Genomic DNA, 288,358 nt, shown 5'->3' with positions numbered 1-288,358 from the left:
ATTACATTGATGATCATGTTACGTTATTTTTAAAATGTTACTTTTTTTCATAACTTTTGCTAGTGAAAGTATAAAACGCAAGAAAGGAAAACAAAATGTTACCTAGATATGAATGATGCATCCTGTGGCGTGTGCAGAGAGCAAATCAAAATTTACTCATTATTAACCTTACATTAAAACAACCTCACAGCTCAGCTCCATTATCTGCAGATTATTATGCTTTACTCTTTCACAGACATTAGAGTTTACTGGGGTGACGGGACAGTAATTTTTTTAAGCTAAGCATCCCATTAATAAGATTATAAAAATATTTTAACAGGTTTCCAATCTAATAAAATTACTCAAGTAAGAGTAAAAAAGTATCGGGTGAAAAGATTACTCAAGTATTGAGTAACTGTTTGATTATAATAAATTATTTATTTTTAGAAATGTAATAAGACAGACAAAAATATAAAATAATGTGCAAATTCTGCTATTTCCAAATAATAAAATAAAAAATGAGTAAAAATAAATAACATTTTTACAAAATAAAGATGCACAAATAACACAAAGTTCCAAATCTCAGTTTTTCACAACAAAGCTTTTGAAGCCAATACCTATAGTAAGTAACATGTATGTTTGAACAGTGCAAACTGCTTACAGTGATGAGATATCCTGTACACTGTCAGTATAATACTGCATATTCACTTGCCCTCCAAATAGCACAGCTGATAGAAAATAACATTAGAACTAGGCAGCTATGCACATACAAGAAGTCTCGCTTTACCTTGACTGTCTCTGTCTGTGCATGTTTTGTTAAAACATGCTTGTTCTTCACTCAGTGAAGTGATGGTTAAGCTTCAGCAGGAGTTGGCTCACATTTTTCATGTACAGTGGAACCTTGGATTGCGAGTGTTTTGCAAGACGAGCTAAAATTTTTAATAAATTTTGACTTGATAAACGAGTGAGGTCTTGGAATACGAGTAGTCTGTATGTGCTTTGTCTGTCAAATGTCATGCGATCACAACTGAGCTGATGGTTCTTCTCTCTCTCACTGCAGGAATGTGGGCAATCGTCAGTCGATGTGCCTCACTCATATAGTCAACATCCATACGAGCGTATACTGTTTACTACAGCATTGTGACCACGTGTGTGTGCTGTGACGTGTGAGTCCCCATCTTGCACCCCAAAACACGAAGCTGAATCTCAATACTTTAGTGACACTATCTTTATTCAGCTTGAAACAGGCACAGCGCAGTTATTTATTGTAGCGGGATCTGCCATTAGCTATACACAGACACAGCAGTCAGGCAGGGTCTTGCCCAGGTTAGTGGCCAAGTAATACTGTACTCTGCGCATTTATAATGCTCCTTATTCCTTGTATCACCCATCAACGGCAGGTGCTTATACCATGACCGTGATCTTTTTGGATTCGCTTTTACGCCAGACTGCTACAGCGTGGGGTACCTGCTGTCCCGTTGGGTGAAATCCCACAAGAGTTTGCAAATTCACTCACACCAGCCATGATTCTTTTCAAAGGTAAAGTGCAGGTTAATTTGTTTTATGTATTTTTACTTTATATTTTGTATTAATCATTTTTATATGAATAGTTTGGGTTGTAGAATGAATCATCTGAGATTCCATTATTTCTTATGGGGAGATTCGCTTTGATATACAAGTGATTTGGATTGCAAGCACGTTTCCGGAACAAATTATGCTCACAAACCGAGGTTCAACTTGTATTCTTTCTTCCCCTGTCCGCTGTCTGTGAGGAGTTTGTGCCACTATGCCGCCACAGTTTGTGTGTGGTCATGTGACTGCATGGCTACGTCTGATCTGTGAAACGGAGTCATGTGATTATTGTTGCTATGTCTGATTGGTGAAATTGAGTCTTGTGATTATTATTGCTACGTCTGATTGGTGAAACAGTCATACAGTAGATCCACTGGCAGCTTCTTTCTGACAAAAATATAGCGTATCTATTGGAAAAAAAGTAATGATTCGAGTGTTGCCCAATGTAGCGGAGAAAGAGTAGCGTTTCTTCTTCACAAATGTACTCAAGTAAAAGTAAAACATATGGTGCAGTAAAACTATTCTTAGAAGTAACATTTTTTTAAAAAGTTACTCAAGTAAATGCAACGGAGTAAATGTAACTCATTACTACCCACCTCTGGATTTACCAGTGGAAGTGTTTAAAGTAGCTGATTAATTTTATAGCTTGTGACAGTAGGGGGCAGTGGTGCACCCTTGAACCCTCAGGTACAACTCCAGACACCAGGTAAAAGTCCACAACCTTTTCATTTTGTTCTTCCGTGCACCAAGCACCCTCCACACTACTCATACAATAAACCAACAAACACTCTATCAATAAACTCTCCTCCTCGCCCAGACACTTAGCCACCCTTCCTCCCAGCTCAGCTCGGTGTCTGAACTGAGGCACCGTCCTTTTATAGCCCCTGACCCGGAGGTATTCCTGTCCCGACAGTCCATAGTTCCTTACTCCTTCCGGGTCAGGGCAATCAGTCCTTTTCTTTAACCCGGGAGCACGTTGTTCGTTCCTGTCACGTGACCATGATGTACTCCCGGGTTATAGGGCATAAAAGAGCCCATAAGCCCCCCCACAGCGACTCCTGGTGGCCCCCAAGGTATCCAGCAGGGTTGTGTAAAATACTACAAGGTCCATAATGCCCTGCTGGACCTCGGGGCATGATCCTGCTGTCGGGAGAGCTCCTCCTGGTGGCCTGGGGGTGCGGACCGGCATGGAAAGCCGGCAATCCTCCACAAGCTCTGTAATTAAATATCTTCTACTTTTCTTATAATCCTCCACAATTAACTATTTAGGTAGCTTGAGACTTGCCACTGTAGACTGCATTGTGACAGTGTCATATTAAGTGTAGGGCATAAGCTGCAATTCACCATAATGGTCCAGTACAGCATAAGATGATGAAATTAATTCAAAATATAATGTGCCATATTGGGAATCACAAATCAGCTGTAAAGAATGGGTTTTATTGGAATATGACCTACTTTATACCAGAAAGTTAAGTGAGAAATAAAAAACAGGATGGCACCACTAAAAAAAATTCTTACAACATCATTAAGCCGTGATGTGCAAAGGGGATTTTGTGTCTCTTAATGAGAGAAAAAGATACTTAAAGCTCAGGCTGCACTTCATGCCCCTAAAGTACAAAAATGACAAAAGCTTCATTATTTGTGACTCTCAGAGATGCTATTAAAGCAGCATCAGAGAAAAGGATTTGGCTAGCCTAATGCAGAATTCTAATTTTAAATATTGGATACATTTCACTGGCAAAACTTCGTTGATGAATATAGGCTGAAATTATGCAAAAGAGCTTAATATTTCTCTAAAGGATACTTAAAAATGTACAGTCATCAATCAATCACTAAAATAGAGTACTGTTCAAGGTGGCTGTGTAAGCTGGTATTTTGCACTGTTGAAATTAACTGCTTTGTGGCATGACAAGGTGCAGACCTGTGTGCCATGCTAACGCAGAACAGAAGTGTCAGTCAGGTTCAATAAACACAGGAAAAATGTTATTATCCACTGTGCGAGCACCTGCAAGAGGTAATCTTGATGTAATGGTAGTGAAGACTGGTTGGCACAAAGGAGTTTTTAAGTGGGCATTCTCCTTTTGTCGATTAGCCCGCTATGTCTCTGGAAAGTTTGATGATGACCTCTGGTGTCCCAGAGTTTCCAACCTTTATGTCTACCTAATCTTTAATATCACTACTTTGGAGCCCAACCGAGGTCAACCAAGGCTGCTCCTTTCTACAGTAGCATATTTGAAGCAGATTTACTAGCTTGTTTTAAGGCCTGGCCATGGATCCCCAGATTTGTAAACAGACTGTTGGTAGATGTTGACACAATGCCTCTGTATCCCAGTTCCACAGATTTTAGTGTTCCAACCCCAGTGTTGCTCTTCAGTAGCAAGCTCTCAAGAATGTAACTTCTTATGTTCAAATACCTCACCCACCATTTCTTCCCAATGATGTAAACTGGCTGTAGCTGCGTTTACCCAAAATTACCAAAGTTCTGTAGCTTTAGTTTGCTTCGTGGGATTCTAGCAATAGCTTGACATGTTGATGATTCCACAGACACAATATCTTCATTTTTAAAAGCTTTAGTACAAATTGAAAGTAAAACAGTTCACTCAAAAATAGAGAAAATTGGTTTTAAGAAAAGTTCTATTTAAGGCTTATATATCTTGTTTGTTTCATTAAGTTTTCTAATACGGTTGAACTTTTTCTAAACGGTCAGAAAACTGTATGCCTATCCAACTTAAAAACTGCAAGTGGGTCTTTCAGTCTTCAGTGACGTAATTAACTTACTATATCACAGATATAGCTGAAAGGGTTTATCTCATGTTAACTTACAGGTTGTAAAATGATATACCATAATCTATAGCTATGAGAGAAATTTGTATTCTGTACAAATTAAGCAAACACTAATATGAGTCTAACTTAAAACATTAACTTTCTAATTTTGGCTCTTACACTGGCCTTAGAGAAGTAATGGTAGTATCTGTTGGAAAAGTGAGCTGTTCTGCCTTCAATGCCTACCTTCATCGTCTAGTCATGGACTTCATGTAACTGGCCTAGCTCTGACAGTGAGGTGACACTCCTGGACATTTTTTCTCTTTCACGGATGAAGGCTATTGTTTTCTGAGGTTTACTGGCAAAGAGAATTTATTGTACCTCACTTGGTCTGCAGGGCTGAAAGAAGGAACTTTAGGAGTTGATAGTGCCCTTGATTAAGCCTGTTAGGAAGTGTTTGATGGATTTTGGCATGGAACATAGGGAACACCTTAGATCTTCACCCACCCACTGATGAAGATGCACCAGTGGTGGGAGAACAGTACTAGTTGCTCTAATGATAAAGCTTAGCTGACTTTCTTCCATCATTCCATAAATCCTTCCAGCTGATTTTTCTCTCCACCACCACTTTCCATGGACTTTTCCACCAAGTCCATTAACCCTATTCAGTTATTAGCTCCTTATAATAAAAAAATGGAGGGATAAATGCTGAGAGAGTACAAAGTATCAACACGATAAGCAGAAAGGAAACCCTAAGTACTCCACTGACGTGGTATATCATGTTTATGAACTTGGAGGCTCAGCACACCATCTCCATTCAAAAATACACCACTGCAAGCACAAAAGCAGTTCCACTGATCTCCAAACTCTCTGTTCTTCGCTGTATCTAATAACTAATTAGCATTTAAAATGAATAAATAAGGTCAAACTAAGAGAATGGACCATTGGGATAGTGAAGGAATGGCCACTGAAAATGGGGCTTTATGGTCACATGTAAATAATAAATTAAAAATCAGCCATTTCAGGCAGTATTAGCCATTTAGACACTAGTAATGATTAGGCTGTATCTTTAAATCAATATAATGGTATCTTGATTAAAAATGTAGTGATTTCTATCAAAAACATAAACATCTCTGGCTGTGTCCAAACTTTTCAGTGCTATGTATTGCCACAGACGTGTGCATGGGTAACAGTTTAAGGGCTTGAAGGAGTGTAATTCTCCACAAAGACATGAGGTGGTACTGCCTAATAACAATCTCTCTTCTCCTCCCGCTGCAGAAAGGAAGATTGACACCATTCCATTTATGATGTCATTTCCGGGGTCCGACCACCTGGACCCACCTCTTCCTCCCAGAATTCCTTGTAAATGGAACATCAGCGATGCATTTATTTTTTCACATTTTTGATTGTTTAATCATACAGGATTGGCTGCACAGTGCCCCAAACCACTTCACTTGTCCTTTCTTGGAGACCGCCTCCCGGAGCCATGTGTTCTTTCAGTGTGACAGATGGCAGCTGAACTCTGGTGGGTCCTCCATATACTCACCCACAGGGATGCATGGGAATTGTAGTTCTGATGGGCAGCCCTGCTGGGTTTCATGGGAGCCAATCAGAGAGAGCCGTGGGGAGAAGGTTTCCTCAATTTACCTTTTGAACCCTGCACTCCCCAGCATTTTGACACTATAACCCTAGACTCCCTAACAGTTTTTAACTATTTTGAAAACCACATATTTTGATTTATAGAATTAAAATTCTATTATATAATGCTAATATAAGGATAATGATGTTCAAACTGTTCTTTGTACAGCCTCCAGTTAATCCAAAATGCTGCTGCAAGAATTATTACAAGAACAAGAAAATACGAACACATAACTCCAATTCTTAAATCCTGACACTGGCTCCCAGTTAAGTTTAGGGCAGATTTCAAAATCCTCCTTTTAACATATAAAGCCTTAAATGGCCAAGGTCCGTCTTACTTGTCTGAACTTATCATGACTTACAAACCAGAGCGCACATTAAGATCTCAAGATGCCGGCCTGCTTATGATTCCGAGAATTAATAAAATAACAGTGGGAGGTCGAGCTTTTAGTTACAAGACTCCTAAACTGTGGAATGGTCTGCCTACTACTATAAGAGCTGCCCCTTCGGTCTCAGCTTTCATATCCCAGCTGAAGATTCACCACTTCAATTTAGCACACCCTGACTAGAGCTGCTGATTAACTGTACAGACTGCATCTCTGTTGTTAGTCATTAGCACTTAAACATAAGTAACAGGATAGTTAAAATTTGTTACAAACCCTCACCTATTCTGTTTTTCTTCTTTGTACTCAAATGTGGTACTTGGTACCACAGCCCACCTGCCAAATTGTTTTGGCTGCCTATGGTAAAGTCATCTCTGATGGAGTATCGCAGGAATCGTGGAGTAGACGGGTCTTTTCATCGGATTGGCTGGCTTAATGCTGTCTCAGCTGTGGAATGGCCAACTCCAAGACTCTAAACAAATCCAAATCATATCATGTGATATCATCTACTGTTAAATTCTGCTCCATACTTGTAATATTTTTATACTGTATTGAGGATTACTTGTGTTCTGTTCTGTGTATTGTATTGTATTGACCCCCTTTTTGACACCCACTGCACGCCCAACCTACCTGGAAAGGAGTCTCTCTTTGAACTGCCTTTCCCATGGTTTCTTCCATTTTTTCCCTAGAAGGGTTTTTTGGGAGTTTTTCCTTGTCTTCTTAGAGAGTCAAGGTTGAGGGCCTGTTAAGACCCATTGCAGCACTTCTTTTGTGATTTTGGGCTATACAAAAATAAATTGTATAATATTGTATTGTATAAGCCATAATATTATAAGAACAGGTTGATATATTAAAACAAGCTGCATCACTTTCAGTCTCATAGTTTTCATTATTCATTATAAAGACATAACTCCAAAGCTGCACTTTTGAGTAATATGCTTCAAAACAGTTCTTAGTGCCAGAAGCAATGAACAAGAACATTACATATTATTTTTAACATCTTCCAATCAATTGCTCTCTTCCCCATGAGGATCCTGCTTCTGGTGCCAAGTGGTGTAACTCCCTCGGTTGTGGTGCTACTCGCTCCAGAGGCCAGTGGCAGGTGGGGAGTTTGACTGGAGTGATACACCTGTCACACCATAACACAAATGTCCTAAAGTGAGCTCAGGGAGGAAAGAGACCTCCCATGGAGCAGAAGACAAATGTTCTTTTTGCCATTAACCATCTGTTGTTTTGAGTTGATCCCATGCTAAAATATAACTGAAATCTTTTCTATTTTCTTCTTGGAACCTATGAGAAAAAGCAAAACTGACCTACAACTAATAAAATAGCAACGTAACTTGTGTAAGTTGCATACTAGTCAACGGTATATTATGTGCACAGTCTAATATGGCAAAGGCCGGTATTCCGGCTAGCCATATTATGACAGCAGAGAGGTGTAGTGGAATTTTGAGGATGTGCCTCTATAGCAGTGGACTGCAACATTTTGTGAGTAGAGTAGTGTAACAGTAGTGTAGCATAACAGATATGTGTAGGCTGTTATTTAGGTCAGCGGAGTTATAATGATAGGTAGGCGGGCTGTTATACTAGCATTTTGGGTATATACCGCTAAAAGGTAAAGGGTGTCTGCTTGACCCAGAAGTACTTCATGAATGCAATGTAGTAGAACATAAAGTACTACCAGGTCTGGTAAAAGTCAGAGTCAGGTGGAAGAGGACAAAGGTCACAGAGGAGGAGTGGAGGAAAGGAAAGAAAAAGAGAGAGAAGAAAAGCATTAACTGTATGGTGTATCCAACAGAGAAACCTCTATTGAAAGGTACTTGTGCAGTAACTCATTTGTTTCCACCCGGGACTTGTGTCTGTGTTGTTGTCGCATATGGGGTTTGTTATGCTGGTATGTCCCCTACAGGTCACACATTATTTAATCTTCCGTTCTTGAGCATTAAGCAGTTTAGATTTACACAAGGGGGTGGTTTGGAAAATTTCACAACATATTTTCTTTAAATGCAAAGATTCCTAGAAGAGAGAAATTGAATGTTAATGTGAAGTGTACTGTGTAATATGTAAAAGTGTTAAACTGAGTTCTGGGTAGAGTGAGAGAGGAGAGAGGGTGGTTATGCAGCAATAAAATGATTTTACCAAAACATAAAACAGCCTTAATATTACCAATTTTTTAAAATAATGTATTTATCTCTGCATTGCTCTCTAGTGGTTAAACATATTTGTACATACAAGTTAAACATTTGCACGTACATGATAGCATCAATTGGATATTTTACATTACCTATTTTTGGATATTTTACATCACATGTTGAAAAAAGCAAATAAATGCACCTGGATTTAATTCTTAAGCAAACCATACTAATTAAAACTGCAATAAAGGAGACAATATCACTCAGGAGGTACCACCATCCCAGAAGAACAAAACTTCACTACTTCACTAACTGAACATAAGATATTTTAATCTTAATTACAAAGCTGAACAGAGACCATGCAGTGTGATGAGACCCAAACATTTTAAAGAATTTATAAAAGAAAAATGACATTAAAAAATAAGGTAATTTTTAAATCACATTTCTTAACTGTTTCATATAAATACAGATATTACCAAAAATTTAAGAATTTTCATTTTATAAAAAGATAAATATATTTTGTAGTCAAGTTGGCATTTTGCATTTCTTAAAATTTTCAATAATGTTCATATTTTCCAAATGATTATTTTTTACATTTTTTATGAATAAATTGTCATGCTTACATGTTGGAGACTCTCCTCACAGGCTCAATTGAGGTATGTGATATCATGCTGGGGTGAGAGGGGGCTCTGTCCCTAACATTCTTTATCCTTCACAACCCGCAGGACTGAAAACCACCCAATGAGGGCACTTTGCCCCGCCCCTACTGGTTTGTGCATTATAAGAAGCTTGGCTGCCTGGAATGGAGGCATCCTAAGCACTAAGAGTATTCTGCCAGATGGAACTCCAGTAATCAAAACCTTATTTGACAGACAAGGACAGGATACTTTGTTGTTGTGCCCGAGAGGCTATTTATTTTGTCACCAAAGATACATGATATTTATGTGCACTTCAGTTATTAAAAGCTATGGGCCCAGCTAATAATTGTAAAACAGCAGTAACAATATTTAGTCCTGTGCAGATGAACTAATGAGAAAATAATATAATTAATGGCAGAATTTTTTTCTTAGTACTTCATAAATCCCACCAAAATTTGAAGCAAAATTACACAATACGTAAAAAATGACTATGTGTCATTTCAGTAAATATGGACTGTTCTACAAATAGAGAACAGTGAGCAGGATCTGATGTATGGATTCCAAAATAATTGTTAATGGATTATGGCCTTTAGAAGAACAGAAACTACTTTAAATGGCTTGCTTTCTATACTCACTCATATTTTAGTTTTAATGTAAAACTTCAAAATGTGCAAGAGCGTTATGCAATGTATGATTCTTTCTTTTTTTTTATGCAAGATAAAAATGTTTTTGTATATTCTGTCTTTTTCGAAACATATTTGTCATTCATAAACTTTTTTAGTCTGCTGACTGGCTTATCAAAAACCAGTTTCTGGAAAATTAACTCAGTTCTGTCACTGTCATAGATTATAAAACAACATATTTTCTGTAACTCGCATATGCCCATATTTAACAATGTATTATCTTTCATTTGTTATCTTCTTTGGCAGTATGTTGAAGCTGAATAACTTGAAATTGAACTTGAACAGACTTGTGCAATATAAAGAAGGACAGAACAAAAGAAAAACATTTAGTCGACCCTTAACTGATGAACAGACAATAAGGTAATCGGAAAGTATCTGCTAGCTTCGTACTTTTTGTACCTCTGTGTAACATACATCATAACCTTCAACCTCATTAATTAAAATCAGGGTCAAGGGATAAATGAAGTATACCCCAGCAGCATCAGGCACAAGGTAGGAAACCAATCTACTGCTTACGCAAGGCTAATGTTGAATTGCTAATCAATTTGACAAACATATCTTTAGTAATGGCAGGGTGGGTGGGGTGGGGTGGGGTAGTTAAAGAAGTTAATGACAGCATATATGTTGTAACCAGTAGGAGGCACCACTGAGCCCCAAACCCCAGACACAGTCACACCAGAACCAGTCACAAGTTCAGATACAGTCCATTTTTATTTTCACATATCAAATAAAGACAACCAAAGTGAACAGCACATATCATCCTGCAGCGGCACCTGGTGGCACCCACAGAACCTAACAGGGCTGTGTTCCAGAACTTCAATTCCCATGTTGCCCTGTGGGTATCCAAAGGGAACCTGAATCCCAGGGACACTGACCTCTAAAGTATCAGTTGACATAGTACCCGGATGCTGGTGTCTCTCCTGATCCTCCCAACATATTGCCATCCTGCTGCGTAAGGATTCTTGTTCCCATTTGCTCAAAGAGCCTGTCCTTCAACTTTCTTTTACCATGGCATCCTTTCCAAGCAAGAAATCACCCTCTGGGACGCTTGTCCATCTCCCTAGATGCATCTTTTTCTAAACTTGCTGCACACTGGGGAAATTACGGTAAACTTAATGTGCACCAAGGGTAAATTAATAAGGAGAAGATTGAGCAGCGCTTGGCAAAAGCAGCAGTTTTAGGGAACGGCTAACATAGGTTCAGACGATGAAAGTCATATTTTACTAATATGCTAGAATTCTATGAGGAAGCCACAAAAGGATATCAGAATCAAAGTCACTTTTATTCCTGATAATTTATATTGTACAAGTATTAACTTGGTAGCTTTGAAGCTGCTTATAACTGAGCAAATGTCATAAGTTAAATAACATACATTATAAACAGTTGCAGAATAGTGCAATAATAAACAAGATGTGAAAATGAAAGTATGTCTGTGTATAGAGTGTGTGCACATACATAGACACACACATGCATACACACACACATACACATTTATATATGAATAAGTGAGGTAGACAGGCTAAATTACTAGTTTGAAGAGGATTATGGCTCTGTTGAGGTGCCTGTTAGTTTTAGTTTTAATTGACCTAAAGTGTTTACCAGAGGAGAGCTTTGGAACAAATGATTACCTGGGGCAGATAAGTCAGTAGTGATACTTTTGGCACGGTTAATGACACTAGATGCATGCAGATCTGTAACAGATCAGAATTATCCGAATTCAGTCACATTAAGAGTGTTGTCCCTCAGGGGCCAACAATGGGAATGCTGCTCTTTTTAAAATGCATAAATGATTAGGATAGGAATGTAAACAACATGCTGATTAACTTTGAAATTTAGATGGAAGGTCAGATAATGTAGAATCAGCCAAATCTTTACATAAACTATCTGCACAAGATTATAATCAACCAGTAACGGCACACTGTACAATAATGTGCAGTGAATACACTTGACTTGAGCATTCCCAGTTTTCCTCCTCTTTCTCTGTACAGTGGAACCTCGGTGGACGAACGTCTTGGTACACGTACAACTTGGTTTACGACCAAAAAGTTTGCCAAACTTTAGCCTCGGCTCACGACAACATACTCGGTATACGAACAAGACAGTTTCTCTTTCGGTTTGTACATGTTCAGTCTCTCCCTGCGCATTTCCTGTGCAGCGAGCAAGAGAGAGAGAGCGAGAGAGCGCGACACACACACACACACACACAGGCAGCGCAACAGAGACAGACGCACACACACAGGCAGCGCAAGAGACACACACACACACAGAGGCAGCACCAGAGAGAGCGCGACACACACACACAGGCATCACCAGAGAGACAGACACACACACAGGCAGCGCGAGAGGCAGCGCAAGAGACACACACACACACAGGCAGCGCAAGAGAGAGCTGGACGCATTAAGGTAGGAAGGCAGTTAAAGAATGCACTGGGCTTGATTTTGTTTTCACTTCTGTTTCCAGCGATCGGTTCGTAGTGTGCATTGTTGCAATGTTATTTTTCTTGGTGGTTTATTAAATTACGGATCTTTTCAAATGTTCATTTTTTTCCCTGTGCTTAAAACTCATTAAAAAGTGCTTTTAGCCAGCAGTTGGTAGCGCTAAAGCGCGAACTATTGCAGTGTTAGTTTTCTCTGTTTTTCAAGGTTTTCTTAGTGTTATTCAATGTTTTTACATTTAGTTTACTATTACGCTGTGCATTCTTTGTTTTACTTAACTATATTTGTGCTTAAAAACTTAAAAAATACATATATTTACATACAGTTTGTATGGTCTGGAACAGATTAATTGTATTTACATACAATCCTGTGGGGGAAATTGCTTCGGTTCACGACCAAATCGGTTTATGACCAGAGTTTTGGAATGAATTATGGTTGTGAACCAAGGTTCTACTGTATGTTCAGCATTCGTTTGCTCAGAGGTTGATGTACTTTCTGCTTCCTGAGTAGCTCTTCTTTTCTCCACCCTGGCAGCTCACTTCTTCTCTTCTTTCGTTGGCGACTTTTTGCATTCCTAATGATTAAGTCAGTGTTTATGTTGCAGTTACTTAGTACGTTCTCCTTAATTTTTCACATAAGCTGGCACTTAAGTCTTCAATCTGCCTCAAGAATGATTTAAGATATGAAGAGGTAGGAGAAGTAACAGCGAAGGTGGAAGGGATGAGAACAGCACCCATATACGCATGTGCCACACGGCTGCCCTGCTGGCCACTGCTGAGAGTTGATTCTACAATAAAATAAAATAAAAATAAAAAGAGGAATGACATTGGAGGTTAATCATAACCCTGAAAATGGATAGTAGATGTCACTTAGTATATCTGTACCAAATTTCAGGTTAATAGGTCAAACAGTTTGCAAGCTACAGGTGATTTAAAATCCTGGACAGACAAACAAACAATCACGGTAGCATATTATATATAAAGATAAAAGGGTTAAGTTCACATATGATACTAATATATTTTGAAGGGCAGGTGATGTAAAATTAGCTACATTGTTAAAGATAGACTTGCACAGCATACAGACATAGGCAATTTGTGGCAGATGAAATTTAAAATAAGTAAATGTAAACAAGTAGAAAGTAAAAATGTTAGATTTGAAGCTATGAACTGTGAAAGTGTCCCTTATGAGAAAGATTTGGACATCATGGTGAACTTGTCACTATCAGCCTCAAGACGTGTTCAAAAGCCATTAAGAAGACTGATGAATGTTAGGTTATAAATCGTATTGTGTTAAGTCAAAGGAGGCTATGCTTAAGCTATATAACACCTGGAGTACTGCTTACAAGTTTGGTCTCCATGTTGCAAAAAAGACATATCAGTGCTAGAAAATGTCAAGAGAAGGGAACTGTAGGGTATGAGTTATGAGGCAATATTAAAGGAGCTGAACCTTTTCAGTTTAAGCAAACAGAGATTAAGAGGTGACTTGATTGAAGTGTTTAAAATTATGAAGGAAGTTAGTGCTGTGGATCAAGACTGTGACTTTAAAATGAGTTTAATGTAAACACAGGGAAATAGTTGGAAATTTGTTAAGGGAAAATTTCGCACAAACATTAGGATGTTTTCCTTCACACAGAGCACCACAGTCACATGGAATAAGTTACTAAGTAGTGTGGTAGACAGTATCCCTTTAGAAAAATTCAATATTTGACTTGATGTCATTTTGGAGGAATTAGGTGGATAGGATAGGTAAACTTTTTTGGGCTGAGTGACTGTTTATCATCAAATCTTTTCTAATGTACTAATATTCACACAAGTCAATTCAAGTCAAGTTCGGGAGCATGCACTGGTATAGTGCGTTGCCGCACCCACCACACAATGAAACAACTCAGGATCCCGGTTGGCAACCACCCAGGCAGACACGCAGTCCAGTCCCACCTTCCAGAAATGACCCTTTATCTGCTGCAGCCTGCTGTTACGTGGGCGACCCCTTGGCATGGTCCAACCACTCGGGTCCCCAAAAATGAGGATCCTACGAGCTGAATCACTCAAGAGGAAACGCTCCACATGGCTGTAATGCCGTAACTGACACCCCCTTACAATGCAGGTAATGTGCCTCATTCGGGACTCCATGAACAACCACTCATTCGACACAAAGTCAAACCAATGGTAACTAAGTATTTTATGGAGAGACACAGTACCAAAGGAGTACAGTCTTCGTCTCAGGTCACTGGATAGCGTCCATGTCTCGCAACCATATAGCAAGACAGGAAGCACCAGGACTCTAAAGACTTGGTCCTTCGTCCTTTTGCATAGATATCGGGAGCGCCAACACGCCCCTTTCCAGCAACCTCTTGACCCTCCCCAGGCTCTCTGAATCTGTCTACTGACTTCATAGGAAGAGTCACCAGAGACATGAATGTCACTGCCAAGGTAAGTAAACCTCTCGACAAGGTCAACCCTCTCTTCTCAAACAGACACATTGCTGATGGTCATGCCTAAGAGGTCATTAAAGGCCTGGATCTTGGTTTTTATCCAGGACACTTGCAAGCCCAGACACTTAGACTCCTCGCTCTGGGTCTTGAGTGGCCTGATCAGAGCCTCCATTGAATCTGTGAAGATAACAGCATTGTCAGCAAAATCAAGATCCATGAATCGTTTTTCACCAACAGATGCTCCACAGCCACTGGACCCCATTACCTTGCCCAACACCCAATCCATACAGGCACTGAACAGAGTAGGAGCAAGAACACACCCCTAATGAACCCCAGAATCAAGTAGGAAAAACAAAGAGGTTCTGCCTCCACTGTGCACAGCACTCACAGTACTAGTGTACAGGCCCCTCATTCTATCCAGCAACTTCGAGGGGATCCTGCGAACCATCAGGATGTCCCACAGGGCAGCTAGAACAACTGAGTTAAACAGTTTACGAAATTTGACAAAGGCTGCAAAGAAACTCTACCGATATTCGTGTTTGTGCTCCATGAGAACCCTCAGTGACAGGATGCAGTCGATGGTAGACTTCTTAGGTGTAAAACCAGACTGTTCCAGTCTCTGGTAGGTGAGCAAGTGATCATGGGCCTATTGACGACAACACTAGCAAGGACCTTACCCAGCACCGACAGCAGTGTTATCCCTCTGTAGCCTAGTCAGAGGATCGGCTTTGAACAACTCAGCCAGCCCAGCAGGTTACAACTGCAGTGTCATCCAATAAGGACCGTTCCATCAGCTGCCCTGACTGCGACTCTCCAAAGAACAGATTTGCATGTGTATAATGCTTCGATTCCTCTGTAAGCAGGATGTGGGTCGCTAGACCACAGATGGTGTCTCACTTGCTCACAGATTCCCTTAACAAATGCCTCTTTATTTGCCCTTAGAGCCCTCGTAGCTATCCTTCTCAGTTCCCAGTAGAGATCAGAGTTGCCATTGAGCCATGTGTTGCAACTCCTTTCAATGATATCCAGGGTGCCCTGCGAGATGAAACACCTTCAGGGTCTTGACACGGAAGGTCTCCGACAAGGTAGTCACACCCAAATCTGCAAGTTCATCACACAAACCAGACTCATTAGAAATATTCACACAGACAGACAGGCATTAGATCTGAACCTATGGCACTAGAGCTGTAAGTTGGCGAGTCTTCTTTTTCCAAATTAATTTACTATGGAATTAAAAATGTGAGCCAGAAGCATGAATTTAATTTTAGCGAGGGACATACACAGGGAGAGTGAAAAATGACTGTATGAAATTCCAGAAGCCAAATTGCATTATAGTTAAAATATATTTTGATGGGAAAACTACATTTTTTTGCTGCCTGCATTCATAAGATTGTTGTTATTTACAAAGCACAGTACACAAAACACACAGTTAATATTTGATTCACATAATGAGCTTTCTCAATTATCACAAGTAAACAACAACAACATTTCTTTATATAGCACGTTTTCATATAAATGAGTGCTTTACAAGATGAAGAAAATATAACAATAAGATTAGGCAATATTAATTAACAAAGAATAAAGTAAGGTCCAATGGAGAGAAGGACAGAAAAAAACAAAACAAAATAAAAACTCCAGGGGGCTAGAGAAAAAAAAAAACAAAATCTGCAGGGGTTCTGAGGCCATGAGACCGCCCAGTCCCCAATGGGCATTCTACCTAACATAAATCACCTCCATCAGTCCTCATGGTTTTTAGGCTTCACGTAGTAGAATTAGATGATCATGGTCTTCAATCCATCAATGTAGGGACTGCACGGTGCTTTGATCAGGTGGTGGTGGCACAGATCACCATCACAGAAAACCAGAAAAATAACAGCAGAGAAAGTAGGGGTTAGTATGGATTGCGGAGATATGATAAAAATAATAATTAAATGCATATACAGAATATCACGGTTACACTAAAATGAAGCTATAAGACAGCCATATTAAAATAGTGGGTTTTTAGCAGTTTTTAAAAGTGCTCCACCGTATTAGCTTGGCGAATTTGTATCGGTAAGTTATTCCAGATTTAGGTGAATAACAGCAGAAGGCCGCCTCACCACTTCTTTTAAGTTTAGCTCTTGGAATAATAAACAGACACACATTTGAAGACCTAAGGTTACAATTTGGAGTGTAAGGTGAAAGGCATTCTGAAATATAGGATGGAGTGAGATTATTGAAGGCTTTGTAAACCATAAGCAGTATTTTAAAGTCAATTCTGAATGGCACAGTTAACCAGTATAGTGACTGGAGTAGACTGGAGAGATGTGCCCGGATTTTGTTTTCCTAGTTAAGATTCTGGCAGCCGCATTCTGCACTCTTTACAATTGATTGATGTCTTTTTTTGGGTAGTCCTGAGAGGAATGCGTTACAGTAATCTAGTAAGAAAAGCGTGAACTAATTTTTCAACATCTTGTAGAGTTATAAGGGATCTAATTTTTGCTTTATTTCTCAAGCGAAAAAATGCTCTTCTCGTGATCTGATTAAAGGAAAGGATGCCTTATTATTATCAGTGTGAGACCAAAAAGTCATACCTGCATATTACGTGTTGCATGCACCTACAGTAACTCTATTAACATTAAGCCTTGTTGTCATGCCAGCGGCCTAACTTAAAACTGGGTCAGATGATATCTGCTTCTACCTGTGACATTTTTTAAATACCATTTGTTGAATTTTGGGCTCTAAAAGCTGCATGAGATGTGATTTCATAAATAAAAAATCCACTATTATAGACAGCTGGATAAAACAAATACATGTATGTAGTTAATAGAAATACAAAAGAAACAGAAACCTAACTTCAAAGGTGAAACTAATGCAGCCTAAAAAATGCATAATGATTTTTGCTGTCAAGCAGATACCATAACTGAGCTCAAGACAAAGTCCAGGGTGTACTTTTAAGAACTGAGTGATTACAAAGTGTGGAAATGGAATGACTGATATGTTGTATTGAATAAGGATTTCTTAAGTGAAGAGGGGTGGGGTGGGATTCACTACTTTCAAACAATAACAACAATAATATTAATACATTTTATTTATATAGCACATTTCCCATGATCAGAAGGCTTCACAATTACTCAAAAAGGTTCAAAAAGAATAAAAGCACAAACAAAAGTCACATAAATAACAATGGATATGAACTAACACCAAAGAATAGTTAAAGAGATCTCATGGATCTATAGGATGTCAAAATTCCAAGCACATGAAAGTGATGGCTGCAATGGAACTCTATTTTTAATTGTCCACTTAGAATGTGATAATGGCATTATATACACATGTCATTTTTTAACCCTGTGTCAGTATTAGCAGATCTATTGCTGTTCCTTATGGGTCTATTTTGACCTAATTTTGACACCACTTTTTAAGTGCCATAGACATCAAATGTTTTACCCAAATCTATTTTATTTTGATTGACCATCTTAACTGGTAGTTTAAAACAGGCAACATTTATCATTTTTTATGGGTTCTGAATAAACAAAACACCTTTAATGAAAATCCAATAAAGTCAATAGTGAGTCAAAATGGAACCAGAGGATGTGTTGTTCTAAACCCAGATCAACAAAGCAGTGAATAGCGTTTCTTCAATCAAATTGAAAACATGAGATTTGAATTACGCTTTTGTGTACCCCTCCCAATAGTGTATGCTGTCTTTGACAACATCATTGAAATCTACCATAGACGTAATGTGCTGTATGACTACTAATAAACATCATGAATACAAAACAATTAACAGAGCTGCTGTCTCAAGACACCTACACAGACAGATATTTCCATGGGGTACTGGCATTTGATGATCTACCAGAAAAAATTATCGGAATGCCAGAGATGTTCATTGTGGATACTCACCGTCAAGCTCAGCCTGGAGAACACTAGCTGGCACTGTTCCTCGCCAAAGATGGAACTGGACAGTTTTTTGATTCCTTTGGAATTCCTCTAGACTTCATTTTCGGTAAAACATATACCATTTCTTAAACAAAAACTGAAAAGGAAACAGCTTCAAACCTGGGTCTCTGACACATGCAGTCAGCATTGTCTCGTCTTTCTGCATCAATGAGGTTAAAGACTTTCCTACACACCCGGGATAAAAAAAGTAGCCTGATGATGTAAACAAAAATGATGCTATAGATTTTAAATTTGTCCACTCCTGCCTACCATTACAGGAGTGATGTTTTTATATATACCCATGCATTCAAAGAGAGATGGTGTCACACATGTGTGCTTGGGAGACACCTTAAGGGCTCAAATAATGGTGTTTCTCATCTGGGCCAGGGGTTGGCACTGTCCTCTGATGCTTTCTTCTTTTTTTCCCTTCTGTAGAACATCAGAATCATCTTAGTAATATCATTTCTGGTTCCAGCCTCCCAAGTCCCGCCTCCACATGACATCACTTCCGCTTCCAGTCTCCCAGATCCCACCTCCATATGACATCACTTACAGTTCCTGTACTCTGGATATATATATATATATATATATATATATATATATATATATATACGCCATCATTTCTTTTGCTTGACTGTTCCACTTTGAACTCAGGTCTGTAAAGATGTGGTTTATTTGAATTTACTTTCAAGTAAGCAGGGTTGAACTCACAAAATCTTTATAATCTTTTTTGAGCTTTATTACAATGGTTAAAAGGTAACAACAATCTGCAATTACATCATTTAATTTTAATAAACAAAATACATTTTTACCAATTAATGTGCAATCAATTTCACACTCTTTTTTGTCAGTCTCCATTGGTAGGGGTTGTCTTTTACATCATTTTTACAATAAAAACCAACTCCTCTCTAAAATAACTCTTGCCTCTGGCAAAAAAAATCCACTTTTTCTTTTGACATCATGCTCTGCATACCATAGTATTTAGATTCTGGGTAAGGACCAATATATTCCTGATTTTCGGCCATACTGAAAAAATGTGTGAAATCGCCATTCCATGGCACTCAATTTCATTTGGGGGAAAATTTATGTGCTGAATCCATAAAGCACATCAACTTATTTCCTTGAGTGGTAACCTGAGGGTTCACTTCATTTTCAATCAAGTATTTCATTAAGAAGTATCCATCATAACCTCCCAAATTATGCGCTATGAAGGTACAGCTTTGACATCTGTGGTGGTGGTATCTGGCAAAGAACTAATGTACACAGTCTTTCCAGCACCAAAACAAAGATTCTCCTCACACGTGCATACAATGTAAAAGATTGCTGCAAGTTTACAGTCATTTTCAATCAGTATTTTCCTGTAATTTCTATGCACAGTAACATACTGTATATTTTAAATAATGGCTGCATATCTAAAGCAAATAGCCATTTTCAATGCTTTTCTCCCTTAATACAGTAACATACTGGAAATGTAAGGCATTCTGGGATTGGTTTGTGATGAGGACGCAAGAGAGATGCAAGTTGAGCAAAACAAATTTTTAATTTTAATTTTAATGTTCATCACACTAGTTTTTGTGCATAATATAAAAACATTAATTTTTTAAACGCAAATGCTGATAAATTTATTATACATTATCTAAAATCATGCAGTCATAATTTTGGTTAGGAACAAGCATTGTGCAAGAGTCCCTGGCTGCTAGAATTTGAATGTGTGGATTTTCATGAATCAGTCACCTCTCCCTTGTAGAACTGAGAGTGAATTTCAAAGCCCCATCACTTGTCAATGATTTTCTTCTGTAGATTTCATTGGCCATAATTGACCAATGGTCACAGATGCCCCATTTTCAGCGAATGGCAGACAATTTTCACTAAACGCCAATAAAAAGACACTTAAAGTAAAACATATTCACCTGTTACTTTGGAAGATGCGGCTAAATGGTTTGAATATTAAATGACATGGAGAATTTGTCAAGCCTCCTCCATGCTTCAAATTCATTTAGACTGGAACAAAATGTTATCTTTAGACGCCAAAGAAGGTAAGAATTTCAGACATGTAACCTTACCTACCACAGACATTGCTTGTTTATTAATGGAACCTTTCCTGTAAAAGATTGCTTATGCATGTAGATGCATAGCATGAAATCAGTGTTATCAACTGAGCTTATTTTACACAAATATGTTGAGTTCAAATCAGGTTAATAATGCTGCTGTTGAGTTCAAATCTATACTAATAAAAGGCAAAGTGCAGCTGCTGTAGAAATCAGCACGCCTCCCACGTAATTGACTGCCTGCCCATATAAGGTCATTCTTCCCTGCGGTGTCTTCATTCGTTTCCTTGCTTTGCCAAGTAAGCAGCTTTCTCACAGCTTCTGCACTGTTTTATAAACGAACGACATATAAGAAAGTCCTTTTTTCCTTGCTTCGCCAAAAAGTTGCTTCATTGGCATCTTTTACCTATGCCAAGTGAGGTACACAAATTTTTGCAAATTTATTTCGTCGGGGACGATGAAAAGGAAGCACAAATCCGCTGCCCTAATTTTTCTGGACTTAACATGCCCCTGGTCAAGCAATTACAAAAAATGCTCCATGACTGTAACACTTACATCCAGGACTTCCACTCCACAATGGACAGTATTTCAGATGATGACAAAGACTTCAATGTTGTCATTCACGCAGACAAAAAACCATTACATGCACACAAAGGCAGATTTAATAAACCCACAGTTCATCAAGTTGGTGTTGTCATCGTTGGGCAAACGTTCAACAATAGAGATATTGTCTTGAAAACCAGAGACAATAAACTGCAACGCATTAAAGAAACCCACAGATCCTATGATGCACTTCAATATCCTCTCATGTTCTGCTATGGTGAAGACGGCTATTCTGTGTCTATACCTCAAGTTCATGCTACCAGTAAGTTACCTATGAACAAAACCGTCTCTGCAGCAAACTTCTATTCATACCGGCTTATGATCAGACAACATCATGCTAATAATATCCTTTTCTTCCGAACTCTATTAAATCAGTTTTTAGTTGATATGTACGCAAAAATTGAATCCGAAAAACTAAATTATATCAGACTAAATCAAAAAAAACTACGGGCTGAAAATTACGTTCACTTAAAAGATGCTATTGACAAAAACGACACTGATTTAACAGAACTTGGTCAAGCTGTGATATTACCATCTTCCTTCACTGGAGGACCTCGCTATATGCACAAGCGTACACAAGACGCAATGACGTATGTTCATCGTTATGGCCGCCCTGACTTATTCATCACATTTACTTGCAATCCTAAATGGCCTAAGATCACTGAAATTCTCTTTCCACGTCAAAAACCTCACGATTGCCACGACCTTATCAGTCGTGTATTTCATCTCAAGATTCGCAAAATGATAGACTTGCTCACGAAGAGTAACATTTTCAGCGTACAAATTGCTACATGTACACCATAGAGTGGCAAAAGCGAGGTATTCCCCATGCACACATTCTATTGTGGCTAAAGGATACGATTAAACCAGCTCTCATCGATCAACTCATCCGTGCAGAAATTCCTGATCCACAGACTGACCCTGCCCTACACAAAATAGTAAAATCCAACATGATTCACGGCCCATGTGGACCTCATAATATCAACTCGCCCTGCATGATCAAAAGAATATGCACTAAGAAGTACCCGCGTCCGTTCATCTCACAAACTCAGACCGGAGAAGATGGTTACCCTCAGTACTGCCGGCGCGCACCTGCTGATGGAGGTCATACAATTAACATCAAAGGAGTAGATATCAACAACAGATGGGTGGTCCCTTATAGTTCTGTGCTGTCCCGCTTCTTTAATGCTCACATCAATGTCGAATTTTGCAATTCAGTAAAATCAATCAAATACATCTGCAAGTATGTTAACAAAGGAAGTGACCAGGCAGTATTTACAATACAAAAATTTATTTCACAGAAGGCAATGTTGCCGATAAAGTACACAATCCACCACAAACAACCCTTTTAGCATTCTTTGACCTTTGCAAACACAATGATTTTGCTAAACAATTTCATTATAATGAAATTCCATCTTATTATGTGTGGGCAAACAACATGTTTCGTCGAAGGAAACAGGGCAACCCTGTACCAGGATATTCGGGAGTGAAAAAGGATAATGTACTGGGACGGGTCTACACTGTACACCCGAATAACTCTGAATGCTACCATCTTCGACTGCTGCTCAACAAAATCACAGGTCCCACATCTTTCAAATGTCTCAGAACAGTTAATGGTGTCCTACAGCCGACCTATAAGTCAACCTGCAGGGCACTCGGTTTATTACATGACGATGTCAACTGGGACGAGACTCTGCAGGAAGCTGCTCTGTCTCGCTCACCTCAAAAGATCCGTGAACTATTTGCTGTCATGTTGGTGTTCTGCCAAATGGTTCATTTGAAAGGCGACAAAAAAGCCGAGGAATTCTCTACTCTTCTGATGAGCATAGGTGATAGCACCTTCATACAAGAAAACCGTAAAATAAATATTCCTACAAATCTCTGTCTCATCGTGAATACCTTACAAAGCCTTCTTCAAAATGTTTACCCCGATCTACAAAATCTACACCAACATGACGTCTCATGGTTAAGAGAGAGAGCTATCCTGACACCAAAAAATTACATGACTATGACTATAAACCACATTTTACTTCAAGAACTACCTTCACAAACAAAAAAATATCAATCTGTTGATTCAGTTGTAGAAGTAGAAGACGTGGTTCATTATCCAGTAGAGTTTCTGAACACTCTAAATCCTCCAGGCACTCCTGAGCATAATCTCATCTTGAAGGTTGGGGCACCAATAATGTTACTGAGAAACTTACAGCCACCGAAACTTTGTAACGGCACGAGACTTCAGGTCACATCTCTACAAAACAACCTAATTGAAGCAACTATTTTTACTGGCAGTGCCTCAGGTGACACCGTTTTTATTCCTCGCATCCCCCCCATCTAATCTCCCATTTCAATTCAAACGCGTTCAATTTCCAGTAAGGCTCTGCTTCGCAATGACAATTAATAAGTCTCAGGGACAAACACTACAAAAGGTTGGCATTGATTTGAGGCAGGATTGCTTTTCACATGGCCAACTATATGTTGCATGCTCAAGAGTGAGCTCAGCACACAGCTTAGTCATATTACAACCAGAGGGCCGAACTGACAATGTGGTATACAGAGAGATCCTTAACAATTAATTTTTTACATATTTTCCCTCAGTCTAAAAATGTTTACTTTTTTCTTAATAAAAATATTCAGGCAGTATTTCACCACTGCGAAGCGCGGGTATTTTGCTAGTCATGTTATAAATGCTGCTGTTCTAAAGTGGGTGGTGCGGTGTCATGGAGCCCATTCCTGTCATACTATCATGGTTCACTTCTCTATGTTAAATTCTTGATAGCAAATGCAATGGACCGTAATAATCTTAATATATTTAGAATGAGGCAGTATTGCAAAGTTGTTTTTTTTTAACAGGGGACTTCCATCTGAATGTTTAATTTGCAGCAGTATGGAGGTTTTGCAAATGTAAATGAATAGCCATTGAAAGGCTGATGTCTGTCCAGTGTATGGCTGTAAAACTGGTAACCACTTGTATCCTATTCATTGTTCCTTGTCCTTATGATTGTGGGTGATTGTAACATCAATATTTACATTCCTACACATAAGTATCCAAAAATCCTGATGTGTGTTCATTCCCTTCTTTTTTTCCTACTTGCTTGTAAAACTAATTCAGAACTTTGACTTCATGTATTAATTAATGTTTGATATTAGTTTGTATTGTGTGTTATTAATCTCATCTGTTCTGTTTTTTTTTCTTTTCCTTTGGCTATTTATGAAGCTCTTGGAGCGTTTGAAAGGTGCTATAAAATGTATTATTGTTACTATTATTATTACTACTATTATTTCACATTCCTGTGAGTTAGCCTGGTCAATGTCTGTGTGGAGTTTGCATGTTCTTCCCATGTGTATGTAGACTGAGTGTGCATAACCTCAGACATTGTTTAATATTCATGTCTGGTGTAGCTGCCACATGGGCTGGACGGGACAGGAAGCAGACCTGGAAGGAAGAGATGGACGGACAGCCCCTGTAAAGCAAGATATATAGCTGAGGAGTTTTTATTCCCCCAGAAAGCTAGATGGCAGCAGTTCCGGAGATCCACGCCCAGTGGGAAGCCAGCAGGGAATGCCGGGAAATGTAATCCAGCAGAGCAGCCCTGCTGGGGTCACTGGGTGTCATGAGAGAGCGCTGCAGGGAAACAAGCTCCCTACTGTGATAATGGACTTCCGTGTGACCCGGGTGGAGCTGGGTGGTAGAGAGGCATCACTTGACTGGAGGAGGGCAGTGCGGTGGTGAGAGAGTTATTGGGAGGAGAAGGAAAACTTGTGGGTTAGGGTTAGGGTTCTGTGCTCATTTCGGGGTTTGGGCTTGCTGAAGCCCAGGAGTCCATCACACTGGATATTAGTAATGTGTCATTAAGCACTCTCAATTTTCAAAATCTGTTTATTCCAATGTGAGTTATTAAATTACACCCTGCAAGTTTAGTCTCACAAGGAGCTCCCTGGGTTTTGCATGTTGCTTATTAAGTGAAAGATCTGAGTTGTTGTGATAACAGATGTTCAGTATGTAATGAACAGTAAATGGTATGCTTGTAGAAATGCAGTATACAAATGGAACAACTGTCATCTCTATTTCTGTTATTTTTGTTAACAAAGTTCAATTAGTGACTTCAACAGTATAAGAATTTCCTACAAAATACACTTGCAAAATTTGGAAATGGGTAGATGGTATATAATCCACATGAGGAGATATCAAAAATAAATATAAAGTAAGAATACATGTATACGGTCATCTTACTGCTTGGCAAGGAAATCTCAAAAATAAAGAAGAAAGCATTGTTGAAATTAAATAATGATTTGCTTAAAGTTAAAGAGCACCCTTGTTATTTGATTCTTGCACTTTTTGATTATACTGGAAACCTTGAACTGTCACCTTATCAAGAGAAAACAAAGTTCTGTCACAGACAGTAAAATTGTTTGTTTTACGTTGATAGGTATAACATGAACGATATACAATGTGCCTCCTACACTCTTAAAAATAAAGCTGGCATGAAGTTCCAGAAAGAACCTTTATTTACTTTAATCTGTAGCACAGCGTTTCTCAACCTTTAAGTATTTGTGACCCGAGTTTTCATAACAGTTTTAATCGCCCCCCCCTAACATTTTTTTCAAATGTAGATGCATATTTTATTATACCTACTTAACTTTTATCAACATTTATCTAACTCTATATTTATTGTTCTAGTATCAGAATGTAGTTTAAGTTAATTTATTTTGGTTTCAACAGATTTTTTTTCTTATTTTTGATTCTTGTTTTCTTTTTTTCACATCTTCGTGCCCCCCTTTTTGTTACTTCGCGTCCCCCTTTCGGGGCCCTCCCCACAGGTTGAGAACCACTGCTGAAGCAAGTTCCATACAGTAAATAGTCAGAAATATATGGTAACAAAATTGTGAAATACCAATGGCTCATGATTTTAAAAAGACTCTCGCTGCATACAATATAACAGGCTTAGTTCAAGTTATCTTGTTGTGTACCATACACTAAATATTTAAGTTTTTTTTTCCTACATAGTATGATATTTTTCAAAGAACCCATCAAAAAATGGTGCTTTGTAATGCAATGGTTTTACAATGAACCATACAACCCAGTAAGGAACCTTCCGAGACTGTTATATTAAAATAAGTTTATCAAGAACACAGTTGGAAACTTGTTAAGGTTAAATTTTGCACAAACATTAGGATTTTTGCCTTCACATAGAGAAACACAGACACGTGGAATAAAAGACCAAATAGTGTGGTGGAAAGTTGGACTTTAGGGACTTTCATAACTCAACTTGATATTTTAGAAGATTTAAGTGGTTAGGACTGTTAACTTTATTGGGTTGAATGGCCCTTTCTTGTTTAGGTTGTTCTAATGTTCCTACCTTTAGTGGTTAGAAAAGCCACCTCAGTCGCCTCATTTAAATCACGCCTAAAAACACACTTCTTCACATTGGCTTTTACTTCTTAACCTGTCTCATTTCCACTTGTTTCTTCCTATTTCCCTATTTTATTGGGTCCTCTGGCCTGTTTTTAGTATCTCTGTTTTAATTTCTCTCTTAATGTTTGTGTTTAATATTTTGTTTTTAGTCTTGCTTCTTTTTAACTGTACAGCGCTTCGGTCAGTTGTAATGCTGTGTTTTTAAGCGCTCAACAAATAAAAATGGTATGGTTCTGATAAAGTATTATTTAAAAAAAGAATATTTTTGAAAACTGTGCTTCTACACTTGCAAGACTGTGCATGTGTGGATATTTTTGGTGAGTAACACAAAACTAATAAACTTGAATTTCTGAAAACCTAAAACTAAATAAAAATAAAAAATAAAAAAAATAAAAATAGGAAATGGTAAAACACTAAAAGGAAATTAAAACTTAAAAAGACTGAAAAACCTAATACAAACTAAAATTAAAAATGGCAATAAACTGGAACTAAATGAAAACTGAGAAATAAAATGTAAACTAAATTAACATGTCAAAAGCAGACAGTCTAGACCAGGAACATTGATCTCAAGTAGTTTAGTTGTCAAAAATACGCATTATATTGTCACACCACACATGAACAAATATAAAAAGAAAAAAGTAATAGAAAAATCAGTTAACATTTAAAAAAGCACAAAAAATTTTGACCAATAGGTAAATTTAATTTTGCCGATTAGTCAAAAATCTATAAAAGGGCTCAACACGTGACATGGTTTCCAAGCCGAAGCAATGGTAAGCAGCAATTGGGGGGAAAAAAAAAACAACATTTCATAACAGAGGAGTTAAAACAACTTATATAGGAGGTGGCAAAAATGAAGAAGTGTTCTTTTCCAAGGCTCATGGACGTCCCCATAGACTTGTGAGGGCACTGGACTTGCATCTCCCACACGCTCAGAGCGCACTGTCCTTTGGTGCGTGGTGATGTGCTGTAGCTCCCCTCAGCTATGGTCTGGAAATTCAACACTGGAGGTGGCAGGTACAAACAAATAGGATACCCCCTGCAGGGGCATAAACAGTCCCTAGGTAGGGTGGGTATTTTTCCAAAAATTGTCAAATTGTCATACCATTTCGTTCATGTTCAATATACTGTATTTCCCTGGCCTAAGGGTTTCTTATGAAATAGTTTACTTAAACAGAGATACAAGATTGATCTTCTGAAACAGTGACATGTATTATTCAGTAATGGCTTTGTCGCTCATTCTAACTCCTAAAACAACGTCAAATGAGTGTTAATTTAGTAATATTTTTTGTTTATGATGAGCTGCATAAATAAAGAAACCTTATAAAACAACTTTAAAATAGAAAACAATATTTTTTAATACTAATGCTAGTTATCATAACTTGCAGTGTTTTGTTCAGTTTCAATTTTGTACTTTTGATTTGACTTTTGCAGGTTTTATTTGAAATGTACTTTATTTTTAAAGGTTGTTTAAATTTATATTTTTTTCATAGTAGAACTTTTCCGGACATTTCAAAATAGCTTATTATTTATTTCAGAAGGTAATTTTTAACCTGATTTTGACGTCTGTTGATCAATCAATCTTTTACATACATTGTGGCAATTTTTCAAAATGTAATGACTTATTTATATGTCATTGCGCTTTTTCATGTGATTATTTTTTTTTTGATAATTACGTTTTTAGTTATTTCAAATTGCCGCAAATTTCATTCCATACGCTGCTGCCAATCGAGATTACTAGCCTAATTTGATACACTCAGCTCTAATATCAGAATGTGAATTCTGACCACAGACTTACCACCTACTTGGAAAATGAGCCTGGACTTGGCCAGAATCCAAGACCAGGCTGTTTCTAATGAGTTTGCATGCAGTTTGTGTGAGGAACTTTCAGATTTGGGTACGACTGCCAATCCCTAAAGCAATGTGGGAGACCTTCCGTGACAAGACCCTGAAGGTTGCCAAGGGTTGTGTTGGTGTTACTGGTGTTCCCAGAAGGAGGTGTTTCATCTCGCAGGGCACACTGGATATCATTGAGAGGAGTCACAGCGCACGGCTCAATGGCAACTCTGTTCTGTACTGGGAACTGAGAAGGACGGCTGCGAGGGCTCTGATAAAGATAAAGAGGCGTTTGTTAAAGGAATCTGTGAGCAAGTGACACACTATCTGTGGTCTAGCAACCCATGTCCTGCTTACAGAGGAATCAAAGCATTACACACATCTGAATCTGTTGCCCGGAGAGTCGCAGTCAGGGCAGCTGATGGAATGTTCCTTATGGATGACACTGCAGTTGTGATCCGCTGGACTGGCTACTTTGAGCAGTTGTTCAAAGTTGATCCTCCGGCTACGATGTTGGATATCTCTGGGACCACGGTTCTTGAGGCTGATCTCCAATTAGCTTTGAACCAATCAATCTCACTGTGAACCAGCTGAGGGGGGGAATGGGTTCAGGGATATGTGGTATCCGGGGTGAACTTCTCCAGGCTGGTGGTAAGACTGTCCTCCTGGCATTGCAAGCAATCTGTGCTTCCATTTGGGAATCAGCCCAACTGACTGGATAGGGACTTTTCCTATCTGGAAAGGGAATGTTGATCGCGTGGATTGCAGCAACTACAGGGGGATAACACTGCTCACGGTGCTGGGTAAGGTCCTTGCTAGGGTCGTCCTCAATAGGATCCATGATCACTTGCTCACCTACCAGTGACCGGAACAGTCTGGTGATGCCTAAGAAGTCTACCATTGACTGCATCCTGACACTGAGGGTTCTCATGGAGCGCAAACTCGAATATTGGAAGAGTTTCTTTGCAACCTTTGTTAATTTTCGCAAAGCGTTCGACTCAATTGATCGAGCTGCCCTGTGGGACATCCTGAGGGTTTTCGGGATCCCCTCAAGGTTGCTGGATATCATGGCTGGCCTGTACACTGGTACTGTGAGTGCTGTGCAGAGTGGAGGTAGGACCTCTGCGTTTTTCCCAGTTGATTCTGGGGTTCGTCAGGGGTGTGTTCTTGCTCCTACTCTGTTCAATGCTTGTATGGTCTTGGTGTTGGGCCTTGGGGCATCTGTTGGTGAAGAAAGATTCACAAATCTTGACTTTGCTGATGATGCTGTGATCTTCGCGGAGTCAATGGAAGCTCTGATTGGGGCGCTCGAGAGAGGAGTCTGAGTGTCTGGGCTTGCGAGTGTCCTGAATAAAAACCAAGATCCAGGCCTTTAATGACCTTTTGGGCACAGCCATCAGTAATGTGTCTGTTTGCAGAGAGTGTGTTGACCTTGTTGAGAGGTTTACTTACCTTGGAAGTGACATTTATGTCTCTGGTGACTGTCTGTGGTGATCGATTGGGAGAGCATGGGGGGTCATGAGGTCACTGGAAAGGGGTGTGTGGCGCTCCCGATATCTATGCAAAAGGACGAAGGACCAAGTCTTTAGAGTCCTGGTGCTTCCTGTCTTGCTATATGGTTGCGAGACATGGACACTATCCAGTGACCTGAGACGAAGACTGGACTTCTTTGGTACTGTCTCTCCGGAAAATCCTTGGGTACCATTGGTTTGACTTTGTGTCGAATCAGCGGTTGCTCATGGAGTCCCAAATGAGGCACATTACCTGCATTGTGAGGGAGTGTCAGTTACAGCACTATGGTCATGTGGTTTCCCCTTGGGAGATCCAGCTTGTAAGATCCTTATTGCTGGGGGCCCGAGTGTCTGGACCAGGCCAAGGGGTCGCCCACATAACACCTGGCTGTGGCAGATAGTGGGTCATTTCCAGAGGATGGGACTGGACCATGTGTCTGCCTGGTGGGTTGTAAACCGGGATCCCGAGCTGTTTCGCTGTGTAGTGGGTGCAGCAATGCAGTGTACCAGTGCATGATCCACAACTTGACAATTTCCTTTCTGAATTGCGAGGGACACGCAACCAAAGTTTATAAGCTGACAAAGTTAAAACAGTGGTGTGCTAATTTTAACTAGCAAAATATTAGCAGATATTACCTAATGGATTCTTTGACACTTTGCCACCTAATTAAGCTGGCTAAGTTGAAGACAATTTACTTACATCAATTATGTATGGCAGGACATGGAACATCGAGATGAAACACCAACCTTGTGTTCTCAATTTTCAGAAAAGCTGGTCTATTTGCTAGAAATTTCATTTTTTTCTGTCTCCTTTCGTCCATTTTTGAAAATCTACTGGATGCTGAAAAGTACATCATGAGTAAAACTGCTGATTTATGACAGCTATGTATTTTTATCATGTATGTGTCAGGAGTGATTTGTGACAGATGGGTAGAAAGAAGAGTAAAAAGTTAGGTCTGCAAGATGCAAGTGAGACCAGCTATGTTATTTGAAAAAGACAAGTGGCAAAGTTAAAGATGTTAAGATTTGCATTGGGTATGATGAGGATGGACAGGATTAGAAATTTAGTACATTAGGGGGTCAGCTGAGGTTGGACTGTTGGGAGACAAAATCAGAAAGGCGGGATTCCATTGGTTTGGACATGTGCAGAGGAGAGATGCTGGGTATATTGGGAGAAGGATGCTAAGGATAGAGCTGCCAGGCAAGAAAAAAGAGGAAGGCCTAAGAGAAGGTTTATGGATGTGGTGAGAGAGAGCATGCAGGTGATGTGTGTAACAGAGAAAGATGTAGAAAACAGATGATTCACTGTGGCAACTCCTAACGGGAGCAGCCAAAAGACGAAGAAGAAGCAGCAGCTTTAATGTACATTTTTAATTTGTATATTTTGTACTTTTTAATAAAATGTAAAGGATGCTTTATGAACACTGTGTGCTTATTATGTTTCATTTTTTGGACCACTATCACTTTAAGCCACACCTACAAAATAAAAACATTGGTTCTTTAATGGCATTATGTGGTTCTTTATTAGGTTGTTGATGTCTTCTGAGGCGCTGGAACCTTGCAGGATTTCCCAGGAAAAGTCTGTAGGGAACTGAGAAAGACAGTCAGCACACTCCGCCACCCCCTGGTTGGATGTTTTATTACACTTACTCAAACCCTTTAGCTGCCTCCTACTCGCACATGTGTGACAATATGAAATTGGTTATTTGTGCTTTGAGAAACTTTATAAGTAGAAAAAAACCTGAAATCTTTAATGTTTGGTAGACTAGAGCAGCGGTTTCTCAAACTGTGGTCCGCAGACCGAAGGGGGTCTGCGAAGGATATGGTCGGGGTCCGTGAGGGCATTGTGAAATATCCATTAATTAACACTGCGTAGTTCCATAATAAGGCAGCGTCTCGTTAATTATCGCCATCACTTTCGAAACGCTTCAGTACCCTATAAGCCTTTTCAGTCAGAGCATTTAGTATTTTAGTAATGTTAGTGATGATGATTTTCATTATTCTATGTGTGCTACAGTGACATCAAATTTCAATAAGACATATTGTAGTCTGTTGTCGAAATTAAAACATATGGCCAGAGCATTTAATAATATGGTAGTACTATAATATACTCCAGCTACTAGCGTAGCTAGCTTATTTTACGTTTGCTGTAGTTCCTAAGTAAATAATTATTTTGTTGTTTGCTGTAGGTAGGGAATAGATATGTTTTTGAAGTGTAAGAAAACAGAGTTGCCGTTACACGAAACAGACGACAGTTATGACGATTCAGAATCAGAAGCTAATGACTTGTCAAAATGCAAGAGAAAGCCAACACCAAAGTTAAGAAAATATGACAAGGATTACGTTAAATTTGTTTTTGTCGAATGTGCTTCAAATTCAGATAGACTGCAGTGCTTGATTTGTAACAACATTTTGTCAAATGAAGCTTTGAAACCAGCCAAATTGAAAAGGCATTTAACGAAGAACCATACTGATTTAGCTGGCAAACTAAAAATATTTTTCCAAAGAAAGAAAGAAGAAGATATCAAGCAGAGAACATTTTTGAAGTTGTTATTGATACCAAACAAAAAATTGCTGAAAGCATCCTATTTGCTGGCATTGAGAGTGGCTTACACTAAGAAAGCTCACACGATTGCTGAAGATTTAATTCTTCCTTCTGCAGTTGATATGTGCGAAACAGTTCTAGACAAAGAATACGCTGCAAAACTGAAAGGAATTCCATTGTCTGACAACACAATTGGAAGAAAGATAGAAGACATGGCAGATGATATAAACAAATTGACAGAATGAAAGAAGGTTATTTTGCAATACAACTGGATGAGAGCACCGACGTTGCCAACCAGGCACAACTGCTGGCCTTTGTGCGATACTGTTGGGAAGGGGAAATGATAGAAGATTTGTTTTTATGTCATCCAATGCCTTGCAGAACAACTGGCGTGGAGGTTTTCAAAATGCTTGACAATTTCCTTTCACAGTCAGGTGTGTCATGGGGTCGGTGCATAGCATTTGCCCAGACGGTACAGCATCCATGACCGGAAAACATTCTGGAGTTGTGGCACATGTGAAGAAAGAAGCACCTAACATCACAGAGACACATTGTATGATTCATCAGCAATCACTAGCAGCGAAGAACATGACACAACCACTATCTGAAGTCTTGTCTGGTTGCATCAAAGTTGTAAATTTGATTAAAACCAGACCAGTACACGCTTCTACGTTTGCAATTCTTTGTGAAGAGTTGGGGGCTGAGCATTCGAATCTTTTGCTCCATACAGAAGTATGATGGCAATCACGAGGCAAAATAGTGCAGCGTGTATTTGAACTTCGAGAAGAACTACTGGTATTTCTGATGAAATGTAATGCTGACCTAGCTTCAGTCATGGCTGATAACATTTTGCTAGGCAAACTCTCCTATCTGGCCGATATATTCAACTTACTAAATGAGCTGAAGTTGTCACTTCAGCGAAGAGATTCAAACATCTTAAGAAGTCACGACAAGATTGCAGCATTTAAGAAGAAGCTCAGTATATGGAAAACCAGAATTAACAAGAAGGTTTCAGACATGTTTCCACTCTTGAATGATTACATCTGCAACAATTCGTTGATCAACGCCGATCTCATAATTTGCGATGTCGAGCAGCATTTGCAGTCGCTGGCTGACAATTTTGATGAATACTTCTTGAATGATAACATTGCTAATTTTGATAGGGTCCGCAGTCCCTTTGATGTTGAATGGACTGACCTCGCTGGGCACGAGCAGGAGGAGTTAGCTGAATTGTCATGCAATCGCAGCTTACAAAATAAGTTCAAGCAGCAATCACTGTCATCTTTTTGGTTGAGTGTGGCTTCTAAGTATCCGTTGATATCCGACAAGTCAGTCATGATTTTGTTACCGTTTGCGACAACATATTTGTGTGAAACAGCATTTTCAACACTTACGAATATGAAGAAGAGCAAATACAGATCCAGACTAGCCGTTGAAAGTGACTTGCGTGTGAGCTTATCAAAAGTAGCACCGAGAATTGACAGTTTGTGCAAATCAAAGCATGCACATTCTTCCCACTGACATTATTAGTGTTAACCGAAACCAATGGTAGCCTAATAATTTCTTAAAAATGACTTTGTTCCATAATTATTGCATGCACATAGGCATAACGAAAATTTATTCTGCGTTACTTGTTCACTTATGATTTTCCATTATAGTAGTCATCATGACAGTGAAGAAGGTACTGTGGAACTTGTATGTCTGTTATTTTGATTGCAATTTACGTTATAAAATTTTAATTGTTCAATATAGGGGTCCGTGAGCTAGGCCCGGAATACAATAAGGGTCCCTGGTGCAAAAAGTTTGAAAACCGCTGGACTAGAGGACACTACCAGATTTAGAAAACCTGGAATTAGCCTGCATGGATTACATAGATTTGCAGCAAGAGCTTTTTTAAAATCACAACCAATTAGTGTTTCACAAATCTGTTACCATCTATTCATGTTTATTTACTGTATGGAGCCTGTTACAGATCTAAATAAATAAAGGTTCTTACTGGAACCTTCAGGTGAATGGGTCTTTTTTTGGAACCAAAAATGGTTCCCCAATGGCATCGCTCTGAAGAGCCATTCTGGCCACTCCTTTATTTTTAAGGTGTGGCTACACCCATTCCCTGTCTCCCAGTAACCAGCCAACAACAAACACACCAATCCCATGCTGTCTTAACACACTTCAGAATTGGACCACATATAATCAACATGAGTACCCCAAGACTGCTTGGCCATAAGGTCTGTAAAAAGTCCCCGATGGTTGGTTGCACATCACCTGGACATTTAATACTTAGAACCATTTTCGACTGTCCCGGTTGGGATTCAAGAGGATGCCAGTGCTAACAGGGATGAGCATTCTGTCCACTGCACTTACAATGCCAGGTATTCCTGCAATGGTGTGTAAACCAATTTTACTGTGATGCAAAGCATTGTATTATTATTATGTACTTATTTGACTGACGCCTTTATCCAATGTGACTTACAACATTTGACACACGATTGGTTGAATTTCTTATGGGCTTGCACATGGTCACACAAAGTTATTAAACCCAGTACAGCATCAGGTTTGTAGCATGCGTAGCGCAATAGCAATTTGGGGCTTCATTTGCAAAACCTTGCATTAATTCAAGCATGAAAATATGTACATGGCAAAAGAAAATGAAAAATGTATATTCCAAAAAATAAATCTTTTTATATAATACGCTACCGTGGCTGTCCGTTTGTCTGTCCAGGATTTTAAATCATTTGTAGCTCGCAAACCATTTGAACTATTGACCTGAAATTTGGTTCACATATACTATGTGATGTCTACTATCGCTTTCAGGGTGATGATTGACCTCAAAGGTCATTACTCTTTTTATTTTTATTTTAATTTATTGTAGAATCAACTCTCGGCAGCAGCCAGAAGGGCAGCAGTGCGGCACATACGTACGGTGTAAGATATGGCCGGCCATTCATCCCAGCCAATACCCCCAAGCCGCCAGGTGGAGCCCTCCTTGCAGCATGGAGGTCCCCAGAAGACCAGCAGGGCATCATGGACAATGTGGTTCTTATGCACAGCCCTGCTGGATGCCATGGGGGCCACAGGAGGGAGCTGCAGGGAGGACCGAGGGCTTCTTCATGCCCTGTGACCCGGAGATTCGTCATAGGAAGAGCGACGGACTTCCGGGTTGAAGAAAAGGACTATTTACCCTGACCCGGATGGAATAAAGACTTGTGGACTGTTGGGCAGAAACACCTTCGGGTCAGGGAGTATAAAAGGACTATGGGAACTCACAGACAACGAGCTGAGTTGGGAGGCAGGGTGGCTAAGCGTCTGGGAGTTTGGAGGATTGGGTTATTTGAGAATTGTTGGTTTATTAGAGAATTGTGGAGAGGAGCGTGCTATGTGCACATAATTATTATAATAAATAATAATTCGACTTTTATCTGGTGTCTGACGTGTGGTCTGAGGGTACAAGGGTGCGAGCAAGCCCTTAATCTGTCACAACGGGCACCATTCTAATCCCTACCATCTTCACCATCACTCCCCCTACCGCTTCATATCTTAAATCATTCTTGAGGCAGATTGAACACTTAAGTACTAGCTTAAGTGAAAAATTAAGGAAAACGTACTAAGTAATTGCAACACAAACACTGACTTAATCAGTTGTAATGCAAAAACAACAACAACAACAACAACATTTATTTATATAGCACATTTTCATACAAACAGTAGCTCAAAGTGCTTTACATATTAAAGAATAGAAAAATGAAAGACATAATTATAAAAAATAAATCAACATTAACATCGAATAAGAGTAAGGTTCAATGGCCAGGGGGACAGAAAAACAAAAAACTCCAGACGGCTGGAGAAAAAATAAAATCTGTAGGGATTCCAGACCATGATACCGCCCAGTCCCCTCTGGGCATTCTACCTAACAACATAAATGAAACAGTCCTCTTTGGATTTAGGGTTCTCACGGAAGGGCTTGATGATGATGATGGTCACGTAGACTTCTTCCTTTTAATCCGTCCATCATTGTTGGAGCATCATGAAGCTTTGAGTAGGTGGAGGTGGCGCAGGCCACCACCACAAAGAAACCGGAAAAAGAAACAGAAAAGAGAGTAGGGGTCAGTACCGATTTTAGAGCCACCATGAATAGTTGTTATGATGAATTGAACATACAGAGTATCAGGATTAAGTTAAATTACGATTAAAATGAAGTTATAAAAGGCCATGTTAAAGTAATGTGTTTTCAGCAGTGTTTTAAAGTGCTCTACTGTATCAGCCTAGCGAATTCCTATTGGCAGGCTATTCCAGATTTTAGGTGCATAACAGCAGAAGGCCGCCTCACCACTTCTTTTAGGTTTTGTTCTTGGAATTCTAAGGAGACACTCATTTGAGGATCTGAGGTTACGATTTGGAATATAAGGTGTCAGACATTCCGATATATAAGATGGGGGAGATTATTTAAGGCTTTATAAACCATAAGCAGAATTTTTAAAGTCAATTCTGAATGACACAGGTAACCAGTGTAGTGGCGCTAAGACTGGTGTGATGTGTTCTGATTTTCTTTTCCTAGTTAGGATTCTAGCAGCTGCATTCTGCACTAGTTGCAAACGATTTATATCTTTTTTGGGTAGTCCTGAGAGGAGTGCGTTACAGTAATCTAGTCGACTGAAAACAAGCGCGTGAACTAATTTCTCAGCATCTTTCAGTGATAAAAGAGGTCTAACTTTACTTATGTTTCTTAAGTGAAAAAATGCTGTCCTAATGATCTGATTAATATGTGATTTAAAATTCAGATTACAGTCAACAATCACCCCTAAGCTTTTTACCTCCGTCTTGACTTTTAATCCTAATGTATCCAGTTTATTTCTAATAGCCTCATTGTATCCATTATTGCTGATCACTAAAATTTCAGTTTTCTCTTTATTTAACTTGAGAAAATTACTATTCATCCATTCTGAGATACTAGTCAGACATTGTGTTAGTGAATCAATAGAATCGGGGTCATCAGGTGCTATTGATAAGTACAGCTGTGTGTCATCAGCATAGCTGTGGTAGCTCACGTTGTGCCCTGAGATAATCTGACCTAACGGAAGCATGTAGATTGAGAATAACAGCGGACCCAGGATAGAGCCTTGTGGAACACCATATTGGATATCATGTGTCTTCGAGTTGTAATTCCCACAACTAACAAAATATTTTCTCCCTGTCAGGTAGGATTCAAACTAATTTAAGACACTGCCAGAGAGGCCCACCCATTGACTAAGGCGATTTCTAAGAATGTTGTGATCAATGGTGTCAAATGCAGCACTCAGATCTAAGAGGATGAGAACAGATAAATGGCCTCTGTCTGCATTTACCCGCAAGTCATTTACTACTTTAACAAGTGCAGTTTCTGTGCTGTGATTTGTTCTAAAACCTGACTGAAATTTATCAAGAATAGCATGTTTATTTAGGTGGTCATTTAACTGCATAATGACTGCCTTCTCTAGAACTTTACTTAAGAAGGGCAAGTTAGAGATGGGTCTAAAATTTTCAAGAGCCGAGGGGTCAAGATTATGTTTCTTAAGTAGGGGTTTAACTACAGCAGTCTTAAGACAGTCTGGGAAGACCCCAGTATCTAGTGACGAATTTACTATGTCAAGAAAAGATGCCAACGAAGGAAAAGAAGAAGCTGGCCGCTATGGTGGAGAAAAGAAGATCTGCTCAGGAAGCAGCAAGCGCATCAACCTCTGAATAAAAGAATGCTAAATGTACAGAGAAAGAGGATGAAAATTATGAATGCTCAAGTTAAGTGGATTCACTGCAAATTATTGTGCAGTGCTCCATAACTGGTTTATTTATAAAACCTGGTGTAAGCACATGTCTATGCAACTTAAAATTTACAAATCTCAATCACCTTGTAAATATACATTTGTGAGTGCTCCTCAAACTATGCCCGGTCCCACCCTGTAACAACCAACCATATGTGAACTATTCTATTAAACCTCATATATATACTGCTGGAGACCTTCATTGGCTGGAAGTACAGCCACATGACACATTCCAGTACAGTGAGACAGAAGTTCTTATCTCTAAATTAGAGACACACAAAGAACCTTCATTTTGTGGTCTAAGAGCGAGTGCCAACAACAAATGCAAATATGTTGAATTGCAACATGCAACTGCTTGGATTTCTGTCTGAAATTAAACAAAAAAGGTCCACTCTCTGGTGACAAAGTGAATCATTACTCACAGGCAGTGTGGGCGTGTAGCAGAAGGAGGAAGAAACATGTCTCTCTGATTTTGATCTGCAAATGGCATTTGTAACTGGAGATGCCAGAGCAGTCGTGATGGATGTGTCTAATCCTGGCATCACAAATGACTTGTATGTTAATAGAATGTAACCACTTACGATTAACAAAGGCAGCTTAATTCTCGCTAGGTTTCCTTACTGCAATACAGGTTCATTAAAGTGGTCCGTTTGGGATAACAGACACTGGGGAAATTACCTTTTTGTGTTGGTAACAACATGTTATGTTATGCTTATGCACCTATGTCATATGAAAACTGGATGTAGCACTTGGTCAGTCCGTTAAAGACTTCCAGCACAAGTGGACATGACAGAGTGAAGCTTGGCTGAGATATTCCTGACCTGTCGGCCAGTTCTGAAGTGACAATAGGTAGTCTAAACTGATGAAAAAACAAAGTTCTTCAGTGCAAATATGCAACTTTGGCCCTCTTAAAGGGAACTAAAATGCAGTATGTGCATCATATTCATCACTTTTGAAGTGTAATATTTTTGACATGTCAATGCATCTTAAAATAATGGCTCGGTGATTTGAATTATTACACTTGTGAGTGGTCATTAAGCTAGTTCGGCTGCATTTCCCTACTTGATCCAGGGTGTTGTCATTTCCTAGTTTCTCTGAAGTGTTTCAGATGCATGGATTACAGTTGCTGTAAATATACTCACGTTCCCAATCAAGTTTTTTTCGTTTTTTATAAGTCCTAATGTTTGCGTAGCAAGTTGCGAATGTACATTTTGAGAATAATTTTGTGCATACACAAGCTTTAGAGATGAGGTCCCAGGTCCCCACATGCACAAATTGTTTCTGTAGGATTATAGAAAAGACACAAGCACAAGGCATCAAACAGTAACAGTCAAGTTCCGCAATTGACTTGTGTTAACAGCAAATATTGTGAGTTCTCAAACAGAATCTCTGGGTCAAATGTAAGCACAGTGTTACATATTTAATTTTAGTACTCTATGTGTAACCTCTGAAGCATCCCCCTCAACATTTTTGTTTGAAAAGCACAAAAGACTAACAAACATACATTTGAACAGGTTGTTACAGTCACTTCAACTTTAAATTCTTAAAACCTATTTACTTACGGTGAATTATCTTTAATGTAAACTATGTATAATAAATATCCCTGCAACCCCTCTTGTACAATTTAGTATCCTGATTTTGGCTTTATAGACTCTTCTCAGGATCCCTACAAGTTCCACTGCACAGGTTTGTACAAGCCTCCCAGAGATAGAACAACTTTTATCTTGGAATCGTATTCTGCGTGCTGATAGGAGAGAATGTAAAACCAAGAAGCTTTCTTCATTAACCCTTCTTTACTGGAGTATTGATCAGCTCCTATAGTTCCATGTTCTGGTCCTGAAGACTGGTTCAGGATTATCTACCGACTCTGCAGGGCTCTCAGGCAAGTTAGATAACGACTCCCTATTCACCCATGTTGACTGCTAAGCTGTATGCAGAGCTACACAGATCTGTCGGTACAGGGCTCCATGTTTACCATAAATAAATGTGGTGCAAGCTTTTATTGTGGAGAAATCTTCAGAAAAAACGAGTCTTCAGAAAGGCAGTCAGAATTTAAGACTTTATTGCGTATAATAGAAAACAATTGCAGAGCACATAAAGCCTGTCTCAGGTGTGGTTAGTTTTGATGTCAGTTGTAATCACATAAATATCCCCATTTCATACATAATTCTCATCATTCATTTTACATGTTATCTTTCATAATAATGACCTTGTGCTGTACCTGTTTTCATAACGATTACCTTGCCTTGTAAACTTCTTTCTCTTAATAATAATCAATCTTTTCATAACAATCATTAAGACTCGAAGGTCAGTACTTACCACCTGGCCTGGAGATGTCCATCATCTGATCATGTTTTACATTCCTCACATTCCAAATCTTGAGCTAATAAAAATTGGAAGCCTTTTAATTGATCAGCCCCTCACCATTAAGTTGGAACCAGGATGACCCAAATATAAAAAGCTGACCTGTTCAATTAATACTTGCTTGTTGCACCAGCATCCAGTAAGACTAAAATCAAAGGCAGCTGTGCTGGTAAGCACAGCATGCAGCTTTACTGATAAGAGCTAAGCTGCTGCAGTTAGAAGCAAGCAAGAGGCCTTGAGTTAGCAAGCACAGTATTAAAGCCTTTATTAATGAACCGTTACATTTTTATATTGCTCAAAGCTAGCTGATATAGTATGTGTTGTTTTCCCTTGATTAATTAAGATATTGATTCATGAGGAAGCATTGACAAAGGTACATAAAGAGCAAAGGCAGCTGCATCATCATCCAGTGACTTACTAATACAGGGGCTAACCTGATAATCAATTCTTAAAGCTTCTGTATAATTCAGCCTAACTAACAAAATACAGCATGCTTTTAATCTTATCATCTGAAATGTTCATAAGCCTTAATATATAAATTTAAATGCTAAAATATTTATACGTCTAAAGTGTTTACACACTAGCGTGTGAGTTTACTTAGTTTCTTTTAAATTTGTTGCATTGAAGGTTTTTCCAAAATTTTTGTTTAGACTCTGGTGGTTCAAAAGGCCAGCAGAGTCGCCATGTCCCAAAACAAAAACTTGTTTCTTCAGTTCCCACAAAAACATAGCGTCCTTGGTTCTTAAAAAACAAGGCAAGTGAAAAGCAAGGAAACATGCGATATTAAAAACAAAAGCAACATCCTGTAATTAAGGCTGCCTCACTAAGCCACTTAAAAAGATGTCAAGCAACTCCTCTTAATAATCAATAGTTCTAAAAGCAATAACAAGGCATATAAACTTAAATGCTGGCTGAATTAAATATACAGTAAATGTGCATGCTCGTATAAGAGCCCAGCGCTGTTAAGTCATGGCATGCAGCTGCACAGTGGTCTGACAGAGGCCAAGCCACTGCTTACTGTATGTCACAGGCACAAGTTCAGGAAAAAGTCCCTAACTTTCAACAATCAACTCTTAAGTCCCTATAGTGCTGAAACTAACTAATATCATAATATATGGTAATCTGATTACCTAAGGTATTGAAAAGCCCTAATATACTTCTAAATGAGTGTTTATATGTTTTATGCACTAGCCTGAGAGCTTGCCCTTTTCTCACACAGGCAATGGCCCTTCACGCAGTTTGTTTTTAAGTCTTCTATCAACACATGCAACATTAAAACAAAATATGCCTGCTTGCTTCCTTAGAAAGCCTGATGACCTTGCCTCCCAGCTTGATTCACAAAAGCTCAAAACAACGCAAGTGAGAAGGACAAGTGGCCTCTCTAACAAAATAAATGGTGTTTTTTATAAAGTTGCTCCAGGCCTAGGCTTTTCATAGCTAAAAGCACTAAAACTAATTATAAAGCATACTGACCCTTAACCAAAATTATCAACACTTTTGCCAACAAATTCCAATCCTCCAGTACTTTGTGTGATCACCTGGCAGTGGCTTCATGCAAACTGAATCCCCAAACTGAAGTTCTGCCAAATCTCTTGCTCAGGAATTGTAGTGAAATTTGGCTATCTGGCACCATTTTAGCAGTTTCACAGGAACATCAGGAACAATGCAGGGCTCAGGTAATTTATCAGTTTCTGGTAAGGATGTCTTTAGTTTCCTGGACATGTGTCACTATGGTGGGCTGCTTTCATGCCCTCTGTGGGAGTATTTTGCCAGGGAAGAGCAACTTTCCATAAATCATAATTGTGATGCTTTGGTTTTTGCCACAGCTGCTTTACTGTTTAAACTGCAGATTCTGCCTTGCTATTTGCTTCAGGGCGGCATGGAGATGATGTAACATGCTGGAACTCCCATTCTATAGTAAACCTTCTGAACTGTTCACTTACAAACTGGGACCAATTGTTTGAAATTACTCTATCTGGCTGCCCATAATGAGCAAAGTGGGCCTCACAACACTAACAGTGACTTCAGCTGACATATCTGGCAACAACTCAACTTCCTAGAAATCTGAAAAGTGGCCAGCAATAAGTAGAAAATCTTGTCCTGCAAAGGAAAACAAACCTATGCTTACTATTTACTAGGGTTGTGTCTGCAGTTTGTAGGAGATTAATGTCTTTTTGATTTGGAGTTGTGCATATTCATTACAGGTTGAACAGCTATAGTACTTACAAAGTCCTTGATTTCAGCCTGCATATTAGCCCAATATAAAGAATATTAAGAAAAGACATTTTGAAAACAGAAATGACTTACGTTCAGTCTCTCCTGTGACAATGTCTTGTCCATAGAGATGGTGGTGAAATCTCTGACATGCAAAAACAATTTCTCAAGCATTCTTTTTCAATTTGGGTATAGTTTTGTTCTGTAGGCGTCAGTACCCTGGAGGTAAAGGCAACTGGCTGACCCTCCTGCATAAGACGACAACCCTGTCCTGTTTTACTAGAATGATGTTTCCTAACATCATAATATTTTAGCATTGGTATGGATGTCAACAAGGCACTTTATTTCTAGGACTGCAGTTTCTTGCTTAGGAAGCCAGTGCCAAACTGCTTCTTTATCCAGAAGTCACCTCAGAGGCTCACAAACTTCTGACAGGTGGGACAGAAACTATGCCAGGTAGGTGACAATCCCAATATTTCACATCTGTAGGATGTGGCATTTCTGTATAGCCTTTACCTTACTGGGATCAGCCTTCAGGCCACCAGCAAGCCCATGGAAGTGCACCTGTTTTGTTTTGAGCTGTATCTTCTTCAACTCCAACCTTAGCTTAACCTGCTTGCAGTGCCCCAATAATGCCAGGAGCTTGTTATCAGCATTTGTGCTGCCACAGCCCACAATTATCTTCTACAACTGACTTTGAAGCTGTCAGGCCCGACAGGAGCTGGTGCTGCTTACACTGGTATACTTCAGGATTTATCGACAATCCAAATGGTAATTTGAGCCACCTCTTTCTTCCCCATGGGGCCCATAAGGTCATTAATAGCTGTTTTCATCATTGTGCTTACACTGTAGGAATGTATCTAGGGCATCCACGAGAGTGAAGATCCATCTGTGCCTGTGGCAGCTTATGTTGTACATCTTTGTGCATAGGCATGATGTAATATGACCTTCTCCAGGTGAGGTTCAGAAACTTTTGGTCAATGCAACTCTTCAAATTCTCTGTCTTTTACAATTACTAAATTACTAAATTGCTTATCTAGCTGATTGGTTCTACTACTGATGCAATATGACCTGCAGCTTCATATTGAACAATTTGTGCATTCACTGTCTGCTGTATAGCAACTGGAACATTTTGTGGAGCACATTTCCCAGGGTAGATAGAAGGGTCCGGTTCAAAATGGACTTCTCCTGGGAGAGATTCTATTGGTCAATTGAAAACATCATCAAATGGACTAATAAGTAACTGTTTTAAGAGTGGTCTGTTGGTGATGTGTTCTACTTTGTGCAGCTCCATAGGAATAGTGAATTTCATTAATCCTAGTTGTTCACAATTTGATCCAGATAGAAATAGTCGTTGTTTGGTTTTGACAACTTCAAATTACCATACAATGCACTATATTTTTGTATAGCCCAAAATCACACAAGGAGTGCAGCAATAGGCTTTAACAGACCACGGCCCCCCAGCCTTAACTCTCTAAGAAGACAAGAGAAAAAATTCCCCCAAAAAAGCCCTTGGATGAAAAAAATGGAAGAAATCTTGGGAAAGGCAATTCAGAGAGAGGCCTCTTTCCAAGTAGGATGGGCGTGCAATGGGTGTCAAAAAATGGGGTAAATACAATACAATACACAACAGAACACAAGTAATTTTCAATACAATACGATAGTACAATAGTAATAGTACAAGTACAGGGCAAAATGCAAGACTAGATGATATCACATAATTGGATTCCAATTTGTTGAGAGTCCTGGACATCTCGGCCATCAGGCTGCCTCCCCCCTACTGGCCATTTCACAGCTGAGTCAGTGCAGGGCTGGACAATCTAATGAAAGGACCCTTCTAATTCAAAAATTCAAGGGAATGTGTGTGTCCTCTGATTGTACACGCAGTTTAGAAAACTCCTGTTGACTGAAGAATCTCTCCTGAGTATATCTTCATCCTGGCAAAACCTGGCAGCAGCTTACCTTGTGCTGTAAGCCACAGACTTGTCTCTCAGACTCATATTATTGCATGTTGCACCAGAGTCAAGCTGGCACGGCAAGGGTTCCCTTTTCATTTTAAGTGTGGCATTTCATTTTTCCATTGTGAAATTGAGGCTGCCAATCGTCTTGCTAGAAACACTACATCTTGGATTGTGTGATCATCACTTTCAGATGAATCATTTTCAATCATATGCATTTTCTTAGCTACTGCCAATTGACAAGAAGACCCTTGAAAAATGATTGCTTAAACCACTGGACTTTCCATACGCAGGGCATTGCTCATTGCATCTCTTTTGTCCCAAACCACAATACTTCCACATTGCACAACTGGCTGTGTTGTTCTCGGACGTGCTGCTCACAGATCCTCACACTCTTTCAAAGTGGCGTTCACGCAATTTGCCAGCTGTCCATCCTGATCCATCGCTCGTATATGCAACTCCGTAAGCTCTGCTGTGCGGCAGATTTCAATCCTTTGGTCAGCATCAGGTCTCTCAATAAATGGTGGCATGCAATTTTATCGGCGATGCAGAGCGCTAATCTGTCCCGTATTGGTTCACCCTTTAACGCTGCTTTTTCCCGAAGGCGAGTAATGAAGCTGTGAAGAAAACAAACCTTTCATATATAACGTTCTTTTGCAGGCTTAAAGTAAGCTTCCAGCACTGTCAGTATAACAGACCCATCTTCTTGCTGCTCTAAAGACAGTGTTAGGTTATGTTTATAACTATATCGGTATTCGCTGCCCATTAGCTGTCTAAGGGCTCATTTATACTTCACTATCAGAATGCGGACGTGAATGCATCATGGCTGCCACGCGTTCCCAGCATTCATTTAACGCGTCCTCTGAGCAGGTCCTCAGAAATGAACGTGATGCATGCGCGAGTTGCAGTACCAGAAAAAAGTCTGGGGGCGCAGTGTGATAAAATTTGGAATGTGACGTCAGAGTCTCTATTTACTAGCCACATGTCGCAGAAAGCCTATATGTGGATCCTATGGGATTTATGTGCGTGCTTCGATGTTTGATGAATGGTTCAATGTGGTGAAGTAAATTGCCGACATAAAAATGCATTCGTGGGGCTTTTATATTCAAGTGTCACATATTCCTGATTGTAACGACACGATACATTTTAAAAGTCTCACATGCCATCTTTTGCACCACCTTCTTTTTCTGGGGCTTCCTCCTGACTTGACAGCAGCAGCAAAAAGCAATAGATCACCACATAGAACACATTAATTGTATGATATTCCAACTCACATTTAGAATCCTTAGATTTATGGTTTTGGTCTCATCCGATGCGAGAGATGGACGTCTGAAGTGGAGCTCCGCTAGCAGTGGTGCTATTTTTCATATTATTTGCTTATTATTCTGAGATATCCTGTATTTATTCAACCCGAGAGGGACCGCTACAGTATATGTAAACACATATAAACATGGCCAACAAGAAGGGGGGTCCGAAAGAATCGAAGACTAAAGCTACATCCAAGCTGCGATCAGCAAGCCCTAGTTCGAGATACGGCCTCTCAGAGACAGACCTGGATCAGATGGGCGAAAGTACAGACTCCTCGGGACCACGGTCCGCTACATCGTCGCCGGCTGAGAGCGAAAAGGGGAGCGAAGGTGCGATCGTGAGTGCAGATATGGATAGCTCGCCGATTGGAGAGGATTACCTGAAACTGGAAAAGGCCGGGAGGTCCGCGGCTTTAGTTACGCAATTACGCGGGACTGGAGCAGCGGGACACCGCTTCAGCAGAGTCTGCTGCTTCATCTACGGCACAAGAAGGCACATTTGAGCTATCTGAACTGAAAGTGTTGCTCGCTGAGCTCAGGCAAGATATAAAGAAAAGCGAGAAGGCTAATGAGAAAGCAACGGCAAAGGCACTTGAGAGACTGAAACAGGAATTAAAACAGGAAATCCAACAGGCAAATGAAAGGCTGCGACAGGAATTCCAACAGGCAAATGAAAGGCTGCGTCAAGAGGTACAACTTGAACTTCGACAGGTGCTGGGTAAAATTGAAGAGCGCATTGAGAAAAACTCGCTAAACTGAGCACGCTTGCTGATCGATTGGAGCATCTTAGTGAGACATTCACGAATCGGATCGAAATAGCGAACATCTAGCTGCCAGTGCCGAGGAAAGAGCAGTAAATGTCAGTTCGGAATGTAAAAAACTCGGAGAAAAACTTGGAGACAGACTGGCTGCTTTAGAAGATGGGAATAGAAGGTATAATGTCAGAATTGAAGGCCTGCGGAGAATCGAGAAAGTTTAAACCGTGAAATTCGCAACTGAACTTTTTCTAAAATAATCGGGGCGACTTTAAAGCAGAATCTGAGATAGCAGCGGCTTACAGCGTCGCTGATCAAACACCGTCAGACCCGACCAAGATCTTTTATAGTTCGTTTTGAGCGATTATCATTTAAGTTAGAGGTGATGGAACTCCTCAGGAAAAAAAGGAAGATATTATATATGAAGATTGCCACATTCGCGTCTTCCCTGACTTCTCTCCAGCAACAGCTATTAAGCGCCGCCTTCTATAATATTAAACAGCGGCTACGGCAAGCCAATGTCAAATACGGCCTCCTGTATCCGGCAAAACTGAAAGTGGAATGGCAGGGTCATTTCTATGTTTTCGCTAGCAAGGAGGAGGCAGAAAATGAGTTAAGAAAGCTGATCCCGGGACTATTCTGATACATAATTGTGAGTCATGGCGGTAAATGATAAAGCTAGGATTAATAATCTACTGTCTGATCTATTTGTTTTAAAATACGGGTTTTTATCAGCATATATTCTCATATTCTTATATTATTATTACTTACTTATTACTTATCATTACTTAGTATTACTAGGGCTAAATGTTTATGTTTTATTGTGCTTAATTACGTTTTCCTCCTCTTTTTTCTTTTCTAATTATTTCATGTGTACCCTAAATGAGACTGTTCAATATCATACCCTTGGTTTGCTGTTATTGCTATTACTGCATTAAGACTTGTTATGCTTGTTTTGGACACATCTTTAACACCATCACCTGGGTTTATTATCTGGGGATATCATCTTAATGCACTAAAATTGATGAAGATTATATGTATATGTATGTATGTATGTATATATGTATATATATATATATGTATATATGTATGTATATATATATATATATATATATATATATATATATATATATAAGTGCAAAATTCTTTTCTTTTTTTTCTTTTTCCTCTTTTAAAGACTATATTGGTAACAGATATCTCTATCTTTTAACCTTAAAGCGCCACTGCATGGGGGCTTGATGTGCTTTGGGCGTGCTCTGTCTCTGGGTATGTCAGAGGACTGGGACTGCATGAAGTGGGTTTTAGCCTCACCTGGGGAGGCAAAAAGGGAGGGTGGGGGTTAAGGGGGGAAGAGAAAGAGAGCAGGCTTGATCTATATCTAATCTATCATCTCAATCTTTATAATTATAACTATCAACGTAATAATAAGCTGCATGGCAACAACTCTTGGGGAATAGGAAATTAAGACCTAAACTATTTCACTTCCAGTTAAGACTATAATATGACACCAAAAACTCAGAATCAGTGTCTCCATGATGGGACAGTTAACTTCGTAAGCTGGAATGTTAAAGGCCTGAATCACGAATTAAAGAGAAAGAAAGTACTTTCTCACCTAACAGGTCTAAATGCTAAAATAGTATTTTTACAGGAAACCCACTTACTAAGTAAGGATCAGTTCCGCTGCAAAAGACTGGACTGGCCAAATGTTCCATTCTAGTTTTACAAAGAAAACTAGAGGGGTGGGAATTCTCATACATAGAACAGTACCATTTGTAGCATCAGATGTAGTATTGGATCCTGAAGGGAGATATGTGATGGTCATGGGAGACTTATCTAACTGTAAAATGATTTTGATAAATGTTTATGCACCTAATGTTGATGATAAGGAATTTATACAAAATTTATTTGCATCCATTCCCAATCTGAACACTCATAAACTTATAATGGCTGGGGACTTTAATTGTGTTCTAAATCCACTTTTAGATAAGACTTCCTCCACAGGGGAACGCAACTAACACCGCAAAGATAATTACAAAGTTTATAACTGATCACAACTTATCAGATCCCTGGAGGTTTTAAACCCAAATTCAAGAACATATTCTTTCTACTCACCAGTACATCATTGCTACTCAAGGATTGATTACTTCTTTATAGATAATAACTTCTTGCCTAAGATTAAATCTTGTAAATACGATGCTATTGTTATTTCAGACCATGCTCCGATGATCTTGGAGCTGAAATTACTAAGCCCCATACACTCACCCCAGATGGCGTCTCAATCCGCTTCTATTAGCTGACGAGAATTGTACTGAATTTATATCCAAACAAATTGAATTCTTTCTAGAGACAAATACATCCCCTGAGATCTCTGCAGGAATACTCTGGGAAACTCTTAAGGCCTTCTTAAGAGGACAGATTATCTCATATCTTTCCCACAGAAATAAATCCGAGCGAAGAAAGTAGCAGAGATAAAAGCGAAATTACTAAAATAGATGAAGAACATGCCAGACTACCAAGCGAGACTCTACATAAGAGGAGGCAGGCTCTACATTCAGAATTAAACCTCTTGACAACTAAAGAAACCGAACAACTAATTTACAAATCCAGACATCATTATTATGAACATGGAGAGAAAGCTAATCAACTTTTAGCGCAACAAATTCACAAGCAAGATGTAGCAACGCAATCTCGTAATTACTAACACGAATGGAGATAAAATCATCGAACACAAAAATATAATGTACACTTTTAGAGACTACTATAAATCCCTATATACTACTGAGTTTAAAGAAGACAATATACAATCTAATGCATTTCTGGATAAATTACAGATACCACAAATTGACGCTATTAGTGTGGAGGAGCTCGATAAACCTCTGTCATTATCAGAATTACTGGATGCTATAAAGTCACTCCAAGGTGGAAAAGCAGCAGGCCCTGATGGCTACCCTGCAGAGTTTTACAAGAAATTCTCCGCTCAGCTAGCTCCCTCCTATTAGCAACATTTACAGAAGCCAGAGATAACCAATCTCTTCCACAAACCTTTCGCCAAGCACTAATCACTGTCTTTCCAAAACAAAATAAGGACTTATTACAATGTGCATCATACAGACCAATTTCACTTCTGAATAACGACGTTAAAATACTCTCTAAAATCATAGCTAGAAGGATGGAGAAAGTGCTCCCTCAGTAATATCACAAGACCAAACTGGATTTATTAGGGGCCGACACTTATCTTCAAATCTTCGACGCCTGTTTAATGTAATATACTCACCAACTAAATCAAACACCCCAGAAATATTATTATCATTGGATGCAGAAAAAGCATTCGACATGATTGAATGGAAATACCTTTTACTATTTTGGAGAAGTTTGGGTTTGGCCCAACATTTGTGCATGGATTAAATTACTGTATACTAACCCAGAAGCTTCAGTTTGCATCAATAACATTTGCTCAGACTACTTTAAACTAGAACGTGGCACAAGACAAGGATGCCCTTTGTCACCACTGCTGTTTGCAATTGCCATTGAACCACTGGCAATACATTGTCGAAATACTGATCAGATAAAGGGGATTAGCAGAGAAGGACTGGAACAGAAAATCTCATTATATGCAGATGACATGGTACTGTATATATCGGACCCAGAAAATTCTGTGCCTGCAGTCTTAGCAGCACTCACAGAATTTCAAAAGCTCTCTGGTCTCAGAATTAATCTGAATAAAAGTGTACTCTTTCCGGTGAATTCGCAAGCATATAATATTAGATTAGACACCCTTCCTTTTATCATTGCAGAACAGTTTAAATACCTCGGGGTAAACATCACAAGTAAACATAAAGCTCTTTATCAACAAAATTTTTCGTCTGCATGGAAAAAATTAAACAAGACTTGCATAGATGGTCAACCCTTCATCTCACACTAGCTGGAAGAATTAACACTGTTAAGATGAATATTCTTCCTAAGCTCCTTTTTTTATTTCAAAACATACCAATATACATTAATAAATCGTTCTTTAAGCAATTAGATTCAACAATAACCTCATTTATTTGGAATTCTAAACATCCACGCATCAAAAGAGCGACCCTACAAAGACAAAAGGCAGAAGGCGGCATGGCTCTACCTAACTTCCAGTTTTATTACTGGGCGCAAATATACAGTCGATAAGAACCTGGACACAAATAGAAGAACATACACAGGCATGGACCGCAATAGAAGTAAAATCCTGCAGTACTTCTTTGTATTCCTTGCTTTGTGCTCCAATAAACACACGTTATCGGCAATACACTAATAACCCAATTGTGCTCCACTCACTTAGAATCTGGAACCAATGTAGAAAGCATTTTAAGACGGAGAAGCTTCTTTCTGTGGCACCCTGCAAAAGAACCACCTCTTTCAACCCTCACAAACATATGCAGTTTTAATATCTGGAAAAATTTGGAATTAACTTGCTTAGAGATCTTTATATAGACAACGTCTTTGCATCCTATGAACAATTACATTCCAAATTTAACATTCCAGCTACAAATTTCTTTCACTATCTTCAAATCAGGAACTTTGTTAAACAGAACCTTCCAGATTTTCCTCATCTTGCACCCTCATCCACGCTGGAAAAATTATTGCTCAATTTCAAGGAGTTAGACTCCATCTCTACAATATATAAAATCCTTTTACAATCCCTTCCTTTCAAAGATCCAAGAGGACACTGGGAAAATGACCTCTCAATTAATATATCAGAAAAGGAGTGGAAAGTAGCAATGCAGAGAATTCACTCAAGCTCCATATGCAAAGCATACAATTATACAACTCAAAATTATATATCGAGCACATCTGTCTCGACTAAAACTCTCAAAATGTTTCCAGGGCATGATCCAACCTGTGAACGCTGCAAATTAGCCCCAGCCTCACTAGGTCACATGTTCTGGGCCTGCTCCAAATTAACATTATTCTGGACAAAAATTTTTAATTACCTCTCAGACAGTCTTGGACTCACAATCCCTCCTAACCCATTAACAGCTGTGTTTGGGGTTCTTCCAGAGGGTCTTAAAGTGGAGAAAGACAAACAAATTGTGATTGCATTCACTACACTGTTGGCACGCAGACTTATTCTGATAAACTGGAAGAACCCAAACTCTCCTCTTTTAAGTCAGTGGGAAACTGATGTGTTATATTATTTAAAATTGGAAAAAATCAAATACTCAGTTAGAGGATCTGTGCAGACTTTTTCAAAACATGGCAGGATCTAATCAGTAATATTTTGAAATGATTTTATAAAGCACAGAGAATTTGTTGATTTAGGTATTTTTAAAATCCTTAAATTTTACACCGTTTGGCTTGCTCTCTCTCTCAAGGGTGGGGATCGATTTGTTCTTAGCATAATTCTTTTTTTTTGTAAAAATGTGATTGCTATGTATTGATTGTAATAAAATTAATAAAAAAAAAAAAAAAAAAAAAGAATCCTTAGATTTATACTTGATATCACTTTCATGATGAAATGCATTAAAGTATGTATGTTACATTTTACAGATAAGTCATTAATTTCTTTTAAATAATTAATACTGTTAATAATTACACACATGGGGGTGACACGGTGGCGAAGCGGTAGCACTACTGTCTCACAGGGAGTCACATCACTGGTATTCCCTGCCTGGAGTTTACATGTTTTCCTACTGGGTTTCCACAGTGTGCTCCGGTTTCCTTCCAAAGATATGCAGATTTGGTTACACTAAAATGACGCCAGCGTGTATGTGAGTGCTTGTATTCATCTTGTGATGAGCTGATGCCTCGTCTAGGGATTGTTTCTGCCTCGAGCCCAATGCTAGTTGGAATGTGCACATCCCTGGATTGATGGATTTAATCATTAAACTTTCTTTTGAGAGATATTGCGGTAAGGTGTCATCGGAATTTAATGGGTGTTCCAGGCAATTCACAACACAGCGAACCCGAACCTGTTCTCACCATGATGATATTTCGCACTGCCACCTAGTGCATTCATCCAGATATACGTAAAGTATGCACGCAAGTATAAATAGTAAAACACTTGCGTAGCAGGAGCATCCGCTGGAGCATGCGTCACGTCGTGTGAAGTGTAAACCTGGTGTGGACACTTTTTCTCTAGTGTCATTTCTTGTGACTGAAGACAGAGATATAATTAAAGTTAGTAAAAAATATTTTATTAATACACACCAGGCAAAGGTAAGAATGACAGAGAAGCACAGTCCTAGGACACCTGCCCTTCATCTGCGCGAAGTCGGTGTCCTAAATCTTTATAATGCTAAGCGCAAAATTTTACCTTATGACTTTAGTTGCACAAGAATTTCAAGACATTACATCTTTACAATAGTTTTGTTTGGATCAGTAGTTACACAATTTTAAAGGTCATCAGTTGGGCACTTGTAACTTCTTGTTCGTTTACAGAAAACAGAAGCTGCACTTGTCGCAAGACAGACTTCTCGTGGCCCTTGTCACACACACCAGATTTGATCAATAACTGATTTTTATTTTTCCACATTCCCCCCTTTTTATCAATCTGGGCATGACAAAGAGTGAAGAAAATTCAGAAGGTGGAGGTAAGGGATGGGGAAGGAGGAGGAGAGGGGGAAAGGGATGAGGAAACTGAAGAGGCAATTTGGAGCATATGTTCCTCGTGTAGCATATAGGCCTTGGCTATAGAAACAGTGAAATATTTGGATATTATATAGCGAATAAGAGGAACAATGCAACATCCGACAAGTAAAAGGACAATGAATACTACTGCCAAAGAAATAAATACTGATTTTAGCCTTTGGCCCCATGACCCAAAGGTGGACATGAACCATCGATCCCAAGGGTCAGAAATGCCTGAGTTAGTGGCAAGTTCATTGGAAGAGATGTTAGGCTGGCTAGTGCTCGAGTAATGGACCCATCAGGTGCAGTATTATTAGGGATATATGTACAACAAGCATCACCAAACATAGCACATACTCCACCTTTCTCAGCAAGTAAACGATTTTGCCAAGTCATTAGGGAGGTACGATCTAATTGTTCATGAATACCTTCTATAGCATTTCTAGTAAAATTAAGGAAACGCTGCTGGTTATAATATAAGTAACCATCTATTCTGGTCTCCATAACCAGTTTCTACTGAGAATGTGCTTGTTAAGGTGGTTAGATTCAAAGCCTGGACTAGGGGTTTTCCAAACATGGATGCAGTAGTCAAAAACTAAGTAGGAAAGGGGACAGAGGAGAGGAGCAGGTGTCTGACCTTAATTTGAAAGAGTCCTCGGGGATCATGACCACTTGCATATGCAGCTAAGACATAAGTTCCTGAATCATGCAAGAAGGATTCTTTAGAGTAATGATTAATGGGTTACACTGATTCTTAGCACACTCATGAGAGGCATGTCCCTTTAAAATAGAGAATCGAGTCTTTAGGCCATACTGAGTAGCCTGCCAGGGTTCATAACCCCAGTCATTTGGTCCTGTGTTTGCAAACACATCACTCCAGAACAATTGCACAAAAGTCAACCTGGTATGAGGCAGTTTCCTCAACCTGGAAAGTCAGTGTCACCCGTGAAGTGGATAATGGAAGAAAAAACAACAAGAGTATGTATATTATGGGTGCCATCTTTTGCAGTGCGAAGCGTGAATCAGGCAGGCAATCCTTCAACCTTTACAGCGTGTGGTGTGGACAAAAGAACTTGGAACGGTCCTCTCCACCTAGGCTGATGCCAATGTTTCCTCCGGGTGTCTCGAACCAGGATCCAGGTGCCCAAGGGAATCGGCGAGTCTTTAGATGGAGGGCTGGTTCTCCAAGCCTGATTAACCTGCTCGTGGACTTCCTTCAGGGGACGCTTCGGAGGCCTGTAAGACTAGAGAGAAGATCATTGTCCACAGTATGCAGGTTCACATTTCCTATAACCATGCCAGCGGGCATGGGTCGTCCGTCAGGATTTCAAGCGGCGATAGCCCCAATTGCCGGTGTGTCCGTCCCTCAATCCCATTAAAGCCAGGGTAAAGCATCTGGCCAGGATAAATTGGTTTGTTCACAAATTTTTGCAAGCTTAGCTTTTAGGGTGCCATTGCATCGTTCCACAATACCCCCACTTTGTGGATGGTATTTGCAGTAATGATGTACATTGATCTGTAGCCAGGTAGTCAATTCATTTATTATTCATATTTATATAATTCATTTATTTATTTATTATATTATGGAATTCACAAAGTGAGTACCATTATCTGTCTGTAGCTTTTGCGGGATGCCCCATCTTGGAATAATTTCTTTAATTAGTGCTTTAGCAACCGTTTTGGCATCATTGCGTTTTGAAGGGAAAGCTTCTACCCATCGGAGAACACATCGACAATCACAAGGCAATATCGGTAACCTTTAGACGGTGTTAGTTCAATAAAATCCATTTGGAGGTGTTCAAACGGACCCATTGGGTTAGGAGTAGCGGGACTTACCTGAGTGCCTTTTCCTACATTAAACCTTTCACATAATGCACAGCGTCTACAGAATTGCTCTGCATATGTAGAGAAGCCTACAGCTTCCCAATGTTTTTCAACATCTTGAACCATGGCATCTTTCCCAGCATGGTCAAGGCCATGGGCGATTTTTGCCATACCTGGAAAAGAAGCTTTTGGGAGAAAAGGTTTGTTAGTTTGCTGATGAGTCCAGACTCCATCAGAGAGGGATCCTTCTTTGGACCACTTTTCTTTTCAATGTCCGTGGCTGCACTCTGTAAAGAAATAATTTGATTATCGGGGTCCTTGTCATTTCTCTGTTGGAATAAAGAGATTGGTGTGTTACTGTATGCAGCCTCTTTAGCAAAGTAATCTGCCAATTCATTTCCTTTGCTGGCAAGGTCCTGTTTTCCTGTGTGAGCTTGACATTTAACAATCGCTAGCTTTGATGGTTTAGTTATGGCTTCCAAGAGGGATTCGATTAACTTTTGATGTTGGATGGGCTTGCCAGTACTGGTCTTAAATCCCTCAATTTCCATAATGCCCCATGATCATGGCAGACTCCAAAGGCATATCTGGAATCTGTATAAATTGTTATGATTTTTCCTTGGACAGCTGACATGCTCGGGTGGCGCTATTAATTCAGCTGCTTGTGCACTTAAACTTGATGAAATTCGATTTGCTTCCAGCAGGCGGTCCCCTTGGACCACTGCGTAACTAGTTGAGGGTGCTCCGTTTTCCAATCGCAAAGAACATCCGTTTACAAAAATATTTTCTCCAATTTCTAAAGGTGTTTCTTGTAGATCTACTCGAGGCTTTACAACCTTTGTTATTTCTGTATGGCAATTAGTGTATTGCCCTAGCAGTAGTGAGATGGGAGGTCTTAGCCTGTACTAAAATGGAATGTACAGCGTGAGGCACCTTTACTGTTAGGGGGCTCATGAGCACTATATCTGTACTGGCTAGCACAGCTTCTGTTGTGGCAGCCACAGCCCTAAGGCAAGGCGGAAGTGCTGCGGCCACAGGATCCAATTTTTTCGAAAAATAAGCTATTGGCCTTTGTTTATCCCCATGTAATTGTGTTAAAACTGCATTCATATATCCCCGTTTAGTCCACGAACAGAGTAAAGGGACGAGAAAAGTCCGGAAGGCCCAAGGCTGGTGCCACCGAAAGTGCATTTTTTAAGTCACAGAGAGCCTTCTCAGCCTGCTCGGACCATTGCACCTGACCAGAAAGAGGAAGGCCAGGGGTGTTTGCTAAATTTTGTAACGGCTGTGCTCTTTCAGTGAAATTCAAAATCCATTGCGGCAGTAACCCAGAATGCCCAATACAGACATAACCTGTTGTTTTGTGACAGGTCTGGGAAGATTTTGAATGGTGTTAATCGATCGCTAGAGAGAGCTCTTATTCCATTTGTGATGTCATGACCTAAATATTGTACAGTTGTTTGAATTAATTGCAATTTAGCCTTTGAAACTTTATGTCCATTGTCCCCCAGAAACTGCAGTAGTTTTTTAGTGTCTTGCGACAATCTTCTTCAGTAGCACTGCATAACATAATATCATCTACATACTGTATTAATGTACTACCTCGGTCCGGCCAGAACCCTTCTAAATTTTGAGCAAGCGCTTGTCCATACACACAAGGGGCTTCAGTATATCCCTGAGGCATGACAGTCCATGTCCAACGGCTTCGAAAAGTAAAAGCAAACCAGAATTGCGAGTCAGGGTGTACGGGGATAGAGAAAAAAGCATTGGCTAAATCAATTACTGAAAAATAACGAGCAGAGGGAGGGATTGCAGAAAGAATAGTGGAAGGATTAGGTACAATAGGAGCTCTAGGAAAGATTGCAGCATTCACTTGTCGTAAGTCTTGAACAAAACGCCATGAACCGTCAGCCTTTTTTACAGGTAAAATGGGAGAATTAACTAGAGAATATTTAATTGGAATAATCGCACCGCGTTCACAAGATCGGAATGTACGGCGGAGATGCCAGCCTCTGCTTCAGGAGACAGAGGATACTGGGCACGTGCGGACGGAAAGAAGATTTAGGGTAGATCACCAGAGGCTCACAATGGGCTATCCTTCCATAATCATTTTTACCCTGAGACCACAAAGAGTCAGGAAGCGCTAAGAGCCAAGAAGGGGAAGTAGTTTGCAATGACAACGCAGAAAGGGAAGTGCAGCATAATGTACGATGTACTAAAAAATCAGTTTGAAGCACAACTTTAGTTATTAAATGGTCTGAGGTATCAAAAACACCTGAAGCAACATGTACCCAGTCTGTTCTATTAAGACATTGTTCTACCCATGATCCGATTTCCACCCAATGGACAGTGCTTGATTTAGCTAAAGAAATATGAGGTAAAAATATTCTGTGAATATGTAAGATGTACAAATGGAGCAGCTTTTGTGGGGGAAATGAAAATGCAGGGGATGTGAAGGGTTTCGGGGCAGGTACCTGATGAAAGAAAAGATACTAGCCAGGGGGTGTCTACTTCTATAGGGAAATATTGGGCAGTGCAATAGGGTGTCAGGGGCTTGGAGATTGGGAAACAAGCAGGAGGGAAATGAGTGAAGGGTTTTAAGAAGGATGGTGTGTGGGGAAACATTTCATTGAAATGGAGAGAGAAAGTTTTGTCATGAGATCCCTTCCTAAGAGGTTAACTGGACAGAGCTGATTTAAAAGAAATCAGTGTGTTAAAGTGGAATCACTGGAATGCAGCTGAACTCGAAGAATCTCTTGAGGCAGGGACCTCCTTCAGCGAAAGGGCTGGCGTGGCTCCTGTGTCCACGAGGAAAACAGTTTCAGTGCCATTCACCAGCCAGCAAAGTCAATAATGGATCAGTCTCTGAATTATGGGTGAGCAAAGGTAGTTGAAGAGAAGGGCTGGGGATCCCTGCGGATTCCTATGTCCATGAAACATCAAATTGTTCAGGTGGTGGAGGAGGGGGTGGGCACTTGTGAGGGCAATTGCGGCAGAAGTGTCCCATTTCACCACACCCGTAACAAGCATATGGTGTAGCGTTTGGATCTGGAGGGGGAGGCAGCTGAGTGGATGATCCACTTGGATTAGGTAACATATATCCGCTACCTTGTCCCCGTCCACACCCTTGTCCCGGAAAAATCCTCCACGTCCACGACTTCTGCCGGGAGTGGCCCCACCAGTGTAATAGTTCATTTGTGCTGCAATCAGCTTTGTCTGGGTGTCTGACTCTTTCTGCTTGCTCTGTTGTTCAGCATGCGCTGCGTGACGTTTTACTTCCTCAAACGCGGCAGCCTCTCATCTAATACAGGATACCTTGTTTTGAATGTCGCTTCTAAGTCCGGAAACAAAAGAGGAACTGCAGTTTTAGTTCGGTTGTCTGGATTTTCAAGGCCGGAGTGTGTTGCCATTAACTCTTAAATTCAGTGTGCCCATTCATCTACTGTCTCTTTTTTTTCTGTTTGGCAGCCGAGATAAGAGACCAGTCTCTGCCTTTCTTATACTTGTCCTTAATATTATTTTAACATGTTCCCATTGCGTAATAAAGGGACCTTCATCCCGGCCCCGAGGCAACGCCTCGTTCCACTGCCACGGGTTTCCGTTATGCTGTCCATGATTGACAGTCTCCCATGTGGTGCCAAGCTTTCTCCACAGCACCTGGGTCCATTCTGCGGCATTAGGCTTATACATATCATACAGCTGCTGTAATTGTTCTATGAATTTTTTAAACACACCGATGACTTTGGGATCAGGCAATTCGGACACAACGTCCTTCAGCTCTTGAATGTCTCAGTTACGATGTATCAGTACAGTAGTGGGGTTATTAGCTCCTGCAGGTTGCATTGAATCATGTCGGGGGGGTTCTGGGATCTCAATCAGGGGGCATTCCAATAAGGGGCCTGTGGGTTTGGGGGACTTTAAGGGGGATTGAAAGGTGGTGGAGGAACAAGTGTGGGATATAACGGGTCTTTTTTTTTTTTCTAGTTCTAACTTTCTGCAGCCAATAATTCATTTCTGTACTGCCTTTAAATTACAATCTTTAATAACCAACTCCCATCTGTCATACATAACACATACCTCTATTACAACATCCTCATACACTTCTACATACAACACCCTTGTGCATTTCTACATAATATTTTTCTAATTTTCTGTATCTCACTTGCATCTCCTGTCCCTTCTAATGTCCACCGCTCTGCTTATTCCATTTTTTACATGCCCTTTTAAAATCCAATCCTGTGTTTTTCTCTATTAACTTTCTAGGTGACCCTTTTTGTGCGGCGTCTGCTGATCCTCCGAAAACAATCCTTCCAGCATAAAAGACTTGAACCCAGGCCGGTTGGCAGGCTTGCTGTTATGTATTCCCATTTTTTCCTTTGCTTTTCCCCCCCGAGCCCTGTGCCAGATTTATCTTTCTATCCTTGTCCTACTCGTCCCCTGTCCGATGAACTATTGGAATGCTGAGTGTGCCACTCACCCGCCCCTAACGTTCCTTTAATATTCCCAGGGGAAGTATACTACACTATTTCCTACGTTACTGTCACAGTGCACGGTGAAAGCAAATATTTATTTCTAGTACGTACTTTTTATTACTCCCCTTGTTTTTTTTAACCTGTTATTCTTCTATTCTATGCTCTATCCTCTGTCCAATAGATTTGTCCGGGTTTATGGGTGTGCCACGCACCGGATCCCTCCTAAATCCCCTTTTTAATTCCCAGAGGATAGTGTTCTATACTATCTTTCCCAACAGGAGTGACCTAAAACAAGGTATTTCTTTTCCATTTACTATTCGGTCACTTTTTATACTCTACAGCAAGCCCGCCCCCAGCTTATCTTTTTACGGAAACCTCCGGGTTACTTACCCCAGCCTGGGTGTTAGTCAGCTCTGTCAGGAAAATCCTTCTCAGTCACCGTGGTTGTACCAGAAGGAGACCGGGACTCCTCACGCAGGAGTCGTCTCAGGACAGGGCAGTCCTAACTTTTATCGGAGCTGCTTACTCTGCTGCCGGTGTACACTGTAGCGGCAGTCTGCTTCAAGAAGACAGATCGCTGAGATCGTCCCGCTCGAGGAGTCAGCCGGCCGTCTCCTGCCCCACGTCCGCGCCAGAAAACTGTGGACACTTTTTCTCTAGTGTCATTTCTTGTGACTGAAGACAGAGAGATATAATTAAAGTTAGTAAAAAATATTTTATTAATACACACCAGGCAAAGGTAAGAATGACAGAGAAGCACAGTCCTAGGACACCTGCCCTTCATCTGCCCCAGAAGTCGGTGTCCTAAATCTTTTATAATGCTAAGCGCAAAATTTTACCTTATGACTTTAGTTGCACAAGAATTTCAAGACATTACATCTTTACAATAGTTTTGTTTGGATCAGTAGTTACACAATTTTAAAGGTCATCAGTTGGGCACTTGTAACTTCTTGTTCGTTACAGAAAACAGAAGCTGCACTTGTCGCAAGACAGACTTCTCGTGGCCCTTGTCACACACACCAGATTTGATCAATAACTGATTTTTATTTTTCCACACTGGCCTAAGTGTTGCCACATGGATCTTAGGAGCATTATCTGCCAAGGTCTACTGCAAGAGCATAGTCTTTGGAATCTTGTCTAAATATCTCCCAGTTCACACTTAGGTTCCCATTCATCCTCCCCAACTCCTCCCAGAATTATTAACAATATAGATTATTTAAATGAAATCCTGTATAATATAATAAACATATTTTGCTGCATTTCATCTTAAAAATATCGTCACCATATGTAAATAAGTGCTTTATAAAGTGGCTCAGGTTGTGCAATATTATAACTGTATTACAAGTTTACAGTGAGGTAATTGTACTTATAAGTACAAAGCGTTCGACAAGGAGCACTTGATGGACTGATTGAGTGCGTTTATAGTTCTTGGGATGAAACTGTTTCTGAACTGTGAGGTCCGTACAGGAAAGGCTCTGAAGCATTTGCCGTATGGGAGTAGTTCAATAGACAGCATGGCTGAGGCAGCGTGTGCTTGATGCTGTATACTGGTAATTCTATTTCCGATCAGCTGCTGTAGAGCTGTGATTCCACACTCAGAAACAGTGATATAAATACTCCGAGTGGTGCAGTGAGAGTAATATGGAAAAAGATGATCCTCTGTGGCAACCCCTAATAGGAGAAGCTGAAAGAAGAAGAAGAAGGTGCAGTGAGAGTAACAACGTTAAAGTAGCTATGGTATTTGAAATAGTTTGGCCATTCCGTATATTGTTACAGGTTGATTACAATCAGATGCATTAAACTAATTAACAATATGCAATTAATTTCAGTGTATTTATAAAGCCACGTCAGAGACATGGATCTAAAAAAGAAAGGGAAACCACACTGGAACAGTAGCACTGCTTTGACACTGGGTGCCACCAGTCTGCAAAACTGAGCGGAGAACTTGCTTAAGCCAGGGTTTTATTTATTTATTTTTATTTATTTTTTTATTAATTTTATTACAATCCATACAAAGCAATCACGTTTTTACAAAGAGAAAAATTAAGTTAAGAACAGAACAGATTGATCCCCACCCCTGAGAGAGAGAACAAGCCAAACGGCGTTAAATTTAAGGCTTGTAAACATACCTAAATTAATAAATTCTCTGTGCTTTATGAACTTATTTTAAAATATTACTGATTAGATCCTGCCATATTTTTAAAAAAGTCTGTACGGATCCTCTAACTGAGTATTTGATTTTTTCCAATTTCAAATAGTATAACACATCGGTTTCCCACTGACTTAAAAGAGGAGAGTTTGGGTTCTTCCAGTTTATGAGAATAAGTCTGCGTGCCAAAAGTGTAGTGAATGTAATCACAATTTGTTTGTCTTTCTCTGCTTTAAACCCATCTGGAAGAACACAAAACACAGCTGTTAATGGGTTAGGAGGGATTGTGAGTCCAAGGCTATCTGAAAGGTAATTAAAAATGTTTGTCCAGAATAATGTTAATTTGGTGCAGGACCAGAACATGTGACCTAGTGAGGCTGGGACTTGGTTGCAACGTTCGCAGGTTGGATCATGCCCTGGAAACATTTTGGAGCCAGGGTTTTAGCTAGCGTGAAAATGTGTGCGGCTTTACGCCAAGATTAGGTTTTATACATCGTGGTTTGAGCGTGGAAACGGGCTAACGCAACATTTTTGTACGTACGCACTGTTTATACATGAGGCTCCTGGTGCATACACCTTTTAATAATCAAGGATGTGGCTTTATTCAGAATCAACCAATCACAATAAGTCTCATCTCAAATAGTAGTTAATACACATCTGATATCAATTATAGTGGCTCTGATCAAGCTCACGTAGAGTTTGGCTGTTCCTGTAGGATTATTCTGATATCCTCTTGGTTACAACACACTCTGAAAGCCATGGCCCGCAAAGAGCTTTTCAAACATGAATGGGATCTCATCATTGAAAGGGGTACAAAAAGTATTAAACATCCCGTGGAGAACGGTGAAGACAGTCATCAACAAGTGGATAAAATATGACTCAACAGTGACTCTACCAAGATCAAGACATCCCTCCAAGACTGATGAGAAGACAAGAAGAAAACTGGTCAAAGAGGCCACCAAGAGGCCTACAGCAACATTAAAGGAGCTGCAGGATTTCTTGGCAAGTGCTGGTTGTTCCCTACATTTGACAACAATCAGTTGTATTCTTCATATGCCTGGGTTGTGGGATAGGGTAGCAAGATGTAAGCCTTTTCTAACAAAGAAAAAACACAGAAGTCCCGCTAAACTTTGCAAAAAGGTATACCCAGTCTGCCACAAACACGTGGAAAAATTTATTATGGTTGTCTGAAGAGACCAAGGTTTTGGCTATAATTCCAAAGTGGAGGCAGTATCATGCTTTAGGGCTGCTTTTCTTTAGCTGGAACTGAGGCTTTAATCAAGGTAGATGGAATCAAATAGCTCCTAGTATCAGGTCTATATTTCGCACAAAACCTTCAGGATTTTCTAGAAAGCTGAAGATGAACAGGAACTTCACCGTTCAGCATGACAATGACCCAAAGTATATATCAAAATCAACAAAGCAATGGCTTCATCAAAGGAGGATCAATGTTCTGGAACGGCCCAGCCAGAGCCCAGACCTTAATCCAATTGAAAATCTGTGAGGTGACCTCAAGAGAGATGTGCCAATGGGATGCCCTCAAAGTTTGACAGATCTGGAAATGTTTTGCAAGGAGGAGTGGGCAAAATTTGCCAAGTCCAGATGTACGAAACTTATAAACTCTCACCCAAAAAGACTGAGTACTGAAATAAAATCAAAAGGGGCTTCAACTAAGTATTAGTTTAGGGCAGGGGTCTCCAACCTTTTTTTCCCCTGGGAGCTACTTTTACAAAATAAAAATGGTAGAGATCTACTCCTGTTTTCTAACGTTTATTCTCATAGCTTATTTCAACCAAAACAAACTGAATAAGTGTATTTTGCCTGAACATTTATAAAATGTTGGTGTCCACAACTCACATTTTGCATTAAAACATAACAAAAATATTTAGTTCACCTGCAAGTGCATTTTGTATGTCTGTATGAATTTTCTAGTGTATCTCACACTGTTAAATTAAAACATGAATGCTGTCAAAACAAAACAATGCAATTACAAATACACAGCTATGACTTATTCATTTGTCATTTTGTTCCATGTCACTGTTTCACTTTATTCACAGGTCCAGTTGCATGAGTGACATGTTTTTTAGTTAGTCAGATGACTGGCACTGCATGAGGTGTATGGTGGAGTGAAGCCACTTATAGTTATCTGGCTCTACTAAGCTCCAGAAATCCAGAAATGCTGAGAATGCTGTTGAGGCTTTAACTGCACATTATTTTGAAGGTTTACTTGTATTTAAAATCCAATGTCTGTCTGTCTGTGTGTCTGTCCACTTTAAGCGAGAGAACTATTTAACGAATTTAGATCGTTTTTTTTTTTTACAATAATTTGCTTGAACATTCCGGTTGATTTTGAGACTTCTCTCATTTCGCTACGTATCATAGTTCGCAGCTGGCCGAGGGGCGTGGCCTTCCTCACTGACTCGCTAACTTCGCTGCGTGTTCCTGATTGACTCTGCTTAGCTAGCGAACGAGAGAACAATTGAATTCAACTTTGTTTGATATTTAAAATAAAGTGTTACTTAGGTCTTGATGAGTTTGAGTCCGGATATTCTCTTAAGTGTATGCCACATTGAAAAGATAGATTGCAATTTAGATTGTGGATCGTGCTATGATTTTTTGGAAAAATCGCCCACCCCTACTTTGACTAATCAAGTTTTCAAATTTATGTAGGATTCATTAACCCTTTGGCGAGCTACTTGGAAAGGGGTTGAGAGTTCGCGAGCGACGTGTTGGAGACCCTTCGTTTAGGGGGTGTGCACGCTAATGCAATCAGGTTATTAATTATTTTTTTATTTATCACTAAACAGTTTCTGATGTATTTTCATTTTCTTTGCATAGATTGCAATTTTGCAATAAAGGTGGATTCATTTCTGACAGGATTTATCTTGGTTTCATTTTTTATTACTCAAAATCTGCGAATTTTTGTCAGGTGTATGTAGACGTTTTATACCCACTGTAAGTTGTCCAAATAAGGACGTCATTATATTTGTGATCTGCTTAATGCGACCTCTGCGTCGGAAAATCATTGCTTGTTGGACCGAGCACTCACTCGCGCCTGTTAAGAATGCATGGGGAGCGCAAAGTAGGCACATAAGTTCTAGTGTGAATGTAATGCCACAGCAAAATAGGAAGGAAACAGGAACTTGTTGAACTGATAGCTCGTTCACAAACTTACTGGGAAAACCTCAATGAAACAGTAGATCAGTACCACGCATTCAACTTTTTGTTTTTAACAAGCTGTCGAACTGTGGTACAAGCCAGAAAATAAAACAACAATGAGTTTAAAAATACGCAATGCGTGTCTTTAAAAAGAAGTCGCTCCTGTTAACTGTCTTAAGTGTTGTTACCAAAACCGGCAGCAGGTGTAAAAAGTGTCAGATACATTGCTTTAGTTAAGAAACATATATTTGGAAGTTGATATTAACTTATTTTAGCGGACACGGAAACACACGACAGGCTTATACATGCTGACAAAGCAAACATGGAAAAATAATAATTTAACTTCGAATGACTGTAAGCAAGGCTGCATGCAGCTATGGGTGCTCTGGTTATTAGTTTTTGGATCAGAATGCATTAATTGTACGTTTTTAACTAGTGTTAACGGTAATAAATTACATTTGCCTTAACTATACATCATTTACAGGATTATAATCATTTTAACCCGTTTAGTCCAGTCGCAGGGGTATGGAGGAGCCAATCCCAGCCAGCATATTGCGCAAGGCAGGAACAAGCAGGATTACAAACAGTCGATTTATGATCAGGCCATCTACCTCGTTTTGTCCAGAGGCTGCCCTTTGAATTGAGACAAAAATACCGACCCCTCTATAGGGAGACGCCAAACATCTCATTTGTTATCACAAAATGCTTGTAGCTCATGAAAGTCAAACACGTTTTCAGGCTGTTTTCGTTTAGAACTGAACTACGTCACATTTTTTCGTTTACGTCCCCGTGTATCTGGCAAGTGAGATGTGTGGGATTATCTCTGGCTGAAAGTTTCATAATTCGATTATATTAGAGAGAACTTTCCAGGCGGTGGGTTTAGCTTTTTATAGAAGCTCTTTTAATAAATAAATACATAGATGCAAATATATATATATATATATATATATATATATATATATATATATATATATATATATATATATATATATATATATATATATATATATAGACACAGTATTGTCTGGGAACACACCGGGCTGACTAAAAACAGAAAAAACTTTTGACTTGTCAGTGAGGCATTATGCAGACGTATTGCTGATGGTGTAAATGAGCTCTGCCCACACCATTTCTAGACACACTTTACATGAATAAGTCGTTGGCTGAAAGTCCTCAGTGTTAGTGTGTAATGAAAAGGATGTGCAGTATTGTTCATATGGCACTTAATTTAGTTTCAATTCTATATCGCTACGGCCTCCAGGGTGTCCAGAGCGCGTCCCATGGCCGTTTTAATTATAGCTTGTTAATTCTGTGGGCCTCTCTTGAAGTGATGTTACCTTCTACCACAGGGTAGAAAATTGATAGACAAACTCTGAAGTCGTCCGCCACATGCAAATACAGTATGTTCTGTACTTTGTCTTCCCAGAAGTCAATGCTGTAATTTTCACGTTGGCTTACTTTCACCTGACGCTTGACTCAAACATTTGTTCGTTAAATGACTTTTTCACTCCAGACTATGGCTTCAGTGCGACTGAGCAAAGCAAAATGACGAGAGACTGACACTCATGCGATTGAACATTATGAGAGTGACTGGCACAATTGTAAAGCGTTATGCGCATTCTTGGTGCAAGTGGTCTCAGCAGGGCCGGATTAAGACCCTTAGATGCCCTAAGCACTAAGTAATTTTGGTGCCCCCTTACACTAGTAATTCAAAATATTAAAACAATAACAAACTCGAAAATACAATTTTATTTTATTATTGAAAATTTGAAATTAAACAAAACATTCTTATAGTAAGAAGGAAAATAATATTTATTTTTGTATGCTTCATTTTATTTTTATCTTAATAATTTTCTCCTACTTTTTTTCCTTGCAAACTCTTTGATTAGATCTTCATAATCAATCTTACGTAACACATCTGCTTCTATACATTACAGAGATAAGGCATCCAGACTGCCTTGATGCATAGTTGTTCTGAGGGAATTTTTAATATATTTCAACCGAGAAAATGAGCGCTCAACTGAGCATGCAGTTTGTGACCATTAATGTTAAAAATATACGAAAGGCAATGTCTACATTTGGAAAAGCACACTCAATATTGTCTTCTAAAATTATTTTATAAAGTTCTGCATGACTGAATCTTGTTTTTACATTTTCTGTTGCACTGAACTTATCGTGCACATATAAATAAAACTGCTGAAGTTCAGCTGAGAAATTACTGTTGATGTCCTCTGGGTAAGCATCAGTCTGCTTTTCACAGTACTTAGAATACCTTTTAATGTTAGTAGATGATGAACTGGTATATAGCAGATCACTTAGAAAAGAAAATCTCTCAGCTATTTCTGTTTCTCCTCTACTTTTCATCTCAGTAGATAGATAGATTAGATAGATAGATAGATAGTTTATTAATCCCAAGGGGAAATTCAAATTAGTTTCAAGTTTGTCTACAATTATGCAAATGGTGCTGTTATGACTTTAACCCCAAAATTGATTTAAAATTTTATTTTGTGCGGCATTGCTTTTCGATAAAGATCTGATCGCATTTTTATCATTACTTGAAGAGAAAATGACATCCGAAATTTTACAGATTTTAACCTTTGGGGTCGATTTTAAAGGTTTTTTTTTAATGAAAACCGTAGATTTACCATTTTGATTATTTAATTTATTTATGGCTTTTGTGTCAATTTACCAAATCTGTTTACACATATTCTTAGTACGAGATTTGAAGAATATTTTGTGAAAATTTTGTTAATAAATCTTTATTCATTTTTTTTCCTTTTCTTTTTTATTAATTTTATTACAATCCATGCATAGCAATCAAGTTTTTACAAAAAAAAAAAGAATTATGTTAAGAACAGATCGATCCCCACCCCCTGATAGAGAGAGCAAGCCAAACGGTGTAAAATTTAAGGCTTATAAACATACCTAAATTAATAAATTCTCTGTGCTTTATAAACTTATTTTAAAATATTACTGATTAGATCCTGCCATGTTTTGAAAAAAGTCTGTACGGATCCTCTAACTGAGTATTTGATTTTTTCCAATTTCAAATAGTATAACACATCAGTTTCCCACTGACTTAAAAGAGGAGAGTTTGGGTTCTTCCAGTTTATCAGAATAAGTCTGTAATATTGTTAATAAATCTTTAATAGTACAAAAGTTATAAACAATTTTATCCAATACTAATCATGTACGATTTTCACTTTTACATAATGTAAATGAATTTAAAAATATCCAAGAATAGAATTAAATAGGCTTACCAGAATATTTTTTCCTCAAACCGGGACGATTTTTTGTTTTTGCTTAAAACAGAAAATAACGCTTTCTACGCACCAGAAATTTATTTTAAGTTAAATAACAGATAATTCACGAAACACAAAAATTACGTGATAATAATATTTACTCAACTATTATTTAAAAATATAAAAACATATTGTTTTGAATCAAATTATTTTCACAATATTTTGACATAACATGGCGTTTAAAGGAATCACCATTAAACGGGAATTCCCCATCGTAGATGGCACCAGTATGCAGAACGCACTGTGTAAGGCGCCATCTACGAACAGTGACGGCATAGGGAGGTACAGGGAGGCATTATTCATTTTTCATTAAATTTTGAAAATGGCTATAAATGTAATTAATGTAATTAATTTAATAATTTATGTGATAAATTCGGCCATGAAAAAATTTTGTGGTGCCCCCTTTACCCTTGATGCCCTAAGCATGTGCTTATTTTGCTTATATGGTTAATCCAGCACTGGGTCTCAGCATGTATTTAAAAAGTTAATATTCTATTGCCGGATTCTCCTTTAAAAAGCTAAAGCGCTGGCCAGAGCGGCGCAGCGCAGCAACTACACTGTGTGCACAATTATTAGGCAAGTGAGTATTTTGACCATATCATCATTTTTAATGCGTATATTCCAACTCCAAGCTGTATTAACTTGAATGCTTATTGGATTTAAGCACGTCAGGTGATGTGTATTTGTGTAATGAGGGAGGGTGTGGCCTAAGGAGATCAACACCCTATATCAAGGTGTGCAGAATTATTAGGCAGCTAGTTTTCCTCAGGCAAAATGGGCCAAAAAAGAGATTTAACTGACTCTGAAAAGTCAAAAATTGTAAAAAGTCTTTCAGAGGGATGCAGCACTTTTGGAATTGCTAAGATATTGGTGTGTGATCACAGAACCATCAAACATTTTGTTGCAAATAGTCAACAGGGTCGCAAGAAACGTGTTGAGAACAAAAGACGCAAATTAGCTGCCAAAGATTTGAGAAGAATCAAACGTGAAGCTACCAGGAACCCATTATCCTCCAGTACTTTCATATTCCAGAGCTGCAACCTACCTGGAGTGCCCAGAAGTACAAGGTGTTCAGTGCTCAAAGACATGGCCAAGGTAAGGAGGGCTGAAACCCAACCACCACTGAACAAGAAACATAAGTTGAAACGTCAAAACTGGGCCAAGAAATATCTGAAGACAGATTTTTTTCAAAGGTTTTATGGACCGATGAGATGAGAGTGACTCTTGATGGACCAGATGGATGGACCTGTGGATCAGTAATGGGCACAGAGCTCCACTCCAACGTGGAGGTGGGGTACTGGTATGAGCTGGTATTTTTAAAGATGAGCTAGTTGGACCTTTTGCATTGAAGATGAACTCAAAATCAACTCCCAAACCTACTGCCAGTTTTTCGAAGACACTTTCTTCAAACAGTGATACAGGAAAAAGTCCATGATTTTTATGCAGGCCAATGCTCCATCACTTGCATCGAAGTTCTCCACTGCGTGGCCAGCCAGTAAAGGCCTTAAAGATGAAGGAATAATGACATGGCCCCCCTTCCTCATCTGACCTAAACCCTCGAGAACTTGTGGGCACTTCTTAAACACTAGATTTACGGGGGAGAAAAACAATACACCTCTCTGAAGAGTGTCTGGGAGGCTGTAGTCACTGCTCCACAAAAAGCTGATCGTCAACAGATCAAGAAACTGACAGACTCCATGAATGGAAAGGCTTATGACTGTTATTGGAAAGAAGGGTGGCTATATTGGTCATTGATTGATTGATTTATTTTTTTTGAAATGTCAGAGATGTTTATTTGTAAATTTTGAGGTGTTTGTGTATTATTCTCACTATAACAGATGAACATAAACAAGTGAGATGGGAAAATTTTCATTTTTCCTTTAGTTGCATAATAAATCTGCACACTAATAGTTACCTAATAATTGTGCGCACATATGTATTCCCCTGATGATGTTCACACTCACATTTCCGTTGAGAAACATTCAGGTTTCAGGTTTATTAACATTTTGGATTGACTGATAGCACTGTGTTTGTTCCATATTAAAATTAATCCTCAAAAATACAACTTGCATAATAATTGTGAACACAGTATAGTCGGGTTTTGATTGCCTGTTTTCAAACGTTGCTTGCGGGATATCTTAACGCGGGTGCTGTCTGCAAAGTGTGTTCGGTGTTTAACGCTTCTTTAGTTTGTTTAATAACGGACTTAATTTTTTCAATTCTAACCAGAGGCCTTGTGGTGATTGTTTAAAATAAAAGAAACGGAGAATAAAGGAGAAGAGAATGACCAGACCGTTAGTATACCAAACATACGTGGTATTTATCTATCCATTCTTCGATCCATCCATTATCCAACCCGATATCCTAACTACAGAGCCACGGGGATCTGCTGGAGCCAATCCCAACCAACACTGGGAGCAAGGCAGGAAACAAACCCCGGACAGGGTGAAAGCCCACCGCAGGTGATATTTATGAATTACTTAATAATAATTTATTTTACGGACCCCCTTGTCATGTATCACGGACCCCACTTTGAGAAACACCGTTTTGTTCTTCTGTTAGTTGTTTAAATCACATACTGTATAATGCTGACATTATGAGGGGATTAAAATACATTTTTTCTTAAAAATGTGCAAACCATTGAATATTTAGGATATGCCAAATGAGGAGGCTAAATGTTTATAGAGGAAAAAGAGGTGGCGTTTCAAAGCGCGGCATCCTCGCGCGTGTATTGGCGGAGGCGTATGTAAATTAGGAGGAGACGCGCCCTCTAAGCCTTTATCACTTTGTCCACAAGAAGAAATCCGCGCATCAAATAAGTGCGACTTCTGATAACACGGCTAGAAAAGGACAGTCTGAAGGAAGGGCACACGCATTTCTATGCCTGGCCTAAGTCGTTCTGAGGTGATTCATTTGACTTTGTACGAGATAATTATTTAAATAATTTATTGAAATAATGCATGATTACCTATTTTAACCGTCACATTTGCATAGTAACTACTTACATTTACTGTCATTTTACTCATTTACAAATTACTATATTGGTTGTGGTCTTTGTTGTCAGTGGTGTTTTAGTAGATTTGTTTTTCCAATTCGTATATAATCGCTATGGAACCACCTAAAAATGGAAAATTGTAATAAAGGATGTATGCGAGATTGTAACAGGTTAATTTCATTTTTCAAACTGAAATATGCGTATGTGATGTGGAACACGTTTTAGAAAACAGTTTTGTAGAAGTGATTTTTTTTAGCATTTCATGGCCAATAAAACATCCATCCATAATGGCATAAATAACAGAAAATTCAAACATTTTAGAAAGTATACTTTTTTCGAAATTAGTCCTTTTTATAAACACTAAAGCACAATGACACAAACAATTTCGATTTCTAAAATAATTTAGGAAGTACTTTTCTGTAATTAGCTTTTTATAAACACTAAAGCATACGTACAGAAACAATATAAATTTCTAAAATACCTTAGGAAGTACTTTGAAAACAACAAATATTTGATGGTCATGCCAGGCTGTTATTTTTGGTCAGCCTATAAACTGTTGTTAACTCCCAGGAGTTTAGGTGTTTCTTCTAAATGACCTTCTGCCTGCCAGATAAGACTTCTGTTTACATTCAAAGGAAATTCAAGTAATATAAGGATGTCTTTGTATAAATATTGGACTTTGAAGTGAAAATAAGTTGGAGAGTGTACTTATTCATTTTTTGTGGTAAATCTTGTAAAACGTTTTCATATGATCGTTCTGTGAAAAAATTGTAAACTAAGACATTTTTTATTAAAATAATTGTATGTTGCCTTATTCAGACACAAATGCACATGCTTTCCTTACTTCTGTATTTTCCTCTTATACACTCTAGGATATACCAAAGAAATTCCAACGGTTTAACACGAATCTTCCAGAAACAGCCATTGAACCATCAAAAAGCATAGCTCACATCATTTTACAGGTAAAATCTTGATAAAAAATAATATGTGCTACGAAGTGGACTTGTATCAATCTGCCATATACTGTATATTTAAATAAATAAATAAATTCTCATTCTCTCTATCTGTGTTTGTTTATATATATATATATATATATATATATATATAGCACTGCTGCCTCGCAGTTAGGAGACCCGGGTTCACTTCCCAGGTCTTCCCTACGTGGAGTTTGCATGTTCTCCCTGTGTCTATGTGGGTTTCCTCAGGGTGCTCCGGTTCCCTCCCACAGTCCGAAGACATGCAGGTTAGGTACATTGCCAATCCTAAATTGTCCCTAGTGTGTGCTTGGTGTGTGGGTGGGTGTGTGTGCCCTGCGATGGGCTGGCGCCCTGCCCGGGGTTTGTTTCCTGCCTTGCACCCTGTGTTGGTTGGGATTGGCTCTGGCAGACCCCCGTGACCCTGTAGTTAGGATATGGCGGGTTGCATAATGGATGGATGGATAAATATATATATATATATGCATATAGTATATATAATGTTCCTCTAAATACAGTATATGTAGAGTATATGTGTGTGTATGTGCATATAAATGTATATGTATATACTGTACATGTATACATATGTTTGTATATGTTTAAATATATATAACTATAAATAAAAAATATATATATATATATATATATATATATATATATATATATATATAAGCTATGACAGTTGGCCACTGTCATTACCTGGTCAGGACACCAAGGGAATGGAAGGACCTGGGGAGAGATCTTTGGTGAGGCAATACCTCCCCTGGGACACTAGAGGGCAGCCCTCCTGGGCGGCTGTGGCACCACAGATTCCCACAAGGCATGCCTTGAGCTGGGATTTGGTGCAGCCGTGTTGGGTTCTGTGGGAGCTGCCAGGGGGAACCGCAGAGCCCTATAGTGGACTTCCAGCTCATCTGGGAGTGATTCCAGGTAATACTGATGAGCCACCTGGAACACTCCTGAGACCTGAGTAAGAGGAGCCGCCTAACTCCATTGAAGGGTCAGTCGGGAGGAAGTGGACAAAGCTCATGAGGTGGAGTGGAGGCGGAAAGGACTGGCTGAGAGAAGGGACTGTGTTAGTGCTTGCCTTGTGTGGTGTGGAAAACAAACTCTATAAACAAATCATATGTTGTGTGCTAAATCTGTGTCCTGCATATCCGTGTCAGGGTTACGCATCCTGGGCTTCATAATACATAGGTCTGATCCCAATCTGATATTTGGATGGTTGCCTACCAGTTAACTGGCAGGTACTCTATAACATGTCAATGATTTGCTTCTTGCAACTGAAAGGACAAGGCGGATATCTACTGACTGGCTGCCTAACCACAAGCGCTACCTGGTAGGTAACCATCCAAATATCAGATTGTGATTAGACTTATGCATGCAATATTCTGATCTACACGCTGTCGAGTAAGCAAACCAGACACTATGGCACAATGTCTGAGGTTCGATCTCCACATGGGGGGAAGCAGAAAAGTGCGTACACCTGATGAGACCCAGTTAGGGCAAAACACGTGTCATGTACTCTTTGTGTTATCTGGCAGGTACTATATAACAAATACATATATAGTCAGGAGATGATTAAGATACAAATCTTAATAAAAGGTAGCAAACTTTAACTAAAGCATAAATTATTTTTGGCATTAGTACCATTTACATGGAAATGATTTTATGTTGGTGTGCAAGCTGCAGACTGTGCTTAGTTTTGTTCCTGTTGTTGTTGGGGGTCTTTCTTTGATCACTACAATGTGACCGTCTGTCTTAATTAAAAAAAACTGCTCTTTAAGACCATGCCACATTACAACTTTTTGAGCAATTTTAAGTCATAGACTTCATTTACATAAACTTAGTGGGTCAGTGGCAGTCGTGACACACTCTGGTGACCACCGGTCATGTAGTCTAACATCTCCTGCCACTAAATCCAGCTAGTCTGTTGCTCACCGCAAGATGTCTTAAACCACAGGGGCAGGCTTGTGTGCATGAGAGCTGAGAACGAGTGAGTCAGTACAATGCACGTGTTTTACACCTCACCAAGAAGAGACAGGCCTGTCTGTTATGTGTCTTGTGTTTTACTTGCCACAACAGAATGGAGTGAAGAAACAAGAAGGGCAGAGACTACCGATGTGCTCATTGTACCTGTAAACCCTGTCACCAGCTCCATCAGGCAGCAGATTATTGACTGCCACAGAAAGAGGCAAATCCCTGATACTTTGGAAATAGGCAACTATACTAATAACTCTTTATGCAGTCACCTAGCTTGACACACCCTGCGATTTCTAGTTGCGTACATATTTATATACTAAGGTAATAAGATCAGCAACCACAGTCATTTAATGAGATGCCAGCTTTAGTGAAAGAGCACCAGCCTTGCTGCTTTCATGTTTTTAGCTGATTTATTTATTTTGTCAAATGATGTTCAAAGGGATTAGCAAAAAAAAGTGTACTTTTCTTAGATTAAAATTTTCTTTATTGCATTAAAATAATGTATAAAGTGTCACTGCCATAACATCCATCCATTATCCAAACTGCTATATCCGAACTACAGGGTCATGGGGGTCTTCTGGAGCCAACCCAGCCCACAAGGCAGGAAACAAACCCCGGACAGGGTGCCAGCCCACCACAGGGCGCGCACACACACCAAGGACAATTTAGGATCGCCAATGCACCTAACCTGCATGTCTTTGGACTGTGGGGGGAAACCCACGCAGACACGGGGAGAACATGCAAACTCCATGCAGGGAGGACCTGGGAAGCAAACCCTAACTGTGAGGCAGCAGCGCTACCCACTGCACCACTGTGCCGCCTACTGCCATAACATGTGAAAAGAAATCATCACATGTCATTTTACCATATTTCTGGCCTTTACGATCATGAATTGCTCTAAACAGGTTTGGAAATTAATGGTAAATTTATTATGTCAAATTTCTAAGTATAAGCAGATCATTATTCCATCCATCCATCCATTTTCCAACCCGCTGAATCCGAATACAGGGTCACGGGGTCTGCTGGAGCCAATCCCAGCCAACACAGGACACAAGGCAGGAACCAATCCTGAGCAGGGTGCCAACCCACTGCAGGACACACACAAATACACCCAGCACACACTAGGGCCAAATTTCGAATCGCCAATGCACCTAACCTGCATGTCTTTGGATTGTGGGAGGAAACCGGAGCGCCCGGAGGAAACCCACACAGACACGGGGAGAACATGCAAACTCCACGCAGGGAGGACCTGGGAAGCGAACCCAGGTCTCCTAACTGTGAGGCAGCAGCGCTACCACTGTGCCACCGTGCCGCCCCAGATCATTATTTGTTTCCTATTTATTCATTTTAACATGAAAACCTGATGGCACAGTGATTAGTACTGATGTCTTATAGTTCAATTTCATGAATTTGAATCCTGGACTGGATTTATTTCTTTTAAAAACAGCACCTTGCCTAAAAGGATGTAAAACCTGTTTGTTCGGGTACAATCCAATATTTATTTTAAATACAGAAGAAGGCTTTTATTTTACTTGCATCTCCAAATCAACACTTTGTTTGAAAGCCTGTAGTAATAAGTAAGGTTTTGAGCCGACTAATAGGTAAAGAAGTAGGACTTTTCATTTACATTTATGGCAATGACCTGTGCGTGTCACTTCTAACACCCATGAAATGTACCCAGACATGTTCATTAGCATTCTTACAAATCTTCTAAGTGCCCAAGGAAAAGCTGTCATCGTTTTGTAACAAGGTGATGACAGCATTATGGCTTCAAGCACATTTCAAAACTAGGCTGTGCAACTACAATAATACAAGCTAAGCTAACTTTAGACGTGCTGTAGGTAATAACTTTGAGTAATCTTTTTTGGTTTAAGCACCACTTGACTCTTGAGGGCAAGAATGTATGGAAAAGTCAAATTCCTTGGGTAGTCTACACTGCACAGAAATGTCAATCACAACAGTGTTACAATGTGTTCAAATTCAGGCAGAAGTTGTATAAATAAAGAAGCAATGGTACCAAACTGCCATCCAAGGAGATCAAGAAAAATGTATTCATAGTTAAAGTTAGGTCTGATAACCCGGGATCTGAATAAGTGGAGTAGTCTCACTCCATTCGGGGGCTTGAGTCGGGAGGAAGTGGACAAAGCTCAATAGGCGGAAAGGACTGGCTGAGAGTAGGGGCTGTGTTGGTGCTTTCCTTGTCTGCTGTGGAAGGCAGACTCTGTAAATAAATCGTGTGTTATGCGCTAAACCTGTGTCCTCCCTGTCTGTGTCAGGGTTACGCACCCTGGGCTTCACAATACATAGGTCTGATCCCAATCTGATATTTGGGTGGTTAGCTACCAGTTCACTGGCAGGTACTCTATAACATGTCAATGATTTGCTTCTTGCAACTGAAAGGACAGGGCGGATGTCTACTGAATGGCTGCCTAACCACGAGCATTACCTGGTAGGTAACCATCCAAATATCAGATTGGGATCAGGCCTATGCATGCAATATTATGATCTACACGCTGTCGAGTAAGCAAACCAGCCACCATGGCACAATGTCTGAGGTTCGATCCCCACAGGGGGGAAGCAGAAAAGTGTGTACACCTGATGAGCCCCAATTAGGGCAGGTACATATATATATATATATATATATTGGAAGTTGATATTAACTTATTTTAGCGCACACGGAAACACATGACAGGCTTATACATGCTGACAAAGCAAACATGGAAAAAGAATGACTGTAAGCAAGGCTGCATGCAGCTATGGGTGTTCTGGTTATTTATTAGTTTTTGTATCAGAATGCATTAATTGTACATTTTAACTAGTCTGAATAGTAATAAATTACATTTGCCTTAACTATACATCATTTACAGGATTATAATCATTTTAACCCGTTTAGTCCAGTCACAGAGGTATGGGGAGCCAATCCCAGCCACCATATTGCGCAAGGCAGGAACAACCAGGATTACAAACAGGGGGGCAAGCCCCGCTGGCGCCTTCGGTGCCCAACCACCAGTTGCAGCCTGGGAGGCCACCCCACTTGTGGCCAAAATCACGAAATTCTATAAATATGTAAAACAGGGAGCCCACACTTTCTTGGCTTATGAGCTGCTTTTAAAATGACCAGTTCAAAATAAACTACCTACATTAAACATTTTTATATATATATATATATATATATATATATATATATATATATATATATATATATATACACATACACTGCATCTGGAAAGTATTCTCAGCGCATCATTTTTTCCACATTTTGTTATGTTACAGCCTTATTCCAAAATGTATTAAATTAATTTTTTTCCTCAGAATTCTACACACAACACCCCATAATGACAACATAAAAAAAATTACTTGAGGTTTTTGCAAATTTAACAAAAATAAAAAATCTGAGAAATCACACGTACATAAGTATTCACAGCCTTTGCACAATACTTTGTCGATGCACCTTTGGCAGCAATTACAGCCTCAAGTCTTTTTGAAGAGGATGCCACAAGCTTGGCACACCTATCCTTGGCCAGTTTCACCCATTCCTCTTTGAAGCACCTCTCAAGCTCCATCAGGTTGGATGGGAAGCGTCGGTGCACAGCCATTTTAAGATCTCTCCAGAGATGTTCAATCAGATTCAAGTCTGGGCTCTGGCTGGGACACTGAAGGACATTCACAGAGTTGTCCTGAAGCCACTCCTTTGATATCTTGGCTGTGTGCTTAGGGTCGCTTTCCTGCTGAAAGATGAACCGTCGCCCCAGTCTGAGGTCAAGAGCGCTCTGGAGCAGGTTTTTATCCAGGATGTCTCTGTACATTGCTGCAGTCATCTTTCCCTTTATCCTGACTAGTCTCCCAGTTCCTGCTGCTGAAAAACATACCCACAGCATGATGCTGCCACCACCATGCATCACTGTAGGGATGGTATTGGCCTGGTGATGAGCAGTCCCTGGTTTCCTACAAACGTGACGCCTGGCATTCACACCAAAGAGTTCAATCTTTGTCTCATCACACCAGAGAATTTTGTTTCTCATGGTCTAAGAGTCCCTCTGGTGCCTTTTGGCAAATTCCAGGCGGGCTGCCATGTGCCTGTTACTAAATAGTGGCTTTCGTCTGGCCACTCTACCATACAGACCTGATTGGTGGATTGCTGCAGAGATGGTTGTCCTTCTGGAAGGTTCTCCTCTCTCCACAGAGGACCTCTGGAGCTCTGACAGAGTGACCATAGGGCTCTTAGTCACCTCCCTGACTAAGGCCCTTCTCCCCCGATCGCTCAGTTTAGATGGCCGGGCAGCTCTAGGAAGAGTCCTGGTGGTTTCGAACTTCTTCCACTTATGAATGATGGAGGCCACTGTGCTCTTTGGGACCTTCAAAGCAGCAGAAATTTTTCTGTAACCTTCCCCAGATTTGTGCCTCGAGACAATCCTGTCTCGGAGGTCTACAGACAGTTCCTTTGACCTCATGCTTGGTTTGTGCTCTGACATGAACTGTCAGCTGTGGGACCTTCTATAGACAGGTGTGTGCCTTTCCAAATCATGTCCAATCAACTGAATTTACCACAGGTGGACTCCAATTAAGCTGCAGAAACATCTCAAGGATGATCAGGGGAAACAGGATGCACCTGAGCTCAATTTTGAGCTTCATGGCAAAGGCTGTGAATACTTATGTACATGTGCTTTCTCCATTTTTTTATTTTTAATAAATTTGCAAAAATCTCAAGTAAACTTTTTCCACGTTGTCATTATGGGGTGTTGTGTGTAGAATTCTGAGGAAAAAAATGAATTTACTCCATTTTGGAATAAGGCTGTAACATAACAAAATGTGGAAAAAGTGATGTGCTATGAATACTTTACAGATGCACTGTATATATATATATATAGTGGGTGGTGACGAGCTACATTTACTCCGTTCAATTTACTTGGGTAACTTTAAAAAAAAATTGTAGGCTGCTTCTAAGAGTAGTTTTACTGCACCATAATTTTTACTTTTACATGAGTACATTTGTGAAGAAGAAATTCTACTCTTATTCTGCTACATTGGGCAACACTCGAATCGTTACTTTTTTTTCCATTAGATAAAAGTTTGACAGGCAATTTTCAATCTGCTCTGTGTAGCGTATGCTGTCAAGTTGCGCACACGCCTTCCATTGCGTCTCCAGCTCGCGACGCGAGGTTTTGGATGTTCCCCAAATCAAGGCGCTGCAGCTTTGAGGACAGATGTTGCATTTTTCGTTTGAAAGCATTAACTGAACTAATCATATTGACCATGGTTTCCTCTTTTCCTTGCAGCTGTAAATTAAACTTATTCAACATGTTGGTCAGATCGGAGAAAAAAATGACAAGTCTAGCGGTCATTGATCATTATCAAGTTGTTTGTATTCTGCAAACTTCTTTTTCTCCAGCCAGGGGTCTTGAAATCTCAGCAGGAATTTCTCCCTAGCCATCTACCTCAACGAAGGCATCTTTTATCATCTCTCCATCTTGGAAGGACTTTTATGCTTAATGATCCAGTGACTCACCCGGAACGATGCTTCGGCGTGTCTGCCTTTGCTTTTGAATTCAGCCGAGTGAAAAATGACGGCTGTCCGATTAACTACGATTTTATTTCCCTCTCGTTTCTTTTTCTCAGATCGCTTTTCGGAAGGAAGTCTGTTTCGTAGTTTTTATGAACAGTTCGAAAGTGCCTTTCCACATTTTCCTTCTTTGGAATAGCAATGATAGAATGACAAATCAGACAAACACACTTCGATTGTGACATTGTGACAGAAAAAATCCTCTTCCAAATCCACATCCAGTCCATAACAAAACCATTTTTTTAAATCCCTTCTTTCATCGATATAAATTTGAAGGCTAACTTACGGACACAGCGAAGAAAAAAAAGACTAAATGTCGAGATTAAAGTCGACATGCTGACTTTATTCTCGCCCTTTACGTCGAGATTAAAGTCGACATGTTGACTTTATTCTCGACATTTCCACTTTATTCGAGATTAAAGTCGACATTTACACTTTATTCTATTGTTTATTTTGTCAGTAGAATGTCGCAAACTAAACATCTTAAAATGAATGTTCAATTTACTAGATTTTCTCAAACCCCTTCGTTAATTAATGTAGCACATTAAATGCTTTATAGTGCTTTAAGTGTTCCCCGACCCAGTTTTTAATCTCTATGCGCTTCTTCAACTGACTTCCTCTTGCACTGAGAGGCGCAGACAGTGATCGCCGCACATTGACTTTATGATGTTCCTGCTCTAAGAACATTCAGAATACTAAGAGAAATACTTGATATCTTCTTCACGATGAAATGCATTAAAGCATGTATTAAACATGGGTGGCGGGGGGCACGGTGGCGTGGCTATAGAGCTGCTCCCTTGCATTAAGGGGTCCCCAGTTGTATGTTCAGTGTAGTACAAAGTCCCAAAAACTGGATATATGAATGGGTATCGCACAGGTTTAACTTAAATATTGTGTAAATATTGGGCTTGGTGGGTCGGAGACACGAACACAGGATTAAATGGATGTTCTGCTGAGCGGGCTTTCTTTATTGCATGCGTGCTGTCTCCATCTGACGTACTAAACCTCCAGTTTCTATCCTTGCTTTTTCTTTCTGCACATAACCAATCACCACAAGATAAACGTCTTTGTGAAATTAAAACAAGTTATAAACTTAGACCTCGGAGTTTTCAGAGCTTTAAATTATTAAAGCATGTGGGGGCACGGTGCTTGCTGGGATGGAGTTTTCAGAAATTAAAAAAATCTTCATTATACATGTTTAATTATGCCATCCATTCAGGGTTGCGCCCATCCCAGCAAGCATCTTGTGCGAAGCAGGAGTAAATCCTGAATGAGACGCCAACACATCGCAGGGTGAATACGTGCAACATATAAAGTAGCAGGGTCAATAATACATAACAAAACCCCACATCCTACATGTCTTTGAAAGGAAACTGAACACGCCGAGTAGACCCACCAGAAAAACATGCAAACTCAAGGCAGGGAACACCCGGGACCCCCTTGCTGCTGCGAATTAGCAGTGCAACCACCACGCCACCGTGCCCCCATATGCTTTAATACATTTTAAGTTCTGTACATTTTAAGTTTTGAAAACTCCGAGGTCTAGGTTTATAACTTGTTTTAATTTCACGAAGACGTTTATCGTGTGGTGATTGGTTATGTGCAGAAAGAAAAACAAGGATTGGAAGTGGAAGTTTAGTACGTTAGATAGAGACAGCGCGCATGTAATAAAGAAAGCCCGCTCAGAAGAACATCCATTGAATTCTGCGTTCGTGTCTCCGACCACCACATCACGAACCCAACTTTTACACGATATTCCAGTTAAACCTGTGCGATACCCATTTATATATCCAGTTTTTTGGAGCCTCGTCACACTTGCCATAAAGTTCACTACACAGAACATACAACTGGGAACCCCTTAATGCAAGGGAGCAGCTCTATAGCCACGCCACCGTGCCCCCCGCCACCCATGTTTAATACATGCTTTATTGCATTTCATCGTGAAGAAGATATCAAGTATTTCTCTTAGTATTCTGAATGTTCTTAGAGCAGGAACATCATGAAGTCAATGTGCGGCGATCGCTGTCTGCGCCTCTCAGTGCAAGAGGAAGTCAGTTGAAGAAGCGCATAGAGATTAAAAACTGGGTCGGGGAACACTTAATATAAAGCATTTAATGTGCTACATTAATTAATGAAGGGGTTTGAGAAAATCTAGTAAACTGAACATTCATTTAAAGATGAAGTTTAGTTTGCGACATTCTACTGACAAAATAAACTATTAGAATAAAGTGTAAATGTCGACTTTAATCTCGACCTAAATGGCGAGAATAAAGTGGAAATGTCCAGAATAAAGTCAACATGTCGACTTTAATCTCGACATTTAGATTTTTTTTTCTTCACTGTGTCCGTATTTTTTTTTCACCCGTGGCCCTAATACGCTTCCGTAAATGGGTCATTGTAACTAGCCCTTCTTTTTTTAATAGTTTGTTCCTGTGAAAGAAAGTTTACTCCATCAAAAATAAAAGCTACGACTTTCTTGATATTTTAGTTTATAATTTAAAAACGGAATACGAATCTGAAAATCTAACATCACATAAAAGCTAGATAAATTCTGAAAAGAATGATGCCAAACATGTAGGTTTAAAATGATCCCGATTTAAAGCGGGACAGAAACGTGACATAAAATCGCTGCACAAAATTGTTGCACTTTTTATTCTTACGGAAGCAAACTTTCACTAAAGCATACATTATTTTTGCCATTAGCACCATTTACATGGAAGTGATTTTATGTTGGTGTGCAAACTGCAGACTGTGCTTAGTTTTGCTCCTGTTGTTGGGGGTCTTTCTTTGATCACTACAATGTGACCGTCTGTCTTAATTCAAAAAACTGCTCTTTAAGACCATGTCACATTACAACGTTTTGTGCAATTTTAAGTCATAGACTTCATTTACATAATCTTAGCGAGTCAGTGGCAGTCGTCACACACTCTGGTGACCACCGCCCATCCCAGCAGAACAGGAAAAATGGATTCATAGTTACAGTTAGGTCTGATAACCATAATGCTGTCAATTCGCATCTAGCTTCGGGGGGTTCGGGGCAGTGGTGGGGTTGGGGGGGTTAGTGGGGGGAGATTGGCCATCGGGAACAACGTGAGATTTCCCTGGTCAGCACGTAACGTTTTGCCCTTTGAAATTCTCATAAATAAAGGTAAAGCAATTACTAAATCCGTAAAAAGATTGTCCCACGCACCCCAGCTTTCCGGGCAGTTATCCATTATATAGGAGCAAATGCTCCTTAAATGGTACAACCTCGCGCGCATGAAATTGAAACTATCCATCCATCCATTTTCTTAAACCTCTCACTGCATTTTATCACTTTATATTGGAAACCAAAGGCAAAGAAGGCGGTTCGGAGAAAACAATGATTAAGCGAAAAAACGGCGCTGCATGAGAATGCAGCATAATGCCCGAAAATATGAGCTTTATTTAGAACAGGTAATAAAAATCCTCCTCCGTTAACTTTACAGCGCTGCATTGGCTTGCAACTTACGTAGCACCAGATGACATTAGCTAAGTGTGCTTGACCTTCCGGTCTGTCATATTGTCATAGGGGTAATCCATTTAACCACTTGGGCGGCCACACACTGCGCCGACACCTGAGGGGCGCGGTTCCTGAGAGAGAAGGAGCACGCACTTCGGATATTGAGGGACGCTGGATATGTAACGTAAACGACGTGTGCTCTGTGCCATTCCATTGTGTCCGCGCTATGGATGTTGATGGGCGCCTATAATGGTAAGTCAAGCGGTGCGTGCTCTGGACAATTTCGCATTCTCTCCGATCCATCCGTCCACGCTATGGACACCGAGGGGCACTGCTTGATAACCAAAGGGTCGCGCGTCTTCCTCATCCAGCCTAACTGGCTTCAACCGGCACAGATACTGTATTCGCCTAAAACGCACTGCGTTTCTGACGTTATTGACAAGTCACATAACAGCACGGCTAATGTCGACTCACTAAATAACTTGGCGGCCAAAAAGTGTAGTAATAAATTAGCAACACTACCTAGATTTCGTAGCCAGCTTTAGGCGTTGGAATTTCGGCTATGTGCTATCATTAGTGAATGTATGTTGCAAGTATTAAACAACCGAAAGGCAAGCTGCTGTGAATGCCCTGTCACAGTTCTGCTCCAAACAGCAGCCACAGATAGTCCTGAGATGGTCATTAGAGATTTGCCCTGAGATAGTAAAGAAAAAACAGCAACAGGTATTTGCAACATTGTGCTGCTATAGTGGGATTAATAGGATGGAGGTTTGTGGATATTTTATAATATTGCAGAACATTGTATTAGCAGAGCAGTGTGATATATCATTATGACTACAGGATATGAAGAAATTATCAATGGAAAGACATAATTTATTATAGCTTGACAGACATCATGTATTATGTATTGCAAAGTTATAATTAGCTATGGTGCATACTGTAGTAGTAACAATAAAACACATAAACTTCAAGTGATACATGACACCCTGTCCTTCGCAACATATTTCCACATGGTCCTTATTTCACTCACAATAATGCTAATAGATGATTTGTCTCATAATATACTGTAGCAGAAGTTGAGACAAAGATAACTGAGAATGGGTAACACAATTAGCGGGACAACACTAAACATGAAGTCATTAAACAAAGCTAAGAGAAAACCAAATTCTAAACTGAGTTTGCCCAAGTCTTCCCTTTGATGACCTTAAGTCTGTGAGGCAATTTGATATATGATGGCTGCCATGACACCATATGCACAATGTGCCTAGTTTAACTTGTAATGGTTCATACTGTAGCTGTAGGTGAATGTTGTTATTTTGGGACTTTAGCATGGAGAATCTATTTACAAGAATTTATCTACCAACTTGTAGGGAAAACTCAGGGGTTGGTGGCAGTGTGGTGCTGAGGTGTCACACGTTGCACGGTTGCAGGCGGATCCCAGTTCTGGGTGGTTCATTGTGTGGTGAGTGCGGCGACATACTGTAAGCAGCACATTCTCCCAACCTATATCCATTTTAATATATTTTGGCAATGTTTTGTTTTTGTTCATCTTGTTCCTTGTTCGTGTGTTGCAGCAGACTAGTTACGTGACCACAGTTGTAGCGCTCGTTACGTCACATGTAGCAATTATATAAATACGGTGGAATATCAGTGTTTCTGTATCCCTCAGTTGGATAAACAAATGATGGATTTAGTGTAGTTAGATACTAAGCCAGTAGGACAACCATTAGGTATCGCTTTGGTTTTTGAACTCCCTTTGTGCCCTTGACTTTTTCGATTACCTGGTCTGCCCTTGTGTTTCTCTCAATATTCCGGGTTTGATTCCTTTCTGTCCCTCACTAGATTTATCTCCTGGTTATCTATTATCTCGCAATAATACCTGGAGGTATGGTAAATGTCTCATTACGGTTATAATTCTGAGTTTATTTTTATTTGAATGTAGGTTTTGTACCCTTAAGAATTATTTGTGCAGTCCTGACTGATGTTATTTTTATAAAATGAAGGCAGATTTTTATTGTTTTGATGGATCCGTCGCCTAGCTGAAATTTTATTTTTCTATTATAGTCAAAGGCATTACCATTTTGTGCAGTTTTGTCACTGATGCAATCATCTTGTTTACCTTTTCTATGGCCATAGACAGACACGTGACATGTTCCTTTTTCCATTATCACAGCATTTCCCAACTGTACAAAAGCCAGTAAGCGTTCTGATGATCTTGCTCGATTCACAGTGGCACCATTGCAGGGGGGTCATAGCTGATCCTGGGCGACCTTCTTAATCACCTGCTCTGATGATTGAATTCAATTCACCAAGGAGGAAAAGCATTGATGACTGAGTTTGACTTATCTAATACTCTGACACTGTGATCATCATGCAGGACACCCTCCCGCTTTGACAATCACACTAAATTCATGGAGAAGAACATCATACCCGATGGGTTGTGAACAAAGTGACATGTGAGAAAGTGGGTTGTGACACCACAAAAGTTAGGAAGCACTGCTTTATAAGATGGTTAAACCCAGGTTGAAGTGATCTTCTCTAAATAAACAATTAATAAATAATCCACAAAAACATTGAATAGTTCACAAGTTAAAAACCAAATCAACTCAAAGATAAAACCAGCGTATAAAACATAGTTTTCTGGGATCATTATCTGAGAACAGCATTACTTCCGGTCTCCCTCCCCAGCTCACACCTAGCTTTCTCACCTGGCGGAGTCCATAAGCTGTGGTCCTCCTTACTATACCCCATCTTGTCTGCCCCCATTGGTGTCTGACAAACCACTAAGGGTCGGCTGTCCTCCTGTCTTCCTCCTCGCACTTTTGGCATCCCTCGGACCCCTAAGGAGGACTCCACCCCCATCGCTGATCCCACTCCTTCAATAAATCAGCAGGGCTACCGACTGTGCTGCCTCCTCCCACTTTTCCTCTGTTGCTGATTTTGCTCAGACATCCAATACCAGAGTGCTTACTGCTCACTCATAGTCATCCGTTGCACTCATTTGATCAATTTTTGTTTTCCCACTTCTACCAAGCTGGCTCCTTTTATACTCCTTGATTTGGTACAGGTGCTCTCCACCTACTCTGAAGTATGAATGAGGCACCCAATGGACCCACTTGCATTTGCCTGTGAATGTGTGATCAACCATGTAGCCCAGTCGATCCCTGAGCAATATCTGCATTTGCACATTCACACCCATTCAGAGCCTACATGCTCCTGGACCCTATTATTTATTTAAAAATCTTTCTTTGCCACGGACCTCTTATGACATATGCTAGTAAAGACATATTGTCATTGGTATAAGGAGCCCAAGTAGTGTTTCTTTATAACATCTGTGAAGAATTCATTGTCTGAAAGTGCTCATTGTTAGTGTGTCAGAAAGAGGATGTCCGGCATTGTTCGTGAAGGCACTCAGTTTTGTTTTAATTTTCAACCTCCAGGGTCTCATGAGTGTGTCCTATAACTGAGCCTGCCCCTTTAATGAACTTATAGATTAGGTGGGTCTCTCTTGAAGTCCAGCCCACCACACGGCAGTGTAGAACATTTCACCAGTTATCACAGAGTTGTAGAATCTGAGATTCTAAATCGACGAAATTATAAAAGAAAAAAAGGCAGACTAGAAACTACTAGGACTTAAACTGAAACAAATATTTAGGAGTCTACCGATTGCTGAGCAAGAATTTATTAAAACGGTAAGGAAATGTCTCCAAAAATAGCGAAGCTTCAAAAACATGAGTAGGACAAAAAGAAAGCTGGTAATGTCATCATCTTATCAACATGATTTTCTATAACTAAGTGCTGGTGAACTGAAATGGCTCCATTAAATTTTGCTTTAATAAAATGTTGGCTGCATGTGTAGGTCTCACTGTGGGATTCTGTGCTAAGTAAACAAACAAACTAATTTCCAGGCTGAAGAATCTTAAACTTCCTTTTCCGTGGAAACGTTTTATGTTTAATCTTCAATCAGACTGTATTTGTGTCTTCTTTGTTTTAACAAGGCTTCAGGTCTTTCTGTTTAAATTATATTCTTGCTTTGCACAAATCGCTGATTAAATTTATAGCCATGGAATTGACACGTGGTCTCATCGCCCCAGGATTCCCCACATTCATTAATTGACTTGATTTTTACTAAGATGAATCCTGACTCACACAAAATTCGTCTTGTTATCCTATGTACATCTAACATAGCACAGTATGCTGTTGTACACCTTTTAAATTACCGTAAGTTATAATAATGTACATCTGCTAATTGGAAGTCAGCCCTATGGTTGTCCTTCTTAGTCTAGCAGAGGTACAGTATCTGACTACTTGATGACTTGTGCATAACCCTGAACTATGAGAGAACATTACAGAAAATGACATCCCAATGTAATCTCCTTTATTCCTCTTTTTTTCTTACAGTGTTTGGCTGTTTTGAAAGTCCTTGAGGCTGTATTCATTTCTGCTTTAACCATCTACCTGTTGTTTCCGATTTTTTTTTAACATATCTTTATAAACTATTTGTTCCCATCCTACTACATTTTACTGAAAGTGCACCATGCTTGGTTATATGACCTGCAGGGTTGGTATTGTTCTTCAGTTTACTCTTTTTGGGCCCAGATCTCCTCTGCCCTTTCAAGTTTCCCAACAAAGCTTGCCAGTCCTATTCACTAAATTATTCCAAAATAACATCAAGTCGAGTTTTGCAAGTCCCTAAAGTCCTACGTCTACCATACTATTTGGTCACTTATTCCACGTGTCTATGACTCTCTGTGTAAAGAAAAACTTCCTAATGTTTGTGTGAAATTTAGCCTTAACAAGTTTACAACTGTTTTCCTGTGTCTATACTTTTCCATCAACACCCTCAGAGCAAACATTACACCTGTGGTGCTCTTTCTTGGCATGAAACCATACTGCTGCTCACTAATCATCGCCTCACTACTTAACCTAGCTTCCACTACTCTTTCCCATAACTTCATGCTGTGGCTCATCAATTTTATCCCCCTGTAGTTACTACAGTCCTGAACACCCCCCTTAATCTTAAATATCGGCACCAGTACACTTCTCCACTCCTCAGGCATCCTCTCACTTTCCAAGATGCCTCTATCAAAACTTTAAATATTTAATAATATATGCAATGCACATAAAGACCATGCCACATTTATTGACTTTTTCAGCGATTTTCAGTTTTAGGCTGTATTAACATAATCTTTAGAGAGCTGAGGCAGTCAGTGGTGTGTTTCTGTGTAATGTGTAATGTGACATACCCAGCACCTCACTCCAACTAGTCTGTAACTTGCCCTGAAAAAATTAAACAGGTTAGAGTTGACAGCCAATGAACACAGGCATTTTGGACCTCACAAACAGAAGAGGAGCTGTTTGATGTCTCATGTTTTATATACCACGACAGAATGGAAAAAGGGCTGAGAATGCAACTGAACTTGATGCACCTCCTAATGTTGGCAGAGGACCATTTCCTTCAGGCAGCATATTGTTGTGTATCACATAAAGAGGCAACCAAGACTATGCTGGAAGGGTGGCATGCAGTTGTTAAATTTGACATGCTCAGAGACTTTCAGTCACATAAATGAAATGGTCTGGCGATGATATCAGTGAGTGCAGTTGGCAAGTCTGATATACCTAATGACTTAAAGTTGTGTATTGTGACATTGGCTTAAGAGAATTTAATTCTAATTTAAGGACGACAGATGTGAGTGAACTGAAGTGTGTGGCAGTTATTTTAACATCTTTGTTCCTTTTGATGTACAGCCTCTTGATCAAAAAGCTCAAAAGAAATTAAATTTACGGACGGAAAAAGTATTTAATACCTAATACAGTGAGAATGGTATTATCATCATATGTTGTATAATTTAGTGCTATATCCAAACAAGAGTTTCGATTTTTCACCACATCTCGTTAATATTCTCACAGGAATGGAACATATTAGGACCAGTTTATTCAATATAACTGTACATGTACTCGGGCACAAGCAGGTTAAGTCAGTTTTTATGTTAATTGTTGGTAATTTAAGATAAATGCTTTCTTTTTTTGTTGAATTGTGCCTTTTTTGATATCTAGATAGTGGATGTGACACAGGCGTTTTTGTTGTACTACACAATAAACACTGTAGACAGCTGGCCCATCGATATGAATGCTTTTGTCTGCTGGCTGCTATATGAGCGATAAATTTACCATTAAACGACTCTTTATTTGTACATGTTGTAGTAGTTAAAACCATTTTATTTAAAATTATGAATGTGTTTTTTTATTAAGAATTCCTTTTGTGTCTTACTTGCATGTCTAACATGACACATTGTGACTGTAAATCATGTATTTTAATTGTTTAACTGATGAATTCATGTTTGTTGTTTTTGGTTACTGCCTATTCTGTCTCATGTTTCAGCAAAAGGAGATTAAGATAGGCACACGATTGAAATGTTTAAAATTATGAAGGGGATTATTCAAATGGATTGAGACTGTTACTTTAAAATGAGTTCAGCAAGAGCAAGGGGACCCAGTTGGAAACTTGTTAGGGGTACATTTTTCACAAACATTAGGAAGTTTTTCTGCACACAGAGACCCACATACAAGTGACAATGTAGTGTAGTAGACAGTAAGACCTTATGGACCTTCAAAATTCAACTTGATGTAATTTTGGAATAATTGAGTGGATAGGACTGGTGAGCTTTGTTGGTCTGTTCTTGTCCAGCTTGTTCTAATATTCTAATGACTCCTGTTATGTCAGTGGTAATCAGGTGCAAAAAAGGGAAATGAATTGGAAAGTGCCCAGTGATAAACCCACAACAGCGATACGTGGCAAAGTTTAAACAAGCTAACAAAGTTCAAATTAAAGGCAACACATGGTAAAGAAACATGGAATAATCTTTAGGTGGGAATTTCAAAAATAAACATGTTAAAGATTCTTTTGTTTATCCCCAAAGTTGCAAAGTGTCACATTCAAAATAGCGATTATTTGTGATGTCACGGAGATGACGACAATGATTGCGACTTCCTGATCCAGGCAATTGGCAACCTGGGGTTGCGTGTAGCTATGAAGCTGCAACATCTAAAATAAAGATGGTGTCTTTGTGAATTAAAATTACAATTAAATAATTTTATACTTTTGAATGTAACCTTCTAGGCATGATTACAGCGTGCCACTATATTATCAATGCTTGACAATGTCCCTTCAGGATTTCCACTTCTTTGCTAGAAAAATGTATATCTTTCAGCAAAAATCAAATTACTTTTGCATTCATGATGACTCCAGGCTGTAATGTTGTTAGCAATTGCACAGTATTTTGAACTCTTTAGTTTAGTATTTATTGTTCTGTATTGCTGTATTACTGTGCTGTTAATTGTGCCATTAATTGTTAGTCAATGGTTGTAGTCTGTGATGTAGACAATTCAGTAAGAATTTCTTTCTACTTGTACACTTTGCTCTGTATGTATGACAATAAAGTTTGATTGATTGGTTATTTCCTTTTTATTAAAATAGTGAAAGTGTCATCTTTTGACTTTCCAGTTGGTATATAATTTTATTTGGGTTTATAAAGTAATGTAAAGGTAAAGTAATTAGTGATGTGACTACTTTTATTAGAAAACAAGGAGTACAGTGAACCCGCTGCAATTTGAGAAAACTAATTAAGATTGTAAAGGACGACTTTAAATTGTAACCACAAGTCTGCTAAAGACAAAATACAACTAAAATGCATACTACATTTCTTTCTTTAGGAACTAAATCCACTTATGGATGAAATAAATTCCTCAAGCCATGAACAAAATCAAGCAACGGAGCAGCATCATGAAAATCAAAAGGACACAGGAAAATTCCAAAAACTACAAAATTTTAAGTCACAGCTCTGGAAAGGCGTTTCTTTTATCTCAGGAGACATGCATGCCTTTGCCAAATGGCTGAAGGGTAAGATTAAATATCTTTTTATTTTTTTACTGCATATCTCATGCAAATTTAGAGATGCATAAGAATTTTTAATTTCTGAGTAATGTATTTTGCTGGGTATGGATTTCTTATGCCCCACTTAAGTTATTTCTGACCTGAATAGGGTTTTTACCATTCATTTTTGGCTTCAGTTTACTATCATACATTTTTTTATATATTTTTTTTTTTTAAGGTTAATATTTTTGTTACATTCTATTCTTGGTTACTGTATATACTCGCTGATAAACTCTTACGTGGATACGTTGGGACTTTATTTTACAGTATAAGTTCTGGTATTTTATAATGTCGGTCTTATAAGTCGAATGTGGAAAATTCACGCTATTGGTGCAAGTGATTATGATATGCTAACGCCCACCTGAGAGAGTAACCACGGAGCGCACAACCTTTTTTTTCTTTGTGGGTGCAGCAATGCGCTGTATCAGCATGTGCGCCTATCCTCTTTCTCTCTCTGTCTCTATTGTGAGCACACGGTAATACTGAACTATTATGAAGCAACATTTGCACTGATTTGTGTTTTTGTATCTCACACCCTCATACACCTTTATCGTTAGAGAATCCCTTATCTACGTTGGAGCATTCAATCAGAAGAAAATATGAAGCAGGTTTTAAATTAAACATCGTTGAAGTAGCGAAAGAAATTGGTAACTGTGCTGCTCCAACAAAATTCGATGTATCTGAGAAACTGGTACGAGATTGGAGGAGGCAAGGAGATGTAAAAAAAAAAAATTAAGTATGGCATTTTTGAACGGTCGTATAAGTTGTGGTCTGATTTTATGATCTATTTTTTGGGTTTCAACACCCGACTTATATGTGAGTATATACGGTGTTTGTTTTTTATTTGGTAGTTATGTACCTTGACTCTGCAGCTTATAATGAACATGGAGCCTTCAAACCAGGGCAGAGACATTTAGCTAGCTTACCAGTTCTTGTTTTTTTTAGCTCTTTTTTAAATCTTTCCTTCAGGAATTCTTTTTGCCATTTTACCTTCTCATTATGATCATTGTTGGTTTCTTGGCTCTGCTTTTTGTTTTTGGATTGAGGATTTTGGTTTGTTTTCTTGCTTTGAGGTTTTTGAATATTGAACATTTTTGTTGAGACTTTTCCTTACAATCTCATGTTTGGTTTTATTTCTTTTGGGCCACAGGTGTTAAGAATTAGGACACCTCATTTGAATTTTTTGTTGCTTCAGATACATTTGTTCATTCATCTATTATGGATATTTTCTAAGCTTAAACCACAAGGAATATAACCATCTTTGTATTTGGTATAAATGATTTAGTTTAAGAAAAATATGTATGTCTTTGTTGTCTAATTTTAAATTGCATCACACCACCATTTTGTGGCTTCAGTGGTTTCTTAATAGTTTTCTAGGTGCTAAAGTGCTACCTCCCAGGAGGCTCAACACAACACATCATGAAGACTCTGCTATAAAACACGTCACAACATTCAAGCTCTTAGTCAGAGATTGTGGACTGAAACCTTGAACAACGTTAGTCTTGTGCTCTTAGTGTTTGGTTGTCTTTGTAATAATTCATAGCATCCTACTTCTTCATTTGGTTGACAGTTTTAATTTTTTGACTCTAGTGGTAACTGTGTCCTTTTGTTAGTAACTCTAATCTTGTTTATAGAGTTAGTTTACAGTTTAGACGTCTGGTTTTTGATAATGGTGCTTCTGCACTTTTAGATGTTGACTCCCATCTTCTGCATCTTAAAACACACGCATGTGGTTGCTCACAATCTTCATTGCCAGTAAGCAGTTCAGTGAGATCAGGGGACCTAGCCTATGCTGCTGTTCAGCCTTGCCACTTTGGATACTTGTGAGTAGTATAACAAGGAGTTTTGTAATTCCCCTCTCCCTTTTGAAATATATAGGTTTGGCCCCTTGTTTTTGAGTTTTAGATTCTGGCCTATATTTTGAAGTGAAGTCTGTTTTGTAGTTTTGTGGAACCTTGCTTTGTAACATGACTATTCCAAACTTATCTCTGTCTCTCTCTTTATATATATATATATATATATATATATATATATATATATATATATATATATATATATATATATATATATATATGTGACAGATAGGGGGCACTATTGTCCCCTTGAAACCTCAGACCACACATCAGACACCAGATAAAAATCAGAAATATTTTAATTTCTTCAATAAAGTGTGCACAAAGCACCTCCACGATACACAATGTACAATCAATAATCCACAATACAATCACAATCCTCCACTCCCAGGCACTTCGTCGCCATTCCTCCCAACTCAGCTCGTCTACTGGGATTTCCCAGAGTCCTTTTATAGTCCATTACCCGGAAGTGCTTCTATCCTTCAGTCCATGTGATTTCCCAGCACTTCCGGGTTAGATGAAAATTTCTTCTTCTCTTCAGCCCGAAGGTACGTCATCTCCTCTGTCCCCGTGACTGGGAAGTACTTTCGGGCTATACGGACGATACAAGTCTCTGATCCTCCCTGCAGCGTCCCCTGGTTGCCACCATGGTATCCAGCAGGGCTGTGCATTAAAACTCCAAGGTCCATGAGGCCCTGCTGGAATTCGGGGCACCTCCATGTTGCAGGGAGAGCTCCATCTGGCAGCTTGGGGGTATTGGCCGGGATAAATTGCCGGCCATATATCACTATATATATATATATATGAAAAATCCACTTTTCACTAGAGAAATACTTTTTCTATAATTTGCTTGAACATTCTAGTTGATTTTGGGACTTCTATCATCACGCTAAGTATCATAGTTCACTTGCAGGAGCGATTTATTTGTGCAAATCCGAGAGAGACACTGTGGGCCGAGGGGAGGGGAAAGCGTGATGTCAGGAGTGGGAAGCCGGGCGGGGCCCTCCTCACTCACATGCCAGCCTCCATTTAAATCCCTTGACCATGTTTTGGAGCTCACCTTGCCTCCATCTGGCTAGCGATACCTGTTTGTTTATTGATTTTTAAAGTTTGTCCTGTTTCACTACCATGCAGGCAGAGCTACGGGGTGACAGCTAGTTTTAGTACAAATGCAACTGGTTTATTAAACATTTCATGGTTATTTTAACTAGGGCTATGCCTATCTTAGACTTCCCTAGTTGGCTAACCTTGTGTAAAGTAATCAGGGTTATTAGGTAAACTAATATGGAAATAGTTGTGACACACATTTGTTTGTAAGATAGTTGCTTTTTTCTTTTGATGCTAAAAATAAACAATAAACGTGACCTAAATAATAAGTACATATTCATTTGCTTGATGCATAACAGCTTACAGAGCTATATGCATTTTATGTAAATGCTTCTGAAATCATTGTTAATTGTGTTTTACTTTCATAGAGGTGTCACTGCAGTAACTCATTTAACCGACAACTAGTCTCGTAGAGCCAGGCATATAATATATATGTCTGGAGACAACCATGAGTGAACTGTGCTTAAATGTGGGTGTGTCACTGTCACATGAAGGTGGTGCTTAAAGAAGGGGTGGTGATTTTGAAGCTGCAAAAAGCAAATGCTGCTCCTGTTAACGTTGTCCGACAGAGATTAAGCTTAGGATTGCGATAAGCTATATACAACCAAAACATCTCTTAAAAAGTCCCCTGATACACATAAAATGTGCGTTGCATGTGTGGAGAACACATTGCATGTGTTAAAAAAAAAAACTATTTGCAAAGGAAAACCTTTTCCATAAAATCATATTATACTGTACATTTCCATTCAAAGACATCTGTGGAGTAGTGGTAAAAGTGAACGATAAGTTGTTGCAAGTGTTGTTGTCTGTTGATCACAGTATTACAATAATGTGGGAGTCATACTTACTGATAATATGAATTGCAAAATATGCATTCAAACTAAATAGTTTGTCAGTTCCTATTTAGAGGAAGTGAAAAGGACTGTCATTAAAAGAGATGAGCCACAGGAGATGTAGACTTTGATTCTTAAAACACCCGAATCAGTAAATGTGCATAATGACATTGAAACCACTCTAGCAGATCCATGGATGAGGTTGCACAGCATCCATCTTCTGATTGCATGTCTAAATGAGTAACTAAAGTAAGTTAACATTACTGTCTAACTGGAAATGCAAATGTGTCATACTGTAATATAGCTGTAGCATTTTAACACACAGTAGAGTATAATATCTATACCACAATGCTTATCTGAACTCTGTTTGCTACTGTTATGCCATAGAGATGCAATAGTCAAAATGACAGAAAGATATCGTAGCAGATACAAAAGCACTTCTCAGTCGTGTGGGACCAAACACTTGCAGTGACTTATGTGTATGTGTCTGTCTCTTATGTTGCATCACTCATTACAATATACAAATTTATTATTAAGATTCCATTACCCTGTGCAGCTGAGCTCCTGAATTGATAGCACAAATTTTAGCTTTCTATTTTGTCCCAGTACCAAGTATTTTGTTCACTTTTTTTCACTCACTCTGTCTTTGCATATTTTACAGTACCTGTCTAATACGAGAGTTGAAATGGGGCATTGTAACCCTTGAATATTTAAAATGCACAGACATTGAGGAAATTGTAAGAGTAAGTGGGTAGAGCCTGTTTAGCTGAAAAATCTGCTGCTGTTTAGTACAAACATCTTATCAAGTTGTCCCCAGGTGGGTATTCTTGTTTGAGAATCATGTCTGGCCCTGCTGTGGGGGACAGTTGTACTTTCCTGGGCTGATTGTACACCTGCTGGCCTAATTCTTTGGTTAGAAAGAACGGCAGCACACCAGAGAGTAGTTTGAACCCATTTTCAGGCTTTCATCAAGTACTTTCATAGATGTATGTGCATATGTGTGTGGTATCTGAACAGAAATAAATATAAAAGGTAGACAAGTAGAGATGGAGTACATATACAAACATAAATGATCAAATGTCAAACTGAAACATTATAGATTACGCAGGAAGAGCAACTGCAATTGCCAAACATCAGTCCCTCAAACTTTAAATATTCTTTAAGCCAACTAGTAGATGGCACCATTACCTTACTTTCAGAATAAAGGCATGTTATTAAGGCCAAAAATAGTGTTTGTATACGAAAGAAATGCTTTATGTCTTAATACATTTATGTACACTTAAATGAAGTTGATATTAGCGTCGGGCGGCACGGTGGCGCAGTGGTAGCGCTGCTGCCTCGCAGTTAGGAGACCCGGGTTCGCTTCCCGGGTCCTCCCTGCGTGGAGTTTGCATGTTCTCCCCGTGTCTGCGTGGGTTTCCTCCGGGCGCTCTGGTTTCCTCCCACAATCCAAAGACATGCAGGTTAGGTGGATTGGCGTTTCTAAATTGGCCCTAGTGTGTTTGTGTGTGTCCTGTGGTGGGTTGGCACCCTGCCCAGGATTGGGTCCTGCCTTGTGCCCTGTGTTGGCTGGGATTGGCTCCAGCAGACCCCCGTGACCCTGTATTCGGATTCAGCGGGTTACAAAATGGATGGATGGATGGATATTAGCGTCTTTGAGCAAAGTAAAGTACTGTGTATCGCTCCTTAAAGGTTAACAGTAAATAAATGTAATAACATATTCATTCACGAACAGCAAATGTGGCCATAATGGTGCATTTGTAAATCTAAAAACGAAACATTAATATAAGTTGAAGTATTCGCTGTGATATTAAACTACATTTAGCACCGCAGTAACACACAACACACACTTAGTAAAGGTAGCAGCAAACTTTAAACTGAAACCACAAACAAGCAGGCAGTATGTTAAAACAAATGAACAAAAATTTCATGTATGCACAATAGTCCTACTAGGCATTTCTTGCCCAGCTTGAGAATGAAGCAGGGAATTTTGCACACCCAAGAATGAATTAAAACTCACATTTTGTATTACCTTTAGTAATTATTACTAGTTATAGTTTTATTTAACTAAGGAATGAAAGAAATTATAATTACACTGCTGACATTATAAATGCTAAAGTAGTTTAGAAGCAGTTCCAGAAACTTATCAGGGCAGACAATGCCATATATTTTAGGAATTTTTAGAGATGTTTTATATGTCAACACAGTAATTTGGTGCACATAATGACTGTTGTAAACAGCCCATTTAAGAGTAATAGAAAATAACCTGCCTACCTGGTTGCTGGCTGTCAGCATATCATCCCTATCTTGGATGAGCTGTACTGGGTTCCACTTTAATTAAGAAAATGACCAGGTGGGGATCTGGCACTTCATGGGCTCAGAGGTACAGCCACCCTGAGGTTGCTAGAGAAAAACAGAGGGAAAGACAGAGAGACCAAATGATGTGCTGTTCTTGTAGATGAAGGAGAGTGTCTTGCGACTCTCTAAGTATTTCCAATGCACCTTTAAAACAGAAGGTGCATCTGGTTTGAACCAACTTAAATGATCTGATTTAAACCATGTTAAATTATCTTCTTGTTCTGAAAGGCCAGCTAGTAAACCAAACCTACAGTGGAGATTAGAGTTTGGGTGAATGCACCTTTGTGGGAGAAAGTGATGTAGTCATCCATCCATCCATTATCCAACCTGCTATATCTTAACTACAAGGTCACGGGGGTCTGCTGGAGCCAGTCATTCCCAATTTGAAGTTGTTGAGCACATACATCAATGCCTGTGCCATGCTGCTTCCTTGGATTATAACCAGCCAGTTTAATTGAGACATATTGCAGCCGGGTATGTACAGCAAACCACCATTAGCTCGATTGACTCTGGCCAGTTATTGGCAATGTTTGCATAGTTTTAAAGAGAGCTGCCATGGGAGAGTCCCAGAGTATTCTTGGTGTTTTCCTCACCTGCTATCTGAAGAATGAAGACATTTGAACAACAGCCAATAACATGTTGTTGTTGATTAGATTATATTAGATTCGATTAGATTAGATCTTTATTGTCATATACACTCTGAGAGCACAGTGAAATTCTTGTGCCACAGTCTTGAGGGTGGGTACAGTACAGGGCAGATAATATCAGGTTACTGAGAGTTTAGTGACCTTATGGCCTGGGTGGGTGTAGAGTGTAGTGAGGCTCCGGAAGGGTACTGTATATCAGTAGACGTGAAAACAGTGGATGAGCTGGATGTCTGGCATCAGAGATAATGGATTCAGCACCCCTTGGACATCAGGTGGAGGACATGGTTTTAAGCTGTGTAAGTTTAGGCTTGATAATTTTAGAAGCAGTATGTAAGTCCTGTGGAGGAGCTTGCAATCCTAGCAGGTCAGGTAAACAAACCACACTGTGATGATTCTGGTCTGGATGCTCTCAATAATACAGTGGTAGAAGTCCACCAGGACGTTGGTTCGAACCTCAATGCTGTTTATCCTCCTCAAGAAAAAGAACCTTCGCTGGGGCTCTTTGGGGATGCAGGTGGTTGTTTGAGAGGCCACAAAAGGCTATCAGTGATCTGGACACCCAGGAAGCTGAAGCTGCTAACTTGTACAATACAATACAATACACTTTATTTTTGTATAGCCCAAAATCACACAAGGAGTGCCGCAATGTGCTTTAACAGGTCCTGCCTTTTGACATCCCCCTTGCCTTCACTATCTAAGAAGACAAGGAAAAACTCCCCCCCCAAAAAAAAATATAATTAGGTTTTTTGAATGAGATTTTTTTATCCATCTCTCCATTGTCAAACCTGCATACCCTGAGTAGGATCATATGAAGAACTTTTTCATTTTTGCTTATTTTGTTTATCAAAAGACAAATTTTTGTTTATTAAGTATTCAAGTATTCACAAATAACAGTGATGACAGAAATTACATGTGCTAGTAGGGTACGTAACATAATAGCATTTTACAATATTTTGGGTTTGAAAGACCAGAGGTCTTTTCCTCATCTGGTGGTGAGGTGGAGAAAACAAAAGCACTGTGCAGAAGATTTGTAGTTGTTGGCTACTTCTCCTCACCGCGTAGGACTGACCTGTTGTTAGTCATGCACACTGTGGCAATACAAGTTTAATTCCTAGTTTATTGTTTAATTGATTTATGAAAAGTACAATTTATGATCAGATTTAAAGTCTTTTGATTCTCCCCCACAACCCACGCTTATATATGTATGAAGGAGCAGGTAATCCTGTGTGTTATTAGGTTTCCTAGGCTATGTCTTAACAAACAGTCCTCTGCTGTAAGCAGATGAAATTCAATTTCCAGGTGCTTCTCAAGTTCTGTGCCCAGAAGGTCGGTTTTTCCTGTGCTGGGCATGCACCACAAGCTGCACACGATGGTGACATTTTGCTTCTGTAAAACACTTCCTCATCTATCACCTGGATAAATTAACTTATGGGTGCTTCTAAGTCATGCAATAACTCCCACAACACCCACTAGGTGTGTCACCCCTGACAATAGTGACAGATGTGCCTCTGACACCTTTTAGTATTTTGTCACTTTATCTGTAAGAATGAAAACTTCTGGAACAGTACACCATACCCTATGAGCTTCTTCAATAGACTGAATGGTATTAATAATAAAGTTAAGAACTAACTGCTCCACTTAGACAGATTACCGGAATAATCATAATACTACCAGTATACTAATTATGTAAGAGATTAGAAGAAAGAGATTATGTCAGAGAGCAGGGTTACCTTGTGACGTATTGTGGTGTACTGTCAAAATATAAGATCAAAATATAGATAATTGATGTATGTCTGAAAAACTGTATGAGCAAGAATGAGCAAATAAATGACAAAAGAGAAAAATGGAGTGCAAAACTAAATAGGCTGGGATGGAAGGAATGCTGAAGCAGTGCTTTTCTGTGGCTGAGTGCCAAAAACAGTAAGCACATATAGTACCTTCAGGAAGTGTTCAGAGCCCATCACATTTTTTTTTTTTTTTATTTTTTTTTTATTAATTTTATTACAATCAATACATAGCAATCACATTTTTACAAAAAAAAAAAAAAAAAAAAGAATTATGCTAAGAACAGATCGATCCCCACCCTTCAGAGCCCTTCACATTTTTAACATTTTGTTATGGACTTATGTTAAAATCGTTTAGATTCATTTTTCCCACATCAGGCAACACTCAGTTCTCCAAAATGACCAAGCAAAAACAGGATTTTAGAATTTTTTGCAGATTAATTATAAATACAAAACTGAAATATCACATTGACCAAGGTAGTCAGACCTTTTCATATGACACTTGAAATTTAGGTTTAGGTTATTCCCAATCTATTTATCATTGTTGAGATGTTTCTACACTACGTTTGGAATCCCCCTGTGGTCAATTCAATTGATTGCACATGATTAGGAAAGGCACATACCTGTCTAGAGAAGGTCCCACAATTGTGTATCAGATCAATAAGCGATTTATGAGACTGAAAGAATCTTCTGCAGAGCTTAGAGATATCATTGTGCCAAGGCACAGATCTGAAGAGAGGTACAAAAAATTCTGGCAGCATTGACGGTTCCTAAGAACACAGTGGCCTCTGTAATTTGCATGTGAAAGAAATTTAGAAAGCTCAGGACTCATCCTGGAGCTGAGCAATCGGGGGAGAAGGGCTTTAGTAAGAGAGAGATGACTAAGAACCCACTAGTGACTATGGATAGGCTCTAGAGAACCTGTGTGGAGAGTCGTGAAACTTCCAGAAGGATGAGCACCACTGCAGCACTTCAGTAATCTGCAGCATTGAAGGTTCCCAAGAGGACAGTGGCCTCCATGGTTCCTATATGAAAGAAATTTGGAAAAAAAAATGCAACTTTAGTAAGAGACATGACCAAGCACCAGATAGCCACTCTGGCTAAGTTCTAAAGAACCTATGTGGAGAGCGGAGAAACTTCCAGAAGGGCAACCACCTTTGCAACACTCCATTAATTTGGACTTTATGATTGAGTGGCCAAAAACCAGTTTAGTGTTTGCAAAAGGCCACCTGAAGAACTCTCAGAATGTGAGAAACAAAATTCTCAGGTTTCATGAAATCAAGATTAGCATCATGTCTGAAGAAAACCAGACACCACTTATCATCTGTACAGTACCATTCCAACAGTGAAGCATGCAGGTGTCCACATCATTATATGGGGTTGTTTTTTAGCAGCAGCAGGGGCTGGGAGATTATTCAGGGTTGAGTTAAAATGGAATGGGGCAAAGTAAAGAGATATCCTTAATGAAAACCTGCTGCAGAGTGCAGTGGACCTCAGACTGGGCCAAAAGTTCACATTCCAACAGGACTAGGACCCTAAGCAGAAAGCAATCACAACAAAAGAGTGGCCAAGCCAGAGCCCAGAATTGAGCTAATCAAACTTCCCTGGGGAGTCTGGGAAAACAGCTGCCCACCAAAGGTATCCATCCAACCAGACAGAGCCTGCAGAGAAGAATGGCAGAAAATCCCCAAATCCAGGTGTGTGAAGCTTGTCATGTCAACCCAAGAAGACTCCAGGCAGGAGTCGAAGCCAAAGGTGTTTTAACTAAATGATGAGGAAATGATCACAATATTTGTGTCAATGGGATATTTCAGTTTTTATTTTTAATAAAATTTGCTAATATTTCTAAAATCCTGTTTTCGATTTGTCATTCTGGAGTATTAAGTGTTGCTTGATGAAGGAAAAAATAAATTTTAATGATTTTAGCATAAGGCTGCCACATAACATTTGTAAAACATGAAGCAGTCTGAATACCAGACCTGGAACAGACATATCATTGAGTTTTCTTTAGTTTTGACAGCGATTACATTTTTACCGGGAACTCTTTTCTGACAGTGTTTTTACACCGCTACTCAGTGAAAGGGGCTGCCTACGTGTCTCTGATTGTCCAGTACTTCTTGCCTTCGTGGGTTCGAGTTGGTTGGGTTTAAGCATGAAGACTGAGATTGGTCAAAGTGAATGCAAGAATGTCAGCCAATCACAGGCAGAGTAGGTCGGGCCTTCACTGAATAGAGGCGCGGAAAACCTGCACTCTTGTGGCAGCGGCAGAGACACGGAGAGAAAAATATAAAGAAGTGAGAAGACAAGAGAGAGAAAAGCGGTGAAATAGTGAGTCAATGTGACATGGCTTTTGCTAAACGGAATAAGCTTGACACCGAAAACCGGGCTTTTAATCCACGAATGCACCGAGTTGTTTGAGACGGTGGTGGTGGTTAAAAGTGGAAATGTGAAACACCACTATGAAACTGGCAGACAAGGCAAGAGCTCATTTCTGTCACTGAACAAGAGAAAGTAGGCTGTGAGATATGAGGGAAAGAAAGAGGGGAAGATACGTTTGGTTATTTAAAGATCTTCAGATTTACTGTGAAACTGGTTAAGCCTGTTCAGTTGTGCATATATTAAAAACTCTTATATGACTCCAAGTCTTTTTTTTTGTTGAAATGTTAAAACTTATTATTATTATTATGAATGTACTTATTATTTATAATTCTGATTTGAATGTCAAATTTACCTTGCTTTTACTTTTATTTATTTTTTCTTATTTATTTTATTTATTGTTTATTATTGTATGTAGCCCTCCAGAGTCCAGAGTTGCACTGAAAATAAATATTGTTGAAATGACATTGAATTATAGCTTTCTCTGTTTGATTTGAGTTATTGACTGATGTTGATACAATGGCAATGCTACTTCAAAATATATAACTTAATTGTAATGATAGTTAAATTATAATGCAACTTAAACACGATGATGCTGTGGACCTGTACATGAGGAAATTTTCTCTATCCAGACCTCCTTAAATCATAATTGACTACCCCTGCTCTACAATAATTCTACAGCAGTTTCTCTCTTGGTAATTTTATTGGACCTCATTGATGAAAATATTAATGTTAGAATAAATCTTACTGTGTATTAAAATGACAGTCAAATTGAAATGAAATTTATTAAACAATCAAGATGACAAAATTGAAAAAAATGAGTCTGGTAATTGCAACCTTTGTGTACACACCTCCTAATTCATGCCAGTGCAAAAACAAGAACTCAAAAGATGGTACAAGATATGCAGGGAGGAGAATTTAGATCACCTTATTTACAGTATAATGGTAGTAGTGAAATATCAAGTGAATTTGAAATATAAGTTTGGTAACACAGTAAAGGTGCTCTCTCGATGTTCCTTTTAAAAATGCTCCTTTTAATTAAATCCAGTGCAAATCTCTTGTAAGGAAAACCATTTGATCCAATTGTTTGAGGGCACGAGAAACCACAGCTCATTCAAGAAATGTCCTGCACAAGGGAGAAACCAAACCCAGTAGGAGTGCCAATTCAATTCAGGGTATACTTTCTCAAAAATCTTCACTTCTGCCATTGTCTCTTTTCATATATTGGGTGAAATAAACAATTATTACAGTTCTGGTCACCTTACCTGGTAATCTATGGAGTAATTATTTTTAGCCCACAGGTACCCATCTGCTACAAGTAATTAAAATGGAGCCCTAAACCTACATGAACCTTACAGTGGTTTTGTAATAAACTGTTCCAAACATTCTAAAAATGGGCACTTTATTATAAAATCAATAAAACTACAGTATAACAAACTATTTATTGACAAATGTAATAGGAAACACATTACAGTGTTTCAGCCCTGAAATGCATTTCACTTGATATGCCAGTTCCACTGTTTAAAGTACGCAGTAAATCAAAAAGGGGGTGATTGCCTAGGGTCACAAAATTTGGGGAGTGGTGGCATTTTTATAAAACAAGAGAGAACACTCTGACTCATTCAACTGTGTGACTCCATTTAATCCTATTATATTGTTTTAGATCATTTTCGCACACTAGCAATGTTTGGTGTTAACATCTGACGAGCTACACAAGTCACTTTAGCGGTTGGTCTTAAGAATTAAAAACACTCCAGGGCTGGATTTCTGCCTGATCGCTAAACTGGTTGGAAAAAATTAAATGCATAAGCCAGACCATAACAATTGTTATTTTATGTTACTACTAACTTGAATAATTTGTGAAAATTATAGGAAATCAAACAATGTAGCAGTCATTTGTGGGTTTTATACATGAACATACATATATATGTATATAGTAGCTGTATAAAAAGCACAGGGTCCTAGAAACTATTGAAATCATCAGAAGAAAAATTGAAATGTAGTGATGTCAGGTTATTTAAAAGAACTACTCTGGGCATTTCAGTCCTAGGAGGTTTTGTTTTGCCGATGTGCTCACCTCACTTGTGTATTAGCGCCGGTAGAAAAGTAAAAGAGATACTGTTTTGCCGACATGCTCGCATCGCTTCTGTATCCTCAGAGGTGGATTCCTTACCCCGACTCCACCTCTCACTTCCGGGCCGGACAGACAGACAGACACACACACTTCCACACGTAGATGTTTATGTATAAGATAGTAAAAGTTACCACAGGACAAGGTTGGAGTTTTGGGGCACCTTGCAGCCAACCCTGTATAATTCTCAATAATAAATATAAAGACAATGCATGTTATAATGCTAAATAGAGTTGTCTCAACTTCTGCCTAAGGTTTTTTTTGTTGGTGGCTCTTACATACTTAAGGCATTCTGGGAGGAAGAGGCTGGTCCAGGTGATCAACTCCTGATGTGATGTCAGGGATCAATCATCCTTTTATACAAAAGGGGAAGAAGAGAGGTTGTTAGTACATAGTGCCACCTTCTGTCTCAGTGGAGAACTGCTGTCATTCAAGCCTTCAAGCTGTTTCCCATGAGCACATGCGTGACAATATATGTTGTCGTCCATCCATGTCAGATGGTCACATTCCAGGTTTTTCCCAGGTATGTAATACAACATCAGGCTGAGAGGGGGTTGTGCAACTAACTGTGTTGTCTTCCTTTGCCTCCACAGTGCTGAAAAACTGTCCAGTGAGGGTAATTGACTTTGCCCCTTCCGATCCCAGGACCATAAAAGCCCAGCCACTCAGAAGGATGCATCACTTGTTGACTAGAGTGTAGTAGAGACAGAGTTTCTTCAAGTCCAGAACACCACTTATAAAAGTGATAGGCACTTGATAGGCAGAAATTTATTTATTAGAGCATCAGAGAGCAACATTTTTGTTTGTATTCGTACCATTGAGTTTCATTTTCAGTTTATAAGTAAACGGGGAAAGTCTATCTTCAAAGAAGGCAGTCACGAAGCTTGACTCAGTCTAATGAAGTGAGAAATTAATAATGCAGTTCATTTATACTTTTCTTTACAATTACTTCATCTAATACATGACGTCATCTGACTCTTTATTATTCAATCCAATCAACTAGTTCCACCAGTATTTCCTGACTCATGTCGACTTATCTGAATGCCGCCTTGTTGATTGGAGTGTTTTGTAGACTCCTATTTATCTTAGCGGCACAATTCAATACTCTCCTCCACCTCCCAGCAAGCTCTGTCACACTCCTTCCCAACTCCAGCTCGCTTGCTGGGTCTCCAGTAGTCCTTTTTATAGTCCTTGACCCGGAAGTGCTCCTGCTCTTCTTCGCATGTGACTTCCAAGCACTTCTGGGCTGCAAGGAAAGCATGACTCCCTAGGTCGTTTCACAGCTCCCCCTGGTGGCACCCAACAGGGCTGAGAAACTGGACTCCAAGTCCCAGGATGCCCTGAGGGAATCTGGGGCACGGCTACACTCCAGGAGAGCTGCCATCTAACATTTTGGGGGAGGCAGTGTTCCCCTATCCTTTCATTTCAGGGGTGTCCCGGCCGGGATAAGCTGCCAGGCGTCCGCCGCAATATATACAATGTATGTGTGTATGTGTGCCCTTTATAATTCATATAATTCTCAGAAATCTCATCAGTGGAGGCTGAACCAGCCCAAATATTGGATTTAAAATAAATTGTAAGTTGGGCGGCACGGTGGCGCAGCAGTAGCGCTGCTGCCTCGCAGTTTGGAGACCTGGGTACGCGTCCGTGTGTGGAGTTTGCATGTTTTCCCTGTGTCTGCATGGGTTTCCTCTGGGTGCTCCAGATTCTTCCCACAGTCCAAAGACATGCAGGTTAGGTGGATTGGCGATCCTAAATTATCACTAGTGTGTTCTTGGTGTGTGAGTGTGTGTGTGTGCCCTGTGGTGGGCTGGCACCCTGCCCGGGGTTTGTTTCTGTTGTGACGAAAATTCATCATCAGAAGGCTTTTTACCTAAAAATAAAGGCTATTAGGACTCAAGATAGACAGACAGAGTTTTAAGGCTTTATTGCAATAAATCAACACAAAAATAACAAGGACTCAACCCAATACGGCCAAGTTGAGCTGAGCGACGATCATTACAGCAATTGAAGTTTTTATAACAATTTCTTATCATTTTTACCTCATTCAATTAGCTCATTCTGCACCTGGTTTTACTGTCCATTATTCCTCTTGGTGTCTGTTCGGCTTATTTTGATTGGTCTAAGACTGGGTGGATGGCTTCCTCTTACCATCTTTGGGCTTTACTTATGTAATTTCCTATCTTTTCTGACCTCACTATAATGAGCTCTCTTGCCCATCCCACTTCTGACTCCCTTCTATTACTGTCTGGCCGAACCTTGAGTTTCCATGGGAACCCTTATTATCTCCTTACTTTTCCTATCACTGGCCCCCTTGTGGAATTTGTTATCTTTCTATGCTGTTCCCATTTTCTCTAACTGGCCAAGGCTTCAATTCCATATATGGGTTTCCTCTCATCGTTTTCTTTCTTAAACCTTCCAAACTTTTTATAATAGTGACCTGAAGCTTAAGCTTTAATTAAAAAGAAGTATAGTATTTGCTTTCATTTAATCATTGCTTGGCATGCTTGATTTGTCTTAATTTCTTTCTAAAGTTAATTGCTAATATATTCTTCTAATATTTTTGTTAATGCCTGAATTTACTAAGATTTTCTCTTCACGCATTAGCTCAGCATGACCCTGCTTACAGCAAAAGCCTTTCTGCTGATTCATCAGCCCAGCTGCTTTTTTGATACGCGCCTTTCAGAGGCATCTACTCTGTTTTATCACTTCCTAGCCTTGAATCACAGCTAGTCTCGGTGTATCAATTAGCTGTTCTTTTCTTACTTTGGAAATTTTAATGTAAGCCTAAAAAATAATGCAATATAACTGATTTTTTAGTTAACTATTTGCTAGACCTTATTACCTAATAATCTTATTTGCTTAACATTCTAATTTATGCCTAATCTTAATATTTTAGAAGCTTTTAATTACTTTTTATGGCTCTATATGTTAATTTGCTATTATCTGTTAATATAAAAAATTTTCCTTCTACATTTCCTGCCTTGCGCCCTGTCTTGGCTGGGATCCAGCAGACCCCTCGTGACCCTGTAGTTAGTATATGGTCAGGTGGAAGTCTCTATAACTGCAGGGACGGTTTGTAGGCATGGTACACCACAAGGCTGTAGCATGGGACTACACCTCCCAGCAGGCCTGCAAGTTGAAAATGTTGGGGCACCAGCTCAAGAATGCTTCCCTCCAGTGTATCAGGGAAGTATAGGTGCTGGTAAAGCCTGCTCCTCCGATCCCTTCATCCATCTGGCCTCCCTTCCTGCAAGGGATCACTTCTTTACCTAGTCGGGATGCCAGACAATCCCTGACGACAGTTACACTATCTATACTAATACTTTACTCCGTTACTCTTTTATTCCTTAGTATCTTATACCATTTTAATTTTAACCATTTGTATTTTTGTTTCAGGAAAGTATGTGGTATTTCAGTTTTTTGACTGGATTCTGAGGGGTGCTGCCCAAGTGATGTTTGTTAACAATCCTTTGAGTGGTCTTATTATATTTGCTGGACTAATTTTACAAAACCCTTGGTGGGCACTAAATGGATTTGTGGGTACCATGTTTGCAACAATCTCTGCCCTTATTCTCCAGCAAAACAGGTATGTCCATCATAGTTAGCTGTTTTTATTAATTTTACATTATAGTATAATATATTTTTAAACCATCCGATGTGTGGTCAAGGCCAATCCTGGTAGTCTATTCATTTGATTAGAAAAAAAGGTACCTACCTTACATCTCTAGGGAAGTTAAATCACGACCCAAATAACTGTCCAAGAGAATTTTCAGATTCTCCCAATGTCTGCTTTGTTTTCCTCAGATACTTACATTTCACTTCTAATTCTTGAAGATATTTAACTTTACTTTGACTGGCTAGACATAAGGCTCTGGTCATTTAGGTGAATGTCACAATATGTAATAGCTGAACAGCTTAATATATATTTAATTTATTCAAAAAGGGGCCAAAATATTATGAGCACTCCCATATGAAACAAATGCCACTGACTATCTTATAACTTTGTCAAGGTCAGGGATATCTTAAATGAGAGGCTGACATTCGATACTTGTAGTCAACACATTGAATGCAAAAGATATGAGCAGGTGTAAAGACCTAGGTGACATGGATAAGGGCAAAATTGTTTTGACCAGACGACTTATTCAGAGTATGCCTGAAATGGCAAGGCTTGTGGCATGCTCTCAGTTAGTCATGGTGAGTACAAACCTACACTTGTCTAAGGAGGGAAAACCACAAACCACTTTCATGGTGTTGAGCTGCCAAGACCCATCAATGCAAGGCTATTCTGTCTAGTACAGACCAACAGAGGAGCTACTGTTGCACAAATCGCAGAAAATTTTAATGATGGGTATGACAGTAATGTGTCATGACATGCAAAGCATCAAACTCTGCTATGTATAGAACTGCATAGCTACAGGCCAGTCAGAGTGCCCACTATTCCACTATTTAAATGGGTGCGTGGGCATTGGGACTGTACCTTGGATCAATGGAAGAAAGTCTCCTGGTCCAATGAATCATGCATTCTGTTGCATCATTTGTTTTTTACTTGTAGAAGAGAAGGCACCAACATGCAAGATAGGAAGAAGACAAGTGAAGGGAGTTTGATGCTTAGGCCAATGTTCTTCCAGGGAACCCTGGATCCAGGCATTCATGTGGACATTAATTTGATGCATACCACCTACTTAAAGAACTGGCCAGGGTGGCATGGGCCGTGAAGAAATTTGAACATGATGAAAAGTTTAAAGGTGTCTCTGTAGCCTCCAAACTCCCCAGATCTCAAACCACTTGAGCATTTGTGAGATGTGTTGGAACAAGTGTGATCCACAGCAGATCTAGCTTGCAACTTAACAGGAGTGAGAGTATCTGCTGCCAATGTCATGGTGTCAGACACCACAGAACATCTCCAGAGGTCTCGTAGAATCCACACATTGGAGGGTTGGAACTGTTTGGCTTCACACAGAGGAGGTAGAGCATATTAGACAAGTGGTCATAATGTTTTGGTTTCTCAATGTATTTTGTATAAGAAATAATTTTCATGGGCCTCCTTACTGCATGAATTTGTTTTGTAGGGGAGCCATTGCTGCAGGATTGTATGGCTACAATGGGATCCTAGTGGGCCTTCTTATGGCAGTGTTCTCTGAAAAGGGAGACTGGTACTGGTGGCTCCTGTTTCCAAATGTTTTTATGTCCATGGCGTGGTAAGTATAAAAAGTTTGACTCATTGCATTTATATTTTACTCAATTTTTGTTTTCATTCTTGAAAATGGGTACAAGTACGGAGTGTGGTGGTGAAGAACTGTTTGTGACTTATCGATTCTAAATTATATGTTCTAAATCTAAATTTGATTTTCTTTCTAAATGTAAATCTAAACTTGATTTACCAGAACAAGGCAGTATATTGTTTAAAAGGTCTACAACAGCTCCATTGACGTCAATATCTAATGTTTGCTGGACTTCTTGACTAAAATTACTTGCAACAGCTCTGTCTGTAAATGACTAACAGTGCAGGTTTTACTTCTGTATAGAGTCTACTAAAACCTTTTAATCAATGTTGTCATTTCCGACAGAGTTAATTTAACAGGAGAGACAGAGGATTGACCTCAGAATAACAAAGTTTTAGATCGAGACCTTGCAGCCACTGCACACACTTAGTCTTTTGATACACAAATCATTTTTAATAAACTCTAATTTGTATACCACCCACAAATATGCATTAAGTGTTACCAGCAGTCCTCCGGTAATGTTATGTTATGCAAAGGTTCATTATTTTGTCTTCTTTTAACACAGTTTTCTTCTAAGTGACAACATGTCAGCCTGACATGTCTTTAATGTTATTACATGCTAACATCAGTCTTCCACACTTTGACTTGAATGACTGCAACTCCAAGTAATGCTTTGCATTTGTCATATTTTGAGGCTTGCTATGTAAATCTAATAATGGGTTGCTGTAAGATCAATGCCATAACCATCAATGTATAGAAGACTAGTAGCTGAAGGCTTTTAGTTGTGAAACAGTATGTGAGAAATCTGAAAAGTGACAAAGCTTTAGGCATTTTTGTCAAGGTATAAACAGATGATGCACCCTGGGAGATAACAATTTGTACTTTAAGCTGCAGACTCTCAAATACAGCATGTGCATATCCCTGAGGTGGTGATCGACAGCCAGCTGTCCTTCATTGACTATGTTGCAACAGTCTCTCAATACTGCAGATTCACTCTGTTTATCGTCTGTAAGGTCAGACTTTATATGAGTGAGTATGCAGCACAACTCCCGGTCCATTTGTTGGTCTTTCCACATCTGATTATTATTAGGTTATTATTATTGTTAATTTACCAGACACCTTTATTCAAGGCAACTTACAAAACAAGTTAAATACATACAAGAATGAAGGAGCAAGCATCAAAAGTATCAGAGAACAAGATAAAAAGCAAGCACAAGTAAACAAAACAACTACATAGTTATAGCTGAAGCTAGAATACTACAAACACCAGTATCCTAAACTCTTTGTTAGTGCAATGACAGCTACCGCAAAGAAGAGAAACTAATTAGTTTCAAAATCTCTCCATTATAAAAAAAAATCCTGGAAAGGAAAAGCAGGGCGACGATACGTGATCTTCTCGGAAGATCTCGGAAGAAATTTAGAAGACCTCTCCCAGGGCTGTGTCGCGGGGACGTGGAACATGAGATTCTTGCAAGACACGCCCTGCTTACAAAAGATATCATATAAGAGCACATCCATAAGAAAACACTCAGTTGGGTAAAAGCACATAGCACAAACAGACCCTGTGCTCTCAGCACATATAAAGCGTATAAGGACAATACGGAGAATAGAGACCCAAAGGCGTTGGAGAGAAAAAAAGGCAGATAAGAGTTTATGAAAGCAGTGGAATTCGAAAGGCTCAAACAAACGATGGCGCGATACACATGCAGAGAAAGGTACAGAATATGAAAGCAGTAAACTTAGAAAGTATTGTAGAATCCCAGCCAAGTTGATGCCTTTTTGGTTTTAAGTGACTGTTCGGTCCGATTATGGGAGGGTGGAGTACAGCCCGGAAGACTGATAGCGGGTTATTGATTCATGTGGTAAGGAGGGGCAAGACCCGAGGGAGGAGCGGTTGGAGAGGGTGCTAGAAAGTTGTGCTTGGGGTTACGAAGTCGGCGATTGATCAAGTAAACCTTTTGTGACACTTTATCACGTCAATGACTACAGTATCAAAGACAAGATAATAAAGATCGCATTACCGCAAACAAAAGGTGATTAATCATCAGAACCAGGTGTAATTGAAACAATAGCAGGACAAATCGAGGTCAGAAATAAAAGGCAAAGAGTGGAAAACAAAGTCTTTTCACCTTCGCATCATTCAATGCAAAAAACGTGGATTTACACAATAATGGACCATACGCTATGAGAATCTGTGGTCCCGCAACAGTTAAAGCAACGACAAGTTAATTTCAAAGAATAAACACTTAGGTCAGGTGTATATTTATGATCACGGAGAAGTGATGCAAATTTTAACAGGCGACAAAAAAGGTAATGTATATATTCCGCAAATAACATTAGACACCAAAGGAAATCGTGAAATGCCATTCGTATTAAAATGTTTACAGTTTACTGTGAGAATAGCTTTTGCTATGACAATCAATAAATCACAGGGACAAACATTAGAAAACGTTGGATTATTTATTAGAGAAACAAAACCAATATTCACGCACGGGCAGTTATACTGCATTGTCACAATGTGTCTCCATAAAATATTGTTTTTACTGAGGCTTTAAAGTAAAAGTGCAAATAATGAAATTGAAACAATTCCAAAGAAAAGAAAATTGTAAAATTGTATGTCCAATTAACCAAATACAGGGGTTGGTGAGCGAAGCGAGCAGTGGGCAAAGCCCCCTAGTATTTAATAAAAATAATGTGTTTTCAAAAGGGGGGGGTGGCACGGTGGCGCAGTGGGTAGCACTGCTGCCTCACAGTTAGGAGACCTGGGTTCGCTTCCCGGTTCCTCCCTGCATGGAGCTTGCATGTTCTCCCCGTGTCTGTGTGGGTTTCCCCCAGTACTCCAGTTTCCTCCCAGAGTCCAAAGACATGAAGGTTAGGTGCATTGGTGATCTTAAATTGTCCCTAGTGTGTGGCTGTGTGTGTGTGCGTGTGTGTGTGTGCCCTGCGGTGGGTTGGCTCCCTGCCCGGGGTTTATTTCCTGCCTTGCACCCTGTGTTGGCTAGAATTGGCTCCAGTAGACCCCCGTGACCCTGTAGTTAGTTCCTCAGCTTTGAAGTAAGAATGGAGAAGCATTGACCAGTCTTGGCAAAGGAGGGACGGTCAACACACCGGTTGAGGCTGATCAGAGATTTCTTGAGAGGACATTAGGAGAGACCAAGGATATTGAGGAGTAAAGCCTTTCAGAGAACTGTAGGTTAACACAAGAGTTTTGAACCGGATCTTTACAGCAACATGAAGCCAATGGAGAGGAGTAGTAAGAATGAAGCAAGGAACGGAGAGCAACAGTTGAGCAGCAGCATTCTGGAGAAGCTGGAGAGGTGTGATTGCAACTGAAGGAAGTTCCATCAGAAGAATATTGTAATAGAATAGTTGAGAGAGAACAAATGCCCGAATAAGATGTTGCATGGCATAATTAGTGAGGAAGAGTCAAATCCATCCATCCATCCATCCATCCTCTTCCGCTTATCCGAGGTCGGGTTGCGGGGGCAGCAGCTTAAGCAGAGAGGCCCAGACTTCCCTCTCCCCGGCCACTTCTTCCAGCTCTTCGGGAGAATCCCAAAGGCGTTCCCAGGCCAGCCGGGAGACATAGTCCCTCCAGCGTGTCCTGGGTCTTCCCCGGGGCCTCCTCCCGGTTGGACGTGCCTGGAACACCTCACCAGGGAGGCATCCAGGAGGCATCCTGATCAGATGCCCGAGCCACCTCATCTGACTCCTGTCGATGCGGAGGAGCAGCGGCTCTACTCTGAGCCCCTCCCGGATGACTGAGCTTCTCGCCCTATCTTTAAGGGAAAGCCCAGACACCCTGCGGAGGAAACTCATTTCAGCCGCTTGTATTCGCAATCTCGTTCTTTCGGTCACTACCCATAGCTCATGACCACAGGTGAGGGTAGGAGCGTAGATCGACTGGTAAATTGAGAGCTTTGCCTTACGGCTCAGCTCCTTTTTCACCACGACAGACCGATGCAGAGCCGCATCACTGCGGATGCCACACCGATCCGCCTGTCGATCTCACGCTCCATTCTTCCCTCACTCGTGAACAAGACCCCGAGATACTTGAACTCCTCCACTTGGGGCAGGATCTCTCCCCCAACCCTGAGAGGGCACTCCACCCTTTTCCGGCTGAGGACCATGCTCGGATTTGGAGGTGCTGATTCTCATCCCAGCCGCTTCACACTCAGCTGCGAACCGATCCAGAGAGCTGAAGATCACGGCCTGATGAAGCAAACAGGACAACATCATCTGCAAAAGCAGTCACCCAATCCTGAGTCCACCAAACCGGACCCCTTCAACACCCTGGCTGCGCCTAGAAATTCTGTCCATAAAAGTTATGAACAGAATCGGTGACAAAGGGCAGCCCTGGCGGAGTCCAACTCTCACTGGAAGCGGGCTCGACTTACTGCGGCAATGCGGACCAAGCTCTGACACGGTTGTACAGAGACCGAACAGCTCTTATCAGGGGTCCGGTACCCCATACTCCCGAGCACCCCACAGGATTCCCGAGGGACACGGTCGAATGCCTTTTCCAAGTCCACAAAACACATGTAGACCGGTCGGGCAAACTCCCATGCACCCTTCAGGACTCTGCTAAGGGTGAAGAGCTGGTCCACTGTTCGCGACCAGGACGAAAACCACACTGTTCCTCCTGAATCCGAGGTTGACTATCCGGACGGACCCTCCTCTCCAGAACCCCGAATAGACTTTTCCAGGGAGGCTGAGGAGTGTGATCCCTCTATAGTTGGAACACACCCTCCGGTCCCCCTTTTTAAAGAGGGGGACCACCACCCCGGTCTGCCAATCCAGAGGCACTGTCCCAGATGTCCATGCGATGTTGCAGAGACGTGTCAACCAAGACAGTCCTACAACATCCAGAGCCTTAAGGAACTCCGGGCGTATCTCATCCACCCCCGGGGCCCTGCCACCAAGGAGTTTTTTGACCACCTCAGAGTCCCCAGGCTCTGCTTCCTCATTGGAAGGCATGTTAGTGGGATTGAGGAGGTCTTGAAGTACTCCTCCCACCGACCATAACGTCGAAGTGAGGTCAGCAGCGCACCATCCCACCATATACGGTGTTGACACTGCACTGCTTCCCCTCCTGAGGCGCCGGACGGTGGACCAGAATCTCCTCGAAGCCGTCCAAAGTCGTTCTCCATGGCCTCCAAACTCCTCCCATGCCCGAAGTTTTGCCTCAGCAACAACGAAGCAGCGTTCGCTTGGCCTGCGGTACCTATCAGCTGCCTCCAGAGACCCACAGGACAAAAAGTCCTATAGGACTCCTTCTTCAGCTTGACGGCATCCCTCACGCGGTGTCCACCAACGGGTTGGGGATTGCCGCCACGACAGGCACCGACCACCTTGCGGCCACAGCTCCGGTCAGCCGCCTCAACAATAGAGGCACGGAACATGGCCCATTGGACTCAATGTCCCCACCTCCCTCGGGGCGTGGTTGAAGTTCTGCGGAGGTGGGAGTTGAAGCTACTTCTGACAGGGGACTCTGCCAGCCGTTCCCAGCAGACCCTCACAACACGTTTGGGCCTACCAGGTCTGACCGGCATCTTCCCCACCATGAAGCCAACTCACCACCAGGTGGTGATCAGTTGACAGCTCCGCCCCTCTCTTCACCCGAGTGTCCAAGACATATGGCGCAAGTCCGGCGACCACGACCACAAAGTCGATCATCGACCTGAGGCCTAGGGTGTCCTGGTGCCAAGTGCACATATGAACACCCTTATGCTTGAACATGGTGTTGTTATGGACAATCCATGGCGAGCACAGAAGTCCAATAACAAAACACGCTCGGGTTCAGATCGGGGCCATTCCTCCCAATCACGCCCTTCCAGGTCTCACTGTCATTGCCCACGTGAGCATTGAAGTCTCCCAGCAAAGCGAGGGAATCCCAGAAGGTATGCCCTCTAGCAACCCCTCAGAGACTCCAAAAGGGTGGATACTCCAAACTGCTGTTCGCGCATACGCACAAACAACAGTCAGGACCCTTCCCCACCCGAAGGGGAGGGAGGCCACCCTCTCGTCCACGGGGTAAACCCCAATGCACAGGCTCCAGTGGGGGCAATAAGTATGCCCACACCTGCTCGGCCTCTCACGGGGCAACTCCAGAGTGGTAGAGAGTCCAGCCCCTCTCAAGGAGATTGGTTCCAGAGTCCAAGCTGTGCATCGAGGTGAGTCCGACTATATCTAGCCGGAACCTCTCAACCTCGCGCACTAGCTCAGGCTCCTTCCCCTTCAGAGAGGTGACATTCCACGTCCCAAGAGCCAGTTTCTGTAGCTGAGGATCAGACCGCCAAGGTCCCCGCCTTTGGCCACCACCCAACTCACACTGCACCCAACCTCCTTGGCCCCTCCCATAGGTGGTGAGCCCATGGGGAGGAGGACCCACGTTACCTCTTCGGGCTGTGCCCGGCCGAGCCCCATGGGTGCAGGCCCGGCCACCAGGCGCCGCCATCGAGCCCCACCTCCAGGCCTGGCTCCAGAGGGGGCCGGTGACCAGCGTCGGGCAAGGGAAAAGCGTCGTCCAAGGTTTTATTCTTCATTGGAGGTTTATTGAACCGCTCTTTGTCTCATCCCTCACCTAGGACCAGTTTGCCTTGGGTGGCCCTACCAGGGGCATAAAGCCCCGGACAACATAGCTCCTAGGATCATTGGGACACGCAAACCCCTCCACCACGATAAGGTGACGGTTCAAGGAGGAGAAGAGTCAAATCCTGTGAATATTATGAAGAAACTGACAGGATTGGGTTGTTGAATATATATGTTTGATGAATGAAAGTTAGGAGTCCAGAGTCATGCCATGATTTCTGACGATGGTGAAAAAAGTGATGTGTCCCAGTGTGATACTTAGAGACATATCTGGAGAAGGAGAATCAAAGGGCAAGTACAAGATATCTGATTTTAAAAGGTTAAGTTTTAGATGATGATCATTCATCCATTATGACATGGCAGAGAGACAACTGGACATCTGGGCTGAAATCTGTAGATTGTAAGAGAGAAATGAGGGGAGGGGCTATGCATCAGTAGCTCAGAGTTGGTAGGAGAAGACATGAAAAGAAATGACATTGTCTAAGGAACGAATGTATGGAGAAAAGAGAAGTGGACCCTGTACTGATCCTTGAGGCACACCTGAAGAAAGTTTCTGTGGAGAAGACAAGGAGTTAGACAGGGAGTCACAAAAAGATTGGCCCAGGAGTTAGGAATCAAACCAGTCCTGAGCAGAACCGCTAATTCTAAGGACTACTGCAACTCTATGCAGGCAAGGGTTTCGGCATATGTCACCAAACCACTGCAGATGATTCACAGTGGAAAGGCACATCAGGTTTTCAACCAGCCAAGACTGGTGCGTGTCACTCCTCTTTTCTTGTCACTACATTGGCTTCCTGTAGTAGCACATATTAAGTTCAAATCCTTGATATTTTCCTACAGAGTAGTTAGTGGGTCAACCCCTATACTGTATATATGGAGATACTTGTGAGGTCCTATGCTGCTTCCCATGTACTCAGGTCTGCTAGTGAATGGCATGTGGTGTTGCCACCTCTGCGTGGCACCCTCTACCTTTCAAGTGTAATTTGTAGCTGGTGGAATGTGCTGCTCACCTCCATTCAAACTGATGAGCTTCTCAATGTATTTAAGGAGCATTTGCAGATTCTTGTTTGGTGAATTTCTGTCTTAATGATATTGGCTTTGTTAGTTTTTGTAATCTAGGAATTATAATTAGATGGTATTTTGTTAGGCTAGTGAAGGTAAAACTGTAAAATATGTGGAAATCCTGGAGGAAAACCTGATGTTTTCTGTAAAAAACCTGTGCCATGGGAGAAGATTTGTTTTTCAGCAAGACAACAACGCCATGCATAAAGCCAAACCTGCACAACAATGACTTCAAAACAACAATGGTAACATACTGGAGTGGCTGAGTCAGTCGAGACCTCAATCTAAATGAGAATTTGTAGCTGGACATGATAAAAGCTGTTCACTCACAATCCTTATGCAATTTGACAGAGCTTTTGTAGTTTTGTAAGAAATTGAGGCAATGGCAGCATCCAGATATGAAATGTAATGTAAATAAATGTAATGAAATGAAAATGTTAGACTTTAATACACTTTGGATGATTTGAAAGCCGAAAGTACCCCTTATGAGAAGGACCTAGTAGTCAGAGTGGCCATGAAAGAGGCTAATAGGGTGTGTGTTTAGGAGGAGTTTATGCTAAAGATTTATAATGCACATGTGAGGCCACACCTGGAGTACTGTGTACAGCTTTGGTTTTACAGTTTAGATTACAGAAAGACATAGCAATACCAGAGAAAATCCATAGAAGAGTGACTAGGCTGATTGTAGGATTGTTTTGTATGAGGAAAAAGTGAAGGAGTTGAATTGTTTTACTTTAGGCAAATTCAGATTAAGAGGTGACATGATTGAAGTGTTTAAAATTATAAAGGTTATTAGTTCAGTGGAAACAGAAACTCACTTAGCCGCTAATACAGAAGGGAGGCGAGCACATCGGCAAAACGGTATCCGTTTTATTTTTCCACCCACCACTAATACACAAGCAAGGCGAGCACATTGGCAAAACGAAACCTCAGAAGAAAGAGACACTCGCATAGTCGCTAATGCACAAGCGATGCGAGCACGTTGCCAAAATGAAACCTCCTAGGAGAGAGATGCCCAGAGTAGTTCCTTTCAATTACCTGACAGCTCTACATTTCAGTTTTTTTTTCTGAAGATTTCAATAGTTTCTAGGATCCGGACTTTCATAGCTAGTTATTATATATAAAAAAAGAATTCCCTTCTGACCAGAAGAGCAAAACACAAGTTTCAGCAGATCTAGGGATGACCAAACAAAGGAAGCTTCAGCTTTCATCAGCCTTTAGAGTGCCACGTCATTTTATTGAGTCAGGGACTACTCATCGAAGACTTCTCCGGCTGCATCGATTGAGCTCAGTACATTGTGTGAGATTAGCGTCATACTTTTTTTCTCATCAAGTGCCAAAGAGGGCAAATGAAATGATTAGTGTAAATTCTTCTTTGTTTTGCAGCCCAATTGTTTCAAGTGCTTTGGCTTCTATCAACAGCAAATGGGGCCTTCCAGTCTTTACTCTGCCTTTTAACATTCTGGTCTGCTTGCATATGGTGGCCACAGGACATTACAATCGTTATTTCCCGCAGGTTCTCATCAAACCCATTGCTTCAACTCCTAATCTCACCTGGTCAGATGTCAATGTTGGCATGGTAAGAACTAGTATTAAAGGTACGGCTATGCTACTTAGAGATATTCATGTCTCTGCTGACTCTTCCTATGGAGTCAGTAGACGGATTGGGAGAACATGGGGGGTCAAGAGGTTGCTGGAAAGGGGTGTGTGACGATCTATGCAAAAGGAAGAAGGTCCAAGTCTTTAGAGTCCTGGTGCTTCCGGTCTTGCTATATGATTGTGAGACATGGATGCTATCCAGTGACCTGAGACAAAGACTGGACTCCTTTGGTACTGTGTCTCTCCAGAAAATACTTGGGTACCGTTGGTTTGACTTTGTGTCGAATGAGCGGTTGCTCATGGAGTCCCGAATGAGTCACATTACCTGGATTGTGAGGGAGCATCAGTTATGGCACTACGGCCATGTGGCACGTTTCCCCGAGGGTGATCTTGCTTGAAAGATCCTCATTGTTGGGGACCTGAGTGGCTGGACCAGGCAGTTGGATCGCCCACATAGCACCTGGCTGCAGCAGATAGAGGGTCATTTCTGGAGGGTGAGACTAGACCGCATGTCTGCCTGGGGTGTTGCCAACCGGGATCCTGAGTTGTTTTGTTGTGTAGTGGGTGCGGCAATGCACTGTACCAGTGCAAGCTCCCCAAGTTGACTTGACTTGACTTATGCTGCTTAAAAAGAAAAAATAGTATACTGTATCAGATGTATTCCAAAGTTCTATCAATATATAATGATAATATGACAGAAGTTACCAGCAGGAGATAGAAATGAATTGTGCCTAGGGCATATTGAATAGAGTTGCCAGGCCTCAGGCAAGAGAGAGGTGAGTGTTGAGAAGCTCTGGACCTTTTATTCAGGCATCTCAGTACACCCAAAAATTGCTTATAAATAAAATAAGTCTAGAAGCCTCCTAATTAATGTTCATTCTACACATACATTATGCACTTTGCTCTTTTCAACAGTTACTAGTGTTAGCACTGGGTTCTGCATATTGTTCAGGATCTTCTTAATTTGAAGAGTGCATGTTCTTCTTATTCTATGCCTCTAAATGAAACACACCCTTGCTGACTGCAGATGAATTTAGTGTCAACTGTTAGTCTTACGAGTACATATCTGGAATAAAGAAAGTTGACATGAAGATAACACAATGAGAGTGTCTGTGTGTGGATTCTCACCCAAAGACTCTGGAACCGTATGGCAGAATCAGTCAACACTGAAGCGACCATATTTGTTTGTTTATATTTGATGTAATTGTCTTGGTTCATAACCTAACAGTTTAATTAGTCTTGTCAAGTACTTGACATTTTCACAAAAATAAAACTACTTTTCATATATGAGCAGAGAATTAAAAAGTCACGGAAGATATCTTTTCATTATTTATGATCTTAGATAGATAGATAGATAGATAGATAGATAGATAGATAGATAGATAGATAAGGCACTATATAATAGATAGAAGGATAGATAGATAGATAAGGCACTATATAATAGATAGAAGGATAGATAGATAGATAAGGCACTGTATGATAGATAGATAGATAGATAGATAGATAGATAGATAGATCCTTATTTGTCTTTATAAGAATTCAAAAATAAAAATGCTTTTTCCCTTTTGCTTATTTCTAGCTGTTTAGGGCTGTGCCAGTGGGTATTGGACAAGTGTACGGCTGTGATAATCCATGGACTGGAGGCATTTTTATTGTTGCTTTGTTCATTTCATCTCCCGTCACCTGTTTGCATGCAATAATCGGCTCTGCTTCTGGTGTCCTGTCAGGTAAGATTCAATCAATCAATCAATCAATCAACATTTATTTATATAGCACATTTGTAGCTCAAAGTGCTTTACAAAATGAAGAATAGAAAAATAGAAGACACAATAAAAAATAAACATAAGTCAACATTAATTAACATAGAATAAGTAAGGTCCGATGGCCAGGGTGGAAAGAAAAAACAAAAATAAAACTCCAAAGCTGGAGAAAAAAAATAAAATCTGTAGGGATTCCAGAACAAGAGACCACCCAGTCCCCTCTGGGCATATATTCATTGATTTGTTGTTCATATGTTTGCAAATTCATTATAAAATCTACAATATTTTTAAGATGGCTGAATGTGTGCAAAGATTTAAAACTTATCACCAAGTTCAGTATTCATAAATTCCTTCCATGAAAACAATGTACTGCACATTACTGATCATGTATCTTCCATATCCACTAAACTCCTTTACACGGCAGTCATGTTAGGATTTTCAGAACCCTTTTGTTTTCTGGTTTATTATTGCAGTAACAAATGTGTCTAACAAAATACAAGAGAGTGAAAGCAGCCATTGAAAATCCAAGTGAAATCAGACAGGAAATATTATACTCCTGCAAAGCAGACATATTTTCAAAACATAATCAAGTACAGTAACAAAGCATTACTACTATACAAACACTCAAAGCTGCACAGATGATTGATTAGCAGAAAACAGAAAATGCAGATAAGAGAAGAATTTGTCACGAAGTGTACACCATCAGCTGAGTAGCTGATTTTTTAGTGATATAGATCTGTATATAGTTAATAAACCATTAACACTTGCAGATAACAAAAAAAAAAAAACTAACAAAAATAGAAGAATAAACAAGAAGAATATTCATAACTGGGCAAACACTTGTAAAATGAACTTCAACGTACTGTAGACAAATGGGCATTTTTGCCCAGAGAACTGCCGCTCACTGAATATTTTCCCTTTTCTCAGACCATTCCCTGTAAACCTCTATAAACATCCCATTAGATCACCAGTTTCTGAAATACTCAGACCAGCCCATCTAGCATTAACAACCATGCCAGGTTTAAAGTCACTTCAATCAACTTTCTTTGCCATTCTGATGTCTGGTTTGAATTTCAGCAGGTCTACTTGACAGTGTCTGCATGCCTAAATTAATTGAGTTGCTGCCATATGATTGGCTGATTAAATATTTGCATTAACAAGTAGTTGAATAGGTGTACCTAATAAAGTGGCCAGTGAATATATATATATATATATATATATATATATATATATATATATATATATATATATATATATATATATATATATATATATATATACACTGCTCACAAAAATTAAAGGAACACTTTTTATTGGGCCTGGCATGAAATCAATTAAACCTGTCTGATAATTTTCTGGTTGGTTAAGCAGCTGAGGTCATTGTTAATCACTTTCAGCTGTATTGGTGTTCATGGACTTAACGACAGGTGCACTAAAGTGGCAACAATTAGAAAACCCTCAAAACAGGACTGGTTTTACATGTGGAGGTCATTTCAAGTTTCTTCCTCTTGATCTTTTTTGGCTGGTTTTCCACTCGTGCTAGTTTTGGCTTGAGTAATCATCTCTACTGGCAGTATGAGGCGATTCCTTAACCCTACAGAAGTTGCACAGGTTGTCCAACTTCTCCAGGATGGCACATCCACACGTGCTGCAGCAAGAAGGTTTAATGTGTCTTCCAGCACAATCTCCAGAACATGGAGGAGATTTCAGGAGACTGGCTATTATTCTCAGAGAGCTGGACAGAGCCGTAGAAGGTCCTCAACCCATCAGCAGGACCGATACCTGCTCCTTTGTGCAAGGCGGAACAGGCTGAGCACTGCTCGTGCCCTACAGAATGACCTCCAGAGGGCCACTGGTGTGAATGTCTCTACCCAAACAATCAGGAACAGACTTCATGAAGATGGCCTGAGGGCCCGGCGTCCTGTAGTGGGCCCTGTGCTCACTGCCCAGCACCGTGGAGCTCGACTGGCATTTGCTCAAGAACACCAGAATTGGCAAGTCCACCACTGGCCCTGTACTTTTACAGGCGAGAGCAGGTTCACCCTGAGCAGCTGTGATAGACGTGAAAGAGTCTGGAGAAGACAAGGAGAACGATATGCTGCCTGCAACGTTGTTCAACATGACAGGTTTGGTGGTGGGTCAGTGATGGTCTGGGGAGGCATATTCATGGAGGGATGCACAGACATCTACTGCATAGGAAATGGTGCTCTGACTGCCATAAGGTATCGAGATGAAATCCTTGAACCCATTGTCAGACCCTACGCTGGTGCAGTAGGTCCTGGTTTCCTCCTAATGCACGACAATGCCCGGCCTCATGTGGCAAGAGTATGCAGGCAGTACCTGGAGGATGAAGGAATTGAAACAATTGAATGGCCTTCACGATCCCCTGACTTAAACCCAATAGAACATCTGTGGGACATTATGTTTCGGTCCATTAGGCCGCCAGGTTGCTCCTCAGACTGTACAACAGCTCAGGGATGCCCTCATACAGATCTGGGAGAAAATGCCACAAGACACCATCCATCGTCTCATTAGGAGCATGCACCGACGTTGTCAAGCATGCATACAAGCTCGTGGGGCCACACAAGATACTGAAAAGCATTTTGAGTAGCAGAAATTAAGTTTTTGAAAAAATGGACTAGCCTGCCACATCTTCATTTCACTCTGATTTTAGGGTGTCTACACAATTGAGCCCTCTGTAGGCAGAAAACTTTTATTTCCATTAAAAGACTTGGCATCCTTTTGTTCCTAAGACATTGCCCTGTCGTTATTTGTATAGATATCCAACTTCATATTGAGATCTGATGTATCTAATGTGTTTCTTTAAAGTGTTCCTTTAATTTTTGTGAGCAGTGTATATGTATATATACATATACACACACACTAGGGGGCTTTGCCCCCTACTCGCTTCCCTTGCCCACCCCTCAACCCCTCTCTCCGGGGGCGCACTTCACGCTCACCACTTTGTGTCTCTGCCACTCGCGTTGTGAAGGGGGGGGGGGTTTGGCTAAACACATGCTAAGGAGATGTGGGCGAATCAGCTGCTGGCTTGCAGCTGCTGCTACAAAGCTGCGTTTTCTGCATGTTCCGCTGTGTGTCAATCATCTAAAAGCCTGTACAGCAGCTGTCCTTTTGTCTCACTTCCTTGTCTCCCGGGATGTTAAAGTGTCTCAGAGAAATTGTTTGTAAGTAGTGCGTGACGTGCAAGTAGTCTCGCAGGACTTCAAAGTGTCTCCCCGAGATGATCACGTCTCGACCCAAATATTTTTTATATAATAGATAGATATGTGTCTCTCATTTCTATCAAGTTCTTTTATGTTGGCCCATCTATCTATTGCCCCCATCCCCACATTTCTCAATTCAAGCTTGAATGTTGAATACACAATGGGAGGTCTGAAATTTGAAAGTGCTGCTTATGACAAGGACCTGTGAGTCATTGTGGACTCATCACTATATCCAGGCAGTGTACAGAAGTGATCAAGAAAGCTAACAGAATGTTAGGTTACTGTATGTAGTATAGAGTACGAGTCCAAGCAGATTATGCTCAAGCTTTATAATCCACTGGTGAAGCCTCATCTGGAGTTCTGTGTGCAGTTTTTTCTTCAGGGTACAAAAAAGACATAGTAGGACTAGACACAATCCAGAGAAGAGTAGCCGGCCTGATTCCCAGGCTACAGGGGATGAGTTATGAGGAAAGACTAAAGGAGCTGAGCTGAATATCCTGTTCTCATTCTGATGTTCTAATTTCCCTGTTTAGAAGTCACTCTTGGGTCAACTCAATAAATCTTAATGATGTCAAGGTTTTACCCGAGTGTTATCTTACTCACCTGGCAACACTTCCTACAGCAGATCTTGGGGATTTTCCATCCTACATCACCAAAACCAAAACCTTAAAAAGCTTACATCTGAGCCACTCCAGCCTAAATCTCAGCTGCTCAAAATGATTTGGCTGGTTTCAACAGCTCATCATTCACATTAAAGTCTATCTATCTATCTATCTATCTATCTATCTATCTATCTATCTATCTATCTATCTATCTATCTATCTATCTATCTATCTATCTATCTATCTATCTATCTATCTATCTACATCTCCAGGGTACTGGGTTTTGTCTCAATGCACTTGTTCTTCAAACTCAATTTCCTCCCATATCCCAAAGACCTGTTAATTATGAAGACAAAACTAACTGGCACTGTGTGAATGAATGTGGGTGTGTTGGACCCAAAAAAGAATAAAGCTTTTTGATTTAAATGACAGACACTTCCAATAGCTGCATGTAAAAAAAAAATAAAAATAAAATAAGATAAATTATGTTTGCTTCAGGTATGCTTCTTCTGTTTTATTAACCTCAAAATGACAGACTTCTTGTTCTTCTTTCGGCTGCTCCCATTAGGGGTTGCCACAGCAGATCATCATCTTCCATATCTTTCTGTCCTCTGCATCTTGTTCTGTTCTGCTCTGCTACCTCCAGCTCTGTCTCCCGATTTCTGGTCAGTGCCACCGTCTCCAACCCATATAACATAGCTGGTCTCACTACCGTCCTGTAGACCTTCCCTTTCACTCTTGCTGATATCCGTCTGTCACAAATCACTCCTGACACTCTTCTCCACCCATTCCACTCTGCCTACACTCTCTTCTTCACTGCTCTTCCACAATCCCCATTACTCTGTACTGTTGATCCCAAGTATTTAAACTCATCCGCCTTCACTATCTCTACTCCCTGCATCCTCACCATTCCAATGTCCTGCCTCTCATTCACACACATGTATTCTGTCTTGTTCCTACTGACCTTCATTCCTCTCCTGTCTAGAGCATAGCTCTACCTCTCCAGGGTCTCCTCAACCTGCTCCCTACTATCGCTACAGATCACAGTGTCATCAGCAAACATCATAGTCCACGGGGACTCCTGTTTAATCTTGTCTGTCAACCTGTCTATCACCATTGTGAATAAGAAAGGGCTCAGAGCCGATCCTTGATGTAATCCCACCTCCACCTTGAATGCATCCGTCACTCATACTGCAGACCTCACCACGGTCACACTTCCCTCGTAAATATCCTGTACAACTCTTACATACTGTACTTCTCTGTCATTCCCGAGTTCCTCATGCAATACCACAACTGCTCTCGAGGTACCCTGTCATATGCTTTCTCCAGGTCCACAAAAACTCAATGCAACTCCTTCTAGCATTCTCTGTACTTCTCCATCAACACCCTCAGAGCAAACATCGCATCTGTGGTGTTCTTTCTTGGCCTGAAACCATACTGCTGCTCACTAATCATCACCTCACTTCTTAACCTAGCTTCCACTTCCTTATCCCCCTGTAGTTACTACAGTCCTGCACATCCCCCTTATTCTTAAATATCAGCACCAGTACACTTCTTCTCCACTCCTCAGGCATCTTCTCACTTTTCAAGATTCCAGTAAACAATCTGGTTAAAAACTCCACTGCCATCTCTCCTATGTCGTCTGGACCAATGGCTTTTCCATTCTTCATCCTCTTCATAGCTGTCCTTACTTCCTCCTTGCTAATCTGTTGCACTTCGTGATTCACTATCTCCACATCATCCAACCTCTTCTCTCTCTCGTTCTCTTCATTCATCAGCCTCTCAGAGTACTCTTTCCATCTGCTCAACACACTCTCCTCGCTTGTGAGTATGTTTCCATCTTTATCCTTTATCACCCTAACCTGCTGCACATCTTTCCCAGCTCGGTCCCTCTGTCTAGCTCATCGGTCCTTTTCTCCCTCCTTAGTGTCCAACCTCTCATACAACTCATCATACGCCTTTTCTTTAGCCTTCGCCACCTCTCTCTTCACGTTGCGCTTTATCTCCTTGTACTCTTGTGTACTTTCTGCATCTCTCTGGCTATCCCAGTTCCTCTTTGCCATCCTCTTCTTCTGTATACTCTCCTGTACTTCCCCATTCCACCACCAGTTTTCCTTTTCCTCCTTCCTCTGTCCAGAAGTCACGCCAAGCACCCTTCTTGCTGTCACTCTTACTACATCTGCTATAGTTTCCTAAATGTCTGGTAACTCTTCAATACCACCCAGTGCCTGTTTCACCTTCGCCCTAAACTCAATCTTGCAGTCTTCCTTTTTCAAATTCCACCATTTGATCCATGGCTCTGCCCTCACTTTCTTCCTCTTCTTGATCTCCAACGTCATCTTACAGACCACCATCCTATGCTACTTAACTACACTTTCCCGTGCCACCACTTTGCAGTCTTCAATCTCCTTTAGATTGACTCTTCTGCATAGGATGTAATGTACCTGTGTGCATCTTCCTCCACTTTTGTATGTAACCTTATGTTCCTTCCTCTTCTTCACCACAGCCATGTCCATCCTTTGGCAAAATCCATTATCCTCTGAACTTCTTCATTCCTCTCCTTGACACAATAACTACCCATCACCTCCTTGTCTCCTTGTGTTCCCTTTACCAACATGCCCATTGAAATCCGCTCCAATCACCACTTTCTGTCCCTTGGGTACACTGTTCATCACTTCATTAAGCTCACTCCAAAAATCTTCTTTCTCATCTATTGCACACCCAACTTGCGGGGCATATGCACTAACAACATTCATCATCACACCTCCAATTTCCAGCTTCGTAATCATTACCCTGTCTGACACTCTTTTCACATCCAAAACACTCTTGACATACTGTTCCTTCAGAATAATCCGTACTCCATTTCTTCTCCTATCCACACCATGATAGAACAATTTGAATCCACCTCCAATCCACCTGGCCTTACTCCTTTTCTCTTGCACGCACAATATATCAACCTTCCTAATTTCCATCATATCTGCTAACTCTCTACCCTTACCAGTCATACTGCCAACATTCAAAGTTCCTACCCTCAGTTCCACTCTCTTTACCTTCCTCCTCTCCTCCTGCCTCACGTCTCCCACCTTTTCTTTGGCAAACAGCAGCCCAATTTTCAGCAGCACCTTGTTGGTTAACAGTACTGGTGGCGGTCGTTGTTAACCAGGGGCTCGACCGATCCAGTATGGAAATTTGTATTGCTGTCCACTTATTGATTTGGCAAAATTTTACACCAGATGCCCTTCCTGACGTAACCCTCCCCATTTATCCGGGCTTGGGACTGGCACGAAGAAACACACTGGTTTGTGCATCCTCTGTGGCTGGGTTCCAAAAATGGCAGACTGGCAGACTGATAATAGGATATAACTTTTACAAAGAGTTGCTATTTTTTTTTCTATGTGTGTGTGTGTGAATTAACAGCATGTTTAGATAGATCTTAAACATAATCTTCCTTTATCTCCTTTCTCTTAGGCTTGGCTCTTGCATCACCCTTCCAAAACATCTATGATGGCCTCTGGAGTTATAACAGTGTGTTGGCTTGTATAGCCATAGGAGGAATGTTCTACGCTTTGACATGGCAGACTCACCTTCTTGCTGTTGCTTGTGGTAAGAAAGAATTGCATTGCAGTTTTTAAAATATGCTTGTAGAAAGTGTTCAGCCTCTTGAACATTTTCACATTTTATTACATTACAAAACTGAAATAAAATGCAATTGAATAGGAAATGTCAATGGTGAAGTCTAGGTTGACCTCTATGTCCTGCTGCTCCAATGACCTTCACCAGAAAAAGTGGGTTGAGAAGATGAGATTGTTGTGATAGGGTGACACAAAGATGGTGAAATGGGAGTGAGGCTTCCAAAATGTAGCCACATGGGAGGCCAGGACTGTCACTGGCTAATGCAGCTACTCCTCACTGCTAACTGCTGGCTTCTGAACTAGCAGGCCCCAAACAAGGACAGCTGACAAAATAACTCAAAAAATCCCCAAATAAATAAAAAAGTCCTACAAAGAGGAGGATGACCACAATGCATGTGCACAAAAAGACAATGGAAGATTTATTTATCAGAATTTCAAAAAAAAACTAACAAGAAGAATACAGAAAAGAAAAAAAAAGGAATTGCCTTAAGGGCAGTACAAAGCAAACAAGTTCAATAATGCAACACAAAATCAGAATCCAAAAACAGAGCAGAAAAACATTTAAATCCACAGGGTAACAGTACAGCCGGATATCCATATCTGCAGGAGATTAGTTAGAGGATGCCGAAGTCCCTTATATAAAATGATGTCATAATTGCATATAACCTAAGCACATCCTCCTATATACTTTAAATCATCTCTAGATTACTTATAATATCTGATACAATATAAATGTTACGTGAATATTTCTTATACTGTATTGTTTAGGGAATAATGCCCTCAACAAGCGACATGCCACTTTTCAAATGATGTGATTTTTATTTTCTCATCAAGAGATAGCAGTTGACACTCCCTCTTAGCCTTTGAGGCTTTGACTGCTTGATTCCTTTTTTTCACAGAAACAAATAGTGAACACAATGTAATGCCAAAGGCCTCACAGCGTCTTACAGTCAGGATTAGAACGGCTTTTGTTTAAGGAAATGCGGGGCAGCTCTTGCCATTGTGTGCTTGTGTGTCTCTTTCAATCATAAAAGTCCGTTGCTTGAAACCTTAGTAATTAATTTAAAGTGTACCAATTACCTACAGGCAGTCTGTGTGAGTTCAGGCCGTTTCCAGCCTGCACAACTGTGCACCCGTGTATAGGGTGTTCCGGATCTAATTGTGCAATTTTCATTATGCTATAACTTATTAAGCTTATTACATAGAAAATCACCCGAAAAATCCTGGACCATTGTGAAGTGTGCGAACTGACGACATAAAGAATTGTCTTCGCACCAAACTGGAATCGTCCCCGCATAAATCAAAGTCATCCAGACGATCTGGATCTCCATAATTAGATCTGGACCACCCTGTAGATAACCTTACCTAAGTTTAAAGCCAGTGCCCTGGCCAAGTGTCTGCATGCTGAGGGACAGACTCACTTTGATCGGCTTAGGGAGGAACATCGGTTTAGGGAAGTCTGATCACAATTTAACTTTTTGGTTAGTGATTGTTTTGTTTTCTTTCTTTGAGAGTCTTCCTTGTCCAACATATGTGCATGTCTTTTGAGTTTTGTTGAAAGGCTGCAGTACCGCGGGTAGTGTAAAGATGGAAACCGGTATCCACCTTGGCTGTTGGTAGGGCTCTAACTTTCCTTTTATAAAGAGAGCGATTGCCAGAAAGCAGGGTCGATCGTTCTGCAGAGCAAATTAAGGGTGCTTTGTGTGAGCTCAACAATTGAATGGCATATAGGAGCTGTAATATTACTCCAATGAGCAATTTTATTCAACTATTATGACGGGAGTTTACAGCGGGGTATACATAAAGATAGATGACATGCAGCAAATTCAAGGTTCATTTCTGACTGTTTTCCTACTCTGAAACACTTAATACATACAGACACTGCTCAGTAAACAGAACTTAACTAAGTTGAGAATCTGTGGGATGAAATGAAGGGGGCCATATGCAGGTGGGATTTACAGTAGAAACTGGATTCTTCTGACACACGCTTCAAAAATTCAGACAACACTAGAGAATAAATGTCTTCATTCATAGCAGTAGATGTTCTTAGCCACCCTGTGTATTTCTTTTCTTTATGAATCATTTTGTGGTCTCACAAACAGAACTTTACTGTTGGTGTTTAGGATTAAGTGGGTACAATGATCTTTGCATTTAAAATTGGTCCACAAATTTTTCAACTGTCTTGCTAATAATCCTTTTATTTATTCTTATTAGCCTTCTTTTGTGCTTACCTGGGAGCAGCAATAGGAAATGTCATGTCAGTGGTAAGTATTATTTAACCCAACTGAAACCAATTACCAGGCAGAATTTTTATTATTGCAAAACATTGACATTAGAGTTGGTGGCACTTCTTGTCGGTGAGGATATCAAATTTGTTGTTAATCTTGTTGCCCGAGGATGTCAAATTGCATGATTAGAAAGTGCAGGGGATGACAACTTAGACGACTGTGTAGCAACTTCCAGCACCTATTGACATTACAAAGTGTCATCTGCAATCTCTGCTTTTTATTTTACTTCTATTTCATCTGTCTTGTTACTTAAAACACAAGACATCAGACAGACAAGCTTTTCTTCTCTTTGTGAGGTCCAAAACATGTGTTTCTTATTGCTGCTTTGTAGTTCTGGAGGAGCATTCATTGGTTGTCAGCTTTCATGCACACAGAGCCCACCTCTACAACTAAGGACAAACTCAAATGTCTGATTTTGTCAAAGGCAAATGTGAATGAAGGCTTCCTGCAATCCTCGGTTGTTTCTTGTGCCTTATGCTTCAGAGGTAGACTTTGGACCCTCAAAATACTGCACTGGACGAAAAAGATTCAGAGAATGAATACATAACTTATAGGAAGTTTGTAAAAATGTAGTAAAGTTATAGGATTTTACACTTCTTTCCAATTCTGTAGATGGCACTAAAATATAAGAATTACAATTATGAAACAAATTGTACAGTTAGGAGGAGTTTTGTAATACACATACTATTATTGTGTTTAGGGCCTAGAAAACATGTAATGCAAGTCTTTTTTATCTCCCTAAGTGTTGAATTTATTAACTTCTTTGACAATAACCCTGAGCATGACTTGGCCTTGGAATTCTATGTAATTACGGTTAGTACCGAGTCAGACTTAGGGTAACATGTAATGGTGTACTTTATAGTTTTAAACTGAAATAATGCTTGGGACAGTATTCTGCTGCCATCTAGTCGATGAAATACCATCATCCTGTGAAAAATCATGAATATTTCTATGCTCTTTGCCTCTCTAAGGTAGCTCATTAATTTTCATGACTGGGCTGGAACCTTCAACCAAAAAAAGAAACTGCAAAGCTTGTTTTTGAACAAACTGAAACTAGAGTATTAGTTGTATCAGGTTGATAGCATTGACAATGTAAATTGGTCATCAGACGTTGATACAGATAGTGAAATCGATACATATGGCACTGTACAACCGTACTGCTGTGATATGCCTGGTGACTCTAGTTGTGTAAAGCTACAACTGGGTGTGTGATAAGAAGGCAAAATGATCAAGTTAAACGACTAGCCTACTAGCTGCTGTTCACAATGCAACATCTGTCAGTGTTCGTGTCAACGGAAATGTAGAAGTCACAAAAGCCGCTTTTCCGCTGCATAGTACGGCACGACACGGTTCAGTACAGCTCACTTTTGCGGGGCTTTCCACTGGGAACAGTACCTGGTACCTGGTCCTTTTTTTAGTACCACCTCAGCCGAGGTTCCAAGCGTGCCGAACCGTTACCAAAATGTGACGTGTAAACTCTGCTGGTCACTGATTGGCCGGAGAAAATCGTCATTACTGCGTCACTGGCTATTCTTTTCTTTAAAGGTACAGACACGCGGAAGTTTCGAAAGTTCTCCAGCCACTGAGTGTTTGTAAAACCGGGAACAATCACATCCCACCACTCTGAAGCACGGTTAAATGTCCAAGCAGATGGTCTGTTGCGCGACTTTTTGCAAAATGTGGAAGATCTGTAATATACAGAATCAGCATTTTAATGTTACACTGGCAGTTAAGTTCATTTTATGCTTTGCAACAGTGATAAAAGTTAGCTAGTGATGTGCTTTTTTTAGATGCTTACCCTTGCGTGTCGTCGAGCTAAAGTGTTGTCGTTGTCTGCGTGTTGTTGTAAAAGTTCCACGGTGTCACTGCAGTAGAGGCGGCGCAACTATAACAACACATGAATAATCCCACCCACTCTAAAGCGGTACTAAACTGCAGTCGAAACGCAAACCGAGCTGAACTGAGCCGAACCAAGGTGAGCTGTACTGAACCGTGTCGTGCCGTACTATGCAGTGGAAAAGCGGCTAGTGGGTGGCGCAGTGGTACCATAAATAACACAGGATGGCAGCCAACAATCGTCTTGCAGACCGAACCGCCTGTTGTAGCCCAGTCTTCTAAAGGGAAGAGATGGAAGGGAACAAGACAATGTGGTGGGCAACGACAGTCCTGGAGGGCCATAGAGGCTGCAGGTTTTTGTTCCAACCCAGATGTTTAATTAGAAACCAATACTTGCCAATCTCAGAGCTTATTTAATTGTATGTTAGTTTCTTATATCATTGATTTTTTCCTTTCCAAGAATATCATCCAAATGATCTGAAGCCTAAAGTGTATAATTTTCAGTCTCAAATTTCTGTTAATTTTTCTCTTAAGTGTTTTTCAAATTGTGCGTGATGAATCCACAGAGGTGTAAATGGAACAAGTTAGATGGAGAACTGCTGGCTCCTTTGTCATTTGCATCTTACTTCTAATAAGGAGCCATTATGTGCAGATGTTTAAGATTGAAATAATGAATTAAGGGTGTGGAATCTTAGCAAGGCGGCATGGTGGCGCAGTGGTAGCGCTGCTGCCTCGCAGTTAGGAGACCCGGGTTCGCTTCCCGGGTCCTCCCTGCGTGGAGTTTGCATGTTCTCCCCGTGTCTGTGTGGGTTTCCTCCGGGCACTCCGGTTTCCTCCCACAATCCAAAGACATGCAGGTTAGGTGGATTGGCGATTCTGAATTGGCCTTGGTGTGTGGGTGTGTTTGTATGTGTCCTGCGGTGGGTTGGCACCCTGCCCTGGATTGGTTCCTGCCCTGTGTTGGCTGGGATTGGCTCCAGCAGACCCCCGTGACCCTGTATTCGGATTCAGCGGGTTAGAAAATGGATGGATGGATGGAATCTTAGCAAGAAAGACCAATAAAATGAAGCATCAAAATGTCACTTGGGCAGTAAGGTCTTCATCAGCAATAATTGACTTCTCATTAAGAAACTGGGTTGGAACAAAAACCTGCAGCGACTGCAGCCCTCCAGGATCGACGCTGCCCACCCCTGCACCCTGTCAATTTATGGTTGGATTAAAATTTCATTAGGATAAATTCAGAAATGTCTCCATCTGGATGAATTCAGGTTGCTCTAAGGGGGTCAATTTTGATGCACTTAAGAAAGCTGTCCCTCAGTGTAATTTACATCAATAATCGCTACAAGATCTTGTGTAGCAGTCACGTTTTCAGATTAAAATGACAGCATCTAAAGTTCATCTGTTACAAAAATGCATATCAACTTTTCTTTCTTTCTTTTCTTTTTTATTTTCAGTTTGGTTTGCCTGCGTGCACGTGGCCCTTCTGCCTCTCAGCACTGACCTTCTTGCTCATCACCACTGACGCAAAGGCCATTTTCAGGCTGGAACTCGCTAACGTCACGTACCCTGAAGAAAACTTAAAAAACTACAAAAAGATGAGGAAACTCGAGAGGATGGACTTAAAAGACATTCAAATTAGTGGTTAAAGCTGAAGCAACCAGACTGTTTTCAAAGCTCACAAAAGCAACTTTATTAAATGCTTTTTTGTTTTAACAGCAGTACCTCTGAAATTACAGTATTATATAAGTTATTGAAGTTATTCTCCAAAACTAACGGAATTGCTATTTTTAAATCACTGTAAAAATTCAATTCACAAAAAGCAGAAAGTATACTCAATTTTTGGACTCTTCTAAACTAGTAGACTAATTATGAACTTGTTAAGCAGATTGAAGAAATCAAAATTTTACAAACGTGTTCTGAGAATGTTGTATGGGTAAAGAAAACATTTACACCCATACAGAGCTTGTGAAAGTGTTGATTCAGGCATGTCGTATTATTTTGTGTTTTGTAATAAATTTAGAGTACTTTACAGAGATCTGTTTTCACTTTGACATTAAAGTCTTTTTCTGTTGGTCAGTGTTAAAAAATCAAACTAAATCCATCGTGATTAAATTTTGTCTAATAATAAAGTAAGAAAATTGGTTGCAGCAATTGTAACCGCTACGCTTCACAAGTTTAAAGTGAAAATTGTATTAATGATTGCTTGTCAACCCCAAACTGTCTTCAGACCCCTTTCCACGGCGCAGAAAAAATAACTTCCACTAATAAAAGTGATTTTTATAAAAAATCACTCAGAGAAAAGATGTAGCAAAAAAATGTAATTAATACCTTATTTACAGTCCCACAAACTCCCCCGTATATCAACCGATTTTGAAAACCGCCCTCCTTCTTCCAATATATACAGTAAACAAATGTCATAAAATCATGTACCCCAAGAATATTCCACACCATCCATTCAATTTCGTCTTTTTTATCCTATTATCATATTTCCCAATAGTTCAGTTTCTTAGACACGCCAATCCCAGAATAAAAGATTTTTGGCTTACACTGCTTCTGATCCCATTCACTGTCTAATCCACTTCCCTCAGTGTATCCGGAATCTTCGAGGTGGCCACCCCAAACTGCATTGGACTTTTTTCCTGGACTCAGATGGATCATCTTTCTTTTCTCTCCGCCATAAAACTCGGGCTGTCTTTTTTTTCCTTCCTTTCCGGCACTACCAGAAATCGCAACGACAAAGGTCTTCCCTATCCAACCCATCCATCTTATGCTACAGTGTACTCAGACAGAACCAGGATTTACATAGAGAGACAAAAGACAAACCAGATACAAATTTATGTGGCAATGCTACATAATTCCCCACCCCAGTCTCTTTCAGAGTGGGTCCAAAGTAGGGCTTGAGGTTGACCACATTTACTGTCTCTATTTTCTTTTCTGGTTCTCTACCCTTTTGCATGTAGTAATTGTTTGGCCCGAGTTGCTTTAGGATCAAAGCTGATCCAGTCCACTTAGGCACAAGTTTAGAGGAATACTTTTTACTTGCATCAGAGAGATAGCGAGCCCGAACCCAGACCAGATCACCTACCAAGTAGTGCACTTTACTACGGCGGGCATTGTAGTACCTGGCATGTCTGGCTGTCACCCACACCAATCTCAAGCAAACCAGATGAACAACTTCTTTAATAGGTTTGACCACCCTAACCCACTCTCACCTCGGAGTACTGCACCCTCCACCCATCCTTCTGCTGATACCAGCATAGGAGAGACATCCCCACCCACAATTGCAGCAACCCAGGTAAGCAGAGAGCTGAGGAGAATTTATGCCAGCAAAGCAGCGGGTCCAGATGGAGTATCACTGGGGAGTCCTCTACAGGGTATCCTCAACCTGAGCCTGGAACAGGGGAGAGTCCCGAGGCTTTGGAAACATCTTGCATCACCCCAGTCCCAAAGGTATCATGTCCTAGTGAGATGAATGACTTCCGGCCTGTCGCTCTGACGACACATGTGATGAAGACCATGGAGCGGCAGCTGCTTCAGCACCTGAGGCCACAGGTCTGCCACACCCTCGATCCTCTGCAGTTTGCATACCATGAGAAGGTTGGAGTGGAGGATGCCATCATCTATATGCTACACCAATCCCTCTCCCACTTGGACAGAGGCAGTGATGCTGTAAGAATTATGTTTCTGGACTTCTCTAGTGCCTTCAACACCATCCAGCCTCTGCTGCATAGGGACAAGCTGACAGGGATGGGAGTAGATTCATACCTGGTGGCATGGATTGTGGACTATCTTACAGACAGACCTCAGTATGTGCATCTCGGGCACTGCAGGTCTGACATTGTGGTCAGAAACACAGGAGCGCCGCAGGGGACTGCACTTTCTCCGGTCCTGTTCGGCCTGTATATATCGGACTTCCAATACAACTCGGAGTCCTGCCACGTGCAAAAGTTCGCTGACGACACAGCTATTATGGACTGCATCAGGAGTGGGCAGGAGGTGGAGTATAGGAACCTAATTAAGAACTTTGTTAAATGTTGCGAGCACCAAGGAGCTGGTGGTGGATTTTAGGAGACCCAGGCCCCTCCTGGACCCCATGATCATCAGAGGTGACTGTGTGCAGAGGTTGCAAACTTATAAATACCTGGGAGTGCAGCTGGATGATACATTGGACTGGACTGCCAATACTGATGCTCTGTGCAAGAGAGGACAGAGCCGACTATACTTCCTTAGAAGACTGGCGTCCTTCAACATCTGCAATAAGATGCTGCAGATGTTCTATCAGACGGTTGTGGCGAGTGCCCTCTTCTACACGGTGGTGTGCTGAGGAGGCAGCATAAAGAAAAAGGACGCCTCACGCCTGGACAAACTGGTGAGGAAGACAGGCTCTATTGTAGGCACGGAGCTGGACAGTTTGACATCCGTGGCAGAGTGACGGGCGCTGAGCAGGCTCCTGTCAGTCATGGAGAATCCACTGCATCCACTGAACAGTATCACCTCCAGACAGAGGAGCAGCTTCAGCGACAGACTGCTGTCACCGTCCTGCTCCACTGACAGACTGAGGAGATCGTTCCTCCCCCACACTATGCGACTCTTCGATTCCACCCGGGAGGTAAACATTAACATTATACAAAGTTATTGTCTGTTTTACCTGCATTTTTATCACTCTTTAATTTAATATTGTTTTTATCAGTATGCTGCTGTTCTGGTATGTAAATTTCCCCTTGGGATTAATAAAGTATCTATCTATCTAAACGATCAAGTGGGCCCTTTAACTGTCGTCCTAATGCTACCAAGGCAGGCGTGGCACCAGTATGCTCATGGCTTGCTGTATTAATGGCAAATCCATTGCTCCATATCATTCTCCCAATGTGTAATATAGACCTTAAGTCAACCAGTACAATTTGTACATTTAACAAGTGCAATTTGTATATTTTGTAAAGTACTTTTATGACTATTCGGTTTGTTATTATTTTCTCTCTTCTTGTCTTTTTAACTCTTATGCCTCACACTGAGTCGACTGCACCTTCAATTTCATTGTTCCTTTGTAAAAGTGACATTAACAATAAAGATCTATCTATCTATCTATCTATCTATCTATCTATCTATCTAAATTGCAGTTTTGGTATCCACTTGTCCCAGTCTTGATGGTCGTCTCCTACATAGGATGCCAACATGGTCTTTAAGGTCCAATTTACTCTCTCTGTCAAATTAGTCTGGGGATGATAGGCTGTTGTCAGTTTCTGCTTTACACTCCATTCCATACACAGTTTTCCCATTAACTCACTGGTGAACTGGGGACCTCTATCAGATACAATATATCCCCCTTACCCAGGCATGTAAATATTTCATTTTTCAGGGTGGTGCAGATCTTCTGAACTTTGGTATCTGTTAGGGCAAACAGCTACACCCACTTTGAAAAATAATCTACGACGACCATCAAGACTGTCTTCTTGGTGGAAGTAGAAGGTAAAGGTCCCATCAGGTCAACTCTCAACATCTCTCCAGGTTCTGACATTTCTGACAACTTTTCACATGGTCCCATACATTCTTCCTCAAAGGGGGCCACCATGCCACTTTCATCACTAGTTGTCCGCCAAAAGGGCTGTTATGATAATATTGGAGAAACACATGGACATATTCTTCAGGGACCACAAGTTGGAGTTTAGTCCCTCCAAATCTTGCTGGCACAGCTCGATATAGTACACCTTGCAATTCCTCAAAATAAATGCAACCAAACCCTTGTGTACTAGAGTCCTCCCTATACTGTTGGCACATCTGACACATCTGTTGTGCTTTAGCCAAGTCTGGTAAGCTCAGGGGCAAATGAGTCCACTGACTTTGGGTCGTGGCAAGACATATCATACCCGTTGACTCAGGGATCCGTGACAACGCATTGGGCACCACATTGCCACATCCTTTCCTGTAAAACACCTTGAAGGTGAAACCCTGGAGATGCAGAACCCATCTTGTCAATCGGGAGGACGTCTTGGAGTGATTGAATGTCCAGGTCAGAGCACTGTGATCAACACGGACCTCAAATTCAACTCACTCGAAAAAATGATGCCATTTCTCCACTGCCCACACCACCACCAAACACTCAGAGGTAGAATAATTTACCTCAGTCCCATGCAGACTTCGTGACACAAAAGCAATCACTCTCTCCAGTCCATCCTTTTTCTGAGATAGAACAGCACTAATGCCATGGTTGCTGGCATCAGTCTTGACTTGAAAAGGCAGCGTGGGGTCTGGTTGAGCTAGGATGGTCGGAGATTGAAGAGCCACCTTAAGTTGGTCAATCCTGGCATTCAGTGGTCCATTTCCAGGGCACTTAGATGGTTAAGGAGGGCTTCTAGGTCAGCAAGGTGTGGAATGAACCTGTGGTACCACCCTACCAATCCTAGGAATTGCTGCAAGCACTTGAGGTCCACAGGCATAGGGTTATTCTGTATAGCAGTGGTCTTTTCTGGTCCACTTCAACTCCCTTTGATGACACTATGTGGCCCACAATATGAAGGTGAGGTTGAGCAAGGCGACATTTATTTACATTTAGCATAAGCTGAGCCTGTTGGAGCCTCGGGAAGACAGTGTCCAAGTCCATCAGGTGCTATTATAGAGTGGAGGAGTAAACAATAATATCATTGATATTCACAAAGCAGAGTTCTCCTATTAACCTCCTCAGTACATGCTTCATAAGATGCTGGAAAGTGGCCCTGGCATTTTCCAGGCCAGAAGACATGTCACAGAACTGGAACAACCCCTCAGGGGTCATAATTGCTGTTTTGTGCTTACTGTCTTCTCCCATTCGTACTTGCCAATATCCACTACGCATATCCAACATGCTGAAAATGGCAGCACCATGCAAGGATTCCAGTATATCATGTACCTGAGGTATGGGATAAGCATCGAGGTGGGTTTTTGCATTCAGCCCTCTGATGTCCACACAAAACCGGAAAGACCCATCAGATTTTTTAACTAAGACCACAGGAGTGGCCAAAGGAGATGCTGAAGGCTCAATAATTCAATCTACAAACATCTTGTCGATGTGCTCCTTTATAATTGACCTCTTCTGAGGAGAAACCTGATATGTGCAGTGTCTGACAGGTACCTCATCTATAGTGTGGATATTGTGAAGCATGACAGGGGTCTGCCCCAGGCTTTCCGTCCACACCTTTGGCCATTGACACAGCAAAGCTCTTATGTCATCAGGTTGGTCCAGAGTGCTTGCTGACTCAATGTTCTTGGGGTCCTTAATCTCCACTGCATAGAACCCCAAGTAAACCCCTTGAAGCTCTTCACAAGCCTTTAATAAAAAGGAATGCCACCCCCGAACACCACATACCTCCGAGGTTCAAAATATACAACCACATGGATAGCTGTGGCTGAATCCAGCCCCAAGAGGACGGGATGGTCAGGTACACATCTTCCATTACATAAATCTCTGTCCTCCAGGTTGATGAATGTAACTGGAGCTCCCACTGAACTTTGCCTAAGGCCTAGTGTTTGGTTCCATTCTCCAAAATGAAACTGACACCCGAGGCCAGTGGTAGCTTTTCATGGGGCTGGGCCAGTTTATTCCACTAGCTCTACTATATCAAGGTGTATTGGCTTCCCGTGTCCACCACAGCATCTAGTATCCAACCCCTTACCTGTACAGGGACCACTAAGAGGGGTGTTAAGGAGGAGAAAACAGCAGCTGACAGCTTCTTATTTTAGTGGATTTGGAAGGTGGAGGCTTTTTTTACTAGACTGTACTTTGTTCCAGTAATCCTTGGATGAAGCCCAATCCGTTCCACCAGCAAGCCTACCTTTACCAGTCCGTCCACAGTAGTCATCCCCCTCTCAAGCCCCCAGGAGGCAGGGATTGCATGCGTTTAGCAAACGACGCATCTCTTCCCCCTTCAAACACAGCACTTGACAGTCGTAAGCAAAGTCTTGGACTGATTGATTGGGTGTTGCACCACAGATAGGAGTTTATTCTCCAGTCCTGTCTGGCATTTCTGTAGCATTGCCACAAGTTGAATACTTCTTATTGCCGCTGCATGTGTGTTTCTAAATTAACGTGAGAAAGACGTGCAAACTGAGTAAAAAACCCATAGCAAAATAAACTAATAATTGTTAAAGGGATCTGTAATGCATCATTTTACTTATGACTTGGAATGTTTATTTTATTTTTTTTACCATATCTAGTACTTACTGCATATTTGTATACTGTAGATTGTAAAAATGATATTAACCGGACATAAACACTCTTTGTGCGGTGAAAATCAATAATCAATTCCTTGGTTTTGTTGATGTTAAGATGCAAACAATTTGTTCTCTACCAAGAGATAAAGTTCTCCACCTGACTCCTCTCCTCTGTCTGTCTTGTACATAACCTAGTGTTATATTTACTGTCTGGGGTGATTTCATGTTGTATAACAAAACAATGTGAAAACTTCAACTTTTTACAAACAGCCTATACTTACATTTCTGTTTGAACCTATTATTTTAAAAATTACCCAAATGAAATAAATATGTTCTGTAAATTTGATCTTCATTTGCTTTTTAATATGCACAACATATCATCTCAATTACGTTCTGAATACTTTCAGCATAAATCTTCCAGTCACCTCTGTAATACTGCAGGTAGCTAGCAGGCCATGCCAGACATTCAGAGCTTTCAGACAAGACTTACCAAAGGGCAGAGGGTAATCTGGTATGTTCACCAGGAATTTTCTGTTTCTGCATGAGTGAAAAGAACAAGCTGTAGGACGACTAAATGAGGCATAAAATGCCAAAGGCAAATAGAGATCAAAGGAGATAGAGAATGATTGTCTGAAATGTTTCACATTTTGACTGACTAGTTTTGAGGACCATTTTATATTCAGTGCAATCAACATCCTTAAGGAGGTTACAGAGTTCATACATCTCTGATGGTGTTTTAAAAAAAAATCACTGCACACAGAGGACATTCCTACATGTGGTGTTATATTTACAGTCTGATGATCAAAAGATCTTAACATGCATCATTGGTGAGTGTAGGGGAATGTTTGGGAACAAATGCCACAGGACAGGTTTACATAATTGATCACCACAAGTGAAGAGCTCAGAGCCAAATATAAACTAATTCAAATTCTTAGGTTACAAAAACATAGGCACTGATAAAAGAAACCATGGGACCAAATGAGAGGGCCTAGTGAGAAGGTGTATAAAGAGAAGATCCTTGGGGCAGCCCCATGCTTGCCAGGTACACCCTTGACATCTCGCCTAGCCAGGGCACACATGGTATGATCAGCTCAAGAGGTAGAAATCAAACAACCAGTCATGCCAAGATCAGAGAAGGTGGCAAGGAGGATCTGGCGGTTGAACATGTCGTTGGCAGTGGAGAGATCTAGCAGGATGAGGACAGATAATGATTGGTAGCTCTAGCCAGTGGTTAGTTGAGTGAAATGGCCCTGGTTGAAGCCTTACTGTTTAGGATCAAGCAGACTGTTCTGTAGAAGAAAGGAAGAGACTTTGTTAGTGACGCCATATTCCAGTGTTTTGGATAGAAAGGGGAGGAGTGAGACTGGCGTGTAGTTACCTACTTGAGATGGCTTGAGTGTGGGTTTCTTAAGGCAAGGAATTATTAGGGCGTGAGCTGAGTGAGGTGTCGTGTTGATGACATTGGTAACTGCAGAAATGAGTAAGGGAGAAATGGCCAGAAGGAGAAGTGAAGGCATGGGGTCAAGTGGACAGGGAGTCGATTAGAGAGGAGATTACAAACGTCAGTGGTGGAGAGAAAAAGGAGAATGTACCTTGGAGGGAGAAGACATGCTGAATGGGATTATGAGAATTGACTGCTAACGACAGTCATCAGCAGTCAAGGAGGTTGAGGATGGAGGTGGTGGAAGGTTGAAGAGAGAGGTGAAAGCAAAGAGCTAGCTACAAATAACAGACGTGTTGCTAAACCTGTTTTAAAACAGGTTCCTAAGCAGAAATACACAAAAAGTAAAAATATTAAATATAAATACACAAATGGAGGTTTGAGGCATTAAAGTATACCTTATGAGAAGGTGGACTCTACACATTCTATATCTACAAAGTTTCTAGAGACAAATAAGAATGACAGTAGGATGTTTATCCTTATGCCATGTAACATACTTGTGAGGCCTCATATGGAGCACTGGAAGCAGATTTCAGATGGGGTTGAGGTCCTTTAATAGGCGATTCCTTGTAGTTTTTCAGTCTGCAACAAGCCTTGGTGCGGTGCACACCATGCTTTTGCGTTCTTCAGAAACAACAAATCCATCATCACTCTGCAATGCACCTTCCAAACGCACTTCAGCATTCCTCCTAACTGTGACATCCCAAATCGAAAAACAATTCTTCAGTGTGTGGCTAAATTTAGACAGATGGGTATAACATCGAACAGATAATCTCCAGGCTGTCCTCAGAATGTACGAACGCCTGAAAACATCCAAGCTGTAAGGGTATCAATTTTTCAGTCTCCTAGACATTCAGCGCACAAACATGATTCTGTCTTAGGCATTTACATTATGTGTTTGAGGAGGATTTTTGCATGAGGACCTTAATTTCCATTCATACAAAATGATGGTGGTGGAGGAACTTGCTGAGAGAGACTGGGAAAGCCATAGACAGTTCAAACCGTTCATTGAGATACCATCATCATGTGCAGCAACGAAGCACATTTCCAAATGAATGGTTGCATAAATAAGCAAAACTTTCACTATTGGGCTGAAACCAACCACTGTGAACTTCATCAGAGACATGCGAGCATTCAGAAATTGTCTCGCTAATGATGGCCACCAACATGAAGACATCATTTTTAAAACACAGTGAAAAAAATCAATTTTGTATACCCTTTCTTGCGTCATAATGAAATTTATTTTATCTGGTAGCATTTTTATAGAATAAACATTTGAAATGTGATACCTCTTTTTGGATCACCTTGTGAGGCTTTTGCTGTACTTTTTAATCAAAAAATTAATGATATTAGAAATAATATAGTACATCTCCCCAATACTGATCCTCTTAAACCCCAGTACTCCATTTTAAACAATTTAAATTCTTTCATCAGGATAGATTTACCTGACTTATATAAAATAATTTCTCAACTGAGACCCTCCACCTGCGCCCTTGACCCAATACCAACACATTTTTTCAAAGAAGTAATGGGCGTATTAATTGTTAGTATTCTTGACATAGTAAACTCATCATTAAGAATGCTGTAGTTAAACCCCTGCTCAAGAAAAATAATCTTAACTCCTCTGCTTTGAAATTTCTCGAGAAGGCAGTCATTATGCAGCTTAATGATCACCTCAATAAACATGCTATTCTTGAAAAGTTCCAGTCAGGTTTCAGAACAAATCACAGTACAGAAACTGCACTCGTTAAAGAAGTAAATGACTTGCGGGTAAATGCAGACAGAGGCTGTTTATCTGTTCTCATCCTCTTAGATCTGAGTGCCACATTTCATACCATTGATCACAATATTCTTAGAAATCGCCTTAGTCAATGGGTGGGCCTCTCTGGCAGTGTCTTAAATTGGTTTGAATTCTACTGGGCAGGTAGAAAATTCTTTGTAAATTGCGGTAATTATACTTCAAAGGCAGATGATATTCTACAGTATATGGTGTTCAACAAGGCTCTATCCTGGGTCTGCTGTTCTTTTTGATTTACATGCTTCCGTTATGTCAGATTATTTCGGGGCATAACGTGAGCTACCATAGTTATGCTGATGACACACAACTGTATTTTTTAATAGAGCCTGATAACCCCGACTCTCTTGATTCACTGACACAATGTCTTACTTGTGTTTCTGAATGGATAAGTAGTAATTTTCTCAAACTAAATGAAGAGAAGACAGAAATTTTAGTTATTGGCAATAATGGATATAATGAGGTAATTAGAAATAAACTTGATGCATTGGGATTAAAAGCCAAGATGGAGGAAAAGAATTTAGGGGTAACTATTGATTCTGACCTCAATTTTAAATCACAAATTAATCCGATTACTAGGACAGCATTTTTCCACTTAAGAAATATAACAAAAGTTAGACCCCTTAAAACATTGCAAGATGTTGAGAAATTAATCCACGCTTTTGTTTTCAGTTGACTAGATTACTGTAATGCTCTCCTCTCAGGACTACCCAAAAAAGACATCAATCGATTGCAACTAGTTCAGAATGCAGCTGCTAGACTCTTAACTAGGAAAAGAAAATCCAAGCACATCTCTCCAGTTTTGATGTCACTACATTGGTTAGCTGTGTCATTTAGAATTGATTTTAAAATTATGCTTATGGTTTACAAAGCCTTAAATAATCTTGCTCCATCTTATATATCGGAGTGTTTGACACCCTATACTCCAAATAGTAACCTTAAATCCTCAAATGAGTGTCTGCTTAGATTTCTTTTTTCTTTTTTGAAGTTTTATTAATTCTATTGCAATTCATACAAATCAATCAATTTTTTTACAAAAAGTAAAACTGAGTTAAGAACAAATTGATCCCCATCCCTGAGAGAGAGAGCAAGGCAAACGGCCAATAGAGATGGATGCAGAAGACAGAGAAATACGGAAATAATTGCTTTCTCTGTGCTTTAAGAGCTTATTTTAAAATATTACTGATTAGATCTTGCCATGTTTTGAAAAAAGTCTGTACGTGTCCTCTGAGTATTTGATTTTTTCCAATTTCAAATGGTATAACACATCGGTTTCCCACTGACTTAAAAGAGGAGAGTTCTTCCAGTTTATCAGAATAAGTCTGCGTGCCAAAAGTGTTGTGAATGCAATCACAGTTTGTTTGTCCTTCTCCACTTTAAACCCTCTGGAAGAACCCCAAACACAGCTGTTAATGGGTTAGGAGGGATTGTGAGTCCAAGGCCGTCTGAAGGTAATTAAAAATTTTGGTCCAGAATAATGTTAATTTGGTGAAGGCCCAGAACATGTGACCCTGTGAGGCTGGGACTTGGTTGCAGCGTTCGAAGATGGATCATCGCCCTGGAAACATTTTGGAGAGTTTTAGTCAGACAGATGTGCTCGATATATAATTTTGAGTTGTATAATTGTATGCTTTGTGCATATGGAGCTCGAGTGAATTCTCTGCATTGCTACTTTCCACTCCTTTTCTGATATATTAATTGAGAGATCTTTTCCCAGTGTCCTCTTGGATCTTTGAAAGGAGGGATTGTAAAATGATTTAATATATTGTAGAGATGGAGTCTAAGTCCTTGAGATTGAGCAATATTTTTCCAGCATGGATGAGGGTGCAAGATGACGAAAATCGGGAAGGTTCTGTTTAACAAAGTTCCTGATTTGAAGATAGTGAAAGAAATGTGTAGCTGGAATGTTAAATTTGGAATGTAATTGTTCATAGGATGCAAAAACGTTGTCTATATAAAGATCTCTAAGCAAGTTAATTCCAAATTTTTCCAGATATTAAAACTGCATATGTTTGTGAAGGTTGAAAGAGGTGGTTCTCTTGCAGAGGTGCCACAGATAGAAGCTTCTCCGTCTTAAAATGCTTTCTACATTGGTTCCAGATTCTAAGTGAGTGGAGCACAATTGGGTTATTAGTATATTGCCGATAACGTGTGTTTATTGGAGCACAGAGCAGGAAATACTAAAGAAGGACTGCAGGATTTTACTTCTATTGCGGACCAAGCCTGTGTATGTTCTTCTATTTGTGTCCAGGTTCTTATCACTGTATATTTGCTGCCCAGTAATAAAACTGGAAGTTAGGTAAAGCCATGCCACCTTCTGCCTTTTGTCTTTGTAGGGTCGCTCTTTGAATGCGTGGATGTTTTGAATTCCAAATAAATGAGGTTATTGTTGAATCTAATTGATTAAAGAATGATTTATTAATGTAGGCCTATATTGGAATGTTTTGAAATAAAAAAGGAGCTTAGGAAGAATATTCATCTTAAAAGTGTTAATTCTTCCAGCTAGTGTGAGATGAAGGTTTGACCATCTATGCAAGTCTTGTTTAATTTTTTCCATGCAGACGTGAAATTTTGTTGATAAAGAGCTTTATGTTTACTTGTGATGTTTACCCTAGGTATTTAAACTGTTCTGCAATGATAAAAGGTAGGTGTCTAATCTAATATTATATGCTTGAGAATTCACTGGAAAGAGTACACTTTTATTCAGATTAATTCTGAGACCAGAGATCTTTTGAAATTCTGTGAGTGCTGTTAAGACTGCAGGCACAGAATTTTCTGGGTCTGATATATACAGTACCATATCATCTGCATATAATGAAACTTTCTGCTCCAGTCCTTCTCTGATAATCCAGTGGTTCAATGGCAATTGCAAACAGTAGCGGTGACAAGGGGCATCCTTGTCTAGTACCACGTTCTAGTTTAAAGTAGTCTGAGCAAATGTTGTTGATGCAAACTGAAGCTTCTGGGTTAGTATACAGTAATTTAATCCATGCACAAATGTTCGGGCCAAACCCAAACTTCTCCAATGTAGTAAAAAGGTATTTCCATTCAATCATGTCAAATGCTTTTTCTGCATCCAATGATAATAATATTTCTGGGGTGTTTGATTTAGTTGGTGAGTATATTACATTAAACAGGCGAAGATTTGAAGATAAGTGTCGCCCCTAATAAATCCAGTTTGGTCTTGTGATATTACGAGGGAGCACTTTCTCCATCCTTCTAGCTATGATTTTAGAGAGTATTTTAACGTCATTATTCAGAAGTGAAATTGGTCTGTATGATGCACATTGTAATAAGTCCTTATTTTGTTTTGGAAAAACAGTGATTAGTGCTTGGCGAAAGGTTTGAGGAAGAGATTGGTTATCTCTGGCTTCTGTAAATGTTGCTAATAGGAGGGAGCTAGCTGAGGGAGAATTTCTTGTAAAATTCTGCAGGGTAGCCATCAGGGCCTGCGGCTTTCTCACCTTGGAGTGACTTTATAGCATCTAGTAATTCTGATAATGCCAGAGGTTTATCAAGTTCCTCCACACTAAAAGTGTCTATTTGTGGTATCTGTAATGTATCCAGAAATGCATTAGATTGTGTATTGTCTTCTTTAAACTCAGTAGTATATAAGGATTTATAGTAGTCTCTGAAAGTGTGCATTATATTTTTGTGGTCGATGATTTTATCTCCGTTCGCTTTGGTGATTACTGAGATTGCGTTGCACTTCTTGCTTGTGAATTTGTTGAGCTAAAAGCTTATTAGCTTTCTCTCCATGTTCATAGTAATGATGTCTGGATTTATAAATTAGTTGTTCAGTTTCTTTAGTTGTCAAGAGGTTTAATTCTGAATGTAGAGCCTGCCTTTTCCTATGTAGAGTCTCGCTTGGTAGTCTGGCATGTTCTTCATCTATTTTAGTAATTTCGCTTTTTATCTCTGCTACTTTCTTGGTTTCTAATTTATTTCTGTGGGAAAGATATGAGATAATCTGTCCTCTTAAGAAGGCCTTAAGAGTTTCCCAGAGTATTCCTGCAGAGATCTCTGAGGATGTATTTGTCTCTAGAAAGAATTTGATTTGTTTGGATATAAATTCTGTACAATTCTCTCTGCTAATAGAAGCGGGTTGAGATGCCATCTGCGGGTGAGTGTGTGGGGCTTAGTAATTTAGCTCCAAGATCAGAGGTGCATGGTCAGAAATAACAATAGCATCGTATTTGCAAGATTTAATCATAGGCAAGAAGTTATTATCTATAAAGAAGTAATCAATCCTTGAGTAGCAATGATGTACTGGTGAGTAGAAAGAATATGTTCTTGAATTTGGGTTTAAAACCTCCAGGGTCTGATAAGTTGTGATCAGTTATAAACTTTGTATTATTAGTGTTAGATGCGTTCCCCTGTGGAGAAGTCCTATCTAAAAGTGGATTTAAACACAATTAAAGTCCCCAGCCATTATAATTTTATGAGTGTTCAGATTGGGAATGGATGCAAATAAATTTTGTATAAATTCCTTATCATCAACATTAGGTGCATAAACATTTATCAAAATCATTTTACAGTTAGATAAGTCTCCCATGACCATCACATATCTCCCTTCAGGATCCAATACTACATCTGATGCTACAAATGGTACTGTTCTATGTATGAGAATTCCCACACCTCTAGTTTTCTTTGTAAAACTAGAATGGAACATTTGGCCAGTCCAGTCTTTTTGCAGCCGGAACTGATCCTTGCTTAGTAAGTGGGTCTCCTGTAAAAATACTATTTTAGCATTTAGACCTGTTAGGTGAGAGAGTACTTTCTTTCTCTTTAATTCGTGATTCAGGCCTTTAACATTCCAGCTCACGAAGTTAACTGTCCCATCATGGAGACATTGATTCTGAGTTTTTGATGTCATTTTATAGTCTTAACTGGAAGTGAGACAGCTTCGGCCTTAATTTCCTATTTCCCCTAGAGTTGTTGCCATGCAGCTTATTATTACGTTGGTAGTTATAATTATAAAGATTAAAGGATAGATTAGGTATAGATCAAGCCTGCTCTCTTTCTTTCCCCCCTTAACCCCCCCTCCTTTTTGCCTCCCACGTGAGGCTAGAACCCACTTCACACAGTCCCAGTCCTCTGACATACACAGAGACAGAGCACGTCCAAAGCAAAACAAGCCCCATGCAGGAGTTTTAGGATTAAAAATAGAGATATCTATTACCAATATAGTCTAAAAAACTGTGCACTTAAAATATATATAATCTTCAGCAATCTTAGTGTATTAAGATAATACACCCAGATAATAAACCCAGGGAATGGTGTTAGAAAGTGGTCCAGAATAAGCATAATAAGTCTTAATGCAATAATAGCAATAACAATAAACCAAGGGTATGATGTTGAACAGTCTCGTTTAGGGTAGAGAAAATAATTAGATAATAAAAAAGAAAAAAAAAGAAAAAGTAATTAAGCACAATAAAACATAAACAGATAGCGCCCGAGTAATAATGAGTGATAATGAGAATATATAATGATAAAACCCGTATTTTAAACAATTAGATCAGACAGTAGATTATTAAGCCTTACCATATCATTAGCGGCCATGATTCACTATTATGTATCAGAATAGTCCCGGGATCAGATTTCTTAATTCCTTTTCTGCTTCTTCCTTGCTAGCGAAGACATAGAATTGACCCTGCAATTCCACTTTCAGTTTGACCGGATAAACCGCTGTTTAATGTTGTAGAAGGCTGCGCGTTTAGTAGCTGTTGCTGGAGAGAAGTCAGTGAAGATATGAATGTGGTATTTTCATATATAATCTCTTGCTTGTGTCTGAGGAGTGCCTTCACCTCTAGCTTAAATGATAATCTTTCAAAGTGAATAATAAAAGATCTAGGTCTAACGCATTGTCGGCAACTGGTGCGCCGTGGATCTCAACATTCACATTAATTAAATTTAAGATTTATTCTTTGATTCCTTTATTAATAAAATGTCTTTCAAACTTGTAAAATTAACTGTTTTTATTGGCGATTGTCCATAGATTGTGTCGTCATGACTTTATTTATGGGCAGACCCTCAGGTGCGCCGCGAAAGAAAATTCTTGGACTTAGTGCGCCGCAACTCGAAAAAGGTTGTCTTTCACTTGTCTAATGGTATTTGATCCGCGTATGCAATAAGCCGCTGCTATCTCAGAATCTGCTTTAAAGTCCTCCCCAAATTATTTTAGAAAAAGTTCAGCTGCGAATTTCACAGGGTTTGGACTTTCTCGATTCTCAGGCAGACCTTCAATTCTGACATTATTCCTTCTGCATCCATCTTCTAAAGCAGCCAGTCTGTCTTAGAATTTTTTGCATTCGGAGCTGACATTTACTGCTTTTTCTTCAGCACTGGCAGCTAAATTTTCAGCTGTTTCGATCTGAGTCGTGAATGTCTCCTTGACATCCTCCAGTTGATCAGCAAACGTGCTCAGTTTAATCGAGTTTTCCTGAATGTGCTCTTCAATTTTACCCAGCATATCTTTAAAGACTTTATTATCCTGCTGCCGCATCTGTCGTAGCTCCTGTTGCAGCTCCTGTCGCAGCTTGTCATTTGCCTGTTGCAACTCCTGTCGCAGCTTGTCATTTGCCTTTACCCTTGCCTGCTCATTTGCCTTCTCACTTTTCTTTATCTCTTGCATGAACTCAGCGAACATCACGTTCAGTTCAGAAAGTTCAATTGTGCTTTCTTGCACCGTAGGTGAAGCGGCAGGCTCTATTGTAGCCGGTGTCCCTGCTGTTCCCGGCTTGCATGGAGTAATTGAAACCGCAGACTGCAAGGCCTTTTCCAGTTTCAGGTGACCTTCTCCAATCGGTGAGCTATTGAGACCTGCTTCACTCACGATCGTACAGTGGTGTGAAAAACTATTTGCCCCCTTCCTGATTTCTTATTGTTTTGCATGTTTGTCACACAAACTGTTTCTGATCATCAAACACATTTAACCATTAGTCAAATATAACACAAGTAAACACAAAATGCAGTTTTTAAATGATGGTTTTATTATTTAGGGAGAAAAAATCCAAACCTACATGGCCCTGTGTGAAAAAGTAATTGCCCCCTTGTTAAAAAATAACCTAACTGTGGTGTATCACACCTGAGTTCATTTTCCGTAGCCACCCCCAGGCCTGATTACTGCCACACCTGTTTCAATCAAGAAATCACTGAAATAGGAGCTGCCTGACACAGAGAAGTAGACCAAAAGCACCTCAAAAGCTAGACATCATGCCAAGAGCCAAAGAAATTCAGGAACAAATGAGAACAGAAGTAATTGAGATCTATCAGTCTGGTAAAGGTTATAAAGCCATTTCTAAAGCTTTGGGACTCCAGCGAACCACAGTGAGAGCCATTATCCACAAATGGCAAAAACATGGAACAGTGGTGAACCTTCCCAGGAGTGGCCGGCCGACCAAAATTACCCCAAGAGCGCAGAGACAACTCATCCGAGAGGTCACAAAAGACTCCCGGACAACGTCTAAAGAACTGGTGGCCTCACTTGCCTCAATTAAGGTCAGTGTTCACGAGTCCACCATAAGAAAGAGACTGGGCAAAAACGGCCTGCATGGCAGATTTCCAAGACGCAAACCACTGTTAAGCAAAAAGAACATTAGGGCTCGTCTCAATTTTGCTAAGAAACATCTCAATGATTGCCAAGACTTTTGGGAAAATACCTTGTGGACTGATGAGACAAAAGTTGAACTTTTGGAAGGCAAATGTCCCGTTACATCTGGCGTAAAAGGAAGACAGCATTTCAGAAAAAGAACATTATACCAACAGTAAAATATGGTGGTGGTAGTGTGATGGTCTGGGGTTGTTTTGCTGCTTCAGGACCTGGAAGGTTTGCTGTGATAGATGGAACCATGAATTCTACTGTCTACCAAAATATCCTGAAAGAGAATGTCCGGCCATCTGTTCGTCAACTCAAGCTGAAGCGATCTTGGGTGCTGCAACAGGACAATGACCCAAAACACACCAGCAAATCCACCTCTGAATGGCTGAAGAAAAACAAAATGAAGACTTTGGAGTAGCCTAGTCAAAGTCCTGACCTGAATCCAATTGAGATGCTATGGCATGACCTTAAAAAGGCGGTTCATGCTAGAAAACCCTCAAATAAAGCTGAATTACAACAATTCTGCAAAAATGAGTAGGCCAAAATTCCTCCAGAGTGCTGTAAAAGACTCATTGCAAGTTATCGCAAACGCTTGATTGCAGTTTTTGCTGCTAAGGGTGGCCCAACCAGTTATTAGGTTCGGGGGCAATTACTTTTTCACACAGGGCCTTGTAGGTTTGGATTTTTTTTCTCCCTAAATAATAAAAACCATCATTTAAAAACTGCATTTTGTGTTCACTTGTGTTATATTTGACTAATGGTTAAATGTGTTTGATTATCAGAAACATTTTGTGTGACAAACATGCAAAAGAATAAGAAATCAGGAAGGGGGCAAATAGTTTTTCACACCACTGTACATTCGCTTCCCATTTTGCTCTCAGCCGGCGACGATGTAGCGGACTGTGGTCCCGAGGAGTTTGTACTTTCGCCCACCTGATCCAGGTCTGTCTCTAAAAGGCTGTATCTTGAACTAGGGCTTGCTGATCTTAGCTTGGGTGCAGCTTTAGTTTTCGGTTCTTTCGGACCCCCTTTCTTGTTGGCCATGTTTATACATGCTTACATATACTGTAGCAGTGCCCCTCGGGTTGAATAAATACAGGATATCTCAGGTTTATAAGCAGGTAATATGAAAAATAACACCGCTGCTAGCGGAGCTCCACTTCAGACGTCCATCTCTCGCAACGGACGAGACCAACTCGTCTGCTTAGAATTCCAAGAGCTAAACTTAAAATAAGTGATGAGGCGGCTTTCTACTTCTATGCACCTAAAATCTGGAATATCTTGCCAATAGGAATTCGCCAAGCTAATAAGGTGGAGCACTTTAAAAAAGTGCTGAAAACACATAACTTTAACATGGCTTTCTCATAGCTTCATCTTAGTTTAATCCTGATGCTCTGTATATTTAATTAATTATCATTATTATTCATGGTATTCATATTCAAAATCCATACTAACCCCTACTTTCTCTTCTATTTTTTTTTCCCAGTTTTCTGGGGTAGCGACCTGCGCCACCACCACCTGATCAAAGCACCATGCAGTCCCTACATTGATGGATTAAAGGCCAGAAGTCCACTTGACTGTCATCATCAAGTTCTTCCATGAGAACCCTGAATAGCATGAGGACTGATTGAGGTCATTTATGTTAGGTAGAATGCCTAGAGGGGGCTGGGTAGTCTCATGGCCTGGAACCCCTGCAGATTTTATATTTTTCTCCAGCCATCTGGAGTTTTTTTTCTGTCCTCCCTGGCCATCGGACCTTACTTTTATTCTATGTTAATTAGTGTTCCCTTATTTTAATTATTTATTTTGTATTTTTTTCTCTTCATCATGTAAAGCACTTTGAGCTGCATTCTTTGTATGAAAATGTGCTATATAAATAAATGTTGTTGTTATAATGTTGTATTGTGCCTTAATCTGTGTGCTCACATATCTGATTACCAGAATCGAGAATTGTCAGTCATAGTGTGCCACTCAGCAGTTGGAGCTTCAGCCAACTAAAGCTATGTCTACACTACTACATTTCTCTCTTGATTACAATAAAAAAAAAATCATGCGACAAGATGAGACTTTTTGGAAGATTTTTTCGTCCCACAAGTTGAGACCTTGGCCATGAGATTTTTTCAAGTCATGCCCTCCTCTCAACCATTTTCAACCACACACATGGTAATCTCATCTCTCATTCATGTGAATGTTTTTGACAGACACATTTTCTACTCTCTCAGTTCTTATAAATTTTAACGTTTTCCTCACTTTAAGTTCCCAATTAAGGAAGATGTATTATGTCCAAGTCTTATTGAAGACTTTTTAAAATTAATGCCAAAAACGTTGATCAGTTACATGGCAAATTGGTTAAATGTGTATCAATAGACTATGCTAAAACAGTGGGTGGTGATGGTGCGGAAGATGAAAACATCAACTTACAATATTCTGAAGAATAACTACAACCGTTAATGCCGTATACCGTCCTGTCTTCCACCGCACAAATTACTGTAGAAAGAAGGATGTATCCAAGAAAGGTAGTATATCTTTGGGGGATAACATCAGACAACAAAGGAGATCTTGATATGCTATTTGCATTGAAACGCTAACAGTTTCCTGTTAGAATAGCTTTTGTAAAGACAGTTAAAAAATCTCAGAGCCAAACATTCGAAAAAGTCGTTTTATTTAATACAGAGAAAGAAACGAAATTCAATCACGGGCAGTTATACGTTGCGTTGTTACGATGAAAGTCCCAACATAGAATCAAAATTCAATACAATATTTTTGAAAACTTAATTCAGGAAATTGTTTTTAGTGAAGTTTTACAGTAAAAGTGTAAGTTTCAAAAGTATTTGCCTGTTAATTTCAAAGCTAAATAGAATAAAATCGTATTATGAAAGAATACCTCTAATGCAACAAGAAACATAATTTATTTTGAAATTATTGCATATTACTCTTTTTAATATGATTAATTACTCAGTGTAATGTAAAATAGTTCTATTATGCACATGTAACAATTCCCAAAGAATGAGCGACAGAACCGCAAAGAGGCTAGCGCGTAGCGCAGGCATGGGTGTTAGCAAGCAAAGCAAGCAAGGGACAAAGCCCCCCAGTTTATTAAAAAAAAATAGTATTGTCATATCGTTTACAAAAGTATCTCCACCCACACTAAAACAACCAGAAATGCATATGACGTAGCTATTCACCTACACTGGGCAGGCACAGGCACACATCAGTGGAAAAACAGGACAAGTTTCTAGACATTCATTTGACCTTTGTGTTTGCACAAAGAGGACAGCAATGCAGAATACAAAAGCCAAAAATAAAAAAAAACAGATTGTTTGGATTGATGATGAAGTGGAATTATTTATGAGAGTAACAGCTATAACGCTGAAAAAATGTAATGAACAAGATCCATTCGGGCAAGGGCCACGTAATAAGCAAAAGTCATATGTATATTATATTCTGTATTTTCAAAGTTTTTAATTTTCACCCATCCACACTGCAACACTGAGCTGGCTTTTTCAGAAACATACGGCTGTAAAGGACATCTTCAAAGGTCTTCATTTTCAGGAGTTAAAAACGCAGGGACATCGTGAACTTAAGTTGAAAATGGAGACTATGTCGTGAACGTGAGCTCTCCATTTCCAACCATCCACACTGCAACACTGAGCTGGCTTTTTCAGAAATATATGGCTCTGGAGAACGTTTTCAAAAGTCTCAGTTGTTGAGGGTTAAAAACGCTGGGTTAGTGTGGACGAAAGGTGAAAATGGAGACTAATGTCTGAATTTTTTAAATGGAAACATAACAATGCGGATGTAGCCTTGCTTCTCTAGTTCTGTTTCTGGACTACACTATGCACGGAATATCAAAGTCAAAGCTAACTTTATTGTCATCTCAACCATATACAAGTATACAGATAGACGAAATTGTGAAGCTCAGTGTCCAGAGTGTAACAACAGGAAGTGCAAATAATAAATTAAAATAGAATTAAAATTAAAATTTAAATTTAAAATTAAAACACAAACAAGACAAGACGTTGTGCAAAGACAAGACAAAAAAGTAACAGCAATATTGACGTGTAGTAATGTGAACATTGATGAAATGTATGGTATTTGCAATCTAGATATACTGTATACTGTAAATATTGTCAATAAATATGTAATATAATAAATAAATAAATATACTAACAACAACATTTATTTGTATAGCACATTTCCATACAAATAATGTAGCTCAAAGTGCTTTACGTGATGAAGAAAGAGAAAAGAGACAAAGTAAGAATTAAAATCAGAGAACACTAATTAACATAGAATTAAAGTAATCCATCAATGTAGCGACAATCATGGTGCTTTGATTAGGTGGTGATGGCGCAGGTCGCCACCACAGAAAACTGGAAAAAGAACAGAGGAGAGAGTAGGAGTTAGTACGGATTTTGAAGCCACCATGAATAGTAATGATAATTAATTGAATATGCAGAGCATCAGGATTAAATTAAAATTAAGTTATGAGAAAGCCATGTTAAATTAATGTGTTTTCAGCAGTGTTTTAAAGTGCTCCACCGTATCATCCTGGCGAATTCCTATTGGCAGGCTATTCCAGATTTTAGCTCTTGGAATTCCAAGCAGAAACTCATTTGAAGATCTAAGGTTACAATTTGGAATATAAGGTGTCAGACACTCCGATATATAAGATGGAGCGAGATTATTTAAGGCTTTATAAACCATAAGCAGTATTTTAAAGTCAATCCTGAATGACACAGGCAACCAGTGTAGTGACATCAAAACTGGAGAAATGTGCTCAGATTTTCTTTTCCTAGTTAGGATTCTAGCAGCTGCATTCTGCACCCGTTGCAAATGATTTATATCTTTTTTGGGTAGCCCTGAGAGGAGTGCATTACAATAATCCAGTTGATTGAAAACAAAAGCGTGGATTCATTTCTCAGCATCTTTCAATGATATAAGAGGTCTAACTCTTGCTATGTTTCTTAAGTGGAAAAATGCTGTCCTAGTGGTCTGATGAATATGCGATTTAAAATTCAGGTCGCAGTCAACAGTTACCCCTAAATTCTTTACCTCCATCTTGACTTTTAATCCTAATGCATCAAGTTTATTTCTAATAACCTCATTATATCCATTATTGCCAGTCACTAAAATTTCAGTTTTTTCTTTATTTAGCTTGTGAAAATTACAATTCATCCATTTAGAAATACAAGACATTGTGTTAGTGAAGCAACAGAGTCGGGTCATCAGATGCTATTGATAAATACATTTGCGTGTCATCAGCATAGCTGTGGTAGTTCACGTCATGCCCCGAGATAATCTGACCGAACGGAATCATGTAGATCGAAAAGAGCAGCGGACCCAGGATAGAGCCTTGTGGAACACCATATAGAATATCATGTGTCTTTGAAGTATAATTACCACAACCAAAAAACTTGTTGGTATTGGGTCAAGGACGCAAGTGGAGGGACTCAGTTGAGAAATTATTTTACGTAAATCAGGTAAATCTATCCTGGTGAAAGAATTTAATTTGTTTATAACGGAGTACTGTGACTTAAGAGGATGCGCAGTGTTGGGGAGATTTCTAATATTCATTTTTTGATTACAATAGCCTCACAGGTTTTACTGGAAGTACTTAGGAGGCATTCCTTTGTGTTACCTGGGTTTAGCAGACGATCAATCGTAGAGAATAAGACTCTGGGATTACTAGCATTGTTATTTATAATTCGACAGAAATAGCAGCGCCTCTTAGGATGGACTGTGTTATTGTGTTCTGTTATTTTAACCTTCAATAGACGAGTTATCTAAATACAGAAATTATCAGTGCATGATAATAATTGTTTAAAAAATGTGTAAACAATGACAGGTCAGAATGTTTCAAAACAGAAGGATATCAAGAATGTGAAAATACTTAAAGGACAGTATGAGATTTTCAGTTCTTTTCTACATGTACATTAGTCTTTGTAGGAAAGTGTTTTTAGAGGTGGATGAGGCAGTGTGGAAGATCCCAGTGGGCAGTATGGTGTTAAGGAGTCTGACAGCTTGGGGTTGAAAACTCTCCTGCAGCCTGGCAGATCCAGCTTTTGTTGCTGCCTGCAGTATTTTCTCTTGGATTGCAGAAGTGTGAAATGTCCATGTGAGGGGTGTAAGGGGTCCTGCACAAAGCTGCAGGCCTTGCAGGCACTGGGTTTGTAAAATATGTCCTATAGTAAAGGGAGAGGCACCCCCATAATGTTCTCTGCTGTCTTCACTATCCTTTGCAGGTGCTTGCGGTCGGATATGTTGCAGTTACCATACCAGACAGTATATTATTGTATTATATTATTATTGTATTATTATATAATAATTATTATATTATTATTGAGGACGTCTCCTCTCACCACTGCTTAATTCCTGGAGTGATATACCACAGGCAGAATAACAGTACAGGGAAGCTGTTCTATTACTGAATACAATCTAAGCATCAAGTATCAGCAGAAGCACAGGCAGACACACTCCATAAAGTATTCATCCTGACCTCTTGTGGTTGCAGCAGTTTTAAGATGGAGATCATTTTCTGTCCAGACAGCTAATTTCTTAGTCACAGAGCCTGTCCAGAGGCAGATTTAGGGGAAGCTGATGTCATCCTCAGATGGAACAGAAGAAGACCCTCTCACTAGGCTGTTGTTGGTTATAACCACAAGGGGGCACAAGAGAGCCCAAACCTCAGACATAATAATGCCCAGACACAATTCCAACTCAAATAAAGGGTTTTATTGAGCCTCAATGCCATCTTCACAGGAATGATGATAAAATAAAGCACCAAGCACAGTCCTCCTTCCTCCTCCAAGAATGTAGCCCACAGCCTCCCAACTCTGATTCCTTAAACCGAGACAGTGGGCTTTCTTTTAAAGTCACCCTAGGAACTTCTTCCAATTCATTTGCAGTACTTCTGTGTCATGTGGGAACCAGGGCAGTCCTCCCCCAGCAGCACTCTTTGGCAGCTCCCAAAGACCCTGGCAGGGTTGCATTTCTGGACTCCATTTCCCAAGCAACCCTGCCAGTGTTCTAATTAGGTTTAGCCCCCAGGAACACTGCCATCTGCCATGTGGGGGAATGACCTGCTCCTGGCAAGTCTATCCTCCCAGTCTTTCCATTATGACCTCCTAGCCAGGTATGAAACCTTCCATTATCCCAGCAAGAAGGCTTGTCCTTCCTCCTAGGCACCCACACTAGTTTATATCTTCCATCTTGTGATTGCTGCTTAAATCGTCTGCCTTGTTATCCTTATTCTAAATTATCGGCTGCATTGTTATCCTTATTCTAAATTACAATTTAAAAACAACCAGTAAATAATTAATACACAAATATGTGAGTTAAAAGAAAACACCATTGAACTTTTTGTCAAATAAGAAGGGAGGTGGTGGAAGGTTGAGGAGAGAGGTGGAATCAGAGAACAATCTATGAGTATCAGTGTTACTAATCCTAGTTTTAAACAAGTTCCTAAGCAGAGATACACATTAACAGTAAAAATGTTAGATCTGACTACACAAATGGATACTTGAAACACGAAAGTCTACCTTATGAGAAGAACCTAAGATTTGTAGTGGACTCTACATATTATATTTCATGACAGTGTACAGAGAGAATAAGAATGATAGTAGGATGTCTGGATATGACCTGATAGGTGGAGTGCAAGTCAAGGGAGGTTACACTTAAGCTATACACCAAACTGGTTACAAAAAACAAGCTATGTTAAAAAAAAACAACAATCAATTATACATTTTAATAAAGTCACAAAAGAATACAACAACAATGCCCAACTGTTAATCTAACCAAACTTAATACAATGCCAGTTCAGAATTTCAGTCTATTTCGCACATCTATAAAAAACAAGGAAGCAAAGGCATGCAATCCATCTTGTATGTGCACCTCCATCATCAGAATGGCAAGGAAGAAATTTAAACATAATCTGTGCTCCAAGTTATAAAAACTATGAGTTCCACATATCATGAAGTATGAATTATGAGAAAAATTTTAAAGAATTGAACCTTTTCAGTTTATCAAAATGTAGGTCAAAAGGGGACATTAGAGAAGTGATTGGAATTAGTAAATTGGATCCAAGCTGTTTCTTTCAAACGAGTTCAGCAAGAAAACGAGGAAGTTTCCTCACACAGAGAACTACAGACCTGTATTGATTTGCCAAGTAGTGTGGTAGATAGTAGGACTTTAGAGACCTTCAACACTTGACTCAATGCTATTCTGCAAAAATGATGTGAATAGGACCATTGGGTTGACCCTCTTGATCTTATCAAAACTATTCAAATGAATGCAGCCTCCTTAGTGTTATGTTTACCCCAGAAAAAACAAGCCGAAAACATTGAATTTGTTTCAACAAGAGACACTGCTATTATGTGTAACAGAAAAATCTAAATACCAAAACATCAACATAAATACAGCAGAAAAGGTATGTCAATTGTCAGTGCTGTACAGATGCAGATTCAGCACACGTTCTTTGTGTGACAGTCACCAATGCACAGTTCAATGGTGCAATCAGGAAAGTACAAGCTTGTTTCTTTGCTTTCTTTTCATATATTTTTTTTCCGTGACTTGCACATGAGAGGGTAGAATGGAAGTACCTGAAATGCACAATCGATGCACCCCTTGTGTTATTTCAGGCTACTACAGTGCAAGGCTTAGTGACTTTCACATTTCCCTTGACATGAACATAAACAGTTGCCCCATTGTGGACAGTGCTTAGGGGTCTAATGTCTTATTTGTCCTTGCACTTGAATGCAATTATTTTGCCTTTTTGTCACGCAGCTAATGTCGCACTGCAGTAAATCTTCACTTGACTGAATTCACTGGGCATATCCCGTGTGTTCTATCCCTTAGTGGATAGGCAACGTCTTGAAAGTCTTTAGTGTAGTTAGCTTTATTTCCAAGTAAGTCTAAATAAAGTTCTAAGCAAATCTGCTGCTGTATTTATAGGACCACGTCCTTGACATCATTACTGCGATAGTTGAGGGCATGTGACACATCCAAAACATATTGCATAAACAGTGGAAAATAAGACAAGATACAAACAAAAAATTGTCAAAAGGAATCAAAACCTCAGAAACGGAATCGCAATGATGGATAATCCCATTAAGAGACCAAAATACTTGTATAAAATGTGTTAAAAACATCACAAAGACACCAAAACACCTAAGTTCACTTAGTTTCCATTATTGTCTTGTGGGATGAATGCAATCATCCCTTTTCAAATGCTGAGGTGTGTATTTGTATGGCTATCCAAATGTCCAAGTTCCAGTTTTCTTTGAAGAAGTTGCTTACACATTTTCCAATGTTATAGAAGATTGACTCCCTCCTTACTAGATTAGGGGTAGGGTTAGGGTCAGGGTACAGTAAGTCGGAGTTGTTAACATCAGAACCTAGAGGGCTGCCATAACTGCAGGCTTTAGTGCCACCCACATTTGTAATTGGTAACCAATGCCTGTGGACTTATATTTGTGTCTAATTATTGTGTGGATGCCTGTTAAAGAAGAAGAAATAATTGAAGGTTCTGAATTTTTAAATGCAAGTCAGTTAACATTTAGAGCCTTTAGACTTCTTTTGACATTTTTCATGCTTTTCTAAATACATTTTTCTGGTGTTTTTCAGGCATTTTCAAAGAAATGTTTTGCATAGAAAATATGATTGGCAATAACTACTGTTACCATGTTGTGGATTGTGAGATATTCCAGTGTTAAGACATGATTGTTGTGTCTCCAGAATATGTTCTAGGACTTCAGTGTTTTTAATCCTGGCTGTCCCAGTACAGTGATCCCTCGCTATATCGCGCTTCGACTTTTGCGGCTTCACTCCATCGTGGATTTTAAATGTAAGCATATCTAAATATATATCACGGATTTTTCGCTGGTTCGCAGATTTCTGCGGACAATGGATCTTTTAATTTATGGTACATGCTTCCTCAGTTGGTTTGTCCAGTTGATTTCATACAAGGGACGCTATTGGCGGATGGCTGAGAAGCTACCCAATCAGAGCACATATTAAATAAAACTCCTCAATGATATATGATATGCTTCCCGCACAGTGCTTCGCATACTTGAAAGCCCGAACAGCACGTATTTAGTTTTGATTGTTTGCTTTTCTCTGTCTCTCTCACTCTCTCTGACATTCTCTGCTCCTGACGGAGGGGGTGTGAGCAGAGGGGCTGTTCGCACACTGGCCTAGAGGATACGGGCGCTCCTCTAAAAAATGCCGAAAGACTACCTTCACATTACTCTCTTCCTTGAAGCTGCTTTGTCTGGCGGTGCTTCGCATACTTAAAAGCCCAAACAGTCCTATTGATTTTTGATTGTTTGCTTTTCTCACTCTCTGTCTCTCTCTCTGACATTCTCTGCTACGCACACTTCTTTGAAGAGGAAGATATGTTTGCATTCTTTTAATTGTGAGACGGAACTGTCATCTCTGTCTTGTCATGGAGCACAGTTTAAACTTTTGACTAAAGGGTGTTAGGTCATGTCTAGAGGGCTCTAACAATGTTAAAAAAATGTATTTAGAAGGTTGTAATCAGGTTTTCTATTCTCTAACTGTGAAAATATTCAATTCATAAATAAAGAATCCTACATCGCGGAAATTCACTTATTCTGAAACGGATTAACCGCGATAAACGAGAGTTTACTGCACTGAAAAAGAACTGGCATCGGCATTGTGAGCAGATGTTGAGTTCACACTGTTCTACACCAAAAGGAATCGAGAGGACAATTCTGGACACTATGAAGAATTCAGACAGCATCTTGAAAAATTCCAGAATTACACACAAAAGTCGATAAGCATGTTAAAATGCTGTGATTGGTGACTGTCTTTAGAAGCTTACCCCAATCACTCCAAAGAAAAAGTATTGCATTATTTCGCAAAGATATTGCTTGCTGCAAGAGCCGGTCAATACATTCGGCCTATGGTGCTGTCATCTGAGGGGCACCATTTATGAAATTTAAGTCTGATGATGTTTTAGGTCATATTTATGCAGAAATATAGAAAATTCTAAAGGGTTCACAAACTTTCAAGTACAACTGTATATTGCTTTATTTGCATATACGAGAATACAGTACATAGGAATTGTGGGTAAAGATTCCAATATGAAGTTAATCATTATACTTTAGTTTCATTCAATTTTGTTATTATATTAAGTTGGACAATTTATTTTATTAATTTAAATGGCGTGTATAAATTACGGAGCTTCCTTGATAAAATTATAACTAGATTGTCACCATCTTGGTAAGGTTCATGTTTGGCTGTAGATTTAAATAAGGTACAAAATGGTGCATCCCTTGCAGTGATGGAAACTGAGAGCAAGATTGATATCCACCATTGTTAGGGTATTCAAGGTCAGACTCTTGCAGGGGTTGACAACTGGGTTGTTCCACTGATGAGGTGTTCAGAGGTTCAATGTTAAATCCATTCAGGTGTGGAAAACAGAGATCAAGCTTAATTTCAGAAGCATGCAGCTTGCCCTTGTTACGGATTCAGTCTTAAGTGTGGCGGGGTGCGCAGGTGAAACAAGCTTTGTAAGGTTAGGAATTTTAGGACCCTAAATTATCTATCATGGTCACTTTCATGATAAAAACTCTTGGCAGACTGTAATGCAACTAAGCTACAACTTAAAGTCCACTTGAAGATGCCAACTTTGTGTTCATAAAAGTGTAGCTAGACAGGAAATACCCGCTATGTCATAACAAAGACAAATGCTAATACCAGATCCAATTTAGTCTAAATATAGAGTGTAATTTGGGGTTCTTGGAGTCCGAATGAGAAATCATAACGAAGAAGGTTTCAAACTGGCTTGATTCAGGTGGTTCACCAGAGTCTATGCCAACAGAATTGGGTGACTGAATGGTCCAGCCCCACACATGGCACTAATGCATCACTAGGTACATTCACACACATTCACCCTTGGCCAATTTAGAGTCATAGATTATCCAATATGCATGTCTTTCAAAAATGGATGAAAATAAAACCATGCAGATGTAGGGGGAGCTTGACACAGACAGTGACAGGACTAGAATACAATCTTAGGACTCTGGAGCTTTGAGATAGCATCTTTAAGCATGTCATCACAATGTGAAAATTTACTACGTAATTAAGATCTAATTATGCCTTAAAAGCAGCTAGGGCACCCTGAGAGGGAATTTTTGTTTCTAATTTATTGAAATAGCCTTAAGCTGCCTCATAAAAATGATTGATTTTTACTTAAGAAGTGCCAAAGATGATAAATATCCTCCAAAAGCAAAATTGCATAATTTAACCTACTTTTAGAACATACTATTACATAACATGACATTTTCAAGATTGCATTGGAAGGTTGACACTCTCAGTTCTGGAATGTCATCCTTACTTTCACCATTATCTGAAATGTTAACTACAAGCACTTTTTGTGCTATCTGCTTTACATTTACCAACTTTGATTACATTCTCCAATTAAGTAACTAACAGATGCTGAATTTTATGGAAGAATATTTTAATATTGAACATCTGGTGTACTACCTGTTTCCAAAGCTTACCTTCGTAAAAGGCAGATGGTTTGCAGGTCATCTTTATAAACTCATACACTGCATGGCCAAAAGTTTGTGGTCACCTGATCATCACACCTATCCATCCATCCATTATCTAACCCACTATATCCTAACACAGGGTCACGAGGGTCTGCTGGAGCCAATCCCAGCTAACACAGGGCACAAGGCAGGAAACAAACCCTGGGCTGGGTGCCAGCCCATTGCAGGATCACACCTATTGGACCTCCTATTCCAAAACCACAGGCATTAATATGGAGTTGCTGCCCCAAGCGTGTGGCTATAACAGCCTCCACTATTCAGAGAAGGCTTTCCAGAACATTTTGGAGTGCTTCTGTGGGAATTTATGCCCATTCAACCAAACATTCTGATGTTGGACAAGAAGACATGGCTCACAATCAACATTCCAGTTCCTCCGTAAGGCATTCAAAAGTGTTGAGGTCAGGGTTCTGTACTGGCTACTCCAGTTCCATCAAGTCTTTATAGACATGGTTTTGTTTACAGGGTAAAATCATCCTGGAACAGAAAATGGCTTTCCTCAAACTGTGGCCACAAAGTTGGAATCACTCAATTGTCTAAAATATCTTTGCATGCTGTTGGATTAATTGTACCATTCACTGGAACCAAGGAGCCTAGGCTAAACCTGGGCATAAGCCTCATACCATTATCACATTACACCACCATAGTAGTCCTTAATATTGCACATAGTGATCTTAGGCTTGTTTGCAGCTGCTCGGCTATGGAAACCCATTTCATGAAGCTTCTAATGCACAGTTCCTTTGCTGATGATGCTTCCAGAGAAAGTTCAGAACTCTTTTGTGAGTGATGCCAACTAGGATAGGCAATTTATATGCACTATGCACTTCAGGTGTTCCTGCTCTGTAGGTCTATGTGATCAACCAATTCGTCCCAAACCAGCAACCTGTTGTTGCTCCAAGATACTCCCATTTCATAATAACAGCACATGCAGTTGACAGGGCAGATCCAAAAGAGCATAAATATAATCTATTGACTTGTGGCAAAGGTGGCATCCAATGACAGTGCCATGTTTAAAGTCACTGAGCTCCTCTGTAAGACCTATTTTGCTTGTCAATGGAGATTACACGGCTATGAACTTGATATTATGCACCTGTTAAGAATGAAAAACCTGAACCCAGTAATTTGCAGGGGTGCCCACATACTTCTGGCCATAGAGTGAACTGAGTCATTGGGATCAAAGAAGTCTATAAGCCTCAGAAGGGACATTTTACTTGAGTTGATCATTTTCATAATGAATACTCCATTATGTTTCAAGGATCTAAAAAACTTTGTAAGAGACAATCCTACAAAGTTAATTTTATTGTGAATTTTACTGCAGTATTTTCAAAGCTACAAAAGAATGATGATTTTTACAAAACTACACAGTTAATGGGAGATTCCATTTATAGAACAGATGAAAAAAACGTGATGAGAAAAGGCCGTTCAGCCCAACAAACCTCCCCAATCCTATCCACCTAATCTCTCCAAAATAAACTTAAGTTGAGTTTTGAAGGTCCCTAAAATCCTGCCCTCCAACACACTACTACTTGGTCATTTACTCCTAGTGTCTATGATTCTCCTTGTGAAGAAAACTTTTGAACATTTGTGCGAAATTTGACCTCAGCAAGTTTTCCACTGTGTCCCTGTGTGTTTGCTGCAGATTTTATTTTAAAGTAATAACTGGGATCCACTGAACTAATTCCTTTCATAATTTTAAACACTTCAATCAAGTCATCTCTTAATCTTTATTTGCTTAAAATGAAAAAGTTTAACTCATATACTCTTTCATCATAACTCGTATATGAGCCACATAATTATGTTATTACCCCAATATGCCATATAGTGCCATCTGCATGCACACATGCAAGTTTGTGTCATAAATTGGTATGGGTAGCCATCTTGGTAATTACAGATTAACACAATTGTTTTAAAATACACCATTTTGATTGGGAAAGCTTTCAACAAAACTCTGATTATTGACAGCATGAGGGACTCCTTCATTGCCTACTTAGTGTCTAAGCAATAACTCAATTCAGTTTGTCGGCAGGAACGATTCTTTATATGGGCTTTTCTTTACCTGTTGAAATCTTGCTATAAATAACTAAGTTAGAGTAGTGCAGTATGTACATTGGTTTCAGATCCGGTGCCTCTGTCTTCGCTTTCTGGAATCTGCTCATTTCTCCGAGTGTATTTTGTTGATTGTTCGCCATGTATTACTGTTTCCCAGTCACAATCCCCAGGAAGTGTAGGTTTGGTTAATTTCGTGATTCTAACATTTTCCCTTGTGATTCTCAGTGTGTAGTTGGTAGAACCAAATGCTAGTGGCATAGGCTCCAACACCTTGGTACTTTACGTTTGATTGCTCACTTTGCTCTGAAAAGTTGTCAGCATTAGACCATTTTGCAGGGATCTGTTTTCACTTTGACATTAAAAAGTCTTGGTTGGTCAATGCACTGTAGATAAATCAACAGTGCATAGTAATTCCTACTATGATTAAGTGTTGTATATCAATAAAATATGAAAACCTCTTAGTGGGTGAATACTTTTAATAGTCATGGTGTCGCTCCTTGAATGGCACTGCTTCGATGCTTACCCACTGTGTTTCGATGACAAGCATTGAGTTCTAAAGAAGTGCCAGTGGAGTTCCTGCTGCTTATAATTTCAGCAACAAAGGGAGGGGAGCAACATCTTAAAAAACTCCTCATCTAAGACCCTGAGATGATTGGCTAACTGGATGAGCAGGTTAACTGCATTAACAAACAGGTGTATCTAACCAAGAACAACTGTGACGAGAACAGCCATTCAGCCCAACAAGTTCATCCATTCTGTTCACTGAGATTGTCCAGAATAACATCAAGTCGGGATCTGAAAGTCCCTAAAGTCCTACTCTCCACTGCACTACTTGGTCATTTATTCCATGTATCTTTGTGTGAAACAAAAACTTTTTAACATTTGAGTGAAATCTTCCCATAACAAATTTTGAACTGTGCTTCTGGTGTTCATGCTGGAGAGTGTATTTTAAAGTAACAGCCTGAATCCACTCTACTAATACCTTTTTCATTTTTAAACACTTCAGCCATATTTGCTTAAAGTGAAAGGTTCACTTTCTTTGGTCTCTCCTCATACACTCTTAACAACAAAGGTGGTTTTCATTTTTGGTTCAGAAAGAACCATTTATTTATTAAAATCCGTAACAGGTTCCATACAGTAAATAACCATGAATAGTTTGTAACAGATTTGTGAAATCCCAGTGGGATGTGATTTTTAAAGGACTCTCACTGCATTCATTAACACAGGCTGAGTCTGGGTTTTTGAATTGTTTAAGCAGCGTATCATACGTTAAAGAATTTAGTTTTTTTCTGCATATTTGGAAGTTTTTCAAAGCACAAAGAACCAACTTCACATGCAAAGAGCCCTTCCCAGAATGAAATTTAGCTTGGTCAAGCAAAAGTTCTACAAAGACCCACACAACCCAATAAAGAGCCATTAAATGCCATTAATATCTTTAAGAGAATAGCTCGTACCTCTTAGTTCTGGAATCAGTGTAGTTGCTCTCCTCTGGACTTTTCTGTACCACTGCTATGTATTTTTTGAACACTGTGCTCCAGGTAATGGCTCAGTAATATGTTATATAACTTAAACATACCCGCCCTTGCTTTATACTCCAGACATCATGATTTATAATCTAACATTCTATTGGCTTTTGGTGTCACTTCTGTACACAGTCACACTAGTTGCCCAACTTGCACATGATCTTGATGTTACCATGTTGTTCAAACTGCGACACTGCATACGACTATGCACACGTCTAATTTAAACGATAATTAAAACAATACTATATGTTGAAACCAATCCAGACCTATTGTAACTGGTCTACAGACATGCTGCTCCACAACAATGTGTGCGTAATCTGATCTCTCACTCTCCCTCTATAGCACAATTCTGGGAATTTTTTGACTGCCCCATGTATACTCATTCCTGGTCCTGTCTACCCTCGTTACGCTGAGTGAAAATCATAGCATCTTAAACTTCACCACTTCTAGCTCTGCCTCCTGTCTTTTCGTCAGTGTCATCGTCTCCAAACCATACAACATAGCTGGTCCATTTTATAGACCTTCCCTTTCACTCTTGCTGGTACTCTTCTATCACAAATCATTCCTGACACTCTTTTCCACTCAGTCCACCTCGCCTGCACTACCTACTTCTCCTCTCTGCCGTAGTTCTCTGTTGCTTTGGACTGTTGACCCGAATATTTAAATGTGTCTACCTTCGCCACCTCTGCTCCTTGTAGTCGAACCCTTCCAACACCTTCTTCCTCATTCAAGCACATGTACTCTGTCTCACTCCTACTGACTTTCATTCCTCTCCTCTCCAGTGCGTACCTCCACCTCTCCAGGTTCACTTCAACCTGCTGTCTACACTAACTACAATGTCATCTACGAACATCATAGTCCATGGAGACTCCAGTCTGACCACACCTGTCACACTGCAAACAGGAAAGGGCTCAGAGTCAATCCTTGATGTAACTCCACTCTTACCTTCAAACGGACTAACATTAATACCACACACCTCACTGCAATAACACTGTCCTCATACTTATCCTGCACCATCGTCACATACTTTTTTACTACTCCCAACTCCCTCAGGCAGTACCGTAACTCCTTTCTTGGCACACTGCCATAAGCTTTCTTGAAGTCCACAAACATGCAATGCAATTCCTTCTGTCCTTCTCTATCAACACTCTTAACTCTATGAGGGCTGAATATGTTTTCCAAAAAACTCAGTTTTCTGCAAAGTACACAAAGCAAAGGTTTCACACATTAATCACATAAAACGTCCCTTGCTGCATACTGTGGCTGCTGTTTGGCATCTCTGGCAGCAGCAGCTGCACGGGGGCGACTTGATGGCGAGCGCTGGCAGTCACAGTGCAATGCAATCTGGTTTGTACCTATTGTCATTGTAAGTTGTGGTTTCTTAGGCAAATGTTACTGTAGGCGCATCAGCTACACAAACGTGTTCAGCACTACGATCAGCTGATGTTGGTACCTCACTTTTGTTTTCAATCTATATCTCCAGATCACTTGCATCAAAATCGCAGCCCGGCAAGGCAGAGTCAGATTGAGCAATAATACGCAAACTGTCACCCAGACAGTATTTTACTTTGCATATTCCCTTTGGTCTCTCGTCTATTGTCGATGCCAATTTAGAGGCTGTTTGTTCTTCACTACTCATGCACATGCAGGGAAACAAGGTCAAATCAACAAAGCTAACTTTCCTTCTGGTAAAGAATGTCAAGCTAAAATGTAACGGTGAATTGTGTCGCAGTTTATAGCTGATTACCGTTCTCTACCCCTGAATTCTGAAAAAAGTCAACATCCGCCCTGAAAGAGTTAAGGCAAACATCGCATCTGGCTTAATAAAACATCTGAAACAGGAAACACTGAAGGAATTAAAATTAGTCATTGGCTTCTAACCATTTGGAAGATATCCTTAGAATGGAAAAATCTACAATATAAGAATGACTTCTCATGGCAGAATGAAAACACTCAGAAAACAAGTCATAAAATGAAATAGGATCTGTTATTGGGAAGGACTGGTTTCTAATTAAGAATCTGCAAACTTTAACCAGTGGCCCAGACCGAGATAGTGATGAGTCCACTACAAGTGACAGGTCATTCTCAGAATGGTTGCTCTCAAGGTTTCAGACCTCCCATGGTATATTCAAAAGTAGCGACTTAGTGAAAGAGGAGTTGATTCATTGGTAGAGGACACCCTGTTCTAGTTATAAATTTATTTATTTAAAGAGCTTCCGTAATAAGCCAAATTTCCCCCTGGGGTTAAATAAAATTCTCTCTATCTGCTGTATAGTCTTTTTATCTCTCTATCCAATCTAAGAGGAACAGCAATAATGAAGCCTGCCATCTCCACCCAAACACTCTCCCTTACCACCACAAGGAATCCCCAATTTTGCAGACTGATCTTCCCACAGGAGCTTTTTTTCCTAAACCTTGCTCTCCTTCTGTTAAACACCTAACCTACGCAAACTTCTGTCCAAAGCTCACTTCACAGAGGAGAGCCACATTCCTCAGCATGCACGTTGAGATGTAACAGAAGCCATTATGTCATCAACAACTCCCTTATATTTGGTCCTTCTGGTACATTCATTATTAAACAACGGGCTTCTTGGGTGTCTAAAACATCTTAAATTACTAGATTTCTTGTAGGAAGTGTCCAGTCATGTACATACAGTAGGTGAAACAGGGGGAAGGCTGGCAGGCCATTTCAAGGAGCACTTTTGAGCCATTACAATCAAAGACCTCACAAAGTGGATTGTAGAACACCCCATGACCTTTGGTCACTGTCATACCCATCTCACTATTTATTGTTTATGTTCTTTCACAGGGCTTCAAAGACACTTCTGAAAGAAAAACACAAGAAGCTAAGCTCATCCTCACCCTAGAATCATATATTTTTGCAGGTCTTTGTGATTCACTAACTTTTTAATCTCTCCCTTCATCTTCTCTAATGGCAGATCTCTACTCCTTCCTTCCCCTTCTCTATACATGCACATTATACATGCTTGTCATTCAGTGGCCCACTCGATTCAGGCTGTGATCGGAAACATGGTGTCTTTAACCTTCGTTCCATTTCAGAGTGGATATAACCTTCAACTCTCTTTCATTTAACAAAATCACACACACGCCATCACTAAACTATTTCTATAGGACCAGGTTGCCGCCATTATGCAACACAAGCCATGATGATGCCATATCTTCCAACATCCTACAGTAAGCCCAAGAGCGAGTAACAAGCCAATCTGTTTCTCCTTGATTTATGGCTGGTTTGCCCTGTATAACCACTTATGCCAGCTCCCCATCCCAAGGGCTGCTTAAGTGACTTGCTGATTTGAATGGATAAAGCATTCTTTACTGCAGTGACATTACCAGACACCCGATGACAGGCTCACTTGCCCAGCTTTTTCACAACAGTCATTTTGTTTTCTTGGTTATATAAGCACACCATGTATTTTATTTAGGCCTCATTGGAGGATTTCAAGCACTTTGAGCCTGTGCTCAGTTAACATGCCGTCAAAAGTAAAATAAGCGTAATCAAGTCCTATTCAGTCTTGCTAACCTTTCAAGCTCAAAGGTTTATCTGAAAGAGAAAACTGGCATTCATGGAGCCGACGTGTAACATTTGAATTTGTTTGAAATGTCGACTCTGTCCTTGTCATCTGTACTTTCGATGTCCTCTTAAGAAAAAATAAAAACTGCTTTCCTGAACTTAATTTGCCCTCTCATACCACTCCAAATTTGTCTTCATAATCACGATCCCTCATTCTTCAGCAGATAATCGATCAAGGAAGTTGGGCGCACTGCTCTTTATCTGATCCAAATAAGGAAATACAATACAATGCACAAAAGTTCTCTCTTGCATCATCTCCTTAGAAAATGATTATTTTTTTAAAAATTCTAATAATGAGTCATATAGACTGGAATGTATCTGAGTAGCAAATGATGGAAGAGAAGTAAAAGACCCTCAACTCATTCCCTTCCTGTTTGGTGCTTTTTCTATTTCATCGTCCCCTGAACCAGGCAAAGTGTGTGTTTAGAAAGTGCTCAGAAAAGTGTGCAAATGATTTCAAATGTCTCCTTCATAGAAGTATTCAGGCCCTTAATTCAGTTCTCCGTAGACGCTTTTCAACTGCCATCTTCAGGTCTCTCTACAGATGGTCCATGGGGCTTAAGACTGGGCCACTCAAGGAGAGGCACAGATTTCGCCTGAAGCCACTTCCATGTTGTCTTAGCTGTGTGCTTCATGTCATTGTTGTCCTGAAAGGAGAACCATCATCCCAGTGTGAGACTGCGTCTACTCTGGACCAGGTTTTCTTGAGGGTCCTCTCTGTATTTGGCTGCATTCATCCATCCTTCAATTCTGAGCAGTCTCCCCTGTCCCTGCCACTGAGAAGTACCTCATAGCATGATGCCACCACCACCATGGTGGTTCACTGTAGGGATGGTACTGTGCCGATGATGAGCAGTGACCAGTCTTCGCCAGGCATAGCGCTTGAAGTTCTGCCCAATGGATTCACTTTTTTTTTGTCTCATCAAACCTGAGAATCGTTTTCCTCATGCACTGTTATCAGATAGCAACACGTTTTCAGTATTGTGCTACTCACTATAAAGGTGCTTATTTTAAGCAATCCAGAGTGGTGGTCTATGCTGTTTATAGGGTCAAGATAAACATGTTTGACAGATGAGATCTCCTGATGCTGGCCTTCTTATGATTTCAAAGTCTCTTTACACAAATCTTAACAAGGCTAGTACAGCTCCTAGTATACAGTACATAAGTATTCACAGCCTTTGCCATGAAACTCCAAATTGAGCTCAGGTGCATCCTGTTTCCCCTGATCATCCTTGAGATGTTTCTGCAGCTTAATTGAGTGCACCTGTGGTAAATTCAGTTGATTGGACATGAGTGGGAAAGACACACACCTGTCTATATAAGGGCCCACAGTTGACAGTTCATGTCAGAGCACAAACCAAGCATGATGTCAAAGGAATTGTCTGTAGACCTCCGAGACAGGATTGTCTCAAGGCACAAATCTGGGGAAGGTTACAGAAAAAATTCTGCTGCTTTGAAGGTCCCAATGAGCACAGTGGCCTCCATCATCCGTAAGTGGAAGAAGTTCGAAACCACCAAGACTCTTTCTAGAGCTGGCCAGCCATCTAAACTGAGTGATTGGGGGAGAAGGGCCTTAGTCAGGGAGGTGACCAAGAACCCGATGGTCACTCTGTTGGAGCTCCAGAGGTCCTCTTTGGAGTGAGGAGAACCTTCCAGAAGGACAACCATCTCTGCAGCAATTCACCAATCAGGCCTGTATGATAGAGTGGCCAGATGGAAGCCACTCCTTAGTAAAAGGCACATGGCAGCCCACCTGGAGTTTGCCAAAAGGCACCTGAAGGACGCTCAGACCATGAAAAACAAATTTCTCTGGTCTGATGAGACAAAGATTGAACGCTTTGGTGTGGCTCATGTTTGGAGGAAGCCAGGCACCGCTCATCACCAGGCCAATACCATCCCTACAGTGAAGCATGGTGGTGGCAGCATCATGCTGTGGGGATGTTCTTCAGTGGCAGGAACTGGGAGACTAGTCAGGATAAAGGGAAAGATGACTGCAGCAATGTACAGAGACATCCTGGATGAAAACCTGCTCCAGAGCTCTTGACCTCAGACTGGGGCGGCGGTTCATCTTTCAGCAGGACAACGACCCTAAGCACACAGCCAAGATATCAAAGGAGTGGCTTCAGGACAACTCTGTGAATGTCTCCAAGTGGCCCAGCCAGAGCCCAGACTTGAATCCGATTGAACATCTCTGGAGAGATCTTAAAATGGCTGTGCACTGACGCTTCACATCCAACCTGCTGGAGCTTGAGAGGTGCCTGCAAAGAGGAATGGGTGAAATTGGCCAAGGATAGGTGTGCCAAGCTTGTGGCATCACATTCAAAAAGACTTGAGGCTGTAATTACTGTTAAAGGTGCATCGACAAAGTATTGAGCAAAGGCTGTGAAAACTTCTGTACATGTGATTTCTCAGTTTTTTTATTTTTAATAAATTTGCAAAAACCTCAAGTAAACTTTTTTCACGTTGTCATTATGGGGTGTTGTGTGTAGAATTGTGAGGGAAAAAATGAATTTAATCCATTTTGGAATAAGGCTGTAACATAACAAAATGTGGAAAAAGTGATACACTGTGAATACTTTCCAGATGCACTGTAGAATGTCTCCTTAGCACTAATCAGTTCTTTCTTCCTAGATGTACAAAATCTTTCCAGCTAAAAGTTAGAAAATGGAACGAACCTTAACAAAACTGACAATGTCAGTTCTCAATGTCGTCTCCACCCTTCTCACTGCACTTGTGCCACCTGCCTGGAAGTGCCAGCAGAATAAAAGGTTTTGTCTTGTCCACTGATGCACCCGATTTATTGACAATCACAACATGCCAAGGGGTACTACAATCACTGGTGCAAGTTACTGTGACTTGCTGGAGACCAATGAGAAGCCTGCTATTTGCTCCAAGCAGTGGGGACTTCTGTCTCAAGGAGTCCTTTTGCTGACAGACAATGAAACACACACTGCTAAGAACACCCAAGGCTTGTCTGGAGAAACTGAAGTTTGAGGTATAGCGATATCCTCCTTATTCACCAGATTTGGCACCCTGGTGTGATTTCTACCTTTTTTTTGGACCACTAAAAAACATCTGGGTGGTCATCGATTCAAGACAGATGACGATGTGAAGAAAGCAGTGCATGAGTGATGGCGAGGACAAGATAAAAACCTTTCATTCTGCTAGAATCCTGGCACTGCTACGCAGTTAGCGCAAGTTCATTGAGAAGGGTGGAGACGGCGTTAAGAAATGACATTATCTGTTTTGTGGAGGTTTGTTCCATTTTCAAATAAATTTCATTTTCTAACTTTAGCTTGAATCCACCTCATACCTGTTCATCTAGTACAGTCATTTTGTTCCCCATTCCCCACTATGCAGTTAGTTGTAACAGGACTGAATTTGATTGCCTCTTTTCGTACTTCCTTTCTTGTGGTCTCCAAAGTCCTTCAAACGGTCATATTCCTTTGGCTCGAGTGGTTTCAATTTAGCTATACCATAAACTCCTTATTGATGGACTTGTGAAGCTCTGTTAGAGCAACCATCAGGTTCTAAATCATCTCCCTAACCAAGGCCCTTCTTGTCCAGTTACTCAGCTTGGCCAGCTGGCCAACTCTAGGAAGAGTCCTGGTAGTTCCAAACTTCCTCCATCTCACAATTATTAAGGCTACTATACACTGATGAACACTCAAATATTAAAAAATGGCTTTATCCCATTGCCCTAATTTGTACCACACCACAGTTATATTGTGGACATCTACAAAGCATTTCTTGCGACTTCATGGCTTGATTTTAGTTGTCATATACACTGTGAATTATGGACCTTCTACACGTGTGCCTTTCTAAATGATGTCTGATCAGTCATTTTGCTTCAGGAGGACTCCAATGAAGTTCACCTGAATCCACCTGAACACAATATAGAGTGCCAGAGAAAAGGGTCTGAATATTTCTATGAATGAGAGATTTCAGTTTTGGTTATTAATACATTTGCAAACTTTTCTGGAAAGGTTTTCACTTTGTCATTATTGGTTAATGAATGCACAGTGTCATCCAGAACGTTTAGGACAAAACTATTTTTTCCTTGATTTAACCTTCTGCTCCACAGTATAAAATTACAAATCAGACAATTTAGACTTGTGATTAAAGTGCACATTTTCAGTGCACCATAATGTTTAGGAGAAATAGAATCCCAGGTGGTTTTCTTGGCTTCACAAGATACTTTGGCTGACTTCTACCCTTTGGAGTCTGTGGTTGCCATTTTTCAACATGAGGATGAGAGCTGTGCCGACGAATGTCAAAGAAGCCATTGTGAGGCTGAGAAACAACAATAAAACCATTTGAGCCATCAGTAAAATCTTAGAATGACCAAACTCAACTGTCAGACAACGTGAAAAAAGTTTACTTGAGGTTTTTGCAAATTTATTAAAAAAAAAAAATGAGAAATTGTCATTATGGGGTGTTGTGTGTAGAATTCGGAAGGAAAAAAATGAATTGAATCCATTTTGGAATAAGGCTGTAACATAAGAAAATGTGGAAAAAGTGATGTGCTGTGAATACTTTCGGGATGCACTGTAAATACTTGTACATTTCTCTAGACATCCGTGCTGATATTTATTGGTAAAAGGTTTTCTAATAGGAGAATTTTGTTCACAACACACTTGCATCCATTCATTATGACATAATGTTAAGCACTGACCATGTGGCTTTTCCCTGGTTCTGGAAGAATCTCAGAAAAAAATAACCATTAATATGCAACACATTTAGAATACAAGGCCTTTAAAGACCTCTTGGGCATTGCCATCAGCAGTGTGTCTGTTTGCGGAGAGAGTGTTGACCTTGTCAAGAGGTTTACTTACCTCAGCAGTGACATTCATGTCTCTGGTGACTCTTCCTATGAAGTCAGTAGACAGATTGCGAGAGTGTGGGGGGGTCACGAGGTCGCTGGACAGGGGTTTGTGGTGCTCCCGATATATCTGCAAAAGGATGAAGGTCCAAGTCTTGCTATATGGTTGCGAGACATGGACGCTATCCAGTGACCCAAGACGAAGACTGGACTCCTTTGGTACTGTGTCTCTTTGGAGAATCCTTGTGTACCGCTGGTTTGACTTTGTGTCACATGAATGGCTGCTCATGGAGTCTCGAATGAGGCACATTACCTGCATTGTGAGGGAGCATCAGTTACAGCACTACGGCCATGTGGCGCGATTCCCTGAGGGTGATCTGCCTCACAGGATCTTCATTGTTGAGGACCAGAGTGGATGAACCAGGCCAAGGGGTCACCCATGTAACACCTGGCTGCAGCAGAGAGATGGACATTTCTGGAGGGTGTCTGCCTGGGAAGGTGCCAACCAGTATCCTGAGCTATTTGGTTGTGTGGTGAATGCGTCAACGCGTTGTACCAGTGCATGCTCCCCAACCTGAGCAGAACCTTAGTATACAAGTAACAATGTGAAGGTTTGACTACTGCATCTGAAAGAGTGTATCAGAGTGAGATACACTACAATATGTGCGCAATGATGATCTACAGTGGCAAGAAAAGTGCATGTGTACTATGTAGAAATAACCACATTTATACAAAAAATAAAATATGGTCCGATTTTCATCTAGATTATGGTAATGAACAAGCACATTTTATTTTCATTAATAATAATTTGTTCATTGTACTGTTCTTTAACAATCCCAAGGCTAACGACATCAACAAAAGCCAATTGGAGTCAGGAGCTGGCAACCAATGAACTGAGTCTGAAGGTGTGATTTAGTGAGACTTTGACCAATAAGGCAGACAATTGAATTAACTGTTCACAAGAAGCTGCTGATGTGAAGCATGCCTTTATTTAAAAAAAACAAAGATCATGGAAGATTTATGATAAAGAATTGTTGATTTGCGTAAAACTAGAAAAAGTTACAATGTAATTAAAAAGAGTTTAGATATCCATCACTGTTAGAAATTCTCTATATAAATAGGGATCAATCCTAGAAGTGGGCACCCAGTCACTATGACTCAAAAGGCACAACATAAAATGTTCAGGAAGGTAAAAAAGAACCCTAGAGTAACAGCTAAAGGCTTGAAAGAATTACAAGAACAGGTTAACATCTCAGTTCATGAATCTACCATACGCAAAATAGTGATCAGACAATGTGTCCATAGCAGAACACCAAGGAGGGGGCCACTTTTCTCCAGAAAGAAAAAACATCACTGTATGTCTGGAGTTTGCCAAAGAACATCTTGATACTCCACAACAGCACTAGAAAAAAGGTTTTGTGAATGAATAAAGCTGAGGTTGAATTTTTTTCCAGCAGAATGTGCAGAAGTATGTATAGCGTATAAAGGGCACCTCATACCAACATGAAAACATCATCCCAGTGTGGAAGGAGCGTCATCAATTGGGGCTGTTTTGCTCACTCAGGGCTTGGACACCAAATGAATATCTAACTTTATCGAAATATCCTACAAGATAACGTCAGAGTGGCTAACCACCAGCTAAATATCTGTAGAAGCTGGGTGATAAAACTGGACAACGAAATTAAATGTTGAAGTAAATCTACTACAGAATGACTTCCAAACTAAGAAAATCCCATTTTTGGAGTGGTCCAGTTAAAGCGCAGACACTAATCCAACAGAGATGCTGTGGAATAACCTCAGGAGACCTGTTAGCACCAGACATCTTAAGAATATGCCTGAGGTAAAGGAGTCTTGTAATAAAGGATGGTCCAAAATTCCTCCTGAACATTGTGCAGGGCTGATCTGCAGCTACCAGAAGCACCTGTTTAATAACTGGTCGAGCGCAATAGGATTTAATTCAGGGTTCACTTACTTTTGCCACAGGACACTGTGAATGTTTGACTGCTGTGTTCAATAAAGCCATGGCAGATTTTAATTGTTTGTGTATTATCATAAACACATTTTTGACTAATTAATGCAAGAGACAGCTAATCACAAAAGATTCATATACTTTCTTGCGACTATACGTTTGTAATACAGCAAGAAAAGAAAATGAAGTTAAGCTCAGAAAAAGCTGCTGGTAACAGAGGATACTAAAACACATTTCCAGTTGTGGCAGACGACCGGGACCTTGACCAACTGGGATGCCTGGAGAAAGGAAGGACTGAGACAGGAGCAATATCTTCCCCAGGGCACAAGAGGGCAGCCAGCCTGGATTACATCACCGCCAGGATGATCCCAGAGCCCTGGATGGCAGCCCTTCCACCACACCTGGAAGTGCTGCAGGAAGTTCATAAGGGCGCACCTGGAGCACAACTGGGTGCAACATAAAAAGGGGGCCGCCTCACTCCATTTGGAGAGCCGTAGTCGGGAGGCAGAGGATGGAGCTTGCGAGTGGAGGAGTGAGGGCGGCAGAGAAGAAGGAAAAGAGAAGAAAAGAAAGAATTGTGAGTTAATTATAGCTGTTCATAGCATTGTGTGGTGCTGTAGGAAAAGAAGAAAATAAAAGTGTGTGTGTTTTGGACTTCTGGCTGTCTCAGTGTCTGTCTGGGTCCAGGCTTCTATCACACAGTTTACACAGATACCAAAAAATTAAACTTTTTGTAAAACCAGGCCAAAAAGTCACTTGGTTCTTCGTGGTAATTTTAGAATGGTATTTTGTTAATTACACAAACCACTTCCTATACCATGTGCCAGCCTGACTCCTTCGTGACAGAACATTTTAGTTGTTTATCTGTAAACATCAACATGCTGGCAAAGAATTTAAATTCTTTTTAATCACAAACATCATTGGCGCTTCTCCTAGGTCACGTCAGAGCACCACATGTACTGTTAATATGGCAGCTACTGTAAGCTACGGACTACATAGAGAAACTGGTTTCTATAACTGCCAGTAAAACTGAAATTGTATGCAACACATTCTAATTACTTATAAAATGATTACTTTTAGAGCTACAGTAAACTATCAGAAAGTAGTTGTAATGTTTTGTTAATTTCCAGGACCTCCAAGAAAATCAATGATCATTTACAACCATTTTACTGTAGAAGTTGGCCTATTAAATCACAACTACGGACTAAATGACTAAAAGCAAATAATAGAACCCCTGAGTGATCTTCTTGTAAAGATATTAAACTAACCTTGATTAAATTCATTTAGAAATTGACATATCGACTATATAGGCAAATCAAAATGGTACCACAGAAGCGTTCAAATTTTGAATGATACAATTGCAGTTAGTTACAAATGAACATGAAGTTAGCAAAGAAAAAAGAACCCATCAGCAATTCATTAATATTAGTATCCATCTATTTTTGGAGTACAGTTGTTCCAGTCAAGGTCATAGCAAACCTCTTCTGGAAGTACGAATCCTCAGATATGACATCAGTACATAAAAAAGTACACACAGTGGCAAACTGGGAAAACCAAAAACGACAACCATCCCACCCAGTACAGTACTCCAAATGAAAGAGGGACAAATCACTCATAAGTCTGGAAATTCTAGGGAAATATTTATTTGCTATCACAAAATTGCACAGTGTTTCTGCATTGCATGCCTGCATTTCAGTGCTACTGTAAGCTTAGGACATAAAGAGTTTATAAGAAACAAACAAACTAATAAACAAGCAACCTTCTCCTGGAAGTAAATCATTTCAAATCTCAGAACTACAAGCCTGAGCAAAAATACAAGCCATATTATCATTTTCCACATATTGCAATTCACCTGTCATACAATTATCATTCAAATTATTTTCCATTAACATTTCAAAAAGCTTCAAATTTTACATTTCAACAAATAAAATATATTTATGTATATATAAATACAACTCATTAATTCTTTTGTGCTTACTATGCCATGATTGCCAGCTTAGGCTTCAAAATGCTATGTAACAATACCTTAACCCACAAGAAAAAAAAAATCCAGAATTGATTAAAATATAAAATGAAATAAAAACACAACAAAAAATAAAAAGCAATGGCCCTATATAAGGCAGACACACTTTGAAATGAGGGCTTTAACCGTGCATTTTGTTATGCTGGAAGCCACTTTAAAACCATAACTAACTAATTTGACTTTTTCAGTCTCTCTTAAATGACAAAAATAAGGCATTTGCTAAGTTTGCTTTTACAAATATATAATTAACCTGACCAGAAACTTACATTCCAAATTATTATCCAAGCCAAGGTAATGTTTTAATAATAAGTAAAATGTCCTGATTCAAACTTTTTCTTCTTCTGCCAGACAGATACACAGCCTCTAAATGATGATTTCTCAATAAACCGTGTCTTTCTGTCTCTAGGATGGCAAATTCCTGCTAAGCTAACAACATTATAAAACATATAAATACTATATAAAATTGTACATGCATATATTAACATTATATAATGTGTGTCTATATATATTTATAAACATATACATATATACACACACACATTTAGTGATTTTTGCTTACCACTAAGTTTACACTGCAAATGTTATGCAGACATAAAACAAATCTTATTTAGAACCTGAGATATAAGTGGGAGGGCAAAAGCACACCCACAAAATAAATGAAGAATAATATTGTGCACAACTCTTATCTACAGTGTTAAAAAAAGAAACAAATATTTTAACCAAGCTAAAGAAAAAGATAAATTAATACTTATAAAAACACAAACATTAACATACAGCTCACGTATCTTTTATCCCAAATAAAATAAATGGAAACAATCATAAATCTAATTTGTTATAGTTTTGTTTTTCCAATCCCATTTCACTATTGGCAGTTGTCACAGATGCATGTCCTTTGTTTTGCTTCTTTGATGGTTCACTTGGTAATACAACTAGTAAAGGGCTGCTAAAATGCAATATACCTTGCTTATTTAAAACAGATTATTAACTGTACTGTGCATTGCTAAATACAAAAGGTTTTGTAAGTAGCTACTACTACTACATCTTCACATATTGTTAAATTAATATTATTAATAATTACCATCCAACTACTCAATCCTTTCATGTTCTTAGTTAAATAAAGATCTGAGAAAACTTCAGGAAGATTAGATCTAAGGCAAGAATCAGTCCCAGATTTTCACAGCACTGCAGGTCATTATGTAATAAAACAGGTTTACTCTTTAATGTGGTGCCTGCAGATTGTTTCCTTAGCCGCTAACTTAAACTATTAAGATTGTCTGCAAGCTAACAAAGTTAGATACCTAAAGGTCTGTAACTAAAAGAATACACAATAAGGCCATTCACATAATATTTAAATATTTGTCACATGAAAAATCTTTCTGAACAGAGTGGTTTTATACAAGATGATAAATATACTTTTTAGTACTCTCTTTTCTGTCAGCAATGGAAACACACTATTACTTCACTTAATCTGAACATTTACAACACTCTAAAGAATAAGTTTGGTACTTTTCTTTGACTTCACAGTCATGGTATATATTAATTTGCCAAATGAAAATCTGAAACTTCAGTTTTACCCTGATACCATTCACCTCTAAGCTCAAGTTCAGGCTATGTACCTTTTAAAAATGTATTTAAACAAAACACAAATCACTTTAGAACAAAATTTCATGTTTCAAATTAATAAATAACTTGATTGAGAAGAAATAGCCTTGACTTGAAAAACGCCAAATGTATCCTTAGCACTGCTATAGTACAGTTAAAATTAAGCTTTATTAGACTCCTTACAAACCTGAAAAGTCAGTACTGGTGTCTCATAAGCACACTTTACAACTGGCCAGTGCACTGACCAGTTTGTTTCCTTTCTGGTGCCAATTTCTACCATGATAAACTCCAGCTCCCCTCAATCCAGAACTACATTAAGCATGTTGAGAAAATGTATGGATATACAGTACACTTATGATTTACTTAAGTGTTACTACTGTTTCTATTGTAAATATGAGGCTATCAAAATTAAAACAAAATTAAGTATACAATTTGTTTTCTTTTTGAGATTTGGTAATGACTTCAATGAATTAAAAAAAAGGAGAGTTACCATAAATAATATAAACACTTAATGCTGGGAAGAATAAAAAAAACCATGAACTTTAAAATAAAAACCTAAACAACTCAATATAAAGTTCAAATTACTATTACAGGCTTGACCAGATGCAAAATTTAGCAAAAAACTATTTGAGTAGTAGAAGAATAATGGTTTGTGTGCTAAAATTAGAACATTCAAAGTACTGCACAATAAAAATGGGAGTAAAAGACTTAATAAAAAAAACTGAAAGCCAAGCTTACTTCTAAAATATAATATTTGCATAAGAGAATTTAAAAACTGTCTCAGGCACACTACTAAAAATTAGAAAACTTATAGGCAGGGTCACTTTTTATTAAGCACCCATAATACAGCATCAGTACTCCCCCTACTGGTAACAATCTCAATTTTAATGTTTATGTGTCTAACTAATCACTTTTGTCAAAAAAATAATTAATTTTCACTTGGCAAAAGTGTTGATAAATACAATCAAAGATTTTGCTGTAAATTTTTGAAGAAACACAACATTCATAATTCTAAAAATTCACTTTTGATTAATATAAAGTTTTACGAAAAATATAATTGCAAACTGATGATGTGTAATATAAAAAGAAATTCTAAATATTTAATTAACTATTATTCTGACAGCTAAAAATATTTCTTAGGACAAAAATAAATCAGAGTGTATAAAATAAGCACTAATGTTACAGAAACATTCTCTAGGATAAGCCAAAAAAAGGAAAGGAAAAAAAAATGTATTATACACAAACTCCACCATTAAATTTTCACTGAACACTGTTCTCTTTAAATAAATAAATCCCAATCTGATGTTGATTCCTTATGACAGAAAGCAGAGCTGTACAGTTTATAAATGTGGTAACTTATAAAATCTTTGGCTTAAGAAAACAAGAGGTTGTTAAATATTATGTAAATTGAACACTCATAAATGGTCATGGAATTAGGAATAAGTTAAATAAATTTGCATTCATAATTTATCCTGTATTGATGAATAAACATTAATTCAATCAGAATTTAAGCAATTTCAGAAACTATAGAATATATTGTTTAGTAAGTGCGGTGGTTCCAAATTACTGAAACTAAACAATGGGTGTTTTGTTGAATAATAAACAAATTATCTGTTTATCAAAAAGATTATTTTTCCCTTTTGTAGATATTATTAAATCAACCTCAAAAAAGTAAGGTCCTCTATACATAAAAATCACATAAAATAAGCAAACACAAATGTTTTAAGCTAACATTTTTTTGTCTAAACATTTTTTTTTAACCATAAACATATTCAGTTGTCTAGAATTTAGATATATATCTAAATGTCTATATGAATGTAAATACCCCCCACCCCCAAGCGCATATAGCTAAGCTCAATAAATACAAGTATATTGACACATGTTAATGCATCAGAGTGAATGATCTCTTAATCATACTTGTAAAGTCTGAATTTTCAAAATTATATATGACATGCAAGCAAGACTGCAGTTTTTTTTATTTTTTTTTTCAATCAGCTCTTCCTTAATATATCTATATATACTTTTTTTATTTCTGTTTTGGTCTACAGCATAAAGTACACCAAATTAACAATGCAAATAAAGTTCTAAACAAATGACACAATGGAGTGGCCCTGAGCTAGCTCCTATTAGTGCAAAAAACCATCTTTGCAGTGAATGGATTTTGGAACCAGAACATAAATGTTAGGGTGTTACAATATAAGCAAGATAAACTGCTAACCACAACATTGAGAGCTAAAGCCAGTCAGACAGAGCTTTCAGATTCATATCCATCCACTGAATGTTGAGTTTTATTATTTCAACTGCTTCTTGGACACTCCTTAACTGGGAGCCCTTATCTTTTTGAGATGAAAAAAATGTTTCAACCTGCAACAATCAAAAGGTGAAAAAAAAGTAACAAAGTATGAATACTTTATATTTTGCATTGGTTTATACATGTTTGAGTATAGACTTTTGCATCTGTTATTTTCTTTCAGTTTAACAGCTTAAAGGAAGGGCACACTTTTTTAAGTATTATCTGTTAATTGAATCACATCATTACTAACCAAACAGCATTAGTGCAACATGCATCAAAACTGGAAATTACTGTACAATCACCTAAGCATGTTCTAATAGGGATTGTAGTGAGAAAAAAAGGTGAATTACCATCCTGATTAAAAATACTGACAATATTTTACAGAGAGATTAAAAAACCATATACAAAGATCATAGTCAAACATAATGAACTGTAGCAGAATTGGTATGCTTAATTCTAAAGGAAAGCTGATCTCCAGTAGAACTTGAGTTATGACGGAATTTAATTTTTCACTCATAAATAATGTTGTTTAATAATACAAAAAGCCCCCTTACCATGTTTAAAAAGATCTACTACTTTAAAAGGTTTTGGCAAAATGTATAATCCTGCTTAACAGACACCTGGTAGTATTTTATTTTACACATGCCAAAAAAATTAAATAGCATTGTCAAAAACATTTCATTTATGTCCGGGGTAAACGATGAAATGGAAAGCTGGACAAAGGAGCCACATATAATAAGTTAAACTGCCATTTATAATACAAAATGGACATATACAAATGGACAGTTTTTATTTGTTGATATATAAACCCTGCAGCCACTTACCTCAAGCAGGTGGGCTTTTGTTGAAAACTCACATGTTGTTTGTGTCACAATATCTTGTACAGTAAAGGAGCCAAGATGAAATCTAGAAACAAGTGAGGATTTGTGTTGATATCTCATGTTCACTTTTATTGATATAGTACCTTCACGCAAAGCGTTATTATATAAAAAAAATTTCAGTGTGATAGTGCAATACATATGACATTATAACATAAATTTTTACCAACAAACTCCATATTGAGTTAAAACAATATTTTGGAATAAAGTGAAGTGTTTTTAACTTACAATAATATCACTCTTTAGATTATAATTAATTGGGTTTTTTAAGATGGTTGTGTTCAACATAAAAGACGTAGTCTATTTTTAAGTTATATGCTGTACAAAACATACAATAAATATAACAATCAGACATCTTTTTTTTTTTTTTTTTTACAATTCAGATTTGACGTGCCCGACTATTTTTTTTCTTCAAATTTTACATTTTAAGAAGTGCTTCAAGGAGGTATTGGCCACAACCTGTCAGGTAGCACTCTGTAAAAGGCTAGGTAGAAACCAGCCCTGGATGGGGTGCCAGTTCAACACTGCTCCCATTTCTGCCCACACCCTCACTCACTCCTACATTGACCAATTTAGAGTTGCGAATTAATCTAACCTGCTGCTGCAAGGCTGAGATCAATTAAATGTAGTATATGCTACTTGTATTATGTATTAATAAAGTAACAGATTAATAGATCCCCTACTAAACAAGAGTTAAGCAAAGTTATTACAGATTTAACAAATTCAGAAAACAATCCACATTGATCAACTATAGAATTACTTCAAATTTAACAGATCTGCTGAAAACAAAAATAAAGCAAAATATTTTTTTTCTAGATTTTACATAAGCCTTTCTCAATTAATCCATGGAGTTGCTCAATAAAACAACTGGCTTCCATTCCAAACTTCCTCTTCAAATAACTCAACAGAACTCTTACAAATGCTAAAAGTCAAAAGCAAGCACAAATAACAGAAATACAGCTAATCAATTAAAGTATATATAGACACGTTACAGGTTCCAGATGCCCGGAGATGCATACATATCAAGGCACATTAAACAAGAGATGATGACACAGGGACAAAACTTACACTAAGTAGAAGTTAACATTAACAATATTTCATTCAAAGTATTGTCATGTATCATATCTATTATGAATACTATCTACTGAAAATCTAAATCTTATTTTGTAAGATCAGAAGATTAAAATTTGTTTCGTAAGGAACTATTTTTTACTCCTTACATCTACTTAACAAAAATTCATGAATTAATGAACAGATGTCACAGAATGATACCAAAATAACTCAAAATTGTACACCTCCATTTCAATTTATGAATGTAGTTTAATAATTACTATTAAATAATAGTAATAATAATTGCAACACTAGCTACTGCATGGCATCTCCATGACATATAGAATATTACCAAAACCTGAAGAGTTACTAAGAAGACTGCGTGCAGATTCTGTAGGCTTAGTGATCGGAGTGCAGCTTACAAATGCAACATGAGAAAATTGCAATAGTGTCTAAGGCAAATTAATTCATTTTAAACAACACAAAAAAGAGCATGCTTTGCCTGTGCCATTCAGCATTCAGACACTACCACTTCTACGACTTTGGCACAGTACTGCAAGTATAAATATGATCAAACTACCAAGTCTAAAGGGTGGCACAGTGGCGCAGTGGTAGTGCTGCTGCCTCGCAGTAAGGAGTCCTGGGTTCGTTTCCCGGGTCCTCCCTGCGTGGAGTTTGCATGTTCTCCCCATGTCTGCGTGGGTTTCCTCTGGGTGCTCTGGTTTCCTCCCACAGTCCAAAGACTGTGCAGGTTAGGTGCACTGGTGATCCTAAATTGTCTCTAGTGTGTGCTTGGTGTGTGGGTGTGTGTGTGCCCCTCGGTGGGCTGGTGCCCTGCCCGGGGGTTTGTTCCTGTCTTGCACCCTGTGCTGGCTGGAATTGGCTCCAGCAGACGCCCCGGGTTGGAGAATGACTGACTGACTAACAAAGTCTACAATTTGACTTCTATTTTAAAATCTTTAAACTCAGAGCATGCAATTTATTTCTTCTTTAAAAACACACAGGAGATTTATTTCATTCATATTTTCAGTAATATTTCTTCAAATACTTTTTTTTTTTACTTTCATTTTGTTGTTTTTTCTTCTTGTCTATTTGCCAAAGTGAAGGCAAATAATTGTGTGCAAACATGACTTTAAAAAAAAAAATGTAAAACATAACTATTACTGTATCATTATTGACTCATATGAAGATTAGATATTGGTTAATTAAAAGCAAGGCCACATTGTGTTTTTTTACGTATACCATACAACTTTGTAAGCCTGCTTAATTCTGTGCAGGATCGCAGGGAGCTAAAGCCTATCCCAGCAAGGATAGGCCACTAAGCAGAGAAAATCCCTGGACGAGCACCAGCCATTTTCTGAGTGAACACACTTGCATGGTTTTACAAAGCTAATAATATTAAACTGCTTACTTTTCAATTATCAAATCCCATTTTTCTTTCACAAAGTCCCATGCATACAAATATCCAGAAAGGGTTTTTGAGGCTGCACTGAGAATTGTAGGAAGATCAAGTGGCCGAAATATTCCACCATTTAAGCTATCCTGCATCATCCTGTAAAAAGAAATGTAATGTCAAGTTACAAGAACTTGATTATAATACTGTATTGTGTAAAATGAAACAGAGAGAGAGGAAAAAAAACTAAAACAAAAATCAGTACATGAATACATGATGAGAGAGTAAAAAAAAAATGACGAAGGTGCAGACATATTTTTCCTTGATTTATTATCCAAAACTACAGTCTTCCCTTGGTATAACTCACCCCCCAGTGAATACAAAAATCCATGGATGCTCAAGTCCCTTACATAAAATGGCATAACATTTGCATATAACCTATTCATATCCTCCTGTATACTTTAAATGATCTCTACATTCCTTATATTAAAAAAACAAATGCTATTTAACACTAGAATTACCAGAGCCTACGAAAAAACTCACAAATCCGTCCCACCATAAATCACTTCTCACCTCTCCGTCAGCATCCTTTGTCCTGTAAATGTGTGGGTAACCACCAAACAGCAAGCAGTCTGCTATCACATCCCCCAACCCCGCACAGTTTTCTCAGCTCAAGTCTGTTTACCTGCATGTCAGTTGCTTAGAGTTGTATAGAGTGAGAAGTCAAGCAAAATGACACCTTTTATAAATACTATATCGTTATTTGGAACACTTGCATTTCCTGTGTGTTCCGTGTCTAGAACGATCTATGCACAGTAAACACATCGTTAAAACAGAAACATTTTTCATTTTAGTAATAATTGATAAAATGTAGACATGAAGTGTATAATGTGTGAAGCCTGAAGTCCAAATATAAAAAGAAACACTTTCACAAAAGGTACAAATATAACAGAACAAGTGCGCTTTTATTTAAAAATATAACTGCAGAAAAAAAAGCTGCATTAGCGTGTGACATTGACACGCATTTACTATGACTGCCTCCGTGGTGCAACGATATCAGCTGCTGAGTGGGAATCAAAAGGTCACGTGTTCGATCCCACACAACTCCGTTTTGAGAAGTGAACTGCTCTTATTCTTACTATTTACAAATAAAAACACACATTTTATTTCAGTCTTTGTTTATACCAGTATACTGCTGCTGGATTATGTAAATTTCTCCTTGGGATTAATAAAGTATCTATCTATCTATAGCTCTGCAGTCTACTTGTGACTGCATTCTCGTACCAATGCTTGAGAACTGAAGTGTCTGTGTGCACTTTTCGTGGCATTACACGTATATTTTTTGAGCATGCCCATGTCAGTAAATAACATTAGATCTGGCTTTTATGTAAGTAACATATAAATGTTATTGTTTTGGGCACATGCACTGTCCTTTGCTACCTATTTACCTTTATTTATTTACTTATTTCCTACAGTGTAAAGTCACAAGTGCAGAGCTTCCCATGTACATATACAAAGTACAGCGATGGCAAAAGTGCATTCTTGATTCGATGTAGAATTGTCGTCATGATTTCAGTTTACCTCTGTTATAGCACATCTGTGTGAAAACGGCAGTGTCAAATACATGGGGGATGGTTTGGAGGATATAAAAAAAAAAAACACTAACCTTTACAAGTATCATAAATTACACCGGCTGTTATAGACTGGAATCAAATGTACGTTTTTATTCTAAAATAGTAAGAATAAGATGAGTTCACTTCTTAAACCGGAGTCATGCAGCAGGACTGAACTCGTGACCTTTTGATTCCCAGTCAGCAGCTGATACCGATGCACCACGGAAGCAGTCATAGAAAATGCGTGTCAATGTCGCATGCTAACGCAGCTTTTTTTCATACCACTACGCCATGGAAGCCGTTGTCTTTTTCTTGAACCTTTTGTGAAAGTGTTTATTTGATCTTTGAACTTCAGGCTTCATACATTATATAGTTTATGCCTACATTTTGTCATTTACTACTAAAGTATGAAAAACATTTGTTTTAAAAATGTATTTACACAGATTACTATAGAAGCGAAACACATATGAAATGCGTGTGTTCCAAATAACGACCTATTACTTCCACTCTAAAACTCCACTTCACTCCCAGATAATCAATCAAGGCATGAGCTGGGTGAAGTTCATGCACGTTGTAAGTCGGTGGGGGATGGAATAGCCAGCTGCTTGTAGCTTGTCTTTATCGGCACATTTAGAGGACAAAAGACGCTGGTAGAGAGGTGCGAACGGATTTAACGTGGGCCGGATCTACGTGTTTTTTTGTATGCTCTGGTAATTCTAGTGTTAAATAGCTGTTGTATTGTTTAGGGAATAACAACAAGAAAAAAACAGTCTGTACATGATCAATATAGACATAACCATCTTAGCCTAACAGCATAGTACATGTCAGCAACAATGTAAACTTTTCTTTCTTTGAACACTTACGAGTTATAATTTTAATGACCTCACAGAAAAATGCAAAGAAAAAATTTTTAAAATGCAAATACATATTGGAAATGCAAGACTACATATGTAAAGTGCAAGTGGTCTACTAAATATGTTTTTATTAATGAGGTGTTGCATCAACAAGGCAATGTCTTTCTTGTTTCAACTTTCAAAGGCACACTGTATCTTTTCTTTTTCATACCTCTCTTCCATCTACATTTCAGAGTACACAAACCCTTCGTGGTTCAGCCCCTCATTATCTGTCTGAGCTGCTGCTTCCTTACACTCCTGCTTGTGAGCTACATTTTTTTGTATGAATATGTGCTATATAAATAAATGTTGATTGATTGATTGATTGATTGTGCATTAAGATCATCGGATGCTAACTTACTCACTGTACCTAAATGCAGGTTAGTAACTATGGGTGGCAGAGCTTTAAGTGTGATAGGCCCTAAAATTTAGAATGCTTTCTCTTAGCCTTCGCAAGGAAAAATATATTATTAATTTCAAACTGCTGTTAAAAACATATGTTCAATTGAGTATTATTCATTTTCTTCTATGTGATTTGTATTGTTTTGTTAATGTGTTAAAGTACCCTTGAGTGTATGAAAGGCGCTACATAAATAAAACTTGTTATTATTATCTCAGTAAGTAACCTCTGGTAAAAAGTAGTGCTCAAACATAATAAATCTGATGCTATCAAAAACAGACATGAAAGGAACAAAGTGAGATAAACATGAAAGTTCCAAATAACAAAAATGGATTAGTTTATTACCCACCATACTAGCTTTGTAGTGTTTGGAGTGCTTGCAAGAGCTTCCAATATTTTATGTTTTTCTGCATCATACATGGATTCTGAATACTCCTGCAGCAAGATGTTCCAGCCTTCCTCGGACATGGCACCGACAAAGAATACTGTGCTCTTGACATCAGCAGGCAAGCTATTGGGGGGGAAAAAAATCATAAAATATAAAAAAAATAAAATTGCCTTTATGGATGTTTCCACTATTTTCTATCAGTGGCTGTGGAAGGTGTGTGCGAAGCTAATGCATGCAGTACAACTGACATGTGCAGACCATAGTATCCTTAACTGTAACTTGGTTAAGGGTTTACATGATCAAATAACCGAGATACTAACAATGAAATCTATGTCTTCAAACAAAGTTTCTCAGAGACCAATAAATAGTGTTTATCTAACCAGAATAAGGGTTTACATGACATTTCTGAAACAAGGTTTCTGTGAATAAGTGGGTTATTAAAGCACATTTAAATGGATGGATTGTAATGAAATAAGACTGTATTGAAGATTTTATATATAAAAATTTAAAATGTGTCTCCATCGGTAACGTGATTACTTGCAAACAAGTTAGGCTAAAGCCATGATCTTCATCTTAATCAAAAGCTTATAACCTGATATGTCCTGGATATTAGTCTACATATATAACATACTAATGTAGGTATGTCTGTCACATGATTACTTGTAAACTAATGGGGCTAATAGGTTGATCTTGGTCTTAAATGAAAGCTGAAGAAATACAGCATGATCTGGAAGTTAAAATGTAAATTTTCCTTTTTATTTTTTTATTAAGGATAGTCGGTCTGTATATTTCACTATTGAATGAATAAAATAGAACTTGAACATGGTCAGATTTACTGTTACACAATTAATAATTACTCAGTGAACTTTTAAAATGCAAGAAGCATTTTATATTAGCAATTAAATGTAGCAAATTCAAAATGGAGCCAGTAAAAACGATGTAAAGTCCAGAAAAGCACAGTAAAATACTGAAGAATTGGTTTTAAAAACCAGATTAAAATTTAGCTTTATAAATGAACCCTAGCCTGAAGGAATCTATTATTTTTTTTACATTTAAGATTTCTCACTTAAAGATTTACCAATGTTATTTCTTGTCCTAGTGTGTATGTATAAACACAGGGAACTCCAGTTTCTGTATTACATCTTGCCTGAAGAAGGGGCCTGAGTTGCCTCGAAAGCTTGTATATTGCAATGTTTTTAGTTAACCAATAAAAGGTGTTATTTTGCTTGACGTTTCTCTAGATTAGATTATATAACTTTTTAACTTCTTATTTTTTTCTCTACATATAAGAAGTCTTACTCTATGAACAGATCTTTGAATAATTAACTCTTTTGGGACCTCTGGATGGTACTTAATGGCATGGGGATGATTAAGGAATGTGTGTGGTGATTAATGTAATTGAAATGCTTTCTATCTATTATGCCTAAATGATCCTAGCTGATTAAAGGAAGCTATTCTGTTAAGTCATTCCAGTCTTATCATGGAGAACCCATCTACTCACATGGCAAGGCTCCACCACTAGTGTAAATAATGGATATTCATTGAAAGTTTCACTTGTAATGATGACTCAAAACTCTTCTTTATTTAAAGAGAATTTTCTATAACAATGAAATTTTGAATACTTCAATTTACACAACAAAGCAACCTAAAATTCTAAAAAAAGATCTCAATGCTAATCTTGTTGAGAAAATTTCAATAGCTTCCAAATGCAAGCGTAGACAGAATAACCATTACATACATAAAAAAAAAATAACTATTTTCTTTTTAGGCTCCATGTGTATCCTGCCAAGTGATTAAGAGCTATTATATGACACGTTAAGCAAAATGACACCTTTATTGGCAAACTAAAAAGATTACAATATGCAAGCTTCCCAGGCAACTTAGACCCCTTCTTCAGGCAAGATGTAATACAGAAACTTGAGTTCCCTGTATTTATATACACACTAGGACAAATAACATTGAAAAACCTTTAAGTGAGACATCGTACATGTAAAAAATTAACAGACCTCTTCAGACCTCTACATCTCTGGAAATTCAGTTCACCAAAGCAAGATGAATTAAGTATGACAGCTGAATGGAAAATAACCTCCGTGCAAAATTAAGTAGTAAATAGTCAATTTGTGAGGCTGTAGTATTGTTAGAGTACAAAGTATGTGAGAAATATTGACCTATTTCAGAATTTACCTTATATTATTTCTTGATGTTTTCCAGGTAGAAAATAAGCTTCTTGCTTTTTCCAAACATGACTGATGCTGATAAGTACAAGCAATCTTCAAAAGTGAGGACCTCAGCCTGTGATCTGCCAGGGAGCCATTGTTAGCCCAAGTTTGCTTATCAATAAGATTTCCAAAAAGACTCAAAATCTTCAACTATAACAAAAAATACAATAATGATAAAATTATAATAGTAATGCTATTCATTTTGTGAAGAGTGCCTGTGAGGTATGGTTGTTACTATACTGAAATTCACAGCTTTGATAAAATACTTTGAAAACTATCAATATTCAATACCATTTTCGATATTGCTGATGGGGTGGAGGGTATGAGGGAAACATCCAAAAATTAAATATCTAATTTCTTTTATTAAATTGTGGAAAAAAAAACAAACAATAGAGCAAGTTCCCTATAAACATTAACAATAGAATCCCTGAAGCGTACAAAAAAGTCATAATCCTGGGCAACCTTAAATTCCTTTGCACCTCTCCATCAGCTTCTTTGTTTTGCAAATGATTGTGTCAATCAGCACAAGCAGCCTGCTATCCCATCTACCACAACCACCCTGCCCCCCCCTAAGTAAAACTCAAAATTCTCAGATATTAAGTCTGTTTATCTGGGTGTGAAGTGCCTTGAGTTGTACTGGCCAAATAATATAACGTTATTTTGAATAAATACATTTCAAGTGTGTTCCATTTCTACAATAATCTAGATAAATGTAGGATGACAAGAAATGTGAGGCATACACCATCGAAAGCACAAGTAAGCATAGTTAAACAAAAAAAACAGAAAACAAGTATTAATACGACTTTCAAAATTTTACAATTAACAATTTTTAATAACACTAGTGTGAAGTTTTACAAAACTGAAGATAATCCAAAAGGACCTCTCCCAATGTTTGTAGACTGTTGATAACTGGCACTAGCGTAGGACTAAACAAGTAAAAGATACTAAAGCAGAATGATTATGTCTATATGATCAATGTACCTAAAATTCTGAAATGAAACATAACAGGGAAAAAAATTAAATTTCCTTTATTATCACAGAAAAACATGATGAGCAAAAATAAAAAAGGAAAAGGTATTTTCTATGATACTGAATGGAACTGTAGTACCAACCCAACATTAGAATAAGAAAATACCCTTTTAATTACAAGAAAGCATGTCCTGGCGGGATCTATTCTATTAGGTCAGATTATCTCAAAGCACAAAGTGAGCTATCACAACTATGCAGACAACACATGGCTTTACTTAGTGATAGTGCCTGATGTCTTAGCATTATTTCTGATTGGATGAGTAGCAACGTTCACAAACAAAAGGGGAGAGAGAGAGAGAGAGAGAGAGAGAGAGAGAGAGAGAGAGAGAGAGAGAGAGAGAGAGAGAGAGAGAGAGAGAGAGAGAGAGAGAGAGAGAGAGAGAGAGAGAGAGAGAGAGAGCTTGGGAGCATGCACTGCTGCTCCTACTACATGATGAATCACCACAGGATCCCAATTAGGACCTGAGTGCTGCTGGAAAAAAACAGGTATCTTAGTGATTGGCTAACATGGATATACTGAGGGCATCATATATATATATATATATATATATATATATATATATATAATATAACTCACTAAGAGCAAGCAAGACAGAGAGCCACGCCCGCCAACTCTAACCTTCCCACCGCGTCATGGGATATGCACAACAGAGCCACGCACGCCAACTGTAACCGTCCTCCCACGTCGCTCTCGAGGCATGTACACTGCCTGCTCATGTGCCCGCACGCAACAACTCACCAAACACAGCCTCAGTCGCTTTCGTCTGTGTAAAAGTTCACATGCACCTCTGAGCCACGTTGACTTTTCACCGCACGCAAGACAGAGAGCCATGACAGCCATCTCACAAAGACCCGACCGCCAACTCTAACAGAGCCAACTCTCACCCTCCGCTGGCTTCCAACATCGCTCTCAAGGCAATTATATGGCGTTATCGACTACTCAACTGTCACTCTGGAACAACTCTGTACGCGAGCTATATTAAGTGTAACCAAAAAAGACTACACCTTAATGAACAACGAAGTAACTTTCACCAGCGTTGGCTCCATCGTCAAAGAGGATCCTGCAGATCAACTTGCATTCCCCGAAGAATTTCTTAATAGTCTTACTCCCACTAGCATGCCTCCGCATAAACTCAAAATTAAAATTGATTCAGTCATCATGCTTCTCAGGAACCTCATGCCAGCAAAAGGTCTCTGTAATGGCACTAGACTTTCTGTTACCAGCATTCACTGCAATGTACTGCAGTGAAAGACTATCACATCTGCTACCTCACAAACTGTTCTTATTCCCCGGATTTCCCTGACCTCATCAGATTCTAATTTGCCTTTTACTTTTAAAACGCAGAAAATTTCCTGTTCGATTGGCATTGGCAATGACTATTAATAAGGCACAAGGACAAACTTTCAAAAAAAATATGCCTTTATCTGCCAAAACCTGTTTTCACTCACGGACAATTGTATGTTGTTCTCTCCAGAGTTCCATCTTTTCATTCACTGACAGTTGCATCCTCAAAACCTCCCCATTTGGACAACTGTGTCTTTCAGGAAGTGTTCACTCATCAATAAATAATTATATGCCGCGTATGCTATGCCGTGGGTTGGCTAGTTAGAAATAAACTTGATCCCTTATGTTTACAAATCAAGGAGGAGGCAAAGAATTTAGAGATTATCATTAACTCTGACCTAAACGTTTAAATTACATATTAACCAGAGAACTAGGATTTTTTTCACTTAAGGAATATAGCAAAAGTTAGACCCCTTATAACTTTACACTAAAAAACTAATTCAAGCTTTTGTTTTTAGTTGACTAGATTACTCAAATGCACTCCTAAAAGAACTATCTAAGAAATACATAAATCAGTGGCAATTAGTGCAGAATGCAGCAACCAGAACCTTAAATAGAAAAAGAAAGTTTGAGCACATCTCACCAGTTTTAGCGCCGTTACACTGGCTACTTGTGTTATTCAGAATTCACTACACTTCAAGTCGTAACCTTCAATTGGATGCCTGCTTATAATTCCAAGAGACAAGCTTAAAAGAAGTGGCGAGACTGCCTTTTGCAGTTATGCACCTAATATCTTGAATAATTTACCTATAGAAATGTTCCAGGTGAATACTATAGAACATTTTAAAAGACTTCTAAAAAAACATTATTTTGACATGAATTTTTTCGCAGCTACATTTCATAAAAGACTATATGGGTATAGAATTATCCTATTCTTCAGGGATCTACAATCTGTACTAATCCCAACTATTCTCTGCTGTCTTTCTGGTTCTTCTGTAGTGACGACCTGGGCCACCACCTAATCAAGGCACCATGCAGCCTTCTGATATGATGAAATGAAAGTAAACTTCATCATATTCTATCATGTGAAGCATGAAAATAAAAAAGACTAATTTTGGAACAAGTGGGGGCTGGGCGTTTTTTTGGCCTAGGATCCCCTACATATTTTGCTTTTGTCTCCAGCCTAATGTAGTCGTTTGTTTGGTTTTTCCTGTCCTCCCGTCCATTTGACCTTACCTTGTTTTGTTGTTAGTTATTCTTCACTATTATCGCCGTACCTCAATTGGTTTTTCTTTTTTTGTAACTTTCTCTTTGCCATCTTGTAAAGCACTTTGAACTACATTATTGTATGAAAATATGCTATATAAATAAATGTTGTTGTTGATGCTATTAGTGTTGGGAGTGGAAATTAATAATTTGTAATTCCTGTCTATGGTGCACAGAACCTTGTTACCAAGAGTGTCAAAGACAAACGGTTGAAGCAAATTGTCCTTGAACTTGATTAAATGTGTTTGAAAACGTTATATGCATTTTCAAGTTTAAAAGAACATTGTCTTGAGAGGAAGAATATGGTATAAATTAATTTTCTTGTTTGATCTTTTATAAACCTGTAACTGCACTGTTAGAGAGTACACATAGGTCTAGACTGTCATAATTCCATGTGAAAAAGCAAAATGTCTGTTTGAAAAGCAGATTTGTTGGATGAAATTTATTTTCCTAATAGTAGTCTTCTTAAATTAAGCAAATGTGTAATTAAGCTATGTACCTGACAGCGTCACTTAATTTTAAAAATTAACTTGAATTTGCAAAAACAAAACACACACTAACATGAATGAACCTATATGTCAACAATAACAAAATATTCAATATCAAGATATTTAATATCAGAAACAAAAAAAATATACATGACACATGACACGTCTACTGCAGGAAACTAGAAAGAAAATAACTGCCAACAAAGACAAATCTACAAGACAGCATTGAAAAAACATTAACACTAGAATTACCAGAGTCTACGAAAAAAATTTCGTAGATCCGGACCACCTTAAAACCATTCGCACCTCTCCGTCAGTGTCTTTTTTCTTCTATATGTGCCGAAAAAAGACGAGCAGCAAGCAGCCAGCTATTACATCCCCCACCGTCACAGAACATTCACTAAGTTTTCCCAGCTCGTGCCTTGTTTGATTATCTGGGAGTGACTGAACTGCTGGAGTTTTAGAGTGGAAAAAATAGATCGTTATTTGGAACACATGCATTTCACGTGTGTTCCGTTTCTACAGTAATCTGTGAAAACACATTGTTAAAACAGAAACTTTTTCATATTTTAGTAATAAATGTTACAAAATGTAGGCATAAACTATAGAATGTATGAAGCCTGATTTCCAAAGATCAAATAAGCACTTTCACAAAAGGTTCAAGAATGATACAATAGCTTCTGTGGCGTAACGTTAAGATTTGTTGTCTCAGAGCACAGCAGGCTTGCCGTGCCTTAGAGACCCGAGTTTGATTCCCCGCTGGGGAGAAAGTGGTTTTTTTTTTTCTTTTTCTTTTTAACCTTTACTGCTCTGCCTGTCTGCAAGCGTCTGCTTTCTGTGTGCTGGGGAGTTTTTCTTTTCTTTTTTTTCTTAAGTAAATCGTTAAGTTTAAAATGTCAATCGCGGTTATTTCTGTTGATTAATTCATGCTTTCATTGATTATAGCTAATACTTTTATCAAGTGGTCGCTATTTTTGCCTGTTGTATACAATCTATCTAGCGTCTTTCACATCTATCTCCACTCTCACTGCCCACTTGCCTGCGTGCTGCGTGTGTCGATTGATATATAATTTAATGTGTTTCTTTTTGACAATTCTCCAAGTTGTAAAATGCATATACATTATATATAAAACAAAACTACTATATAGCTAATACTGTTATGTATCTGTCTAGTGCCTTCCCTATCTATCCGTTTATCTAGTGCCTTTCACATGTGAATGTAGTCTCACTGCCTGCTAGCCTTTCTGCAGCACCTGTCATATAGTGCCTTTCACATCCATCTACCTATCTATCTGCTTCTGTCTGTGCATTATTCAGTGATCTGTCTGACAGTGTGTGTCTTACAGAACTTAAAAATAAGAACAGTTATAAGGACACTTGTTCATGTTAATTGCAGTCTCAATTGTTAAAAAATATTTTAAAAGGAGCATCCCACATGAAAATATAACGATCTCATTAACTGACAGTGCATACCAATTTATACATTTTATGTCCATTTGAGGTTAAAAAGAAAAAAAAAAATAACACTTTCACCCCAGAATCAAACTCGGGTCTCTGAGGCACGGCGGGGGTGCTGCACTCTGAGACAGCAAATCTTTGCACTACGCCATGGAAGCTGTTGCATCGTTCTTGAACCTTTTGTGAAAGTGTTTATTTGATCTTTGGAAATGAGGTTTCACACATTCTATAGTTTATGCCTACATTTTGTAACATTTATTACTAAAATATGAAAAAGTTTCTGTTTTAACAATGTGTTTACACATTACTGTATTACTGTAGAAACGGAACACACATGAAATGCATGTGTTCCAAACAACAATCTATTATTTCCACTCCAAAACTTTAGCAGTTCAGTCACTCCCAGATAATCAAACAAGGCATGAGCTGGGAAAACTTAGTGAATGTTCTGCGACGGTGGAGGATGGAATAGCCGGCTGCTTGCTGCTCGTCTTAATCGGCACATTTAGAAGACAAAAGATGCTGGCGGAGAGGTGTGAACAGTTTTAAGGTGGGCCAGATCTACGAGTTTTTTCGTAGACTCTGGTAATTCTAGTGTTAAAGGACTGATGTGCAAAGCAGAAAATATAATATATAATATCTGCTAAATGCACTGTATACTGTTCCCTCCTTCACAGTCTGCTTAAAAGCAGGCACATACACCTAAGGCTGTGAACAACACTATAATGTGCTAAAGTATTCAACTCCTTGAATGTTGCCACACTTTATTATTATACTAGCCAAAGTACCCAGCGATGCCCAGGTATATTTGTAGAGTGAGTTAAGGAAAGAAAGCCAAAGTTTATGTGTTTGCTATACTTTGACCCTGTTGTTATTGCTAGCTGTCCCATCTATCATTCATACAGCCTCTCTATCAACGTCTATGCTCTCATAAGTTGAGAATTAGATGATTTATTTTTTTTTCGGTTCTGGCAGCATTCTAGAATTGCAGGTAACTCCTTGCTGAGTTGTAACAATGAACAGTGCCATGTCTAACTTATCTTCCAAATTCAAGGAGGACAGTTCATAGTGTCTAAATTATCAATATCAATGCGACAACTATCACAAATTACACCGGCTGTTACAGACTGGAATCAAATGTATGTTTTTATTCTATAATAGTAAGAATATGCGCAGCTCAGTTCTCAAAACGGATTCGTCGGGGATCGAACCCATGAAGTTTTGATTACCAGTCAACAGCCAATAACGCTGCGCCACCGAAGCGCTCGTAGCAAATGCGGAGGGGCGAGGTGGGGTGACGCTGACTCAGATTACTTTCCTGGGGAAAGCGGTTGTCTGGAACAGAAGCTTGTTTATGTTGAATCCTCCTTTTCTTTTTCCTTCGCCTTTTCTAGTAAGATGTGACAACGAAGTTCTTCTGCAAGCTGAGCCATGAACACTGTTCTTTTCACAGTGGCCCCCCCATATATGCCTTGCACAGTACATGTGCGTTGTTTAACTTAAATCACCCAGAACAACTCTCATTCAGTGATAACCTCCACAGCTATACTAGACTATAGAAATGACTTGACTACTCACTTATTTTTAAAAAGTGAGTTCGACAGCTGTTGAATGGATGAAACCACCACTTTCCCCTGTAATTAAATTTAATTTCTGATGTGCTTAACCCGAGTACTTAGTACTGATCAAAGTTCACAGCATTTAGTGTTTGTATAAAAATAACTGATCAGAAGAATGTTTGGCTCCATAAAAAAGTCATAGTGTAATCACACAATCCATTGGATTAATATAATCTGTAAAGTATACATATGATATGCAATACAATTTAACAAGGCCAACTATTGATTAGTTGACTGTACGTCTAATCACAAACACACAAGGCTTAAATTTCTCAAAAATGCATACCTTTATTCTTCCTGCTAACATCCACAGTCCCCGTTTCTCCACAAGTCTATAAATGCGATTAAAGTGAAAAATGGCCTCCATTACTGGAGGTGCGTTGGTCTCTACAGTAAGGTAATTGGTAAGTTCTAAAACCTGCTGAATGGACACTCTTCCAAGTCTTAAATGAAAATGACAGGATAAAGACATTTAAGGATAGAATATTGTGCCAAATAAAAACAAAGAATTTCAAATTTTATTAAACACATTCAAATAAAATAAAGAACCAAGTGCACCCTAATGTCAGCATATTTATGATAATGAATAAAATGATACTCAAATAGGTTAAGAAAAACAGCGTCTCTTTCAAAGAACAGGATGCCTAGTTTTAATAAACAAACCAAGGTAGACAAATTCAACAATAAGCAATAATAAAACAACTACTAGAGGTACACTACATTTAAAGCACATGGCTGAAACCAAATATGTTTCATTAACAATTATTGTCACTTGTAATTATAAGCTGCACTAGATGTCTCACTATATACTTTTGTGAATTTCCCCTTGGGATTAATAATCTATCTATCTATCTATCTACTGAAGTTTACAGATGTTGCAGCATAAAAAGTTCAAAATTACTAAGGAAGCTCTCTAAAAGCACAGTCTTAAGTATAATTGTACAAAAAAAGGTTTGTAATAGATACTACCTTGAAAGCGCAAAAATATCACTGATTAGACAGGCTCTGTCCTGATAAGTGAGAAGGGAATGGCTTTTATTTAATAAATTAATTAATTCACGCCAACCACTGTTGCCATAATCAACTAAGTAGAATCCATCTTTGTTAATGTTGTATTTAACCCATTCCACTTCACTGGGAACTGTCACTGTTTCTGTAAGAAAAAAGGAAAACAATACACAGTATACTGTGCGTATATAGAATAGAGATATAGAAATAATATAAGGTGATTTCTGTGATTGGGCCCAAAAACATTCTGAATTCGCTGTATGCTTGAACATATGTATGCATAGTTACTTCATCTAACGAACAAGTTACCCAATACCAGCTGACACTTTGTAAAAATGTAACTATTTATAAACTTATATAATCTCTATTTAAACCCTATTTAAATTAACCTACGGTACTGTAATGAGACAAGTACTAGGTCATGCCACTATGCTTTACACAGTACTTGCATCTTAGCCCCTCATTATGTAAATGCATTAATAATACATGGCACCAATAGCCTGTCAAAAAAAGACCTCCACCCAATGACTACTAATGTGTAATATGCTAATCAATTGCCTTTTCAAGTTGTAAGGACACATCTAGCATCTTAAAATCTTACTGAAATAAGTAGTGTTTGCAAGCAGGTAATCTGTAAAATCTTAATCTGAATTTTTTTTTTCCTGCTTTGCAAAATTTCAACACATTCCACATATATTCCCTCCTTATTAAAATTACCTGCTTATACAACCACCATTTTCCTTTTGTCACAGCATTTTCTCCATATAACCTGAACTGATAACACTGAACAAGGGCTGGTATAATTTTTCATATTACATATCCAAAAAACACAAAGTTATAAAACAAGAATGAATTTGATGAAATTACATAAAAGAAACCATAAAATGATCTAACACATGGATACTTGATAAGGCTGCAAATAGTGGGCGGCACGGTGGCGCAGTGTTAGCGCTGCTGCCTGGCTGTAAGGAGAACTGGGTTCGCTTCCCCAGTCATCCCTGCGTGGGTTTCCTCCGGGTGCTCTGTTTTCCTCCCACAGTCCAAAGACATGCAGGTTAAGTGCATTGGCAATCCTAAATTGGTGTGTGGGTGTGAGTGTGTGCGCGCGCCCTGTGGTGGGCTGGCACCCTGCCTGGGGTTTGTTCCTGTCTTGCACCCTGTGCTGGCTGGAATTGGCTCCAGCAGACCCCCCGTGACCCTGTGTTAGGATATAGCGGGTTGGACAATGACTGACTAGTGCTCAACCAAGATTTCTTTCCCATCTCTTAGAAAACCTATTCCCTGTAAAGTTTGCTGAAAGCAGGGTACATGACCTGTCTTATTCATAACATGTGTAACAGAGCTAGTAGTGTTTAAGCTTTTCCTAAGTGTGAAAAAACTTTTAGTGTCTGGCTGAAGTACTTTGTACGATACTACATAGTACATCTGCAACAGAGAACCAAAGGGTGACACCACAAGAACTGGGTGGATAAAACAGTTTGGAGAAATGTGAGTGGGATTATTTTTGAATTAACTAAGACTGTGGGAATTAAGCCCCAATACATACATTCAGACAATTACACAGGTAGTTTTTATTTATTTTTTTGCTTTGACATATGGTACATGCATCTCCTCTTTCTCATCTTCCTTTTACAATAAAAAAACCTTAAATCATACCTATTATAGTCATTTTTTAGGAAGCCTAACAAAATTCAAATTCATTAATTTTCTCTTTCTGGGATAATTCCATATAGAATTTATGACATTACTTGCTCTTTGACTAATCTTACTTAAATGAAAGTGTCTGACACCACCACTCATTTATTCTGGCTAACAGACATTACATTATCAAACCATGAGGCAATTAAGCTTCACAGAAGGGACATGTAAAATATATTTAACAGGAAATATGTAACATCTAACACGTACTAATATGAACACTATCTCATACCTGTTTTTTTTCTTAGCATGTACACATTTTTGCAGGTTGAATAATTTGTGCAGGTGCTGTTGATATATGTCAAAGGAATTTGCCACAGAGAATTGCTGAAAAAAATTGCATATAAAATTATATTAAATGTTAGAAATTGTAACTCTTAAGTAAAATGTGGCTTGAACAGTATTTTCTTAATAACCTAATAAACCTGTGGTAAAAAATAAAAAAAATGTTGATTCAAATGGAAAAAGAGACGGTGTATGGTCTGAGGAAAATAAATCAGATGACTAATAAGTGGTGATTGTTGGATTTGGATACAATCATTGAACAATTTCTGCATTTACAAAAATATATAAATACTCAGAGGTATGCTTCCAATATTCAACAGGTAGACAATATAACACTGATGAACAAATAACTTGCATAAATAACATGGAATATCATACACTCAGAAGTCAAGGATGAAAGAGAATTCAGAATATTTTCTTTGTGAATGAAAAATCTACTTTTTACTTGTGCCTTTTCAGGAATTTGCTCACAGATTGTTTACTCTACATTATTATTATATCAGTTAACTACATGTTGTTGTAAATTCAAGTTTATTTTACTTTTTAAATAAGTCATTCACTATGAAAGTTGCAATATAAAATAAACCATGTTATCGAAACGCACATTAAGTTTTTCAATATCAGCATGCAGCAAAGTTAACATTGTTGCCTCTGTTGCAATTGAAAATATGGATATTAACTTTTTTTGGATTTGAGATTGATAGAGAAAAATGAAATGTTAAAATATTGTTAAATCTTAAAAAGTGATAAACTTAACACAATGACGAATACTGTACATATCTTCTAAGTTAACTCCATGATGAAAAATATAGTGGCAAAGTTGAAAAACAACAGCTGAGCTACAGAACCTAACAAAGAAAAAGTTTAAATATCTCTACTGTTCAGTGTGGAATTGCTGTTTACACTTTTACTAATGTATGCTGATGTAATAATGTTCCACCAGGTCATGTTGTTATTTATTTTTTCTTTGCTTATCTGCTTATCTTTTTAAGGAGTTGTAATTTACAAATGTCACCCTGATCAGGTATAGAATGTATTCTAATAAAAGTGCACAACAATCCCCAATTGTGAAGCTAATTTAATTCCCCATCAAAAAGAGACACTAGCACCTACATATTCTGACAAAGTTAACTTCCAAGGCAGATATTATACAAAGGAACAGAAATATACAAAAATAACTAAACAATTTTGCCTATACCTTGTTAACAATTTAAGTTAAACTATAATTCAGGGGTCACCAACTCTGGTCCTAGAGGGCCCCAGTGGCTACAGGTTTCCATTCTAACTCTTTTCTTAATAAGTGCACTATTTTTGCTGCTATTTAACTTCTGTTGAATTAATTTAAATTGACCTTTGTTTTTTTTTTTTTTTAAAAAGATTTGTTCCCCTGAATTTCTTCATCATTCCTCTAAATTGCTTCATTTCTTTCCTAAATGGCACCCAAACAGAAATTAAATGGGAAGCGATTGAGCCAAAAGAAGACCAAATAAGTCAGGACCTCAAACCCCAAACAATTTCATTCCAATCAATTCCTTAATTAGGTTCTGATTCTTGTTGTTAATTAAACCCATTGTTGTTGCTGCTCTCATTGAGAAACAGCACACACTTCTGAAATTGTTGATTTTTTCTTTTCTAAGAGCACTGTTAAAATAGTTTGGGGACCTGAGCAGATCAACATTCCTGAGACCTTCATCTTTCTTTACTAGGGGGCTTTGCCCTCAGATCACTTCTCTTGCCAACCCCCTTGCCTATTCTATGCACCAGCAACTTTGCGTCTCTGCCACTCATGTATATGGATTTCACTTTCACCAAAAAACAAATCTTAATTCTCGCTGATAGGCCTCTTCATTGGGAACACTACTTTTCTCTGATGGCAACACGAATTAGACGATCTACAAGTCTCCGACTTAAAGTTTAAAACCAAACAATATCTACATACTTCTGTCATATCAACTTTGTCCATATATTCAATCTCTTTTCGCTTTTACCTTTTTGTCAATATCGCATTGAATTTTGATTCCGCATTTGGAATTACATCGTGACAATGCAACATATAACTACCCATAAGTGAATACCATTTCTTTCTCTCTACAAGAACTGTGTCTGACAATAGCATTCACACAAATAAGAAATGATTGATCCGCGTGCGTGGTTGTAAATGTTTTAGATGTGGGCAGGACTTTTCCAAATCTCTTTGCATGAAGTCTTGTCTTGCGGGGCTTGAAATTTTCTCTTGCGGGATTTCACTTGCACCAAACGACAAATCTTTTAATTCTCATGGATACACGTCTTCATTGGGAACAAACACTACATTTCCCTGATGGCAACATGAATTAGACGATCTACAAGTCTCCGACTTAAAGTTTAAATCCGAACAATATATTTAATCTCTTTTCGCTGTTCCGTTATTTCACCGAATAATAATTTCCGTTTTTTTGCGCTGTGATCTTAACTATCACTTTTTTGAGACTTACGAATTTTCGTACTTCCATTATCTCTAATCTGCTTTGCATGTGTTTAGCGCCAATGTTTTTGAATTCTTTATGACGTTCTACTTTGTTTGTGATTAAATCTCTTGGCACAAAGTCTCGTGGTATGTGAAAGTGTCTTTCCCAAGATTTTTTTTTCATTATAATAGAGAGATTTTCAGAAATTGTATGATGGACACAGTCTGCTGATTGTATTTTCGTTCATTTTGTATCTTATTATTGTTTCGCTGATAATTAAGGAAAAAGAAACAAGAGGTCTGAATCTTCAAGAGAAAGTTAAATAAAATTAATTCAAAAGAAGTAAATTAGGAGTAAAAACAGGCCACTAATTAAGAAAAGAGTTAGAATGAAAACCTACAGCCACTGGGGCCCACCGGGACCAGAGTTCGGGACCCCTGCTATAAATCAACACTGTTTATGCTTGCCATGTTTTCTTTTTAAATTATACTTTTTTTCTTAAAAATATTCAGAAGATACAAACAACTAAGCAGAATAATAAATCTACCTAGATTTATTTATACACATTCTCAAATTACATACTTTAATTCTACTATACCTGATGGTGGAATTATTTGGGTCTACACTCAGCCTGAAGTATTCCTGCTGAAAAGATACATTTTTGCCATTTCTCTTAACAGTCACAAGAGGAAATCCTTTCTGTACAGTCCACGTTTTCATCATCCTGGAGATGCTTGATGTTTTATCTGTGACCTGTCAAATTGGTAATTTATTCAGATAATCACTATAAATATTACAGTAGTCCTTAATTTATTTTCAACTGTGAATGCCTTTTGGTATTTACACTTAGCATTCAGATGCATTCTTGGGGCATGGAAGGTCTCTCTTTTTACCCTATAAGGTTTCATATTCATAACCATACATGAAGCAAGATGAGGTAAGAAGCATTTCTATACAGTACAATCCCTCCCTCTGTTAAAATAAAATAAAAACAATTTAATCCTGAGTTCTTCTTTATATATATGCACTTCCTTCTTTCCTGGAAGGTGCAAGGTATTTTAAAACCAGCAAACAACAAAACAGTGTTCAAATTAAATAAAGTGCAGTGTATCAAAAGTCTTCTTTAAATAAATAATCCATTAAAATGAGTGAATTAGTGGAGGTTAAAATCCATTAGTAAAAAAAACAAGTTCTTTAAAAACAATGCAAACGAGGTTAAAACAATGGCTGGAAGCAGTCCCTTAAAATCCAAAGTATGGTGCCGCCTTCTTTGTATCTGGCGGCTTCCCTGCTTCTCCCATTGGGTTTTGCAACAGTGGAGTCGCCCTACCAGCAAGTGCAGCTGCCTTCCACACTGGTCCGGTAGCCCTCCAATCCCTGGCTGCGTCAGGCTCCTTCCGGACCGAGACTTGGGTTCTTTCCCCAGCGCCCCAGCCCAAAGCCTCCATGACTGCTGCTGCCTTTCGACAGCCAGTCATCTTCGATACCGGTCACTCCAGCTCAGTGATTGCTGAACCGATCGGTTGCACATACCACACCCCCTCGCTAAGCCGAGAGCGCAGCAATTATTTATTTAAAAAGTGGCATTTTTGACTTGAGCTGTGGACCCGCTACACCACACTGTTCAGTCGTTGTATGAGAAAAAAACCCGTGTGCAAAATCAATGAAGCCTTGTGGATATGGTTTCTTTAGGAATGTCGAAGAGGCACAGTACATACCTTAGCAATATTTTTCTACATGAAAATAGGTATGAGTCGGATTAACCAGCCAAAACGACAACCGGCCATGGGTCCAGTCCCGAATTGGCTGGTTAAGAGGGATTGTACTGTAATAGTTACTTCTCTTTTAGAAAGTGGACATGTATATTTTCACAGTACTGAAAATCTAAGCTGCAGGGGTACTGTGTGTCCATTTTCATATAAAAATGTGCAGTTACTTGTACTTAAAATATCTTTTATGAAAAAAGCTCCCTCACAAAGTAACCAGGATAAAAAACACTGATTTAATTATTCACATACATAAAGATATTAATCTAGTGACTTTAGTATATTAAAATTAAAGAAAAAGCACACTAAGACATCTTCCTTTTCTAAATAGGGTTTATAAGGCATTAGTGAGAAAATGTCCTATTGAATAACTCCATGATATTCCATGTCACAATTTAACTGAATAAGGTACAGGAACTCTTCAAAAGATATTTACATTCAATGAATACTTGATTTGTCCCACTTTCTTAATTTTAACAGTTCCTGAGTACTTTTAAACAAAGTCGACAAGAATAGGGATAGAACTAACAGAATGAAATCAGCACACACTTTTAAAAAGAAGTAGTTTGCTTTAAAATAGAATTTGATCTTCATGTAATTGAATAATCTTTGAAAATTCTAGGTCAAAAACAATAAAGTAATATGGATGGAATGTGCAAAAAACATTTATGTGCATATATTACATGCATAATAAAATTCACGCAAATATGCCACACTAAAAAAGTATATTTTATAAATGAGTTAACATTTCAAGTTTCATTTAAAAATAGCATTGTGGTATTACCTTGGACATGCTCTCCCACAAGTCTTCATTCTTTGTATTTCTGTTTTCATGGTCTTTTAAATATTTAATTATGCCATTTTGGAAATCTTCTTCAGGCATACATGACTTCAGCATTAACAAAATAGAAGCACCCTAGAAATATATTGGTAAGGAGAATAACTCTTTGTAAATGCTGATTTAGCAAAGGTAACTTCAATCCAATAATTTCTATAATGAAAATAAAAAACCTGTCCCTTACAACTAGTTTCAACTAAATTATTGAAGTCAGCCAGTGCAATTTGTATATATAACAAGTGCAATTTGTATATTTTGTAAAGTGCTTTTATTACTATTCGGTTTGCTATTATTTTCTCTCTTCTTGTCTTTTTAACTCTTATGCCTCACACTGAGTCGACTGCACCTTCAATTTCGTTGTTCCTTTGTAAAAGTGACAATGACAATGAAGATCTATCTATCTAAAGACTCGACTAGCATACTTGCTGCAGTGATTCAATGAGGCCCTTTTTACTGGCCCTCTGTTCTGTTTCAGACAGGCTTTGTCCCATAAAAACAGCAACAAGCTATATTATTAATGACTTAATATCCTTTGATAGATGAAATGCTACAATTACTATGTTGTTGGATGTAAGCACAATTTTTGAAAGTATTGATCAAACAATCATATAGCACAGGGTTAAGAACAATGTATTGCTATCAGGCATTCTTATGTGATTAGTCCATCACATTTAACATTTTTATTATGGAATGTGAGGAAGGTACTTATAATATTAAACAATGAAGTTAGATCTAGTGACCTTTAGGACTTGCTGTAAAGGAATGATTTTAGTTTCTTTTCTACATGCTGATATTACATTCTCTAACCTAATGTTAGTATTCTCCATGTGAGAGAAAGTTATGTTGCATTTAATGACTTACTGATATTCTAATGCCTTTAACACTTAAACATTTTTCAGAAAACTCACTCTTTGCAGAAGATGTGAAAATTGTGTAATACATACAAATAACAAATATATGAATATGATCATTTTGAACTGTATATACCAGAGGGTGCACCAGTGAAGAAACGTTTACAAAAACACACACACACGAATGCAGACAGGTGTACATATTGAGGAAAGTATTTGGAAGTGCAGATAAGGCAAGAGGTAGCCAATACTTTTAAATTATTTCATTACCCATCTTCGACAGGTAGTGTGGCTAATTTATTATAAAACCTGGTACAATTAAATTTGAGCCAGCACTGAGTTTTAATTAAATGCCCTTTTATTTCAGATACTTTAAAAATTAAGATTTATACTTGCCTAGATCACAATTATAGTATTTTCATTATCCTGCCCCAACCAACTCAAGACCCTGTTATAAAAGTACTTTTCTCTCTCTTTCTATCCTTTCCAGTTTGGATTCACAGCACATTTCATTAATCAGATCACTAATTTTATTATATCATATCTACTAAAGTGCACTTAAGCCTCCTGGTAAATGTCACTATATCTTTTGGTAGTATTAACCTTCTAAATTTGATCTTTAATCCACAATGCTTAGTTTACTATATAAATAACACATTTAAACATTACCATTGGTTCTGTTGGAACATATAGTCACTGAAGTGTATTATGTAGGTATAGTAAAAAGATGGAAGAATGTACATAGTTCTTATGATTTTATTTTCTAATAAAAAAGATGTACAAAATCCGTTTCTTATAAGAAAACTTAAGTAGATTGATGCAACATTCTGTGGGATAGGGATTTGTTTTTGTTTGCAGTCATTACTGGTGTGTGAAAATGAAAATTCCCTGGGTAGTGGGTAACAAATATTTAGATTTTAAATACAGTCCTGGTCGAGCAGAGTCATTCTCATTAAGTTTTATTTCATCCACAAAAAGATTTTGGATCAACTTTCTCTACCAAAAAGGTATTTACATATTTTACAACTTATGCAAAAAAAATCTAATATTCAGAAAGATAAAGTAATGTTTTAGAAGTGACTCGATTAAAAGCCATTTTCAGCATAGAAGATAAAATTGTCCTTTATAAAATAACATAACCATCTCGACCTTACAAAACTCATTTCAGGGTCACAAGGAGCATAGCACCACTGGGTGCAACGCAAAACTGGCCCTTGATGGTGTGCCTTTACAAGACCCATCTAATACCCATATTCAGACTAATATTGGGTGATTTCAAAATTAAGCTAAGGCTGCTATCAATCTTTGTTGAGGTGGAAGGAAAACCAGAGTATCTACAGAAAAACACTAGCAAAAACACAGGGAGAATATGCAAACGTATAATGGTCTTGAATTCAAACTACTATGCCTCCATGTCTTTATCAGTAATACATTCATTGAGAATAAAAACTTAGCATCTCAACAGCCAAGGAGTTGCTTTCTTAACCAAGAAGCAGTGTGTGAGGCTTAGGATGCTGACAATCACTGCTGGTGGTTTCATTATTAACAGCTCAATGATTTGTACATTTATCTTAGTGGGGTCATAAAAAAGGAGGAAGTGTTTATTGATGAGAAATGCTAAGTTATCACACTCTAATTAATATATACTTTTATTACTTACACAACATCACAGAACAGATCATTTCAGCAATGCAATATACCTTTTCATAGGACACTGAATCAAAAATTTCCTCAATCTCTTCAGGAGTGCTTACAGAGGATGAAATGGGATGAGAGGAGTTTAATGAATCCTTAGCCATCGCCCTGAAGCGAGCCATCAAGAAATCATCATTCTGTGAGATAAAAGGAGGAAGAAACTAATTAATAGGGAAGCATTGCCTATATATATATAATCAGTTTTAGTGGTGTAGGTAACCTGTAATGCAATCATGTTTATTTCATTCACTACATGATTAAAATAAAAAAAGTAGTAATTCATTTTAAAAAAAAAATCTGTGTTATATTCTTTAATTTAAACACAAAAATAACTTGTCTGGATGAAATATTAGATAATTCAATTTTTTTTTATTTATTAATTTTATTACAATCAATACATACTGTAGCAATCAAGTTTTTACAAAAAAAAAAAAGAATTATGTTAAGAACAGATCGATCCCCACCCCTGAGAGAGAGAGCAAGCCAAACGGTGTAAAATTTAAGGCTTGTAAAAATACCTAAATTAATAAATTCTCTGTGCTTTATAAACTTATTTTAAAATATTACTGATTAGATCCTGCCATGTTTTGAAAAAAGTCTGTACGGATCCTCTAACTGAGTATTTGATTTTTTCCAATTTCAAATAGTATAACACATCAGTTTCTCACTGACTTAAAAGAGGAGAGTTTGGGTTCTTCCAGATTATCAGAATAAGTCTGCGTGCCAACAGTGTAGTGAATGCAATCACAATTTGTTTGTCCTTCTCCACTTTAAGCCCCTCTGGAAGAACCCCAAACACAGCTGTTAATGGGTTAGGAGGGATTGTGAGTCCACGGCTGTCTGAGAGGTAATTAAAATTTTTTGTCCAGAACAATGTTAATTTGGTGCAGGCCCAGAACATGTGACCCAGTGAGGCTGGGGCTTGGTTGCAACGTTCGCAGGTTGGATCATGCCCTGGAAACATTTTGGAGAGTTTTAGTCGAGACAGATGTGCTCGATATATAATTTTGAGTTGTATAATTGTATGCTTTGCACATATGGAGCTCGAGAGTAAATTTTGGAGATTTCTAAAAATCTATACCCCACCCCTAGAATCATCGCTTTGGTATGAAACAGAAACTGACATGCCCTAGTGATTCCCTTGATCCTGATAAACAGCATTGTAAAAATAGACCTCTATAATGATTCATATGAAAGAGACAATATTTTTGACAGGAACAGAAATAACTGAAGAGAGACACAGAAACTGTCCTGGAGGTAAGGCTCCCTAGGAAGTTCCTAGAAACAGTTTGTAGTGATAAATGAGAGGTTGACCTCAGTGTGTGAGACATAATGGAGATCACTAAAATAAGTAAGACTATCAATCAATCAATCAACATTTATTTATATAGCACATATTCATACAAAAAAATGTAGCTCAAAGTGCTTTACAAAATGAATAGAAAAATAGAAGACACAATAAAAAATAAACATAAGTCAACATTAATTAACATAGAATAAGAGTAAGGTCCGTTGGCCAGGGTGGACAGAAAAAACAAAAAAAAACTCCAAAGGCTGGAGAAAAAAATTAAATCTGTAGGGGTTCCAGACCAAGAGACCGCCCAGTCCCCTCTGGGCAATCTACCTAACATTAGTCAAACAGTCCTCTTTGTATTTAGGGTTTTCATGGAAGGACCTGATGATGATGGTCACGTAGACTTCTGGCTTTCAGTCCGTCAATGTTATAATAGGTAATAAATAATAGGTAATAAAGTCCCCAAGATCTTAAAAAAGGCACTTAATTTTATCTGGGTTCTGTACTAAACATGGATTTTTCATTGACAAATTAAATATGAAAACTATCCATCCATTTTCCAACCCGCTGAATCCGAATACAGGGTCACGGGGGTCTGCTGGAGCCAATCCCAGCCAACACAGGGCACAAGGCAGGAACCAATCCTGGGCAGGGTGCCAACCCATGGACACACACAAGCACACCCACACACTAGGGCCAATTTAGAATCGCCAATCCACCTAGCCTGCATGACTTTGGACTGTGGGAGGAAATAGGAGCGCCCGGAGGAAACCCACGCAGACACGGGGAGAACATGCAAACTCCACGCAGGGAGGACCTGGGAAGCGTGCCGCCCATATATGAAAACTAAGTTACTCAAAAGTGTACCTAAAGGCTGTGAACATTACTTAACATTTCCAGCAATTATCAGTCGTAGCCTTCATTTACATAATCTTATGGAGTCAAAAGCATTAAATGGTACACTCCCATGAAGCTAGGTGCATATTGTGACATGCCGAGCGACTCAGTCCAACTACTCTGTGACTCGTTCTAATAAAATCAAAAGGGTTTGATTTTGCTTTTAATTGCAGGGGTGGGCTTTATGTGCACAAGAGCCAACAACCAATGAATGCTCATCTGAAACTACAATGCATATAATGGAGCAACGAAAAATAAGGGTTATAATAATGGGCCGAAATTGTGGCTGAACTTGCTGTACCTGCTAACCTGTCATATAGCACTAGGTCCATCAGGCAGCATGCTATTGCCTGTCCCAAAAAGGGGAGAGCATGAATACATTGAAAAGGTTGGCTCTCAATCGTTAAAGTAGACATACCAAGCAATTTTCTGCTGTTCAGACTGACATGGTGCGGTGACAAGATCAGCAACTGTAACTGACAAGTCAGCCATGCCCAACAACTAGAAGTTCTGTAATGAGACACTGGCTTAACACACAGCACCCTGGACCAAAGATCAACACCAGTGGTGTCATATGGTCTTGATCTTCATACTTAGGTAAAGAGAGGAGCTATGCTGTCATCTTACAAACACCTGGTGTTGAGGTGACTCAGATTAACATAGTATTTCTTTGACAAATCTGAAAGCTCAAAAATGATAGTTAGGGGGTCCTGGAAATGTCTAGTACAGGGGTGCCCAATGCGTCGATCGCGATCGACCAGTAGATTGCAAAGGTAGTGCAGGTAGATTACATTGTATTAAAAAAAAATTTTTTTAAACGTTAGTCTATATATCCTACCTATGGCATTTGCCATTTGATTGACATACAGGGCGGCCAGTCTGAGATCTCTTTTCTTCTAACACACTCATCCCGCACGCACGATCAAACGCGCAAGCTACTGCAAAACTCTGGCTGTGATCTAGTTAGCTTTCCAATTTATATCGACTAAAGAAGGGATTTAAAAAAAAAATTGTTTGGGGAGGCTATGGGCTGGATGTGGAATTGGAAGAGGATTTTTTTTCTCACAATGTCACAATCGAAGTGCGTTTGTCTGATCTGTCAATCTATATTTGCTATTCCAAAGAAGGAAAATGTGGAAAGGCACTTTCGAACTGTTCATAAAAACTGCGAAACTGACTTCCTTCCAAAAAGTGATCTGAGAAAGAGAAAGGAGAGGGAACTAAAATCGCAGTTAATCGGACAGCCGTCATTTTTCACTCGGCTGAATTCAAAAGCTCCTTGACTGACTGCATTATTCGGCTCTACTTAGCTATGTGAGTCAGCCTTTTCCCACATGAAGATTATTAAATCCAAATACTGTAGTGACCATAAATGTATTGAATTTTTATTGTGCCATAAAGGTTATTCAGTTATATATATATATATATATATATATATATATATATATATATATATATATATATATATATATATATATATATACATACACATACACACACAGTGGTGTGAAAAACTATTTGCCCCCTTCCTGATTTCTTATTCTTTTGCATGTTTGTCACACACATTAGTCAAATATAACACAAGTAAACATAAAATGCAGTTTTTAAATGATGGTTTTTATTATTTAGGGAGAAAAAAAAATCCAAACCTACATGGCCCTGTGTGAAAAAGTAATTGCCCCCTGAACCTAATAACTGGTTGGGCCACCCTTAGCAGCAATAACTGCAATCAAGCGTTTGCGATAACTTGCAATGAGTCTTTTACAGTGCTCTGGAGGAATTTTGGCCCACTCATCTTTGCAAAATTGTTGTAATTCAGCTTTATTTGAGGGTTTTCTAGCATGAACTGCCTTTTTAAGGTCATGCCATAGCATCTCAATTGGATTCAGGTCAGGACTTTGACTAGGCCACTCCAAAGTCTTCATTGTTTTTCTTTAGCCATTTAGAGGTGGATTTGCTGGTGTGTTTTGGGTCATTGTCCTGTTGCAGCACCCAAGATCGCTTCAGCTTGAGTTGACAAACAGATGGCCGGACATTCTCCTTCAGGATTTTTGGTAGACAGTAGAATTCATGGTTCCATCTATCACAGCAAGCCTTCCAGGTCCTGAAGCAGCAAAACAACCCCAGACCATCACACTACCACCACCATATTTTACTGTTGGTATGATGTTCTTTTTCTGAAATGCTGTGTTCCTTTTACGCCAGATGTAATGGGACATTTGCCTTCCAAAAAGTTCAACTTTTGTTTCATCAGTCCACAAGGTATTTTCCCAAAAGTCTTGGCAATCATTGAGATGTTTCTTAGCAAAATTGAAACGAGCCCTAATGTTCTTTTTGCTTAACAGTGGTTTGCGTCTTGGAAATCTGCCATGCAGGCCGTTTTTGCCCAGTCTCTTTCTTATGGTGGAGTCGTGAACACTGACCTTAATTGAGGCAAGTGAGGCCTGCAGTTCTTTAGACGTTGTCCTGGGGTCTTTTGTGACCTCTCGGATGAGTCGTCTCTGCGCTCTTGGGGTAATTTTGGTCGGCCGGCCACTCCTGGGAAGGTTCGCCACTGTTCCATGTTTTTGCCATTTGTGGATAATGGCTCTCACTGTGGATCGCTGGAGTCTCAAAGCTTTAGAAATGGCTTTATAACTTTTACCAGACTGATAGATCTCAATTACTTCTGTTCTCATTTGTTCCTGAATTTCTTTGGATCTTGGCATGATGTCTAGCTTTTGAGGTGCTTTTGGTCTACTTCTCTGTGTCAGGCAGCTCCTATTTAAGTGATTTCTTGATTGAAACAGGTGTGGCAGTAATCAGGCCTGGGGGTGGCTACGGAAATTGAACTCAGGTATGATACACCACAGTTAGGTTATTTTTTAACAAGGGGCAATTACTTTTTCACACAGGGCCATGTAGGTTTGGATTTTTTCTCCCTAAATAATAAAAACCATCATTTAAAAACTGCATTTTGTGTTTACTTGTGTTATATTTGACTAATGGTTAAATGTGTTTGATGATCAGAAACATTTTGTGTGACAAACATGCAAAAGAATAAGAAATCAGGAAGGGGGCAAATAGTTTTTCACACCACTGTATATATATATAATTTTTAATGTAGGTAGATCATTTCGACCTGGTTCATTTTAAAAGTAGCTCGCAAGCCAAAAAAGTGTGGGCACCCCTGGTCTAGTACATATTATTCTTTAGGATGAACTTAACTCTTACCTCCAGAAGTGTGAAGTTTCAGGGATGCTACAGTAAGTCTGAAATGTTCATGCTCAAGACAGTGAATGACAGCACCCATGTTACTTAAGAAAGAGCTACTAAATGCAATGATAACATGCAGGCCTCTTGATCTGACTTAAAAGTAGACAGGACACTAAAAAAAGTGTAATTTATTGAAGCAATGGGCAAAGACAGGCTTTTGCGAAGGAAGATTCTGACAAAACCATGTTTTAGAATTCCTCTGCTACCTCAAAGATGTTCTACCAAAGTGTATGACAATTTGGTAAATGTAGGTAAAATGATATCCAGGCTTTCTCAGAAAATGTTAGCTGTGGTACGTCACTGAGAGGTCGAACACACTCGGCAAGACACTACTAACCAAAACAGGCATATCCAGCATGGAATTGGCAATACTGGAAGAACCTTTTAGAACTGTGAACCTGCAAGGACAGATGAAGTCAGACCTTAAAAACTGATTATTACAGGTGAAGTTTGGTTACACCCATTTCTGTATCAAACACACAACAGTACCTTGAGACTGACAAATTCTGGTCACTGGCTATATTTAAAAAGGGAACAAAATGATTGTTCTAGCTACCAAAGCAGCATACTCCTCAGCCTGCTCAAAAAGCTAAGGCTGAAAGACTCTAGGTAATAATCAAACCTGGGATCAGAAGATTAATGTGGATTTAATGCAGAAACAATGAACAACTTTTTGACTTTGCATAGATTCAAATAAGTCACAGTTTTAACATCTTGTCCATTTGCTCTTTAAAAAAAAGAAAGGTTTATGACCATGTGATAAGAAAATATAGTGTTTCACAGCTGCTGCCGTGGTTAAGTCAATCTATCTATACAGTTGTAAAACTCTGCCAAGAGGGTGTCATATCATCTCATAAATGTTTTATTTCATAGTTTACAGAACATAGAGTATGAGCTTCAGCACTACCACATTGATTAAAAAAAATGTGAACAGGCAAATCAGAAACGTAATAAACACCAAAATGACAAAGTGAAGGAAAAGACACTTACATCCCATCCCATCTAGAGATATCCAAAAGAAAAAAAATATGCTGACAAAAATAAATAAGAAAGAAAAAGGCCTACACTTCACAGTTAAAGTCGAATATACGGTTCTTAGTGAGCTCAACTCAATTTTCAAGATACGATATAGTGAATGGACAAGTAATATTAATGCCTCTGAAAGAATAAATCAAAAAATAAATTTCTCCAGGAATGTACTGAATACTGCTGATTTTTCAAGCATGTTGCCAGGAGGATATTAGCAGCTACAGAACTTAATGCAATCAACTTTTTATTAGGAGCTGAGAATGAGTACAAAGAAAATTCCAGATCCAGAAAAAGCTGAGGAGAACAGGTTATATTAATATTGGAAATAGAGGACCACAATGATGCGGCGGGACTAATATATTTAAAAAAAAAAAACAACCCCAAAACCTGGAACTTTAAGAGAAATTAAATTACAAATAGGGTCAGGGGCTAAGCCCATTAAGATTTTATGTTGAATAAATTAGTGATTGGGATTTTTAGAGAAATTAACAACTACATTTAAAGTTTAACACAAGCTCAAGGGGGAAGACAATGAATCCCGTTTTAGTGGGGCAGAAAGTTGTTTCATGCCTCGGCCATGAAAATGTGCATACAAGACAGAAACTGGTTCTGATTTTAACTGAGCAGCAGAAATGAAAAGGGATAGGAGAGGGCAAGAGATTTTGCATGCTTTGAGGACATAATCTACCTGCAAGTAAAACAATACACGGAGGAAAAAGATTTTAGAGCAGAAGTCTTGGGATGAAAGAAGCCCGGACTCCTCAGACAGCTTGTGCAGTGAACAAATTCCTAATGTGGAGCAGCAAAGTTGATAGCATTAATATAAAAGATAATGGTCTGCATACACCATTTCTGCACAAAGTCCAGACATGCCTTGACTTTCTGAAATACACAAAGCATATAGGAGATGATAAAATCTAATTTACAAGTGATGGAATAGAATTTGTTTTGTACTAAAACTATCTAGAAGGTGAAAAGGCAAGACTAGATTAGATTCAATGGAAAGCCAGGTGGGGAAAAAAAGAGAAGAGGGTGGGAAAAACTAGCAAGAACCAAGACATAAAACAAAGGAGCAATGATAAGGATCAAAATCAGGAAGAGACTGCTCCAATCTGCCCTGGCTAGAGTGAGAACTGAATGTTTAATTTTTAGCTGGTGTGTATTTTTCACAAAAAGGAGGATAGCTGCGAGTGAACTTTGCAACAAAAATGAGGAGGGGTGCGGGGTGGTGGTGCAGTATTCAGGTGTGCTTTGGGTGGCAAGGGTTGCACAGCGTTCACATGGTTAAAATGCACTGAAGAAGTTTAAAGAGAGAAATGCAGATTTACTCCAATTTACTTTACAGCTGGAAAACCTCTCATATTTATGAAACAGGTTTAAAACATAAGATAAATCGTCGGAAACATTGTCAAGACACAAAAGATCCTTGGCATATAGGGACATTTAATAAAATGCATCAGTTGCTGATATACCAGAAACAGTGTTACAATTTGCATAAAAAACATCTTTAAATAGGCTGAAATGAGAGGAAAAAAAGAATTCCTGACATATTGATCTACAGAAGAACCTAGTTAAACACGGATGGAGTTCTGTACTGAGTTGATACAAAAACGGCAAGAATGTAATGGTACTGGCTTTTTTTAAAGTATCAATACAAAAGTGAAAGTCAGTACCACACTATGTGTGACTGAAACTAGACATATTACTTTGCAAGGCATAATAATACTTGATAAAAGTGAGTAAAAACTACACACAAAATGGCTCACGTGCTACAGCAACATATTAACACATCTGGAAAATAATTTTTTGGTGGATAATTGCTGGAATAATGCTTAAAAAATTATGTTAGTTCAGAAACATTTTTTCCCTAACATTTTTATTTACTACAGCAACAATCAATATGAAAAATGATGAGAAAATAGTTCAATAATTACTTTAGAAAAAAAAACATTTGTGCATGCCTTACAGCAGCAGGATATCACTAATTAGATGCAAATTATAATTCTTTAACAAGTGCATGGATATATTAATCGCTTTATAATATCACTTCATGAGCAATCTCGATAAAGGAACAAGTTTCAAACGTTGACTATTTGGCTTGTCTACACCAGTGATGAAATGAGCTGCTCCATTTGTTAAAACCAAAATAAAATTTATTCATTGTTTCAATGCTTCAAAGCACAAAACTAGTAATATGATGTGCTGTGCCTACTTACCATATCACAGGGGCATGCAGTTATATCAATTGGGACAAAATGGCATTTAGATTTTTGAAGGCAAACTAATTCATTACTAGTTCATTAGTGTAGCTCCTATTGTGAGGAACAGAGTGAAGGCACATTCAGTATATCATTTGTGAAATGTACAGTGATGAATTTAATGCAGTCTCTTAGTTACAATTTATTGAATACAAGTAAAGCCAGTCCATTAAACTTTCTACTTTAATTCTGGATTTGTACAGGCTAAGCAATAAGAAAAGTTTAATCAATCAAGTAAACTGGACAACAAAGGCATTTTTTTCCAGAATTCTTGAACAACAGACTTATCAATTTTACATTAAGCTGATTTCACACAGGGAGCCTTGAAGCTGGAACAAATGTAAAAAAGTGTCATATTAAAACACCAGGTTTTGTGACAGTTGAACTAATTAGACTTCTCTATTACATATTATTCTGTAGTTTAAGGTTTTTTTTTAACCTGCTAATAATGCAAATATAAATCCTATGATAGCAAATGTTAGAAATGTACAGTAACAGCGGGATTCTGACAAACCATATTTCAAAAGCATGTTGTTACATAATCAGCTTTAAAGAGCTTGTTTAAATGAAAATATCCTGAATTATTCTGGAATTCATAAATTCAACAGTAAAGATATAAGGCTTGGATTTTTATAATTAGTATTGACTTTTTCAGTAATGTTTGAGAAAATATTAGAAATTAAAATTAGAATGTGCACTTGGTAAGATAAAATCATCATGATTCTTTACAAACACAATGCTAAAATCCCCCTATGATAATATCCCTGTCACAAGCTGCTATACTGTGGGAGTCCACATATCTAAAACACATTAAATTCAACTATTGACAATTCCAGTTTACTTAAATGACTGCTGGGCAACTACTTGAATGATATACCATAAATTTTAAATGTGAGGTTTGCATTAATATTTATATATTTTATATTCTACTACAGAAGAAACCACAATATTGTCTATTTGCATAATTAAGCTACTTTTAAATTTAAAAGCCACTGAAAGGGATTTCTGTCTATGCCGAGGTATTAATTAGGTAAAGAGTATCATGAAATTTCATTGGTATTGGTTTCAAATCCAAAAATGCTGGTATCATGACATTTGTGGTTATCACTACTGAGAGCATGCGCTGATAGCGTGTTGTCGCACCCACCACACAACTATCCACCTGGACTGGGACCCGAGTGCATCAGGTGACACCTCAGCACCACACTGAATCAGTGTGAGTTATCATTATCCTCATGTATCCTCGTGTACTGTAAAAACTCCAAGGCTGGTAATAAAACTGACTTTATGTCTTGGTGTAGAAATAAATATGGTTAGACATTCACAGAATTCCAATCAGCACATATACGTCTCAATTCCAAAATACAGATCCATTTGGTTACTCGATTCTGGTATTAAAATAATTTTTTACTTATAAGGCACCCATTAAATATGCAAATTGATCTACTGTTTCCAAGTACAACTGTTGTTGCCAAAGAGTATATATAATAATGTATAAAATATATTTTAATAAATAATACTGTAATTATTAAGTTTACCTTATATGTTCATTTTTAAGCACCAACATAATCCTATTTTTTTTTTTTAAGTGATTGATATTTAAACAGAGGATTACTATTCATATTTCCTTCACCTCTATTAGTTTTTCTTGAGACAAATAAACAGCTACTAAAGTGAGAAATTAAAATTTAACCTCTCTATTAGTTGCTGATATTCTGATAGGGTCAAGGTCCATAAAATTACATTGAAAATGTGCATCATTGTTTGCTTTTGACAAACCCAAATTGTACAAGTGAAATCACCATCTTATTTGTATAATGGAATATAAAGTATAACATATGTTTATTGGAATCCCAAGGTTCTGTTCTCTCTAACTGACAAAAAGGAATTTCATAAACTTGAATAAGAATGCTTACTTTCCAAATTGCATACCTCTGAACTCGGGATTATATTCTTGCTCTAAAGTGTTAACTCTCAGCAACAACATAAATTGTCTCTAGGATGTGGTATCACATGAAGATCATCCTCAGTTTTTTTAATCACTGCAGTGAAGCCTTTGATCATTTACTTATACTATCGACCAAACAATCAATCACAAATATAAAAAAAAACAAATCCCTATATAGTGATAATCTGTTTCTTTATGATTGAATCAGAATCATTACATATATACACACTACATACATGGGATTAGTTTCTGTAAAAATGTATTGTTATAATTAACAAATATATAAACGTTTACTGAATTCTAAATTAACAGGAACATCATAGTTTTTCAACCACTAGGCCAATGTTAAATCTAAGGTTGTAAACTTTACTTTTCCAATTACTCCCCTATAATGACTTTAGATTTTAGGTCTTTTCTTTCTGCACACTGCCAGTGTAAAGAAGTATTACAACTGATGTGTATAATAATGTTTACAAGATGAATCTCAGGATAATTTATGAGACTTACAACTTCAAGCTCAGGGAAAGTAGACTGCACAGACATGAACTCCATAAATGTAGCGAAACCTTCATTTAGCCAAAGATCACTCCACCATTCCATAGTGACCAAATTGCCAAACCACTTAAAAAAAAAAAAAAAAATGTTAATAAATATAGCAACATACAGCAATGATCTATAACCAAACTCTGACAATGTAAGAAGGTCCTCCCAATGATACTCTAGCAAACCCAGAACAGTCACAATATATCTATGTTTATTACCAGTAGGAGATGCTTATTCTAGTTTTAATAATACTTGAGAATGTACTTGCAAACTGTCTGCATTTAAAAGTTGTGCTGTAAGCAATGAAAGATAGAAGTGGATACATGAATAAATACCACACATCCAGGAAAAATTAACTTTGGCATCTGGAAAAGAATACAGTACAAGATATATAAATATAATGTACAAATACATACACACACACGCAGTAGTGTGCAAAAGTATTCAATCCCCTTCAAAGTCATCATAAAAACTCAAAAGTTAGTGTTTGCATATGTATTCAATCCTATACGTTGTCGACAACCTTTTTGCTGTATTAATAGTTATAATAATAATAATAATACATTTTATTTAAATAGAACCTTTTCCATGCTCAAGGTGCTTAACAGCCTTAATTCTTTAGGGGTAAGTATATACTGTACCAGTTTTGCAAATTTTTCTGGAGTGATTTTTCCCCATTCATCTTGGCAGAGGTTATATAGATCCTCTAGGCTGGTTGATGGCACCTCTAGACAGGACTTTTTAGATAGTGCCACAGATTTTCAATAGGGTTAAGATCGTGGATTTTTGACATTCACCTTTCTGTTTCTGAGCTATTTCAGTGTCGCTTTGGCCTTATGCTTAGAGTCATTGTAATGTTGAAGGATGAATCTCATCCCGAGCCATAGGTTCATAGCAGACTGGAACAAGTCCTCCTGCAATACTGTGTGGTATTTGTGTCCATCCATTGTCTCTACAACTTTGATGCGATTCCCAAACCCAGCACATGAAATGTTCACTGTTTTATGGAGAGCTCTGAAAATGTGGACCCATGCACTTTCACTCCAGTTTCAGCCAAAGAGAACTGCGAGAGAGTGAGTGTTGGGTTTTAGTAGCCTCTCTCATTAGTCAACATCTTGCTCTGATGTTTAGTTTTGAGGAGTTCCAGAAACAGTCTTATTGCTGTGATGAATCTTCCACTTTCTGATGATGGATCCAACAGTGATTAATAAAATATTCAAACTGTTCAGTATTTTTTGTAGCCATTTGGTGCATTTCAATGATTTTGTTCTCACACCAGCAGGATGCTCCTTTGTCTTCATTTTTACACTGATTGTTCAACGTAGTCAAAGACTATGACCCTTACAAAGGGTGCTTTTTATATACAGAGAGATATCCGAGACTCACAAGTAGTACCTAATGATGTTTGATTATGGTCAAACATGTTATTTCTGATTAATTTGAAATTTGTGTAGAGCTGGAGCTTGCAAGGTACAGAGGTTTAAGTACTTATGCAAATGCTAACTTTTGATTTTTTCTTCTTCAGTTAAATATCTACAGAAAATAATTTATTTTGACTTTGGAAAAGCATTGTTCACATTCTAAATACTGAAAGGATGAATATGTGTACAAACCTTTTGAAAATGATGACTTTCAAGGGGATTGAATACTTTTGCACACCATATGCATATATACATATATAAAAATACTCAAAGCACTACTTGGGAAGATGTCATTTAAAGTGGTTCACTTCAACATTCAGATACGAAGTATAAAAACTTAACAAATTTCAGATAATACATAAAATTCTCAATAAAGAATATAACCTAATGCATTTTTTTTTACTTTACACTGCATTTCATTTGTTTCAAGAAAATAAATACTGACTTAGTCTCAAATGTTATTTTTATTACAGGAGGAAGACAACAAGCACGCAAGACTAATATAAATGGCTTATTCACCTACAATAACTTCTATAATTTTAACAATGCATTTAAATGAATGCGATGAATGCAGAACTTATCTTCATTAACAGTGAATTATCTCCTCATACACATTACTACCTAGTAGCCTAGTATCTTTATTTGCTTGTATTTCTGCGCTTTCTTTTTTTCCTTTTATTTACTTAATAGTAAATGGAGATATTGGTACCTGATGAGCCAGTTCATGTGCAATTACTACAGTTACCCTCTGTTTATCTAGTACTGTAGATGTGTTATCATAGAGAAGTGCTGTTTCTCTGAAAGTTATCAAGCCCCAGTTCTCCATAGCGCCGGCTTGGAAATCAGGAATTGCAACCAAATCTGAGGAGAAAATAAATAAACAAACAACCAAGATGCAATTTAAAATCTGCTGTCAACTGTATAATTAAGCATTTTATATATTTAAAAACATCCAATATGTTTATGCTTAATACAGTATGCACAGCAACTGCATGACTACATACTGTATGTACAGTGAAAGCCACTTACAAGGAGACCAACAGAGAGATATTTCCACAAAAACATTCTTAATAAAACTTTAGACGCTTGTGGCACTAATCATGGGACTAATATGAAACAGCATCTTCCTTGGTAATTAATCATTAGAAGAAAATCAAATCCTGTTTTTGTCTGCACAAACTCCTTTTTCAGAGATCTTCATTGTAGGCTGGATTTACATTTCATGCTCTGGTAAAGTGTAAATGGTTAGAACAAAGCCAGCTATGCATAACAAGCTTGTACTGGGTGCTCAAAGGATGCGTGCGAGCGTCATAGTGCTCAGTTGTGCATAACAAGTGTCTTTTGAAAAAGTACCTCTTCAACGCGAAGACTGCTCAGGTTTTCTACCCTCCTAGTCTCCTGTTTGGTTTGTTTCTACTATACTTTCAATTTTCTGTGGAATTTCAAAAAGCTTAATCCACTTCTACCATTTTCCAACATTATCTTGGATGGAACATGCATCTTCAATGATGAAGTAGCACCTTTTTTCTTCTAATTCTGGTTTGCTGACTTATCATTCTAGACTGGAATAACCAAGACTTTTACTTCAGAATTCACAAGGGACATGTTATGCTCTGAAATTTGAGGGGAAAAAAATTTTCTTAACAGGGATACATCCCGCTTTCTCGGACAGTTATTTTCCACAGATCTTTGCTTGCAGCTTACTAATATTATTAGGGGAAATGTATAGTACGATATATTAAGTTTATGACAAACCATTATAATTCAGACAACCTCACAAATATGACTAAAATCAATGGTTTACATGAATTGTTATTTCTTCTGAAATAATAATAGGAAGATTTAATTACAGACATTTTCAACTGAGTAGTGTGTTGCTTCAGGGGTTAGATATTTGCTCCCAAAGAGTTTTGAGTTTGAATCCTGGCCCAGCCTCGGCCTGTGCTGAGTTTTCACATTTTCCCCATGTTTATTTTTTTTCCCCCCATAGGTTACTCTGGTATTCCTGCCACCTACCAAAGACACATGGTTTACGCTTACTTGCAACTCTAAAATGACTATGCATTAGTTAGGTATTTATTTTCAAAAATATGTCCTGCAATGGAACCCCATCATGGTTGTTTCAGTTATTCCAATTAATGCTGACAAGACAGGCTTCAAATATGGTTTCACCAGACACTGACATTTTTGTAATATACTTCATGTTTGTTATAAACTTTTTTTACACATTTTTCTGAGTTCTATTTGTAAGTACATATACATAGTTTTTTATTCATTTTACTCACAGAATTAATGTCTATCATTACTATTCTAGGGGTTTATTTTATAGCTGTTGCAAATATTTTGCCTCTTTTCTGATGATAGCTTGTTTTTCCTCTGGACTGCATGATTTTGAGATGCAGTCTACAAAGCCTTGCAATCCAAAGTCTTCCAGAGGTGTGTGGCAGTGGCATTATCATATCAACAGCATAAAAAGTCAACATTTTAAACTTCATCTGAGTTTGTGGACAAACATAAACAAAACACCTTTAACAGTTACAGTGACTTTGTGTGTTTAAGGTTCTCTTCTTAATATTAGACTTTAGGCTACTGGCAAAAGGCTACAATTTTGAGTTGTGTTTTGGAATGACAAAAAAAAAAAAAGAGAATGAACCTTTTGTTGACACACCTCTGATTAGTTTTTGTCTACTCTAATGGTCACCTACATTCCATTATCATAACTTTTCTTGTATTTTGCATAACAAGTTTAACTTACATGAGCATTAGCAAGTATCAGTGTAAATGATCAAAACATTAAATTTAAATAAATAGAATTAAGGGGAAAATGTTACATAAGTTTTGGTAAAAAAATCTGTGTAATCAGCTGTGGAAAAAAGTAATTGTAGGAATAATTATGACAGAAGTTTAGTCAAAAGCAGGACTTTAGTCGCATAACAGGCTCTGCAGAAAAGGAGTTGAGCGTCTTCAGCTACAGTCAGGTCCATAAATATTTGGACAGAGACAACTTTTTTCTAATTTTGGTTCTGTACATTACCACAATGAATTTTAAATGAAACAACTCAGAAGTAGTTGAAGTGCAGACTTTCAGCTTTAATTCAGTGAGTGAACAAAACGATTGCGTAAAAATGTGAGGTAACTAAAGCATTTTTTTTAAACACAATCCCTTCATTTCAGGGGCTCAAAAATAATTGGACAATTGACTCAAAGGCTATTTCATGGGCAGGTGTGGGCAAGTCCGTCGTTATGTCATTATCAATTAAGCTGATAAAAGGCCTGGAGTTGATTTGAGGTGTGGTGCTTGCATGTGGAAGATTTTGCTGTGAACAGACAACATGCGGTCAAAGGAGCTCTCCATGCAGGTGAAAGAAGCCATCCTTAAGCTGCGAAAATAGAAAAAACCTATCCGAGAAATTGCTACAATATTATGAGTGGCAAAATCTACAGTTTGGTACATCCTGAGAAAGAAAGCAAGCACTGGTGAACTCAGCAATGCAACAAGACCTGGACATCCACGGAAGACAACAGCGGTGGATGCTCACAGAATCATTTCCATGGTGAAGAGAAACCCCTTCACAACAGCCAACCAAGTGAACAACACTCCCCAGGGGGTATCGCTATCCAAGTCTACCATAAAGAGAAGACTGCATGAAAGTAAATACAGAGGGTGCACTGCAAGATGCAAGTCACTCATAAGCCTCAAGAATAGAAAGGCTAGATTGGACTTTGCTAAAGAACATCTAAAAAAGCCAGCACAGTTCTGGAAAAACATTCTTTGGACAGATGAAACCAAGATCAACTTCTACCAGAATGATGGCAAGAAAAAAGTATGGAGAAGGCGTGAAACAGCTCATTATCCAAAGCATACCACATCATCCGTAAAACACGGTGGAGATAGGCAGTGTGATGGCTTGGGCGTGCATGGCTGCCAGTGGCACTGGGACACTAGTGTTTATTGATGATGTGACACAGGACAGAAGCAGCCAAATGAATTCTGAGGTGTTCAGAGACATACTGTCAGCTCAAATCCAGCTACTTGCAGTCAAACTGATTGGGTGGCGTTTCATGATACAGATGGACAATGGCCCAAAACTTACAGCCAAAGCAACCCAGGAGTTTATTAAAGCAAAGAAGTGGAAAATTCTTGAATGGCCAAGTCAGTCACCTGATCTTAACCCAACTGAGCATGCATTTCACTTGTTGAAGACTAAACTTCGGACAGAAAGGCCCACAAACAAACAGCAACTTAAAGCTGCTGCAGTAAAGGCCTGGCAGAGCATTAAAAAGGAGGAAACGCAGCATCTGGTGATGTCCATGAGTTCAAGACTTCAGGCTGTCATTGCCAGCAAAGGGTTTTTAACCAAGTATTAGAAATGAACATTTTATTTCGAGTTATTTAATTTGTCCGATTACTTTTGAGCCCCTGAAATAAAGGGATTGTGTTAAAAAAATGCTTTAGTTGCCTCACATTTTTAGCCAATCTTTTTGTTCAACCCACTGAATTAAAGCTGAAAGTCTGCACTTCAACTGCATCTGAGTGGTTTCATTTAAAATTTCATTGTAGTAATGTACAGAACCAAAATTGGAAAAAAGTTGTCTCTGTCCAAATATTTATGGACCTAACTGTATGCACCTCATACACCAGGCTGCTCACAACAAGCAGTGGGTAGTAATGAGTTACATTTACTCTGTTACATTTACTTGAGTAACTTTAAAAAAAAAAATTGTACTTCTAAGAGTAGTTTTACTGCACCATACATTTTACTTTTACTTGAGTATGTTTGTGAAGAAGAAAGCTAGAAGGAGTAAGCTACTCTTACTGCGCTACATGTACACTCGACTCCTTACTTTTTTCCATTTATACATTAAACTATATTTTTGCAAGAAAGAAGTTGCCAGTGTATCTACTGCATGACTGTTTCACCAATCAGATGTAGCTTTGCAGTCACATGACCACACACAAACTTCTTGCGTCTTGCAGCCTGTGAGAGACTTTTTAGTCATGCAGGGCTCCTGTTCACTGCTAAATGGTCACAGCTTCACTGCAAGAACCAGATCATCATTCTCAAGCCTGCCTTTCATGTCTTTTAACCTAACGTCTTTTCTCCTTTTCTTGGATTACCCCTTCTTTTTTGTGCTGGCCCGTATATATACACTCCTGTCTCCATGGGCCTTAATCACACGCCGCAGGAAACCAATAAATCAATTGGGAATGATTGGACCCGCAGGTGCGACTTGCTCCAACTACCTCATTAACTCCACGCGGTCGTGCAATTGCGCCCATGGAGAGTGACACGTCTTTATGGATTTTAAACTGGCCTTTTTTTAAGCTGCGGACTCGCTACACCACAAAGTGCATATGCAGTATTATACTGTCAGTGTACAGGATATCTCGTCACTCTAAGTAGTTTGCACTGTTCAAACATACATGTTACTTACTGTAGGTATCGGCTTCAAAAGCTTTGTTGTGAAAAACTGAGATTTGGAACTTTGTGTTATTTGTGCATCTTTATTTTGTAAAGATGTGATTTTTTTTTCCATTTTTTTATTATTTGGAAATAGCAGAATTGCACATAATTTTATATTTTTGTCTGTCTTATTACAACATTTCTAAAAAATAAATCATTTATTATGTTCAAACATTTACTCTTGTTTAAGGAAGAACTTAAACAACATCCCAAAATGCACCAATAACTGCACATCAACAAAACTAATATGGGTGTTACCCAAGTAAAAAACTTTGTTCAATAGGAACACATGTGACAGACTCAAGAGAAGAGAGGATGGCCTTTATCAAAGGCTATAAGTAAATGAACAAATTATCAAGATATGCACTAGAAAAAGTTATTAGGCAAGCTAAAAAGGCCTACAGTGCCAAATTCCAGCAGCAGTAGAACTGTGCAAATTCAAGGCACATGTGGCAAGGCTTGCAGGCACTAACAAACTATAAAGGTCCTATGACAGAAAAATGCTAATGCCTCACTCCCAGACATTCTCAGTATGTTTTGTGCTTGGACTAATAGTCAAAATATTGAAAAAAAAAGGTAACCAAGACCCCAGGTCATCCAGATTAACTCACCATGAGGTTTATAAAGGGGTTCACCCTCACAAAGTTGCAGACTAGATGGATTACAACAATGTGTGTGGAATATTTGTGTCTTAGAGATGCCTGGAGTTTTGACTAAAACCTTCAATTTATCTCAAAAACAGGCAACCATCTCTCAGGTTTTCAAAAAGACCACCACTGTTCCTATGCCCAAAAAGTCCAGAGTTACATGTCTGAATGACTATCAACCAGTTGGCCTCTCCTCAGTGGACATGAAATGTTTAAAATAATTTGTTCTGTCAGACATCAACATCATTACTCCCATTTTTCAGGACCTCTGCAGTATGCTTATCAGCCAAACCAGAATGTGGACAATACCGCATCAAAACCCCTCCACTCTGCTTTTCATCATCTAGAGGGTCACACCACATACTTTTGGATGTTATTTGGTTATACTACAGGTCAGCTTTGAATACCATCATCAATGTGCCCAACTCCAGCTGTAACTGAATACTGGACTTGTTAACAAGGTGGAAATTGGGGAGGTTGGACTGGAAATAAAACATCATTACCACTGCGGCTCTCTGAGACCAAAGCTATAATCACTACCTACTTAAGACTGTACAGCCAGATATGATACTAATCATATAATTAAATTTGCAAATGACACAACAGTCATTAGTCTCAATAAAACCAGTGCCAAGACTACATACCATCATGTAGTCATAGGACATTATGCTTTTCCCATGATACTATTCATATTGTGATTAAGGCTTCATGATACAATAGTCCCACAATATGAAATCTTCATAAAAAATGTACTGTATGTTTAGTGTCACTGAATAAATTCAAATAAGTAAGCAAATACACAAGTTTTAGTACTGTATATGTTTTTGTAAGGATTTTCTCTTGCATTAAAATAATCTTAATATAGTAATGAACATCAAGATGGAAAGGCACACATCAAATGACAGTTTAGCCCCAGAACTGGTATGTGTATCTGACAATCAAAGATCGTAGTTTGAGAAGTAGAACTTCCCCTCTGTTATGGCCATGAGAAATGCCCCATATAACAGCAGACACCAACTAGCCATGGCTATCCTTGCCCCCAGTCATCTTCCATTGTCATGCATGATTTCTCCTCACAATCCAGTGAAGACAACTTATCTTCTATGAGGGCTTTTATTTATCCAATGCTGCAAAGCTGCCTGGACTCTCGATTTTTCCCAGGATTGTAAAGTATACAGCAAATAATCCTAGGGTTTATGGAATGCAGAGCACAGCATACCTGCATGACAGGTCGCTGTCAATTATGTATCCTGTACTGCCCATCTTAAGGGTAATCAGCAGATTACTAAATTACTAGAATAAAATATTTGTACTATAGTAACATTATATCTGTTGTACATTGAATAACACATGCTAGTAAGAATTTTGCTGCACTTGTCACAATAATAACTTATTAAACTATAATATAATGTTACTGCCATCCAAACTTAATTTTTAAAAACAAAAAAGTAAGATAACATCAAACATATCTCTAACAACGACTGTCCTGCTTGAACTTGTTCCATTAGCCGCGGGTCAGGACTAGTTCTATGAAGAGCTTTTAATGTTATATTCATTTTTAAGAAAAATCAAAACGTCAACACTCTACATAAAGCGGAGCCCTCTGCACTGTGACAGTTGTGCAGTTGAAATACTCATCTGGTGCAGCCATAGCTTTGACAGATGTATATGAGAATTTTGTGGTTTTCTCCCTCCACCATGTTGGAACACTGCTGTTAAAAGCAGCACAAAATTCTCTATAGTATAATTCCTCCCTTTTTTAAATTCTCCACTTGCTAAGAAAAGTGTTTTTGTTTCCCTTTTGTTCCATAATATACAATATAACACTTAATTTTTTTATTGGCAGTACTTTATATGATGTAATTTGCCACAATGAAATTTTGTCTTATGCCTGCCAGGTTAAAAGTTTGTCTGACTTACTGTATATCACATCGATAACCTAACCTTGAACAAAAACAAAACTAAAAGAATGATTCTGGATATTTTGAATGGATGGAACAGTTTCAAATTTCTCGGTCTGCACATCTCAAAGAAACTAAACTGATCACAAAATACCACTGCCATCATCAAAAAACACAGCAGTGTCTATATATATCTATCTATCTCTCTCTTTCTATATATATATATATATATATATATATATATATATATATATATATATCTCCTGAGGTGTTTAAGGGAATGTGGAAACAAACTGGTGAACTTCTAGTTTAAAAAGTACTGACAGTAGAGATCACAATTTGGTATGAGAACCCCATACCCTCAAGAGAAGACATTACTGCAAAGTGCTGTGAAGCAGGAAGAGAGCATCACTGGCTCTATTCTCCCCACAATAGAGTCCATATACACCAACTGCTGCAGAAATGAGACTGAGGCAATTCTGTCCGACTTTACTGAGCACAATCTGTTTTCCAAACTAAGGTCAGGTTGTAGGAAGGCTAGTATCAATGCTATGACCTCTCACTTCAAGTACAGTTTTTAACCCTCTGCAGTCCGTCTTCATAATAAGGAAACTGTACATTAAGCCTTTCATTCAGCCATCTACAAACTGTCTTATTTCTCCACTCAGCATTGATATTAAAACTGTTTTTAATTACGATTATTTATACTTGTATAATAACAGAAAATTGCATATTATATTATATTGCACTGGACACTTATGCAGCATTATGTAGTTTTAATTTTATAAATTAAATATAACATGTATGGACCGTTTAGTCTTATGTGTTTCTGCATTGTATTTGTATTGCCTACTTGCCTACACTTGTTTTGTTGTGTATTGCATATGAGTGACCTGTACTGTGTTTCACTTATTTGACTGGACAGATGATGCAAGATTTCCTATGTACACTTGTATAACTAACAAATAAAGCATCTCCAATCTATTGTAGTAATGACTAATTGAAATATATTAAGAAACTTGATTATTAGTTATATAAAGCCATTCCTATAATACGCTATGTGATTGCTTACACATCCTTGTGAAGGCACATAGGATGTTTATTGTGTACGTGCACTTTTCTTTAGAGACCCAAACACAACAACTTAACAAACCAAACACAAGCTGTCATTTCTGAATATTGATCTTTGTATAATCCATTCTTCCTTACCTACCATAATAAAACAAAAATCTCATTACAAACAATCCCATCCATCCACTTATTTAACAAGCAAATGCAAATACAAATTAACCTGCATAATAAATACAAATACTTGCAAGTGACATGTATTTTCAAAGGAAGAATGCTATGGACAAATGAGAATAAAAGAAAATGAAGAATAATATATTTCACCTAGTAAAGTAAATTAATCTTTACATATTTGGCACAGAGCAAAAAAGAGGTTATTTAAAATGAAAAGAAACCAGATTGGCAAGGAAGAGCTTTTCTGCATGTAACTGGGCATACAGAGGACACAAGCTGGCAATAATTCCTGTAGTTTTAGAAGGTTATCTGGAAGTAACTGCTGTAAGAACACTAGAATAAGAGACAGTTACATACAGCTGATGGGGAGAATAACAGTACAAATAATAGAAGGCGGGACGAGGGAAACAATTAATCTGGGAACTGACAGATGGCAGAGTAACCTGGCAGCTAAGGGATTTTGTAGGGGTATTCCTGGGATGATCACAAAACTAATCTAAAGTCAGGGTTTACAAATTTCTCATTATCAGAGTCAAAGTAAACTTACAGGAGGAAGAAGGCAGGCATAAGGAAAGTGTGGGAAAGAAGTGAGAGGGAAACAGTTCAAGTATAAACTCGAAAAAAAAAGAAAAAGAAGAAGGTTGCCATTTACCAAAACAGATTACTTAAAGTACCTCCAGGTAAACTAAATGAGGCTTAACAGATATCTGTAAAATCACAATGTTTATTCAATCAAATACAAACTGTGCACTCCAAGATACAAGCTTACTATTTACTTCTTTTAACTTGTAATCCATCAGTCGATTTTCTGAACAAACCTTTCTCTGTGCAGAGTTCCAGGGAGCCACAGCCTAAACTAGCAGCAAGCCCTAAGCAGGCGTCAACAAGAAAGCAGACTATTATAGGACACACTTCTGCGAACACTCAGACTGAACTTATCTTAATATTCAAATTTACAGCAGGGTATTTTTATGTTAGACGATGATGATGGTATCCTTGCTAAATGTAAAAATAGCATTATGGTGTGTTTAAATGAATGTTCAACAAGAAACTAGCACATGCTGTACCATTTAAGAGAAAGTCACCATTTAAGTGTACATTTTTACCAAAAAGGTGACTCGGAATAATCTTTTCACATGGTCAACTAATGATAATTTAATGTTGTACTTTCTTTGGTGAGATATCCCCGAGCTCTTTACTTATGGACCTCAATTGAGTTATAGCTATTCTAGGAGTATAAGGATGTAGTACTATTTGATAATCAAATGGAAATGCCCTTGTGATTTTAAAACATGGAAGTACATGCCTAAATTACTATTATAAAATGTTAAATGTTCTGATCTAATGTATTTTAATAGTCAATTGCTGTCCCTTTGTATTTTTAACAAGGAGCACTTGTTAGTTAAAATTGTAATTTATAGCGTATCTTTAATGATAAATTAAAATACCTGAATTGATGGGTTGATTACATGGGAATTGATTAATGGATTTAATATATATATTTGAATTTCTCTTCTTTTTAAGGGCAATTATAAAATACAAATGAAAACTAAATTTAACAAATATCATACCACAACAGGAATAGCTATATAGTTCACCATTCTCATCTGACATGATCCTCAGACCTTGCTGGCCTGCACTGCAGCTTATGAAATTCTGAAATTACACCTACAATAAACATAACATAGACAGATAAGCCACAATATATAATTTCAGCACATTTTCTCCTCCAAGATATTCATGTGCTGTTTAAAAAACAGTACACAAATTCTTTTGCAAATATAGTCACTGTGGCAATAAATACATCCATCACTTAAGTCCATGTCACATTACGTATGTTTTCCAAAGATTTTCAGTCATTGCCTTTATTTATATAATGTTAGTGAGTCAGAGATGTGCTTCCAAGAAGCCGGTCGCATAATGTGACATGTCCTGCAACTCACTTCCACTAGTCTGCAACTCGCTGAAATAAAATCAAACAGGTGTATGAGAGTTGACAACTAATGAATGCTCATTATAGGCAGTGATGAGGACTATGGAACACAGAGGCTTTGGACCTCACAAACAGAAGAGAAGTTTGTCCGTCTGTTATCTCTGTTTTGTGCACCATGACAGAATGGAAAAAAAAAGTCCAAGTGTGACTGTACTGCAGTGTCAACACACGATCGTTAAATGTGACATGGTCAGTGATTTTCAATAGTTATAAACTGACATGGTCCAGTGACAAAACCAGCAACTGCAGTCAAAAAATCTGACATATCCCGTGACTAGAAGTTGTGTATGTGACAACAGCTACCAAGTAACATACCATTCTCAAAAATCACTAAATCTGATTTAGGATCATTAAGGTGTGGCACAGTGGGTAACGCTGCTAACTCGCAGTTATGAGACCCGGGTTTGCTTCCTGGGTCCTCCCTGTGTGGAGCTTGCATGTTCTCCCCGTGTCTGTGTGGGTTTCCTCTGGGTACTCCGGTTTTCTCCCACAGTCCAAAGACATGCAGGTTAGGTGCATTGGCGATTGTCCCGGGTGTGTGTGTGCGCGGCCAATTCTGTGTTAAATTAAAAGAAACCTAATACATATTCGACCAGTACCATCCCCTAGCATGGGAAATCCAGGTTAAGTTTCATGTGTAACATTCATAATAATGATAGTGAATCAATCTGACCTCATTTATAATTGCTCTATGTACTAGCCTTATAGACTTGTGAAAGTAATGTAAGGGGTGGGTGATAAGTGCTGTGTATGGGTTTTTTGTTACTAATGTTTTTTATTGCTGCTATTTATTCTTTGTTCATGTTAATGCAAACTTGATCCAAAAAGCCCACAACATTTCACTGAGCACTCATGTTCATCACTAAACATTATTGTTCATTTTAAAATTATTTCCAGTGAATTTCTAGTAAACAACACAACATGTGGTTAGAAGGAGAATATGTTCCTAAAACAGAAAAAGTAGCAAAATCTCTAAGAACCACAGCTTTAACACTAGAATTACCAGAGCCTACGAAAAAACTCGTATTTCCGTCCCACATTAAATCGCTTATTAAATCCCTTCACACCTCTCCGCCAGCGCCCTTTGTCTTCTAAATGTGCTGATAAAGAGAAGCTTGGAGCAGCCGGCTATTCCATCCCCCCACCAATTTAGAACGTGCAAAAACTTCTCTCAGCTCATGCCTTGATTGAGTATCTGGGAGTGAAGTGGAGTTTTAGAGTGGAAATAATAGATCGTTGTTTGGAACACACGCATTTCATGTCTGTTCCATTTCTACAGTAATCTGTGTCAACACATTGTTAAAACAGAAACGTTTTTTATATTCTAGTAGTAGATGACAAAATGTAGGCATAAACTATATAATGTATGAAGCCTGAAGTCCAAATAGTAAAGAAACATTTTCACAAGAATAACACAATTGCGCTTTTATTCAAAAATATAACTGCAGAAACAAAAGCTGCCTTAACATGAGACACTGACAGCAGTTTATTGTAACTGCTTCCGTGGTTCAATAGAATCAGTTCCCGCTTGGGAATCAGGAGGTCACGAGTTCGATCCTGCGCCCCTCCGTTTTGAGAAGTAAACTGCTCTTAGTCTTACTGTTTTAGAATAAAAGCATACATTTGATTTCAGTCTGTAACAGCCGGTGCAATTTATGATCCTTGTAAAGGTTAGCTTTTTTTTTATTCACTTTTCATTCTCTCAGTCGCGTTCAGAATCAATCCATACAACCCCATCTGACACGGCTGTTTTCACTAAAGACGCGCTATAGCTCTGCAGTGTACCACGATGCATACTAACGCCCCCACCCCGGGTTCTGACACACAAACGCTGCGAAGCTGCCTTCTTCGTATCTCACCGTCACTTGCTTTTCTTTTTTTTCAGTTTTATTGAGTGTTCCTGCCAGTCCCCGCATGTTGCTGTATGCTGTTTCTTTTGTACTCCAGGACATGCAGAGGAAAGAATGGTAAAGACCAGTAACTTCGGCGCTATATGCAATCATCAGACACTCCCCATCTGCCCGTGTCGCTCAAACACAGGAACATATATTGGTGTAAAAGTATAACAAAAGTGCACTTTTATTCAAGTGCACTTTTTCCATCGCCTTTTCCTGTAAGAAGCAATGTACACACTTCTCTCTATGCTGTGGTTTCTATTACACACCTGAAAGAAAGAGACAATATATGTGAAAATATAATCGCACTAATGCAATATTATTTGAAAACGAACAGCGTCAGATCGGGTGTGAATTTATGCAGGAACTGGAAATTCTCTGATGCGGACCTTCCCCAGGGAAGAAAGTACAGTGTCAGGTGCTCATTCAGTGTAATAGAAACCATAGCACAGAGAGGTGTGTACACGGCAACAAGTACACGTGTTGTAAATGTAGGAAGGACGGTCCTTGGGTGTGTGGGAACTGTTAATATTTGAATGTGATGATTTTATATAGCACGGAATGAAAATCAGCACTTCTTAGCATTGCACCATGCAAGCTGTCGTATCAATCGCCTACTGTAACTTGCTTTCTTTTTTTTTCGGTTATACAGGTAGTTTTGAATAAAAGTGCACTTGTTTTGTTTGCGAAATGAAGTGTCTGCGTGCACTTTTCGTGGCATTACACGTGTATTTTTGAGCATGCCCGCTTGAGCAGTAAAAAGTATTGAAAAGTATAACAAAACAACGGGAAGATGGGGAGTGTCTGATGATTGCATATAGTGCCGAACTTACTGCTCTTTACCATTCTCTCCTCTGCATGCCCTGGAGTACAAAAGAAACAGCATACTAACGCACCAAAAAAGGGTTCTGACACAGAGACGCTGGCGAAGCTGCCTTCTTTGTATCTCACCGTCACTTGATTTTCTTTTTATTCAGTTTTATTGAGTGTTCCTGCCAGTCCCGCATGTTGCTGTATGCTGGATATTTTCACATGTATTGTCTCTTTCTTTCAGGTGTGTAATAGAAACCACAGCATAGAGAGAAGTGTGTACATTGCTTCTTACAGGAAAAGGCGATGGAAAAAGTGCACTTGAATAAAAGTGCACTTTTGTTATACTTTTACACCAATATATGTTCCTGTGTTTGAACGACACGGGCAGATGGGGAGTGTCTGATGATTGCATATAGCGCTGAAGTTACTGCTCTTTACCATTCTTTCCTCTGCATGTCCTGGAGTACAAAAGAAACAGCATACAGCAACATGCGGGGACTGGCAGAAACACTCAATAAAACTGAAAAAAAAAGAAAAGCAAGTGACGGTGAAATACGAAGAAGGCAGCTTCGCCAGCGTTTGTGTGTCAGAACCCGGGCTGTTAGTATGCATCGTGGTACACTGCAGAGCTATAGCGCGTCTTTAGTGAAAACAGCCGTGTCAGATGGGGTTGTATGGATTGATTCTGAACGCGACTGAGAGAATGAAAAGTGAATAAAAAAAAGCTAACCTTTACAAGGATCATAAATTGCACCGGCTGTTACAGACTGAAATCAAATGTATGCTTTTATTCTAAAACAGTAAGACTAAGAGCAGTTTACTTCTCAAAATGGAGGGGCGCAGGAACGAACTCGTGACCTCTAGATTCCCAAGCGAGGGGTGATTCTATTGAACCACGGAGGCAGTTACAATAAAGTGCTGTCAATGTCGCATGTTAAGGCGGCTTTTTGTTTCTGCAGTTATATTTTTGAATAAAAGCGCAATTGTGTTATTCTTGTGAAAATGTTTCTTTGCTACTTGGACTTCAGGCTTCATATACTATATAGTTTATGCCTACATTTTGTCATCTACTACTAGAAAATAAAAAACGTTTCTGTTTTAACAATGTGTTGACACAGATTACTGTAGAAACGGAACAGACATGAAATGCGTGTGTTCCAAATAACGATCTATTATTTCCACTCTAAAACTCCACCTCACTCCCAAATACTCAATCAAGCTGAAGTTCGTACACGTTCTAAATTGGTGGGGGGATGGAATAGCTGGCTGCTCCAAGCTTCTCTTTATCAGCACATTTAGAAGACAAAGGACGCTGGCGGAGAGGTGTGAAGGGATTTAAGAAGCAGTTTAAGGTGGGACGGAATTACGAGTTTTTTCGTAGGCTCTGGTAATTCTAGTGTTAATTGCAGTATAATATGCAAACCCTGCTTTATAAAGAAATTACATCAGCTCCAGCAATGCAAAAACAGTGGAGGTTAAAAGGTTATACTTAATAGCTTATTGGGTTAAAAAATGTACATAATTACACAAATGGAAAAAAAACAGTAAAAATGTAAGGCTCCACTACTTAAAGCATATGACAATTTAATAGTCAGAAAATAAGAAAATTACCTAATTTCTGAAGAGGGTATTTTATTTGAAAATAACCATTGTAAAATTCCAGGAGTTTAACTGAAGCTTTTAATGCATACTCCACTTGGTCAATTTTGTCAGCAATAGCATACACAGAAACCTGAAAGACAATGAAATTTAAATGTTAAAAGAAAAAAAAAATAATAAAATAATATTATATATATACACACATACATACATACATACATACATATACACATATACATACATATACATACACACACACACACACACAGTGTAAATAAAGGGTGTTCAAACTCTGAACCAAGACAGCAGCAGATATGCTTTATAATCAACACCAATAATTTTGCAAATTTAATAAACTCCAATCTTGTAATTATTTACCCAATTTTTATAGTTGCTCACTTCAAGCATCTCCTGAAAAAAATAATTCTCAATGAATTTGTCATATATGCAGTAAATATAAACTGCATTAAAGGAATTTTAAATTTATAGATGTAATTTACATTCACACCGATTAAAATTAAACCTAAAACACAGATAACTGATGTGCACAGGTGCAATTAAAAATACATTCTGAAAATATGCACCTAATTAATCAACATTATATGGCAAATGTTGAAAAACTACCAGCCTTTAAAAGACCATCAAAACATACATTCTAGAGTAGGAGTGTATGATATGTATAATCTACAATAATATCTTAATTGTTGTTTTAACAATGTGTGAGCTGAAATGATCGAGTACAGTGCATCTGGAAAGTATTCACAGCGCATCACTTTTTCCACATTTTATGTTACAGCCTTATTCCAAAATGGATTAAATTCATTTTTTTCCTCAGAATTCTACACACAACAACCCATAATGACAACGTGAAAAAAGTTTACTTGAGGTTTTTGCAAATGTATTAAAAATTTAAAAAACTGAGAAATCACATGTACATTTAATCCATTTTGCAATAAGGCTGTAACATAACAAAATGTGGAAAAGGTGATGCGCTGTGAATACTTTCCGGATGCACTGTATGTCACTCAGTTTGTAAAAAAACTATCGAAAACACAACTTGAAAGTCTTTGCATTCACTGTCTCATTTAACCTAAGGCCAGGTTTATACTTCACGCAATGCCAAGCGTGCGCCTGCGGATGTTACTGCTACGGAAGCGGTGTACTGTTTATACTTGTCCGTGTGCTTTACATAAATCTGGGAGATTCCACCAGATGGCAGTGTGAGATATCATCATGGTGAGAGAACAACATTCAGCTTTGTTGTGTTGTGAATTGCCCAAAATATCAAGAGAGCTACTTGATGATGCCCAAGATGGACAGTGATGTAAATCCACATGAGTGGTGGAGAGCCCAAGTAGTACATTTCCCCAAATTAGGAAAACTTTCAGGAAGGTACCTGTGCATTCCTACTTCAAGCAGCCTTTCTGAGAGGGCTTTCAACACTGGAGGTAACATTTTAACATTTAACAGTGCTGCTCTGAAGCCAGATGCTGTGAAAAGACTGGTGTTTGTCAAACGACTTGATGTTTCCTCAGTAGAATTTTACAATTGTTTTAGTTTTTTGATATGTTTGTGCAATATTGCAAAAAATTTGAAGATTAGTCATTTTTCCTGTACTTTTACACTATAGTATAGTATGTTAGAATTGCTGCACAATTCACATTACAGCACAGTTTATGTTTATCCAGTCTATAATGTTCATGCCCTGTGTTTCAATTATGATTAGCATTTTATTCCCTTTGGATTCATATCTTGTTTACATTAAGGGTAAGTGTCTCTTTAAAATGCTCTTGTAATAGTTTTGTTGGCCTTAGTGGAATTTTTTGGGTAAACCCTGTAGGCCACTGGTTTACTCATTACTATTTGATCTCAGTAATACTTTGACTGGTGATTTTAATGTGTTTGTGTTATTTTACTTTAGTTTTAAGTAAATAAATAAGACCCGTCTTCCTTAACTGTTGTTTCCATTAATCTCATTTGTAAGCAACAATTAATATCATATTATCAAGACCAAACTAATTCAATAAGAGTTTTACAAAACACATTTTTAAAAGGCTGCAGTGGGTTGGCACCCTCCCCGGGATTGGTTCCTGCCTTGTGCCCTGTGTTGGCTGGGATTGGCTCCAGCAGACCACCGTGACCCTGTGTTTGGATTCAGCGGGTTGGAAAATGGATGGATGGATTTTTAAAAGGATGCAAAATATTGTCCAATTATCGTTATCATCAAAGTCCCAGAAAATATTGAGATATAATGTTTTGCCAATGTTGCACACCCCTATTTAACAGTATAATATAAGTAGGTGAACACACTTCTGTACTTCACTTTTTTAGAACTGTTGATTGATTGTTTTATTAGGCAAAGAGTTTAATGAAATGTAAGGTCTGCAGCCACTACAGACATCCACAAACAGGGATAATCAATACTGACCTAAATAACTGCATTGAATTGATCCCATAATAAAGGCACAAACAACTTTGTGGACTATAAGTTACACTGGAATGTATTATTTTCAAGGAGATAAGAAAGAAAAGTTAATGTATTTAAAAAAAGAGGATAGTCCAAATGTGGACATTTAGATAAATGTAACCCGATGCTAGTAGAACTCATCACTAGACGGTATTGCTTATGTCAAAATAGAAAATTAATTTTACAAATAACAAACACTAGACAAGTAATTAATAATAAAGCAAAACAAAAACAAACAAACCACGAAACAAATAAGGTATTCAATTAATCGTGTAAGGGATGCCTCGTCAGTTTCAGCATTTAAATTCATGGTGAAGACACTGGAAAGTGAATATTAATGCCCACTGAAAGCGACACCAGAAATACTGGAATCCTCTGGATTCAGCAGTTAAAAGATTTAATCTGCATCTTATTGGACTGCCCATCAAGGACATTGTTAATGGCACTGTGGAAAGCCCAGAAGTGGCAGGATAGGGATAACGATTGGTAGACCCTAACGTGTACTTTCTCCTGGGAAGGTGCTGACTGGTGACTGCTGACTCTAAAGAGATTTTTCAAATACTGTTAACTCTTCATTACTAATCAAGTATTTCTTCTTAAATGTCATTTCATCCTTATGCATATGTTATGAAGTCACGAAGTACACATCCTTCAAATAAAGTGCTACTGAAATGTGTTGCATTATATTAATGTTCTCTATGTAAGGTTAAATAACCTCTTAAAAAAAAAAAAAAAAGCTAGCACTTCAAATATATCAGTGCAGAACAGTTCAATCAAGATAAGGTCAATATCGAATCAAAATCAAATCAGGACATAAGTGCTAATACCCAGACTTACTAATCACACTCATAAACCAATTTACAGGCCTAATTACTTAGTGGGAATCTATTGGCAATGTTTGCTTCTGTATAAGAAAAAAGTTACCATTATTATTTATGTGAAATATTAATTCTAACCAAACTCAAGCTTATTTAAAATTCACCTTAAAGTACTCCATTCTAACCTTTCTATTGTCATTCTTTAAAACAAAACTCCCAATATAAATAAAAATGATTAACTGAAAGTTCAAATGAGTGTATAGTTGATAGGCTTGGGGCATGAAGTAATATTTATTGTGGAACATTAAACAGTATGAAAACAGATCAAAAATGGAAAAGTTCAGATAATTAAGGATAGCATTTTCCCATCGAAAGAAAAGTAATAATCTATATATATAATTCACTAAGGCAAGACAACCATGGAAAGCACGGCGGAAGGGGCGTGGATTCACTAAGCTGCCGACGAGTAAGACACCTATGGCGCACGCAGGAAGGAGCCATGCCCACCAACTCCAAGACCATTGGATACGACGACAACTCACAGAGCCACGCCCACCAACTCGGACACGACAACACAGAAAAACTGGCGTCATTTAATGCGTCTGTCGTAGAGGTCACATGCAGCTCCGACCCACCTTGACTGTTAATAGGCATGTTTCTCGCAGAGGTGAATCGCCATATGCGGCGTGTAAAACTGTTTGCGAGGGGTATCCCATGGGAACCTTAAAACGTTCCTTTACAACTGAGGTTAAAACACAACGAAGTGAGCAGTCTTTAAAAAACGAGTTTTCGGTTACGACGCACGACCGTGTGCACTATAGCAAACTGTTTTACACGCTATATACAGCAATTCGCATCCGCGACAAACATGCGTCTTCTTAGATACTCCTGCACTTTGTACACACCCCCCTCCCACCGTGGTCAGGTGTCTTGGTGGATTATATATAGAAAGGCAGCCAAAACCGCATAGAGCAATGAAAAGTCTACATGAGTCACAGGAGCATCTGGACTGTACAAAGACGACAACGACTCATGTGACGAGTTGGAGGTGGGCACATGAGCAGGCAGTGTATACTGAACGAGAAATCAGCAGACTAGCATGACGGAGGGAGCGGAGAGGATGTCCTTCTCCTCTCCTCCCGTTCCACCCTGAGCCGCGACGGACGATTGTGTGTTGGTTCGTTCGTGCATTGGTTAAAACCCAATGAAGGAAGCAGTCTTTAAAACCAATAAGCCCTGTGCCTCTGTTTCATTACCGTCTCACCTGCTTCACCAATGCAGGCCCCGCAACAGGCGATCCGGCAGCCAACCGGGTAACCAAAGTCTTTGGGTTCAGGGGGGAGTATGGTTACAAAGCTGAAACTTAAAGGAATTGACGGAAGGGCACCACCAGGTGTGGAGCCTTTCACTTCATTTGACTCAACACAGGAAACTTCACCCGGACACGGACAGAAATTGACAGATTGATAGCTCTTTCTCGATTCTGTGGGTGGTGGTGCATGGCAGTTCTTAGTTGGTGGAGCGATTTGGCTGGTTATTTCCAAAACGAACGAGACTCCCGCCTGCTAAATAGTTACACGACCCAACAGCGGTCGGCGCCCAAATTCTTAGAGGGACAAGTGGCTTTCAGCCACGTGAGATTGAGCATTAACAGGTCTGTGATGCACTTGTATGTCCGGTACTGCACGCGCTACACTGAATGGATCAACGTGTGTCTACCCGGCGCGGGGAGGCGTGGGTAAGCCGTTGAACCCCATTCGTGATGGAGACCGTGGCTTCCAATTGTTCCCCACAAACGAGAAATTCCCAGTACGTGCAGGTCATACGCTCGCACTGATTATGTCCCTGCCCTTTGTAAAGCCCCCATGGTCGGGTGACTTGGTGGATTATATATAAAAAAGCAGCCGGAACCGCAAAGAACAATGAAAAATCAACGTGGAAACCGACTGAGGCGGTGTTTGGAAAATTAACAGTCAACGTGACTCACAGGTGCGTGTGGACTGTACACAGACGAAAGCGACTCAGGTAGGGAGTTGGGGCGGCACATAAGCGGGCAGTGCGTACTGAACGAGCACCGTTCAGCCCCGTCCTTTGCTTTGCGCGACGGCGCTCCTCCAAGTTTTCAGTCACGGACAATTGTATGTTGGTTCGTAGCATGCATTGTTGCAATGCTACTTTTCTTGGTGGTTTATTAAATTACAGATTTTTCAAATGTTTATTTTTTCCTCTGTGCTTAAAAATCATTTAAAAAGCGGCCTGATTATGTGGCGTAGGCTACGCCGCGGGTTGGCTATTTCTTCATATTCAAATAATTGAATATTTAAATGTGAAGTTACTGTAGCCGAATATGGTCATATTAGCAACGTGAAACATAATGTAAAACAATGTAACAGACTACAATATTTTTACTACATATGCAATATGGAGTTGGCCAAAAAGAAAAAAAAAAAAAGGCAGCCACAGAATTATGGCTTACCCATCACTTGCTAAAATGTTGTCTTGATAATCAATTGCATTATAATACTCAGGTATCTAATTAGATGATTATTTTAATAAACAGAATACATACCTTGGTTCCATTCAATTCCTTGCTAACACTTTTAAAGTCAGCAACTATGAAAGCAACTAAGTAGGTGCTCATGTTCACACTTTTTTCAAATTCATCTTCAACAATATCATCATGTAACTCAGTGGAGTGTATCTGTAATATGAAAACAATCAATCAGTGTCACAAAAACTGCAATATAAAGAAATCAAAATGTTACATTTTGTTATTCTCGATGTCTGATATGTCATTTTGAAGCAGTTTATTTTTAGTCCTTTACACATTTGCAGAAAACGATGTGTACTACATAACATGTTTAATTGCTTCTGGTAAAGCCTTTGGAGCAGGTTAAAGCCTTAAATGAGCAGACAGTTTTAATTTTAAAAGTACCAGTACCTTTGGCATGTTTGAAAGGCTGATATAGTTTGCATCTCGTTTTATTTTAATTAAAAAAGTAGCCTTAAAATCAGGTTCATCAAAACAAGGGAATGCTGTCCTTGCAGCTAATGGTTCAAATTGTGTGGCAGCAAGCCACCTGCAAAAGAAAAAAAAATATTAACATATAGTATAATCATGAGGTTCTTTAAATTATAATGAATAGTAAAAAACAAACAAATTGGAGGCAAATCTGACTAGTGACCAATGTAGTTTAAGATAACATGTACCACAATCATAGCTACAGTATTGTTTGTGAAAAAATTGTATCTATACATTTTTTACAATTTATATCCATCTGTTTTATGGCTGTGGGAAATTTACATCTATTCACAGCATCACTGAGAGTAAAGCATAACAACCAAAACAAGGTGCAATCACAGTCACTAATGTGCACCCAACCTACAGTACAGAAGCAGTACCAACTACTCTATTTTCATGCCATATTACACAAATATTATCCATCGATTCATTATTAAATTTGCTTTGGTTTGTGCTACTGGCAAGTGAGGCTGATCCTGGATACATTTCATCTGTGCAAGTAGGGAACCAGTTCTAAAGGGGAACATCATTTTCATGTATATTTTCACTCAAACAAAAAGAATTCAGTATTTAAAAATTAACACACATAATAACCAATAAATTCTTCAAACAAATCCCAAATAAGATATATAATAAAATCTCATGAAGTTGAATTTAAAGATAAAAAATATTTAGTGACAAAGAAAAGTTTTCTTTACATAGTCATCTGATATACCAGACTTATAAAACCATCGTCAAGAATCAGGCCATCAGATGAAGTGTCACTATTTGAAAATAATTTGTATGTATGTTTAAAATATCATATAAATGTTGTTAGTTTAATCTCACACTATCTCCATGTTACTTCAGAAAGGCTATAAATTATTGTTGTATTTTACATATCTGTTTTTGCAAATCACTTCAGCCTTTTGTAAAACTGAATAGCTAGTAAAGATGACAGTCTTCTCTTTCTAAAACACACTTCAATGCCATGCATTTTTGGGCATATTTTTTTCCCTTTGGGTCATTCCATGTCTTATCAACCCATTTTCCAGAAATCCCACATTCTTCAGTCTCAAATTCTGAAAAGAGACACCCTGTAAAATTTGATCAGTTTCATCAGAAACTTCAAAAGATTTTGTTGGACAGTTGTCTTATCTAAAGAACTTGCCTATACATTGTTCTCCTCTCTTGCTTAATGAATCTTAGCCTGGAGAGGTCTATTATTTTTTTACATTTAAGATGTCTCACTTAAAGGTTTACCAATGTTGTTTCTTGTCCTAGTGTCTATCACAAGGAACTGCAGTTTTTGTATTACATCTTGCCTGATGAAGGGGCCCAAGTTGACCTTGAAACTTTGCATATTGTAATCTTTTCAGTTAGCCAATAAAAGGTGCCATTTTGCTTGACTTCTCACTACATCCATAATAGCTAACATGGTACAACACCGTAGTACTAACTTTGCAAGGGATATGCACAATTTCATGCCAGGCTTGTCGCTACTAGTGACTGGATGGTTCTCAGATCGAGCCTATTATACAGGGAGTAAAAGTTGTTACAAAGTTTCCAGAGATCGACCCATGGAAGGATCATTACTGAGCATCAAGGGGTGAGAGCAGAGGGCTGGCACGTCCTCCTCCCACTGGAACCTAAGCCCATTTGGATAATGTGGATTTACTGTACATGCATTTTTATATTAATATATGGGCTGGGAATCTATTTCACAAAATGAACTAATTAATTGCATAACTATGTTATTGATCACGATTAACTGCATCTAACATTAAAATATATAATTATAAAATTAATACACAATCAATAAGTAAATACACATTGAATCACAAAATGATTGTAAAATCAACACAAAGCAATTAAAGAAAAATTAATGGCATAGTTTAAACTTAAACAATGCCTTCCTAAAAGTCAAGTTGAAAAGAAGTCAATATGAAAATGAGGCAAAAAGTACTAATTCTCAAATTAAAAGTAAAAAACGATCAAAACAAATGTTGACTTTGAAGGGTGTGTGTTGGCCAGCACATCTCACAGAGCTGAGAGCCAGTTGGCAAACCAGTTGCCTCTGACTCTGGGTCAGTGGAGTGAGGCAGAGAGAGAGGACCACCTGTATGAGTGGGCAAGGGGACAAAGCAGCTGGGAAATGCATCTAAAGTGCTCATTAAGTGCTGTGTCTGTGATTGGCAATCTCCTTGCTGCTTTTTTTGCCGCCCCTGTCCTGCCCCTTCGGACAATCTAGCACATGTATAGATTTAATGCTTTTGTGGCTGGTAGAATCATGGTGTGCCTTAGGATATTTTTGTGTTACAAAAATATGTGCCACAACAGAAAAATGATTGGAAAACACTGCTCTACCTACACCTTTGCTCCTGGCAAGCTAAAAAAGATCTCCGTAGCTGCTATCTCGCTTAAAAATGGACAATATGTGGATGGTTATGTTGTGTTCTTTGCATAAATTAGGCAATATACTGCAAACTGGAATAATGGGTGCGAATAATCATTACACGTTCATTTCATAGAACTTTGTCATTATATTAGGGCAGTCAGTATTGTAAGCTACCGGTCAGTCCAGCAAGTTAAATACAGAGGTACTACAGACTTATTTTGGTTTAAGTGCCACTCAAAGATAACCTATTTAGCACTTATGTGACATGACATTGATTTGATCTTCTTATGGAAACATGGAGAAAAAAAAAAAAAAAAAGGACAGCATAATTTTTACCTTTGCAACTTTTCTCTATTGGGCCAGGGCTGCCACAAAACCCCTCTGTCCACCCCTTCCTCTTACTCCCATGCACCTATGTCAGTATATATAAATCAAGAAAATGAACACACAAAATTTTTTTTTTTTTTTTTCTTCATGCAGACTTAACTGTATTCTCTTCTAAATTATCAATAAATCCAGAGTCCTTGATCTGGACAACTTAACTTTTAGTTTTACTTCTTGGTAAGGCTTGGCTATATATATATCGAGTTTTTTAAAAATATCGACATATTTTCATACAAGATATAGGACGAGACAATATCGTTTATATCAAGTCTATGTTGCGGTAAAATTATTCTTGTACAGCTGCCAGTCCTGTCTTTCTCTTCTCCATGTTTGTCTCTCTCAGAACTTCACCCTGCCCACCTCTATACAGTACCTCTCTGAATGCAACTCAACCCTCCCTGACCACTTCACTTGGTAAGTCCTGCAGGCAGTGTCAGGATGGAGAAGGATAAAGACACGAAGGAAGCTATCAAAGAAGACCTGGTTGGTAAAAAGAAAAACAATGGCTCAATTATTTGGAGATGGTTCGGGTTCAAAGTGCCAGATGAGCAGCAGAATAATGTATTCTGTACAGAATGCAGAAAACAAGTCAGAATGAAAGCTTCAAGTGCTACTCTTTTCCAACATTTACAACAGCGCCATAAAGTGCAGTACAAAGAGTGTGAAAATGCATGATGCAGCCCAGACCATGAAGCCTTCCCAGAGTTCTGCCCCGAAACAAACCACATTACAAAACTCATATACCCGTGCTGTGCCTTATGACAGAAAAATTGAGAAGTGGGGCAACATTACTAAAGCAGTAGCTTATCATATCACTGATTTTTTTCCCCCCTTTTCTCCCAAGCAAACAAAGCAATAGTTTCTCACATAAATCAACATAAAACATTTGTTGCTGCATGCGTGCAATGTGCTGTCGCTGCATGTTAGAGATCTGGCAGCGGCAGATGCAGCGGCTTGCCGCGTCAGCTGGGGATTGATCAGTTTCAGAATTCGATCTCCAGATCACTTGCACCAAATCATATTCCAACAAGTCAGAGTCCAATTCCAAATAATAAAATATACCAAAATGTCATCCACCAAGTATTTTGCTTTGTACATTCGCTTCATTCTCTCACCCAATGTCGATGACATCGAATCCCTGCGTGTGTGAGTAGCATTGAGTAAATAACATCTAGAATAGCAAGTAAACAAGTCTTAGGCCAGAGTTATACTTCACGAGACGCAACGCATGCTGCAGCAGACGCTCCTGCTATGCAAGCATTGTAGTGGTCATACTTGTGCGCGTACTTTACATAAATCTGGAGGAATCCACCATATGGCAGTGCGAGATACTATCACGGTGAGAACATGTTCGGCTTCTCTGTGTTGTGAATTGCCTAGAACACCTATTAAATTCCGATGACACCTTACCGTAATATCTCTGAAAAGGATGTTTATTGATTAAATCCATCCAAGGATGTGTCCATTCCAGCAAGCATTGGGCACAAGTGAGAAACAATCCTTGGACGAAGCCTCAGCTCATCGCAAGGTGAATACAAGCATTCGCATACACTAGCGTCATTTTAGCGGCACCAAATCCCCAACTCTGCATATCTTTGGAAGGAAACCGGAGCACAGTGTGGAATACAAGCAGGAAATACCAGCAACATAACTCACTGCAAGACAGCAGTGCAATCACTCCACCACCGTGACACCCCCATGTGTGTAATTATTCCCCCTATTCATTATTTAAACGAAATTATATGTAAAATGTAACATACATACTTTAATGCATTTCATCATGAATGTGGTATCAAGTACAAATCTAAAGATTCTAAATGTGCGGAGAGTTGGAATATCATACATTTAATTTGTTCTGTGTGGTGATCTATTGCTGCTTGCCGCTGCTGTCAGGTCCAAGAAGCTCGTAGCAATTAAAAACTGGGATGATGTTTACGATGGTATGCATTAATGATAAAGTAAACTACGAGGTTAAAGTGGACATTTCGAGATTAAAGCCGATATTTCCACTTTAATCACAAAATACACGTTTTCACCGTGTCCTTTATTTTTTTTCTCAGTAGCTCAAATACAGCCCTATACATTATGTTGCTGTTTTTAAGTTGCAAAAAAAAAAAAAGAAAAAAAAAGATGGCACAAAAGATGGTATGTGAGAATTTTAAAATGTATCGTGTCATTATGATCGGGAATATGCAACGCTTGAATATAAAAGCACCACAAATGCATCTGTATGTCGGCATTTTGCTTCACCACATCGAAGCATTCATCCCGTAGGATCTGCATAGAGGCTGTCACATGTAGATAGTAAACAGAGACACTGACGTCACTGCGCCCCCTGACTTTTTGCTGGTACTGCAACTCGCGCAAGCGTCGTGCTAATTTCCAAGGACCTGCTCAGAGGACACGTGAAATGAATGCTGGGAACGCGTGGCAGCCATGATGCGGGCACGTACGTGTTCTGAGCATGAAGTATAAATCAGATCTAACAGTCCTCCAAGCAAAGAGGGTCTACCTATAACGTAACGGTGTTTTATCAACATTTGTAGCTTTTCTTCGCTCTCTGCCTGTCCTAGAAGAGTTAAGCAAAAAGTTTTCTAGAACCACTTAGAGAGATAAATATGCCTATTGACCACAAGATAAATTATTTGAAATGTTTAAGCTTATACAGCTACCACTTATGAAATTGAAACTTTGTTACATAAAATATCAGCCCTATTGGAGTATATGCATGTGTGTGTTAGACTGAGGATTGTGACAGTTAATAAAAGCCCCAGCTGAGAAGAGACAGGAAAGGAAAGGGAAGGGAAAGGGAACGTGCACTGTGTACAGCACGTGGTTGCACCCATCACACATAATGAGCAATGGGTGATGCCTCAGCACCACGAAGGTTTTTACGGCAGCTAGAGTGCCAATTCTGCCACCAATCCCCAAGTTTTGTTGAAGGGCCACTTGCAGGGCCGGATACAGGTTAACGTCATACCCAGGACGAAGCAATTGTGGTTAAGTGTCTTCCTCAAGTACCCAAAGAAGTGTTCCAGGGGTTGCGGGATTTGAATCTGCAACCGACAGCAAATCCTTACCACCAGAGCCACGATGTTTTGTTTTCTCAGTTGTTACATTTTTAGTTATATGGACAAAGTCGTAGATGTTTGTACAAGACTATACACAGGAGGAAGCACTTTGGTAAAGAAAGAACTTTCTACTTGAGTGAAAATTCACTTTTTAAAGAGCAAGTCGGCCTTTTATGTTACAGCCTTATTCCAAAATGGATTAAATTCATTTTTTTCCTCAGAATTCTACACACAACAACCTATAATGACAACGTGTAAAAAGTTTAATTAAGGTTTTTGCAAATTTATTAAAAATAAAAAAACTGAGAAATCATATGTACATAAGTATTCACAGCCTTTGCCATGAAGCTCAAAATTGAGCTCAGGTGCATCCTATTTCCCCTGATCATCCTTGAGATGTTTCTGCAGCTTAATTGGAGTCCACCTGTGGTAAATTCAGTTGACTGAACATGATTTGGAAAGGCACACACCTGTCTATATAAGGTCCCACAGTTGACAGTTCATGTCAGAGCACAAACCAAGCATGAAGTCAAAGTAATTGTCTGTAGACCTCCGAGACAGGATTGTCTCGAGGCACACATCTGGGGAAGGTTACAGAAAAATTTCTGCTGCTTTGAAGGTCCCAATGAGCACAGTGGCCTCCATCATCCGTAAGTGGAAGATGTTCGAAACCACCAGGACTCTTCCTAGAGCTGGCCGGCCATCTAAACTGAGAGATCGGGGGAGAAGGGCCTTAGTCAGGGAGGTGACCAAGAACCCGATGGTCACTTTGTCAGAGCTCCAGAAATCCTCTGTGGAGAAAGAACCATCCAGAAGGACAACCATCTCTGCAGCAATCCACCAATCAGGCCTGTATGGTAGAGTGGTCAGACGGAAGCCACTCCTTAGTAAAAGGCACATGGCAGCCCGCCTGGAATTTGCCAAAAGGCACCTGAAGAACTCTCAGACCATGAGAAACAAAATTCCCTGGTCTGATGAGATAAAGATTGAACTCTTTGTTGTGAATGGCAGGCCTCACGTTTGGAGGAAACCGGGCACCACTCATCACCAGGCCAATACCATTCCTACAGTGAAGCATGGTGGTGGCAGCATCATGCTGTGGGGATGTTTTTCAGTGGCAGGAACTGGGAGACTAGTCAGGATAAAGGAAAAGATGACTGCAGCAATGTACTGAGACATTCTGGATGAAAACCTGCTCCAGAGCGCTCTTGACCTAAGAATGGGCCGACAGTTCATCTTTCAGCAGGACAACGACCCTAAGCACACAGCCAAGATATCAAAGCAGTGGCTTCAGGACAACTCTGTGAATGTCTCCAAGTGGCCCAGCCAGAGCCCAGACTTGAATCCGATTGAACATCTCTGGAGAGATCTTAAAATGGCTGTGCACCGACGCTTCACATCCAACCTGCTGGAGCTTGAGAGGTGCCTGCAAAGAGGAATGGGTGAAACTGGCCAAGGATAGGTGTGCCAAGCTTGTGGCATCACATTCAAAAAGACTTGAGGTTGTAATTGCTGCCAAAGGTGCATCGACAAAGTATTGAGCAAAGGCTGTGAATACTTACGTAGATGTGATTTCTCAGTTTTTCTATTTTTAATAAATTTGCAAAAACCTCAAGTAAATTTTTTTACGTTGTCATTATTGGGTGTTGTGTGTAGAATTCTGAGGAAAAAATGAATTTAATCCATTTTGGAATAAGGCTGTAACATAACAAAATGTGGAAAAAGTGATGCACTGTGAATACTTTCCGGATGCACTGTACATCAACAGCTGTATGTTAATAAAAGTGCCTGTGTGACATTTGAGACATGTGGCTTTGACTCAGAACTGTCTTTTTGTTATTACTTTGTGGGAAGAAAAAATATCGAAATATACATCGTATATCGCCATTCAGCAAAAAAATAGATATGATTTTTGTTCCATATTATCCAGGCCTAGTTCTTGGTAAGGTGCCTTGTTATGATGTGTTAAGCGTATATGTTGGTACTTCATATGAAGGAATATTTTAGACAAAATGAATACCCAATTAAGAAAATGTGTTGTGAAAAATGAAAATAAATAAGATAAAAACACAATTACATGAGACCATAAATAATTGTATTATAAAGTTTTTTTTATTTGCCTACTTCTTTATTTATTTATTTTAGTGACAATACATGCAACATGAAATACGGCTCGAAAGGAAAAACTATCATTTTTACCAATCAATGCTGTGAGAGGATGGGCTCTAACGTGTACAGTTTTGTGACTGAAGAATTGTGGGTGCAACACACATAAACCTATCTCTATAAATCTGGTACTTGATGGCCAGACACCATACTTCAGATACAGACTCTTGAGAGGATGATAAATTCAGGGTTTCTTGAATTTAAGTAGATACTTCATGCAGTGATTCTGACTAGTTTTTCCTTGCATTTGTGTCAGCCACAGCTGTACAACATCACAACCTAGTGCATGCATTTTGCTTGCCTTGGGAATCCTGTGGCTCATAGGTATACACAAAGTTTCAACTATGAGTGCCCCACTTTACATTATCAAATGCACAAGACAATAACATATTCCTGCTTTACTTTTCTGTACCTGCTGTCTTAACTTGAAGAAAGCCACACTGTCTCTAATACACCCTGCCTTTCTAGAATTCTTTTGCTAGCTAAAGACATACTACACCTTCCTACTGCAGATCCTTCCCATTTTGACTTCTCTGTAATTAAATGTGACCTTTTTACATGCTTGCCCTTCCAAAAAAAAAAAAAAATCTATTTATTATTGTAAAGTCATAGAATTATCAGATTAATTGCATGTGGTGTCTTTATTCCAATCTTGTCAATTCTGGGAAGGGATAAAAAAATGCACTGTTTGCACTGTTACAAGACTGACAAAATGATTATTCACAACTAAAAAGTTAGTAAAATGAAACAAAGCAAACTGTTCAACTATTGTAATAATTAACAGATTCTAGAAAATAGATAGGGAACCATACCTATTTAAATTGTAAATGTTCCTTACATGAATCAACAGGAATTTCTGTAGAATAACTGGTGACGTGTATGTGGATATACAGGGTCAACTGCACTGTGCTATTAGCATGGGATGATCCCTCACTGATCTGGTTTTAGTATGTATTTATGGTAACAAGACTAACGTTTGGGGTTAGTTTTCCTTGGGATTTATAAAATATCTATCTATCTAGTGCTATGCACCCCAGAGCTGCAGTCTAGCAGTGGGCCAAGACTAAGACTTATGGAGTCAGAGAAGGGCAAATAAGTACAGCACTAACTTAGACCACCAAGTGAACAGTCTGAAGGGAATTATTATGGTGGGTAATGTTACAAAACAAATTCAGTACACATCAGACTGACAGTTACGGACATGAAAAATCATTTATATGCTATTAAAAAAAATAGAACCAATATTTTATATTTAGATTCAGACTGAAGTACAGTGTGATACTGAATGAAATATGTGTAACTCAATGCCATAGAAAAAGACAAGTGACACAGAAATATTTATATGGCATAATATAGGAAATATAAAAAAAAATACAGATTAACACACATTTAACCATTAATCTTCAATATACAGATGCTGAGGTGGTGAAGGATTCTGCAACCATATCACTGCATAGGCAATGATACATTTTGGAGCAATAGCACCTGATGCACCTCCACTAGCCTCCAGCTTTTCTTGTATAGCCCTTGTCTGATGCCCTGTAATTGCCTTTTTAGCTAATAATTTCATTGTTTTCCAGAACTTTTAGGTGCACAATGCTGCCCAGCTTCTAACCTTGAAAATGTGGATTGAAAGATGCTGCCAGTGTTTTGGAGGTATATTTATGTGCGTCCTCCAGAAGAGATCTCACACAGGCTACACTGTGAAGTTTACGCTGTGGTTAGACATACTTTACAAAAATTGTCCAGCCACTGACAAGATATTTTATATTCTTTGGTGACTATTAGATTAATTTGGTTATTGGGAAAAGCCGAGTTCAAAATGAATGATAAGTATCTACTATTCTGTATTATGCAAATATTCTGCAATGAGTTACAGACAGAAGTGGTTTGTTGTGTGGTGGGTGAAACAATGCACTGTATCAGTGCACGCTCCTAACAGCTACAGAGAGACAGTTATGCCTCAGGTATAATTCTACTAAAATGTACCTTTTATCACCATTACTGTTCCCTAATAGAAATATCAGGGTCTTTTCAAAAACAGAGTAACTAACGTTTACAATATCGACAGTAACACTCATTTTGATCCAATGTAGCCTAAAGATTGCCATTATTTTTATTATGTTTACAGAAAGAAATATGCAAGCAGCTGGGCACCCTCCTCAGTCTCTCAGGCAACAGGGGTGCTTGTTGATTTAGCACTGAAAGCCCAGGAAAAAACTGAATACTTAATTCTTTCATTATGAAAGTATTATACACTCTAAAGGGCATAATCCTCAATATAATCACAAATTAATTTAAAAACGTATGATAACTGCTAGGTGTTTGAGTGGGTGATATTTCTGACATGGTTGATACCCCAGCTGGATGGTCATTCCTAGGTTTTGTAATTAATTAATTATGCTGCCCTTTACCTTAATGTATTAAAAGCAAATTTAATCTTTATAATTCATTTTCTAAAATGTACACATACAAATGATCCACTGGTACCTGCCTACAGGGTATAAATAGCATTATTTGCACATAATCTTCTATCACTTATTGAGCAGACAATTATAGGAGTGCAGCAGGTGTATCTGATAAACTAGCCACTCGGTATATATCAGCAAATAATGAAAGTGCTGTTTTAACGATCAAGTACAAATTTTTGTGTTCTCAGGTTTATAAACTGCTGGGTTAAAACTGCATATTAATCAGCCACTGCAGAGAGCCAGGCAGTGCATGTTTAGTAACTGCGTATGGCAGAGGGCATAAATTTTCCTACAAAATTTTAGGCAGTGGTTTGTCTGGAACACTGTCAATGGGGGAGCAAAAGTCAATAAATAGAGGAGGTCATCTAGCCAAAATACTGCAATAAAAAAAAAATTAAATATACCCAATCAATGTTAGTACATTATAAGCATCTGTTTTACATTAAACAGTGTAATCATATCTACGAAATAAACTGGACAACCTTAAAATTGATGGTACACTATTCTTTCTTTTTTATTCTCCTGTCAGAATTGCTACTGCAACTCTTCAATGGGACATAATTGAGCATAGGTACCAGAAGAATAAAAAAATACATGAAGTTAAAGGAACAATATTTTACTTTTTCTCTATCTATATGCTTCCCCTTGGCCATATTATTTGTAGCTTTGGACTGGGTTATCATTTTTATGCAGATGATACTCAATTCTATTTCAAGGTTAAAAGTAAAAACTTCATCAGATCTTTCTCAGCTCACAACTTGCCTTAGCAAAAGTAAAACCTGGATGGAGCATAACTCTTAAATTAAACTGCATGAAAACTGAACTCCTGCAAATTGGCACTATAGCACAACTTAAGAAAACAAGCTCCTTTTCAGTCACTCTTGAGGCCCGGGTGACCTCATTAGACCTTCTTCTAATGCAAAAAATGGTGTCATTTTTGATTCCCCACTTTCTTACTCCACCCACATAAAACACAGTAGGAAACTATGCTTAGTGCTGCTGTGATATGCACTTGAGTCCGTATAATCCAAAACTCGATGATCAGGTTTCAAAGCTGATGGATGGAAAAATGAAAAAAGAAAATGAATGGAATGCATAAAGTGTCAGACTTGTGATCATAAACTCTGAATTCCAGTACATTGTCAAACATAGTGCAGGCTCATCCCAAATTATAATAACCCATACTATTATAACATATCTGCTAGAAGAAATATTTGAGACAAGAGTGTGATTCAACCAATTCTAAACATATACTGAAGTCCTGTAAACTTCAATACTAACAGAAAAAAAACATTAATACAACAAGACCGAAAATAAATAAATTTCTAAAGCTAATCAATTCTTAAATTAAACATGATTAAGATTAAGGAAACAGACATTTTAGTAATCTGTACTGCTTTATTCATTTCGATCTTACCAAAACACATAAAAATTCATATATAAAACTAAAAACTAAGTGATCTAGAACTTCCACAAGAATGCTAAAGACTATCAAGAACAAGCTTGGTTAATTTTACCTGATCTCACCATCCTTGTTTTTGTATGAGCTTTTATAGAAACCACTGTAGGTATCTGAAAGATTGGCTGAAAATTCAATTTCCACAATGCAAGTTTGACCTTTTTGCAGATCTTCTGGAAATACAAGGGCAATCTGATCCCAGGGTTTATACTCAAGCATCTCAGAGATTTTTCTGTGGGTTCCCTCCACCATTGAAGATTTTACATTGAGAGACAGACCAGAGCTATGAAGTATAATATTCCTAGTTTCTTCAATGATTTTCATTTTGATTGTAACTGAACCATTGAATGTCATAGTGATTAAGTCAGGATGAAGCGAAATGTCATAATGAACTGGAATAACATTCCGAGGTAATCTTATATTGGTCCATGGGAAGATTTTACCATTTGTCGAAATGGGATACAGAGGTTCCACTGAATGGTCAGTTTTGTTACAGCCTTCCTTAGTAAAGTTACATTTTGGAAGAAAATATATCACCATAGCAACAGTTGCAATAACAAGAAGTACAAAAGCTCCAACAAATAAAGTTCTAGCTGATGGAAAAGAACAAGAACCATTAGATTCCTGTCGAATGTAGGAGGAGTTATTGTTGCGTAGACTTGAAGTCCGGTTCATGAAAGACATTCCTAGAAGGCGTGCTGAAGACTCACAATCTTCTTCCTCTTCGTCAAGTTCATTCTCTCCCAACCCTCGCACCAGCAGTCTTGAACTTCTTGGCTCATATACAGCATCATCAGGTTCTAGAGGATAGAGAGGTGGTTCTTTTGCTAGATCAACAACATCTGGCTCCTCTTCAAACATGCTGTTTTCAATCATATTCCTTGGTAAAGCAATATGATCTAAAAGAACAAACATGAACACATATAATTAAAAAAAAAACAAATTCAGTAAAGGTTTATGTAGCTAACATACAAGTGTATATAACACACCAAAAAATTAAATATATTAATCTCCAAAAGTTTGTTAATGTCAATGTTTTAACCAAGTTGCTTGACTTACTAAATATTTTAAAGAAGCCCCAGTGGGTGTTCAAGTGTGGCTGTGTTTTAGTGTGTCAAGTGAAGGAATGTAGAGTTAAAACTAAAACATTCATTTATCCCTTTACTTTCTGAACCCATTTAATGTAACATAAACATTACTAGAATATTAGAACAATCTGAACGAGAAACAGCCAAGCAGCTCAACAAAGCTCATCACTCCTATCCACACAAAGCTCGTCAATCCTATCCTAAAGGGTAATGAGATGCCTATTCCAGCAGTATCAGCATAGTCTGTCCCCTTCACTACTCATAGAATGGCTAGACAAGCTAAACCATATCTCTGGCACTATGCTCTTTTGAATATCATATATTCTGCAAGAACTTTATACTTTCTTTCATCAAAATAGTAGCACTGAAAAAACTAATCTAACAATAATAATAATTGATGCCGAAAATAGTTGCCAACAGATATTGATAGTTTGCCTTGTTACATATTACTTATGTAACTTTTTTTTAACCAAGAGAAATGTTAAGCAAATGTTGAGATATGAAGGAGATGGGGAATGTAAATATAGTGGAAGGTTGCAGAGGAAAGAACTTATTGAATATTTTCAACAAGTAACAAATGCATCTCTTGCAAGATCTGTTAATATTGAGCTCAGTTATTAAGGGAAGAGAACCATGATGAGGAAGGACCTGAAAATAAAACATCGGTGTAATGGTATTTCCTTTCTCTTACTTACACTTGCCTGAAGAAGAGGCCCAAGTTGCCTCGAAAGGTTACATATTGTAATCTTTTTAGTTAGCTGATAAAAGGTGTCAGTTTGCTTGACTTCTCACTACATTCATAATGGCTAACATGGTGCAACACCCTAGTATTACACTTGGAAATAAGTCACTACCACTCTCTCAATGCCACTTTCAATGTTTCACCTGCCAGCTCAAAATTCTTATCTGACAGTGTAAAATCCTACTCATCAACAATATGGAAAGCCTCTTGTGCAGGTCACTTCTGTTGATCATAGTGACAGCCAGTATGTGATTTCATACTGTAAGGAAAAAAAAGTCAACTTTGGAATACACAATGTTACAGTCTTTGCTGTGCTCTAGCAGAGGAAACAAACAGTACACTCTAATATAATTGTTAAGTGTTGACAAAAGATGCCTAGCCTTCTCCTGTTTTATGTTGACAGGGCCTTGAAAGTGTTAAGATGGAACTTAGTAGGAAGACTTGTTGCTATGCACTTTTTTGGCATGATGTGGTGATCTTGCACACAATCCACTTCCGACTTGACAAAAAAGCCACAGACTCATATTTAATAAGCCATGTGTTTATTTCAGTATGAATTATGATTAGGATTTTTAAAAAAGTTATTGTTAAGAGAATTTAGATCCAGTGTAATCTAAATATTACTTTATTTACAGGCTGTGAATTTCAGTGTTGCACTACAATAACGGAGCATTTTACTTTCAACTTTAACATTGAGTACTTTATATTAAAAGTAAAAACTTGCTGCTTTTTTGTTTAATTAAAAGCCTGTTGTTATTTGTATCAAGTTACAGTAAAAATACATGTTCCATGTGCTGTGAAAGTGTAATCATGTGACCAGTCATTCAGCTATGAGTAGTAGCCACTATAGCTACGATCAAGAGTCAGATCATTCATTATCATCAAGACAACTGTATGGCACAGCTTATGGTAGGGCAGACCAGTCTAACGATTTAACATATAAGGTAACAGAGACAGCTCAGCCTTATAGGGGGGCAAAGTTAACAGGGCAGCTAAAAACAGCTTAGTTCATTGCCAAAAACAAAAAAGTAACAAATGCAAACATTCTACAGCTTATTGTGGTATTGAAGGTAATTGAGTGTTCAACAGTAGAACAACACAAATGCAATGAAAAGAGGAAATGCACATGTAGCTACATGCACACGAGTAAATGAAATGTAGTATGCAATATCAGCTACATGGATGGATGCTAATTAATTCAGTTATTCTTTTTAAAGGGACAACTCCAAAATATAACCAGTATATGAAATGCAGTTACCAAAAGAAGAAAAGAGAAAAAAAAAACACACACACACACACACACACACACACACACACTGCTTTTATTAGGCAAAGCAATGTAATATTAGTGTTACATTAGTGAGAACCTTTCTGGTCCCCCTTTGAATTCTCTTTGAATTTTATGATAGGTTTGGGAGAGGGAAGTGCCTCAAACCAGTTTGGCAAGTGTTTCTCTGCTAAAGTCTCCCTCTCAACCCCCACATAAAGCCAAGCTGCCTAACTGCCAAGCTTTACCTTAACATATGGTTTTGGGGGCAGGTGTGAAGATGTTCTATCCACCCACTGGTCTGAAGTATGGCTGTTGGGAACTGGCTTGTATCAGAAGCCTTTAAGTACCATGACGTCCTACTGGCTGCAGGGGTTGGACAGAAAACCTATAAAATTTGCTTGCTTTACCTCACCCTCTCTCTCTTACCAAATGATGAAAGACCATCTCACACCATGAACTGAAAAGGACAACACAATGAAGAGCACAGCTCGGCAGCCATATTGAGACAGGCATGCAGCCTGTTCTAAAGAAAGCTGACCACAAATGATGCCTTAACTACAGTAGAGACATTTTAAGTAACTAACAAGTCTGTGTGCCTACTGAAACTACACATCACCATTTATCAGGTTGTATGGTTGCCAATATTCAAATGTACTTTGCATAATGTTATTATTTATGAATATTATCTATAATACATTGTTTAAATTGTAACTCCTGCTTGTCTTTTACTACACCTAATTGCCTGAGGTAAGAGATGTAGAAGGGAAGGTGGAGAGAAGTTATATGGTACAATACCTTATAAACATTGGTAAGTCTATGAGATTTGAGGCATTCTGACAAAGGCCACATATTAATAATACAAAAGGGGAAAGTAGAGTAATCTCTACTTAGATAAAACAATGGGAAGCAAGAAACAAATTGCATGAAATGTTACTTTTCATAAATTATTATTATTCAGGTAATTTTTTAAATGTACAAATGCATATTTAACTCTCAAAACAACAAATGATCTATATTTGGCAAAGTTTTGTTACATAAAATTGAAGCGGTAAGGCCCAGAGGGAAGACAATCAAGACATCGTTATGGGTAACGTCAGACTATTTCAAAAGAACTGGTCTCACCCAAAAAATGATGTCATGGACCGCAAACAGAAAAATTAAAAGATTTGGTGGGGGGCAATCGGCTAACCTGGGTAAACTAGGAAAATGATAATTATACAGATGGTGGTGCTCATGGCTGCGATTATGACGATAATGATGTTGTCTCATTCTAAACTCTCTTTGAAATTTCCCCTGAAGTCTATAAATGTGTTGCATGAGATATGAATCCATTCGCCAAAGTGAAATTCAGACCCAGACTTACACATGTTACTGTGAATTATGTTAATAAAATTCTTCAATAATTTAATAAAAAATTACCTGGAAATTGTATCCTTTACATATGTCTGTTGTTGGAAATCTAGCTTCATTATTTTAAAAGTACTCATATTGGTATTCTTTATTGGCTCGTCTTTAAATAGAATACTAGGTATCGATAGCAGGTTATGACACTGAACACACCTAGGTCTAATACCATCAGTTTAAAGCTAAAATCAAGGTTGAAGAGTCAGCCTTTCCAGTTCTATTAATGTTTATTCTTATATTCCACAGTGCCTGGCTTTTGATGTCTGTTAATCCTTCCCAAACTCATTCAAGGTACTGTAATTTAAATATTGCATTCTTGTTTCTCCTAATAAACCTCAATTTAATCACAAATTTTTCAGCTTAACACTGTACTGTAAACCTATTCCACTAATAAGCACATTGTAACTGTGATAAACTTCAAAATTTTAAAAATGTCCTTACTGTTGCAAATAAAAAATAAAAAAAGATATTAAAATGCACAAATTATAGATCTAATCATGCGGAAGTAATGTGATACAGAAGTTGAAAATGTAGCAACTTTGTTTATCTAAACTGACCTAAAAAATCTTACATTATGAATAAAGACAGAACTGTGCTATTCTTACCTCTACAATATTAGTAAAATTTATCAAGATGCAATTTCACATAACTTTTCACAATTAAAATTAATCTTGTTAGTTTAAAAGCCTTCCACCACAGTAAACTGCACCTTTTTATAGCTTGCTACTTGCATAGAAAGTGGATTATGTATTTCAGAGGTCAAAGAACAAGCCTGCCAATTCTTCTCTATAAATAACCATTAAATCCTATGTTTGTTACTCTAATAATATTGTACGTGAGAAATGGAACAGTTTCTTTAGAGAGGATGGGGTCCTTTTAGAGAAGGATTGTATTGAGAGCTGTACCAGTAATATTAATGACAGACATATAAAAAAGTGTTAAGTTTATTAAAGCTTATTATTTTAAATCAGTAATATTCTTAAACTAGTGGGGGGTGATGGATGTGTAGTCGAAGTCATAACTGATGGCTCATTAAAAGTGATCCTTAAATCTTGCTTTTTTCTTTATTATCTAACTTGCTATAAACTATATTGTAATTCAGCGTTTCCCAACCTCGGTCCTCGAGGTACACTGTGGCTGCAGGTTTTTGTTCCAACCAGATTCCTAATCAGTGACAACACCTGATAACACTGATCTCATTTAATTAGCTGGTATTTTTCTTTTATTCTACATTCAGAAAGGCACAGCAGGATGCTTTTTACATTTAAGACATTTAGAAATATTTCTGCTTTTGCTATACAGTACATTTAAATGATTAACTGTCTTTTGTTGATTTCATTATATTTTACCCTTTCTCTGCACAGTTTTTCCCCTTTGTTGCATCTTATTAATGACAAAAATTAGCAGAGCAGACACCCAGGCAAACAACACTGAATAATCAAAGGCTGCAACTACTTTAGAATTAGACCCACTAATTAGTAAATAATGGTTTAATTAAACAATTAGAACACCTAGAAAAGTAGAATGAAAATCAAGATGAAAATAACATTAAAAAGAAAAAAATACATTAGTCCCATATAACTGCTTGGTACATTTTAATATATATACTGTATATATATATATATATATATACACATATATATATATACACATATATATACATATATATATATATATATACACACATATACACATATATATATATATACACATATATATATATATACACACATATATATACATACATATATATATATATACACATATATATATATATATATATATATATATATATATATATATATATATATATATATTTTACCAAACTAGTTTTCTAGTTTCTATATTGTTACCAAAACACAGAACTTGTGAAATAACACATAACTTAATTAGCCCAGGAGTCCAATTAAAAAAAGAAGCTGGTTGGAACAAAAACCTGCTGCCACAGGGGGTCCCCAGGACCATGGTTGAGAAACACTGACTGACTGGTGTACAAACTGGGTCTCTATTCAAAATGAATGCTGCAAAAATGTAAACTTTATAAAAATAAAAAATAAAAAAATAAATTAAAATTACAATATTACAATTAAAATACAAAGAAATCCTTTGACAAGATGTTTCTTTTTTAAAAGTAAGTTTAAAAATGAATCTGAAAAATTCAAAATAACATGCAGAAGATTTTTTATGGCACATTTGTATTGGTACACAAATGACAATAAATACAATTTCAGTGATTGTCCTTAATTCAAAATTCTGATAAATAATGCATGGTCGCCCAAAGAGTAGCACAGTGGGGTAGTCGTAATGCTGCAGCCTCGCAGTGAAGAAGCCAGGGTACACATTCTGGGTGCTTCCTGCACGAAGTTTGTAAGTTCTCCCCATGGCTGTGTGGGTTTCCTCTGGTTGCTCCAGTTTCTCCCCCATAGTCCACAGACATGCAGATTAGATGAACTGGCATTGCCAAATTGGCCCTAATGTGTGTAAGTGTGATTATCTTGCTATGGACTAGCACCCTGTCCAGGTATTTTTCCTGCTTTGCGCTCTATATTAGCTGGCATAGGCCCCAGCTTCCCTGTGATCCTACTCAAGAAAAGTGGGACTGGAAGATGGATGGATGCAAGATTATAACTGTCTGATATTTTGCCAATATATGTTACAAATTCGAGTGAAGTGCATTCATGATACTAAAACACTATTATTATTCTAGGCAAAATTTACCAAAGCAATCTGATTTAATGCCTAAGGCCAGAGTTATACTTCATGCAACACGACGCATGCTGCAGTGGATGCTCCTGCTACGCAAGCGTTGTAATGCTTATACTTGCGCGCGTACTTTACATAAATCTGGAGGAATCCACCAGGTGGTACTGTAAGATATTATCACGGTGAGAACATGTTCGGCTTCTCTGTGTTGTGAATTGCCTAGAACACACATTAAATTCCGATGACACCTTACCGTAATATCTCTGAAAAGGATGTTTATTGATTAAATCCATCAATCCGGGGATGTGTCCATTCCAGCAAGCACTGGGCACGAGTGAGAAACAATACCTGGACGAGGCCTCAGCTCATCGCAAGGTGAATACAAGCACACACATACACTAGCGTCATTTTAGCGGCACCAAATCCCCAAATCTTTGGAAGGAAACCGGAGCACAGTGTGGAATACAAGCAGGAAATACCAGTAACATAACTCCCTGCGAGACAGCAATGCTACCGCTCCGCCACCGTGTCACCCCCATGTGTGTAATTATTCCCCCCATGTGTGTAATTATTAACAGTATTCATTATTTAAATGAAATTATATGTAAAATGTAACATACACACTTTAATGCATTTCATCATGAAAGTGATATCAGGTATAAATCTAAAGATTGTAAATGTGCACAGAGTTGAAGTATCATACATTTAATTTGTTCTGTGTGGTGATCTATTGCTGCTTGCCGCTGCTGTCAGGTCCAAGAAGCTCGTAGCGATTAAAAACTGGGATGACGTTTACGATGGTCTGCTTTAATCAAAGTAAACTACAAGGTTAAAATGGACATTTCGAGATTAAAGCCGCAATTTCCACTTTATGCACAAAATACACGTTTTCACGATGTCCTTTATTTTTTTCTCAGTGGCTCAAATACAGCGCTATACATTATGTTGCTGTTGTGAAGTTGCAAAAAAAGACTGCACAAAAGATGGTATGCGAGACTTTAAAATGTATCGTGTCATTACGATCCGGAAAATGCGACGCTTGAATATAACAGCACCACGAATGCATCTGTATGTCAGCATTTTGCTTCACCATATCAAACAGCGAAGCACGCACATCGATCCCCGCAGGATCTTCATAGAGGCTTTCTGTCACATGTAGATAGTAAATAGAGACTCTGACATCATGTTCTGACTTTTAGCACACAGCGCCCCCCGACTTTTTGCTGGTACTGCAACTCGCTCACGTGTCAAGTTAATTTCCGAGGACCTGCTCAGAGGACGCATGAAATGAACGCTGGGAACGCGTGGCAGCCATGATGCGGGCGCGTACGCGTTCTGAGCGTGAAGTATAAACCGGCCCTAAGAAGTCTACTATTGGCCACATCCTGGCACTGAGGTTTCTCTTGGAGTGCAAACACAAATATCGGCAAAGTTTCTTTGCAGCCTTTGTTGATTTTCATAAAATGTTCGACTCAGCTGATCAAACTAGACTTTGAAAGATCCACCCAAAGTTGTTGGATATCACATCTGGCCTGTACACTTGTACTGTGAGTGCTGTGCAGAGTGGAGGCAGATGGACTGGGTGTTGGGCAGGGTCTTGGGGTCCAACGGCTGTGGGGCATCTGTTGGTAAAGAAAGATTCATGGATTTTGACTTTGCCAATGAAGCTGTGATCTTTGCGGAGTGAGGAATCTGTCTGGGCTTGCAAGTGTCCTGGATAAAAACCAAGATCCAGGCCTTTAATGACATTTTAGGCAAAGCCATCAGCAGTGTGTCTGTCTGAGGAGAGAGTGTCGACTTTGTTTACTATTTTGCTATATGGTTGCGAGACATTTATGCTATACAGAGACCTGAGATAAAGACTGGAATCCTTTGGTACGGAGTCTCTTTGGAGAATCCTTGGGTACTGCTGGTTTGACTTCTGTGTCAAATGAGCACTTGCCCATTGAGTCCTGAATGAGGAACATTACCTGCATTGTGAGAGGGCATCAGTTACAGAACTATGGCCATGTGGCTTGATTCCCCAAGGATGATTCGGCTCGCAGGATTCTCGCCGTTGGGGATCCGAGCAGCTGGACCAGACCAAGGGGACTACCACATAACACCTGGCTGTGGCAGATAGATGGTCACTTCTGGGGGGGGCGGGACTGGAGGATTGCCTGGGGTATTGTCAATCTGAATCCTGAGCGTGCTGTACCAGTGCATGCTCCCCAACCTGACGTGACCCTACTCTGGTAAAGAAAAAGACAGTGCGACTTCTAAACTTGAACGGGACCTGCTTCCTCCATTAATACATTATACCAAACCATGCTGTACTGTACACATACAACATACTGAAAAATGCTAAAATGTCAATTCTCTCACCTATCTTTAACCTTATATACAGTGGGTACGGAAAGTATTCAGACCCCCTTCAATTTTTCACTCTTTGTTATATTGCAGCCATTTGCTAAAATCATTTAAATTAATTTTTTTCCTCATTAATGTACACACAGCACCCCATATTGACAGACAAAAAAAAGAATTTTTGAAATTGTTGCAGATTTATTAAAAAAGATAAACTGAAATATCACATGGTCCTAAGTATTCAGACCCTTTGCTCAGTATTTAGTAGAAGCACCCTTTTGAGCTAATACAGCCATGAGTCTTCTTGGGAAAGATGCAACAAGTTTTTCACACCTGGATTTGGGGATCCTCTGCCATTCCTCCTTGCAGATCCTCTCCAGTTCTGTCAGTTTGGATAGTAAACGTTGGTGGACAGCCATTTTTAGGTCTCTCCAGAGATGCTCAATTGGGTTTAAGTCAGGGCTTGTGCTGGGCCATTCAAGAACAGTCACAGAGTTGTTGTGAAGCCACTCCTTCGTTATTTTAGCTGTGTGCTTAGGGTCATTGTCTTGTTGGAAGGTTAACCTTCGGCCCAGTCTGAGGTCCTTAGCACTCTGGAAAAGGTTTTTTTCCAGGATATCCCTGTACTTGGCTGCAATTCATCTTTCCCTCGATTGCAACCAGTCGTCCTGTCCCTGCAGCTGAAAAACACCCCCAGAGCATGATGCTGCCACCGCCATGCTTCACTGTGGGGACTGTATTGGACAAGTGATGACAAGTGATGTTGCATCTTTCCCAAGAACACTCATGGCTGTATTAGCTCAAAAGGGTGCTTCTACTAAATACTGAGCAAAGGGTCTGAATACTTAGGACCATGTGATATTTCAGTTTTTCTTTTTTAATAAATCTGCAACAATTTCAAAAATTCTTTTTTTTGTCTGTCAATATGGGGTGCTGTGTGTACATTAATGAGGAAAAAAATTAATTTAAATGATTTTAGCAAATGGCTGCAATATAACAAAGAGTGAAAAATTGAAGGGGGTCTGAATGCTTTCCGTACCCACTGTATGAATGAAACATGAAGTATCATGATAAAAGCATTAAAAATAAAAGGTAATTATTTTGTATAAATTCAACTGGAAGAACCATTTATCAGTAAGACTCCCTGAAGGAAGTACCAGTTCAACACTTAAAATGTCTTTGCTCATACTCTTCATAACAGGTTGTCTCTCTGGTAAACTTAAGACATAATACAAAAGTGTAATTATGGGGTGTTAACAAGTCATATGAAAAGTTGAAGTTAGGACTGGTCTCCAAGGAAGTAAATGGAGCTGGCACAGATCAAGTGCTGCACTCACTCACTCTTGCATGTTGAGTTCCCTCCATGCTTTATTGAGCTGGAAATGATTTGTTTAGTACAAGTCCTACTACTCTTAAAATATTTCAAGGTGTAGTTTCATGGAACATTTCCTTTGTTTTAAGCCTTACAAAGTCATCCAAATTCTACTATCTCATTTAGTGTCCAAGAATAATACTTATAAAAACACTGTAAATTATGATGCCAATAATCAGATGTTAACTTCATAACATAATGTAACATTACACCTTACCCAGTGGAAGCAGGACTGAATAGCTTTCCATTTTGAACCCAATTGAAAAGAAAACAGGGTCAATCCAAATGCATGGCTACCTCCAGCTTACTTTAACCCCTTTTGCTCACTCATTGTCTAGAGACCTTAGACAGTTTTTTTTTTTTTTTAAATATCAATTGAAAACTGTTTCACAAATCATTCCATACACAATAATGTGAAAACCTACTAAATGCAATTGCAATAATATTAAGGATACTGTACAGGGAGTCCTCAGGTTATGACACAGTTCCGTTCCTACAACAGTGATGTAACCTGAATTTTGGTGTAAGCCAAAACACACCCTAGCCTAAGTCACTTACCTATACTAACACATTTGCAAAATCATAATCTAGAACACAAAAACATAACTAAGCTACAGAAAAGGACATAAATATACTGTACTGTAGTAAAAGAAAAAATTAATGAAAAGAAAAAAAAAAAATCCTTACCTTTATTTCATTCCACATCTCAATTTGTTTACGTTTTTATGGGAGTGAGCATTGTAAACTCGAAACACTATATGTCGAGATGTTGTAATTCGAGGACCCCCTGTATATAACACTGAATGGAATCTGAACAGAGGTGTTGAAAAAGTTTGCTTTTTTCATCTTTCATCTCAAGGTGCACGTTTTTACTTTCAAAATATTTTAGCAGCTTTCCAAACTATTCTATATAGGAATAAACCAAACTTTAAAAGCTCTTGTTTCTTATTTATTTTACTCATTAAAAATATTTCAACTGCTCAATTAGTTTGTAACATACCCGTATTTCAGAATTAATTTCTTTAAGTCCCCCCACCTACCCATTTCAGCTGCTGTAGGTTCTCTCTCCTCAGAACTCAAACATATACTTGTAATGAACATTTTTTCATTAAATTATTTCCTACACAGCAGATAACATATTTGGCCTAAGATTGACTGAGAACGATACAATAATTATTCTCAATATGGAGCTGATAAGCTGCAATGTCCAGGCTTTTTCTCTACACTTGACTAGTCATAGGCCTTGTTCACACGGGCGTTAAGTTTTTGGATAAACGAACTTGCTCTGAACGTCCTAGACGTTTATGTTGCATTTTGTGGTGGCGATCGATTGACTTCTACACGGGCGTTCGTTTGTCTCTGTCTAACGCCAGCCTGCAGCCCAAATTGTAGTTTGTGTGTTAACCTGTGGAGGCAGTGTCGGGAACTGGATATGAAAGCCCTTGTCGTTTTATTTGAAGTGCCTCCTTTCAATATGGACCATTTTGCTATGTTAGATATTAATCTTCTTGTTTTAAAAATACTCATAATACGGCGACGTAGGGAGAGAAAAATCGCCGCCGCTACTAGGTTCATCCTCTGACTGCACAACGTCGGGTTAAAGGAAGTTTTTTTGTGCTTTATGAAGAAATGCAAAAATTTCCGCGCAAGTTTTTTAATTACTGTCGGATGTCGGTTTCCACTTTTGATTGTCTGCTGCAGCTGGTGCAATGCCACATTGCACGCCGATCAACCAATATGCGACTTGGTGTTAGCCCCGAAGAGAGACTACTTGTCACTTTGAGGTAAGGAATCAGTAGTCGAGTGTGCGCTTACACCGGTGTTATGCACTGAAATGCCCCCCAATTGGATTGCCCCACCTACATAATCATTATCAAATATTATATTAGAACATAAATTAATAGGTTCATGGTTTACAAAATACATGAGACAATAAAATAAGCAATATGAAAATATATATGTTGTATATGAAAACATAAAAATATCCGGTCCTCCGAAGCGTAAAATAAACGCGAGAAAACGAACTAGAAGCGGTTTCCTTGCGTTCGTTGGGTTTTGAACGCCAAGAAAAAGCTGCATGCAACGTTTTTTTGATGCCGTATAAACGCGCTGCCAGACAAACGACGCCACCAAAGCCCGTGTGAACACTCTCATTGACTCCTACGTAGAAAACACTCGGCACTTGAACGCGCCACGGACGCTACTTAACGCAAAAACGCTCGATTTTAACGCCCGTGTGAACAAGGCCTTACATTTATCAACAGGTACTTCAACATAACAACTATATCTGTAATACAATAAATTATTACAGATGTAGCAGCAGAATAGCAAAGTTTTTTTTCAAGCCAGCCACTTGGCAATTGGCTTTGACAGTGCAAATGGAGTCATTGCTGAATTTCAAATGCAGTACAGGATAAGAAAAAAAAAAAGAAAACATTTTCCTTCTTAGCAGACCAAAAAAAAAAATCACACTTAAACCACATCTCTAGAGTCTCTATGTAATGTTTTCGAAGCATGCCATGATATGAAAACATAAATCTCCATGATTGTTCACATAAACATATAGAGCTAAGCTTGGTATAATCATTATAACTACTTGTTTTAATGCATTATTCACAAGGAAACTATCATAGTAAAAGCAGAGCACAGTGTCATGTGACTGAAATGTATCGGTATGAATAAAAAAAAAAAAGCTTATCTGAGCTAGAAGGTGGCATGGTATATTTATAAGCACTGCTGCCTTATTAATTCTGTATCCTAGGTTCAAATCCGACACCTGCTGTCTATATGGAAGTTGCATATTCATCCCTTGCCCATATGGGTTTTTCTCTACTCCTCCAAAAATGCCAATGCCAATTTGCTCTGTGCAAGTGCAAGTTGGTACAATTGGTGTCCCTGAAAGGGACTGGTATACTGTCTGGGGTGGGGTTCCTGCTTTAAGCCTAGCATTGTTTGGGAAAACATCCAAACCACCCCCCCATCGCACACTCTGAACTGGATTACGAATGTTTAAGAATATTATTATAAAAAGGGGGTTCAAAAGAAAAACACACACAAAACTAGAACCAAAAATCACAAAACAGCAATCTAACATTTAAATCATCATTTAGTCCTACAGCCGTATAAATATAAACTACTATAATAGAAAAACAAAGCTCTAGAATTACATTAACAAAAGACAATAATCCAATCCATCAACAGTTTTTTTTTCTCCATCCACTATCCTCCCATGGTATGAAGAGGTGCTATCAGATGCATCAGCAACTATTGACTGACCTGATATGAGCACAAGCACACAAGTACAGATGTTGATATTTATATGTCACTTAGGACTGGCTCTTGCCACATATGAGTGGGCTGTTAATCATAAAATGTATTGTAGGTCAATGATGAGCTACAAAATGTTAACCTACTTTGAGGAAGTGGAAAGAAGCCTTTTTCATTTGGATTAGTTATTTTCATTTGAAACTGAACATGCAATGCCAAAAAAACACTTAGGTTAAGATTACTTGGAAAGTAAATTTAGCTGTACAGAATAAAGCTGTTCTCGGGTTACCATCAAGCATCAGGACAATATGCTTTGTTTAAAGGTAATGCTCTTTAATGAAATAGGGTGAAGTGGTATAAAGACAAGGAGGAAACAAAACTTTTATTCTGTTTTACCATACACATAAACAGTTTTTTTTTTTTTTTATATAAATGCAAGTAAATAATAGCACTGTTTTCAGGCCATGACCTTCAAAATAAAACAGACACAGGGGAATTAGAGAAAAGCAGAAAAACTTCCAAGAAATAACTCTTTTCCTATAGAGACTGTACCAATGAATACCAATCTCTACACTAACATTACTCCACTTATAACAATATATATATATATATATATATATATATATATATATCCTGCGGGGAAGTGTAGGAAGCATAGCTTTGCCTTACTTAATGTGGTGTTGTTATTCTGCCTTACATTTTAGTAAAAATTTTATTTCCGCTCCAAAAAAAAACCACACCACAGTAGAAGCTTTTTTATAAATCTATTTTTTCCGGTCAGAACTTTGAATCACTTAGAATGCAAAGCTGGGCATGCATAGTAAATGCTCCTGAACAGCAAAATAAAAAAGATTGTTTTCAGACAACATTAAAACCACGGACAGATGAAATCCATCCATCGTCCAACCCGTTGAATCAGAACACAGGGTCACAGGAGTCTGCTGGAGCCAATCCCAGCCAACACTGGGCGCAGGGCAGGAACAAATCCTGGGCAGGGTGCCAACCCACCACAGGACACACACACCCACACACCAAGCACACACTAGGGACAATTTAGAACCACCAATCCACCTAGCCTGCATGTCTTTGGACTGTGGGAGGAAGCCGGAGTACCCGGGGGGAAACCCACGCAGACACGGGGACAACATGCAAACTCCACGCAGGGAGGACCTGGAAAGCGAACCCAGGTCTCCTAACTGCGAGGCAGCAGCGATACCACTGCACCACCATGCCGCCCCGACAGATGAAATGAATAACATAATTATCTCATTACAATGGCACTTGTCAAGAGGTTGGACATATTAGGCAGCAAGTGAACAGTGAATTCTTGAATGTAACATGTTGAAAACACAAAAAAGAAATGCAAAGTGGGCAAGTGTAATTTTCTAAGCGACTTTGATAAGGACCACCACATTGTGATGGCAAGATAACTGGGTCAGATCATCTCTAAAATGGCAGGTCTAATGGGGTGTTCCCAGTATACACTGGTTAGAGCCTACAAAAATGATCTAAGGAAGGACAACCAGTGAACCAGCGACCAGGTAATGGGTGCGCAAGAATCACTGATGTGCATGGGGAGCAAAGGCTAGCCCATCTGGTAAAGAGATACTGTAGCATGAATTACTGAAAAATGTAATGCTGGCCATTGGTGTCAGAACACACACACTGCATCACAGCTGCCTGTATTTGGGGCAGTTTATATGTGAGCATGTACTTTATGTACATCTGGAAGATTCCACCAGGTGGCAGTGCGAAATATCAAGCTTTGCTGTGTTGTGAATTGCCTGAAACATCCATTAAATTCCAAGGACACCTTCCCACAATATCTCTGAAAAGGATGGGTGTTTAATAATTACATCGGGTGCGGAGAGAAACAAAATTCCTGGATGGAGCATCAACCCATCGCAAGGTGACACAAGCATACACATACACTAGCGTCATTTTAGCATCACCAAATCCCTAAACCTTCATGTCTTTGGAAGGAAACCAGAGCACACTATGGAAACCCACCAGCAAAACATGCAAACTCCAGGCAGGGAACACCAGCGACGTGACTCCCATTGAGACAGCAGTTTTACCACTCTGCCACCGAGCCACCCCCACATGTGTACTTATTATTAGTATTCATTATTTAAATTAACAACTTATCTGTAAAATGTAACATACATACTTTAATGCATTTCGTCATGAAAGTGATATCAAGCATAAATCTAAGGATTCTAAATGCGAAAAGAGCTGGAATACCATAAATGTAATGTGTTCTGTGTGGCGATTACTGCTTTCAGTTCAGGAGGAAGCCCAAGAAGCACGTGGCGATTTAACAACTGGGTCAGTTTTAAGAGGACATTTACAACGGTCTACTTTAATGATAAAATAAAGTATGAGGTTAAAGTGAATATCGCAACCTACAGGATTTAAAGGATCTGCTGCTAACTTCTTGGTGCCAGATACTACAGGATACCTTCAAGAGGTCTTGTGGAGTCTTGGCCTAAATGTGTTAGTGCTGTTTTGGCAGCACGAGGGGAACCTAGACATTATCAGGCATGTCATTTTAATGTTATGGCTAAACATTGTATATATATATATATATATATATAAATAAAAACAGAAAGTGCTGTATCTCTACTGTGGCCCTTTAGTTTATCCACTTTACTCTTGGCAGAGAATGAGTTCCACCATTTTTATGTTAAATGCTTGTTTAAATTTCAAGCTTGGGCTTTGCCAGTCAAGGCCAGTTACAACATAACCATTGAAGAACTACAAAAAAAAATCTAATCTTGTACTATTTGCTCCATTAAATGATGCCACAACCACCTGAAAAAATAACGGTAGATCCTGTACTTGAATGATTCCTGTTACATGACAGGATGAATATCAGAACTCAAATGTGGAGTTCCTTTTGATCTTCACCCACCACCAAGATTTGAGGAAAACCTGCCATGTTTGGCTAAAGGCACAAAATTGGGAACACCACACCACAAAAGTCATAGGTTTACTCCTTCCACTTCATGGAATAGAGGACCAACAGGGGACCACCCTAACCCAGAAAGGCATCATGGATATAATGATCGTTCTTTTAAAAGGTGCAATGTTCTACTACAGAGAGGGTATGTAGAGAAATGAAACAAGGCCACAGAAGGGTTAATGCTGCAGCACAGGTCCAGAGTACTTTGATTAAATCATGCAGCGTGTTTAGTTAATATGTTCATTCTGTGTTATTATGAGCTGTCCTTTCACACCTGAAAGCCCCATAACTCAAAATAAAATTCTTGGCCTCTTTCAATTTAAGCAGTTCAATGTCTATTTATTTTCCTGGCAGCAGAAGCCTGGGAGGCTCATAGTTTATTTAATAAAGTAAATGTGTGCTATTTTATTCAGTCAGATGGTGATGCTAGAGGGAAACACAATGATCTGATGCTACAGCCACAACAGACACCAACAAATGAAGTGACTCAGTGCAAAGGCATATAGTTGGCAGTGACACAAAAATACACCTAGCCAAGCACGTCAATTTTCTTACCAAAGCTAGTAATGTGGGAGCAATGTCCTGCCAACTGCTGCTTGCACAATATTCTGCCAACTGCTGCTTGCACATACATCTTGTAGACATGTGTTGATAAAAATCTAAGTTAAAAAAAAAACGGCTTTACCTTCCATAAAATCACATCTACATAACTTTTTCTGAGGAGCAATGCAGGAGCATGCAGTCTTTTTAACACCAGCCAATTAACACAGACAGACCAAGGGAGTAAAAGCTCTCACATTTGCCTGTCTGCCTGGGCTGTACACAAAATCCATACTTTTAACACATTTTTCCTTTGTAGAGATACTGCTATGCCACAACAGGGCTTGAAATTCAGTGCAGGACTGCAGGTATCCCACACAAATTAAGTAATTCCTACAAATATTCCACACTATGTGACTCTTCAATTCCACCTGGCGGGGTAAACGCTAACATTATTCAAAGTTATTGTCTGTTTTTCACATGCATTTTTATTACTCTTTAATTTAATATATATATATATATATATATATATATATATATATATATATATATATATATATATATATATATTTTTTTTTTTGTATTAGTATACTGCTGCTGGATTATGTGAATTTCCCCTTGGGATTAATAAAGTATCTATCTATCAAATTCCCCATACATTTGGTAAGCAATTTTCTTATTTGTTGCCAGAATATTCAATGTCTTTTTAGAATTACTATAATTCTGCCTAATTTGTAACATGTATTAATGTATTTTTTCATAATGTATATTTTATTAAGCTCCCATGCATAGGATTTTAGCTACCAGTTGCAGTTACTCTTGACTGCAGCATGGAACTGCGGAATTCAAATCTTCTGTGAAGTTGCTCAACTGTGCAGCAGGAGTCAAAGACAACGCACAGTGCCCTTTGTTTAAACTGAGCTTTAGAAAAAACTTGACTACACTTTGTTAAACTTAAGGCTAAAAACAGGTTCAAGTATATTTGTATGCGAAAATCAAAACAAAATTTCCAGAAATTGACTTGGATTGTTTAGTAAATTCATATTCGATTTCACTCCCTTTTATTTCAAGAACCAACCACTCGCAATCCGTGGCTCCATTGAGATGTTTGAGATGTGTTATCGTTATTTCTTCTTCCTTTAAACTTTAATCTTAAAAGTAAATTCTGTGACACATAAAAACACGTAAGAAAGAATGCTCAAGGACAAGGACGTGGGAAAGTGGGTGCTGATTTGGCTGAATTAATAATTGACCGGACTTCTGCATGCGCAAACCTGGGTTATAGGCCAGGGCTCAGCAGGCTACAGGGAATGCAAAATGTAGTAACTTATATGTAAAAAAAATTTATTCATTGCATTTTAGAGAAAAACTACAGTAAACATCAGAAGGGGTAAGCTAAAACATTGCCTCAAAAGTGAATATCAAAGTACCTTTTAAACTGTGGGTTTATGACCTCCACCAAGTCTGAAACCCCCAGCCCCCCATGTTAAATTTAAAAGGGGATTTCCCACCACCCCTTTCAAAAGAGAATTTCAGGGGTGGGGGTTGATTTGCTTTCAATCCTATTTTTGTAAAATTGATCTATTTGTATGACATGTTGTGTGATTTCAATAAAATTAATTAAAAAAAAAAAAAAACTAAAGAAAATTTCAAGCCCTGCTTTAGGTTTTTTTAGTGAAGCTCCATCAATGTCAAAAGTTAAAACAAGTAAACAGATTTTCCTCATACATCACTTGAATTCATTTGCTTAAATCAGGGGTGTCCAACTCAAGTCCTGGTGGGCCACAGTGGCTGCATGTTTTCATTCTATCCATCTTCTTAATTAGGGAGTTATTTTTGCTGCCAATTATCTTGTTCTGCTTTAGTTTTAATTGACGTGACTCAGACCCCTTAGTTTTTCCTTTTTCCTTAATGAGTAGCCAAACAATAATGAGACACAAAACAAGCCGCCACATGACCAGCTAACCTGAAAATAGAGAAGGGTGAAGGTCTCGGTCAAGTTGGTCTGCTCAGGTCACCAAAACATCTTGAACAATCTGCTGGGACAGAATGAGAGCAGCAACAAGTAGTAATATTCAATAACAGCTTTAATTAATAGCAAGAACTGGCTTCTCATTAAGAAACTGGTTGGAGTGAAATTGGCTAGAATTTGATGTTCCAGTTTACCTGGTCATCTATGAGCTAGTTTCGTGTCTCATTTCTGTTTGGCTGCCATTTAACTCTTTCATGGCTAATGTCGACTTTTTGCAAAAGAAGGATATGATGATGATGGTAATCATCTGTAAACTGTGACAAAACCAACTGTTACATTAGACTCTCGTTGCTAGAAGGAAAGTTAGATTCATTGGTTTGACCGAGATTCCTTGCACTGTCGCGAGTAGCAAGGTGCACACAATGGCAAAAATGCCACGGACATCTGACGAGAGATCAAATCAAATGCGAAAAGCAAAATAGTCTGTGGATGATGCTTTGCCTGTTATCTCTGAATTGGACTCTGACTTGTCCGACTCAGATTTTGATACAAGTGATCGAAAACGAATGCGAGGTTCCAGCTGCAGCTGATCGGTCCCAAGCTAATCGTGTAGCTGACAATATTCGCCAGAGAAGACTGCCACTTAACAATGATAAGAGGTAGAAACAAGATTGTAATGCACTGCGACTGTGACCGCTGCTGCTGTCCCAGCCACGTGAAGAAAGCCTGGCAGCAAACTTGACAAACTGGCAGCCACAGCATGCAGCAACAGACGTTTTATGTTGATTTGTGTGTGAAAGCATAATTTTTTTGGAAAAAACAGTCAGCCCTCAAAGAGTTAATGAAGAAACAAATCAATTCAGTGGACTGAATCTTGAAAACAGGGCTATTGAAATGAAGGGAAATGAAGTTAATTAGCAGTGAAAACGGGTCACTGATTAGGAAAAGGGTTAGAATGAAAACCTGCAGCCACTGCGGCCCACCAGGACTGACCCTGGACACCCCAGGCTTAAATCATCCTTCCAAGTTGTGAATTACTGTGTGAATTCGGATATTCAAAACATTCTTAATAAAAATGTCAAATTGTGCTTCCATACCGGCTTCATCTTTACCACTGCATCTCAAACAGGAAATGAAACAATATTAATAAGGCATGTCCCCAAACAGGGTAGAGGTAGCACACAAGTAGAACTAAAGCTGACCAATGCCTAACTACAGACAGTAATTGTTAAGAGATGTACTGTATGGCCTTGACAAAGTGGAAGCAGCAGAACACGCAAAAAAATTAATACTACTGGCTGTGCTCAATAATGGATCAATTCATAGGCAAGGTTAAAGAAAGGTTAACCAGCCTTTGTACGCTGTATTTAGTGATTGGAAATCAAGTGCTCCACATTGAGTATCCATTTATTTTACGCATTTCAGATGTGATGTGAATAAACAAAAGATACCAATGAATGAAGACTGCAAATGAGCCTTTTGCAATGGACTTACTAATATAAAACATCCTGAGACAAATACTGTGGATAGCACTGAAACCAAAAGAGAGAAGTTGCCTTAACTTTATAACCGAAACATCAAAATCACTTTGGAGACAGACGCGTATAAAAGGTAATGGGAGGGGGAAAAAAACACAGCATTTTTCACTTTATATTTTAGTATTAAATATGCAGTTATTATAGGAATTCTTTCTTTCTTTGTTAAAGGGACCCAAACAAACAATCAATCAATGGACCTGCTTTGCCCTCTTGTTTGTTAACACTCCTGTAGTTGCCCACTGAGCCAATTTCATGAAGTTCTTCTTTTTTACATTACATGTACTTTACCCGAATTCTTTAATCTAAAGTAACTTACAAACAACTGCCAACATATTTCAACAGGTGAAGCACTAGCAGGTAAGGCTGCCAAATTCAGATCTGAAGTTTAAATAAATTTGAATGTGTATAAAAGTTTTGACTATTCAAATGAAATAATCTGATTCTCCCACGAACAGCACTATGTTACTCTACATGTCAGTTTCTTCACATTCTGAGGATTTTTCAGTATTCCTCATACAACATTCCATGACTGAAAAGCTACTATTGCCATAAACAACTAACTGAGTACAAGACAAGGATGGGTAGATAAAATAGACAGTTTTTTTCCCAGCAATAAATGAAGGCTTTTCCTTTTAAAATGCAAACTGCTCTACAGGAACCCATAATTGTTTAGTTCAATACTTTGGTTCAAAAGGATGAGCGAGCTGACAAGATATTCTATAATCTCTATACTCCAGGAGTACAGGAAAGGAGAAACCTGAAGCCTAATTTAAGCTTAAAATATAAGTTTTTTTTTTTCTTTCTTCAAAAGTAGTATGGTGGCATTTGGCCCAGGCGTATTTAGTATTTCTTAAAACAAGTTTGTTCTTGAGCAGCTTACAATTGCAACAAACAAGGTATGAATCCAAACACTAAATACCTTAACTCCAACAAGACAAGGATGAAAATTACTCATTTTATTACAGCTTTTCAGCCGTTTTTCTTTTCTAACCACTGTGGTACAGCACACTTCAGTTCTATTTCTGTCTATTCAGCTTGTTATTATGTGGCCAGCATCCAATTAAATGTCTTTTTGTTATTTCTCAGGCTTCACCTGTTCAGACATACTTTAGCATAACAATCTTAAACATCCTTGATCCATTTCAGGGTTCACAGGGTTGAAAAAGCCTGTCCTACCAGCAATGGGTTTAAGGCAAGAAACAGCCCTGGGTATGCCAGCAGTCCACTGCAAGGGCCACTCACATCGGACAGTTTGAAACAACAAGCTAACCACATTCAATTGTATTAATTCAGTGTTATATAGTGGTTTACCTAGCAATTGGACATTTAAAATCCACACTACTAGCTTTAGAAATCATTTTCTTAGGTGACCTAAGACTTTTGCATAGAACCCTATGTCTATAAGCAAAAACAGCAGAAGCTGCCATTCGTGCAGTCGCACAAAAGATTGATTTGAACCTATAGCCTGGGTGCACCTGAGCTCCATTTATGCTTTTAAGAGGGGAAAAAAAATTTGACGCTACACTTTCAATACCATCCAGCCATCCCTGTTAAGGGTTAAGCTCAGGGATCTGCAGGTGAATTCACCTAACATGTCCCGGATAATGGACTATCTGATGGGCAGGCTGCAGTTTGTGAGATTTAGGGATTGTGTTTCAGGTTGGATAATGGATGGATGGATGGATGTTTCTGATACAGATGTGAGCAACACTAGAGCAGCACAAGTAACAATCCCATCTCCTTTTCTCTTCATTTTGTACACCTTGGACTATAAATACTAAACCAGGTCATGTCACTTGCAGAAATTATCCGATGATTCTGCACTTATAGGGTGTACTGACAAGGACGATGAAACCGAATATGGGAGTCTGGTGGAGATTTGTTTCAAGGTGCAGAAAGAATTGTCTGCAATTTAACATCAGCAAATCCATTTACTTTCAATGCACCAAAGAGCCTCTACACCCGGTCACTACGAAAGCGGATATGGAGATACTTGGGGATCCACATCAATGGCAAGCTGGACTGGTTTTGTGACAAAGAGGAACCATATACGAAGGCTCAGAGCAGACATGCTCCTTTGCAGACTGCATTTCTTTGAAGTGGGTAGTGACTTCCTTTACATGTTCTACAACTCTGTGATGGTCAGTGTGATTTTCTACATTGTGGTGTGCTGAACCAGTACCATCACTTCCAAAGAGGCCCACTGAATCAGCAACTTAATTAAAAAGGCAAGCACAGTCACAGGACAATCTCTTGATCTCTTGTCGGTAGTTGAGGAGGAGAAAATTAAAATAAAAGGGAGTGCCATTATGAACAATGCTGCACATCCTCTCACTGACACACTAACACTGAATCCTCTCACTGACACACTAACACTGAGGACTTTCAGACAACAAATTATTGAGTAGAAGTGAGACAAGAAGGGTTACTAGGGCTCTTTTATATGGAGGAACATTTCTGACAAAAGCAAATAAATAAATAAAAGTACTGTGAAATTAGACAACAAATAAAATGTGAAAATAACTAACTACTGTAAATGTGTCACAAAGCATATTTTTTGTTAAGTATTTCTGTAAGTACAGTATTTATTTCTTCTTCACCAATCAAAAAACAGCACTTGCTAGAGCCCACCCTCTCAACTTTCAGGAATGGCAAGGTTTACTTCAGGGCTTACTTTCATGTTGTGTGTGTGTGTGTGTATCACAGAAATAAATAAATACATTTAAAAAGCAACAATCTCAAGGTATTTATATTTATTTGCGTAATTATTTCATTTATTTTGTCGAAAATATACCTCCATACCTTTAGGCCACCAGCAATATGCTTTTATAATGCCTCCAACTATGTCCTTGACTGTGCTTTTATCTTTAACCAAACTAGAAGATTTCCTCTCTTTTTATTAATGTTTTTCCCCTTTTATTCATTATGTGTATATTTGAGACTAAGGCTGCTGTAATAATATTTATCTGTTTATCTACTTGGCTTTTGAAAAGAGCACAATTTTCCCGGGGGACAAATAAAGTCCGATCTACCCAACATAATAATTCCTACTTTAGTGCAACTTTTTTGCTGTTTAAATCTCCCAACATGCCAGGATCGGTTGTTTGCATGACAGCATCGATGTCATTATAGACTTTCTGCCGCTTGACAACAAAACCTGTTATGCTGATCCCAAAGAGAATAGCCAAGGACGCCACATTCCCACCTCACATAAGCGCATCTGACTCTTAGGGATCGGGGGACCCCTGGGTGAATGATCTGGAATGTTAATGTTAAACTGCACCCAACTCACCAAATTGGCACCGAGATCTGAAAACTGCCAGACCAAATACCGTTTTGTGAAACCTAAAAATGGTGTGGGAACTGAACATTCCCCGACGTTTCCTTTTAAAATGTATATCCAGGCCAATGAGGAGTATGATCATGCGAAACACAAGTGCCACCAGTGGCAGAAAACAAAAGCCTGTGGCCACCGTGTCTCACTCGAAGACTAATCTGATCACCTCTCGTTTATTTTTTTCACGTGAATATATTCATGGTTGGGCACAGAGCATATCTGAATATGCATATTACATTATAATCGGATGCCTCTTTTTAACAGGAAACACACTGTTTTTACTTTGAATCAGAAAACTGAGAAAAAATGGACTTCCACTAGAAATATGTGCTCAGATTGTAGTCGTATTGTAAATGGCAGTTTGTCTAAACTCGGCAATTCCCACAGCACAGACGCAACCCTGTCCTTATTTAGGCCCTAGACAAGCTTGTTTCTACTTTCGGTGCACTCCACAGGCAAAAGCATCCAAAAGCACATGCCATGACTACCGGGTTCGGCAATAAATCTTCACATTTCTAACTGTCAGAAACTGAAAGTTAAATGCAGTACTTACCCGTGTGAAACGACTCCATCCTAACGCGAGGGTCTTCTTGTTGTGTATTTTCGTTTGTGTGTGATAATTAAATCCGCGCGAGATTTATAAATGTGTATGTATATTTTTCCAAGCTTGCTGACTCAATGCACAGCTCTGTCCTCCTAAAGCAATCACATTTAGATGCGTCCTCCTTGTGCGCTAAACAGCCCAACTATTCAGAAGCACCCTAGTCATCTGCTCTTCCAAGCTTGGAACACCGTACCAAGCTCACCATTCATTAGAGACGGCAAAAATACGTCTGAAGTACTCGGGTCTTTTTGCATGAAGAAATAAAATGCTTCCACGCCTCGAAAAATAATATCCCGTTTGAAGTTTTCCAAACAACATGCAAACAACTGTCTGCCGTAAACGACCACTCTAAACCTCAGCTCTGCTAGATTTCCTTCTTCTTTCTAACAGTCGGCCATGTGACGCCCTCTCTTTCAGACACAAGCAAACGATTACCGAGTGGCTGTTAAGAGATTGTTGCAGAGGTCCCTGGAGCTGTCCGTTCTACACGACTTCTTGGACGAATTAGATAGATAGATAGATAGATAGATAGATAGATAGATAGATAGATAGATAGATAGATAGATAGATAGATAGATAGATAGATAGATAGATAGATAGATAGATAGATAGATAGATAGATAGATAGATAGATAGATAGATCCATCCATTTTCCAACCCGCTGAATCCAAACACAGGGTCTGCTGGAGCCAATCCTAGCCAACACAGGGCGCAGGGCAGGAAGCAATCCCGGGCAGGGCGCCAACCCACCGGAAGATAGATAGATACATTATAAAATAAAGGCACTATATAATGGAAGGGATAGATAGATAGATAGATAGATAGATAGATAGATAGATAGATAGATAGATAGATAGAAAATAAAGGTGCTATATAATGGATGGATAGATAGATAGATAGATAGATAGATAGATAGATAGATAGGCTTTATAAAAATTAAAGGCACTATAAAATGAAAGGAATAAGATGATAGATAGATAGATAGATACATAGATAGATAGATACATAGATAGATAGATACTTTATTAAGTGTCTACAAACGGCCATTAAACCTTTAATATTTGAGCAGACTGGTCCTATTTCTTGGAGAGTGGAGACAGAAAATGGTGATATGGCTAAATGACACCAAGACCATATCCGTCCATGCTATGACCAGCCAATGTGCATAGCAGGCAGCGAAGCAAGATGATCTTTTGGTCCCTTTGGCAGATGACAGTTGGAGGACAGAACAGGCAGAACACCGACCAGTCATTAATTCCTTTTCTATGCCAGAACCTATAGAAGGGCCCAATGGCCCACAGTTAAAGAACACAGATAGGGCAGAGACAGTTCCAGCAGTTGAAAGATATACTGTTCGACTGAGGTAAACACTTATTTGAAAGACTGCTTCTGAAAATGAATAGAATTCTTTTATATCTATAGTAGGTTTGCAAAGCAAAGGCACTTAACAGAGCACAGAAAGTTGATAAATTATGATTATTGTTATTATTGTTTTTGTTATTGTTTTCTTCTTTGTCCAATTCAGCATTACTCAGATGGTAAGTCAGTTTAAGGGGAGAAGTGCTGGATTATTAAGCAGGCAGACCAGGCAGCAAGGGTCTGTTGGTGGGGTGTAGCAAGGTGTTTGGGTTGACCCCAGATTACAGGAATACTACTTGTAGTACCTGTTGTTTCAATAAAGTCTGAAATATATTAATAACTTGGAAATTATTCCAACTGGTTATTGGGCTGTTACAAATATGCAATACCATAACCTTTTCCAAACATGCTTAATTCCTGACATGGTGAACCAACTCAACGATAAGCTGCTTTTTGTGGCTCTATGTGCAAGTAATTTGGATTTAAAATTAGAAGATGCTTGGAAAAGAAAAGAACACAATGCCATCTTTAATTCTGCTTATCAAGTATTAGGACAATTGGCATGTTATAGATGTAGACAAATTTGCTTGTATCCCTTCATGAAAAATGAAGTGCCCACACTTGTCTCTGAAATTATTTGAAAATATGACAAAAGTAATTGGCACCCATCCTTGTTTATTATATCTTTAACAAAAATTAGACTTTGATTTAGAGTTTTAATTCTACAGAATATTTCAAATAATAACACAAATGAAAATGACATAGTAAAAAAATCACATTTTGCTGCATAACCTTTAGGGACAGTCACTGCAAATTAGTGATTCCTGTAGTTCTCAATGAAAATTCTGCTAGTATCAACAGATTATTCAGCCCACCTGTCCTGTGCAAACTGCGCCAGCTGTGTCAGGTTTGAAGGGGGTCTTCTTCTGACTGCATGTTTCAGTTCTTTCCATAGATGTTCAATAGGATTCAAATCATGGCTCATAGGAGGCCACTTTGGAATAGTCTAATGTTTTGTTCTCAGCCATTCTTGGATACTTTTAGCTTGTGATTTGGGTCATTAATCTGTTGGAGGATCCACGACCTGTGACTGAGATGGAGCTTTCTGACACTGGGCAGTACGTTTTGCTCCAGAATGTCTTGATAGTCTTGAGATTTCATTGTTCCCTACACAGACTCAAGGCACCCCATGGCAGATGCAGCAAAGCAACCCCAAAACATGACCAAGCCTCCTCATACACATTAGAACTTTAGAACACTCTAGACAAGAATAAGCCATTCAGCTCAACATAGCTCGCAAGTTCTATCCACTTATTTCTTTCAAAAAACATCAAAGTCGAGCTTTGAAAGTCCCTAACGTCTTACTGTCTACTACACTACTTGGTGTCTTATTCCAAGTGTCTATCGTTGTTTGTGTAAAGAAAAACTTCCTAATGTTTGTATGAATTTACCCTTAACAAGTTTCCAACTGTGTCCCCATGTTCTTGATGAACTCATTTTAAAGTAACAGTCTCGATCCACTGGACTAATTCCCTTCATAATTTTAAACAATTCAGCCATGTCACCTCTTAATCTTCTTTTGCTTAAACTGTATAGGCTTAGCTCTTTTAATCTTTCCTCATAATTCAACCCCTGTAGCCCTGAAATCAGCCTAGTCGCTCTTCTCTGGACCTTTTCTGGCGCTGCTATGTCCTTTTTGTAGCCTGGAGACCAAAACTGCACATAGTACTCAAGATGAGGCCTCACCAGTGCATTATAAAGGTTGAGCAGAACCTCCTTGGACTTGTACTTCACATATCAGGGCGCTATATAACCTGACATTCTGTTTGCCTTCTTAATGACTTCTGAACACTGTCGGGAAGTCGATAGCTTGGAGTCCACTACGACTCCTAAATCCTTCTCATAAGGTATACTCTCGATTTTCCAGCCGCCCATTGAGTATTCAAACCTAACATTTTTATTTCCTATGTGTAATACTTTACATTTACTGACATTAAATTTCATCTGCCACAAATCTGCCAAAGCCTGTATGCTGTCCAAGTCCTTCTGTAATGATATAATAGATTCTATATTATCTGCTAATCCACCTATCTTAGTATCATCTGCAAACTTAACCAGCCTGATACTTATATTCCTGTCTAAATCATTTATATATATTAAAAATAGCAGCGGCCCCAGTACTGAACCCTGTGGAAGGCCACTCTTAACATCGGCCAGTTCTGATGAGGTTCCTCACACCATCACCCTCTGCTTCCCATGTCTGAGCCAATTCTGCACCCATCTAAAAACATCACCCTGAACTGCCACTTCTTTTAGTTTGATGCCCAACCTCTCATGTGGCACCTTATCAAATTCTTTCTGAAAGTCAATAATATCATAAGCTCCACTTTGATTGTATCTTTTTGTTGCCTCCTCATAGAATTCCAGCATGTTAGTAAAACATGACCTCCCTCTTCTGAACCCATGCTGACTGTTCAGAATAACTCCTGTCCTTGCCAGGTGTTGCTCAATCGTATCCTTAATAATTCCTTTCATTAATTTTCCTGTGATGTTAAGTTTACTGGCCTATAGTTGCTTGGATCTACCCTGTCACCCTTTTTTTTATAATGGGATGATATTTGCCATTTTCCAGTCCTTTGGAATCTTTCCAGTGTGCAGTGACTTCCTAAAAACTCGAGAATAAATATTATCTGGTCTTGGTGATTTGTTTGATTTCATTTTATTTAATCTGAGCAATACTTCGCCTTCTACAATTTGCAAATCCCTCAGTACCTCCTTAGTAGTCGTGTTTACCTCTGGCAGGTTATCCACTTGCTCACTTGTAAACACCTCAGAAAAATGTAAGTTTAGGGCATCCGCTATTTCATTGTCTGTATCTTTTAATCCCCCTTTACTTTTTTCTGATACACTTGACCTCCTCCTTGACTGTTCTTTTACTACTAAAATGTCCACCTCATCCTCACATAGGGTCAATTTAGAATCATCAGTTACCTGCATGTCTTTAGAAATACCGTAAGAAAACCAGAATAAATAAAATAAAACAAACACAGACACAGGAAGGGTGTGCCCACTCTATATAGACAGCAACTGGATGTGAAAGTGGAACCGACAATAGAAGGCAGCAGTTCCAACCACTGTGTTATCATGTGGCCCATCAGAATATAAGAACAAATGTAATGAAGACAGGCCAATGTTTGAAATTAGATGGGGAGGAATTTGTAACAAATTAGCCCAGCATTGATTGTGCTGATGCAAGAAACAGTAGCCACTTTGTGAAAATGAACACACCAGAGGCATAGTCAGAGGAGCCGACAAAACCTTCTGAACTGCACCTTCCCTTGCTGCAAACTGTCCAATACAATGCAGTGTTCAAGAGTTCAAGCACCAGTTTAAAATTGTCTTTAATTTAGCAAAATATGAACACTTTCAAATGTCTGATTGCATTTGTAAAGCACTGTACGAGGTGTGGCAGAAAAGTAATGAGACTGATTTTTTATTTACCAAAGTTTTTATTTTTTTCAAACATCAATGTTATCCCCTTCAAAGTAGTTCCTTGGGCAGCTACACACCGATGGAGACGTTGTTCCCACTGTTGGTAGCAGCGCTGGAAGTCTTCAACCGGTATGGTCTTCAGCATGTCCGTTACACTCTTTTGGATGTTTTCTAAAGTCCCGAAATGACGTCCTTTGAGGACATTTTTCAGTTTAGGAAAAAGTCACATGGACTGAGGTCAGGTGAATAAGGGGGCTTTGGAACCACAGGAATACCTTTTGAGGTCAAAAATTCTGTTATGGAGAGGGCAGTTTTTCGGCACCATTTTGGCACAGACCTTTCGCATGTGCAAATGTTCAGTCAAAATTTGATGAACGGTAAATCTGTTCAAATTTAATTGTTCACTCAACATTCTTAATGTTAAACGATGGTCTGATCTCACAAGAGTGTTCACATGCTCGATGTTTTCATTGGTTTTCAAAGTTGAAGTCCTCCCTGAACGGTGTTCATCTTCAACGTGTTTTCTGCTTTCCAAAAATGATTTGTGCCAGTGAAAAACTTGAGCTCAGGATAAAGAATGTTCCCCATAGGCCTGTTTTAACTTTTCAAACGTCACACTTTCCGTTTAATGGCACAACGTTGCTCCAAATTCCGCTGTTCCATTTTGCGTGACGCACAACCAAGAACACAACTTCGCTAATAGCAGTCACAAAAATCACGTAGTTAACGGAAGGAGTTGAAACTCGCACTGAGCTATGGGAGGGTACTGATACACGTGCTCTATCAAGGACAACAGCGCAGCGTTAACTGTATACCATAAAGTAATTTTGGTTATCCTTTTCTCCCAGGTTTGTAAAAGTCAACTGTGCAATGAAAAAACAATTTCGCATTTCAGCTTCTAAAAGCAATACATTACAAATGTACTCCTGTTGAACCTTCTTATCTTGGTTTTTTACTGTATTTGTTCTATTTTTAATCACTGGCTCATGTCCTAAAATAAAAACATAGCTCACCATGCAAAACAGTCAGAGATCAGCTTTTCTCAAATCAGACTAAGGAGAAATGCTGCCTTAAACCTTAAAGGAGGGGTCAGCATCAATAAAGACTTGCAATTAGCAATGGCTGGTTGAACACGTAATTCTGAGAATATCATTTGACACAGGAAATAATAATTTGTACCCTAAATGCATATATGTTACCCACCTGAAGTGCCTGATACAAGGTAAAGGTATTACGACTGTCAAGGACGACACAGCTTGGCTAAGTTGATGATTTCTTACCTGGCCTGGATGCCTTTAGAATGGAGAGACATGGCCTAGCCAGCTTGGTTGCAGGTATGTTTCCCAACCAGGAGGCCTTAATAATGCATCGTTAGAAAGAAACTGCCTCCCAAGGCCATACATTCCTTTGATACATGGGGTGGCAAAATCCCTCTGGTGGAGCACCCATTTGTACACCCAGAGCACAACATGAGAGCTGTAGGCTTGGTGGGCAGCCTTGCTGGGTTACCTGGGTGCCACTAGGGTGAACTGCTGGGAAAGAACGTCTCTGAATTTAAGAGGAGCCACCTAACCCGAAAGTGCTTCCTGGCTGTAATACTGTCACATTGGAAGTACTCCTGGGTCCT

The 288,358-nt window shown here is 38.7% G+C and overlaps 2 protein-coding genes across 5 annotated transcripts; one reads left to right on the top strand and one right to left on the bottom strand.

The window, feature by feature from the left end:
* The first annotated feature begins 70,427 nt into the window (after positions 1 to 70,427).
* LOC120532404 (urea transporter 2-like) lies at positions 70,428 to 134,313 on the top strand. Of its 4 annotated transcripts, none has more exons than XM_039758366.1 (10): positions 70,428 to 71,349; positions 72,296 to 72,385; positions 91,135 to 91,321; positions 107,843 to 108,032; positions 109,516 to 109,644; positions 118,708 to 118,900; positions 120,500 to 120,647; positions 127,975 to 128,109; positions 130,353 to 130,402; positions 133,717 to 134,313. In XM_039758366.1, the coding sequence occupies exons 3-10, from the start codon at positions 91,150 to 91,152 to the stop codon at positions 133,906 to 133,908; spliced, it is 1,209 nt and encodes a 402-aa protein (XP_039614300.1). In that variant the 5' UTR covers positions 70,428 to 71,349; positions 72,296 to 72,385; positions 91,135 to 91,149; the 3' UTR covers positions 133,909 to 134,313. The 4 variants fall into 4 exon arrangements, with proteins under 4 accessions (XP_039614300.1, XP_039614297.1, XP_039614301.1 ...); XM_039758363.1 differs by having other exon boundaries at positions 70,431 to 71,332; XM_039758367.1 differs by having other exon boundaries at positions 70,864 to 70,890.
* A 45,120-nt stretch (positions 134,314 to 179,433) lies between these two features.
* Positions 179,434 to 282,294, bottom strand: LOC120532402 (leucyl/cystinyl aminopeptidase). The gene is made up of 18 exons (XM_039758359.1): positions 281,830 to 282,294; positions 256,791 to 257,631; positions 244,724 to 244,862; positions 244,352 to 244,483; positions 238,510 to 238,630; positions 223,652 to 223,803; positions 221,486 to 221,599; positions 210,303 to 210,434; positions 207,698 to 207,829; positions 205,746 to 205,900; positions 202,648 to 202,742; positions 200,679 to 200,862; positions 199,996 to 200,152; positions 192,530 to 192,714; positions 190,307 to 190,468; positions 187,070 to 187,210; positions 184,555 to 184,636; positions 179,434 to 183,801 (listed from the first exon to the last, which is right to left on the bottom strand). Exons 1-18 carry the CDS (start codon positions 281,846 to 281,848, stop codon positions 183,670 to 183,672), a joined length of 3,075 nt encoding a protein of 1,024 aa, XP_039614293.1. The 5' UTR covers positions 281,849 to 282,294; the 3' UTR covers positions 179,434 to 183,669.
* Positions 282,295 to 288,358: the final 6,064 nt, after the last annotated feature.

This window comes from Polypterus senegalus, chromosome 7 (genome assembly GCF_016835505.1).
Source record: "Polypterus senegalus isolate Bchr_013 chromosome 7, ASM1683550v1, whole genome shotgun sequence".
In the NCBI taxonomy this organism is placed as follows: domain Eukaryota; kingdom Metazoa; phylum Chordata; class Cladistia; order Polypteriformes; family Polypteridae; genus Polypterus; species Polypterus senegalus.
This window is presented reverse-complemented; position numbering and strand designations above follow the sequence as displayed.

Excerpts from the sequence above, each read along its gene's own strand:
- LOC120532404 (XM_039758363.1), top strand. The coding sequence starts at position 71,309 with ATGCCTGGCCTAAGTCGTTCTGAG. Across the intron at positions 109,645-118,707 it reads GTTTTTATGTCCATGGCGTG|CCCAATTGTTTCAAGTGCTT; the intron begins GTAAGTATAAAA and ends TTTGTTTTGCAG. Across the intron at positions 128,110-130,352 it reads CCTTCTTGCTGTTGCTTGTG|CCTTCTTTTGTGCTTACCTG; the intron begins GTAAGAAAGAAT and ends TATTCTTATTAG.
- LOC120532402 (XM_039758359.1), bottom strand. Across the intron at positions 210,435-221,485 it reads CTTTCCCTGAGCTTGAAGTT|AATGATGATTTCTTGATGGC; the intron begins GTAAGTCTCATA and ends TTTATCTCACAG. Across the intron at positions 202,743-205,745 it reads CCAAATAATTCCACCATCAG|CAATTCTCTGTGGCAAATTC; the intron begins GTATAGTAGAAT and ends AATTTTTTTCAG.